The sequence below is a fragment of the Canis lupus genome, chromosome 9 (assembly GCF_048164855.1).
Source record: "Canis lupus baileyi chromosome 9, mCanLup2.hap1, whole genome shotgun sequence".
Lineage (NCBI taxonomy): Eukaryota > Metazoa > Chordata > Mammalia > Carnivora > Canidae > Canis > Canis lupus.
In genome coordinates, this window is record NC_132846.1 from 1,889,460 (window position 1) to 2,177,817 (window position 288,358).

The 288,358-nt window shown below is 40.3% G+C and overlaps 5 protein-coding genes and 1 pseudogene across 6 annotated transcripts; 3 read left to right on the forward strand and 3 right to left on the reverse strand.

Moving 5' to 3' along the window:
* Positions 1 to 27,186: 27,186 nt before the first annotated feature.
* LOC140640636 (olfactory receptor 2B11) lies at positions 27,187 to 28,146 on the reverse strand. The gene has a single exon (XM_072840232.1). It carries the CDS (start codon positions 28,144 to 28,146, stop codon positions 27,187 to 27,189), a length of 960 nt encoding a protein of 319 aa, XP_072696333.1.
* A 35,966-nt stretch (positions 28,147 to 64,112) lies between these two features.
* LOC140640637 (putative olfactory receptor 2W6) lies at positions 64,113 to 65,057 on the forward strand. The gene has a single exon (XM_072840233.1). It carries the CDS (start codon positions 64,113 to 64,115, stop codon positions 65,055 to 65,057), a length of 945 nt encoding a protein of 314 aa, XP_072696334.1.
* Positions 65,058 to 77,307: 12,250 nt separating this feature from the next.
* Positions 77,308 to 197,623, forward strand: GCSAML (germinal center associated signaling and motility like). Of its 2 annotated transcripts, XM_072837706.1 has the most exons (7): positions 77,329 to 77,448; positions 133,569 to 133,731; positions 163,570 to 163,758; positions 171,767 to 171,826; positions 182,700 to 182,749; positions 195,814 to 195,842; positions 197,047 to 197,623. In XM_072837706.1, the coding sequence occupies exons 3-7, from the start codon at positions 163,730 to 163,732 to the stop codon at positions 197,287 to 197,289; spliced, it is 411 nt and encodes a 136-aa protein (XP_072693807.1). In that variant the 5' UTR covers positions 77,329 to 77,448; positions 133,569 to 133,731; positions 163,570 to 163,729; the 3' UTR covers positions 197,290 to 197,623. The 2 variants fall into 2 exon arrangements, with proteins under 2 accessions (XP_072693806.1, XP_072693807.1); XM_072837705.1 differs by lacking the exon at positions 133,569 to 133,731 and having other exon boundaries at positions 77,308 to 77,448.
* Positions 93,059 to 94,016, forward strand: LOC140640638 (putative olfactory receptor 2W6; annotated as a pseudogene).
* On the reverse strand, positions 117,747 to 118,764 carry LOC140639326 (olfactory receptor 2C3). The gene has a single exon (XM_072837704.1). The coding sequence runs from the start codon at positions 118,762 to 118,764 to the stop codon at positions 117,802 to 117,804; it is 963 nt and encodes a 320-aa protein (XP_072693805.1). The 3' UTR covers positions 117,747 to 117,801.
* A 15,380-nt stretch (positions 197,624 to 213,003) lies between the features above and the next one.
* On the reverse strand, positions 213,004 to 213,939 carry LOC140640639 (olfactory receptor 2G3-like). Its single transcript, XM_072840234.1, is given in 3 exon segments — positions 213,004 to 213,068; positions 213,071 to 213,354; positions 213,356 to 213,939. Coding segments are annotated over 3 exon segments (933 nt in total).
* Between the last annotated feature and the right edge of the window lie 74,419 nt (positions 213,940 to 288,358).

Genomic DNA, 288,358 nt, shown 5'->3' on the forward strand with positions numbered 1-288,358 from the left:
CATAGAACGAGTTTGGAAGTATTCTTTCGCTTTCTATCCTTTGGAAGAGTTTTAGTAGAATATGTATTATTTCTTCTTTAAATAGTTGATAGAATTCCCATAGGAAGGCCTCTGGTCCTGGACTTTTGTGTCTTGGGAGGTATTTGATGACGCTTCAATTTCTTCCCTGGTTATTGGCCTGCTCAGGTTTCTATTTATTCCTGTTTCAGGTTTGGTAATTTGTGGTTTTCCAGAAATGGATCCATTTCTTCTAGATTCCCTAATTTATTGGTGTATAGCTGCTTATAATATGTTTTTAATATTGTTGTATTTCCTTAGTATTGGATGTGATCTCTCATCTTTCATTCATGTTTTTATTAATTTGAGTCTTTTCTCTTGATTTTAATAAGGCTGGCTATGGGTTTATCTATCTTATGAATTCTTTCAAAGAACCAGCTCCTGGTTTTGTTGATCTGTTCCACAGTTCTTCTGGTCTCTATTTCATTGAGTTCTGCTCAAATCTTTATTAACCCTCTTCTTCTGCTTGGTTTAAGTTTTACTTGCTGTTCTTTCTCCAATTTCTTTAGGTGCAAGTCTAGCTCGTGTACTTGAATTTTTTCCAATTTTTTGAGGGATGCTTGCATTGCTATGTATTTCCCTCTTGTGACTGCTTTTGCTGTATCCCAAATATTTTGAATGGTTGTATCTTCATTTTCATTAGTTTACATGAATCTTTTTAATTCTTCTCTAGTTTCCTGGTTGACCTTTTCATCTTTTGGCCAGATGCTCTTTAACCTCCATGTGTTTGAGTTTCTTCCAAATATCTTCTTGTCATTCGGGATCCCTGGGTGGCTCAGCTGTGTAGCGCCTGCCTTTGGCCCAGGGCATTATCCTGGAGTCCTGGGATTGAGTCCCCTGTCAGGCTCCCTGAATGAAGCCAGCTTCTCCCTCTGCCTGTGTCTCTGCCTCTCTCTGTCTCTCATGAATAAATAAATAAAATCTTAAAAAAATCTTCTTGTGATTGAGTTCTAGTTTTAAAGTGTTATTGTCTGAAAATATGTAGGGGACAACCCTACATGTCAGTAGAGACGCAATTTTTGACCCAGCATGTGGTCTATTCTGGAGAAAGTTCCATGTGCACTTGAGACGAATGTGTATTCAGTTGAGTTTGGATGTATAGTTCTGTAGATATCTGTGAAATCCATCTCGTCCAGTGTATCATTTAAAGCTCTTGTTTCTTTGGAGATGTTGTGCTTAGATATCTGTCATTTGCAGAAGGTGCCATGTTGAAGTCTCCTACTATTAGTGTATTATTATCTAGGTATGTCTATACTTTGGTTATTAATTGATTGATAGATATACTTAGTAGCTCCCACATTAGGTGCATAAATATTCATGATTGTTAGGTCTTCTTGTTGGATAGGCCCTTTAAGTATTATACAGTGTCCCTCTTCATCTCTTACTACAGTCTTTGGGATAAACTTTAATTTATCTGATATGAGGATTGGAACCCCTGCTTTCTTTTGAGGACCATTTGAATGGTAATGGTTCTGCAGCCTTTCACTTTCAGGCTGTAAGTGTTCTTAGGTCTAAAATGAGTCTCTTGTAGACAGCAAATAGATGGGTCTTGCTTTTTTATTCAGTCCCAAACCTGCATGGGATCATTTAGCCCAATCACTTTCTGAGTAACTATTGAAAAAATATGAATTGGGGATCCCTGGGTGGCGCAGCAGTTTGGCGCCTGCCTTTGGCCCAGGGCGTGATCCCGGAGACCCGGGATCGAATCCCACATCGGGCTCCCAGTGCATGGAGCCTGCTTCTCCCTCTGCCTGTGTCTCTGCCTCCCTCTCTCTCTGTAACTATCATAAATTAAAAAAAATATCAATTTAGCATCATTGTAATACCTATTCAGTCCCTGTTTTTTTTGGATTATTTCCTTAGGCTTCCTCTTTCTTTTACAGGGGCCCCCTTAGTATTTCTTGCAAAGCTGGTTTGGTGGTCACATGTTCTTTCAGTTTATGCCTATCTTGGAAGCTCTTTATCTCTCCTTCTATTCTGAATGAGAGCCTTGCTGTATAGAGTATTCTTGGCTGCATGTTCTTCTCATGTAGGACCCTGAATATATCCTGCCAGCCCTTTCTGGCCTGCCAGGTCTCTGTGGAGAGGTCTTCTATTAACCTGATATTTCTCCCTATATAAGTTAAGAATCTCTTGTCTCTCATTACTTTAAGAATGTTTTTCTTTTTTTAAAAGATTTTATTTATTTATTCATGACACACACACACACACACACAGAGAGAGAGAGAGAGAGAGAGAGAACACAGGCAGAGGGAGAAGCAGCTTTTGTCCAGGGAACCTGAGTGGGACTCAATCCCAGGACTCCAGGATTATGCCCTGTGCCGAAGGCAGGAGCCAAAGCGCTGAGCCACTCAGGGATGCCCCTGCTTTAAGGATTTTCTCTTTAACTTTGGAATTTCCAATTTTCACTATTAAATGTCGAGGTGTTGAATAGTTTTTATTGATTTTTTGGGGGGAGACCACTCTATCTCTTGGATCTGAATGCCTGTTTCCCTCTTCAAATTTGGGAAATTCTCAGATATGATTTGTTCAAATATGCTTTCTGGCCCTCTGTCTCTCTTGGTGTTTTCTGCAACCTCAATTATACGTAGATTTTTCCTTCTGAGGCTCTCATTTATTTCTTTAACCTTTCCTCATGGGTCTCTTAATTTTTTCTCTTTTTTTTTCCTCAGCTTCCTTCCTTGCCATCAACTTGTCATCTATGTCACTCACTCTTTCTTCCACCTCATTAACTCTGATCGTTAGGACTTCCAGTTTGGATTGTTTCTCATGTAACTGAATTTTAATATCAGACTGATTAGATCTAAATTCTGCAGTAACGATGTCTCTAGAGTCCTTTATGCTTTTTTCCAGAGCCACCAGTAGCTTTATAATTGTGCTTCTGAATTGGCTTTCTGGCATGGAATTGTAATCCATATTCTGTAACTCTGTGGCAGAGAGTACTATTTCTACTTCTTTCTTTTGTGGTGAGTTTTTCTTTCTACTCATTTTGGTCAGTGCAGAGTGGTTGTATGAGTGGGCTGAGTCAAGAATCTCAACCATGATGTAAGTAAATTTTACCCTAGATATTTTTGACAAGGTCAGAGACCAGAAATTGAAATCAAAGATTAGAACAAAATAAAGCAAAAGACCACTGAAGTGAAAAACAAAATTTAAAACAAAGTAGTAAAAAACAAAAGGCCAGGAATCTTAAAGAAGAAGAAACAAAAAGGAAAGAGGAAAAAAAAAGAGAAAAAAGGAAAAGTAAGGAGTAAAAAAAGAAAATTAAAAAGAAAGAGAGAAGCGAGAAAAAAAAAAGGCAGGGGGGATGGGGAGATGGTGGTGTTGAAAAAAGTTGTAGTGGAAGGATAAGCTAGTCTACCTCAAGGGTCCTAGAGGGTGATCCTCTTGGTTCTTAGTTAGTTCTGTATGTTAGAAGATGCTCAGTCCAAAATTTATATAAACCAGAGATACTTGTAGAAAGCCCCAACACTGACCACCAAAACATAAGTGAGATAAAAGGGGAGCAGAGTGGGAATGAAGAGTCAATATAATATCACAGAATGAACCAGCACAGTATTCCACTGGTTCTGAGTGCATGCTGGTCATGTTTTCGGAGGTATTAACTTCTGCCATTGTAGAACAAAATGAGGCAGAGTAAACAAAGCACAAAACAAAAACCCGTATCTTATACGTTTTCCAAAATTAAGTTGAGTATGTTGAAGGGAATCTAGAAGTGGAAAATATATTTAAGACATGTAATTATAGAAACATGAAATTAAAAAAGGAGGAAACTTCAAAATGAAGAGGTGGTAAAAATATTGTAGTTAAGTTGGGGAAAAAAAAAACATTGGAAATTTACCATCTGACATAAAGATGAGTTGTACTGGAAAAAGTAAAAAAAAAAAAAAAAAAAAAAAAGGAGTGGTACCCTCTAGTTCCATATACTGTAAATCCCTCCACTTCCCCTGGAGATTTCCAGCGCTGCTTGGTCAAGAATTTGCTCTTTCCCAGTCCTGGGGAGCTGCCCCACCCCCTTCTGGGTGCTGGGCTCAGTGGGAGCTGTTTATACCTTGAGAACTCTGTCCCCTGGTGGCCCCGCCCTGTCCCAGGCACAGGGTGACACAAGGAGGAGCAACAACACTGGCAGTGGGCAGATCTGCAGCTCTGGAGTCGGCTCCCCACGGCAACTACTGCAGTCTCCCAGTCCACAGTAGCCTAGATGGTCCTGGGGCAGAGGGTGTGCTGACCTGCACAGCTTGGGCGCGACTGGGCAGCAGGAGAGTCCGCACTGTCCTGTGCCCTTCCCACCTCCACCTGTCCCGGGGAGAACGCAGGACTCTGGGCCGTGTCCCCTGGGCGCCCTGGGATCCAGGGCCTGTGCTGCTGGAATCGCGCTCCTGGGGCCACGGCTCCTGAAGGCAGCAGCGCGCAGCCCCTGCCTCCTGGAGCCGTTGCCTGACCAACCGGCTTCTGCCCAAGGCCCCACCGAGTGCAGCTCCAGCCCTCTACGGAGATTGGCCCCGGTGTGTGGTGCGCTCTGCCCTTGGCGCACTTTGTCTCCTAGTGATCCTGGGAACTTGGAGGCCCCACTGCCCCTCCTGTGGTGCTGCTCGATTTCCCTGCTAAGCGCCTTTTCGTTGGGAAAGAATCCGGTGCGGGTTTCTGAAGTTCCCGCTTCTCTGGGGCTGGGCTCTCCTGTCCCAAGGCAATCGCCCCGCTGCCTCGTTAGTTAGTCCGGCTGCTAACAGGTCCCCTCCCCCACTTGATTCTTTTCTTAGTTTAGTTTTTTTCCACCTTCCTACCTTGTTAGAAGCACAAACCCTTCTCTCCGTAGCGCTCTAGCTGTTCTCTCTTTAGATCTTAGGTTGGATTCATAGGTGTTCAGGACGATTTGAAAGTTATCCAGGTGAGTTGGTGGGACCAGGTGAGTTGAGGACCCTACTCCTCTGTCATCTTGCCTACCCCCTTTCTCAAAGGTCTTTTTGTTCAAACTTGTCTTTCTCTTTATAATAACCTTTTTATGTATTTTCTGGTGTCTCCCCACCTGTTGCCAAGACTCCTGCACCACCATAACCTCCAGCTGACAGAGGATCCTACTCAAGGAGGTTCATCCCTGTTGTCTACCTAGGATTGGCTGCTTCTGCCTTTGGTGATTCCGGTCTACATATAAATTCCCCAACCAATCAATGCTGTCCCGCAGGTGGGGACATCTCACTGCCCTGATCCAGCAGGAAGGCAATAGAGAAGATGAGATTTTCCACCCTCAACAACCTCAGAATTGTTGGGGGTGGGTTATGTGGGGAACAAAGGCTGAAGGAAATTGAGATAAAATGAGGTGTACTTATAACCAGCAGCCTGTTGACAAGTACTTGAGGTGGGCAGAGTGTAAGAATCTTCAGGGAGCCCCCAGTGCTCTTAATATGAGGCCTTTGTCCTTGCTGGAGGGGAAAGACAACCCTAGCTTGACAATAGCCAGGCCTCCAGGGTCCTGGGAGTCTTTAGCATTTGAAAGTTGTTTTTGAACTTCTGGTATTTTACTTCCCCAATCCCAAAATATATAACCACTCCCCCTCACACTCTCCCAACTCCCCCCAGCGGCAGCTCTGCCTAAGCTTCCTGTCCCTGGGCTTAATAAAACCATCTTTCTGCACTGATGATGCTTCAGTTCTTTCTTGGCCATTACTCTGGGCCCTGACAACAATACTGCTTGAGGAAAACCACATCCCCTCTGACCCAGAGGGCTGTAAAGTCACCAGCACCATGGTTACAGCCTCTTCAGACGAGTCTTTGCTTCATCCAATTGGTGGTGTAACAACCTGCAGGGCTGGAGCACTACCAGAAGTTCCTCTCCGCACACAATTGCCAGGGCCCCCAAGGAAGAACCAGCCCTCAGGAGACTATATCTGGGACCTGAGAAGACACATTAAGAGGGATGAAGACTCTCCTGAGATGAATGATTGAAAAGTGATGATTGCTTAGGGGAGGGAGAAATTGCCAAAAAATACACAGCAGAATAATTCAGAAATGTCCTAAACACAGAAATCTACAGAAATAGAAAGTGATGATTGTTTAGGACCGGTGGTGTGTGTGTGGTGAATGGAGGTTTGGGAGAGGGCCTTGTGTGGTGGATGGAGGACTGGGGTGACACCCAGGGACGGGGGCATGTGTGTGGTGAATGGTGGTTTGGAGGTGTCATCTAAGTGGAGGTTAATTTTCTTTAAGGTAAGAAATGTTGAAATGTGGTGATGGATTTACAACTGTGTGTAAGTCATTGGATTCTACATTTTACAGAACAGATTTTATGGTATGAAATTACACCTCAGTAGGGCTGTGGTTTTTAAACACGTATAGCTATAGAGAGTTCTCTCTGTACATATTTTTGCCACAAGATTAGTACTTGATTTCTTTTAGGTAATTTTTTTATCCTCCATCCCCCTTTTATATTGGGTGTGACATGGTACCTCAGGTGTGGTATTTCTGCAGCAGAAAGGCTGCTTCCAGCCCCTACCTTTCCCTGATCAGGGTGAGGATGCCCAGGGCGGGATGGCTGACCCAGCATGGAACAGGGTGCCTGTGATTTGTATCCATGGAGATTTGGGCAGTGACTGGGCACATGCATTAACAAAGATGTGTCTAGTTCTTCTCCTGTTTTGCCTTTATGTCCAACTTTGACATATTATGAAGTCTACACTCCATTGACATTGGTCTCACTTTTCTCCTCTGCTTTGGATTCTCTGTGTTGTCTTTGCTCCATCTGGTTGCTCCAGCCGGAGCCTTAGGAGACCAACAATGGTTCTCCATAGGCAGGACAACCGGATGGAGGAGCATCATGCTCATCCTCAGGTAGCTCTGCTGCTCTGGCAGTGACCTATGAGGCGATGTTTTAAATGGTAGCTTTAAGTGATTATGAGGAAAGGAGATCATTGCCAGCCTTTGAGAAATAAACTTGGTGGGAGCAGTGGACACTTCCTGAGTCAGTCGCTTATTTGCTGTGCATTCCTGACTAATGCAACTTCTCCAAATCATACTCTCTCATTGTGTAAAAATATATATTCCTTAGTGATTTGATAAAAGATGTATGTAAGCACCAGTGTTCAATACATGATGTTGTCAATATTTGGTACATTCCATGGGCTTCACATTTACTTCCTTTTGTTTCTTATGTATATACAACATGAAAGTACTGTGTTAAGTACAGGAACCAGGATCAGGGTGGGAGGTGGGTGTCCTCACCAGCATGAACCAGGGTCAGCCTAGGAGGTGGGTGTCCTCACCAGCGTGAACCAGGGTCAGCCTGGGAGGTGGGTGTCCTCACCAGCGTGAACCAGGGTCAGCCTGGGAGGTGGGAGTCCTCACCATCCTGCTTCACATGAGGAAGTGTGAACTGAGCTCCAGTTGTCAGTGTGTTTGGATCCTGATGGTGGAACATGACGGGCAGGACTGAGCTCATGTATTCAGGTGACAGGAATTCTGTAGTGCCGTGTGCTGGTGCACATGAGCAGGGACCACGGCCTTGGTCTCTACCATCCCTAGTCACCTTCCATGGGGAGGAACAGTCACCAAGGATCATTGCCAATGGACCCCAGGGTATGTTTCAGGTGGGGCGGGAGGCAGGGGCAGATGTTCTCCTTGCTTGACTGAGGAAGGATTGACAAATACACACTGTGTGTATATCGGTTTCGATCTAATGTTCTCATGTGTGTACACATGAAATCATTCAGGTAGCACACTTTGTTTTTTAATTTTTTTTAAGATTTTATTTATTTGACGGAGTTTGAGAGCACGAGTGGGGGAGGGGCAGAGGGAAAGGGAGAAGCAGGGAGCCTCTCCTGCTGAGCAGGGAGCCTGACTCAGCCTTGATCTCAGGATCTTGAGATCATGACCTGATCAGAAGGCAGATGCTCCGCCGACTGAGCCACCTAGGGGCCCTGGGAGACACATTTAAAGCGCAGAAAGGAGCTGAGGGGGTGTTAGAACATTGGTCAAGCCAGAGCAACTAAACCTAGTAGTCAGAAGGCAGAGCTTCCAGTGATGCATCATGAGCCTTGGGACATAACACACAACGTGGTGACAGGTTCACAGCCCTGTGTTGTACACTTCAAAGTACCGGAACCAATGATCCTAAAAGTGTTTATTTCAAGCAAAAAACTTTAAGTATGTGTGGTGCTGGGTGTTAAGTGACCTTACTATAATCATGTTGAAATACAGACATATATCAAATTATGTTGCACACCTTAAACTTATACAAGAAATGTTCTATGGTGATTACCTCTCTTGAAAACTGTAAAAATACCCTGGTGACATTGGTTAAATAGACCGGTGAAGCTTAGTAGAAGGTCGGGAAAGGGACCTCATTGTCTGGCGGTTGGAAGTAGCATAATTGTGGAGCAGGTACACAAGAGGGAGACCAGGGGTCTGCATGGTCAGGGCCATTGTTTTGCCGGCACTGAAGCTGGAGCCCCATCCACTCGGTACCTGCAGGGAGGGTGGGTCCATGCCACACCTGGGAGGCTCTCCTCCTTCTGGCTCTGACACTTGTCTGCCCCTTAGCAGTGGGGGTGGCTCCACTGTTCCCTGCATGCAGCTTGTGTTTAAAATGCTGCTTTCTGGGGCACCTGGGTGGCTCAGTGGTTGAGCATCTGCCTTTGGCTCAGGGCATGATCCCAGGGTCCTGGGATCGAGTCCCACATCAGGCTCCCTGCAGGGCGCCTGTTTCTCCTTCTGCCTGTGTCTCTGCCTCTCCCTGTGTCTCTCATGAATAAATAAATAAATGTCTAAAAATTAAATAAAAATAGTAAAATGAAACACTGCTTTCTGGCGCTGTGCCTGAGGCTTGCCACCATGCCTTCCTGAGCACCTCCAACCTCACACAACCCCTTTTATTCCCCGTTACCTCCCGTTTTTATAGTTTAAGTACTTATTATTCTACCAGAATTTTACTTAAGCTTTACACAAAATACTGGGGGGAATTCCTATTACCCATCTCAAAGACATTGCAATGTCAAGGTGGTTTGGCCAGCTAATGGAAATTATGGGATGGAGCTGAAGTCATCCCCTGGGAAGTCCACATCTTGGAACTGCCACTTGTTGAAAGCATTTGAAGAGGCTCCCAAATGCAGGGATGGGGCAAAGGATGGGGGTCCTGGGGCAGAATGAGGCAATAATATCTGGGTAACATCTCTAGCCAGTGTGTCATGGTGGCAGTTGTTAGGGCTCTGGAGTCAGACTGCCTTCTTTCAATTTCTTTCTTCTTTCTTTCTTTCTTTCTTTCTTTCTTTCTTTCTTTCTTTCTTTCTTTCTTTCTTCTTTCTTTCTTTCTTTCTTTCTTTCTTCTTTCTTTCTTTTTCTTTCTTTTATTCTTTCTCTTTCTTTTTTAAAGATTTTATTTAAAATTTATTTATTTGTTTAAAATTTATTTATTTGTTTATTATGTATTTATTTATTTTTTAAAGATTCACGAAAGACACACAGAGAGAGGCAGAGACACAGGCAGAGGGAGAAGCAGACTTTCTACAGGGAGCTTGATGTGGGACTTGATCTCAGGACCCCAGGATCATGCCCTAAGCCAAAGGCAGACATGTAACCACTGAGCCACCCAGGTGCCCTCAATCTTACTTTCATGCTTTGCCAGCTGTGTGATCTTGGATGATTTACTTAACCTCTTTGAGTCTTAGATAAAGTTAGGAATGATAATACCTGCCCTACAGAAATGAGGTAGTACCAGGTCCCATTCCCGACCTGTGTATGTGCTCAGGTGAATGATAGCTGCTGCTAGTACTGTATGAGCATGAGAGGTGGCCGTGGGAGTGGGGAAGGTAAGTTTAGGAGAGGACCTAGCACACTGGCGGAGACTCAGTAGGTAGCAGAAAAAGCACAGGAGGCCCAAACGCTGAAGGGGCCCAGAGTAGAAACTGTATTGATAGCAGAATGCAAAGCAGGATCATTTGAAATAGTCCTCGGGATGCCTGGGTGGCTCAGTGGTTGAGAATCTGCTTTTGGTTCAGGGCATGATCCCAGGGCCCTAGGATTGAGTCCTGTATCGAGCTCCCCACAAGGAGATTGCTTCTCCCTCTGCCTGTGTCTCTGCCTTTCTCTTTGTGTCTCTCATGAGTAAATAAATAAAATCTTTAAATAAATAAATACATAAATACATTTAAAAAAGCAGGATCATTTGAAATCCGGATGTTTAATTGGATTTCTCTGAGGGTGACTCACCGCCTTTGATAAATGCTGTTGCCCTCATGAAGGCAATTCGACATCCATGATTTACATTTCCAAAGTTGCTAAGAATTGGAAACAGCACCAGCGGTCAATGACAGGTGTTTGCAAGGCTTTCTTTTCCTTTTTCTTTTTAAAGAAATGCTGCTTTCTTGGACAAGCGGTTGCCTTTCAAGTCTGGCATGCAGACCTGGTGGAAAGCTGTGACGCAACAGCTCCAGATGGTGTCCTCAGCCTCCCTCTCTGCACATCAGACTCAGTTGTCTAACTGGAGCAACACAGTGGCCATGTAGGGAATGCAGCCTGAGCAGGGGCGGGCCCATGAGGCCTCAGGTCTGCCAAGACCTTTGGAGAAAGTATAGATTATGGATTTCCTTCAGTCTGTGCCTAGTGGGAGCCAAGCATGAAGGATGCAGGAAACCAAGGTCCTGGGGCCTTGCAGGTTGTTGAACCAGAGATCTCTGTGAGCTCCTGCCCGAAGCTGACCTCACCCTGCTCCTGTGTCCAAGGCACTGATTTTGGAGACTGTTGAGCTCCTAGGACATACTGCAACCCTTCAGCTCTGGTGTTGACCTTCCAGCATCAGGAACACACTGATGCACTACTCATGGGGCCTCGGGGCCTGGATGTCTCCCCTCTATCCCACCGCACCTGTGCTACTCTGTTCCAGCTGCAGTTCTCATGCTCCAGGCTGGCATAAATTGGGTCCCCCAGGGATGCTCTTCACGTCCCCCATGGTTGGAACTTCTAGTTCCCTTTATATGAAGTCACTATAGTGAATGATATGAGGCTTCTGTACTCAGTGTTGGAGGTAAAATAAAAAATGTGTATATATGATCCTTGTTCCCAGTGCTTGGCACAGAGCTTCAAAAACCCTTTGGATTTTCTGAGTGATGGGAAAAAGCCTCTTTCAACCAGACCTGGGTCTATGCGAATGTAACTCATGTGGTATCTTTGCAGGGTTTCAAGGGAGGGGCTGGCCCACCAGAAAGACTAAGCACTGAGGACCTTCAGCTTCATCTCCTCCACCTCTGGGGAGGGCACGAGGGATGGACTAGGCCAATCACAATGTCACAAGTACATGCCTGCGTGATAAACCCCCGTGAGAACTCCAGGCATCCAGGTCTCACAGAGCTACATGCACTGATGTGCAGGAAAGTGATGCACTCTCCCCCTGAGGGTGGCGCCTGGAAGCTCTGCATTCCCTTCCCTGAAGCTGACCCCACCCTGTGCATCTCTCTGGTTTTGGCTGTTTCCAAGTTATGTGGTAATCACAGGCATAACATGTTTCAGTGTGCTCTGTGAGTTCTTGCAGATCACTGCACCTGAAGGGTGGGCTGTGGGCAGCTCAGAATTTATAGGTAAATCATTCAAAACTGTAGGTGGCCCTTGAGATTTGCGACCAGCCTTTGAAGTGTGTGTGTGTGGGGGGGTGGTCCTATGAGTTCTGTGGTAACTCCTCAGCTAGTGTCTACACTGGATTGCATGATCGGACACCTGACTGGGGTGAATAATCGGTCAGCAAGCATGTAGGGTCCCAAGCACTCGCCTCGTTGCCATGGGCTAGTCACTCTACTCTCCGTTTTGTGCAAAACTTCGAGGGATGATTATATGTGTGTCATTTTCTTACTTTGAGATTTAAAAAGCCTACTATTGCCTTCAGAGCACTGCGTGGGGTACAATGAAGTTTATTTTCCTCTCTCCTCTCATCACCTTTGAGGGGCAAATTTCAGGAGCAGGGTCGCAGGTTAAAGGCTCAGTTTCAGTTTCCGTTCTAGTGGGCAACGTTCTCCAAGGATTGGGGGACTTTGTTGGGAATGGCACCCCTGGAGCCCAGCTCCCAGGGTAGAAAAGTTCATTCTGTGACCATGAGTGGAAAAAAAGGCATCTGTTTTCGACTTTGTGGTACGTTGTTTATCTGTGCTGAGAATTACCTTAACATGAGCCTCATTGGGACTCAGGGCATTGCTGCCTGGAGCACAGGAATGGCTCTGGCAGCAAGAACTCCTTTGCATTAAGTGCCTTTCTGCCCTGAGACTGTGCAACGCATTCTAACTAAGGAGTTGTCAGGTAGGAGTCCTGCCTTTCGGTAACTGGAGCAGTGATGGCAGCATCTGAGTGACATACGGGTGTCTCAGAGCACAGCCAGCAACAGAGCCTAGACCAGTGTTTTTTTTTAATTTATTCATTCATGAGAGACACAGAGAGAGGCAGAGACACAGACACAGACACAGACAGAGGGAGAGGGAGAAATGACTCCATGCAGGGAGCCTGAGGTGGGACTCGATCCTGGGCCTCCAGGATCACGCCCTGGGTTGAAGGCAGCACTAAACTGCTGAGCCACCCAGGCTGCCCTAGACCAGTGTTTTAGCTGAGGGAACTTAATGTAAGGACTGTCAGTTAGGGCTTGGCTATCAGAGGAGAACGACGACGTAAGGTGTCTCGGGGTGGGGGTGGGGGGCATGAGATCAGCAAATGATAGCTGGCTTTACCAGAGCAGGTGTTTGGAGGAGGGCTGGAGGGAATGCCTCTGGACTGTGGGGTGTCCACCCCTGAAGGCCGTAAAGGCTGAGCTTGCAGGTGTGCAGAGGGGACTCAGCCGTGGCCTGGCGGGAGGCAGGCTTGTGGAGAACATGTGGATGGGCAGACCACAGCCGGCAGAGAAAGTCCTGTCTCCCACAGCCTGGCTCCCACTGGACGTGCTCCCAGGACGCAGCTGACTGAGAGCATCATTTTTGTTGCCCAGGCCCCAACTTGTCATCATGAAGCAGAGTGTGTATAGGGCGCTCAACTTGATATCCAAAGACCATAGCCACAGAGCTGGCACAGTACTGTTTAGTAGAGAGCATGGGTGTAAAAAAAAAAAAAAAATTTTTTTTTTTTGAGAATCAAGTGTGTGTGTCAAGAGATGATTAAATGAGGTGTTGGAAGTTAGGAGTAAGGAAACAGGAAACAGAATTTTTTAAAAGATTTATTTATTTAAGGGAGAGGGAGAGAGAATCTGCAGCACACTCTCGGTTGAAGAATCCCAGGACCCTGAGATCCTGACCTGAGCTGAAACCCATGAATCCCAGAATCAGACATGTAGCCAACTACCCAGCACCCCACCATGAGGATTTTTGACAATTAATTACAGTTTGTCAAGGAAGGCTTTGTGCACTCTTGGGGGTTGGGGGCTGAATGGTAGATGATACATACGTATCATCTATGGAAGGACACTTGGATTGCCTTTGTGTCCTGGTTGCTGTAAATAAGGCTGCACTACACATAGGGGCACATATATCTTTGTGAATTAATATGCAGCCATGAAAAAGAATGAGATCAATTCATAACAACAAGAAGGGACCCACAGAGCACTCGGCTAAGTGAAATAAGTCAGTCGGAGGAAGACAAATATGAATAATTTCACTTTTGTGCAGAATATAAAAAACAAAAACAGAATGGGAGAAGATATTTGCAAATGATGGATCAGATAAAGGGCTAGTTTCCAAGATCTATAAAGAACTTCTTGGGGGGAGGAGCAAGATGGCGGAAGAGCAGGGTCTCCAAGTCACCTGTCTTCACCAAATTACCTAGAAAACCTTCAAATTATCCTGAAAATCTATCAATTCGGCCTGAGATTTAAAGAGAGACCAGCTGGAATGCAATAGTGAGAAGAGTTCGCGCTTCTATCAAGGTAGGAAGACGGGGAAAAAGATAAAGAAAGAAAAGGCCTCCAAGGGGGAGGGGCCCGCGAGGAGCCGGGCTGAGGCCGGGGCGAGTGTCCCCAGGACAGGAGAGCCCCGTCCCGGAGACGCAGGAGCTGCACCGACCTTCCCGGGAGGAAAGGGGCTCGCGGGGACTTGGAGCAGGACCCAGGAGGGCGAGGATGCCCTCGGGCTCCCGGGGACAGTAACAGAGCAACTGCGCGCCCAGGAGAGTGCGCCGAGCTCCCTAAGGGCTGCAGCGCGCACGGCGGGACCCGGCGGGGTCCGGAGCAGCTCGGAGGGGCTCGGGCAGAGGAAGAGGCTCCGTGCGGAGGGGGCTGCGCGGTTCCAGGAGCAGCTCGGAGGGGCTCGGGCGGCGGCTCCGCAGAGGGGGCTGCGGGGCGGGAGCAGCTCGGGGGGCTCGGGGGCGGCTCCGCGGAGGGGGCTGCGGGGCGGGAGCGCGAATCCACCAGCGCAGGCTCCGGAGCACAGGGCGCCGGGACACAGCCCAGGATCCGGCCTCCCCCGGGACAGGCAGAGGCCGGAAGGGCCCAGGACAGCAAGGACGCTCCTGCCCCAGCTGAGCAGATCAGCGGCCCCGCCCCGGAGCCTCCAGGCCCTGCAGACGGAGTTCCTGCCGGAACTGAATCCAGGGATCCAGAGCTGGCCCCGCCACTGGGGCTATTCCTCCTGGGGCCTCACGGGGTAAACAACCCCCACTGAGCCCTGCACCAGGCAGGGGCACAGCAGCTCCCCCAAGTGCTAACACCTGAAAATCAGAACAGCAGGCCCCTCCCCCAGAAGACCAGCTAGACGGATCAGTTCCAGGGGAAGTCAAGGGACTTAAAGTACACAGAATCAGAAGATACTCCCCCGTGGTTCTTTTTTCTTTTGTTTTGTTTTGTTTTGTTTTTGTTTTGTTTTCTTTTGCTTTTTGATTTGTTTCCTTCCCCCACCCCCTTTTTTTCTCCTTTCTTTTTCTTTCTCTTTTTCTTCTTTTTTTTTTTTCGTGTTTTTTTTCTTCCCTTTTTTTTCTCTTTCTCTTTTCTTTCCTTCTTTCTCTCCTCTATTCTTCTCTTTTTCCCAATACAACTTGCTTTTGGCCACTCTGCAGTGAGCAAAATGACTAGAAGGAAAACCTCACCTCAAAAGAAAGAACCAGAAACAGTCCTCTCTCCCACAGAGTTACAAAATCTGGATTACAATTCAATGTCAGAAAGCCAATTCAGAAGCACTACTATACAGCTACTGGTGGCTCTAGAAAAAAAGCATAAAGGACTCAAGAGACTTCATGACTGCAGAATTTAGAGCTAATCAGGCAGAAATTAAAAATCAATTGAATGAGATGCAATCCAAACTAGAAGTCCTAACGACGAGGGTTAATGAGGTGGAAGAAAGAGTGAGTGACATAGAAGACAAGTTGATAGCAAAGAGGGAAACTGAGGAAAAAAGAGAAACAATTAAAAAACCATGAAGATAGATTAAGGGAAATAAACGACAGCCTGAGAAAGAAAAACGTACGTTTAATTGGGGTTCCCGAGGGCGCCGAAAGGGCCAGAGGGCCAGAATATGTATTTGAACAAATTCTAGCTGAAAAGTTTCCTAATCTGGGAAGGGAAACCGGCATTCAGATCCAGGAAATAGAGAGATCCCCCCCTAAAATCAATAAAAACCGTTCAACACCTCGACATTTAATAGTGAAGCTTGCAAATTCCAAAGATAAAGAGAAGATCCTTAAAGCAGCAAGACACAAGAAATCCCTGACTTTTATGGGGAGGAGTATTAGGGTAACAGCAGACCTCTCCACAGAGACCTGGCAGGCCAGAAAGGGCTGGCAGGATATATTCAGGGTCCTAAATGAGAAGAACATGCAACCAAGAATACTTTATCCAGCAAGGCTCTCATTCAAAATGGAAGGAGACATAAAGAGCTTCCAAGACAGGCAGCAACTAAAAGAATATGTGACCTCCAAACCCAGCTCTGCAAGAAATTTTAAGGGGGACTCTTAAAATTCCCATTTAAGAAGAAGTTCAGTGGAACAGTCCACAAAAACAAGGACTGAATAGATATCATGATGACACTAAACTCATATCTCTCAATAGTAACTCTGAATGTGAACGGGCTTAATGACCCCATCAAAAGGCGCAGGGTTTCAGACTGGATAAAAAAGCAGCACCCATCTATTTGCTGTCTACAAGAGACTCATTTTAGACAGAAGGACACCTACAGCCTGAAAATAAAAGGTTGGAGAACCATTTACCATTCGAATGGTCCTGAAAAGAAAGCAGGGGTAGCCATCCTTATATCAGATAAACTAAAATTTACCCCGAAGACTGTAGTGAGAGATGAAGAGGGACACTATATCATACTTAAAGGATCTATTCAACAAGAGGACTTAACAATCCTCAATATATATGCCCCGAATGTGGGAGCTGCCAAATATATAAATCAATTATTAACCAAAGTGAAGAAATACTTAGATAATAATACACTTATACTTGGTGACTTCAATCTAGCTCTTTCTATACTCGATAGGTCTTCTAAGCACAACATCTCCAAAGAAACGAGAGCTTTAAATGATACACTGGACCAGATGGATTTCACAGATATCTACAGAACTTTACATCCAAACTCAACTGAATACACATTCTTCTCAAGTGCACATGGAACTTTCTCCAGAATAGACCACATATTGGGTCACAAATCGGGTCTGAACCGATACCAAAAGATTGAGATTGTCCCCTGCATATTCTCAGACCATAATGCCTTGAAATTAGAACTAAATCACAACAAGAAGTTTGGAAGGACCTCAAACACGTGGAGGTTAAGGACCATCCTGCTAAAAGATAAAAGGGTCAACCAGGAAATTAAAGAAGAATTAAAAAGATTCATGGAAACTAATGAGAATGAAGATACAACCGTTCAAAATCTTTGGGATGCAGCAAAAGCAGTCCAAAGGGGGAAATACATCGCAATACAAGCATCCATTCAAAAACTGGAAAGAACTCAAATACAAAAGCTAACCTTACACATAAAGGAGCTAGAGAAAAAACAGCAAATAGATTCTACACCCAAGAGAAGAAGGGAGTTAATAAAGATTCGAGCAGAACTCAACGAAATCGAGACCAGAAGAACTGTGGAACACATCAACAGAACCAGGAGTTGGTTCTTTGAAAGAATTAATAAGATAGATAAATCATTAGCCAGCCTTATTAAAAAGAAGAGAGAGAAGACTCAAATTAATAAAATCATGAATGAGAAAGGAGAGATCACTACCAACACCAAGGAAATACAAACGATTTTAAAAACATATTATGAACAGCTATACGCCAATAAATTAGGCAATCTAGAAGAAATGGATGCATTCCTGGAAAGCCACAAACTACCAAAACTGGAACAGGAAGAAATAGAAAACCTGAGCAGGCCAATAACCAGGGAGGAAATTGAAGCAGTCATCAAAAACCTCCCAAGACACAAGAGTCCAGGGCCAGATGGCTTCCCAGGGGAATTTTATCAAACGTTTAAAGAAGAAACCATACCTATTCTCCTAAAGCTGTTTGGAAAGATAGAAAGAGATGGAGTACTTCCAAATTTGTTCTATGAGGCCAGCATCACCTTAATTCCAAAACCAGACAAAGACCCCACCAAAAAGGAGAATTACAGACCAATATCCCTGATGAACATGGATGCAAAAATTCTCAACAAGATACTGGCCAATAGGATCCAACAATACATTAAGAAAATTATTCACCATGACCAAGTAGGATTTATCCCTGGGACACAAGGCTGGTTCAACACCCGTAAAACAATCAATGCGATTCATCATATCAGCAAGAGAAAAACCAAGAACCATATGATCCTCTCATTGGATGCAGAGAAAGCATTTGACAAAATACAGCATCCATTCCTGATCAAAACTCTTCAGAATGTAGGGATAGAGGGAACATTCCTCGACATCTTAAAAGCCATCTATGAAAAGCCCACAGCAAATATCATTCTCAATGGGGAAGCACTGGGAGCCTTTCCCCTAAGATCAGAAACAACACACGGATGTCCACTCTCACCACTGCTGTTCAACATAGTACTGGAAGTCCTAGCCTCAGCAATCAGACAACAAAAAGACATTAAAGGCATTCAAATGGGCAAAGAAGAAGTCAAACTCTCCCTCTTCGCCAATGACATGATACTACTCTACGTAGAAAACCCAAAAGCCTCCACCCCAAGATTGCTAGAACTCATACAGCAATTCGGTAGCGTGGCAGGATACAAAATCAATGCCCAGAAGTCAGTGGCATTCCTAGACTAACAATGAGACTGAAGAAAGAGAAATTAAGGAGTCAATCCCATTTACAATTTCACCCCAAATCATAAGATACCTAGGAATAAACCTAACCAAAGAGGTAAAGGATCTATACCCTAAAAACTGTAGAACACTTCTGAAAGAAATTGAGGAAGACACAAAGAGATGGAAAAATATTCCATGCTCATGGATTGGCAGAATTAATATTGTGAAAATGTCAATGTTACCCAGGGCTATTTACACGTTTAATGCAATCCCTATCAAAATACCATGGACTTTCTTCAGAGAGTTAGAACAAATTATTTTAAGATTTGTGTGGAATCAGAAAAGACCCCGAATAGCCAGGGGAATTTTAAAAAAGAAAACCATATCTGGGGGCATCACAATGCCAGATTTCAGGTTGTACTACAAAGCTGTGGTCATCAAGACAGTGTGGTACTGGCACAAAAACAGACACATAGATCAATGGAACAGAATAGAGAATTCAGAAGTGGACCCTGAAGTTTATGGGCAACTAATATTCGATAAAGGAGGAAAGACTATCCATTGGAAGAAAGACAGTCTCTTCAATAAATGGTGCTGGGAAAATTGGACATCCACATGCAGAAGAATGAAACTAGACCACTCTCTTTCATCATACACAAAGATAAACTCAAAATGGATGAAAGATCTAAATGTGAGACAAGATTCCCTCAAAATCCTAGAGAAGAACACAGGCAACACCCTTTTTGAACTCGGCCATAGTAACTTCTTGCAAGATACATCCACGACGGCAAAAGAAATAAAAGCAAAAATGAACTATTGGTACTTCATCAAGATAAGAAGCTTTTGCACAGCAAAGGATACAGTCAACAAAACTCAAAGACAACCTACAGAATGGGAGAAGATATTTGCAAATGACATATCAGATAAAGGGCTAGTTTCCAAGATCTATAAAGAACTTAGTAAACTCAACACCAAAGAAACAAACAATCCAATCATGAAATGGGCAAAAGACATGAACAGAAATCTCACAGAGGAAGACATAGACATGGCCAACATGCATATGAGAAAATGCTCTGCATCACTTGCCATCAGGGAAATACAAATCAAAACCACAATGAGATACCACCTCACACCAGTGAGAATGGGGAAAATTAACAAGGCAGGAAACAACAAATGTTGGAGAGGATGCGGAGAAAAGGGAACCCTCATACAGTGTTGGTGGGAATGTGAACTGGTGCAGCCACTCTGGAAAACTGTGTGGAGGTTCCTCAAAGAGTTAAAAATATACCTGCTGTACGACCCAGCAATTGCACTGTTGGGGATTTACCCCAAAGATACAGATGCACTGAAACGCGGGGACACTTGCACCCCGATGTTTATAGCAGCAATGGCCAGGATAGCCAAACTGTGGAAGGAGCCTCGGTGTCCAACGAAAGATGAATGGATAAAGAAGATGTGGTTTATGTATACAATGGAATATTCCTCAGCTATTAGAAATGACAAATACCCACCATTTGCTTCAATGTGGATGGAACTGGAGGGTATTATGCTGAGTGAAGTAAGTCAGTCGGAGAAGGACAAACATTATATGTTCTCATTCATTTGGGGAATATAAATAATAGTGAAAGGGAATATAAGGGAAGGGAGAAGAAATGTGTGGGAAATATCAGAAAGGGAGACAGAACGTAAAGACTGCTAACTCTGGGAAACGAACTAGGGGTGGTGGAAGGGGAGGAGGGCGGGGGGTGGGAGTGAATGGGTGACAGGCACTGGGGGTTATTCTGTATGTTAGTAAGTTGAACACCAATAAAAAATAAATTAAAAAAAACTGAAAAAAAAGAACTTCTTAAACTCAACACCAAAGAAACAAACAATCCAATCATGAAATGGGAAAAAGACATGAACAGAAATCTCACAGAGGAAGACATAGACATGGCCAACACGCACATGAGAAAATGCTCTGCATCACTTGCCATCAGGGAAATACAAATCAAAACCACAATGAGATACCACCTCACACCAGTGAGAATGGGGAACATTAACAAGGCAGGAAGCCACAAATGTTGGAGAGGATGCGGAGAAAAGGGAACACTTTTACACTGTTGGTGGGAATGTGATCTGGTGCAGCCACTCTGGAAAACTGTGTGGAGGTTCCTCAAACAGTTAAAAATATACCTGCCCTACGACCCAGCAATTGCACTGTTGGGGATTTACCCCAAAGATTCAGATGCAATGAAACACCGGGACACCTGCACCCCGATGTTTCTAGCAGCAATGTCCACAATAGCCAAACTGTTGAAGGAGCCGCGGTGTCCATCGAAAGATGAATGGATAAAGAAGCTGTGGCCTATGTATACAATGGAATATTACTCAGCCATTAGAAACGACAAATACCCACCATTTGCTTCAACGTGGATGGAACTGGAGGGTATTATGCTGAGTGAAGTAAGTCAAATGGAGAAGGGCAAACATTGTATGTTCTCATTCATTTGGGGAATATAAATAATAGTGAAAGGGAACATAAGGGAAGGGAGAAGAAATGTGTGGGAAATATCAGAAAGGGAGACAGAACATGAAGACTCCTAACTCTGGGAAACGAACTAGGGGTGATGGAAGGGGAGGAGGGCGGGGGGTGGGGGCGAATGGGTGACAGGCACTGAGGGGGGCACTTGACGGGATGAGCGCTGGGCGTTATTCTGTATGTTGGCAAATTGAACACCAATAAAAAATAAATTTATTATAAAAAACAACAACAACAACAAATGAACAAAGTAAAAGAGAAGAAACAGAACACAGACTCAACTACAGAGCCCAAACTTCTGAGTACCAGAGGGGAAGAGCAATAGGTGATGGTGATAATATAATGCTCACTTTGCTGAGCACTGAGAAAGGTATGGACTTGACTCACTACGGGGCACACCTGAAGCTAATACAGCACTACATTAATTATAATGCAATAAAAAATAAAGAAAGATATGGTCAAATTTGTGTACTTAACTGATCATATTATTTTTTAAAAACATCTGAGGATGGTTAATGAGGAAAACATGAAAGATAGTAGTAATTCTTTAAGATAATTTAAAAAATGGGTACACTTGACTTTGCTTTGTTTTTTTAAAGATTTTATTTTATTTATTCATGAGAGACACACAGAGAGAGAGAGAGAGAGAGAGAGAGAGGCAGTGACCCAGGCAGAGGGAGAAGCAGGCTCCATGCAGGGAGCCCAACGTGGGACTCGATCCTGGGTCTCTAGGATCAGGCCCTGGGCTGAAGGCAGCGCTAAACTGCTGAGCCACCTGGGCTATCCTGCTTTTGTTTTTTTCAGAAGATTTTAGTTATTTGTTCATGAGACAGAGAGAGGCAGAGACACAGGCAGAGGGAGAAGCAGGCTCCCTGCAGGGAGCTGAGATGTGGCTCTGGATCCTAGGACCCTGGGGTCACAACCTGAGCCAAAGGCAGATGCTCAACCACTGAGCCACCCGGGTGACCCTTGATTTTTTTTTAAATCATGAAAACATGGGGGTGGTATAATTAGATGTTTGGCTCTGCTAAATAATTAATGTCAGAATGAGTGCCAAGAAAGATGAGAGTAAATGTTCTCTTTTACATACACGTCCCAATGACTGATGACCCTGTAACAACACAATCTGGTCAATCAACTACCTAAATCTAGTTTTTAATTAAAAAAATAGAGTATTTTAATTGACCTACATGGCGGAGGCATGGTGGAAGAATGAGTGAGTGACATAGAAGACAAGTTGATGGCAAAGAGGGAAACTGAGGAAAAAAGAGACAAACAATTAAAAGATCATGAGGATAGATTAAGGGAAATAAGTGACAGCCTGAGGAAGAAAAATCAATGTTTAAATGGGGTTCCCAAGGGTGCTGAAAGGGACAGAGGTCCAGAATCTGTATTTGAACAAATCATAGCTGAAAACTTTCCTAATCTGGGAAGGAAAACAGGCATTCAATTCCAGGAGATAGAGAGATCTCCCCTAAAATCATAAAAATCGCTCAACACCTCGACATTTAATAGTGAAGCTTGCAAATTCCAAAGATAAAGAGAAGATCCTTAAAGCAGCAAGAGACAAGAAATCCCTAACTCGGGATGGGGAGAAAGATCAGATTAACAGCAGACCTCTCTACAGACACCTGGCAGGCCAGAAAGCTTCCAAGATAGGCAGAAACTGAAAGAATATGTGATCACCAAACCAGCTCTGCAAGAAATATTAAGGGGGACCCTGTAAAAGAAAGAGGAAGCCCAAAGAAATAACCCCAGAACAGGGACTGAATAGGTATTATGATGACACTGAATTCATATATTTCAATAGTTACTCTGAACATGAATGTGCTTAATGACCCCAACAAAAAACGCAGGGTTTCAGACTGGATAAAAAAGCAGGACCCATCTATTTGCTGTCTACAAGAGACTCACTTTAAACCTAAGGACACCTCCAGCATGACAATGAAAGGACCATTCAAATGGTCCTCAAAAGAAAGCAGGGGTAGCCATCCTCATATCAGATAAATTACAGTTTATCCCAAGGACTGTAGAAGAGATGAAGAGGGACACTGTATCATATTTAAAGGATCTATCCAACAAGAGTACTTAAGAATCATGAGTATTTATGCCCCTAATGTGGGAGCTGACATGTATATCAATCAATTAATAACCAAAGTAAAGATATAGTTAGATAATACACTAATACAGGGAGACTTCAACATGGCACTTTCTGCAAATGACATCACCAAAGAAACAAGAGCTTTAAATGGTACACTGTACCAGATGGATATCACAGATGGATATTTACAGATGGATATTTACAGAACTTTATGTCCAAATGCAACTGAATACACATTCTTCTCAAGTGCACATGGAACTTTCTCCAGAATAGGCCACCTACTGGGTCACAAATCACATCTCAACCAATACCAAAAGATTGGGATTTTCCCCTGCATATTTTTAGACCACAATGCTTTAAAGCTAGAACTCAATTCACAAGAAGAAATTTGGAAGAAGCTCAAATACGTGGATATTAAAGAACATCCTACCATTTGCTCAACATGGATAGAACTGGAGGGCATTATGTTGAGTGAAGTAAGTCATTGAGTGAAGGACAAACATTATATGGTTTCACTCATGTGGGGAATATAAAAATAGTGAAAGAGATTGAAGGGGAAAGAAGAGAAAATGAATGGGAAAAAACAGAGAGGGTGACAAAACCTGAGAGATTCCTAACTCTGGGAAATGAACAAGGGGTAGTGGAAGGGAAGGTGGGCGGAGGGATGGGGTGACTGGGTGACAGGTACTAAGGGGGGCATTTGATGGGATGAGCACTGGATATTATACTATATGTTGGCAAATCAAACTCCAATAAAAATACACAAAAAAATAAAAAAATTTAATTTATTATTAATACATTTTCAACTACCTGAATCTTTTACAAACACTATTTAGTGTGTGAGATACCTTTACTGACCAAAGGCAGATCCTCTACGGTGTCAATAAAATTTTTAGAGTGTTATTATCAAGTTTTCTTGAGGAAGATCTTGGCTTTCTCTCTGTTGAAGAGCCCTCTACTCAGGTGGACACCTTGAGAAGGTGGATGCCAGGCCACGTTGACTATAGCACCCAATTAATGATGATTACAGATCCTTGCTTGAGTTTTAACCAGTTATCACATTGATTCTCGTGATCATGCATCTAATTATCACAAGAAACCATTTAAAAGATCTTGTTGCTAAAAGCTGAAGTGCAGTAAAATAATTAAAAATGTTACCTTTCTTGCAAGAGTAGTTTAAACCTATCAGAAAGATTCTAGGATTTTTGCATGTTGCAAAAACAGTGTTTTCTCCTGTTGGAAACCTTTTGTGGCTTCAGCTTGGTAACACTGGGTCTGGTGTGGATGAGGATGGGTAACTACCAACCCATAGAATTAGGAATTTGTGCAAATGGTAAATAGAACATTATGATTATCTTAAGTTATATTAAACATCTCCCATGTTTTTCTTTTTGACATTATAAAAAATTTTAAATATCCTAGATATGTTTTGAAGATAATGCCAATTTTGAATCTTCACTCGTGGCCAAGGAATTCAGAGCTTTCCAGCTGACTTTGGCATGACAAGTATTTATCAGGAGCTGCCCTGGGTAAAGGACAGGGCCAACTCTTTGAGTTGGAAACACAATATTAAACAGGTAAGATGGGTATAACATTCGCCAAAGGTAATTGAGTTTATTCACCTTAAAGAATAAAAGTCTTTCTGCTATTGTCACACAAAGTCTAAGTTACTACGGATTGGAACCTAGCAGCTGTGGGTGTCAATCCCAGCATGAAGACCAAGTCTACATTGAGCCCTCTGCCGTCTTGCACTGTGGGCATCACTGCACCCATGCTCTGTCCATCTGAAAGCCTCCTGGAGAAATGGCAGCTAAATGATTGCTAGCCTTTGCATTTGACAAACTAGCAGAGACCTTTTATATCTACATGCTACGTGATAGATAATTTCAGCTAGCCAGATATTTATTGTGTGTGTGAGGTTCATAAAGACTTTTCAGTTGTTTATTTCCATTTACCAACTGAAATTTTGTTGAGTGTGTGAAGTTATTTTTTTTTTTTAATGTATAGTGATAGGATGTTGCACTGAGGCAATTGATCATGGAGCCTAATAAAATTAATTTAACAAACCCCACCCTTCCCCCAAAACAGTCTATCATCATAATACAACCAATAGATTTCCAAAACTTTCCTGGCAAAGTGGCATTTTTGGAAGAGTACCTGGAAAGCACACACCCTATCCTGTTTTCTTCTTGAGTGTTTCTCACACTTTTCCACAAAGTACTCAGAAACACAGAGGAAAGTGAATTTCAGGAAACTTACCATAATATATAGAGCAGCACACCAAAGCATGCAGAATATTTGAAGTCTTGGGTTGTATGATAAAAATTAATCTACATTTTTCTATCTGTTATGTCAGTTTATTATAATGGAAATGCTTTCCTTTCATTATCAGTTCAATTATTTAAACATCTGTTCATGTGTCAAAGACTATCCATGTTTCTGGAAAGTTCACCCTGTTTACTTTGTGCTTTCATGTAACTCTGATGTGGATTCTTCTAGCAGTCCCCAGTGTTCCAGCTGCCTGCCATACCATCTCCAAACCCTGTGGTTTAGGATAGCAACTGTTTTATTAAATCTCACCATCTTGTGGGCTGGGAGTTTGGGCAGGGCTCAGCTGGGAGGTTCTTCTGCTCTGTGCTGTGGTACCAAGGTCACCAGGCATAACTGAACTCATGGGCAGGCTGGGCAGGAGGCACTAGGATACCTCCTCTCAGATGTGGCAGGACTGGGGGAAGCCTGGTGGAGGCCAGGCTGCAGGTGAGAGCATCCACCTATAGTCTCCTCGGCATGGCCACCTTAGGGCTGTTAGCCTTTTCACCTGGTGGCTCACAGACCCAGAAAAACTGTATTAGCTGGACACCAGCAGATTTCTTACGGTCTCACCGTGGAAGATCTAAAATAGCATTTTTACCTCTAGCCACCTATTTTGAGAAACAGTCCTCAGTCCTTTCAAATGTGTTCTAAAATCAGGTCGTATCACTACATAGCTAGACAGATGGACTAAGGTCTTCACGTGTATGCTATATTGCTTTCCCTGAACTCTGTCTTGGACCTATGCCACTAGGAAAAGTCAGAAAAGGAGGCTTTTATATATCAGTATGCATGTCACTAAGGCAGTTCTAAAGGGCTATCCGTTATTATTCAAGGGCTGCTGTAGCAGCCCAGGGAAATGGGAATAGTAATGGTTCTTTCACATGCTATAGTTTTGTAATTTATATTTTCTTTTTGCTTTTTACTGTCAGAAAGACTTCTTTAATTTTCCTTTTGTCCTGATTGTCATACATTTGTTGTTGTTCCTATATTTTCTCTGCTAGGTTATGTTAGTGTCTGGCATATGTGTGGCATCAGGATGAAAATGCATAAATTAAATATAAATAAATACAAAACATAACAAAAATGCAAATATAGAGTCCTAGCATCGTGGCTCTGTTCTACTAAATGAGGCAGCCAGTATGGACTTTGAGCTGGGCTCAGTTCCTCAGGTACTAGAGTAGGTATGGCCAAGCTATGGCAACCTCTCCAAGAATCAAATTCTTAAACGACAAAGGAAAAATATGAAAGTGATTACATCATTTTAAACAAGATGGCATGCGTAAGCACACTTAATCTAGTACCTGCATCTTGGGGGCCTTGTTAGTTGTTGCAATGACCTTGAGCTTGTTATTTAAGGTCTTAGTGTCCTTAGCTTTGACTGTATTTATATATCTTGTATTCTCAACTAGAGCATTATTTGTTTTTTTAGATATGCTATTTTGGTTTGTACCCATAAACCTAATATAGAGCCTTATACATCCATAATGAATATGCTTATTTCTAACCAATGGAGGGGAAATTTCCTAAAGAAGAAAACTTAGACTTTGGAAAAAAAGAATCATCTAAAAAACAAAGTAATCCTCTTTGTTTTTGGAGAAATAAAGTTATATAGAATTTATGGAATTCAAATATAAGGAGGCAAATTTAGTATACATAATATCAGATATTGATTCAGTTTCACATTATACATAGATAGAAGTAATGAAAATGGAAGAGGGAAGATTGGAAAGAGACAAATGGGAGAGAAATAAGAAAAAAATAGGAAGATAAAAGGGGCAAGAATTAGGAAACTAGAAATGAAATAATTTGACACATGCTTATTGAACACCAATTCTGTTTAAATGATTCCCCAAAACAAATGGCCTCTCAGAACAAAGACTACTGGAAGAAGTGGGATTTCAGGCACCATGACCACACAGAAGGTGAAATGTTGGGACAGGGACTTGAGGGGCTCTTGAATCTGTCCTAAGACCTGTGCTGTTTGGGTGCCCAGGCTTCTGTCACTCATGGAGACAGTCACATCTCAGAGCCTCCTGCAAAACCTCCAGGTCCTTGACAGGAGTCTCCTTAGAGCTCTTTTCACATCCTTATTCCTCAGGGTGTAGATAAAGGGATTGAGGGTGGGGGTGATTATGGAATAGAAGAGGGAGATAAACTTACCCTGCTCTTGGGAGTAGCTGGAAGGGGACTGTAAGTACATGTAGATGGCAGGCAGGTAGAAGAGGGAGACCACCACCAGGTGAGAGGAACAAGTCCCGAAGGATTTGCGCCTTCCCCGGGAGGACTGGATCCTGAGCACCGCGCGTGCAATGAAGCCATAGGAGAGAAGAATGAGAGCTAGGGGCACCAGCACGAAGAAGGCCACAAGTACAGCCAGCATGGCATCGTTCATGGTGGTGTCAGCACACGACAGCTTGATCATGGCTGGCACCTCACAGAAGAAGTTGTTCAGCACCTGCCTCCCGCAGAAAGGCAGCTGTACTGTCAGGACCACCTGAACAAGGGAGTTGCCAAAGCCACTGAGCCAGGCCACAGCCACGAGCTTCTGGCACAGAGGGTGGTACATGATAATGGCATACTGCAGCGGCTCACAGATGGCTACGTAGCGGTCCAGGGCCATGGCAGCCAAGATAATGCACTCAGTGCATCCCAGCCAGTGGAAAATTGCATACTGTACTGTGCAGCCACCGAAGCTGATGGTCTTCCTGGTGCTGCCCATGTTGACCAGCATCTGTGGGACAGTGGTGGTGGTGTAACAGAGGTCCAGGAAGGAGAGGTGGCTGAGAAAAATGTACATAGGGCTGTGGAGTTGGGGGTCCAGTCTGGACACCAGGATGATGGCAATGTTCCCCAACATGGCCAGAAGGTAGGACACCAGCAGGACCACATACAGAAAGAGTTCCAGCCATGGCCTGTCAGAAACACCTAGAAGGATGAAGTCCTTGGGGGGACCCCCCAAGAAGCTCTGGTTTTCACCTCTCATGCCGAGACATCCTCTGGTGCCTGTGATGAGTCAAAGCGAACAGAACCTGAGAACAGCAGTCAGTTTTCCTCATGGATGATGCAACAGAGTTGCATCCTGTATCACCTCCATGGAGACCCTGAGATGCAGGGAAGTCAGAACCAAGAGGCAGAGCAGCTGCCCATGTGTTTGCTCTGCCTCCTGTTCTATGACCTTGACTATGTCATTTAATCTCTGAACTTCGGTTTCTCCATCTGTGATGTGGGGAGAAAATACTTGCTTCAACTGCCAAGTTCTGGGGCTGGTAAGGTGGCATGGTGTTTGGGGAAGCGTACCAAAAATAAACAAGAATTTTCTTCCAGTTTGGTCAAAGTCTGTTATATCTTCCACCACTATTACAATATTTGATTTCTCTCTACAAATTCATGAAGAGGGAATTGACCATTTTGGTTTTCTTGCTTTGCCTTTTGGAAGTGGTGGTAGAAAGAGGATGAGAAATAGCAGAAAGCAAGAGAGGAACATGCTCGACTTACCTGCTAAGGTTTACATCTGGCTCTGTCACCACAAAGAGGTGATCTCTGGCTTTCTGCACACGCTGGTCTCTGTCTCAAGGCAGCTCCCACATAGGCAGAACTCTTATGCACTTTGCAGTAAAAAAAAAAAGGAAAAAAAAGGAACAATCCAAGATCCTCTGAGACCCTGGAGTGAAGGAGCTAAGTCATTTTAGCTGTTGACTTGGTCATGACACCTAATAAGATCCCAGAGTGTCGGGTTTTAAGCAGAATGAGAAAGATCTGGACCATGTAAGAACTGCAGTCCCTGGAGTTGTCTCTGAAGGGTCAGATTACTTCCAGAGTTCACATTTATTGGGCAGTTTTAGTGACATTTAGGTTTCTTGAACATTTTTTTTTTTTTTTTTTTTTTTGCCAAGCACTGCTTCTTATTGCAATAAAAAATTACAGCTGATTTGGTTTTTGGATTCTGTAGCTTTTAGGAAGCAATTGGGTTACCACCTGCTGATTCATGGGTCCTTTCCACTGAACTCCACCAGCCCCCACCTCCTACACTCCTCCCAGGACTGCACACCCTCAAGTTCATGAAGGTGATGATATGATGCATGATAGGACCGAGATATGTGATGATGTGATGTGTGATGTGTGATGTGTGATGTGTGATGAGATATGTGATGATGTGATGTGATGATATGATGCATGATAGGACCGAGATATGTGATGATGCATGATAGGACCGAGATAGGTGATGATATGATGCATGATAGGACCGAGAAGAAATTAAATCCCGAGTACAGGTTATTTATGAAGGATTAGTTCTAAGTTTCTTATTAGGTGCTTTATGCATAAACTATGAAATTCATGGAGATCTATTCAGCACTGCTTCAATAATGAAGTGCCACCCTCCCCTCCAAGTCCTGCATTCTTAAGAATCCTGATATTCCTTGAAAACAGCTCCACCTCTGGGGTTTCAATGGATACGTACGTGCAAACTACCTTTCTCCCTTTGTTGTCTCAAAACTGCATACTGTTTCCAACATTCTGGTGGAACAGCCAGTTTTTACACTGCTCCCACTATCCTATGGGAAATACTCCTAGGGAGACTCTTATAGAACACAGTTGTTTTATCTCTAATGGGAGCTCAGGACACCATTTTCGATTCAATGATCTGGGCGGGGCAAAATTGCGTTTGTCCACCTTTCAAGATCACACCATTTCCTTTCTTAGATTTCTGATTCCAAAGTGTCTTCTCAGAGTCTACACCAGACGAGAAAAGAAGCATTGCAAGGATAGTGAGGAAAGATATACAAGGATGACGAATTGAGAAAGATAGAGGGTAGGTATGGGTCACACCTCATAATGAATGCAGATTATTAAACACTCCCTCTGAGCCAGATGCTGTGGTTCCTTAGGACTTTCCTGACTCAGTGAGGGGGATGTTTTTACCCCCATTTGCTGTTGAGCAGAGTGGCTTGGGGAAGACAACTGGTGTACTGTAGATTGCTTACATAGCAACACGTGATAAAGCCAAGACTGAAAGCTAACCTCTTGCTCTTAACACTATTCTGTTTAGTACTTTGTTTTTTAAAAAGCAGGGACAGCATTCACACACATCAGTGAGACAGTAGAGGATGACAGAAACAGGAGAGTAATGTCATCCAGGAGAAAAGGGTGAGGGGAGACACTAATTTCTAGGTCAGTGTGCTGGGCATGCATGGACACACACACCCAGTGGGCTGACTGCAGAGCTGTGCATCAGCCCAACCTTGGCCCTCTTCTCTCTGCATCTGATGCCTTGTGGTCCTGCCCTGTCCACTTGGAACTGTTTTGCATCTGGACTCCCTGGACCTCCTTCCCCCTTCCTATCACCCAAATAGAGGTGTTCCCCAGGGCACTGCCTTGCCTCCCTGGATGAACCCAGTGATTTCCATGTCTACCACAGTCACACTCAGCAGAGTCCTTCCAGACCTGTGTCTCTAGCTGTCACTTCCTCCCTGACGTCTAATCTTTTTGACACCAGTCATGGGAGCATCCCTAATTTACCTAGTCAGCTGTTCTTCCAACTTCAGTCCAGCACCTTCCTGGCTGCCTCTGCACCCTGACTTGCAGTGCTCAGCATATTTCTGACAACATTCCACATTGGCCATATGTCACCAGCAACATTGTCCTATTGCCTTCCTAGCCTAATGTTGCAGCACATGCTATCTGTGTCTCTGCCTCAGCTGTCCTTGGCCAGAACCATCCCCTGGACCCCTCTTATCCACTCATTACTCACGTTCACACTGGAGTTGTCTTTCTAAGATTCAGGTCTCAAGAGCAGAAATACCGTTAACTCATCCAGTTACCTAGGAATGAAACAACTCGACAGTTTTGGATGGCCTATGGAAATGCTACATAGTGTCCTGTCAGCAACCATCCTTCCTGGAAAGCAGTTTTCTACTACCCTCTCACCTCCTTGCCTTAGACTCTAGATCAATGTACCTGTGGAGGCTCATGGAAATGCGGCCTACTGCACTCTGAGAAACAAGGATTCCTTGCATGCAGCTTCTGACAACCTCTAACATAAGGGAGTTAGAATCTAAGACAACAGTTGCTGTGGAGGCCAATGGAAATGCACTGTACATAACTCCAAGACACAAGGATTCCTTGAAGGCAGCTCTCAACTTGTCTCTAAGAAAAAGAAGCCTGGGGACAACTGGGTGGCTCAGCGGTTGGGGGGCTGATTTCAGGGGAAATGATCTCCATCTCCTGGGATCCAGGATTGAGTTCCACATCCAGCTCCCTGTAAGGAGCCTGCTTCTCCCTCTGCCTGTGTCTTTGCCTCTCAGTCTGTGTCTTTCATGAATAAATAAATATTTAAAAATAAAAATAAATAAGTCTTAAAAAATACTGAGCTGCAGTAGAACTGAGGTTCCGGGTCCTCACATACTATGAGCAACATCCTCTCTTCTAATGAGTACTGGACAGCTGGTATGCCTATAGCTTGAAGTACACAATTTTACACATGCTGCTTAATAAATGGCTGCTATACATTGACTCACTTGTCCTCCATCTCATGTCCCCTTACTGTCCACTAACCACCTACTTCCATGGCTCCTTGGCTTCCTCAGAGGGCTCCATTAAGGAATGGAGGCTTTATTAGCTTGTGGAGGTCTTAGCTGGGGAGGGGTGTTTAGGGATGGAGTCATTGGGAATGCTCTTTGTATTCTAGGAAGACACAACCTGTTTGCTCTGAGTAGGCTGCTGAGACCCTGTCCTCACCTGAGTTTCACCCTCTGAGCAAGTGTGGAGATATTATTCTCAGGCAAGAAGGAGAATCTGCTCACTGGGGATGTTCTGCTTTCTGGACTTTTTCTGGGTAATGAGGAGCTCTGCGGATCTGCTCTAGCTATGGTGCCTGGAAGGCCTGCAGAGACTGATACCGTGGAGCAGCTAGCTCTTATGTTTATGCAGTAGATATTACTTCTGAAGATACGTTTCTTAGGTGACAAGCCATCCCTGTGTCATGCCCCCTACTTTTAAAATTACCCCGAGGTTACTCTTGACCTCATTCCTTCCATTCATTTCTATAAGGGCTCTGCTTTTTCTCCCCAGACACTGAGAGTAAAACCTTGTCTTCCTCTGCTGAGAAGTTATCCCTGATGTTTTGGTTAATTAGTGTCTAAGGGGTTAGCTGGTAATTGATGTAGTGTGTGAGCTTGGAATATCTGCAATTAATGGCAAATCTTAGAAGGCCAAAAGGAATAAGCCAATAATGAGGAATGAGACTGTATTTTTTAACTCTTTTGGGCAGGTGTGGCCATAAAGCCAGAGTGCAAAAGTAACTTATGTAGCATGTATTTCAGTTAGAGTGTGGCCAAGGCACAGGTTCAACCCCATGGTCAGTCACTCACTGTCTATGTGTCTCTGAGAAGATTACCTAACCTCTCTGTGCTTTACTCGTGTGACCAGGAAAGTGTAGGAAGCCATAGTCCTCACTTTCATAGTTTGTTGCAAGTGTAAAATGAGTTGGTTTTGTTTGTTAGTTTGGTTGTTTTTTATTTTTTTAAATAAATTTATTTTTTTAAATAAATTTATTTTTTATTGGTGTTCAATTTGCCAACATATAGAATAACACCCGTTGCTCATCCCATCAAGTGCCTCCCTCAGTGCCCTTCACCCAGTCACCCCCACCCCCCACCCACCTCCCTTTTCACCTCCCCCCTCCCAGTTCGTTTCCCAGAGTTAGGAGTCTCTCATGTTCTGTCTCCCTTTCTGATATTTCCCACTCATTTTTTCTCCTTTCCCCTTTATTCCCTGTCACTATGTTTTATATTCCCCAAATGAAGGAGACCATATAATGTTTGTCCTTCACTGATTGACTTATTTCACTCAGCATAATACCTTCCAGTTCCACCCACAGCAAAGCAAATGGTGGGTATTTGTCATTTCTAATGGCTGAGTAATATCCCATTGTATACATAAACCACAGCCTCTTTATCCATTCATCTTTCAATGGACACCGAGGCTCCTTCCACAGTTTGGCTATTGTGAACATTGCTGCTAGAAACATCGGGGTGCAAGTGTCCCAGCGTTTCATTGCATCTGTATCTTTGGGGTAAATCCCCAGGAGTGCAATTGCTGGGTCATAGGGCAGATCTATTTTTCACTCTTTGAGGAACCTCCACACAGTTTTCCAGAGTGGCTGCACCAGTTCACATTCCCACCAACAGTTCAAGAGGGTTCCCCTTTCTCCATATCCTCTCCAACATTTGTTGTTTCCTGCCTTGTTAATTTTCCTCATTCTCACTAGTGTGAGGTGGTATCTCATTGTGGTTTTGATTTGTATTTCCCTGATGGCCAGTGATGTGGAGCATTTCCTCATGTGCTTGTTGGCCATGTCTATGTCTTCCTGTGTGAGATTTCTGTTCATGTCTTTTGCCCATTTCATGATTGAATTGTTTGCTTCTTTGCTGTTGAGTTTAATAAGTTCTTTATAGATCTTGGAAACTAGCCCTTTATCTGAAACGTCATTTGCAAATATCTTCTCCCATTCTGTAGGTTGTCTTTGAGTTTTGTTGACTGTATCCTTTGCTGTGCAAAAGCTTCTTATCTTGATGAAGTCCCAATAGTTCGTTTTTGCTTTTGTTTCTCTTGCCTTCATGGATGTATCTTGCAAGAAGTTACTATGGCCGAGTTCAAAAAGGGTGTTGCCTGTGTTCTCCTCTAGGATTTTGATGGACTCTTGTCTCACATTTAGATCTTTCATCCATTTTGAGTTTATCTTTGTGTATGGTGAAAGAGAGTGGTCTAGTTTCATTCTGGAAAGGAGGGTCTTAAATTAAGTTTAGGTAATAAGTGCTTTCAAATAATATCCTGGAAAGAAAATAAGGTGTTAGTATTAAACTGTTTCAAGTCTATTAACTGGCATCGGTAGATCTTCATTACAAGAGATCAAAAGTAGGCATCACCCCACAAAGGAGTTGCGCAGAGCTCTGGCAAATGTCTAAAACAAGCTTGGTGAGGACGTTATGTGCTTTTGATCCCCAATAAGTGGGGACTACCTTTGCACTCTACTCTTGGTTCAAACTTTCATTCAACCCCTGCTGTATGTTAGATATGCCTTGGGAATTTAAAGCCTAATATTTTTTGGCTAGTATATAATAGAAATCTGTCTCAAATCTTCAAAAGCATATAGTGATAGGGAAATTAGACAAATGAGGGAATTGGTTTATACATATTTAGGAAACATAAAGGCATATTGAATCATATCTGTCATAAATTAATTGAAAGAAGTGTAAGAAATTTGTTATGAGGATGTTTTCTTTCTCTTCTTTCTTTCTCTTTTTTTAAAATATTTTATTTTTAAGTCATCTCTACCCCCAACATGAGGCTTAAACTTACAAACCCAAGATCAAGAGTCCCATGCTTCACTGAATGAGCCAGCCAGATGTGCCTAAAATTGTTTTTTTTAAATGAATAATTGAAGATGGATGGTGAGGACACCAATGAGGTAAGAATATGGTAAGTTATAGATAGGATGATAAAGTATTTGTGAAAGGAGAGATCACCTGAGATGCTCAGAGACAGGAGAGATTACAATGGTTTGGGTATGAGATGTGATGAATCCAATGAATTCTTATTTAAAAGTCTTGTTGGGATCTGTACAAAAGCTTTTCAGCAATTTTTCTCAAATGCTCTCTGATAAAAGGGAGCTTTTATAGAATGGGATTTGAAGAGAGAGTGTTGCTTGCCCTTCTACAGATGTGTAAACTCATTCTTCCCACCAAGAACAAGACATTTGGGGAGGGTCAAAAAGGAGCAAGATTGGTCCCCTTGAGATTTCAGAACTGAGCACTTTCTAGCTGAAAGTTTCTCTAAACATTGGGTGGTTGACATTGAGAGAGATGGGGACTCTTTCCTTGGAGCTTGTGGACACTCATTTGGAAACAGACCTACCAGTATTTACTGAGTTGTGCATGTGGTTGGCCCAGGAGATAGAGATTATTTGGCTTTTTTAATGACTTCCATCCTTTTTAGGATTTTACCTCACTCTGGAGTTGTAGGATCTTCTTCCACGCTTTCTTCACATCCTTGTTTCTCAAGGTGTAGATGAGTGGGTTGAGCAATGGGGTGATAAGACAGTAGAAGAAGGACATTAACTTGGCCTGGGTTCTATTGGCAGGAGGCTGGAGGTACATGTAGAATGCTGGTCCAGGCAGCACCTGCCAGTTGCACACACACCTGGGGCTGCATGATGAGAGTGTACTGGAGAGGCCTGTAAATAGCCACATAGTGATCAAAAGCCATTACTGCCAACAGGGTATATTCAGTGCATCCTGTCCAGTGGAAGAGATAGGCCTGGGTGATGCAGCCCCAGGAAGCAATTGTCTTCTCTGGCCCCCCGAGATTGGCCAGCAGCTGGGGTACTATGGTACAGGTGACATGAGGTCTAGCACAGAGAGATTGTCCAGTAAGAAGTACATGGGGGTCTGGAGTCTGCATTCCACCATGGAAAGAAATATGATGGAGCAAAAACAAAAAAAAAAAAAAAGAAAAAAAAGTAAGAAATATGATGGAGCTGTTCCCCATCACGGTAAGGATGTGAGACACCAGAACCACTCCAAAGAGGGGCATTTCTAGCCATGGATAGTCTGAGAAGCCCGACAACACAGTTATGCTGGGGAAACACATTTTTTTCCTTCCATGGTACCCACCTTATGTCTGACTGGAGGGAGAGACACACACAATTTAGAGGATGGGCATGACTGTTGTGTTTCAACAAACACCATCCTGAAAACTTCAACTATGTTGGGAAAATCTTTCTAATTGTTATGAGAAGTTCTTAAAAGATGGGTGTAATTCTGTATAAATACTGCTTAGCAGTTGATACTGAAGTAGGGATAGGGTTGGGATATCCTAAATATGATGAGAAACTCTTCCTTGAGCCCAGTCAGCCCAAGTCTTTATGACATATTTCTCTCATGGCAAAAAGAAAGTGGCATGCAACCCTTTGAATCTGGCACATTTCTTTAAAAAGAAATGAAAGGAAACACTATCTGATTTTTTTTCTTCAGTCCAATTAGGTTAAATTTCTCTCTGTGCTCAACTCTGTTGTATAGTGTAGTGGTTGAATGCAGTGAATACTTGAGTCTCAGTCACTTGTGACATGGCCAAGTCACTTAACCTTTTCACATTTTGATTTACTCATTTAAAAGTGAGCACAGGGACACCTGGGTGGCTCAGCAGTTGAGCGTCTGTCTTTGGCTCAGGGCATGATCTGGGGGTCAGGGATTGAGTCCCGCATCAGCCTCCCCACAGGGAGCCTGCTTCTCCCTCTGCCTATGTCTCTGCCTTTCTCTGTCTGTCTTTCATGAATACATAAATAAAATCTTAAAAAAAAGTGAGCACAAAAATAGTCCTCATCTTACATGATTCTTTGAAAAACTTAAAAAGAATTTTTATATAAATAGGTCTGCCTGTATCTATCATCTATCTATCTATCTATCTATCTATCTATCTATCTATCTATCATCTATCTATCTATCTATCTATCTATCTATCTATCTATCATCTATCATCTATTTCTATTATCTATCTCTATTATCAATCACCCATTAATGTCATCTATCACTTATTATAATGTATATATATATATGTATAACCTACCTGTAATGGATATCTATCATCTATCATCCATTTATGTCATCTACCTATCCATCATCATCTGTCAACCTAGTATCTTCTCTTCATCATCCTATATCACACAATGAGGTCTACAGAAGTGTTAGCCACTGTCATCTCTATCTAACCCCTCTTCTGTGTCTATGCCTGTGCTCCATCCCTCTCTCTTCCTTCCTGTCTCTTCTTTCTTCTGTTTTCCCTTCTCTCTTAGTCTCTCCCTCATTCTGTGCGTGTGTCTGTCTCTCCCTTTCCACATCCTGTTTCTCTCTCCCAGTCTATTAATAAAGCACAGTGTTCTCATGCGATCAAGAAAGGGACATGTAATCCTTTCAATGTGGCACATTTCTCTCAGAAAAGTCTTTAAAGGAATCACTGCATCATGTTTGATCGGGCATGTCATTTCAAGAAGTCCCCTCCTCCACATTTGTTTTTGCCAATTTGCACATTAAATGACTTCCCTCAAACATGTATTATGGGGCAAGAGGGGGTAGGGTTTAAGGTTTAGGCAGTTGGGGGATCCCTGGGTGGCGCAGCGGTTTAGCGCCTGCCTTTGGCCCAGGGCACGATCCTGGAGACCCGGGATCGAATCCCACGTCTGGCTCCCGGTGCATGGAGCCTGCTTCTCCCTCTGCCTATGTCTCTGCCTCTCTCTCTCTCTCTCTCTCTCTCTGTGACTATCATAAATAAAAAAAAAATTAAAAAAAAAAAGATTTAGGCAGTTGGGTTTTTTAAGGGCCCTTTTTCAATAACTGGAACACTCTATACAAGAGACTTATTTAACTAGATGACAATGACTATTTTTGTTTTTATTTTTTATTTTTTTTATTTTTGTTTTTATTAAAAGAAAGCTGACATGCCTACCAAAAAAAAAAAAAAAAAAAAAAAAAAGGAATCACTGCATCATGTTTCCTTTTAGTTCAGTCCAGTGAAGAACCCTGGATGCTTGGATAGACAGGATAGAGTTGGAGGGTGATTACAGCTATGTAACAGTACAGACTCTTTCTCTGGGGAGGAGGCCATCAGCTGGAGTCTTGTTTTGTGCAATTCTGTTTCCTCTTATTTCTTCTAACTCTGGTCTTCCTAGTTTTCACTAATTTTACTCTTTATTCTTTCATCTTTCTCTCCCTTGTTTCATCTTTTCCTTCTTTTCATCTCATCTTTTAAATTCCCCATTGTGTTCTGCAACATTCTTTCCAAAATGGTGTTATCTCCAATCTTATCTGTAGGCTATGAATTTTCAAAATTCATAATTTCATTTTAAAATCCCTATCTTTTATAGGATTTTTTTTCTGGAGTGTCCCACCAATATCTGAAACTTAGCACTTCCCAAACTCAGCCCACCATTAGTTGTGGGGGTAAGCTTTTACCCTCAATTCTTTTATCCCGCGATGCCATCATGATTGTTTTACCCTTCAATAAGTTGCAGTTGTCCTTGGAATAGGCCAGAGTGGCAGGTACTGTGTAGTGTAGCTTAGAAGCCCTGAGTGCCATATTGCTCCAGTGCATTCCTCTTACTAATCTGTTCGTACTTCTCATACTACCTAATTTTCATTTTATATTAAAAATTTTAGAAGGATGGGTCCTGACACAGAGTTGTCACATAACAATTGCAAGTTATCACAGAAGTTTATTAGGATAATTTTTTTTTTTTGCAACTCACTGCATTTTTTGGAAATAAGGTAAATTTAGATTGGAGAGGAGAAGACACACTGAAAAAGGTGTATAGATTCCTTTTTCAGAAGTAAAACTCTGGGTGACTGTCTTTAGTGCCTCCTGAATTGATCTTCCTTCACTAGTGGCTCCAGTTTCAGTATTTAAATAGGATATGAAAAAATAAAAATAATAAAAATAATAGGATATGTGTACTGATGAGTCTTCAGTATTGGTGAAAACAATGAACCTGTAATAGCGACTACATATATCTATATATCGGCTTCCTGATTCTGCAGGTTTTATTTATTTACAATTTTAGTTACTGTTTTTTGTTTTTTTTCTATTTAATTTTTTTATTATTATAAATTTATTTTTTTATAGGTGTTCAATTTGCCAACATATAGAATAACACCCAGTGCTCATTCTCTCAGGGGCCACCCTCAGTGCCCATCACCCAGTCACTCCCACCACCATGCCAACCTCCCCTTCCACCACCCCTAGTTCGTTTCCCAGAGTTAGGAGTCTCTCATGTTCTGTCTCCCTCCCTGATATTCCCCACTCATTTTTTCTCCTTTCCCCTTTATTCCCTTTCACTATATTTTATATTCCCCAAATGAATGAGACCATATAATGTTTGTCCTCCGATTGACTTATTTCATTCAGCATAATACACTCCAGAACCATTCACATCGAAGCAAATGGGGGGTATTGGTCCTTTCTAATGGCTGAGTAATATTCCATGGTATACATAAACCACATCTTCTTTATCCATTCATCTTTCAATGGACACCAAGGCTCCTTCCACAGTTTGGCTTTTGTGGACTTTGCTGATATAAACATCGGGGTGCAGGTGTCCCGGTGTTTCATTGCATCTGTAACATTGGGGTAAATCACCAGCAGTGCAATTGTTGGGTCATAGGGCAGGTCGATTTTTAACTCTTTGAGGAACCTCCACACAGTTTTCCAGAGTGGCTGCACCAGTTCACATTCCCACCAACAGTTCAAGACGGTTCCCTTTTGTACACATCCTCTCCAAAATTTGTGGTTTCCTGCCTTGTTAATATTCCCCATTCTCACTGATGTGAGGTGGTATCTCATTGTGGTTTTGATTTGTATTTTCCTGATGGCAAGTGATGGGGACCATTTTCTCATGTGCATGTTGGCCATGTCTAGGTCTTCCTCTGTGAGATTTCTCTTCATGTGTTTTGCCCATTTCATGACTGGATTGTTTGTTTCTTTGGTGTTGAGTTTAATAAGTTCTTTATAGATCTTGGAAACTAGCCCTTTATCTGATATGTCATTTGCAAATATCATCTCCCATTCTGTAGGTTGTCTTTTAGTTTTGTTGACTGTATCTTCTGCTGTGCAAAAGCTTCTTATCTGGATGAAGTCCCAGTAGTTCATTTTTGCTTTTGTTTCTTTTGCCTTCGTGGATGTATCTCGCAAGAAGTTACTGTGGCTGAGTTCAAAAAGGGTGTTGCCCGTGTTCTCCTCTAGGATTTTGATGGAATCTTGTCTCACATTTAGATCTTTCATCCATTTTGAGTTTATCTTTGTGTATGGTGAAAGAGAGTGGTCTAGTTCCATTCTTCTGCATGTGGATGTCCAATTTTCCCAGCACCATCTATTGAAGAGACTGTCTTTCTTCCAATGGATAGTCTTTCCTCCTTTATCGAATATTAGTTGACCATAAAGTTCAGGGTCCACTTCTGGGTTCTCTATTCTGTTCCATTGATCTATGTGTCTGTTTTTGTGCCAGGACCACACTGTCTTGATGACCACAGCTTTGTAATACAACCTGATATCTGGCATTGTAATGCCCCCCAGCTATGGTTTTCTTTTTTAAAATTCCCCTGGCTATTCGGGGTCTTTTCTGAATCCACACAAATCTTAAAATAATTTGTTCTAACTCTCTGAAGAAAGTCCATGGTATTTTGATAGGGATTGCATTAAATGTGTCAATTGCCCGGGGTAACATTGACAGTTTCACAATATTAATTCTTCCAATCCATGAGCATGGAATATTTTTCCATCTCTTTGTGTCTTCCTCAATTTCTTTCAGAAGTGTTCTATAGTTTTGAGGGTATAGATCCTTTACCTCTTTGGTTAGGATTATTCCTAGGTATCTGATGCTTTTGGATGCAATTGTAAATGGGATTGACTCCATAATTTCTCTTTCTTCAGCATCATTGTTAGTGTATAGAAATGCCATTGATTGCTGGGCATTGATTTTGTATCCTGCCACACTGGCAAACTGCTGTATGAGTTCTAGCAATCTTCAGGTGGAGGCTTTTGGGTTTTCTATGTAGAGTATCATGTCATCGGTGAAGAGGGAGAGTTTGACTTCTTCTTTGCCCATTTGAATGCCTTTAATGTCTTTTTGTTGTCTGATTGCTGAGGCTAGGACTTCCAGTACTATGTTGAATAGCAGTGGTGAGAGAGGACATTCCTGTCTTGTTCCTGATCTTAGGGGAATGGATCCCAGTGCTTCCCCAGTGAGAATGATATTTGCTGTGGACTTTTCGTAGATGGCTTTCAAGATGTTGAAGAATGTTCCCTCTATCCCTACACTCTGAAGAGTTTTGATCAGGAATGGATGCTATATTTTGTCAAATGCTTTCTCTGCATCTAATGAGAGGATCATATGGTTCTTGGTTTTTCTCTGGCTGATATGATGAATCACATTGATTGTTTACGGGTGTTGAACCAGCCTTGTGTCCCGGGAATAAATCCTACTTGGTCATGGTGAATAATTTTCTTAATGTACTGTTGGATCCGATTGGCTAGTATCTTGTTGAGAATTTTTGCATCCATGTTAATCAGGGATATTGGTCTGTAATTCTCCTTTTTGGTGGGGTCTTTGTCAGGTTTTGGAATTAAGGTGATGCTGGCCTCGTAGAACAAATTTGGAAGTACTCCATCTCTTTCTATCTTTCCAAACAGCTTTAGTAGAATAGGTATGATTTCTTCTTTAAACGTTTGATAGAATTCCCCTGGGAAGCCATCTGGCCCTGGACTCTTGTGTCTTGGGAGTTTTTTGATGACTGCTTCAATTTCCTCCCTGGTTATTGGCCTGTTCAGGTTTTCTATTTCTTCCTGTTCCAGTTTTGGTAGTTTGTGGCTTTCCAGGAATGCGTCCATTTCTTCTAGATTGCCTAATTTATTGGCGTATAGCTGTTCATAATATGTTTTTAAAATCGTTGGTATTTCCTTGGTGTTGGTAGTGACCTCTCCTTTCTCATTCATGATTTTATTAATTTGAGTCTTCTCTCTCTTCTTTTAATAAGGTTGGCTAATGGTTTATCTATCTTATTAATTCTTTCAAAGAACCAACTCCTGGTTCTGTTGATCTGTTCCACAGTTCTTCTGGTCTCGATATCGTTAAGTTCTGCTAGAATTTTAATTAACTCTTTTCTTCTGCTGGGTGTAGGATCTATCTGCTGTTTTTTCTCTAGCTCCTTTAGGTGTAAGGTTAGCTTTTGTATTTGAGTTCTTTCCAGTTTTTGAATGTATGCTTGTATTGTGATGTATTTTCCCCATTAGGACTGCTTTTGCTGCATCCCAAAGATTTTGAATGGTTGTATCTTCATTCTCATTAGTTTCCATGAATCTTTTTAATTCTTCTTTAATTTCCTGGTTGACCCTTTCATCTTTCAGCAGGATGGTCCTTAATCTCCACTTGTTTGAGGTCCTTCCAAACTTCTTGTTGTGATTTAGTTCTAATTTCAAGGCATTATGGTCTGAGAATATGCAGGGGACGATCCCTTTTTTTTTTTTTTGATCCCAATTTTTGGTATCGGTTCAGACCCGATTTGTGACCCAGTATGTGGTCTATTCTGGAGAAAGTTCCATGTGCACTTGAGAAGAATGTGTATTCAGTTGAGTTTGGATGTAAAGTTCTGTAGATATCTGTGAAATCCATCTGGTCCAGTGTATCATTTAAAGATCTCGTTTCTTTGGAGACGCTGTGCTTAGAAGATATATCGAGGGTAGAAAGAGCTAGATTATAGTCACCAAGTATAAGTGTATTATTATCTAATATTTCTTCACTTTGGTTATTAATTGGTTTAAATATTTGTCAGCTCCCACATTCGGGGCATATATATTGAGGATTGGTAAGTCCTCTTATTGGATAGATCCTTTAAGTATGAGATAGTGTCCCTCTTCATCTCTCACTACAGTCTTCGGGGTAAATTTTAGTTTATCTGATATAAGGATGGCTACCCCTGCTTTCTTTTGAGGACCATTCGAATGGTAAATGGTTCTCCAACCTTTTATTTTAAGGCTGTAGGTGTCCTTCTGTCTAAAATGAGTTCTTGTAGACAGCAAAATGATGGGTCCTGTTTTTTTATCCAGTCTGAAACCCTGCGCCTTTTGATGGGGTCATTAAGCCTGTTCACGTGCAGAGTTACTATTGACAGATATGAGTTTAGTGTCATCATGATATCTATTCAGTCCTTGTTTTTGTGGATTGTTCCATTGAACTTCTTCTTTTTTTTTTTTTCCATTGAACTTCTTCTTAAAGGGGAATTTTAAGAGCCCCCCCTTAAAATTTCTTGCAGAGCTGGTTTGGAGGTCACATATTCTTTGAGTTCCTGCCTGTCTTGGAAGCTCTTTATGTCTCCTTGCATTTTGAATGAGAGCCTTGCCGGATAAAGTATTCTTGGTTGCATGTTCTTCTCATTTAAGACCCTGAATATATCCTTCCAGCCATTTCTGGCCTGCCAGGTCTCTGTGGAGAGGTCTGCTGTTACCCTAATATTCCTCCCCATAAAAGTCAGGGATTTCTTGTCTCTTGCTGCTTTAAGGATCTTCTCTTTATCTTTGGAATTTGCAAACTTCACTATTAAATGTTGAGGTGTTGAACGGGTTTAATTGATTTTAGGGGGAGGTCTCTCTATTTCTTGGATCTGAATGCCTGTTTCCCTTTCCAGATTAGGAAACTTTTCAGCTAGAATTTGTTCAAATACATATTCTGGCCCTCTGGCCCTTTCGGCGCCCTCGGGAACCCCAATTAAACGTAGGTTTTTCTTCCTCAGGCTGTCGTTTATTTCCCTTAATCTGTCTTCATGGTCTTTTAATTGTCTGTCTCTTTTTTCCTCAGTTTCCCTCTTTGCCATCAACTTATCTTCTATGTCACTCACTCGTTCTTCCACCTTGTTATTACCCTCGTCGTTAGGACTTCTAGTTTGGATTGCATCTCATTCAATTGATTTTTAATTTCTGCCTGATTGGATCTATTCTGTCGTCATGAAGTCTCTTGAGTCCTTTATTCTTTTTTGTAGAGCCACCAGTAGCTGTATAATAGTGCTTCTGAATTGGCTTTCTGACATTGAATTGTAATCCAGATTTTGTAACTCTGTGGGAGAGAGAACTGTTTCTGAATCTTTCATTTGAGGTGAGGTTTTCCTTCTAGTCATTTTGCTCAGTGCAGAGTGGCCAAAAACAAGTTGTATTGGGAAAAGGAGCAAAAGAGAGGAGAGAAAGCAGGAACGAAAAGAGAAAAAGAAAAAAGTGGAAAGGAAGAAAAAATGGAAAAAAGAGAAGAAAAAGAAAGAAAGGGAAAAAGGGGGGTGGGGGAGCAATCAGAAATAAACAAACAAACAAACAACAAACTAACAAACAAACAAAAAACCCAAAAACCACGGGGGAGTATCTTCTGATTCTGTATACTTTAAGACCCCTGACTTCCCCTGGAACTTGTGCCTCTAGCTGGTCTTCTGGGGGAGAGGCCTGTTGTGCTGATTTTCAGGTGTGAGCACTTGGGGGAGCTGCTCTTCCCCCTGGCTGGTGCAGGGCTCAGTGGGGTTGTTTACCCCGTGAGGCCCCTGGAGGAACAACCACAGTGGAGGGGGCCAGCTCTGCAGCCCTGGAGTCAGCCCCCGCAGTAGTTCCGGAGCTCTCCGTCTGCAGGGCCTGGAGGCTCCAGGGTGGGGCCGCTGATCTGCTCAGCTCGGGGCAGGAGCGTCCTTGCTGTTTTGGGCCCTCCCGGCCTCTCCCTGTCCCGGGGGAGGCCGGATCCTGGGCTGTGTCCCGGTGCCCTGTGCATTGGGGCCTGCGCTGTTGGATTTGGCTCCCACCCGGCATCCCCCTCCGCAGAGCCTCTTCCTCCACCCGAGCCCCCCAGCTGCTCCCGCCCCGCAGCGCCCTCCGTGGAGCCGCCCCCGAGCCCCCCCGAGCTGCTCCGGGTCCCGCCGTGCGCGCTGCAGCCCTTAGGGAGCTCGGCGCACTCTCCCGGGGCGCAGGTGCCTGTTAGTGTCCCAGGGAGCCCGAGGGCATCCCCGCCCTCCTGGGTCCTGCTCCAACTCCCTGTGAGCCCCTTTCCGCCCGGGAAGGCTGGTGCAGCTCCTGCTTCTCCGGGACGGGGCTCTCCTGTCCTGGGGACACTCGCCCCGGCCTCAGCCTGGTTCCCCAGCGGGCCCCTCCCCCTTGGAGGCCTTTTCTTTCTTTATCTTTTCCCCCCGTCCTCCTACCTTGAAAGAAGCGCGAACTCTTCTCACTGTAGCATTCCAGCTGGTCTTTCTTTAAATCTCAGGCTGAATTCTTAGATTTTCAGGATGAGTTGAAGGTTATCTAGGTAATTTGGTGGGGACAGGTGACTTGGGGACCCTACTCTTCCGCCATCTTGCCCCTCCCTCCTGTTTTGTTTTTCTTGTGAACTTCCCTCTTAGAACTGTTTTTGCTGTATCTCCTAAGTTTTGGCATCTTGTCCATCTCTGTGCATTTGGTCTGCTATAACAAAATGCTATAGGGGCACTTGGGTGGTTCAGTGGTTGAGCATCTGCCTTTGGCTCAGGATGTGACCCCAGGTCCTGGGATCGAGTGGTGCATCAGGCTTCCCCCTCGGCCTATGTCTCTGCCTCTCTCTCTGTGTTTATCATGAATAAATAAATAAAACAAAAAAATGCTACAAACAGAATGCTACAGACTGGGTAATGTATTAACCACACATTTACTTCTCACACTTCTGGCTGTTGGAAGTCTCAGAGCAGGGTGCCAGCATGGTTGATTGAGGATTCTTTTCTTCCTGCAGATTTCTCATTGTGTCCTCACCTGCTGGAAAGGGCTAAGGAGCTCTGTGGGGTCTCCTTTAGGAGGGCCCTAATCCTATTTTTGGAGGTTCCACCCTCATAGGTTAACATTTCCCAACATCTACACCTCCTAATATCATCATGTTGTGTGGATAGGACTTCAAAAATGCATTTTGGAATAATACATTGGCTGAAATAGAAAATAAGTTCAGAGTGGATGAAATATATAAATGTGAAACAGGAAACGATCAAAATCCTAGAGGAGAACACAGGCAGGAGCCAACCTCTTTGACTCAGCCACAGCAACTTGTTCTAGACATGTCACTGGAGGCAAGGGAAACAAATGCAAAAAATGAACCATTCAGACTTCATGAAGATAAAAAGCTTCTGCACAGTGAAAGAAACAATCTAAAACTAAAAGGTAACCTGTGAAATGGGAGAGGATATTTGCGAATGACATATCAAATAAAGGAAAATCAAAAGGGAATAAAAAATATACAAATGAAAATAATGCTATGGTCTCATGTTTATTTCTCCTCCCACCAAAAAAAATAATTGTAATGTTGGAGGCTAATGCCCAATGTGATTGCACTAGGAAGTGGGGACTTCGGGGTTTTCAGTTATTCTAAGGTTATTTTGTTCCACTCTGTAGCTGAAACTCCTTAAGTGGACTCCATAGTTCTCAAGAATCTGTATTTGTTTGTGGATAGCTTCTGATTGTTGATCTTTGTGGGAAGAATTCATCTTCGTTCTCCTACCCAGCCATCTTGGTGACATCACTTGGTTTTGCCTTACCCATTTGGATTAATTAGGTGTTTTATTGTTGGTATTTAAGAGTTATTTATGCATACTGTAATATTTTCTCCCAGTCTGTGGCTTGTATTTTCATTCTCTTAATGAGATCTTTTACTGAATGAAAGTTTTAATTTGGATTAAGCCCAATTTACTAATTTTTCATTTATGGACTGTACTTTTGTTACCAAGTGTAAGAACTTTCTGTATGATCTGTGATCTGTTTGTATTTGAGTTTATAATCTATAACTTTTGTATAAGATGTGTGTGACTTAAAAAGACTTTTTTTTTTGCCTGTGAATGTCCAGTTGTTTTAGCAACTCTCATTGAAGAGGGTACTTTTCCTCCATTGATTTGTTTTTTCATTTTTGTGAAAAATTAGTTAGCCATGTTTTGTATCAGCCTATTTCTTGGTTTTCTATTGTGTCTTATTGATCTCTGTGTTTATCCCTTCTCTAATAATTCCTAGAGTTGGTTACTATACCTTGAATAAATCTTGATATCAGGTAGACTGATTCTTCCCATTTTATTTATTTCAAAGTTGTTTTGGTATTTTGCCTTTCTAGTTTAAGGATTACATCCAAAGATTACATTGAAAAATGAAGAGGCATGCATCAAATTGGATAAAAATATTTGTATATGCATAACTAGCAAAGAGATAATAGCCAGAGCACATTAAAAATTTCTACCCTATTTGTAAAATAGTACCTATTGGATGCCTGTGTGGTTCAGTCAGTTAAACATCTGACTCTTGATTTTGGCTCAGGTCAGATCAAGTCTCACATTGGACTCCATGCTTCAGCATGTATTTTGCTTGAGACTCTTTTTTTCCCTTCTGCCCCCTGCACTCTCTCTCTAAAAATATTCTGCAAATAAAGAAACAAAAATGTAGCAATCCAATAGAGTAATGGGCAAAATACTTAAAAGCTATTAAGTATTAAACTTTAATGCCTATTAAAAGAGGATGTACAAATGGTGAGTATAGGAGAAGATGTGCTACTCATTAGTAATCAGTGACATATATCTTAAAACACACTGAGGTGCCACTAACATGTACGTAGCCTGAAAGTTAAGCCTTGACAAATACCCACTGGGGGAGAAGTAGAGCACAGGAACTCCACTCACTGTTGGTGGGAACATAATTGTTAAGATAGTTTGAAAAAAAACTACTGGGCATTTTTCTTAGTAAGTTTGAACATATGCACTTTCTAAGATCATGAGTTTACTCTTAGGTATATATTTATCAGATGTAAGTGCACATCTATATCAAAAACTATGTACAGTAATACTCATAACCTTCTTAGTAACCATCCCAGACTGGAAGCAACCTGATAACTATCCACAAGGACGTGAACAAATGAAGTATGTTGTATTCATGAAATGGATACTATATACAATGAAAAGCAAAATAATATAGAAATAAAAATATATGTGCTGTATGGTTACACTTATGTAAAATTTAAAAGAAAGAAAAACTAGTCTAATAGTGTCACAGAACAGATAACATTTGCCTTTGAGCGGGTGAAAGGGAATGGTTCATGAAGGGGCTTTGGGGTGCTGGAAATTTCTTTTTTTCCTCCCTCAATCCCTCCCTCCTCTCTTTCTCTTTCTTCCCTTGGGTGTTTACATGGGGGTGTCCACTTTATGATGTAAGCCTATTTCTCTATGTATGACACATTCTAATGAAAAAGTTAAATATAGGATTTTAAGTATGTACTACCTCTATTTCTTTGCCCACTCTCCCAAGAGAATGCAGGAAGAATGAATGAAAAAGAGAATGGAGGAGTGGGAGGGAGATGTAATTTGGGGGATGAATTGAGTCAGAATGGTATTACAGAGGCAAACAAGATGCAAAAGAGAATGTGATTAGCAATAACTACAAAAACCAATGTTTAGGATCTACTGATGGGTCATCAAAGAAAGTCATAATCCATTCTCATTTCTAGATGCCATCTTGGATGTCAAGAACTTGGGTTCTTGGAACTCGGCTTCTCCCCAGTGAGCACCATGTGGGAGAAGGCATAGCTTGGTCCACCTTTATCACCTTTTTCTTTATGAAGATTAGCCCAGACTAAAGCACAAAATGACTTACCAGTGATTGATAACTAATGGGATTTTCACTATGTGTGAGCATTGTGAGAAACATTTTATTTTTCTTTAAAATTTATTTATTTATTTATTTGAGACAGTGAAAGATAGCAGGAGGAGGGGCAGAAAGAGAGGGAGAACCTTAAGCAGCCTCCCCACTGAGCATGGAGTCTGACATGGGGCTCGATATCACAACCCCAAGATCACAATTTGAGCTGAAACCAGGAGTCATGACATCTCTAACCAGCTGAGCAACCCAGGTACTCCTTGTGAGAAATATTTCACATGGAATTATGTTGTAATCTCATCATCACAATAATCACTTGAATTACGTTTTATTAATGTTTCCATCTTACTGACAAAAATGGAAACTTAAGGAGGTTAGACAACTCGTCAAAATTATAAAGCTATTGAGAAGAAAAGCTGGAACTGAAACCCCAGTTGGTCCTTTTTTAAAGCTTTTACAGCAAAATAACCAAAAATTGTTGGACAATTTAGCTGTTTCACATTATTCTTCTCTTAAGGATATTCCATCCTGAGCTAGGGGGCTTCTGTGACCTTTTTCTGATTACCTTCCTTCTCAACTAACCAGGTTTTCCAGGTAGAGGCATGAGGTAATGCTCTCTTTATGAGTTGCTTCAAAATCTTCCTCTCTTCAGGAACATCTCAAGAAAAGGAAATAGTAATTTATAGCTCACTCTATTAACTTACATCAACTGATATTAACTGATATTCTCTCCAAGACATATATAAGAAACTTTGAATTTAGAGTTGATAAAAATACACTTCATACTTCAAACCACACAGAAATCTCACATGGATAATAAAATTTCCCAATACAACCTGTTTAATTGATCCGATTTAAATCTTTCTTTCTGATATATCTTTAGGTTATTATTCATACATTACAATCTCACTTAAAGGAGGCTTTAAGGGTAAAGAGATATGGGCATAGAGCAGTGGTTTTCAAACTTACCATTCTTGGGCCCCACCTGGAGAGTCTATTAAAATACATATTCTTGAGCCCCACTCAGAATTTCTGATTCAGCAACTTTGAAATGCAGCTCAGGAATTTGGAATTTTAGGGACTCCTGGGTGGCTCAGCAGTTGAGCTGAGCATGCCTTCAGCTCAGGTCATGATCCCGGGTTCCTGGGATCGAGTCCTACATCAGGCTCCCGATAGGGAGCCTGCTTCTCCCTCTGCCTGTGTCTCTGCCTCTCTGTGTCTCTTGTGAATAAATAAATAAAGTCTTTAAAAAATAATTTGGAATTTTATCAATGAAGTTGCAGGATACAAAATCAACATACAGAAATCAGTTGCAGTTCTATATACTCACAATAAAATATTTCAAAAATAAATAAAACAACCCCACTTACAATAGCATTAACAATAATAAAATACTGAAGAATAAATGTAACCAAGATGGTGAAAGATCTGTATCCTTAAACCATAAGAAATAAAATAAATTGAAGAAAATAAAAATAAAGGGAAAGATGCTATCTTTCCACGGTAGAATTCATGGTTCATGGATTTCAAGAATTAACACTATTCAAATGTTTGTATTACTGAAAACCATCCATAGATTTGATGCAATCCCTACTGGAATTCCCATGGAATTTTGCACAAACAGAACAAACAATCCTAAATTTATATGCGAGCACAAAGGGCCATGAATAGCCAAAGCAATCTTGAGAAAGTCATTACACTTACCGATTGTAAACTGTATTAATAAAAATGGTACAGAATTGTTGTAAAAATAGACACATAGACCAATTGAATATATCAAGAGCCCAGAAATAAACATCTGCATGCACATTCAGCTGATAACTGACAAGAGAGTAAAGGATATTCGGTGGGGACAAAAGATAATTTCTTCAGTAAAAGGTGTTCAGAAAATTAGGTAATCATATGCAAAAGAATGGAATTGTATCTCTAACTTATACCATTTAGAAAAAAATAGCTTGAAATGGATTAAAGACATAAAATGGGAGACCTGACACTATAAAATTTTTATGAAAAAACATTAGGAAAAATTTCCTTGATATTGGTCTTGACAATAATACTTTTTGGATATGACACTGAGTGCATCAGTGTCCTTGAGTGGCTCAGTTGGTGAAGCGTCTGCCTTTGGCTAAGGTCATGATGGAGCTTGGGTCCTGAGATGGAGCTCATATTAGACTTCCTGCTCAGGGGGAGTCTGCTCCTCCCTTTCCTCCTGCTGCTCCTCACCACTCATTTTCTCTTTCTATCAAATAAATAAATAAACTCTTTTTAAATAAGAAAGCATAAGTAACAAGGGAAAAATCAACAAGTGGAACTACATCAAACTGAAAAGCCTCTTCACAGCAAAAAGAAACAATCAATAGAAAGAAAAGGCAATCTACAGACTGGAAAAAAATATTTGCAGACATTTATCTGATGAGAAGTTAATATCCAAAATATATAAAGAATTCATACAAAAAAATCCAAAATGCTTCCTCAGAACCTCCAAAGACAAAAAGCAACAAACAAAAAGCCAAATAACCTGTTTAAAATATGTGCAGATGGTCTACCTGAACAGACAGTTTTCCAAAGAAGACATCCAGATGGCTGACAGGTGCATTAAAAGGTGCTCCACATCACTTATCATAAGGGAAATACACATCAAAACCATGAGACACCACCTCACACCTATCAGGATGGCTAAAGTCACAGAGACAGGAGGTAACAAGTGTTGGAGAGGATGTGGAGAAAAGGGGGCCCTCATGCACTGTTGCTGGGAATGCAAACTGGTTTAGTTTCTACAGAAAACAGTGTACAGGTTTAAAAAAATAAAAATAGAACTAACATATGATCCTTTAATTGCACATTTGTGTATATATCCGAAGGAAATGAGATTGCTACTCAAGGAGAAATCTACACATTCGGGTTTATTCCAGCTTTATCCACAGTAGACAAAACGTCAAAACAACTTGACTGTTCATCAGTGGACGGATGGTCTATGTATATGGAATGCAATATATATCCCAATCTAATAATATTCTGTTATGTAATATATAGAGAGTATCACATAACTACACAATGGGATATTATTTGGCCATTAGAAAAAGGGAACTCCTGCCAATGTGACATCATAGATGGATCTTGAGAACATTATGCCCCATGAAATCAATCAGGCAGAGAAAGACAATGTGTGATCTCACTTACATGTGGCATCTAAAAAGCAATGACAACAAAAGCCATACTCTAGAAACAGAGGCAAAGAAACAGCAAGGGGCAGTGGGGGGTTGGGATGGGGGAGAAGGACGTAGGCCAGAGAGTACAAAGTTACCCCTAAAACAAGAATAACTTCTGGGGACTCTAATACGGAGCACGATGACTGTCGGTAACAAAACTGCATTGCATTTTAAAGATGCTACGAGAGTAGAACCACACACAAGCACATAAAGTTAATCATATGGGAGGATGGAGGTACCAGTCAACCCCATTATGGTCACCGTTTCACAGTACATACGTATGTCAGGTCATCACGATGTGCACTCCGAACTTGCACATGCTTTATGTCAGTTATATCTCATTAAACCTGGAAGAGAAGGGAGGCAGGGCAAGATGGCAGAAAAGTAGGGTCCCCAAGTCACCTGTTCCCACCAACTTACTTAGATAACTTTAAAATCATCCTGAAAACCTATGAATTCGGCCTGAGATTTAAAGAGAGAACAGCTGGAATGCTACATTGAGAAGAGTTTGCACTTCTATCAAGGCAGGAAGATGGAAAATAACAAAATAAATAAGCATCCAAGGGGGAGGGGGCCCCATGAGGAGCCAGGCTAAGGCCGGGGGGTGAGAGCCTCTAGGATAGGAAAGCCCAGTCTCGGAGAAGCAGAAGCTTTACCAATCTTCCCAGATGGAAAGGCACTCTCAGGGAGCTCAGACAGGATCCCAGGAGGGGCAGGGATGTCCTCAGGCTCCCAGGGACACTAACAGAGGAAGTGTGCCCTGGGGGAGAGTGTGCCACACACCACAGGCTGAGCTCCCTAAAAGGCTGGAGCGCCCGTCTGGTGGGGCCCCAGGAGCAGCCCAGGCCGTGGCTAAGGCAGCAGCTCCATGCAGAGGGGGCAGCACAACCTGGAGAGCGTGATTCTAGCAGTGCAAGCCCTGGAGCCCAGGACACCAGGGAACACAGCCCAGGATCAGGCGATCCCCTGGGACAGGCGGAGGCCGGGAGGACACAAGACTGCGAGGATGCTCCTGCCACCGAGTGGCCTGGAGCTGTGCAGATCAGTGCCCCGCGTGCCCCTGGACCATCCAGGCCCCTGTGGACTGGGATACTGCGGTAGTTACTGCAGGAGCTGACTCCAGGGCTAGAGAGCTGGCCGCCGCCACTGTTGTTCCTCCTGATGTCACCTTGTGGCTGGGACAGAGTGGGGCCACCAGGTAACAGGGGCCTCACAGGATAAACAGCTCCCACTTGCACCTGGCAGGGGGGAGCAGCTCCCGCAGGTGCACACCCCTGAGAATCACAGCAGCAGGCTCTTCACCAGAAGACCAGCTGGAAGGACAGGGGAAGAGCAAGTTCTTGACCAAGCAGCACTGGAAAGTTCTAGGGGAAGTCTAGCGACTTACACTGTATAGAATCAGATGATACCCCCCCTTGTTTTTTGTTTGTTTCCCATCCTTTTTTTTCTCTTTTTCTTTCCTGTTTCCAATACAACTCATTTTTAGCCACTCTGCCCTGAGTAAAATCACTAGAAGGAAGGACTCCCCACAAAAGAAAAAATCAGAAACAGTACTCTCTCCCGCAGAGTTACAGAATTTGGATTACAATTCAGTGTCCGAAAGCCAATTCAGAAGCACAATTATAAAGCTACTGGTGGCTCTAGAAAAAAACATTATCCTTGGTGCTTTATCCCCCCTAAAGCATTATCACCCCTAAAATCAATAAAAACTCTTCAACACCCCGACATTTCATAGTGAAACTTGCAAATTCCAAAGATAAAGAGAAGATCCTTAAAGCAGCAAGAGACAAGAGATCCCTAACCTTTATGGGGAGAAGTATTAGGTTAAGAGCACCTCTCCACAGAGACCTGGCAGGTCAAAAAGGGCTGCCACGATATATTCAGGGTCCTAAATGAGAAGAACATGCAGTCAAGAATACTTTATTCAGAAAGGCTCTCATTCAGAATAGAGGGAGAGATAAAGAGCTTCCAAATAGGCAGAAACTGAAAGAATATGTGACCACCAAACCAGCTCTGCAAGAAATATTAAGGGGGGATCTGTAAAAGAAAGAGGAATTCCAAGGGAATAATCCACAAAAACAGGGACTGAATAGGTATGATGATGACACTAAACTCATATCTTTCAATAGTAACTCTGAACGTGAATGGGCTTAATGATCGCATCAAAAGGCACAGGGTTTCAGACTGGATAAAAAAGCTAGACCCATCTATTTGCTGTCTACAAGAGACTCATTTTAGACAGAAGGACACCTATGGCCTGAAAATAAAAGGTTGGAGAACCATTTACCATTCAAATGGTCCTCAAAAGAAGGCAGGGTTAGCCATCCTCATATGAGATAAATAAAAGACTGTAGTAAGAGATGAAGAGGGAAATTATGTTATACTTAAGGGATCTATCCAATAAGAGGACCTAACAATCATGAATACTTATGCCCCAAATGTGGGAGCTGCCAAGTATATCAAACAATTAATAACCAAAGTTAAGACATACTTAGATAATAATACAGTTATACTTGGAGACTTGAATACAGCACTTTTTTACAATTGATAGATATTCTAAACACATCTCCAAAGAAACAAGAACATTAAATAATACAGTGGATCAGATGGATTTCACAGATATTTACAGAAATTTATATCCAACGCAACTGAATACACATTCTTCTCAAGTGCACAGGGAACTTTCTCCAGAAGAGACCACATACTGGGTCACAAAGCAGGTCTTAACCGACACCAAAAGATTGGGATCATACCCTGCATATTTTCAGACCGTAATGTTTTGAAACTAGAACTAAACCACATGAAGAAGTTTGGAAGGATTTCAAAAACGTGGAAGTTAATGAACTTCCTGCTAAATATGAAAGGGTCAACCAGGAAATTAGAGACGAATTTAAAAAATTCATGGAAACTAATGAGAATGAAGATACAACCATTCAAAATCCTTGGGATACAGCAAAAGCAGTCCAGAGGGGGAAATACATCGCAATACAAGCATCCATCCAAAAACTGGAAAGAAATCAAATACAAAAGCTAACCTTGCACCTAAAGGAGTGGGAGAAAAAACAGCAAATAGATCCTACACCCAGCAGCAGAAGAAAATTAATAAAGATTAGAGCAGAACTCAATGAAATAGAGACTAGAAGAACTGTGGAACAGATCAACAAAACCAGGATTTGGTTCTTTGTAAGAATTAATAAGATAGATAAACGATTAGCCAGCCTTATTAAAAAGAAGAGAGAAAAGACTCAAATTAATAAAATAATAAATGAGAAAGAAGAGATCACCACGAATATCAAGGAAATACAAAACGATTTTAAAAACTTATTATGAGCAGCTATACGCCATTAAATTAGGCAATCTAGAAGAAATGGATGCATTTCTGGAAAAGCACAAACTACCAAAACTGGTACAGGAAGAAATAGAAAACCTGAACAGGCCAATAACCAGGGACGAAATTAGAGTAGTCATCAAAATCTCCCAAGACAAAGAGGTCCTGGGCCAGGTGGCTTCCCAAAGGAATTCTATCAAACGTTTAAAGAAGCCATACCTATTCTACTAAAGCTGTTCAGAAAGAAAGAGATGGAGGACTTCCTAACTCATTCTATGAGGCCAGCATCACCTTAATTCCAAAACCAGAAAACGACCCCACCAAAAAGGAGAATTATAGACCAATAACCCTGATGTACACAGATGCAAAAATTCTCAACAAGATATTAGCCATTAGGATCCAACAGTACATTAAGAAGATTATTCACCATGACCAAGTGGCATTGATCCCTGGGATGCAAGGCTGCTCAACACTCGTAAAGCAATCAATGTGATAGATCATATCAACAAGAGAATAAACAAGAACCATATGATCCTCTCAATAAATGCAGAGAAAGCATTTGACAAAATACAGCATCCATTCCTGATCAAAACTCTTCAGAGTGTAGGGATAGAGGGAACATTCCTCAGCATCTTAAAAGTCATCTACAAAAAGCCCACAGCAAATATCATTTTCTTTTTTTTTATAAATTTATTTTTTATTGGTGTTCAATTTGCCAACATAGAATAACACTCAGTGCTCATCCCATCAAGTGCCCACCTCAGTGCCCATCACCCAGTCACCCCCACCTGCCGCCCACCTCCCCTTCCACCACCCCTAGTTCATTTCCCAGAGTTAGGAGTCTTTCATGTTCTGACTCCCTTTCTGCAAATATCATTTTCAATGGGGAAACACTGGGAGCTTTTCCCCTAAGATCAGGCACACAACAGGGATGTCCACTCTCACCACTGCTATTCAACATAGTACTGGAAGTCCTAGCCTCAGCAATCAGACAACAAAAAGAAATAAAAGTCATTCAAATTGGCAAAGAAGAAGTAAAACTCTCCCTCTTCGCAGAGGACATGATAGTCTACATAGAAAACCCAAAAGACTCGACCCCAAGATTACTAGAACCCATACAGCAATTCGGCAGTCTGGCAGGATACAAAATCAATGCCCAGAAGTCAGTGGCATTTCCCTACCCTAACAATGAGACTGAAGAAAGAGAAATTAAGGAGTCAGTCCCATTTACAATTGCACCCAAATCATAAGATACCTAAGAATAAACCTAACCAAAGAGGTAAAGGATCTACACCCTAAAAACTACAGAACACTTCTGAAAGAAATTGAGGAAGACACACGGAGATGGAAAAATATTCCATGCTCATGGATTGGAAGAATTAATATTGTGAAAATGTGAATGTTACCCAAGGCAATTTACACGTTTAATGCAATCCCTATCAAAATACCATGGACTTTCTTCAGAGAGTTGGAACAAATCATCTTGAGATTTGTGTGGAATCCGAATAGACCCCAAATAGCCAGAGGAATATTAAAAAAGAAAACCATAGCTGGGGGCATCACAATGCCAGATTTCAGGTTGTACTACAAAGCTGTGGTCATCAAGACAGTGTGGTACTGGCACAAAAACAGACACATAGATCAATGGAGCAGAATAGAGAATCCAGAAGTGGACCTTCAACTTTATGGTCAACTGATATTTGACAAAGCAGGAAAGACTATCCACTGGAGGAAAGACAGTCTCTTCAATCAATGGTGCTGGGAATATTGGACATCCACATGCGTAAGAATGAAACTAGAGCACTCTCTTTCACCATACACAAAGATAAACTCAAGATGGATGAAAGATCTGAATGTGAGGCAAGATTCCATCAAAATCCTAGAGCAGAACACAGGCAACACCCTTTTTGAACTTGGCCACAGCAACTTCTTGCAAGATACACCCATGAAGATAAGGGTAACAAAAGCAAAAATGAACTATTGGGACTTCATCAAGATAAGAAGCTTTTGCACAGCAAAAGAAACAGTCAAGAAAACTAGAAGACAACCTACAGAATGGGAGAAGATATTTGCAAATGACGTTTCAGATAAAGGGCTAGTATCCAGCATTTATAAAGAACTATTCAACTCAACAGCAAAGAAACTAACAATCCAATCATGAAATGGGCAAAAGACATGAACAGAAATTTCACAGAGGAAGACATACGCTTGGACAACAAGCACATGAGAAAATGCTCTGCCTCCTTGGCCATCAGGGAACTACAAATCAAAACCATAATGAGATACCATCTCATCCCAGTGAGAATAGGGAAATTTTTTTTTTAAATTTTTATTTATTTATGATAGTCACAGAGAGAGAGAGAGAGGCAGAGACACAGGCAGAGGGAGAAGCAGGCTCCATGCACCGGGAGCCTGATGTGGGATTCGATCCTGGGTCTCCAGGATCGCGCCCTGGGCCAAAGGCAGGCGCCAAACCGCTGCGCCACCCAGGGATCCCGAGAGAATAGGGAAAATTAACAAGACAGGAAACAAATGTTGGAGAGGATGTTGAGAAAGGGCAACCCTCTTTTACTGCTTGTGGGAATATGAACTGGTACAGCTGCTCTGGAAAACTGTGTGGAGGTTCCTAAATGAGTTAAAAATCGATCTGCTACAGATGCAATGAAACGCAGGAACACCTGCACCCCGATGTTTATAGCAGCAATGTCCACAATAGCCAAGCTGTGGAAGGAGCCTCGGTGTCCATCGAAAGATGACGGATAAAGAAGATGTGGTTTACGTATACAATGGATTTTTACTCAGCTATTAGAAATGACAAATACCCACCATTTGCTTCAACATGGATGGAACTGGAGGGTATTATGCTGAGTGAAGTAAGTCAATCAGAGAAGGACAAACATTATATGGTCTCATTCATTTGGGGAATATAAATAATAGTGAAAGGGAATATAAGGGAAGGGAGAAGAAATGTGTGGGAAATATCAGAAAGGGAGACAGAACGTAAAGACTGCTAACTCTGGGAAACGAACTAGGGGTGGTAGAAGGGGAGGAGGGCGAGGGGTGGGAGTGAATGGGTGATGAGCACTGGGGGTTATTCTGTATGTTGGTAAATTGAACACCAATAAAAAATAAATTAAAAAAAAATCGATCTGCCCCTCAACCCAGCAATTGCACTGCTGGGGATTTACCCCAAAGATACTGATGCAGTGAAATGCTGTGACACCTGCTCCCCGATGTTTCTAGCAGCAATGTCCACAATAGCCAAGCTGTGGAAGGAGACTCGGTGTCCATCGAAAGATGAATCGATGAAGATGTGGTATATGTAAACAATGGAATATTACTCAGCCATTAGAAATGACAAATACCCACCATTTGCTTCGATGGGGATGGAACTGGAGGGTATTATGCTGAGGGAAATAAGTTATTCGGAAAAGGACAAACAGTATATGGTCTCATTCATTTGGGGAATATAAAAATTAGTGAAAGGGAATAAAGGGGACAGGAGAGAAAATGAATGAAAATATCAGTGAGGGTGCCAAAACATGAGAGACACCTAACTGTGGGTAATGGACAAGGGGTAGTGGAAAGGGAGGTGGGCAGGGGATTTGGGTGACTGGGTCATGGGCATTGAGGGGGGCACTTGGCGTGATGAGCACTGGGTGTTATGCTATATTTTGGCAAATTGAACTGCAAAAAAATTTTAAAAAATAAAGCTGGAAGAAATGAAGGTGCATTTAATAGACAAAAAATAGTATTTGGAATTTTAACAAACTGCGAAGTTAGCTGATAATGCTGATCTTAGGCTTCCACTGGCCTGGATACAATAAGTACTTGCTTATAAGCAGCTTCCTATAAGAAGAGTCAGGGCCAGGCCGAGTGGCCAGGTATCAGACAATTCCCTGACGCTTTCTTTGTCTCATTATTGTTTTTACTGTTCAAGGACCAAATGATATCTAAAATTCCTGTAAGTTCTTCTTCTTTTTTTTTTTTTTTTTTGCTAAAGAATTTTTTTCACATATTTATGAGAGATACAGAGAGAGGGATAGACACAGGCAGAGGGAAAAGCAGGCTCCATACATGGGGCCTGATGCGGAACCTGATCCCAAGGACCCTGGGGTCATGCCCTGGGCTGAAGGCAGATGCCCAACTGCTGAGCCACCCCGGCATCCCTATAATTTCTAAATATGTATAAGATTGTGCTTTTAAGAATTTTACATTCGATAACAGGAATCTTAAATACTTAATTGCCAAGATCTCACATACATACCCAAATGGAAACAAATACAAGTGTCCAAATGTCCAGATGCAGACTGCACAGGAATTAAGCAGATTCGTTGACAATTGTAAGACTGTATCAAAATTGTTGGTGCCCAAAGTTCAACTATTTTATGTGAATCTCAATCTATTTGTACAAGGAAATAGCATAGACCAAGTGTTGTGGATTATTCCAGGAAAAAAAAATATAGAGCTACACTTAAACATGTACACACAAATCCACAAATGTAGCCCAGACTTTAGAATGATCAAAAAAAATTAGCAATATTTGTTATCTATGTGAAGAATGTAGGTTACTATTCTCCGGTTGCCTAATAATGTGTTTAAAAGCTTCATATAATGCTGAAATAAGAGAAGATAATTTATGGCTTGGATAGCCGCCAGGTATCTGAACATCCCTTTTCTGTGACAGACTTCACTGTGATGGACTTTACCCCTTTAATAAAGGGAAATTCCGAATCAAGGAAAAAATGCCCAACTCCAGTGCTGCAGAAGGAAAATGTGTCATACCAAGGTTCAGATGCAAAAAATATCTCCAGTTCTAGGTAGGACTACTGATTTCCAAAGTCCACGAACACAAGGGATCTTGTACAGCAGACACATATTTTTATTCCTTTTTTAAAAAGTTTTATTTATTTTTATTTTTTTATTCCTTAGAAAGAGGGCTTGAACTTGAGATTTGCAGGTGGAAAAGCCACAGCTTGGATCTAATTGCTGATTACCTTCCACCTCAGTGAGCATCAGTTGCATTTTATTCGATGTCACAGAGTGTAAGTTCAGAAGGTCTGAGGGAGCTGATCCTCGGTTGGGAGTCACCACCCACTGGTGACCTGACCCTGAGGAAGTCACAGCATATCTGGAGATTCAACCCTTTATATGTAATATTAGAAGTCATGCTTTTTGAAGGTGTGTGCAAGACTGTTTTTAGTCGATGAAGTGTGAGCAGCTCAGACCCAGTAAAATCTGATCTATTCCATGTTTTACTTCTCAGAGATCCCTGTCCTCATGCAGTGGGTAGCGCCACTGCCAATTTAATGAGCTACAAGCTAAATAAATGGTCTCAGTCAGATTATTTTTGCCAGTTGAGTAGAAGGCTAACATTTCCATCGAGTGTTTGGGAGTCTGAGAGGCAAGAAAAGACAGCCTTGGCACCTGGAAAGACATATGCACAGTGACTATAAACAGGGCAGATGGACATGGTCAGGTCATCTGAGCTGGACTGGACTGGCCCAACAGTGTCCTGACCATGTGGCGCCCTGCACTTAGAAGGGGGCCTCTCCACTGAGTGTAGTCGAAGAAGTGAAGCTGCTCTCGGTGTCTCAACAGGGCAATGCTGGCCCGAGAGTGTCCCCTAACTCCATTCTTTCCCATGGCAGAGGGCGCAGATCCAACTATTTGGAGTTGCTTGTCTCCCTACAGTTTCATGGTCTTCATTCTGTGAGTCCAGAACCAAATGAAGAAATTGATCTACATGTATTTTTACATGAAACTCAGAAATAAATTCTCTCTTCCAGAAAACCGGAGTTCCTTGTTTGAGAACTTTCCATGATGCCCCCTGGAGGCCTTTCTACCTGGGAAATGGGACAAACCTCTGAATGACAACCCCAGTCCCTAATGCTCTAGCTCTGTAAACAAGCTGTTATCTGCCCTCAAGCCCCCAGACTATTCCAAATTCCCAAGGTGACAGGGTATTACATTTGTCTTTTCATCCTCTTAGTAGGCACCAATAAAATGGCATTTATGTAAATTCTTTATTATTATTTTTTAAATTTTAATTTTAAAATTTAAATTCAACTTGTCAAAATATGGTGTCGCACCCAGTACTCATCTCATTGTGCACCCTCTTCAGTGCCTGTCACCCAGTGATCCCATCCTCTGCCTATGCCAATTCTCAAAGCTCTTAGAAACAGTGTGCCTCCCTTTATCCTTGGGGGTCATTTACCACCTCCTTGGCCCTAGGGAACCATTATATACATGTGTGACATAAAACATGCCAATTTGAAATTGGCCTGATGCCACTCCCCACTTAGCTGCAGAGGAGATGCCACCTCAGGCTGGTCTGGAGAGCTTCAGCCCCTGGTTAGCTTTCATCCACGCTGTGCCACTTAAAGATTCATTAACACTTGGATGGGACACACCTCTGTGCTCAATCTCCGATCAGAGTGTTTGTTGGAATTTCTGCTGGGAGATCCAGGAACTAAAAAGGGGGCAGAATTAGCTGCCTTCTCCCCAAGAAAACTCCAGATTGATCTCTGGAATTGACGTAAGGAGGGTGGACAGACTCTTAGGTCTTCCACATTCTGGGGAAAACAAGAGTGAGGGTGTGGATAGAGCTTTGCTGTAGCGATGAGTTTCATTTCTGTATTTTTGGTCCCTCATCTGTGGGTGCATAATTGTCTTGTGTGATAGTTCTCTTAAGGTTTATATCTGTCAGGGCACCTGAATAAGTCTTCTGAATGCTACTTTGCATGCTAATTGCAGTTTGGAACACGGTTACTGCATCCAATTCAGAGATGACTGCACCAAATTCTAACAAAGTGGATCTTTGATGGGTGGAACCTTCCCCATTCCCAGCGGGGCCAATCTGAAGGCATCCTCTGACCTTGATACACGTGCATCAGATCATCCTTTCTGGTTTCCCCAATGAAATGACAGCCAGTTGAACAGAACAACTCTGTGTTGTTCTGCTTTTGCATGGTGACAAATCAAGCATTGCAATGCTTCCCTGGCAATGTGGACAATGATCACGAGCTTTTCTCCATAATGATAGGTTTTATCATTGGGCCTGGATGTACATCAGTGGTGGGAGCAGTAGGAAATGACCACCTCTAAACAAGGTTAACATGATAAGAACGGGGGAGGGAGGAAGACTGGGAAGTTCAAGCTAACGTGTAGTGAGTGACAGCATTATGGTCCTTGCTCTGATAGAAGCTGTGGTGCAGATGTGGTCTGCTCTTGGACCTCTCCAAACCACGATCCTAAAACTTGGCCTGTGCACCTTGCAGGGCTGTTATGGCCCAGACCCATAGGTGGAAAGGCTCTGTGAAACATCTAAATGATTGTAAATGTGAAGAATGCTGGCTTTAAGGATGTGCTGTGTACCTAACACAGACAAAAAAAATAGCTGTGCTGCGTGGTACTAAGTCCCACTCAGTGGACACAGAATATCATTCGGCAAGTTCCCTCCCTACTGTGGGTCAGTGCAGATTCCTTCAGAGAATCAAGCCCCATGCATCCATGCAACTTCAGATCTTTGGACCAAAGTTGTCAGAATGGGTACACACTTGAACATTGTGTGCTCACTAAGTGCTACAGTTGTGGGATTAGCTCTATCCTTCATCAATATCCATTTCCAGCAGCTCCATTCCTTGTAGTTTCATCGTTCAGACTAGGGATCAGAGCTAATGCACATGAAAGAACCAAGTATAGTGGTTTATACTTAACATACCTGTAGGGATGACACAGAGGAGAGCCGCTGGATATTGGACATAAGAATGAGCAGCCGGTCATCTTGGAATGAAGGATATATCATTGACAAATGTCACCTAGAATAGAAATATTATAAAGAAATTAATATGATGACTTTGCAATGAGCTATTTGTGTTGTGTTTCTCCTCACCACTCATGGGACCCCTTTACTGAGTCTCTTGAGCTTGAATGAAGCTGTGATGGTTCTGTGGATATAAGAATGCCAGTTGTTTTCCCAACCACCACCAGCAGAGTGTGTGTGGGAACATCTTCCTGAGCACCCAGGCGATGTCGTGAGGTCTCGCAGTCTTTGGCTTGCTGCTGCTTATCATTATTCTGTGACTTCTGTGTCTTCAGGGGGCTCTCCTGGGGGTCCTATGCCTGGAGCAGTAAAGGGAACATGCAGAATTCCTGGCTGCAGCCCCAGCTGAGTAAAGTTCACAGCTTCTCCACTGTCAGGGTAGACAGGTGATGACAGCAGCCACACGGAGACACACACACTTCAGAATGTTTCCGTTCTCAGGTTCCCACTGCTTCCTTCATGCATGTTGCATGAAGCCATTTCTTAACAGCTACTCGAATTTGCCATCCCCATGGCTGACACAAGCCTGCTGGGCACTAGTGCTGTAAGGCTGAGCTCCATCCAAGTGCTTGGCATGAGTTGTGGGACACATGAAGAGCTAAACACATTCTGGGCAGGCAAGTGCTGATGCCACCAGGGCCACAGAGCTGTGCGGTCTGAGAGGGGACTTGAAATGTGTACAAACAGATGCTAAGGCATGGAGAGAGAAACTCATGGGGTTTCACATGTATCTACATGTGCCTGTACAGAGGCAGGGTATAATCTGTCATCTCAACTTTTTCTGATAGTGAGTGTCCAACGTTATGTTTAACCTCAATAAAATTATGTGTTGTTAAGGAATTGTGCGATGTGCATATTTGTGAACTCCCTGGACATCATCTGTGACTTTGGTTTTTGTGTTTCTGCATGTACCACTTTCCCTTCTTGAGACACATTTTGCTTAATCTGCCACATGTAAAATTCTTGTTATTTGGAAAACAAAACCAAAACAAGAAACAACCTTCTCAGGTACATCAGTGTCCCTGAACATAAATTCTTCTGTGGGGGCTTCCTTGATCAATTGGGAATAATTTGAACACACTCATCTTTTTAACAAATCCTTTAGACAACTTTTACTTTCTCTTTTTTTCCCATTATTTATGAACATCATTCAGTAAGGAGGGCAGCTTCTGAGTTCATTTATCCTCTATCTTCCAGGAGAATTAGACTGCTTTGCATACAATGAGTATCAATAAGTGTGTGCTAAGAAAGTATGGAAGAGCAAATAACTCTCCTAACTTTACAGCCCCACACATGGAAACTGGAAAGTGCTGAGTAGAGTCTCCACTTGCTGTCTTATCCAATGCTTTCTTGTTTTTCCATAACAGCTGGCAAAGATTATGGCAAGAGACAATGACAGCTACCAGCAAGTATTCATCTTGGTGGGCTTTTCTGACCGTCCTCAACTAGAGATAATTCTCTTTGCTTTTGTCTTGGTCTTCTACATCCTGACCCTCTTGGGCAACAGTGCCATCATCTTCTTGTCAATCTTGGATGCCAGGCTCCACACACCCATGTACTTCTTTCTTGGGAACCTTTCTTTTTTGGACCTCTGCTTTACGACGAGCATTGTCCCCCAGTTGCTGTGGAACCTTTGGGGTCCAGAGAAGACCATCACCTACCATGGTTGTGTGGCCCAGCTCTACATCTACATGGTGTTGGGCTCAACCGAGTGTGTTCTCCTAGCTGTCATGTCCTATGACCGCTACGTGGCTGTCTGCCGGCCCCTGCACTACACTGTGATCATGCATCCACGTCTCTGCCTGCAGTTGGTGACTGTGTCCTGGTTCTGTGGCTTTCTAAATTCCTTTGTCATGTGTCCCCAGACCATGCAACTCTCCCGATGTGGGCACCATATGGTGGACCACTTTCTGTGTGAGATGCCTGCTCTTATCGCCATGTCCTGTGAAGACACCATGCTGGTGGAAGCATTTGCCTTTGCCCTGGGTGTTGCCCTTCTCCTGGTGCCCCTTTCCCTGATCCTCATCTCTTACAGCATGATTGCAGCCACTGTGCTGAGGATCAAGTCAGCAGCAGGGTGCAAGAAAGCTTTCAACACCTGCTCTTCCCACCTGATGGTGGTCTCCCTTTTCTACGGGACCATCATCTACATGTACCTGCAGCCCGCCAATAGCTACTCCCAAGACCAAGGCAAGTTCCTCACCCTCTTCTACACCATCATCACTCCCAGTATCAACCCCCTGATCTACACGCTGAGGAACAAGGATGTAAAGGGGGTGATGAGGAGGCTCCTGAAGGGTGAGAAGGGGGCCAGGGAAGCCTAAGTGAGAGGAATGATTTCTGGGGTCATGGATGCTGTTCTGGAGTCTGTCTCTTGGATGTGTACGTGATGATGTGGAGAGTGAACTTTCAGAGTACAGTGAACACAGCCAGACATGATAATTTTGAGTGTGACCTCATCCCAGGCTCTATGGATGTGAAATGGTTCCCTTTCATTTAAAGGTGTACTTGAGGAAATCTCTCCTTTACTTGCCTTTTATCCATCTTTGGGCTTCATCCACTGGTAGCACCAATTCAAAGCACACAGTCTACAGATTACATCATGAGATATCAAATAAAAGCAAGACACCAAAAAAAAATAAAAAATAAAAAAAAATAAAAGCAAGACGCCACTAGTAGCCTCCTCTTGAAACTCCTTTATTTATGACTCTGGTGGTTTTCAGAGGTCGTTGAGACAACATCAGTCAAATCATAATACTCCGTCCTAGACGTAGGTTGTTTTTTCTTAAGTGAGGAGATTCCTGTTTTTGTTTTTGTTATTTGGCTTTTTAAGTTTTATTTTAGTTTTAGTTAACATACAGTGTTATATTAGTTTCAGGTGTACAGTATAATGATTCAACAATTCTATACATCACCCAGTGAGTGCTCATGACAATGGGTGCCCTCCTTGATTCATTGCATCATTAACTCCAGGTATGGGTTCTAGGCCGCTCTGTTTTAGAAATGATTTCTAGGTATCACTGATGATAGCAAGATTTGGAAATTATTGTTTTCGAAATAATTTAAATCCAACTCCTTACATCAACTAGGAATCCTGGTGTAGAGCATGCTGAATGTATGACCATCTTCACTGGACATGAATCATGCTGTAAACAAAGCCTGGGAGACATCACCCATATCTGGGTCTGGAATTGATTTATCATCTTACTAGTATCTCTTGAAGTTCAGCATTTCTAATCTGTATTATAGGGGAGAACATCCTCAGTTTACAAGATTGTAGTAGAGGTTAAATGAGGTGAGAAATGTCAAGTATGAGGCAAGTGGATCTTCTATGTGTCCTTTCTGTCTGTATACCACAGCCATTATCAGTCTTTTCCTTTTGGAATAGATTTAATTTTATTATTTTGATCTAGTTTTTAATGAAAATTGCCTTTAGTATGTTCTCTCCCAATACCTGCAAGGTGAAAAATGCTTTCTCTTAGGTATAAGAAACACCCTTCACTTACTTCTTTTATATTAGGTAAATACATTCCCTTTTACCCCCGCAGAGGACTTTGTTGTTTTCTTAGTACCCTAGTATAAATGTGGGGGGTGTGGGTGGTAGAGACTCAGGTAAGTGTGCTGATTCATTAGTAGTAGAGAATATGAGTTCAAGCTGTTGGGCTTATGGTGGAGGTGACATCTATGATAAAATACCTAGCTGGAAATGGAGAAATTATGTCAAAGTCATTCAACAAAATGTTCTGGATATATTGAGAATAATGTTCAATTCATTTGCTTCTGTCATCCTGCTATATTATAAAGATGATCCCAGGACGTATGGAAGGATTTTTTTTTTTACTCCATTTGCAAGTAATGTGTCAGAACACAGGGAAGCTTAGTGTCTGTCAAATATTTCCTACTTCCAGTTGAGCTATCCAGCTCACCAGCTGCCTTTTGTTATTTTAGGTTCCATGCAGTTAAATTCTGAACTCTTTGGTAGCCAAATATGGCCTTGATTTTTGATTAAAAAAAGAACATTTAGAGGGGCTTGGGTGGCTCTGTCAGTTAAGCTTCCAACTCATGATTTCAGCTCAGTTGCTGATGTCAAAGTCATGAGCTTTGTGTTGGGCTCCATGTTCAGTGAGGCATCTGCTTGAGATCCTTTTCCTTCGCTCCTACCCCTACTCACATTCACTGTCTCAAAAAAAAAAATCTTTAAAAAAAGCATTTAAATTTCCATTTTAAGCTCAAGGAGTCACCCAGGTAGCATCAGATACACTGCCAGTCAGATCCATGACAGCTGTACCAGTATTGACACTGCAGCAGTGGGCAAATTTTGCTTCAACCAAATCTTACCCTTATTTATAGTTAGTGGAAAAGAGAGCTTCAGGAGATGGGGTGGGGAATTGACCCATCTATGAACTGGCCAGTGATTTAAGGACTTAAGAAACTAACTCAGAGATGGTCCCTCCGAATTTCATCAAGAGGAAGGAAACTGGACTAAAGTACTAATATAATAAAATATGATATGGCAAAGAGTAAAATTAAGAAGAGAGTAGATGAAATAGTGATAAAGATTTGACCACAGAGCCGAATTGGAACAGCTAGAAGTCATGGAATTCTGGTGATTTATAAAAAAATTTGAAAAGAGCAGAAAGTAAGTACATTATATGGAAATAAATATTTCAATCTGAGAGAGTTGTTCATGGTGGTAGAGGCAGAGTAAATGGCCTTATGTAAGGTAAAGGTTTTATGTAAGGTGAAATTTGACCAGAGGAATATTTACCTGAGGCCAGCAGATCCACCACATTTGGATTTGCACTGGGATGTGCTGTGGTTTAGAAGCTGAGATCCCGCCTTCGGACACAGTGCCCTCTAGCTGAACAGGCTCAGGGATACAGAGTGTAGCCAACTTCAATAGAGCCAGAAAGGCAATGTGCTACTTAATGATGATGGGAAACTATCTTTTAATTATAATTATACCATCTCTTCTAGACTCTGAACAGTAGATTTTATCCCTGTTCTGTAGGTATGTGGGGAAGCAAAATGATCAGAAAGTGGCTTGGTCAATGTGTAAAGCAAATAATAGGAATTCAATTTAAAATTAATGGTTAATGGTTATTAATGTCTGCTAAAAATCAATGTCTAAAACTTGCCTGGTTTACCATGTGCCAGGCACTCATAAACATTTGCCCCATATTTCTCACTTGGATCCTTAAAATTACCCTGAGAAGAGATGAAAACACAAAGAGGTTCTGTGACTCAAAATAGACCATGCAGCTTGCAAGTGCTGGAGATAGGTTCTGATCCCAGAGCATCTGGCTCCAGAGTCCATGATCTTCATCCTGGGATATCTCCATGCTTTACTTGAAGCTCCAATCAAAGAATATGGTCCCAGTTTAGCATGATGAACTCCTAGTGAGTAGCCTCTTACAGATGTGATATGGGTTGAAAAATGAGCTGAACTTCAAGTTAATTACTTTCTGATAAATTTAGAAATGATTATGTGAGGAATTAATATGGCAAGGAAGGCCCAAAGCAGACACATTGTCATGTAGAAAAAAGCCAGTTAGAAATAAGACTGTGGTTCTCTAAACCAGTTGTGTACATGACAGTAAAGTACCTGGATAACTCAGCCAGTGGTATAAGGAAATGAAGTTGGCCAGGGCAGGCAGGAGAAGGAAGCAAGATCTTGTGTTTCACTTCAATCTGCTTTTCTCATGAAAAGGTCTGGTTGTGCTTTGGTCCTGCCTTAAATTCCTGTGAGATCACTCATATTTTTTTTTAAAGATTTTATGTATTTATTCACAAGAGACACACAGAAAGAGGCAGAGACACAGGAAGAGAGAGAGAGAAGCAGGATCCTTGTGGGGAGACCAATGCAGGACTTGATCCCAGGATCCTGGGGTCATGACCTGAGCCAAAAGCAGGTGCTCAACCACTGATCCACCAAGGTATCCCAAGATCACTCATATTTTTATAGTCACTTCCACTTACATTTACATTGAGTTAGCTTGAGTTGGTCTTTCCTGCTTTGTTTATTTATTTTATATTGAAGTATAGTTGACATACAATGTTATGTTCATTTCCCATGTACAACATAGTAATTTGACAATTCTGTACATTACTCATTTCTCACCACAAGTGTAGCTACCACCTGTCACATTACAAAGTTATTACAATATTATCGACTGTGTTCCCTAGGCTGAACTTTTCATCCCCATAACTTATTTATTTTATAACTGAGGTTTATGCTCCTAATCCACTTCACCTATTTCATGCATCCCCCACTCAACTCCCCTCTAGCAATCACCAGTTGGTTCTCTGTATTTATGAGTTTGTTTCTGTTTTGTTTGTTCATTTGTTTTGATTTTTAGATTCCACATATAAATGAAATCCTGTGATATTTGCCTTTCTCTGTCTGACCTGCTTTTAATAAAAACAGAAAAGATTCAAACAACCTTCTCTACCTACAGCTTGAGTAGTAAAAATAAGTTCTTGCTACTGCGATTCTCCTTTATTCCTTTTGACACAGTTGATATTTTCTGTAGATATTCAAATCCTATCAGTCAAGTTAAGAAAATATTTCTTTGGCAGCTGTCCCTCCCTCTATAATGATTTTTAAAATTAATTAATTCACTAATTTAGAGAGAGCATGACAGTGGGGTGGGGAGGATGAGGCAGAGAGAATCCAAAACAGGTTCCATGTCCAGGATGGAGCCCAACAAGGGGCTCAATCTCACAGTCCTGAGATCATGACCTGAGCTAAAATCAAGAGCTGGACACTTGACCAACTGAGCCACTCAGGCATCTCCCTCTATGATGATTTTTTGGCCCCTTCTCCTTATCTATTCTTTCACAGTTTAATGTTTACAAGATAGTAACAAGTAGAATTTATTGAACATTGTCTATGGCACTATGCTAAGCTTTCCTTATGTTATCTGAGCTAATATTTGCTGAGAAGTAAACACTATTAATATTCTCTAGATAAGAAAGCTGAGCCTAAGAGGGTTTACCAGAAGAGGCTTCATTTGGGGTTGAATTACTGTTTCCAGGGTTGGCACTGACATTGTCAAATGATTCTGAGTCAGACCCCAATGACTCAAGTTTGAGAGCATGAGATGTGAGAAGGATAGAAGTAGATTAGTGAGGGAAAGCACGTCCATGGTTACAACCCTCCATGTCTTAACCTCTCATACTGAAATGACCAGACAGTGTTATCTCATTTATCTGTTCTGAAGTCACTTCATTAAGGAAACATCACCAACTCCTGTGTAGCAAAGCCAGAGGAAGCTGAATGATGCCCCAGTGATGGCCTGAAGGCTAAAACCCAGTTCTGCTGGTTGAGGCTGCACTTTGCTCTCCTGGGCATGAGGGCCAGGGCCAGAGTGTGAGAGGGAAGGAGGGAGGCCTGTGGAGTAGGGACATGGGCCAGCTCTGCTGTCCTTATTCTTTCTGCCTTTGCCTTTGTCTTTGACAATCTATTTTACCAGGACTGCTTAGGTTTGTTGCCTTCACAACTCTTCTCCAGATGATCCAAATCTGTATTAATCTTGTCCTTCAGGCTTATTAATAAGAATCCCTGAAGATTCATCTCTAATATTTGATTTTTAATAACAAAAGATTTGTTGGTGTTTCTAATGTAAGTATGCAATCAAACTTGGGATTCTATTACCAATTCTAAGGCATCACCACAGCTTATAACTTGGACAGACTTGAAAATTCCTCGAAGGTTTATAATAAGCTTTTCAACACTGACAAGATCTGGGTCTTTCCTCTCAAATCAAAGACATTTAATCAAGGCCTACGAGTACGAACCATATTTTCGCCAAAGCCACTATTCTTCCTGCAATTGTGGGATCTTCTTACAAGAAAATATGAATCTCTTACATATCTAAGCATGGGCCCCTTCCATCTAGATGTGATTTGCTTTGGGAGGATGAAGAAAACAGAATTCCAAATATGCTCTGTGGTCACTGAGTGCAGGGCTGATGGATGTGACCCTATGTCACCTTTGGAAGAAGAAAGACTTCAGATTCCAGGAGGATTTGCATATGGGGCAGCCTCTTAGTCACACATATATCTGCAGAGACCAACTTGCATATAATTTAAAATTCTTAGGGAGAAGCAATGTATTTTTCTACTATTTCACCCAAAAGGATACTTGGCACAGTGACAAATACATAATAAATCCTTTGTAAAATACGTTGATCCATAATAAGACTAAAGAATGGTATATAAGACACAAGCAAGCTGTACTATAACCTCCCATTTTATAATTTGAAATTACTATTTGTGTGACACTATATCTGATATACCAAAACTCTGGTTTTGAGAAAATAATTGGGGGTATTAAAATGATTAATAATCATTCATTTATTTAGTTATTTGGCATTTTGTTCACCTTTTCTTATTCAACCACCAAGTATTTCCTGAGGATCTGTGACATACCACACATGACCCTGGGATGATGGAGATACAAGTATGAAACACAAAGAAAAGGACAGTGTAAACTGATTGATGTTGATAATGTGCTACGGGGTGAATGGGCTGGGCACTTTACTTGATTGTTGAAGTTTGATTTTCTGTAGGAGATGATCACTGTTCGGTGTTTGAAAGCTGAATAATTTAAGAAGTAGAAAAATGGAAAGAAGGTGATGTGGAAAAGAACAAAAATCATGTGCTCAAGCTAGGAGAGGATGCAATGTGTCCTGGGTTCAGTAGTTTGAGGTATTTGGACATGGGATCCCTCAGGGGAATAGTAGTGAGTAAAATAATGGTTGTGTGCACCAGAGCCAGGTCTTGATGAATATTCAGTTGGGGAACTGAATATTTTATTTTTCCTACCATGGAAAGGAAATTAATGTACTTAGGAAAGAGAGTGACATCAATAGGGTATATTGTAGGCAGATCATTTGCTGCAATTTAAAGCATAATATAGGAAAGAAAAGGAGGAAAAGCATCAATAATCCAAATGAGAAGTTATGAGAACTTGGTGAAGGAAATGGGTGAAGATGAAGGATAGAAATTGGATTTTGGAGATGTTAGAGAAATAGACTCAAGACTGGGGATCTGATTGGAAATGAGCAATGGGCAACAGAGAATACTTTAGTCTCAATGCCTGGTGTTTGCTGTGTTTTTCTGGATGTAGAAGGAACATGTTGGTGCTGGTGGCTGAAGAGCATGACTTCAATAACACGACTTACAGCATAGTTCTCTCCCAAATCAGAAGGAAGGATTTCAAAATTCATTATTTTAAGAAAAAAATCCCATAAAAATACCTATGTCAGATTAGTTCTGCCCTTTGAGGAAGGAGCTGCTGGCACAGAAGGGCTCGCCCTCATTAAGCTTTTGCTAATAGACCCCCCAGCTGTGGAAGTGAGTCATTAAGTTTGGTGCAATCATGTCTGAGCAGGGCCCCTGAGGTGACAACTGGTAGTGGGGCCTCCTTGTCATCTCCATCGAAGGAACCACAGGCCTGGGTGGAAGTGATGAAAACGCAGTGAGAGATCCATATCACAGGTCAACCCATTTGAAACTTTACTGTGCTGTGCAAAGTTGGAGACAGTTTGACCCCTGGAGTCCTGCCTCTTCTGGGAGTGGGAAACGCATCTGTAGGCCAAACTACTATGGGTAAGAGGTTCAAACTGTCCTGTTTAAATTCATTCTTTTAAATTCCTTATGTTGTTTGGATTAATCATCCCACTCCACTGTTTTGTTAATAGAGACATAATTAGACATAACAAAGCACCATTTTTCCAGTCCATTCAGGCAAAGGAAATAGGAGGATTAAGATCATCCAGGTTAAAAAATATGTCTTTAAAATGCGTTGTCTTGAATTTTCTAGGCCCTTATTTCTGTTTTTCATATCCTAATGGCATTGGAAATACTATATTCCAGACAGAAGAATGAATCTAAAATTTGAAAATCATTTCTACTTGATAGCTGATGTGGGAAGCAAAGGCAAAAGAAAAAAAATAAATTTCTTTACAACTTATAGCCCATTGACAAATCCTTGAAACAGGAGGAGTGACCTTCCTTTGCGAACTCAGCTGCCTTGATGGTAATATTTTGTCAAGGGCAAAAGGCAATCTTAGCTTAACATTATCCCAACCTCCAGGATCCTGTGAGTCTGTAACACATAGAAATTCCTTTGGAAACTTCCTTATTTCTACCTCCCAAAATATGTGTTGGTGATCATCCTTCAAACATATGACTGATCGATATGCATCTGAAGGATCTCATGACTCAGGTTTTATTAGACGGTAATGAATGACCTTTCCAACAACACCTGGCCCTCTCAAGGTCCTGGAAAACTTGCTTCCAAAACTCCTTAAAGACCCATGCTCTCCCTAACCCCCTCTCAACTTGAACTATATAATCAGTCAGTCCTCACAACCCTACTGCATCTCTTCCTGCCCATGGGTCCTGTCTCATGCTTTAATGAAACCACCTTTTTGTAGCAAAAATGCCTCAACAGTTCTTTCTTGATCATTTGCTCCAAATTCAACATTTCCACACCAGTAGCTTTTTGAATAAGACAAAGAATCCCTAATACATGAAAAAAAACTTTATTTGGATTGTTTTAAAATTTATTTTTTTAAATTTGTCATAAAGTCACTAAGTTTTGGTGAACAGTTCTATGAATTTTGCACACATATATAGATTTATGTAACTACCATCAAGATCAGAATATAAGACAGTTTTATCACCACCCCCAAACTTCCTTGTCTTATGCCTTCATTTACAGTCTTCCCAAACCTAAACTTTGAAAATCACCATATTATTGTCTTTTTGAGTTTTGAACAGTCTACAAATAAAATGATAAGGTATCTTGGTTGTTTTTTTAAAAATATATTATGTATATATGTATGTATGTATGTATGTATTTGATACACAGAGAGAGGCAGAGACATAGGCAGAGGGAGAAGCAGACTCCATGAAGGGAGCCTGATGTGGGAATCAATCCCGGGACTCTGGTATCACACCCCGAGCCAAAGGCAGAATCTCAATCACTGAGCCACTCAGTTGTCGCTGTTTTGTTTTGTTTTTAATTTAAATTCAATTTGCCAACATATAGTATAACATCCAATGCTCATCCCATCAAGTACTTGGGTTGGTTTTAAGATTGGCTTCTTTTTATTAAGCAGAATGTCTTTGAGATTTATACAAATTGTTGTGTCAGTGCTACTTTCTATGTTTTAATGAGGAGAATTGCATTGTGACTATTAGTTTGCTTATCCACTCACTGATTGAAGGATATTTAGGTTGTTTCCAGTGTTGGGTAATTATAAATAGAGGTGCTATGAACTTTTGAATATAGATTCCAAAGAAGCATAATATTTAATTTCTCCGGGTTAAACACTCAGGAGTGGAACTACAGGGTCATAGGATAAGTATATGTTTATTTTAAAAAGTGAAAAACCATTTTCCAGAATGTTATCCCATTTTGCATTTTTACAATCAATGTATAAGAATTCCAGTTGCCAACCCCATCAGCACTTGGTAGTGCTGGTCTCAGACGAATAGATGTGCAATGACATTTCATCATGGCTTGGATTTTCCTAATATCTACTGAGGTTGAACATCCTTTCATGTCCTCATTGGGTACCTAAATGTATGATGCCATTGTGAATCCCCAAAGAAGGTGGAAGCAGAGACTAAAGGATGGGAGGAAACCTAGTCTGTCCACAGTTACACAGCTTGTGGGTGGTAGAGTCTGGAAATGAATCCAAACCCATAGGGATCCAATGCCTGGCCTTTCCATGTTCTACCACTGGGTGAGGATATGGTGAGTGCTCAAATTGCTTAGAATCATGCCCAGCTCCTAAAACAGAAACAAAAACATCTTGCATTGTTTTCTCATGAAAGGCAGAAAGTTAAGTTTATTTACATTGCTTGCCAATTACTATTTTTGTAAAGGCACGACCCTCTCTCTCCTATTTAATTATCTGCTCTTCCATGTGAAAGACCTTTTTCACAATCCAACTAAAAACTGATCCCTCTCACCATTGTTTTTATTAAGATAATGATTACATTCTCTTTATTTTTTCATCAGTCTGGGCCAAGTTTGTGAAACCTAATTTGCTAATCATGGCAATCTTCTTGGTAACTCATGCTAATCATCAATAATTGTGTGTGTGAATGTAGAAGACAGCCACTCTGCCTCACGAATTTTTCCATCCTAGGCATTACTCAAGGTGTTGAGTCCTGGGTCAGAATTACAGATCGTTCAAATAAGCATTTGTGCTTTTAATATTTCCTGTTTAAATGCAATGCAATATTTTCAAATATAGTAGAAATGTCAGTCAAATTATTTTGTGGCTCCAGGTACACAGGTACTCAGTTTTTTGTTTTTTTTGCAATTGATTAATTAATATTTAGAAGGACAAGTCCTCTCCTCTCTCATCTCTAAATCTGAGTCATCTTAGTGAGCTGTCTGAGGTAAGACTGTTTACATGACTTGCCTTCCCCTACTTCTTCCACATCGATCTCTTGAGAGTTGTTTCCCTTTAGGGTCTTATGTTTCTAGAGGATAGAAGAAGACTTAGGAACACGGACTATCTAATAGCATAAACAACTTAAGCTCTTTCCAAGAAATCTCCAGGGACTTGATGCTAATTTTGTAACCACTGGAAAAGCCTTAAAACTCCCTCCAGTGGCAGGTGTGAGAGGAACACTGGTATAGGGGTGGAGCAACCACTGTGGGCCCTCGCTCTGGGCAACAAGGGGAAGGATGAGCTTTTCTGGGGTAGCAGACTTTCATCACTCCATCTCCAAGGCTCTGGAGTGCAGCCTTCTCCTCATGGAGACTGTCATTACCCTGAATACTTACTTCCTCCCCTGGATCAGTATTTCAGAGACAGTTCATGTTACATTCTCTCTTCATTTCCAAGCTAAATGTGAAAAGTAATATTAAATCCAATGCCAATATTGATTTGGTCAAATAATCTAGTTGTGCAACCAGTTTGTTACTCTGTTCCCTAGATATATGCTATTTTAGCTAAACAGGGGTTTCCTGGTTCACATTTCTTTCAGAAAACCTTGTTATCTTCTTTGGTCCCCAAATTACCCACCCAACACCTGTCTCAGGGAGGAGCTCATGGGTGCATCCCCCCCCAATGATCTGCGTATGCACTTATGCCACTAGCAATAAATGGAATCCGTTAATGTTATTTATACAGCAATAGTCAAGGAACCATGCCTCATACAATGTACAAAGTATTAAAAAATCCTGCCGTAAGTGGTTTTGCAGTTTGTTTTTTTCTAAGAGAACTGCAGACTGCAGATCCTTGATCAGGGCATCGGCTTCTATTTCTATTGGCCATCTCCCATGGGAGAATCACTTCCTATGAAGGTCTAGGTGATTGCTTTTGCCTTGTTTTGTGTTGCATCTGAGGAACTCGCCAGACCTCCAGGTTTCCCTTCCAAACTTGGAACACAGGCATTGCTAAAATGCAGACAACGGAGACAGGAGCAGGTTGTTGAGGATCTGCCACAACAGCAGGACGACTAAGAGATCTGCTGCTGATTTTCTGTAGCCCATGAACTTAATTGACCCTCCTCTTCCAAACCCAGTGAGCCTTGATCATGGCTCCTCTTGGAGGATTGCCCTGGCTCCCCCCCTCTACCACCTGCTCCATTGGCACAAGGTGGTGACTCTGGGAAGGGGCATCATCAATCCAGGGATAACCTCTCATCCCAGATCTACTCATCGTGTCTTCTGAGAACTTGGTGCAGGTCAGTATAAGTAACAACAGTGCCGCAGTAGGGGAAATGTTACCCAAAAAGACCTCCCGGCAAGTGTATTTCGTCTGAGATCATGGGCTCCCAGGACACTGTCCTAGAATACCTAGAATACCTAGAATACCTAGAATGAGAAGCTTTGTAAGTTTTACATATGTATATTTTCAGAATTATTTTGTTATTTTTTCCTAACAAATATTCTGATTTTCATTTTATAAAAAAAGCATTTGAGTGCTTTAAATACAAGTATTTTAAGGAATGTTCTGAAAAACCCTGTGATATGGTCACTCATATTTTCTTGTGAGCAGAAACCAGTTTTCATGGTGACACTGGGACCCAAGGGGTATGTGGATCAACATCTCAGATCTCAGGACAAAAGGCTTTAAGCCCTGCTGTGCTCACACAAACCTGACTCAGAAGCCATTGCTATAACAGTTAATCAGGGAGGTGGATGGTGAGGCAAATGTATTTTTCAGATGTGTGATGCACTTTCTAGATTTCTATGCCACTTTTCTCGATATTTCGTAGTCTTTGTTTTAAGATGAATTTCAGAGCAACCAATGCAAACTAATATGTCATTTGGGAAGTTCCAGCAAACAGCAAATCTGGCATTATGAACTGTGTCCTGTGGCAGAGGACATGAGCATATAGATCTGAAATCCCTCAAGGGACTTCCCCTAAACATGTGACCTCTCGGGTGTGCTGACTGTCCTCTGGTCACATGGACTTCTCAGCCCCACTTCCCATGGCTCCTCGTGAAGTGTGCTGCCATTGGGGAATGTGCAGCTTACCTCTTCTCCTGAGGTCACAAAGGTCTTCCCCCTTGTAATAATCCCACCCCATCTGCAATGCCACCACTCCTACATGGGAACAGTTAATAATGATGGCATGTGAACTGGGTAAAGCTTCTCTAGACCTTTGTCAGAGGAATTACACAGTTGGAAACATCCCCCTGTCTGCTAATGGTAGAGACTCTCTTGCTCTGTGGTGAGTATGTAAATACACCTTTAAAATATTGATTTGGGGGGCTTCTGGGTGGCTCAGTCAGTGAAGCAACTGCCTTTGCCTCAGGTCATGATCCCGGGGCCCTGGGATCAAGCAGGTGCATTGGGCTCCTGGCTCAGCGGGGAGTCTACCTCTCCCTCTGCCCCTTCCCCTGCTCATACTCTCCCTCTTTCTCAAATAAATAAATAAAATCTTAAAAAAAGTAACATATTGATTGATCATGAATAGGAATGGCAGCATTATAAGGACTTTTGCACCTTGATGAGGTCACTAGGGTCCAAATGGACTAATGTTCAGGTGACCCAATGGCAATTGAGCCCAGGAATATCTCTGTCATTAACCAAACCCACAGGTATTTGGTTGACAAAACCCTGCTGAGATCATGGATTTTGGCTTACTATCTTTAAGATATCAGACTGGAGCAAAGCAGTGAGTGAATGCACGGGGCAAGTAGCGAGTGGTTCCTTGTGCTGAAAGAGTGGAACCCAAGTGTTCCTGCACACGTGCACACATGCACACACGAGGAACACGTGAGGTGATGAACGTGGGGATGAGTTAGATGCAGGGCTCATTTCCTGGTGTACTCATGTATCAAATTACCACAATGTACACCTTAAATATCTTACAAGTTTATATTCCAACTGTGTACCTCAGTAAAGCCGAAATATATATGTATATATGATTCATATATTTGTGTATATATATGTATATGTATGTATATGTATGTATACATATATGTGTATATATATAATATACAAGCTCTAAAAATCTGGAAGAAGAAAGAGGAAACAAGTATATACATAAGTTTATCAATAATTATTGTCTATGAGTAGATGGGATTATGCACTTATTTTTTCTTTAATGGTCATTGCTTTCTTATTTTTCTGTAACAGACATGTTGCTCTTACAATGAGTTGTTTTAAAGTAACTAACTAAATAGATAATAAACCTTTGTCTTCAGCCAAAAATTAAAAATAAGAAAAATTAAAATGTTGTCCCTTTATGTATGATGATTACAAATCAAATGTTATGTCTCATTACAATGTGGTTTTTAAATTTAATTTTTAATTTTTAAAAATTTTTTAATGTAAAAATTCTTCTCCCCAAAAAAAGGAAAGAAAAGAAAAGAAAAAGATTCCTTGTGTCAATGTTATATTTTCCAAGATTGCAATTCATACTGACCTGTTTTTGCTCTTGGTATGCATTTGCCCTGGGAGAGCTGCAGATAGGCTGCACCCTTAATATACTGTTTCTTTCTTTTTTTTTAATTTATTTTTTATTGGTGTTCAATTTACTAACATACAGAATAACCCCCAGTGCCCTTCACCCATTCACTCCCACCCCCCGCCCTCCTCCCCTTCGACCACGCCTAATTTGTTTCCCAGAGTTAGCAGTCTTTACGTTCTGTCTCCCTTTCTGATATTTCCCACATATTTCTTCTCTCTTCCCTTATATTCCCTTACACTAATATTTATATTCCCCAAATGAATGAGAACATATAATGTTTGTCCTTCTCCGACTGACTTACTTCACTCAGCATAATACCCTCCAGTTCCATCCACGTTGAAGCAAATGGTGGGTATTTGTCATTTCTAATAGCTGAGTAATACTCCATTGTATACATAGACCACATCTTCTTTATCCCTTCATCTTTCGATGGAAACCAAGGCTCCTTCCACAGTTTGGCTACCGTGGCCATTGCTGCTATAAACATCGGGGTGCAGGTGTCCCTGCGTTTCATCGCATTTGTATCTTTGGGGTAAATCCCCAACACTGCAATTGCTGGATCGTAGGGCAGGTATATTTTTAACTGTTTGAGGAACCTCCACACAGTTTTCCAGAGTGGCTGCACCAGTTCACATTCCCACCAACAGTGTAAGAGGGTTCCCTTTTCTCCGCATCCTCTCCAACATTTGTGGTTTTCTGCCTTGTTAATGTTCCCCATTCTCACTGGTGTGAGGTGGCATCTCATTGTGGTTTTGATTTGTATTTCCCTGATGGCAAGTGATGAGGAGCATTTTCTCATGTGCTTGTTGGGCATGTCTATGTCTTCCTCTGTGAGATTTCAGTACATGTCTTTTGCTCATTTCATGATTGGATTGTTTGTTTCTTTGGTGTTGAGTTTAATAAGTTCTTTATAGATCTTGGAAACTAGCCCTTTATCTGATATGTCATTTGCAAATATCTTCTCCCATTCTGTAGGTTGTCTTTGAGTTTTGTTGACTGTATCCTTTGCTGTGCAAAAGCTTCTTATCTTGATGAAGTCCCAATAGTTCATTTTTGCTTTTGTTTCTTTTGCCTTCGTGGATGTATCTTGCAAGAAGTTACTGTGGCCGAGTTCAAAAAGGGTGTTGCCTGTGTTCTCCTCTAGGATTTTGATGGAATCTTGTCTCACATTTAGATCTTTCATCCATTTTGAGTTTATCTTTGTGTATGGTGCAAGAGAGTGGTCTAGTTTCATTCTTCTGCATGTGGATGTCCAATTTTCCCAGCATCATTTATTGAAGAGACTGTCTTTTATCCAATGGATAGTCTTTCCTCCTTTATCGAATATTAGTTGACCATAAAGTTCAGGGTCCACTTCTGGGTTCTCTATTCTGTTCCACTGGTCTATGTGTCTGTTTTTGTGCCAGTACCACACTGTCTTGATGACCACAGCTTTGTAGTACAACCTGAAATCTGGCATTGTGATGCCCCCAGATATGGTTTTCTTTTTTAAAATTCCCCTGGCTATTCGGGGTCTTTTCTGATTCCACACAAATCTTAAAATAATTTGTTCTAACTCTCTGAAGAAAGTCCATGCTATTTTGATAGGGATTGCATTAAACGTGTAAATAGCCCTGGGTAACATTGACATTTTCACAATATTGATTCTGCCAATCCATGAGCATGGAATATTTTTCCATCTCTTTGTGTCTTCCTCAATTTCTTTCAGAAGTGTTCTATAGTTTTTAGGGTATAGATCCTTTACCTCTTTGGTTAGGTTTATTCCTAGGTATCTTATGATTTGGGGTGCAATTGTAAATGGGATTGACTCCTTAATTTCTCTTTCTTCAGTCTCATTGTTAGTGTATAGAAATGCCACTGATTTCTGGGCATTGATTTTGTATCCTGCCATGCTACCGAATTGCTGTATGAGTTCTAGCAATCTTGGGGTGGAGACTTTTGGGTTTTCTATGTAGAGTATCATGTCATCGGCAAAGAGGGAGAGTTTGACTTCTTCTTTGCCAATTTGAATGCCTTTAATGTCTTTTTGTTGTTTGATTGCTGAGCCTAGGACTTCCAGTCCTATGTTGAATAGCAGTGGTGAGAGTGGACATCTGTGTCTTGTTCCTGATCTTAGGGGAAAGGCTCCCAGTGCTTCCCCATTGAGAATGATATTTGCTGTGGGCTTTTCATAGATGGCTTTTAAGATGTCGAGGAATGTTCCCTCTATCCCTACACTCTGAAGAGTTTTGATCAGAAATGGATGCTGTATTTTGTCAAATGTTTTCTCTGCATCTAATGAGAGGATCATATGGTTCTTGGTTTTTCTCTTGCTGATATGATGAATCACATTGGTTGTTTTATGGGTGTTGAACCAGCCTTGTGTCCCAGGGATAAATCCTACTTGGTCATGGTGAATAATTTTCTTAATGTACTGTTGGATCCTATTGGCCAGTATCTTGTTGAGAATTTTTGCATCCATGTTCATCAGGGATATTGGTCTGTAATTCTCCTTTTTGGTGGGGTCTTTGTCTGGTTTTGGAATTAAGGTGATGCTGGCCTCATAGAACAAATTTGGAAGTACTCCATCTCTTTCTATCTTTCCAAACAGCTTTAGGAGAATAGGTATGGTTTCTTCTTTAAATGTTTGATAAAATTCCCCTGGGAAGCCATCTGGCCCTGGACTCTTGTGTCTTGGGAGGTTTTTGATGACTGCTTCAATTTCCTCCCTGGTTATTGGCCTGTTAAGGTTTTCTATTTCTTCCAGTTCCAGTTTTGTTAGTTTGTGGCTTTTCAGGAATGCATCCATTTCTCCTAGATTGCCTAATTTATTGGCATATAGCTGTTCATAATATGTTTTTAAAATCGTTTTATTTCCTTGGTGTTGGTAGTGATCTCTCCTTTCTCATTCATGATTTTATTAATTTGAGTCTTCTCTCTCTTCTTTTTAATAAGGCTGGCTAATGGTCTATCTATCTTATTAATTCTTTCAAAGAACCAACTCCTCGTTTTGTTGATCTGTTCCACAGTTCATCTGGTCTCGATTTCGTTGAGTTCTGCTCGAATCTTTATTAACTCCCTTCTTCTCTTGGGTGTAGGATCTATTTGCTGTTTTTTTCTCTAGCTCCTTTAGGTGCAAGGTTAGCTTTTGTATTTGAGTTCTTTCCAGTTTTTGAATGGATGCTTGCATTGCGATGTATTTCCCCCTTAGGACTGCTTTTGCTGCATCCCAAAGATTTTGAATGGTTGTATCTTCATTCTCATTAGTTTCCATGAATCTTTTTAATTCTTCCTTAATTTCCTGGTTGTCCCTTTCATCTTTTAGCAGGATGGTCCTTAACCTCCACATGTTTGAGGTCCTTCCAAACTTCTTGTTGTGATTTAGTTCTAATATCAAGGCATTATGGTCTGAGAATATGCAGGGGACGATCCCAATTTTTGGTATCGGTTCAGACCCGATTTGTGACCCAGTATGTGGTCTATTCTGGAGAAAGTTCCATGTGCACTTGAGAAGAATGTGTATTCAGTTGAGTTTGGATGTAAAGTTCTGTAGATATCTGCGAAATCTATCTGGTGCAGTGTATCATTTAAAGCTCTTGTTTCTTTGGAGATGTTGCGCTTAGAAGATCTATCGAGTATGGAAAGAGCTAGATTGAAGTCACCAAGTATAAGTGTATTATTATCTAAGTATTTCTTCATTTTGGTTAATAATTGATTTATATATTTGGCAGCTCCCACATTCGGGGCATATATATTGAGGATTGTTAAGTCCTCTTGTTGGATAGATCCTTTAAGTATGATATAGTGTCCCTCTTCATCTCTCACTACAGTCTTCGGGGTAAATTTTAGTTTATCTGATATAAGGATGGCTACCCCTGCTTTCTTTTGAGGACCATTCGAATGGTAAATTGTTCTCCAACCTTTTATTTTCAGGCTGTAGGTGTCCTTCTGTCTAAAATGAGTCTCTTGTAGACAGCAAATAGATGGGTTCTGCTTTTTTATCCAGTCTGAAACCCTGCACCTTTTGATGGGGTCATTAAGCCCGTTCACATTCAGAGTTACTATTGAGAGATATGAGTTTAGTGTCATCATGATATCTATTCAGTCCTTGTTTTTGTGGAATGTTCCACTGAACTTCTTCTTAAAGGGGAATTTTAAGAGTCCCCGTTAAAATTTCTTGCAGAGCTGGTTTGGAGGTCACATATTCTTTTAGTTGCTGCCTGTCTTGGAAGCTCTTTATCTCTCCTTCCATTTTGAATGAGAGCCTTGTTGGATAAAGTATTCTTGGTTGCATGTTCTTCTCATTTAGGACCCTGAATATATCCTGCCAGCCCTTTCTGGCCTGCCAGGTCTCTGTGGAGAGGTCTGCTGTTACCCTAATACTCCTCCCCATAAAAGTCAGGGATTTCTTGTCTCTTGCTGCTTTAAGGATCTTCTCTTTATCTTTGGAATTTGCAAGCTTCACTATTAAATGTCGAGGTGTTGAACCGTTTTTATTGATTTTAGGGGGGGATCTCTCTATTTCTTGGATCTGAATGCCTGTTTCCCTTCCCAGATTAGGAAACTTTTCAGCTAGAATTTGTTCAAATACATATTCTGGCCCTCTGTCCCTTTCGGCGCCCTCGGGAACACCAATTAAACGTAAGTTTTTCTTCCTCAGGCTGTCGTTTATTTCCCTTAATCTATCTTCATGGTTTTTTAATTGTTTCTCTTTTTTCCTCAGTTTCCCTCTTTGCTATCAACTTGTCTTCTATGTCACTCACTCTTTCTTCCACCTCATTAACCCTCGTCGTTAGGACTTCTAGTTTGGATTGCATCTCATTCAATTGATTTTTAATTTCTGCCTGATTAGCTCTAAATTCTGCAGTCATGAAGTCTCTTGAGTCCTTTATGCTTTTTTTCTAGAGCCACCAGTAGCTGTATAGTAGTGCTTCTGAATTGGCTTTCTGACATTGAATTGTAATCCAGATTTTGTAACTCTGTGGGAGAGAGGACTGTTTCTGATTCTTTCTTTTGAGGTGAGGTTTTCCTTCTAGTCATTTTGCTCAGTGCAGAGTGGCCAAAAGCCAGTTGTATTGGGAAAAGGAGAAAAAGAGAGGAGAGAAAGAAGGAAAGAAAAGAGAAAGAGAAAAAAAAGGAAGAGAAAAACGAAAAAAAAAAAAAGAAGAAGAAAAAGAGAAAGAAAAAAAAAGAAAGGTAAAAAAGGGGGGTGGGGAAAGGAAACAAATCAAAAAGCAAAACAAAACAAAACAAAACAAAACAAAAAGGGAACAAAGGGGGAGTATCTTCTGATTCTGTGTACTTTAAGTCCCTTGGCTTCTCCTGGAAGTTGTCCGTCTAGCTGGTCTTCTGGGGGAGGGGCCTGTTGTGCTGATTTTCAGGTGTTAGCATTAGGGGAGCTGCTCTGCCCCCCCTGCCTGGTGCAGGGCTCAGTGGGGTTGTTTACCCCGTGAGGCCCCAGGAGGAACAACCGCAGTGGCGGGGCCAGCCTTGGAGCCCTGGAATCAGCTCCTGCAGTAGCTCCAGAGCTCTCCGTCTGCAGGGCCTGGAGGCTCTGGGGCGGCTGCTGATCTGCTCAGCTCGGGCCAGGAGCGTCCTTGCTGCCCTGGCCCTCCCGGCCTCTGCCTGTCCCGGGGCGATGCCAGATCCTGGGCTGTGTCCCGGCGCCCTGTGCTCCGGGGCCTGCACTGTTGGACTCGCGCTCTGGCCCCGCAACTCCCTCCGCGGAGCCGCGGCCCGAGCTCCCCCGAGGTGCTCCTGGAACCGGGCAGCCCCCTCCGCACAGAGCCTCTTCCTCCGCCCGAGCCCCTCCGAGCTGCTCCGGGTCCTGCTGTGCGCGCTGCAGCCCTTAGGGAGCTCGGCGCACTCTCCCGGGGCGCAGGTGTCTGTTAGTGTCCCCGGGAGCCCGAGGGCATCCTCGCCCTTCTGGGTCCTGCTCCAACTCCCTGCGGGCCCCTTTCCACCCGGGAAGGTTGGTGCAGCTCCTGCTTCTCCGGGACGGGGCTCTCCTGTCCGGGGGACACTCGCCCAGGCCTTAGCCCGGCTCCTCGCGGGCCCCTCCCCCTTGGAGGCCTTTTCTTTCTTTATCTTTTTCCCCATCTTCCTACCTTGATAGAAGCGGGAACTCTTCTCACTGTAGCATTCCAGGTGTTCTCTCTTTAAATCTCAGGCCGAATTCATAGATTTTCAGGATAATTTGAAGGTTTTCTAGGTAATTTGGTGGAGACAGGTGATTTGGAGACCCTACTCTTCCCCCATCTTGCCCCTCCTCCAATATACTGTTTCCAAGCTCTCTCTTAAGCTACTTTGTCTAAAATATTCAAGGTTTTTTTTGTTGTGTGTGTGTGTGTGTGTATGTGCTGCCGAAGCAAGCACTCAAGTTTATTGGCTCTAATTGTCCTTTGTGTATGGCTTCACTTCAGATGATAGCTTTTTTCTGAGTCTAGGGTCTATAGCCCTTTCTGACTGGACTGTAAGTGGACATGCCCCCCAGCAGGGGGAGAGCTGCGGGGATGGCAGGCATGGATTTATAAACTCTGTGTATATGGTATTCTAACCTGTCCAGCAGCTTGGTCCTTGTCAACCCTAAACAACTTGATGGCAGGAAACTATATCCTATAGCTAGCATTTAATTGTCCATATGGAGGACATACATCTTGTTCTGTTAATTTCTGAATGTTACAGGAGTTCACAAGCAAATATCTGATTGGTGTTTATTCAAAGATGTAAATATTTAGTTCACTTTTACTGAAGCCATGCAGATTAACAGCTCTTCCCTGCCCAAATCTCCCAAACCTGCTCCAAAAATATCCCTGCATGATGATCCTTACTATTTCCCTTAACTGACCTCAGGGCATTGTTATGATGTTGACCTGAATGTGCAAAAGAACGTCCCTCATTTTATGCTCATTTTGTGAATGCACATGTCAGGGAAGAAAGTCCCCTAACCTTTGTATAATCTATTAGATAACTCAACCTTAATCACCGGGTTCAGAGATTGTACCAAACCACTAACAATTCAGAGTCAAGTAAATTCAGGACTCCCTTATTTCAATGTCCTCCAGGTTGTTACTTTCCTGTCTGCTATAGATAATTTAAGTATTATATAAATAGATGGTATCTCTCATCTTGTCAATTCCTGCAGGATCTGGTCCACAGAAAGACAACAATACACTTTTTCCCCAGTTGTTTATAGTCATGGAAACATGAGAATTGATCATATTAATTGAAGCTACCCCTACCAATTTTAGAGGGTAATTTGGCTCAAAGTTAGTGGATTCTGCCAAAATTATTTGCTTCATTTTTTCTAATTTTATCTTAAATTATTTTACTGGAGTTCAAATTGTCAACCTTTAGCATAAAACCCAGTACTCCTCCAGCCAAGTGCCTCCCTCATGACCAGTCACCCCAACCCCCTGCCCACTTCCCCTTTTACTGCCCCTTGTTCATTTCCCAGAGTTAGGAGTCTCTCATGTTTTGTCACCTTCACTGATATTTTCACTCATTTTCTTTCCTTTCCCCTTAATTCCCTTTTGCTAATTTTTATACTCCCCAAATGAATGAGACCATATAATGTTTGTCCTTTTCACAATGACTTATTTCATTCAGTATAGTACCCTCCAGGTCGCTCCACAATGAAGTAAATAGTGGGTATTTGTCCTTTCTAATGGCTGAGTAATATTCCATTGTATACATACACCACATCTTTATCCATTCATCTTTCTTTTTTTGTATAAATTTATTTTTTATTGGTGTTCAATTTGCCCACATATAAAATAACACCCAGTGCTCATCACATCAAGTGCCTCGCTCAGTGCCCATCACCAAGTCACCCCCAACACCCACCCACCTCCCCTTCCACCACCCCTAGTTCGTTTCCCAGAGTTAGGAGTCTTTAGTCTTTCATGTTCTGTCTCCCTTTCTGATATTTCCCACTCATTTTTTCTCCTTTCCCCTTTATTCCCTTTCACTATTTTTTTATATTCCCCAAATGAATGAGACCATATAATGTTTGTCCTTCTCCGATTGACTTACTTCACTCAGCCTAATACCCTTCAGTTCCATCCACATCGAAGCAAATGGTGGGTATTTGTCGTTTCTAACGGCTGAGTACTATTCCATTGTATACATTAACCACATCTTCTTTATTCATTCATCTTTCGATGGACACTGAGGCTCCTTCCACAGTTTGGCTACTGTGGACATTAGCTATAAAATCGGGGTGCAGGTTTCCCGGCGTTTCACTGCATCTGTATCTTTGGGGTAAATCCCCAGCAGTGCAATCGCTAGGTCATAGGGCAGATCAATTTTTAACTCTTTGAGGAACCTCCACACAGTTTTCCAGAGTGGCTGCACCAGTTCACATTCCCACCAACAGTGCAAGAGGGTTCCCTTTTCTCCACATCCTCTCCAACATTTGTGGTTTCCTGCCTTGTTAATTCTCCCCATTCTCACTGGTGTGAGGTGGTATCTCATTGTGGTTTTGATTTGTATTTGCCTGATGGCAAGTGATGTGGAGCATTTTCTCATGTGTGTGTTGGCCATGTCTATGTCTTCCTCTGTAAGATTTCTCTTCATGTCTTTTGTCCATTTCATGATTGGACTGTTTGTTTCTTTGGTGTTGAGGTTAATAAGCTCTTTACAGATCTTGGATACTAGTCCTTTATCTGATAGGTCATTTGCAAATATCTTCTCCCATTCTGTAGGTTGTCTTTTAGTTTTGTTGACTGTTTCTTTTGCTGTGCAAAAACTTCTTATTTTGATGAAGTCCCAATAGTTCATTTTTGCTTTTGTTTCTCTTGCCTTCATGGATGAACTTGTGGCCAAGTTCAAAAAGGGTGTTGCCTGTGTTCTGCTCTAGGATTTTGATGGAATCTTGTCTCACATTAAAATCTTTCATCAATTTGAGTTTATCTTTGTGTATGGTGTAAGAGAGTGGTCTAGTTTCATTCTTATGCATGTGGATGTCCAATTTTCCTAGCACCATTCATTGAAGAGACTGTTTTTTTTCCAGTGGATAGTCTTTCCTCCTTTGTCGAATATTAGTTGACCATAAAGTTGAGGGTCCACTTGTGGGTTCTCTATTCTGTTCCACTGATCTATGTGTCTGTGTTTGTGCCAGGACCACACTGTCTTGATGACCACAGCTTTGTAGTACGATGTGAAATCTGGCATTGTGAGGCCCCAGCAATGGTTTTCTTTTTTAATATTCCCCTGGCTATTTGGGGTCTTTTCTGATTCCACACAAATCATAAGATGATTTCTTCCAACTCTGTGAAGAGAGCCCATGGTACTTTGATAGGGATTGTGTTAAATGTGTAAATTTCCCTGGGTATTATTGACATTTTCACAATATTAATTCTTCCAATCCGTGAGCATGGAATGTTTTTCCATCTTTTTGTGTCTTCCTCAATTTCTATCAGAAATGTCCTGTAGTTGTTAGTGAATAGATCCTTCTTTGGTTAGATTTATTCCTAGGTATCTTATGCTTTTGGGTGAAATTGTAAATGGGATTGACTCCTTAATTTCTCTTTCTTCAGTCTCATTGTTAGTGTATAGAAATGCCACTGACTTCTGGGCATTGATTTTGTATCCTGTCATACTGCTGAATTGCTGTATGAGTTCTAGCAATCTTGGGTTAGAGTCTTTTGAGTTTTCTAGGTACAGTATCATGTCATATGCAAAGAGTGAGAGTTTGACTTCTTCTTTGCCAATTTTAATGGTTTTTATTTCTTTTTGTTGTCTGGTGAGGCTTCCAGTACTATGTTGAATAGCAGTGGTGAGAGTGGACATCCGTGTGTTGTTCCTGATCTTAGGGGAAAGGCTCCCAGTGCTTCCCCACTGAGAATGATATTTGCTGTGGGCTTTTCGTAGATGGCTTTTAAGATGTCGAGGAATGTTCCCTCTATCCCTACACTCTCAAGAGTTTTGATCAGGAATGGATCCTGTAGTTTGTCAAATGATTTCTCTGCATCTACTGAAAGGATCCAATGGTTCTTGTTTTTTTTCTTGCTGATATGATCAATCACATTAATTGCTTCAGGAGTGTTGAAGAAGCCTTGCATCCCAGGGATAAATCCCACTTGGTCATGGTGAATTATCTTCTTAATGTATTGTTGGATCCTACTGACTAGTACCTGGTTTGGAATTTTAGCATCTGTGTTCATCAGGGATATTGGTCTATAATTCTCCTTTTTGGTGGGGTCTTTGTCTGGTTTTGGAATTAAGGTGATGCTGGCTTCATAGAACGAGTTAGGAAGTATTCCATCTTTTTCTATCTTCCCGAACAGCTTTAGTAGAATAAGTGTGGTTTCTTCTCTAAACATTTGATAGAATTCCCCTGGGAAGCCATCTGGCCCTGGACTTTTGAGTCTTCGGAGGTTTTATATGACTCCTTCATTTTCCTCCTTGGTTATTGGCCTGTTCAGGTTTTCTATTTCTTCCTGTACCAGTTTTGGTAGTTTGTGGTTTTCCAGAAATGTGTCCATTTCTTCTGGGTTGCCTAATTTATTGGTGTATAGCTGCTCATAATATGCTTTTAAAATTATTTGTATTTTTTGGTATTGTTGGTGATCCTTCCTTTCTCATTCATGATTTTATTAAATTGAGTCCTTTCTCTCTTCTTTTTAATAAGGCTGGCTAATGGTTTATCTATCTTATTAATCTTTCAAAGAACTAACTCCTGGTTTTGTTGATCTGTTCCATAGTCTTCTGGTCTCTATTTCATTGAGTTCTGCTCGAATCCTTATTAACTTTCTTCTTCTGCTGGGTGTAGGATCTATTTGCTGTTTGTTCTCCAGCTCCTTTAGGTGCAAGGTTAGCTTTTGTATTTGAGTTTTTTCCAGTTTTTTGATGGATGCTTGTATTGCAATGTATTTCCCCCTCAGGACTGCTTTTGCTGTATCCCACAGATTTTGAATGGTTGTGTCTTCATTCTCATTCTCATTCTTCATGAATCTTTTTAATTATTCTCTAATTTCCTGCTTGACTCTATCATCTTTTAGCAGGATGGTCCTTAACCTCCACGTGTTTGAAATACTTCCAAACTTCTTCTTGTGATTTAGTTCTAGTTTTAGAGCATTATGGTCTGAAAATTTGCAGGGTTTGATCCCAATCTTTTGGTGTCATACTGCTTTGTGACCCAGTATGTGGTCTATTCTGGAGAAAGTTCCCTGTGCACTTGAGAAGAATGTGTATTCAGTTGTGTTTGGATGTAAAGTTCTGTAAATATCTGTGATATCCATCTGACCCAGTGTATTATTTAAAGCTCTTGTTTCTTTGGAGATGTTGTGCTTAGAAGATCTGTCGTTGGTAGAAAGCAGTATATTCAAGTCACCAAGTATAAGTGTATTATTATCTAAGTATATCTTAACTTTGGCTATTAATTGATTGATATACTTGACAGCTCTCACATTCGAGACAGAAATATTCATGTGTTAGGTCCTCTTGTTGGATAGATCCTTTAAGTATGATATAGTGTCCCTCTTCATCTCTCACTACAGTCTTTAGGATAAACTTTAATTCATCTCATGTAGGATGGTGACCCCTGGTTTCTTGAGGACCATTTGAATGGTACATGGATCTCCAACCATTTATCTTCAGGCTGGAGGTGTCCTTATGTCTGAAATTTGTCTCTTTTAGACATCAAATAGTGGGTCTTCCTTTTTTATCCAGTCTTTAATCCTGCGCCTTTTGATAGGGTCATTAAGCCCGTTCACGTTCTGAGTTACTATTGAAAGATATGAATTCAGTGTCATCATGATGTCTATTCAGTCCCTGTTTTGGTGGATTATTCCCTTGGAATTCCTCTTTCTTTTACAGAGTCCCCCTTTGTATTTCTTGCAGAGCTGGTTTGGTGGTCACATATTCTTTCAGTTTCTGCCTATCTTGGAAGCTCTTTATCTGTCCTTCTATTCTGAATGAGAGCCTTGCTGGATAAAGTATTCCTGGCTGCTTGTTCTTCTCATTTAGGACCCTGTATGCATCTTATCAGCCTTTTCTGGGCTGCCGGGTCTCTTTGGCAGGTCTTGTCCTTCTAGCTATTCTCTGCTGTTAATCTAATATTTCTCCCCATAAAGATCTCCCCATAAAGTGATTTCTAGTCTCTCGCTGCTTCAAGGATCTTCTCTTTATCTTCGGAATTTGCAAGTTTCACTATTAAATGTTGAGGCGTTGAGCGATTTTTATGATTTTAGGGGAGATCTCTCTATCTCCCGAATCTGAATGCCTCTTTCCCTTCCCAAGTTAGGGAAGTTCTAAGCTATGATTTGTTCAAATACACTTTCTGGACCTCTGTCTCTTTTGTTGCTCCCCAGAACCCCATTGAAACGTAGATTTTTCCTTCTGAGGCTGTCATTTATTTCCCTTAACCTATCCTCATGATCTTTTAATTGTTTTTCTCTTTTTTCCCTCAGTTTCCTTCCTTGCTATCAACTTGTCTTCTATGTCACTCACTCGTTCTTCTACCTTGTTAACCCTCGTTGTTATGACCTCCAGTTGGTTTGCATCTCATTTAATTGATTCTTAATTTTGGCCTGATTAGATCTAAATTCTGTAGTCATGAAGTCTCTTGAATCCTTTATACTTTTTTCCAGAGCCACCAGTAGCTTTATCATTGTGCTTCTGAATTGGCTTTCTGACATTGAATTGTAGTCTAAATTTTGTAACTCTGTGGGAGACAGGACTGTTTCTGATTCTTTTGTGGTGAGTTTTTCATTCTAGTCATTTCACTCAGTGCATGTGGCTGGAAACAAGTTGTACTGGAAAAAGCAGAAAAAGAGAGGAAAAAAAATACGGGGCTGAACAAATATAGAAAACAAAAAACAAGGGGGAGTATCCTCTGATTCTATATACTGTAAATCCCTTGACTTCCCCTGGAACTTTCCAGTGCTGCTTGGTCAATAACTTGCTTTTCCCCGTCCTTCTAGCTGGTCTTCTGGGGGAGGGGCCTGCTGTGCTGATTCTCTGGTGTGTGCACCTGGGGGAGCTGCCCAGCCCCCCTGCCAGGTGCACGGCTTAGTAGGAGCTATTTATCCTGTGAGGCCCCTGCTCAGTCCCAGGTACAAGGTACACAAGGAGGAACAACAACAGTGGCGGCAGCCAGCTCACCAGCCCTTGAGTCAGCTCCTGCAGTAACTATTGCAGCCTCCAGTCTGCAGGGGCCTGGATGCTCTGGAGTCGGGAGGTGCCGATCTGCACAGCTCGGAGTTGCCTGGCAGCAGGAGCATCCTTGCTATCCTGTGTCCTCCTGGCCTCTGCCTGTCCTGGGGGGAGTGCTGGATGTTGGGCTGTGTCTCTAGTGCCCTGGGCTCCGGGGCCAGCACCACTGGAATTGCACTCCCGGGTCGGCAACCTGGTGCGCCTGGAGCCACTGCTGAGGTTGCCGCCTCAGCTGCTCCCATGGCCCCGCCGGGTGCACACTCCAGCCCTTTAGGGAGCTCTGCTGGTGGTGTGTGGCGTGCTCTCCCTGGGGCGCAGATCCTCTGTTAGTGCTTCTGGGAGCCTGGGGGCATCCCTGCCCCTCCTGGGATCCTGCCTGAGTTCACTGCGAGCTCCTTTCTGTCTGAGAAGGTTTGTAAAGCTCCTGCTTCTTCCGGACTGGGCTTTCCTTTCCTGGGGGCACTCGACACACCACCTTTGCTCCGCTCCTTGTGCCCCCCCCCTCGGATGCTTTTTTTACTTCTTTATTTTTTTCCGCCATCTTCCTACCTTGATAGAAGCGCAAACTCTTCTCACTGTAGCATTCCAGCTGTTCTCTCTTTAAATCTCAGGCCGAATTCGTAGGTTTTCAAGATGATTTGAAAGTTATCTAGGTAAGTTGGTGGGGACAGGTGACTTGGGGATCCTACTCTTCCACAATCTTGCTCTGCCTCTGCTCTTTTATCTAATTTTTAAAATAAGATTTGATTTATTCATTCATGAGAGACACAGAGAGAGGCAGAGACACAGGCAGAGAGAGAAGCAGACTCCATGCAGGGAGCTTGATGTGGGACTTGATTCTGGGCCAGGGATCACACAATTCGCCAAAGGCAGATGCTCAACCCCTGAGCCATCAGGCGTCCCCCCCTTTTTTTTTCAAAATTACTTAATTCCTAATTATATTAATAAAACTTATGTTTTTAAAATATCTATGTGCTTATGTCATTTAACCATATTATAAGATATTGAGGCAAAATTGATAGCTTTCATCCATTACAGGCAAATATTTTTTAGCACCTCCCACTACAATTTCAGGGATGGGCAGGTGCGAGACCCAGGTCCAGCAAGTTCCAGCATTAGAAGTTGGCACTATGAATGCATCCAACGTCAGGACAAGTAGGGCGGCACTATTTCCTGCAGGAGTGACAGGCACCTGCTAACCTCTCCACACAGGCTTCTCAGGCTGAGAGTGATGGAGAGAGGTAATGCGATCTCCACAGGAGACTTCATTCTGCTGGGCTTCTCTGACCAGCCAAAAACTGGAGATGGTTCTGTTTTTCATTAACATGGTTTTTTACCTTCTGGCCATCAAGGGCAACTCGAGCATCATCTTCCTCTCAGTGATGGACTCTTGACTGCACGTGCCCATGTACTTCTTCTTCTGCAATCTTTCCCTCCTGGACATGTGCTACACCACTAGCAGCATTCCCCAGATACTGATCAACCTGTGGGGCTCAAGCAAGACCATCACCTACGTGGGTTGTGTCATCCAGCTCTCTGCCTTCCTGTCTGTAGGAGGCACGGAGTGCATTCTCCTGTCTATAATGGCCTATGACCGTTTTGTGGCCGTCTGCAAGCCACTGCACTACATGGCCATCATGCACCCCCAGCTATGCCTGCAGCTGGCGGCCTTTGGATGGCTCAGTGGGATGGTCAACTCCATCCTCATGTCCCCACTGATGATGTCCCTGGGCCTCTGTGGTCAGCGCCGCATCACCCACTTTGTGTGTGAGATGTCAGCCATCATCCGCATCTCGTGCATGGACACCAGACATGTGGAAGGCCTGGCTTTCTTCCTGGCCATCCCCATCGTGCTAGTGCCTCTCTCCACAATCCTCGTGTCCTACAGCTACATTGCCGTCAAGGTTGCGGGCATCCGGTCTGCAGCTGGCAGACGCAAGGCCTTCAACACCTGCTCATCCCACATGGCGCTGGTGTCCCTCTTCTACAGCAGCAGCATCTCCATGTAAATGCAGCCTGGGAATGTAGAAAGCCAGGACCAGGGCTAGTTTCTTACTCTGTTCTACCGTCTGGCAACCCCCACCCTGAATCCTTTCATCTACATGCTGAGAAACAAAGACGTGCAGGGGGCAATGTGGAAGGTGCTGGGGAGAGACAGCTGCATATGGGGCGCTGGACCTCACTGACCACTGCAGGCATCCCAGGTGCCAGACCGAGCTGACCGTGGAGGGCATCCCCAGTACTGGACCGAGCTGACCCCGGTGGCCATTCCTGCGCTGGGCTGCAGCTGTCTGATCCGTAGAATCCACGGAGTGTCTGATGCAGAGGCCGTGTGCAGGGTCAGCAGGACGCTGGACTGTGATTGTGGCAGGTCCAGGGCTCCCCGACTACAGGCCTGGCATCCGTGCTTGCCATTGAACAGACTCCCTGTCCATCCCAGAATACTATGCTGGCACTATTAAGTCAGATCTCGAGAAGGAGACACTGTGGCAGAAAAACTGTGAGGCTGTGACCGGTATTTTGAGGTACAGGTGTTGCATTCTCGGTGTCCTTTTGTAGCAAAAGTCCTTGACCCTCCTGGAGACTCTGCTGTCACCTCTGTGCACTCCTGCCTCTGTGCAATAAGTGATGGCAGCCTCGTTAAGAACAGCACTTCTTTAGAAGTGCAGGTCACAGGACACTTATTTTTATTTTATTTTTTATTTTTTTAATAATAAATTTATTTTTATTGGTGTTCAATTTGCAAACATATAGAATAACACCCAGTGCTCATCCCGTCAAATGCCCACCTCAGTGTCCATCACCCAGTCACCCCGACCCCCCGTCCACCTCCCCTTCCATCACCCCTAGTTCGTTTCTCAGAGTTAGGAGTCTTCATGTTCTGTCTCCCTTTCTGATATTTCCCACTCATTTTTTCTCCTTTCCCCTATGATCCCTTTCACTATTATTTATATTCCCCAAATGAATGAGAACATATAATGTTTGTCCTTCTCCGACTGACTTACTTCACTCAGCATAAAACCCTCCAGTTCCATCCACGTTGAAGCAAATGGTGGGTATTTGTCGTTTCCAATGGCTGAGGAATATTCCATTGTATACATAAACCACATCTTCTTTATTCATTCATCTTTCGATGGACACCAAGGCTCCTTCCACAGTTTGGCTATTGTGGACATTGCTGCTATAAACAGGATGTGAGGGCGATCTAGCTGCAACATCTGTCACCTCATTGATTGCCAGGGTTGATTTGGCTGATCTGGCTGGCTAGGCGGGTGTCTCCTTCCTCCCTCACCGCTCCATGTGTGTCCCTCCCAAAGCTGCCCGCTCGTTCGAAGAGGACTACCATCCCCGATAGAGGAGGACCATTCTTCTGTCAAGGGTATACGAGTAGCTGCGCTCCCCTGCTAGAACCTCCAAACAAGGTCACAGGACACTTCTTGATCGTCCCATCAACAAAACAATTAATCAGGTCCCAGGATCCAGTCCCGCATCGGGCTCCCTGCAGGAGCTTGCTTCACTGCCTGTGTTTCTCATTAATAAGTAAATAAAATCTCTAAAAAATTATAAAAGGGAGTTATGTTTGCATGAAAGGGAAGAGGAGGTTCCATAGAGGATGGGGCGGGTCATCTGTGTTTATCAAATGTTTTTCTCAGTGAACCATTGACAGTTTGTAAGTCCCTGCCCCAGATAGTCTTTATTGGAACAAGCTCGCAAGCAGGCAGTACATTTGCACGGGGAGGAAATAGGGATACAATTCCTCCCTCCCCCCACCAATACTCTTTTTTCCTCCTTTTTAAAAATAGTTTTTATTTAAATTTCACTTAGGTACATGCGTGTAATATTCATTCCAGGTGTAGAATTTAGTGATTCATTGTTTACATACAACACCTGGTGCTCATCACAAGTGCCTTCCTTCTTCCCCGTCACCTGTTCTCCCCCCCACCATCAGTGTGTTCTTTGTAGATAATAGTCTGTTTCCTGGTTCATCTCTCTCTCATTCTTCTTTTTCCTTTTTTTAAAGTTTTAAATGAATAAGACTTAGATATTTTTTTAAAGTTTTATTTTTTTATTTGAGAGAGAGTAAGCAAGAGTCTCTCTTTTTAGGGATACCTTTCTTACTAATTAAAGAACGGGTCATAGAAGGAGATAGTGGGGGGATCCCTGGGTGGTGCGGCGGTTTGGCGCCTGCCTTTGGCCCAGGGCGTGATCCTGGAGACCTGGGATTGCATCCCACGTCGGGCTCCCAGTGCATGGAGCCTGCTTCTCCCTCTGCCTGTGTCTCTGCCTCTCTCTCTCTGTGTGACTATCATAAATAAATAAAAATTAAAAAAAACTTTTTTTAAAAAGGAGATAGTGGTATGGTAGCATGTGAATGGCCAGAGGGTGGAAAGGCATGGAGCCAGAGCTGCATAGTAGGAGAGTTTGCCAGGGTAGGTGGTGATGATGATGATGATGATGATGGTGATGATGGTGATATGATGCTAATTATGATGAAAATGGATCTGTACTGCATTAACTCATGTATTTTCACCTTCTGACAATTCTGAAATAGGAACAATTTAAGATTTAATGGCAAGATATAGTTTACTTTGCAATATTTTTTCTCAGACTTATAGTAAAAGGTGAGAATGACAGTCTAAGTTGTAAAAATTAATGAAATTAATTTCAATTACTTCTAGGAACTAATTCATGTCTGTTATGGTGAACTCTATGTGTTAATCAGACTAGGCCATAATACTCAGGTAATAGGTCAAAAACCTGTACCGATGTTGCTCTGAAGGTATTTCTTAGATATATTAATATTGACGCCAGGAACAGCCGATGCAGGACGTTGCGTGGCTGCACTCCATGCCCGGGGGTTCCGGCGCTACAGGCGCCTGGCAGCCGGCTCTGCAGGCCTCCGCCTGGGTGCACAGTATAACTTGTTTTTGGCCGCATGCACTGAGTAAGATAACTAGAAGGAAAAACTCACCACAAAAGAAGGAATCAGAAACAGTCCTCTCTCCCACGGAGTTCGATTCCAGGAGAACTCCATGAAATAGAGACCAGAAGAACTGTGGAACAGATCAACAAAACCAGGAGTTGGTTCTTTGAAAGATTAATAAGACAGATAAACCATTAGCCAGCCTTATTAAAAAGAAGAGAGAAAAGGCTCAAATTAATAAAATCATGAATGAGAATGGAGAGATCATCATCAATACCAAGGAAATACAAATAATTTTAAAGATTTAAAAGAGCAGCTATACGCGAATAAATTAGGCAATCTTGAAGAAATGGACACATTTCTGGAAAACCATAAACTACCAAAATGGGAACAGGAAAAAATGGAAAACCTGAACAGGCCAATAACCAGGGTGGAAATGGAAGCAGTCATCCAAAACCTCCCAAGACACAAGAGTCCAGGGCCAGATGGCTTCCCAGAGTAATTCTATCAAACGTTTAAAGAAGAAACAATACCTATTCTACTAAAGCTGTTCGGAAAGATAGAAAGAGATGGAGTACTTCCCAAACTCGTTCTATGAAGCCAGCATCACCTTAATTCCAAAACCAGACAAAGACCCCACCAAAAAGGAGAATTACAGACCAATATCCCTGATGAACACAGAAGCTAAAATTCTCAACCAGGTACTAGTCAGTAGGATCCAACAATACATTAAGAAGATAATTCACCATGACCAAGTGGAATTTTGTAACTCTGTGGGTGAGAGGACTGTTTCTGATTCTTTCTTTTGAGGTGAGGTTTTCCTTCTAGTCATTTTGCTCAGTGCAGAGTGGCCAAAAACAAGTTATATTGGGAAAAGGAGAATAAGAGAGAAAAGAAAGGAGAAAAGAAAAAGAAAAAAAGGAGGAAGGAAAAAAGCAGAGAAGAAAAGGAAAAAAAGGGGGGTGGGGTGGGGAAGCAAACAGAAAACAAAAAACAAGGGGGAGTATCCTCTGATTCTGTATACTGTAAATCCCTTACTTCCCCTGGAACTTTCCAGGGCCGCTTGGTCAATAGTTTGTTTTTCTGCTGTTGGTCAAGCTTGTTATGGGGGAGGGGCCTGCTGTGCTTATTCTCAGGTGTCAGCACTTGGGGCGGGGGGGGGGGGGGGGGGGGGCCTGCTCAGCCCCCTACCTGGTGCAGGGCTCAGTGAAAGTTGTTTAACCTGTTTAACCTGTGAGGCCAATGTGAAGCTCTGTGGGGGTTGTTTATCCTGTGAGGCCCCAGGAGGAACAACAACAGCAGCAGCGGCCACCTCTCCAGCTCTGGAGTCAGCTCCTGCAGTAACTACCTGAGCTCTCCGTCTGCAGGGGCCTGGATGCTCCGGGGGGCGGGGGCCACTGATCTGCACAGCTCCGGCCGCCGGGTGGCAGGAGTGTCCTTGCTGTGCTGTGCCCTCCTGGTTTCTACCTGTCCAGGGGGAGCGCCGGATCTTGGGCAGTGTCCCCTGGCACCTTGGGCTCCTGGGCCTGCACTGTTGGAATCCCGCTCCCGGCCAACAGTTCCCTCTGCGTGGACCCTCTGCTCTGAGCTGCCTCCGAGATGCTCCCAGGTCAAGCCAGGTGCGCTGCAGCCCTTTATGGAGCTCGACCACGGGGTTTCGCGGCTCTCACCGGGGTGCAGTTCCTCTGTTTGTGTACCTGGGAGCCTGCGGGCATCCCTGCCCCTCCTGGGATCCTGCTCTAAATCCCTGTGAGTGCCTTTCCATTTGGGAAGATTGGTGAAGCTCCTGCTTCTCCCGGGCGGGGCTTTGCTGTCTTGTGGGCCCCTCCCCCTTGGATGCCTTTTGTTTCTTTATTTCTCCCCCCCCCCATCTTCCTACCCTGATAGAAGCATGAACTCTTCTCACTGTAGTATTCCAGCTCTTCTCTCTTTAAATCTCAGGCCGAATTTGTAGGTTTTCAGGATGATTTGAAAGTTATCTAGGTAATTTGGTGGGGACAGGTGACTTGGGGAACCTACTCTTCGGCCATATTGCCCCGCCTCCTCCCTTTATTCCCTTTCACTATTTTTTATATTCCCCAAATGAATGAGACCATATAATGTTTATTCTTCTCTGACTGACTTATTTCACTCAGCATAATACCCACCAGTTCCATCCACGTTGAAGCAAATGGTGGGTACTTGTCGTTTCTAATGGCTGAGGAATATTCCATTGTATACATAAACCACACCTTCTTTATTCATTCATCTTTCCATGGACACCAAAGCTCCTTCCACAGTTTGGCTATTGTGGACATTGCTGCTATAAACATTGGGGTGTAAAAAAATAAAATAATAAAATAAAATAAATAAAAAATAAAAAAATTAAAAAAATTAAAAAATTAAAAAATAAAAAATAATAAAAAAATAAAATAAATAAAAAAATAAAATAAAATAAAAAAATAAAAAAATTAAAAATAAACATTGGGGTGCAGATGTCCCGCCATTTCATTGCATCTGTATCTTTGGGGTAAATCCCCAGCAGTGCAATTGCTGGGTCTAGGGCAGATATACTTTTCACTCTTTGAGGAACCTCCACACAGTTTTCCAGAGTGGCTGCACCAGTTCACATTCCCACCAACAGTGCAGGAGGGTTCCCTTTTCTCCGCATCCTCTCCAACATTTGTGGTTTCCTGCCTTGTTACTTTTCCCCATTCTCACTGGTGTGAGGTGGTATTTCATTGTCGTTTTGATTTGTATTTCGCTGATGGCCAGTGATGGGGACCATTTTCTCATGTGCATGTTGGCCATGTCTATGTCTTCCTCTGTGAGATTTCTGTTCATGTCTTTTGCCCATTTCATGATTGGATTGTTTGTTTCCTTGCTGCTGAGTTTAATAAGTTCTTTATAAATCTTGGATACTAGTCCTTTATCTGATATGTCATTTGCATATATCTTCTCCAATTCTGTAGGTTGTCTTTTAGTTTTGTGGACTCTTTCTTTTTTTTAAGATTTATTTATTTATGATAGACATAGAGAGAGAGAGAGAGGCAGAGACACAGGAGGAGGGAGAAGCAGGCCCATGCCTGGAGACTGACGTGGGACTCGATCCCGGGCACCCAGATTGCTCCCCGTGCCAAAGGCAGGCGCTAAACCGCTGAGCCACCCAGGGATCCCCTTGTTGACTATTTCTTTGGTTGTGCAAAAGCTTCTTATCTTGATGAAGTCCCAATAGATCATTTTTGCTTTTGTTTCTCTTTCCTTCATGGATGTACTTGCAAGAAGTTACTGTGGCCAAGTTCAAAATGGGTGTTGTCTGTGTTCTCTTCTAGGATTTTGATGGAATCTTGTCTCACATTTAGATCTTTCATCCATTTTGAGTTTATCTTTGTGTATGGTGTAAGAGAGTGGTCTAGTTCCATTCTTCTGCATGTGGATGTCCATTTTTCCCAGCACCATTGATTGAAGGGACTGTCTTTTATCCAGTGGATAGTCTTTCCTCCTTTGTTGAATATTAGTTGACCGTAAAGTTGAGGGTCCACTTCTGGGTTCTCTATTCTGTTCCATTGATCTATGTGTTTGTTTTTTGTGCCAGTACCACACTGCCTTGATGACCAGGGCTTTGTAGTATGACCTGAAATTTGGCATTGTGATGCCCCCAACTATCCTTTTCTTTTTTAATATTCCCCTGGCTATTCAGGGTCTTTTCTAATTCCACACATATCTTAAGATGATTTCTTCCTACTCTGCGAAGAAAGTCCATGGTATTTTGATAGGGATTGCATTAGATGTGTAAATTACCCTGGGTAACATTGACATTTTCACAATATTAATTCTTCCAATCCATGAGCATAGAATATTTTTCCATCTTTTTGAGTATTCCTCAATTTCTATCAGAAGTGTCCTGTCATTGTTAGGGTATGGATCTTATACCTCTTTGGTTAGGTTTTTTCCTAGGTATCTTACGATTTTGGGTACAATTGTAAATGGGATTGACCCCTTAATTTCTCTTTCTTCAGTCTCTTTGTTAGTGTATAGAAATGCTACTGACTTCTATTGAATTTGTATCCTGCCACACTGCCACATTGCCGTATGAGTTCTAGTAATCTTGGGGTGGAGGATTTTGGGTTTTCTGTGTAGAGTATGGTGTCATCGGCAACGAGGGAGAGTTTGACTTCTTTGCCAATTTGAATGCCTTTTATATCTTTTTGTTGTCTGATTGCTTCGGCTAAGACTTCCAGTACTATGTTTAATAGTAGTGGTGAGAGTGGACATCCCTGTCTTCTTCCTGATCTTAGAGGAAATGCTTCCAGTGTTTCCCCATTGAGAATGATATTTGCTGTGGGTTTTTCGTAGATCTGGTTTTTAAGATGCTGAGGAATGTTCCCTCTATCCCTACACTCTCAAGAGTTTTGTGATTTAGTTCTAATTTCAAAGCATTATGGTCTGAAAATATGCAAGGGACAATCCCAGTCTTTTGGTATCAGTTCCAACCTTATTTGTGACCCAGTATGTGGTCTATTCTGGAGAAAGTTCCCTGTGCACTTGAGAAGAATCGGTATTCAGTTGCGTTTGGATGTAAAGTTCTGTCAATATCTGTGAAATCCATCTGGTCCAGTGTATCATTTAAAGCTCTTGTTTCTTTGGAGATGTTGTGCTTAGAAGACCTTTAGATTGGAGAAAGCACTACATTGAAGTCACCAAGTATAAGTGTATTATTATCTAAGTGTGTCTTTGGTTATTGATTGATTGATATACTTGGCAGCTCCCACATTTGGGGCATATATATTGATGATTGTTAAGTCCTCTTCTTAGATATATCCTTTAAGTATGATATAGTGTCCCTCTTCATCTCTCACTACAGTCTTCGGGATAAATTTTAGTTTATCTGATATAAGGATGGCTACCCCTGCTTTCTTTTGAGGACTATTTGAATTGTAAATGGTCTTCCCACCTTTCATTTTCAGGCTGTAGGTGTCCTTATATCTAAAATGAGTCTCTTGTAGACAGAAAATAGATGGGTCTTGCTTTTTTATCCAGTCTGAAACCCTGCGCCTTTTGATGGTGTCATTAAGCCCATTCACGTTCATAGTTACTATTGAAAGATATGAATTTAGTGTCATCATGATATCTATTCAGTCCCTCTTTTTGTGGATTTTTCCCTTGGACTTCCTCTTTCCATTACAGAGTCCCTCTTAGTATTTCTTGCAGAGCCGGCTTGGTGGTCACATATTCTTTCAGTTTCTGCCTATCTTGTGAAGTTAGGGAAATTCTCAGCTATGATTTGTTCAAATACATATTTTGGACCTCTGTCGCTTCTGGCACCCTCAGGACCCCAATTAAGCGTGGATTTTTCTTCCTGGGGCTTCATTTATTTCCTTAACCTATCCTCATGATCTTTAATTCTTTTTCTCTTTTTTCCTCAGTTTCCCTCCTTGACATCAACTTGTCTTCTATGTCACTCCCTGGTTTTTCTACCTTGTTAACCCTTATCGTTTGGACCTCCGGTTTGGATTACCTCTCGTTTAATTGATTTTTAATTTCGGCCTGATTAGATCTAAATTTTGCAGTGTTGGAAGTCTCTTGAATCCTTTATGCTTTTTTTCTAGAGCCACCTGTAGCTTTATAATAGTGCTTCTGAATTGGCTTTCTGACATTGAATTGTAATCCAAATTTTGTAACTCTGTGGGTGAGGCGACAGTTTCTTATTCTTTCTTTTGAGGTGAGTTTTTCCTTCTAGTCATTTTGCTCAGTGCAGAGTTGCAAAAAACAAGTTGTACTGGAAAAAGGAGAAAAAGAGAAACAAAAAAGGAAAAGAAAATAAAAAAAGAAAAAAAAAAGCGTAGGGAAGCAAACAGAAAACAAAAACCAAGAGGGAATATCCTCTGATTCTATATACTGTAAATCCCTCGACTTCCCCTGGAACTTTCCAGTGGTGCTTGGTCAATAACTTGCTTTTCCCTGTCCTTCTAGTTGGTCTTCTGAGGGGTAGGCCTTCTCTGCTGATTCTCAGGTGTGTGCACCTTGGGGGGCTGCCCAGCTTCCTGGCAGGTGCACCGCTGAGTGCAAGCTGTGTATCCTGTGAGGCTCCTGCTCAGTCCCAGGTACAGGTGACAGCAGGAGGAACAACAGTAGTTGCGGTGGCCAGTTGTACAGCCCTAGAATCAGCTCCCCGTAACTACCGTAACTACCGCAGCTCTCAGTCTGCAGGGGCCTGGATGCTCCGGGGAGGGCGCCAATCTGCACAGCTAGGGGCTGCCCTGCGGCAGGAGCGTCCTTGCTGTCCTAGGCCCTCCCGGTCTCTGCCTCTCCTGCGGGGAGCGCCAGATCTTGTGCTGTGTCCCCCAGTGCCCTGGACTCCTGAGCCTGTGCCACTTGAATTGCGCTCCCGCAGCCCCGCAGCCCTCTCCGCGAGGAGCCGCTGCCCAAGCAGCTGGGGAGCTGCTCCCGAGGCCCTGTGGGGTGTGCACTGCAGCCCTTTTGGTAGCGGCCCACGGTGTGTGGTGCGCTCTCCCCCGGGGCGCAGTTCCTCTTTTAGTGCCCCTGGGAACCTGAGGGCATCCCTGCCCCTCCCGAGATCCTGCCTGAGCTCTGTGCAAGGGCCTTTCTGTCCGGAAAGATTGGTAAAGCTCCTCCTTCTTCCGGCCTGGGCTCTCTTGTCCTGGGGGCACTCACTGCGTGGCCTTAGCCCGGCTCCTCATGGGGGCCCCTCCCCCTTGGATGCTTTTTTATTTCTTTATTATTTTTTTTCCGTCTTCCTTCCTTAATAGAAGTGCCAACTCTTCTCACTGTAGCACTCCAGTTGTTGTCTCTTTAAATCTCAGACCGAATTTGTAGGTTTTCAGGATGATTTGAAAGTTATCTAGGTAAGTTGGTGGGGACAGATACTCTTCTGCCATCTTGACCCCTTCCCTTTGACTTGTTCCTATATGGCCTTTATTATGTTGAAGTGTTTTCCCTCTAAATCCACTTTGAGTTTTTATCAAGAATGGATGTTGAACTTTGTCAGGCATATAAACATATGAATGTTATTTGCTTCAGTATTCTAAGACCCATCATCTAGAACTACTAGTTGAGTTTGCAAGGGTTATGACACATGTAAATAGAATGTAGCTTCATTTTTAATTATGAACAATGGGAAATGCCCTTGGTGATTGGGTTTTCATGATACATGTGCACCGCATATATTGATATGAAAAATACATCCATGATCTTGTTAGTGACCCAAATTGCCAGGAAGTCCAAGCCTGCTTTACTCTGGTTTGGTTTCTCAAGTCTTGCATTCTTCTCTTGGAATGAGGAGCTTGCTATGCTGAGGGTGTTTATAATTTTTAACCTTCAAATTTTTGATACCATCTGCCTCCTGACATTTTACACAATGTTCTGCCCAAGCTGAAAGACAAATTGGTGTACTAAGATTGAGGAAATCACCTTAGTCTGGGTATCTTCAAGGCAGAAGCTGTGCCCAGTGTAGATAGTCTAGGATCCCCCAGAGCAGGGATATAGGGCAAGGACAAAGATGGATTTGGCCATAACTAAGAGTGACTGGTGCTCCATCCCATGGGGGCCAGATAGCTGAGTGAAGTGATATTATGATATAATAAGAAACATATATATTGGTCTTAGTCAATAGCCCATAATTTCTGGCATTTAACTCCTCAAATCCTTCTAATTTTGTCGGTGATTAGAGCAATAATCATTCATTATAATATTATTTTTTCCTCTTGCTTCCTGAGATATTTACAGTGGTAAAGTTTGAATGGCTGCCATTTGTTATTTCTACATTAAAAAAGTATCCCTTTCAACCACACTTGAGCTTATGATAATGAAATGACGTTTGGAAAATCTCTTGATAAACACCAGACCAGGGTCATTGCCAGGAGACTCACTCACATGATTAGAAAATTAGAACTTTCAGTTTCCAATCCTGCCCTGACATCTGGGGTGGAGAGATTGGCTGGGTTTTGAGTTAATCACTAATGGACAATGATTTCATCAGTAATGCCTAGATAAAGAAGCCTCCATAAGAGCTCAAAAGAAAGGGGTTTGGGAGCTTCTGGGTTGGTGAACAAAAACTCATCCATATGCTGTGAGGATGATGCACTCCAAACTCCATGGGTGCAGAACTCCTGTGCTTGGGACCCTTCTGTACCTCACCCTATGTATCTATATCTCTTCATCTGGCTATTTTTTTTATTTTTTTTATTGGTGTGCAATTTACCAACATACAGAATAACCCCAGTGCCCGTCACCCATTCACTCCCACCCCCCGCCCTCCTCCCCTTCTACCATCCCTAGTTCGTTTCCCAGAGTTAGCAGTCTTTATGTTCTTTCTCCCTTTCTGATATTTCCCAACCATTTCTTCTCCCTTCCCTTATAATCCCTTTCACTATTATTTATATTCCCCAAATGAATGAGAACATATAACGTTTGTCCTTCTCCGACTGACTTACTTCACTCAGCCTAATACCCTTCAGTTCCATCCACGTTGAAGCAAATGATGGGTATTTGTCATTTCTAATAGCTGAGTAATATTCCATTGTATACATAAACCACATCTTCTTTATCCACTCATCTTTCGATGGACACCGAGGCTCCTTCCACAGTTTGGCTATTGTGGCCATTGCTGCTATAAAATCGGGGTGCAGGTGTCCTGGCGTTTCATTGCATCTGTATCTTTGGGGTAAATCCCCAACAGTGCAATTGCCGGGTTGTAGGGCAGGTCTATTTTTAACTATTTGAGGAACCACCACACAGTTTTCCAGAGTGGCTGCACCAGTTCACATTCCTACCAACAGTGTAAGAGGGTTCCCTTTTCTCCGCATCCTCTCCACCATTTGTTGTTTCCTGCCTTGTTAATTTGCCCCATTCTCACTGGTGTGAGGTGGTATCTCATTGTGGTTTTGATTTGTATTTGCATGATAGCAAGTGATGGGGACCATTTTCTCCTGTGCATGTTGGCCATGTCTATGTCTTCCTCTGTGAGATTTCTTTCATGTCTTTTGCCCATTTCATAATGGGACTGTTTGTTTCTTTGGTGTTGGGTTTAATAAGTTCTGTATAGATATTAGAAGCTAGCCCTTTATCTGATATGTCATTTGCAAATATCATCTCCCATTCTGTAGGTTGTCTTTGAGTTTTGTTGACTGTATCCTTTGCTGTGCAAAAGCTTCTTAACTTGATGAAGTCCCAATAGTGCATTTTTGCTTTTGTTTCTTTTGCCTTCGTGGATGTATCTTGCAAGAAGTTACTGTGGCTGAGTTCAAAAAGGGTGTTGCCTGTGTTCTTCTCTAGGATTTTGATGGAATCTTGTCTCACATTTAGATCTTTCATCCCTTTTGAGTTTATCTTTGTGTATGGTGAAAGAGAGTGGTCTAGTTCCATTCTTCTGCATGTGGATGTCCAATTTTCCCAGCACCATTTATTGAAGGGACTGTCTTTTTTTTTTTTTTTTTGAAGGGACTGTCTTTTATCCAGTGGATAGTCTTTCCTCTTTTGTTGAATATTAGTTGACCGTAAAGTTCAGGGTCCACTTCTGGGTTCTCTATTCTGTTCCATTGATCTATGTGTCTGTTTTTGTGCCAGGACCACACTGTCTTGATGACCACAGCTTTGTAGTACAACCTGAAATCTGGCATTGTGATGCCCCCAGATATGGTTTTCTTTTTTAAAATTCCCCTGGCTATTCGGGGTCTGTTCTGATTCCACACAAATCTTAAAATAATTTGTTCTAACTCTCTGAAGAAAGTCCATGCTATTTTGATAGGGATTGCATTAAACGTGTAAATTGCTCTGGGTAACATTGACATTTTCACAATATTAATTCTGCCAATCCATGAGCATGGAATATTTTTCCATCTCTTTGTGTCTTCCTCAATTTCTTTCAGAAGTGTTCTATAGTTTTGAGGGTATAGATCCTTTACATCTTTGGTTAGGTTTATTCCTAGGTATCTTATGCTTTTGGGTGCAATTGTAAATGGGATTGACTCCTTAATTTCTCTTTCTTCAGTCTCATTATTAGTGTATAGAAATGCCACTGATTTCTGGGCATTGATTTTGTATCCTGCCATGCTACCAAATTGCTGTATGAGTTCTAGCAATCTTCAGGTGGAGGCTTTTGGGTTTTCTATGTAGAGTATCATGTCATTGGTGAAGAGGGAGGGAGAGTTTGACTTCTTCTTTGCCAATTTGAATGCCTTTAATGTCATTTTGTTGACTGATTGCTGAGGCTAGGACTTCCAGTACTATGTTGAATAGCAGTGGTAAGAGTGGTCATCCCTGTCTTGTTCCTGATCTTAGGGGAAAGGCTCCCAGTGCTTCCCCATTGAGAATGATATTTGCTGTGGGCTTTTCGTAGATGGCTTTTAAGATGTTGAGGAATGTTCCCTCTATCCCTACACTCTGAAGAGTTTTGATCAGAAATGGATGCTGTATTTTGTCAAATGCTTTCTCTGCATCTAATGAGAGGATCATATGGTTCTTGGTTTTTCTCTTGCTGATATGATGAATCACATTGATTGTTTTACGAGTGTTGAATCAGCCTTGTGTCCCGGGTATAAATCCTACTTGGTCATGGTGAATAATTTTCTTAATGTATTGTTGGATCCTATTGGCCAGTATCTTGTTGAGAATTTTTGCATCCATGTTCATCAGGGATATTGGTCTGTAATTCTCCTTTTTGGTGGGGTCTTTGTCTGGTTTTGGAATTAAGGTGATGCTGGCCTCATAGAACGAATTTGGAAGTACTCCATCTCTTTCTATCTTTCCAAACAGCTTTAGAATAGGTATGGTTTCTTCTTTAAACGTTTGATAGAATTCCCCTGGGAAGCCATCTGGCCCTGGACTTTCGTGTCTTGGGAGGTTTTTGATGACTGCTTCAATTTCCTCCCTGGTTATTGGCCTGTTAAGGTTTTTTTATTTCTTCCTGTTCCAGTTTTGGTAGTTTGTGGCTTTTCAGGAATGCGTCCATTTCTTCTAGATTGCCTAATTTATTGGCATATAGCTGTTCATAATATGTTTTTAAAATCGTTTTATTTCCTTGGTGTTGGTAGTGATCTCTCCTTTCTCATTCATGAATTTATTAATTTGAGTCTTCTCTCTCTTCTTTTTAATAAGGCTGGCTAATGGTTTATCTATCTTATTAATTCTTTCAAAGAACCAACTCCTGGTTCTGTTGATCTGTTCCACAGTTCTTCTGGTCTCGATTTCGTTGAGTTCTGCTCGAATCTTCATTAACTCTTTCCTTCTCCTGGGTGTAGGATCTATTTGCTGTTTTTTTCTCTAGCTCCTTTATGTGTAAGGTTAGCTTTTGTATTTGAGTTCTTTCCAGTTTTTGAATGGATGTTTGTATTGCGATGTATTTCCCCCTTAGGACTGCTTTTGCTGCATCCCAAAGATTTTGAATGGTTGTATCTTCATTCTCATTAGTTTCCATGAATCTTTTTAATTCTTCCTTAATTTCCTGGTTGATCCTTTCATCTTTTAGCAGGATGGTCCTTAACCTCCACGTGTTTGAGGTCCTTCCATACTTCTTATTGTGATTTAGTTCTAATTTCAAGGCATTATGGTCTGAGAATATGCAGGGGATGATCCCAATTTTTGGTATCGGTTCAGACCCGATTTGTGACCCAGTATGTGGTCTATTCTGGAGAAAGTTCCATGTGCACTTGAGAAGAATGTGTATTCAGTTGAGTTTGGATATAAAGTTCTGTAGATATCTGTGAAATCCATCTGGTCCAGTGTATCATTGAAAGCTCTCGTTTCTTTGGAGATGTTGTGTTTAGAAGACCTATCGAGTATAGAAAGAGCTAGATTGAAGTCACCAAGTATAAGTGTATTATTATCTAAATATTTCTTCATTTTGGTTAATAATTGATTTATATATTTGGCTGCTCCCACATTCGGGGCATATATATTGAGGATTGTTAAGTCCTCTTGTTAGATAGATCCTTTAAGTATGATATAGTATCCCTCTTCATCTCTCACTACAGTCTTCGGGGTAAATTTTAGTTTATCTGATATAAGGATGGCTACCCCTGCTTTCTTTTGAGGACCATTCGAATGGTAAATGGTTCTCCAACCTTTTATTTTCAGGCTGTAGGTGTCCTTCTGTCTAAAATGAGTCTCTTGTAGACAGCAAATAGATGGGTCCTGTTTTTTTTTATCCAGTTTGAAACCCTGCGTCTTTTGATGGGGTCATTATGCCCGTTCACGTTCAGAGTTACTATTGACAGATATGAGTTTAGTGTCATCATGATATCTATTCATTCCTTGTTTTTGTGGATTGTTCCACTGAACTTCTTCTTAAGGGGGAATTTTAAGAGTCCCCCTTAAAATTTATTGCAGAGCTGGGTTTGGAGGTCACATATTCTTTCAGTTCCTGCCTGTCTTGGAGGCTCTTTATCTCCACTTCTATCCTGAATGAGAGCCTTGCTGGATAAAGTATTCTTGGTTGCATGTTTTTCTCATTTAGGATCCTGAATATATCTTGCCAGCCCTTTCTGGCCTGCCAGGTCTCTGTGGAGAGGTCTGCTGTTACCCTAATATTCCTCCCCATAAAAGTCAGGGATTTCTTGTCTCTTGCTGCTTTAAGGATCTTCTCTTTATCTTTGGAATTTGCAAGCTTCACTATTAAATGTCGAGGTGTTGAACGGATTTCATTGATTTTAGGGGGGGGTCTCTCTATTTCTTGGATCTGAATGCCTGTTTCCCTTTCCAGATTAGGAAAGTTTTCAGCAATGATTTGTTCAAATACATATTCTGGCCCTCTGGCCCTTTCGGCGCCCTCGGGAACCCCAATTAAACATAGGTTTTTCTTCCTCAGGCTGTCGTTTATTTCCCTTAATCTATCTTCATGGTCTTTTAATTGTCTGTCTCTTTTTTCCTCAGTTTCCCTCTTTGCCATCAACTTGTCTTCTATGTCACTCACTCGTTCTTCCACCTTGTTAACCCTCATCATTAGGACTTCTAGTTTGAATTGCATTTCCTTCAATTGATTTTTAATTTCTGCCTGACTGGATCTAAATTCTGCAGTCATGAAGTCTCTTGAGTCCTTTATGCTTTTTTGTAGAGCCACCAGTAGCTGTATAATAGTGCTTCTGAATTGGCTTTCTGACATTGAATTGTAATCCAGATTTTGTAACTCTGTGGGAGAGAGGACTGTTTCTGATTCTTTCTTTTGAGGTGAGGTTTTCCTTCTAGTCATTTTGCTCAGTGCAGAGTGGCGAAAAACAAGTTGTATTGGGAAAAGGAGCAAAAGAGAGGAGAGAAAGAAGGTACAAAAAGAGAAAAAGAAAAAAGAGGAAAGGAAGAAAAAAGGAAGAAAGAGAAGAAAAAGAAAGAAAGGGAAAAAAGGGGGTGGGGGAGCAATCAGAAATCAAAAAACAAACAAACAACAAACAAACAACAAACAAACAAACAAAAAACCCCAAAACCACGGGGGAGTATCTTCTGCTTCTGTATACTTTAAGTCCCCTGACTTCCTTTGGAACTTGTCCGTCTAGCTGGTCTTCTGGGGGAGGGGCCTGTTGTGCTGATTTTCAGGTGTTAGCACTTGGGGGAGCTGCTCTGCCCCCTGCCTGGTGCAGGGCTCACTGGGGTTGTTTACCCCGTGAGGCCCCAGGAGGAACAACCGCAGTGGCAGGGCCAGCTCTGGATCCCTGGAGTCAGCTCCTGCAGTCACCATGGAGCTCTCTGTCTACAGGGCCTGGAGGCTCCGGGGCGGAGCCGCTGATCTGCTCAGCTTGGCCAGGAGCGTCCTTGCTGTCCTGGGCCCTCCCGGCCTCTGCCTGTCCCGGGGGGATGCCGGATCCTGGGCTGTGTCCCGGCGCCCTGTGCTGGGGGCCTGCGCTGGTGGATTCGCAGCCCCCTCCGCGGAGCCGCCCCCGCGCCCCTCCGAGCTGCTCCCCCCCCCGGAGCCCCCTCCGCGGAGCCGCCCCCCGAGCCCCCCCGAGCCGCTCCCACCCCGCAGCCCCCTCCGCGGAGCCGCCCCCGAGCCCCTCCGAGCTGCTCCCGCGCCGCAGCCCCCTCGGTGGAGCCGCCCCCGAGCCCCCCGAGCTGCTCCCGCCTCGCAGCCCCCTCCGCGGAGCCGCCCCCGAGCCCCCCAGCTGCTCCCGCCCCACAGCCCCCTCCGCGAAGCCGCCTCCTAGCCCCCCGAACTGCTCCCGCCCCGCACCCCCTCCGCGGAGCCGCCCCCGAGCCCCCCGAGCTGCTCCGGGTCCCGCCGTGCGCGCTGCAGCCCTTAGGGAGCTCGGCGCACTCTCCTGGGTGCGCAGTTGCTGTTACTGTCCCCGGGAGCCCGAGGGCATCCCCGCCCTCCTGGGTCCTGCTCCAACTCCCCGCGAGCCCCTTTCCGCCCGGGAAGGTCGGTGCAGCTCCTGCTTCTCCGGAACGGGGCTCTCCTGTCCTGGGGACACTCGCCCCGGCCTCAGCCCGGCTCCTCGCGGGGCCCCTCCCCCTTGGAGGCCTTGGCTATTTATTTATATCATTTAATATCCTTTTGAATAGACAAGTAATCTAATAAGTAAACTGAGTTCTGTGAGCCACTATAGTAAAGTAATCAAACCTGAGTCGGGAGTTATGGGAACCTCTGATTTACAGCTGGTGGGTCAGAAGCACAGTGTAAGACACCTGGACTTGCAATTGACATCTAAAGTGGGGACAAAAAAAAAAATAAAGTGGGGACAGTCTGGGACTGAGCTCTTAACCTGGGGGGTCTGATGGTATCTCTGGGTAGAGTAGACAAACTGGGTTAAATTATAACACTCAGTTTGTGTCAGGGAATTGTTTGGTGTGATAAAAACACCCAAATACAAATATAGCCCAGATCAGTCCACTGAGGGATGAAGTGGAAACACATTTCCATCATCTCGTGTTCCTGTGGTCAGTGTATCTTCATTTCCAGGCTCTGCATGCTTAAATTCATCATGATCTTCACAGCAAGCAGTATGCAAGGAGACCCACTATGCAAGTGGGGAAACCAAGGTTAGCCTCTGATTCAGCACATTCACAGGGCTCTAGGGGCTCCACTTGTACCATGTGTATTGCATTAGACTCTTTTTATCATAGATTAAGTAATGATTGCTGTTATACAGATACAAAAATATTCTGGGCGCAGTTTTGTCTTTCCGGCATTAACCACATACAGAATGGACTTTCACAATGCCTTAACCATCACCACGGCATCTCGTACAATACCACCTGTGTCCAGGGAACACATTTTAAAACAAAGGGAGAGTGGTATTAGGGTCACCATTGGAATTTATGATTCTTACTTCATACTTTAGTGTTCAGAAGCAGCAAGCTGGAGAGATTGATGGAATGGACCAGTAAGGTTCAGATATGGGACAAGCTGAGAAATGATACTGCACAGATAATCACTGCTTTCCTACAGGAGCAGTAAATGCCCAAAGCCTGCAGTCAGTGTGTGAGGCCATCTTCCCCATAACTTGACACCTGGATCCAGGAACCAATGAGTGAGATGAGAGTGTCTTCACTCACTGTTATACATCATAGTCTAGTTGAAAAGTTTTGCTTGGAGAATGTCACTTAAAGTTTGGGCTTGGTGAGTATGATGGTTAATCTGATGTATCCCCTCGGCTAGACTATTAAACCCAGTTTTTGTTCAAACACCAGCCTAGACGTTGCTATAGAGATATTTTTTTAAAAATATGATTAACAGGGATCCCTGGGTGGCGCAGCGGTTTGGCGCCTGCCTTTGGCCCAGGGCGCGATTCTGGAGACCCGGGATCGAATCCCACGTCGGGCTCCCGGTGCATGGAGCCTGCTTCTCCCTCTGCCTTTGTCTCTGCTCGCCCCTCTCTCTCTCTCTGTGACTATCATAAATTAAAAAAAATATGATTAACATTAAATCAATAGACAAAGTATATTATCTTCTAAGGTATAGGTGGATGTCATCCATGCAATGAAGGCCTTAAGAGAAAAGAATGAGTTTCCCTGAGGATGAGGAAATTCTGACGTCAGACTGCCTCTGGATTCAAGATGTAACATTAACTCCTGCCAGAATTTCCAGCTTGCTGGCCTGTCCTGCAGAATTTGGATTTGCCAAACTCCAAATCACATGAGCCAATTCCTTAAGATTAATCTCTCTTCTCTATCCTTCCTTTCTTCCCTCCCTTCCCCTCCCTCTCTCTGTGCCTATGTTTATTTCTTATCTACCTATCTATCTATCCATCTATCTATCTTTTTAACAGATTTTATTTATTTATTCATGAGAGACAGACAGAGGCCAAGACACAGGCAGAGGGAGAAGCAGACTCCATGCAAGGAGCCGACATGGGACTCAATCCGGGTCTTCAGGATCATGCCCTGGGCTGAAGCTGGCGCTAAACCGCTGAGCCACCCAGGCTGTCTGTCTTTGTCTATCATCTATCTATCTATCTATCTATCTATCTATCTATCTATCTATCTATCATCATCTATCTATCTATATCTATCTATCTATCATCTATCTATCTATCTATCATCTATCTGTCATCTATCATCTATCATCTATCAAACTTGCATTGCTGTTTTAGAATGTTGCAAGGAGAAATAATTGGGGAAGAAACTTCTGGTGCCCAATAGTCCTGCACAAGGAAAAATACAACATTCCAACAAAGCTAAGATATCAAATACTAAAATCCCACAGGAATTAAAAAGGATGAAGTTATGGTTCACCTCACCAGGTAAAGAATCCCTTTCTAGTTAAGATGCTGAAAAGAAGTTAGGGGAACATGGTTTGGATGGTGAAAGAAAAAGCTGTGACTAAAAGCTCTTATCTTATACTTCTCATGAGTAATGGGGATTGTTAGCAGCTATGTTTTAAGTTAAATTATTGCCCTCCCTTCTATCCTACTAAGTTATGTGAAAAACAATGGTGGTGGCTAATATTTTAGGTCTCCAAGAATTTATTCCTGAATTGATCACTTCTTGTGATATAGTAGCTGTTTATATGTCCCTGAAGTTGGAGATGTGAACTTTCACCTAAATTAGAGACCAGTAGAGAGAGGAAGAGCAATGAAGATGGACTCTGCCCCAGGAGCTTCACCCTCTACTTTGTCCAACTTGCTCTGTGTTCCACCTGCAGAGATAACACCAGTGGGACTGTAGCCTTTAGCTTGTGGTTATATTCAGCTAGTGGGGGGCCATAATAGGAGGTAGAAAAGAGGGAGTAGAGTTAGGTCAACACAGTGACCCCTGCTCTTTCTTATTGGGAGTGCCACATCTGTATGTTTCTCTTCCCTAAAAATAATAGCTCCTCCTGAACATCTGACACCACACAGCCCTTCTGTCTTCGGGTTCCTGTAACTGCTGCTGTCCTCTTGCCTTTGTCCACAAGTAATCATGGTCTCCACCGGGACTAGCCCCAGTTAAGATACTACCCCTGGAAATTTCTCTGCAGTCTGCCCACACTACAGATGATTTTCTCTTTATTAAATATCATTCAAATGACCCAATTTTATATCTGTTTCTCAAGGGGACCCTGATTAACACAATTTTCCAGTAATTGCCTGACCAGTTTGATTATAAACCCAGGTCCTCTGGCTCAAATCCAGACTCATTTCCATTCTTCCTCATAGCTGAGGTGGGATGGCAGGTTATCTGGAAGACAGCTTTGGTTTCCATTACCTTAATAAATAAAGAGGAGTGGCACTCTTTTTTCACGTCAGAGGCAGACATGTTACCTGAGTACCACTCTTGATCCTGGCACCTGAAGTGCTTTATAGAGAAGCATAGAGTGGTACAATATGAAATAGAGAATCAATGAAAACAAATAGATATGATGTAATTTTGGTATGCATGTGGATTTCACTTTTTAAGGCATATTTGTGAAGTAAATGGAATTATATCCACAATCTATTTCCCTCCCCAACTGCCAGTATGTGGCCAATGTTTGTGAAAAAAAATGCAATTCTTGTGATATTTTTCACAATAATAAATATCCCATGGAGTATTTTAAGAAAATAATTCAATAAAAAAGAAACCTTCATATATCCCATAACATAGCAAAACATAAAGATAGCCTAAATGTCTACAAATAGAAATACGTGGAAACTAAAGAATACCTACTGATTAGACTGTCATGCATTATTTCCAAAAACATCATGAGACTGTGCTAGTGTGAACATTTTTATGTCATTTAATGAATAAAGGACTCAAGAAGAAGCAGGGCACTCTGAAACTGCCTGGATTAAAATATGAGCTTCCTGAATCTACGTTCTGTTAATTTGGGCCTCAGTTTCCTCATTTATAAAACGGGGACAGGGGCACCTGGGTAGCTCAGCTGTTGAGTATCTGCTTTTGGCTCAGATCATGATCCCGGGAATCGAGTTCCACATCGGGCTCCCCGCAGGGAGCCTGCCTCTCCTTCTGCCTGGTCTCTGTCTCTCTCTGTGTCTCTCATGAATAAATAAAATCTTAAAAAAATAAAAATAAAACAAGGACAATGATGATGCCTAATTAATCACTTTAGTGTGAAAATTAGATGAGCGAAGCCAGATAAGTTGTTTAGAAATGTACCTGGCAGTACTAAGCAGCTATGACTTCAGGTATGTCAGCTGTCATCAACTACGTATGTCAGCTGTGATGGCTGTCATTACCATTGGTAAAGGAAATAGAAAGTTATACCTGTACTGTACTAATCCTTGCTTGTGAATGAGCAAACAAGGGAACTGGGTAGAAGAAAATATGGAAAACCATCAATATGTGGATAGAATGCAGGTAACTTTTTGGTTTTACAAATTTTTTATAATCTTATTTTATGTTTACAATAAATATATACATGTGTGAATCATTGGTTCTCATTTTCTACAGACCTGTAGACTCTTCACTTCCATTAGCAATGAAGCTGTTTTAAGGAGGCAATCGTTGATAAAGCTGGGCCGTTATCAACACCAATGCTCTATCTGTGTATATTAAGACCCAGATTTCCCAATATATGCTGGTATTAACCATATGAGAATCTATATGTCACATTTAGAAATGTGTTTAATTCAGAGAAGTGGAGGGACATTTTCTGGAGGTGTGAATCTCAAGGGGAAAGGCCACCTAAAGAATAACTGTGAAAATATTGTTGCAAGTACATGATTTTGTGGATTCCTCCCCTTAATCCAAGGCTAAAACACAAATGAATGCCATCTTTTCTGTCTGATCAGAATATTCTCATTTCTAAAATGGCAACATCATCAACTTTACAACACTATTTTGAGATTTAAATCAATAAAGTCAATGACTGCTCTGTGAACTTGATTTATCTGTCTTAGGGTAGTGTGGTGTGCTCATTTTTATAACAACCAGAAATGGGTCTCATTTTAAGAATGAAGGAATGGGGGTTCCTGGGTGGCTCAGTTAGTTAATTGTCTGAGTCTTGATTTCAGCTCAGGTCATGATCTTAGGGTCCTGGAATTGAGCCTGGCGTCTGGCTCCATGATCATTGAGGAGTCTGCTTGAGATTTTCCCTCTCTCTCTCCCTCTGCTCTTCCCCCTACTCACAAGGTACTCCCTCTCTCTCTGAAATAAATAAGTGTTAAAAAAAGAATGAGTGCATGCTTGGACATGTGAGTAAAGTAAGCAAATGTACTAATGAATGAATGAAAACATCTTTACATATATTGAAACAGGAAGGTATATAGTTGAACAGTAAAATCAGTAATTCAGTAGTTAGAGATAAATCAGTGCAGTATATTATTGATGAAACTGCTGATGTACTGGCAATCAATTGCAGTTCTACTCCTGAGATGTTTGCATTTTCCAACTCCTACTACTGAAGGGATATGGACTGTTTTACTCCCAACAATTCTGACACTAAATGTGTGAGACTTTTCCACACCAATAGTCAATTCTCCAACTCTCTGGACACCTATATTAAATGAAATTCTGACACTAATACCCAGAGTTAGCACAGACTCCTGAGGTTTGAGTGCTCAGTCCCAACAAGACTGCCTCAGTTCAGAAGGCAGTTGTCAGTGCCAGGTTGCCACCACATATATGACCAAATGGCTATAAAGAAAGGGTTCCCATGATCCTTACCTCAACTTTAATAATTTGCTAAAATGTTTCACAAATCACAGGGAAGCACTTACTGATTTATTATAAAATATAAAATAAGAACAACCAATGAAAGATGTACATGAGGTGAGGTCTGGAAAGTTCCCTAGTGGATATCTATTACTGTGGAGTTTGGGGTGTTGCACTTAAATCTCCAAACACCATCATTTAGGAGTTTTAAGGAAGTTCCATTTAGTAGCCATGATTGATTAAATTATTGGTCATTGGTGATTGAACTCAGCCTTCAGCCCTTCTTCCTTTCCTGAAGGTAAGGGAAGGTCTAAAGGTTCCAACCTTCTAATCACATGGTTGGTTTCTCTGGTCACCAGCCTCTATCCTGAAGCTATCTGCAGGCCCTGCTTTGAGTTACCTCATTGGAATAAATAAGGTATGATGGAAATGGCCTCATTATGAATAACTAAAGATATACCTCTCACCCAAATCACTCAAGAAATCCCAAGAGCCCTGGAAACTGTGTCATTAGGCACAAAGACCACGAAGGATTATATCACAAAAGATTGCAGGCAAAATGGTGAACATGTGTATGGATAGATAGATCTAGAATTAGATCTCAGCATAAGCCCTTAATAGTTTTGTGATTGCTTAACCTTTATCAAATTAATAATATTTGCCTTGTGGAATTGTTACAAATATTAGGAAAAAAATGAAAAAAAACTTCACACAGATTAGTCATATCCAAAGTCAATTAGTATAAACAATTAACAAAATAACAATGAACATATATAATTATACAGGCAATTAACAATAGGAGAATTAGCATATATATTACATGTATATAACAATATAAATGGCTAACAAAACAATAGGTTTAGTAACAAATAGTAAAATACTTTCTCTTTGCCTTGGCTTGGAAATGATGTATGAGCACACTCATATCAGATTGTCATCTACCTTGAACTCCAGCAACATTGGAACAGAAACTACATCCCAAGTATCCTGCCACTCCAATCAATTTTGATATATTTCAATCTTCTCTTTCTCCTCACTAGTTACTAAAGTGTCTAAATATGCCCCCATGGCCCTGCAAAGCCACAGCACTTCTCTAACACAATGTGCCTGAGAGCCGTCTTCACATCCTTGTTCCTGAGCGTGTAAATCAAGGGATTCAGCATCGGGGTGATCACAGTGTAGAAGAGGGCTATGAACTTGCCCTGTTCATGGGAGTTACTCTTGGCTGGCTGGAGATACATAAAGATGATGCTCCCATAGAATAGAGCCACAACTGCCACATGGGAGGAGCAAGTGTTGAAGGCCTTTCTCCGTCCTTCTGCTGACCTGATCTTCATCACAGCCCAGGCAATGTGGCCATATGAGACCAGGATGAGACCCAGGGGCAAGACAACAAAGATAAAGCTGGCCACATACATCTCCACCTCATTGAGGCTGGTGTCCACGCAAGTCAATTGCATAATGAGGGGCATCTCACAGAAGAAGTGATCAATGCGATTGTTCCCACAGAGCGGCAGGAGCATAGTGAGTGTGGAGCCCACCATGCTGGTGGTCAGACCCCCAAGCCATGAGGCGAGGGCCAAGCTGAGGCAAAGCTGTGGATGCATGATGATGGTGTAATTAAGTGGCCTACAGATGGCAGCATAGCGGTCGTAGGACATGACTGCCAAGAAGACACATTCAGTCGCTCCCAGCCAGTGGGAGATATAGAATTGGACCACACACCCTCCGTAGCTTATGGTTTTCTGTGGTCCCCAGAGGTTGACCAGAAGTTGTGGGACAATGCTTGTGGTAAAGCTAATGTCAAGGAAGGAGAGGTTAGCAAGAAAGAAGTACATAGGCGTGTGGAGGTGCACATCCATGCAGGAAACCAGAATGATGATGCCATTGCCCAAGATAGACACCACGTAAAACCCTAAGACAATGATGAAGAGGATGGATTCTAGGGAGGGTCGTGCAGAGAAGCCCAGGAGTACAAAGACTTCTGGAGAACTTACATTGGCTATTCCCATCATCATGTGAAGCCAGGAGTGGGGCAAAAAGGCCACCTGTGGTGAATGGGGGTAGGGGCACAGAATATGAAGCCCCAAGTGATTATATCAGTTAGCAAACTTCAAACATAATTTTATACTTATTTTGTTGAAAGCATCTACTCAAATGCTCCATGGATGATGTTGCATCATCTTCTTGAAGGCCATTTTGGAGAGACATGAAAATATGCATACCTAGCAGAAAATGGACATTCATGTAAAGTTCTTGGCACTGATTATTTTATTGAAACATTGCTTCTAGTAGCAACATCTGGAGTCAACCTGAATGTTTAGTGATGAGGTTTTTCTTGGGTAAAAGATGGCATTTCATGTGATGAAACACTACAGAGGCACTAAAATCATGCTGGTGGTAGTCATTCTCCAGTTAATGGGCACATGGAGTCCATCATATCATTTCTCTTACTCTTAAATCCCACAATCAGCAAATTTTTGCTTTATCATTAAATTCAGATTCCATCACTTCTTCAGCCTCCCTGCTACCACCCTGGGCTATGCTGTGATAAATCTAATATCCTAACTTGTCTTTTTGCTTTCTGCCTTAGTTCCCTTCAGAGTATTCTCAACATAGCAGCCGGAAAATTACATTAGGATACAATATGATCATATTGCTCCACTGCTTAGCACTCCTGTTTTCCTAGAGCAAGGCTTGCAGTGCCTTTCCCCCAAGACATCCATCCACAGCTCAACTTCATACCTCCTTCAGGTTGTTTTTCAAAAGGAATCTTTCATTGAAGCAAAAGCATTATTTTTCAAAGTGTTTATTTAAGTTCTAGTTAGTTAACCTACAGTGTAATATTAATTTCAGGTGAACAATATAATGATTCAGTACTTCCATACAATGAAGCAAAGGTGCTACTTAGTATTGAAACTCCTCCCAGCTCCCTTTCTTCCTTTTCTGCTTTATTTTTATTCATAGTACTTATCACTATAGGACAAACACGCTAGTCTGAGTTACTATGTTTGTACCTCTGCTAGAGTTTAAACTCCACGGACTTCTGGAAACTTTCAGAAAGTTTACTCTGTTTGCTTCTGTCTCTGCAATGCCTAGCCCAGTACTGATACACAACTATCCCTCAATCAATAGTCACTGAATGAGCAAACTGTGAAACAGGTCACTAGAATGTGTACATGGTTATAGTGACAGAAGAACCAGAGTAATATGAAGGCATCATTAAGGAATGCTCAGTGTAATCTCACAGTAGTGTTGTCAGGAAGGAACTCTTGGAACTGCCAGAGTCACGTACTGCTGACATTATTCCTTCTTCTTATGCAGGATGAAGAAAGCAAACCTTCAGACCACGCAAGAAGCTAGAAATCCCCATAGAGAAACATGGACATCTTCAGTGTGCTTCAGATGTCCTTGAAAAGTTCTGAAGTCTTTCTTACAAAAACATTAATATATTTCTTCCTTGTCTTTTAAAAGGAAGAGTAAGTGCATTATAATTAGAAATCATGCAAGTATGAAGAACAGAGCAGCTATAAACTCAACGATCCCTTTCAAAATCCCAGGGAATGAAACTTGCTCATCTCTAAAACTGGAAGTTGACCAAGTTAAATAGAATTTGAACACACATGTTTATTCACAGATTTTCAAAGTACCTGTAGAGTTTCCATCATGCACATGTAAAAATGGGGCTCAGAGAGCTTCAGGCATTTGCCAAAATTTATGCACAGAAACCAGTGTGGACCTCACAGAGCCATAGAACTGAGACAGTTGTCTGGTTTGCAAATCAGAGAGCAGAGCAGCAGTGATGCTCTGAAAAAGCATCTGGGAAATAGATTGTGACCTCCTGCAAACTGGGGAAGCATAGAGAGCCACAAGGACATGGGTGGCTTCCTAATGTGGGTGTGAGAGAGAAGTCACCAAGGGTATCTTGGTCAGATATGTGCATCTGAGCCACGACACGATGAGGTGATCACCCCACACAGAGAATCATCTTAGATGAGTGAATGAGAACATGGAAAAGTAAAGGACAAAACTCAAAACTCTATGTCCCCTGAGGATGTGTCCCCTCCATGGAGATTTGGAAAATTTGTAGATTCACTTATGAAGAAAATGTATGAATATCAAGAGATGGCCACCATAAGGTCAGTCATGGAGATAACAGTTCAGTAGAGTTTCTGAGGAAGTAAGGACCTTTGTGGTGATATGATCTATTTCTAGAAATGTTCATGGTTTACCCAAAGTACCAGAGCTGATCAGTGCTGGGGTGAGCTTGAGCTACACCCAAGACATTCAGATTCTTAGTATGAAAATAACGCTACCAGCAAAGGAGGTTTGCTCATTTGCAGAGAATCACCAACGCAGTCACAATAATCATTCTTGAAAATGTGACCTCGCCCCAAGTCCTGTGGTACTATGACAAAGAAAGATAACATAGTGACAGTTGTGAAAATGTTTTGAGTTCACATTTTAAGTCAATTATGCAGTCACAAACTCTTCTTCTGGCTGTAGGTAACCTGACAAAATACCAGACATCCAGAAGAACAAATCAGATTATTGAAATGGATCACTGTTCATCAACTTTAACTGGAATTACCAGAAACTTTGATCCCAATTCATCTTAAATATCATAAAAAACCACAAACAGACAAATGAACAAGCAAACAAATCCAAGAATGTCACTTACAGATGGTGGGCTAGCTGCAGCACCTCCCTCTATGGAGAGTGGAAATGTTGAATAATGGGGAATATTTTCCTTCAAAGATTGGTAAAACCCATGAATTCAATGGATGTGGCATTAAAAAGTAGGGAAGTAGCAATGGATTTGGAGAAGCCCTAAAAATATTGGAAATCTCCGTCTTTGGTGGCAGAAGTCTTAGATTCTGTTCAAATGCATGTCTAAAGAACACATTTTTAAGTTTTAAAATCAGAATAGGCTTACATTAGAAAGAAACACTTTTTTCCTATGAAAACTGTTAACAAAAAGAGTGAGGATGACTCTCAGTGTTTCCAGGAAGAGAAATATATGCCAACTCTCAAAGGATCTAGTGTGTTGTAAAAAATGTCTAATCACAAGACACTTGTTTTATCTTCTGGAGCATTCAGGAGGGAAGCAGAGGGTGATGTATATGTCAGGGGATTGAAATTGCAAGGAAAGAAGCTTTGGGGATTTGTTTTTCCCTTTTGAATAATTACAATTTCATTGTAACCAAACTAATTGATTTCTTTTATGAATAAAACACTATTGTAAGTGTTTTTACTGCCAAACACTGTTTACAAAACATAGAATCAAACCTCTCTACAGAAAGATTTATCACACAGTGGAGGACAGAGCCTGAAGTATTTGCTCATTACAATTTTGGCACATGTTGCTATAGATTTTCTTTAAAATTCAATCATATAATTATTGGTGTCCACCACAGCAATGAACTGATACATTTTCTTTAAAAATGAGCCTATTTTTCTTGTGGTAAAATACACATAACATTAATTTAGCATCATAATAATTTTTTAAGTATACAAATCAGTGAAATTAAGGGTGTTCACAGGGCAGTGCAGCCCTCACCAACATCTAGTTGCAGAACTTTCTTGTTGCTCCAGATGTAGCCGTGACAGAGTCACTCTTCATTTGCTTTCTTTCTCCAGGCTTTGGCAACCACTGATCTGCTTTGTCCCTAAGGATTTACCTATTGTGGATATTACACATAAATGAAATAATATGTTTTGTGGCCTTTTATGTTTGGATTCTTTCACTTAGCATATGTCTTGCTCATCCACATTATGGCATATGTTTTGCTCACTCTTGTAACTGAATATTATTCCATTGTGTGCCTTCGCCATATTATATTTACCTATTTATTTGCTGATGTATATTGGGTGTATTTGTTGGATATTTTGGCTATTTCTACCTTCAGCTATTGTGAATTGAGTTTTTCTGAACATTTCTCTACAAATTGTGTCTGAATGCCTGTTTTCAATTATTTCAGGTATACACTTAGGATTGGACTCACTGGGACATATGAGAACTCTGTGATTAATTTATGGGGGAACTGTCAAACTTTTCACAGTGACACATCATTGATATTCCTATAAGCACTGCATTGTATGTTCTGATTTTTCCACATCTTCACCACTACTTTTTATTTTCCACTTAAGGTTTTTTTTTTTTTTGTAATAATCCTGGTGGGTGTGAAGTCACATTTCCTTCTAGTTTCGATTTGTACTTCCCTAAAGATTGATATTGTGCATCTGTTCATGTACTTTTGGTCACTTTATCTTTTTTGAAGCAGTATTTAATCAGGTTCTTTGCCCACTTTTAATTGCATTGTTTGTCTTTTTGTTGTTAAGAAATTAGTTAAGAAATTAGTTCTTTTTATATTCTGATTATTAGATACTTTATAGATAGATCATTTGCAAACAGTTTCTTTTATCTGTGTGCTGTTTTCTTGGTCACTTTTTCCATAGTGTCCTTTGACAAAGAATTTTTTTCACAAAATCCAATCTGTCTATTTTCATTTTGCTTCATAATTTGGGGTGTCATATTTAGGAAACTTTTTAATGCCACATCCATTGAATTTATGAGTTTTACCAAATCCAGACTCATGAAGTATTTCTTCTCCATAGTCTTCCAAGAGTTTTTAAATTTTAGCCCTTACAATTAGGTCCCTCGGCGAATTTATTTATTTATTTATTTAGTTAGTTAGTTTTAATATGATGTAAGATAGGGGCTCAGCTTCATTCTTTAACAGGTATATATGTATTTGGCCCAGCACTAGTTACTGAAGAAACTATTCTTTCCCCCATTGAATGGTCTTGACACCCTTGTCTAAAATTAAAAAAAAAATAAATTAAAAAAAATTTTTACCAAGACGTTTCTACTATTACATAACTTAAATAAAAAGGATCTAATTCAAAAAAAGCACCTAATTCAGTAATTCTACTCTCTCAATAACAAATATTTGCTAATTATAAAATAATGCTGTGCCAAATGTTTTATTTCAAGAAAACAGCAACTTTCAAAAAATATCATTGAACAAAAAAAGAAAATCGATTGCCATAGGTGTATGAGTTTATTCTGTACTTCTATTTCTTTTTTTAATTTATTTTTTATTGGTGTTCAATTTACTAACATACAGAATAACCCCCAGTGCCCGTCACCCATTCACTCCCACCCCCTGCCCTTCTCCCCTTCCACCACCCCTAGTTCGTTTCCCAGAGTTAGCAGTCTTTACGTTCTGTCTCCCTTTCTGATATTTCCCACACATTTCTTCTCCCTTCCCTTATATTCCCTTTCACTATTATTTATATTCCCCAAATGAATGAGACCATATAATGTTTGTCCTTCTCTGATTGACTTACTTCACTCAGCATAATACCCTCCAGTTCCATCCATGTTGAAGCAAATGGTGGGTATTTGTCATTTCTAATAGCTGAGTAAAAATCCATTGTATACGTAAACCACATCTTCTTTATCCGTCATCTTTCGATGGACACCGAGGCTCCTTCCACAGCTTGGCTATTGTGGACATTGCTGCTATAAACATCGGGGTGCAGGTGTTCCTGCGTTTCACTGCATCTGTATATTTAGGGTAAATCCCCAACAGTGCAATTGCTGGGTCGTAGGGAAGGTATATATTTAACTGTTTGAGGAACCTCCACACAGTTTTCAGAGTGTCTGCAACAGTTCACATTCCCACCAACAGTGTAAGAGGGTTCCCTTTTCTCTGCATCCTCTCCAACATTTGTGGTTTTCTGCCTTGTTAATTTTCCATTTCTCACTGGTGTGAGGTGGTATCTCATTGTGGTTTTGATTTGTATTTCCCTGATGGCAAGTGATGTGGAGCATTTTCTCATGTGCGTGTTGGCCATGTCTATGTCTTCCTGTGTGAGATTTCTGTTCATGTCTTTTGCCCATTTCATGATTAGATTGTTTGTTTCTTTGGTGTTGAGTTTAATAAGTTCTTTATAGATCTTGGAAACTAGTCCTTTATCTGATATGTCATTTGCAAATATCTTCTCCCATTCTGTAGGTTGTCTTTGAGTTTTGTTGACTGTATCCTTTGCTGGGCAAAAACTTCTTATCTTGATGAAGTCCCAATAGTTCATTTTTGCTTTTGTTTCTTTTGCCTTCGTGGATGTATCTTGCAAGAAGTTACTATGGCCGAGTTCAAAAAGGGTGTTGCCTGTGTTCTTCTCTAGGATTTTGATGGACTCTTGACTCACATTTAGATCTTTCATCCATTTTGAGCTCATCTTTGTGTATGGTGCAAGAGATGGTCTAGTTTCATTCTTCTGCATGTGGATGTCCAATTTTCACAGCATCATTTATTGAAGAGACTGTCTTTCTTCCAATGGATAGTCTTTCCTCCTTTATCGAATATTAGTTGCCCATAAAGTTCAGGGTCCACTTCTGGGTTCTCTATTCTGTTCCACTGGTCTATGTGTCTGTTTTTGTGCCAGGACCACACTGTCTTGATGACCACAGCTTTGTAGTACAACCTGAAATCTGGCATTGTGATGCCCCCAGCTATGGTTTTTTTTTTAAAATTCCCCTGGCTATTCGGGGTCTTTTCTGATTCCACACAAATCTTAAAATAATTTGTTCTAACTCTCTGAAGAAAGTCCATGGTATTTTGATAGGGATTGCGTTAAACGTGTATATTGCCCTGGGTAACATTGACATTTTCACAATATTAATTCTGCCAATCCATGAGCATGGAATATTTTTCCATCTCTTTGTGTCTTCCTCAATTTCTTTCAGAAGTGTTCTATAGTTTTGAGGGTATAGATCCTTTACATCTTTGGTTAGGTTTATTCCTAGGTATCTTATGCTTTTGGGTGCAATTGTAAATGGGATTGACTCCTTAATTTCTCTTTCTTCAGTCTCATTGTTAGTGTATAGAAATGCCACTGATTTCTGGGCATTGATTTTGTATCCTGCCACGCTACCGAATTGCTGTATGAGTTCTAGCAATCTTGGGGTGGAGACTTTTGGGTTTTCTATGTAGAGTATCATGTCATCGGCGCAGAGGGAGAGTTTGACTTCTTCTTTGCCAATTTGAATGCCTTTAATGTCTTTTTGTTGTCTGATTGCTGAGGCTAGGACTTCCAGTACTATGTTGAACAGCAGTGGTGAGAGTGGACATCCCTGTCTTGTTCCTGATCTTAGGGGAAAGGCTCCCAGTGCTTCCCCATTGAGAATGATATTTGCTGTGGGCTTTTCATAGATGGCTTTTAAGATGTCGAGGAATGTTCCCTCTATCCCTACACTCTGAAGAGTTTTCATCAGGAATGGATGCTGTATTTTGTCAAATGCTTTCTCTGCATCTAATGAGAGGATCGTATGGTTCTTGGTTTTTCTCTTGCTGATATGATGAATCACATTGATTGTTTTACGGGTGTTGAACCAGCCTTGTGTCCCAGGGATAAATCCTACTTGGTCATGGTGAATAATTTTCTTAATGTATTGTTGGATCCTATTGGCCAGTATCTTGTTGAGAATTTTTGCATCCATGTTCATCAGGGATATTGGTCTGTAATTCTCCTTTTTGGTGGGGTCTTTGTCTGGTTTTGGAATTAAGGTGATGCTGGCCTCATAGAACGAATTTGGAAGTACTCCATCTCTTTCTATATTTCCAAAAGCTTTAGGAGAATGGGCATGGTTTCTTCTTTAAACGTTTGATAAAATTCCCCAGGGAAGCCATCTGGCCCTGGACTCTTGTGTCTTGGGCGGTTTTTGATGACTGCTTCAATTTCCTCCCTGGTTATTGGCCTGTTAAGGTTTTCTATTTCTTCCAGTTCCAGTTTTGTTAGTTTGTGGCTTTCCAGGAATGCGTCCATTTCTCCTAGATTGCCTAATTTATTGGCATATAGCTGTTCATAATATGTTTTTAAAATCGTTTGTATTTCCTTGGTGTTGGTAGTGATCTCTCCTTTCTCATTCATGATTTTATTAATTTGAGTCTTCTCTCTCTTCTTTTTAATAAGGCTGGCTAATGGTTTATCTATCTTATTAATTCTTTCAAAGAACCAACTCCTGGTTCTGTTGATGTGTTCCACAGTTCTTCTGGTCTCGATTTCGTTGAGTTCTGCTCTAATCTTTATTAACTCCCTTCTTCTCTTGGGTGTAGGATCTATTTGCTGTTTTTTCTCTAGCTCCTTTATGTGTAAGGTTAGCTTTTGTATTTGAGTTCTTTCCAGTTTTTGAATGGATGCTTGTATTGAGATGAATTTCCCCCTTAGGATGGCTTTTGCTGCATCCCAAAGATTTTGGATGGTTGTATCTTCATTCTCATTAGGTTCCATAAATCTTTTTAATTCTTCCTTAATTTCCTGGTTGACCTTTTCATCTTTTAGCAGGATGGTCCTTAACCTCCACATGTTTGAGGTCCTTCCAAACTTCTTGTTGTGATTTAGTTCTAATTTCAAGGCATTATGGTCTGAGAATATGCAGTGGACGATCCCAATCTTTTGGTATCGGTTTAGACCCGTTTTGTGACCCAATATGTGGTGTATTCTGGAGAAAATTCCATGTGTGCTTGAGAAGAATGTGTATTCAGTTGAGTTTGGATGTAAAGTTCTGTAGATATCTGTGAAATCCATCTGGTCCAGTGTATCATTTAAAGCTCTCGTTTCTTTGGAGATGTTGTGCTTAGAAGACCTATCGAGTATAGAAAGAGCTAGATTGAAGTCACCAAGTACAAGTGTATTATTATCTAAGTATTTCTTCACTTTGGTTAATAATTGATTTATATATTTGGCAGCTCCACATTCGGGGCATATATATTGAAGATTGTTAAGTCCTCTTGTTGGATAGATCCTTTAAGTATGATATAGTGTCCCTCTTAATCTCTCACTACAGTCTTTGGGGTAAATTTTAGTTTATCTGATATAAGGATGGCTACTCCTGCTTTCTTTTGAGGACCATTCGAATGGTAAATGGTTCTCCAACCTTTTATTTTCAGGCTGTAGGTGTCCTTCTGTCTAAAATGAGTCTCTTATAGACAGCAAATAGATGGGTCCTGCTTTTTCATCCAGTCGAAACCCTGCGCCTTTTGATGGGGTCATTAAGCCCGTTCACATTCAGAGTTACTATTGAGAGATATGAGTTTAGTGTCATCATGATAAATATTCAGTCCTTGTTTTTGTGGACTGTTCCACTGAACTTCTTCTTAAAGGGGAATTTTAAGAGTCCCCGTTAAAATTTCTTGCAGAGCTGGTTTGGAGGTCACATATTCTTTTAGTTGCTGCCTGTCTTGGAAGCTCTTTATGTCTCCTTCCATTTTGAATGAGAGCCTTGCTGGATAAAGTATTCTTGGTTGCATGTTCTTCTCATTTAGGACCCTGAATATATCCTGCCAGCCCTTTCTGGCCTGCCAGGTCTCTGTGGAGAGGTCTGCTGTTACCCTAATACTCCTCCCCATAAAAGTCAGGGATTTCTTGTGTCTTGCTGCTTTAAGGATCTTCTCTTTATCTTTGGAATTTGCAAGCTTCACTATTAAATGTCGAGGTGTTGAACCGTTTTTATTGATTTTAGGGGGGATCTCTCTATTTCCTCGATCTGAATGCCTGTTTCCCTTCCCAGATTAGGAAACTTTTCAGCTAGAATTTGTTCAAATACATATTCTGGCCCTCTGGCCCTTTCGGCACCCTCGGGAACACCAATTAAATGTAGGTTTTTCTTCCTCAGGCTGTCGTTTATTTCCCTTAATCTATCTTCATGGTCTTTTAATTGTTTGTGTCTCTTTTCCTCAGTTTCCCTCTTTGTCATCAACTTGTTTTCTATGTCACTCACTCGTTCTTCCACCTCATTAACCCTCGTCGTTAGGACTTCTAGTTTGGATTGCATTTCCTTCAATTGATTTTTAATTTCTGCCTGACTGGATCTAAATTCTGCAGTCATGAAGTCTCTTGAGTCCTTTATGCTTTTTTGTAGAGCCACCAGTAGCTGTATAGTAGTGCTTCTGAATTGGCTTTCTGACATTGAATTGTAATTCAGATTTTGTAACTCTGTGGGAGAGAGGACTGTTTCTGATTCTTTCATTTGAGGTGAGGTTTTCCTTCTAGTCATTTTGCTCAGTGCAGAGTGGCCAAAAGCAAGTTGTATTGGGAAAAGGAGAAAAAGAGGAGAGAAAGAAGGAAAGAAAAGAGAAAGAGAAAAAAAAGGAAGAAAAAAACCGAAAAAAAAGAAGAAAAAGAGAAAGAAAAAGAAAGGAAGGAGAAGAAAAGGGGGTTGGGGGAAGGAAACAAATCAAAAATAAAAAAAAATAAAAATAAAAAATAAAAAAAAAAGAACCACGGGGGAGTATCTTCTGATTCTGTGTACTTTAAGTCCCTTGGCTTCCCCTGGAAGTTGTCAGTCAGTCTAGCTGGTGTTCTGGGGGAGGGGCCTGCTGTGCTGATTTTCAGGTGTTAGCAGTTGGGGGAGCTGCTCTGCCCCCTGCCTGGTGCAGGGCTCAGTGGGGGTTGTTTACCCCGTTAGGCCCCAGGAGCAACAGCCCCAGTGGCGGGGCCAGCTCTGGAGACCTGGATTCAGCCCCCACAGTAACTCCGGAGCTCTCAGTCTGCAGGGCCTCGAGGTTCCGGGGCGGGGCCGCTGATCTGCTCAGCTGGGGCAGGAGCGTCCTTGCTGTCCTGGGCCCTCCCGGCCTCTGCCTGTCCCGGGGGAGGCCGGATCCCGGGCTGTGTCCCGGCGCCCTGTGCTCCGGGGCCTGCGCTGGTGGATTCGCGCTCCCGCCCCGCAGCCCCCTCCGCGGAGCCGCCCCCGAGCCCCCTCGAGCTGCTCCGGGTCCCGCCGTGCGCGCTGCAGCCCTTAGGGAGCTCGGCGCACTCCCCCGGGGCGCAGGTGTCTGTTAGCGTCCCCGGGAGCCCGAGGGCATCCCCGCCCTTCCGGGTCCTGCTCCACCTCCCTGCGAACCCCTTTCCTCCCGGGAAGGTCGGTGCAGCTCCTGCGTCTCCGGGACGGGGCTCTCCTGTCCTGGGGACACTCGCCCCGGCCTCAGCCCGGCTCCTCGCGGGGCCCCTCCCCCTTGGAGGCCTTTTCTTTATCTTTTTCCCCGTCTTCCTACCCTGATAGAAGCGTGAACTCTTCTCACTGTAGCATTCCAGCTGTTCTCTCTTTAAATCTCAGGCCAAATTCATAGATTTTCAGGATGATTTGAAGGTGATCTAGGTAATTTGGTGGGGACGGGTGACTTGGGGACCCTGCTCTTCCGCCATCTTGCCCCTCCCCCCCGTACTTCTATTTCTGTACCACTGATCTATTGTTATGTTAGTACCACAATTTTGATTACTATAGATTTGTAATAAGTTTTGAAAGTGGAAAATTGAGGTCTGTGAATTTGGGTCCCCCCTCTGCATATTGTTTTGGCTGTTCTGGGTTCCTTGTAATTAAATATAAATTTCAGAATTGGCTTTTCTATTTTTGCAATGATGAGAACAAAAAATATTGGGGTTTTGATAGGAATTGAATTAAATCCATGTATCATTTTGAGGAGTGTTGCCATCTTAGCCATATTAAGTCTTCCCATTCATAGACATGAACGTCTATTAAGTCTTCAATATTTTCATCAATAGTTTATTGTTTTCAATGTAGAAATCTTAAACATACTTAAATTTATTCCTAACTATTTTCTTCCTCCCATGTTATTGTAAATAGAATTACTCTGTTAATTTCATTTTGGGGTTGTTTATGGCTAGTGTACAAAAACTATTTTGTGTATTTTGTGTTTTGATGGAGAGTCTTTCAACTTTGGTGAATTCATTTATTTGCTCTAACAGTTTTGTGATTCTCCAGGTTTGGATACATTAAAAATCATGCCATTTGTGAGTAGAGATCATTTTATTACACTCTTTTCTTTTTGAGAGTCTTTATTTCTTTTGTTTGCCTAATTCCTTCGTCTAGAACTTCAGCACAATGTTGAACAGAAGTGATATTGGTGGATGCCCTTGACTTGTTCCTGATTTTAGAGAGTAATCTTAGTTTTTTACAATAGAGTATGATGTTAGATGTGGGTTTTTAAACTACTACCTTATCATGTTGAAGCAGTTTCCTTCTTGAAATACATGAATTTATTTTTGCATGTTGAATGGTCCTTGCATTACTATACTAAATCTCACTTAGTCATCATGTATAATGCTTTTAATATGCTCTGCAGGATTTGATTAGCTATTTTTTTGAGGATTTCTGTATCTACATTAATAAAGTACATTGGTCTGCAATTTTCTTTTCTTCAATGTCTAGCTGATAGCTATACACTTTTACATATATTTGGAAAAACTTCATTGGATAGTATTTCTTCTTCTTCAGCACTGGTCCCTAATTGCATCATTATTCATTTACTCTTCAATTTGTGTAAAGATTTGGGTGAGCATAATTACTAAGAATTTCGCCTTTATAATTTGTCAAGCCTAGATTTGCACATTGAACTGCAACTAGCTAGTTCTAGCTATTAGTCAAGCCTCTTAAATTTACTTGTCTTCTGTTTTTTGATATGCACATTAAAAGATTTGTAGAATATAATTTTAATTTTTAAACCCTGTGAAGGTAAGACCTGTGTCTAACCTGGTTACTATTATATTCTCCATTGTCCCAATATATACCTTGATTTGGTACCTGGCATGTTGACATCTAATACATTATTATTATCATTATTATTCTTATTCAATGAATGAATGATTCCAGATCTATTCTGTTAATGATGACAATAATGCTTTTCATATAACACAGGGATACAGGCATTGGAATATGTCTGTGACATAATTTACTCCAATGAGTCATTTTACACCAATAATAATTTTATCTGACTTTTGGATTATCCCTAAATTATTCAGATTACTCTTAGTTAAACTCTTTAAATATCTATTATGAGTGCCCTGTTAAAGATGAGGCCAGTATGGTTTTGAGTGGTCTTGTTCAAGGTCCTATGGATACTAAGGGGAAGTGGGTGGGGGAATGGGGAACTGGGTGACGGGTACTGGAAGCGCACTTGATGGGATGAGCTCTGGATGTTATACTGTATGTTGGCAAATTGAATTTAAATAAAATCTTTTTTTTAAAGGTTAGATGGCTACTAAATGCAGAGCAAGAACTGCACGTAAATTTGCACTCCTAAGTAACATTCTTTTTCTATTTCACACACTCCTTTAGTGACCTCATCTAGTCCAATGAGTTCAAATAGTAAATCCTGGAGACTTTCCAAGTTACATCTGTAGCCAGCACCTCTATGCCAAACTTCAGATTTCTATGGCTAACTCCCTGAACTGTATCTTCATTTGGATGGTATTATGGACAGAATTCCAGCCCCCCCCCCCAATTATAGTTGAAATCCTAATCCCCAAGGCGACTCCTCTCTTGGGTAAAAGATATATACTTTTCATTTTTCCTTTTTTTGTGTTTGTGCTTGTGAATGAATGTGTATGTGGCAAACTGTGATGGAAACATACGTATTAGTTTGATGAGGCTGATATAACAAAATACAAAAAAAAAAAAACCCAAAACCAACCTGAGTAGTTAAAACAATAGAAGTTTATTTCTCACAGTCCTGGAAGATAGAGTTCTGTAAATATCAAGGTGCCATTAGAGACCATTTATCTGAAGAGACCTCTCCTAGACTTGATGGTAACGTCTCTTTGTGTCTTCACATGTTTGTGCATCACTGATGTCTCTCTGTGTGTCCAAATCTCCTCTTTTTATGACACCAGTCACTTGGATTGGGTTCCACCCTAATGGTCTTATTTTAAGTTAACTGCTTCTTTAAAAAATATTGTCTTTAAATATGCATTCTAAGGTACTGGAATTAGGGTTTCAACACATGAATGGGGAGTCATGATTCAGTTCAAAGCACTGTGATTCTTCAATTCTAAAATTTCAGAGTTATGGGCAATGCCCCCCAGTGTGATTTAAGAACTCACTTAAGTTCTTCCCCCGACCCTCTTTTTTCAGTTTTATTGAGGTGTGGTTGACAAATATTATATATATTTGAGGTGTACACAGTGATATGTTTACATACGTATGCACTGTGAAATGATGCCTCCAATGAAGATAATTGATCTACCCACCACCTCCCCTTTCTCCTATGAGTGTGCTGGAAACAGATTTATTCTCTTTGCACATTTTGAATATATAACAGGATTGTTAACCAGAATCACCATGTTGTATATTACATCTCTGGAACTTATTAATCCTATAGCTGAAAGCACCCAGCTTTATTTCAGTTAGCTCTGACCAGATCTAAAGCTCCTATTTATGCAATATAGAAACAGTATTACACAGATCCTCTCTCAAACTGGCATCCTTTACATCCCTTCCAGACACAGCCTTCCCTGATAAACACCTTCCCTTGAGAAAACAGCCTTTACTTAGGCAAAGATGCAAAATAACTGTGTGCACAGTGGCACACACTCATACACATATACACACACAAACACCCACGCTGTTTGCCCAACACCTTTTCTGAAACAGTTTAGTAACTGACTAGGATTCAGTCTACCCACAGAAATACAAAAGAAAGTAGAAAGTAGAAAAGTTTTGATATGCAGATTAAAATGCATACCACACATCCCATCAAAGGAACCTGGAAGTTTGTGGAAAACAAAAACAGGACACTTCTTGGCTTGGTTAATTTTTTCATTGCTTTGCTTAATAACTGATCAGGTTCTATTGAATTAATTGAGGTTTAAACTAAAAATGCTGAGGAATCCCCATACTGTTTTCGGCAATGTCTGTACTGATTTGCAGTCCCATTAACAGTGCACATGAGTTTCCTTCACTCCACATCCTCACTGGCTTTTGTTATCTCTTGTCTTTTTGAAAATAAATATTCAGAGGTGGGGCAAGATGGCGGAAGAGAAGGGTCCCCAAGTCACCTGTCCCCAGCAAATTACCTAGATAACCTTCAAATCATCCTGAAAACCTACGCATTTGGCCTGAGATTTAAAGAGAGAACAGCTGGAATGCTGCAGTGAGAAGAGTTCGGGCTTCTATCAAGGTAGGAAGATGGGGCAGGAGCAGGGGGAAGAAATAAAGAAACAAAAGGCATCCAAGGGGACAGGACCCCACGAGGACCCGGGCTAAGGCCACGGGGAGTGCCCCCAGGACAGGAAAGCTCCGTCCTGGAGAAGCAGGTGTTTCACCAATCTTCCCAGATGTAAAGGCTCTCACAGGGAGTTGGAGCAGGATTCCAGGAGGGGCGGGGATACCCTCAGGCTCCCTGGGACACTAACAGACACCTGCGCCCCAGGGAGAGCCACCACACACTGCGGCCGAGCTCCCTAAAGGAGCAACAAGCGCACGGCTGGACCCGGGAGCAGCTTGGAGGCTGCTCGGGCGGAAGCTCCACGAGGAGGGGGCTGCATAGCCCCAGGACCAGCTCTGAAGCGGCTCCGGCAGAGGCTCCGCACAGACAGAGCTACACCGGGAGCGCGATTCCAACAGCGCAGGCCTGGGAGCACTGGTCGCCGGGGACACAGCCTAGGATCTGGCCTCCCCCCGGGACAGGCAGAGGCCGGGAGGGCCCAGGACAGCAAGGACGCTCCTGCCCCAGCTGAGCAGATCAGCGGGCCCGCCCTGGAGCCTCCAGGCCCTGCAGACGGAGAGCTCTGGAGTTACTGCCGGAGCTGACTCCAGGGCTCCAGAGCTGGCCGCCGCCACTGGGGTTGTTCCTCCTGGGACCTCACTGGGTAAACAACACCCACTGAGCCCCACAGTAGCCTCACCCTATAAACAGGTTAAGCACCTTTCACTGAGCCCTGCAGGAAGCAGGGGGCTGAACAGCTCCCCCAAGTGCTAACACCTGAAAAATCACGTTGGTTCCTCCCCCAGAAAACCAACTAGACCGACAGGGGAAAAACAAATTATTGACCAAGCAGCATTGGAAAGTTCTGGGGAAGTCGAGGGATTTATAGCACAGAGAATCAGAGGATACTCCCCCTTGTTTTTTGCTTTTGCTTTCTGTTTGCTTCCCTCCTTTTTACTTTTTCTTTTTTCTTTTTTTTCCTCTTTTTTTTTTCTTTTTATTTTCATCTTTCTCTCCTCTTTTTTCTCCTTTTCACAAATACAACTTGTTTTTGGCCACTGAGCAAAATGACAAGAAGGAAAAACTCACCTCAAAGAAAGAACCAGAAACAGTTCTCTCTCCCACAGACTTACAAAATTTGGATTACAATTCAACGTCAGAAAGCCAATTCAGAAGCACTATTATAAAGCTACTGATGGCTCTAGAAAAAAAAATAAAGGACTCAAGAGACTTCAGACTGCAGAATTTAGATCTAATCAGGGAGAAATTAAAAATCAATTAAATGAGATGCAATCCAAACTAGAGGTCCTAACAACGAGGGTTAACAAGGTGGAAGAAAGAGTGAGTTACATAGAAGACAAGTTGATGGCAAAGAGGGAAACTGAGGAGAAACGAGACAAAAAATTAAAAGATCATGAGGATAGATTAAGGGAATTAAATGACAACCTCAGAAAGAAAAATGTATGTTTAATTGGTGTTCCCGAGGGTGCCAAAAGGAACAGAGGACCAGAATATGTATTTGAACAAATCATAGCTGAAAAATTTCCTAATCTGGGAAGAGAAACAGGAATTGATATCCAAGAAATAGAGAAAGTCCCCCCCCCCAAAATCAATCAAAACCGCTCAAATTTAATAGTGAAGCTTGCAAATTCCAAAGATAAAGAGAAGATCCTTAAAGCAGCAAGAGACAAGAAATTTCTAACTTATATGGGGAGAAATATTAGATTAACAGCAGACCTCTCCACAGAGAACTGGCAGGCCAGAAAGGGCTGGAAGGATATAGTCAGGGTCCTAAATGAGAAGAACATGCAGTCAAGAATACTTTATCCAGAAAGGCTCTCATTCAGAATAGAAGGAGAGATAAAAAGCTTCCAAGATAGGCAGGAACTGAAAGAATATGTGATCATCAAACCAGCTCTGCAAGAAATTTTAAGGGGGACTCTCAAAATTCCCCTTTAAGAAGAAGTCCAATGGAACAATCTACAAAAACAGGGGCTGAACAGGTATCATGATGACACTAAACTCATATCTTTCCATAGTAACTCTGAATGTGAATGGGCTTAATGACCCTATCAAAAGGCGCAGGGTTTCAGACTGGATAAAAAAGCAGGACCCATCTATTTGCTGTCTACAAGAGACTCATTTTAGACAGAAGGATACCTACAGCCTGAAAATACAAGGTTGGAGAACCATGTACCATTCAAATGGTCCTCAAAAGAAAACAGGGGTAGCCATCCTTATATCAGATAAACTAAAATTTACCCCGAAGACTGTCGTGAGAGATGAAGAGGGACACTATATCATACTTAAAGGATCTATCCAAGAGGACTTAACAATCCTCAATATATATGCCCCGAATGTGGGAGCTGCCAAATATATCAATCAATTAATAACGAAAGTTAAGACATACTTAGATAGTATTACACTTATACTTGGTGACTTCAATGTAGCGCTTTCTATACTCGACAGGTATTCTAAGCAAAATATCTCCAAAGAAACAAGAGCTTTAAAAGATACATTGGACCAGATGGATTTCACAGATATTTATAGAACTTTACGTCCAAACACAAGTGAATACACATTCCTCTGAAGTGCAAATGGAACTTTCTCCAGAATAGACCACATACTGGGTCACAAATCAGGTCTTAACCGATACCAATAGATTGGGACCATCCCCTGCGTATTCGCAGACCATAATGCCTTGAAATTAGAACTAAGTCACAAGAAGAAGTTTGGAAGGATTTCAAACACGTGGAGTTTAAGGACCACCCTGCTAAAAGATGAAAGGGTCAACCAGGAAATTAAGGACGAATTGAAAAGATTGATGGAAACTAATGAGAATGAAGATACAACCGTTCAAAATCTTTGGGATGCAGCAAAAGCAGTCCTGAAGGGGAAATACATCGCAATACAAGCATCCATCCAAAAACTGGAAAGAACTGAAATACAAAAGCTAACCTTGCACTTAAAGGAGCAGGGGAAAAAACAGCAAATAGATCCTGCACCCAGCAGAAGAAGAGAGTTAATAAAGATTCTAGCAGAACTCAATGAAATTGAGACCAGAAATACTGTGGAACACATCAACAAAACCAGGAGTTGGTTCTTTGAAAGATAGATAATGCATTAGCTAGCCTTATTAAAGAGAGAGAGAGAAGACTCAAATTAATAAAATCATAAATGAGAAAGGAGACGTCACTACCAACACCAAGGAAATACAAACTATTTTAAAAACATATTATGAACAGCTATATGCCAATAAATTAGGCAATCTAGAGAAGTAGAAGCATTTCTGGAAAGCCACAAACTACCAACACTGGAACAGGAAGAAATAGAAAACCTGAACATGCCAATAACAAGGGAGGAAATTGAAGCAGTCATCAAAAACCTCCGAAGATACAAAAGTCCACGGCCTGATGGCTTCCCAGGGGAATTCTATCAAACGTTTAAAGAAGAAACGATACCTATTTTACTGAAGCTGTTTGGGAAGATAGAAAGAGATGGAGTACTTCCAAACTCGTTCTATGAGGCCAGCATCACCTTAATTCCAAAACAAGACAAAGACCCTACCAAAAAGGAGAATTATAGACCAATATCCCTGATGAACATGGATGCAAAAATTCTCAACAAGATACTGGCCAATAGGATCCAACAGTACATTAAGAAAATTATTCACCATGACCAAGTAGGATTTATCCCCGGGACACAAGGCTGGTTCAACACCCGTAAAGCAATCAATGTGATTCATCATATCAGCCAGAGAAAAAAACAAGAACCATTGGATCCTTTCAGTAGATGCAGAGAAATCATTTGACAAACTATAGCATCCATTTCTGATCAAAACTCTTCAGAATGTAGGGATAGAGGGAACATTCTTCAGCATCTTAAAAGCCATTTATGAAAAGCCCACAGCAAATATCATTCTCAATGGGGAAACACTGGGAGCCTTTCCCCTAAGATCAGGAACAAGACAGGGACTCCTCTCTCACCACTGCTATTCAACATAGTACTGGAAGTCCTAGACTCAGCAATCAAACAACAAAAATACATAAAAGGCATTCAAATTGGCAAAGAAGAAGTCAAACTCTCCCTCTTCCCCGATGACATGATACTGTACAGAGAAATCCCAAAAGCCTCCACCCCAAGATTGCTAGAACTCATACAGCAATTTATCAGTGTGACAGGATACAAACTCAATGCCCAGAAGTCAGTGGCATTCCTAGACACTAACAATGAGACTGAACAAAGAGAAATTAAGGAGTCAATCCCATTTACAATTGCACCCAAAAGCATAAGATACCTAGGAATAAACCTTACCAAAGATGTAAAGGATCTATACCCTAAAAACTATAGAACTCTTCTGAAAGAAATTGAGGAAGACACAAAGAGATGGAAAAATATTCCATACTCATGGATTGGCAGAATTAATCTTGTGAAAATGTCAATGTTACCCAGGGCAATTTACACGTTTAATGCAATCCCTATCAAAATACCATGGACTTTCAGAGAGTTGTAACAAATTACTTTAAGATTTGTGTAGAACCATTTGCTTCGATGTGTATAGAACAGGAGGGTATTGTGCTGAGTGAAATAAGTCAATCAGAGAAGGATAAACATGATATGGTCTCCTTCATTTGAGGAATATAAATAATAGTGAAAGGGAATAAAGAGGAAAGGAGAAAAATAAGTGGGAAATATTCAGAAAGGGAGACAGAACATGGAAGACTCCTAACTCTGGGAAACAAACTAGGGGTGATGGAATTGGAGGAGGGCTAGGGGTGGGTGTACTGGGTGATACGCACTGGGGTGGGCACTTGATGGGATGAGCATTGGGTGTTATTCTGTATGTTGGCAAATTGAACACAATAAAAAATAAATTTAGTATTAAAAATGATTTGTGTAGGGATCCCTGGGTGGCACAGCGGTTTGGCGCCTGCCTTTGGCCCAGGGCGCGATCCTGGAGACCCGGGATCGAATCCCACGTCGGGCTCCCGGTGCATCGAGCCTGCTTCTCCCTCTGCCTGTGTCTCTGCCTCTCTCTCTCTCTCTCTCTCTGTGACTATCCTAAATAAATAAATAAAATATTAAAAAAAATGATTTGTGTAGAATCAGAAATGACCCTAATAGCCAGGGGAATTTTTAAAAAAGAGAACCATAGCTGGAGGCATCACAATGCCAGATTTCAGGTTGTACTACAAAGCCGTGGTCATCAAGACAGTGTGCTCCTGGCACAAAAACAGACATATAGATCAATGGAACAGAATAGAGAATCCAGAAGTGGACCCTCAACTTTATGGGCAACTAATATTAGACAAAGGAGGAAAGACTATCCATTGGAAAAAAGACAGTCTCTTCAATAAATGGTGCTGGGAAAATTGGACATCCACATGCAGAGGAATGAAGCTCGACAATTCTCTTGCATCATACACAGAGATAAACTCAAAATGGATGAAAGATCTTAATGTGAGACAAGATTCCATCAAAATCCTAGAGAAGAACACAGGCAACACCCTTTTTGAACTCGGCCACAGTAACTTCTTGCAAGATACATCCACGAAGGCAAGAGAAACAAAAGCAAAAATGAACAATTGGGACTTCATCAAGATAAGAAGCTTTTGCACAGCCAAAGAAACAGTCAGCAAATCTCAAAGACAACCTACAGAATGGAAGAAGATATTTGCAAATGACGTATCAGATAAAGGGCTAGTTTCTAAGATCTATAAAGAACTTATTAAACTCTACAGCAAAGAAACAAACAATCCAATCATGAAATGGGCAAAGACATGAACAGAAATCTCATAGAGGAAGGCATAGACATAGCCAACAAGCACAGGAGGAAATGTCCGCGTCCCTTGCCATCAGGGAAATACAGATCAAAACCACAATGAGATACCACCTCACACCAGTGAGAATGGAGAAAATTAACAAGGCAGGAAACAACAAATGTTGGAGAGGATGTGGAGAAAAGGGAACCCTCCTGCACTGTTGGTGGGAATGTGAACTGGTGCAGCCACTCTGGAAAACTGTGTGGAGGTTCCTCAAAGAGTTAAAAATAGATCTGCCCTACGACCCAGTAATTGCACTGCTGGGGATTTACCCCAAAGATATAGATTCAATGAAATGTTGGGACCTGCACCCTATTTTTATAGCAGCAATGTGCACAATAGCCAAACTTGGAAGGAGCCTTGGTGTCCACCGAAAGATGAATGGATAAAGAAGATGTGGTTTATGTATACAATGTAATATTATTCAGCCTTTAGAAATGACAAATACCCACCACCATTTGCTTTGACGTGGATGGTAGTGGAGGATCTTATGCTGAGTGAAATAAGTCAGTCAGAGAAAGACAAACATTATATGGTCTCATTCATTTGGGGATTATGAAACATAGTGAAAGGGAATAAGGGGGAAAGGAGAAAAAATGAGTGGAAATATCAGAAAGAGAGACAGAACATGAAAGACTCCTAACTCTGGGAAACAAACTAGGGGTGGTGGAAGGGGAGGTAGGCGAAAGATGGGGGTGACCAGGTGATGAGAACTGAGGTGGGCAGTTGACCGGATGAGCACGGGTGTTATTCTATATGTTGGCGAATTGAACACCAATAAAATAAATTTATAAAAAAAGAATATAAGCATTCTAGCAGGTATGACATGACATTGGGGTCTTTATTTGTATTTCCTGATTACTGGTGGTATTAAGCACCTTTTTATGTATCTATCGGCTAATACCCATGCTCCCATGCTTATTGCAGCATATTCAGAATAACCAAAATACGGAAACAGCAGGTATCTCTTGAAGGACTAATGGATGAAGAATATATATTGGAACATTTTTCAGCCATAAAAATCATGAGACTCTTCCACTTGAAACAATATGGGTGAAACTGGAAGGGGTTATGCTAAGTGAAATAAGTTATACAGAGCAAGAAAAATATTTTTTATAATCTAATCTATATGTAGAAAGACAGAAAGAAAAAGGAGAAAGAAAGAAAAAGAGAAAGAAAGATAGAAAGAACGAAATTCAAACTTAAAGAAATAGTTAAATGATGGCTGCCAGAAGCTGGGGAGTGGGAAAAAATGGGGAGAGATATTGGTCAATGGATACAAACTTATTAGATATTAAGTTATTTTTTTAATGTATTTTTTATTGGTGTCAATTTGCCAACATATAGAATAACACCCAGTGCTCATTCTGTCAAGTGCCCACTTCAGTGCCCATTACCCAGTCACCCCCACCCCCCCACCCACCTCCCCTTCCATGACCCCTAGTTTGTTTCTCAGAGTTAGGAGTCTTTCATGTTCTGTATCTTTTCAGGACAAACATTATATGGTCTCATTCATTTGGGGAAGATATTTAAGTTCTGAGTATCTAATGCACAGAATAGTGGTTATTAATAATACTGCATTGTATATTTGAAATTTGCTGAAAGTAAATGTTAAATGTTCTCATTATAAAAGGTCACCATGTGGAGTGATAGGTGGGATAATTTGCTTCATCTTAGTGAACATTTTACAATGTATATGTATATCAAATCATCAAGTTGTATATTCTTTTTGAGTGGTGAAAGCTGGAGTAGAGCCTTTTATTTTTAAATCTTTATTTTTTATTTTTATTATTTTTTTAATAATAAATTTATTTTTTATTGGTGTTCAATTTGCCTACCTACAGAATAACACCCAGTGCTCATTCCGTCAAGTGCCCCCCTCAGTGCCCGTCACCCATTCACCCCCACCCCCCACCCTCCTCCCCATTCACCACCCCTAGTTTATTTCCCAGAGTTAGGAGTCTTTTTTTTTTTGAGTTAGGAGTCTTTATGTTCTGTCTCCCTTTCTGATATTTCCTACCCATTTCTTCTCCCTTTAACTCCAGTTAGTTAATATACAGTATTATATTAGTTTCAGTTGTGCAGTATAGTAACTCAACACTTCCCACAACACCCTGTGCTCATCAGGGCAAGTCCATGTCATTGTCCTCATCAGGGTAAGTCCATGTATTTAACCTATCCCCCCACCATATTCCCTCTGGTCACCATCAGTGTGTTCTCTATAGTTAAGGGTCTGTTTCTTGGCTTCTCTCTCTCTCTCTCTTTCTCTCTCTCTCTTCCCCCTTTTATTCTTGGTTTTGTTTCTTAAATTACACATATAAGTGATGTAATACAGTATGTGTCTTTCTATGACTTATTTCACTTAGTATAATACTCTCCATCTCCACCCATGTTGTTGCAAATGACAAGATATCATTCTTTTTTAGTGATGCAGAGCATTTTCTCATATGCATGTTGGCCATATCTATGTCTTCCTCTGTGAGATTTCTGTTCATGTCTTTTGCCCATTTCATGATTGGATTGTTTGTTTCTTTGGTGTTGAGTTTAATAAGTTCTTTATAGATCTTGGAAACTAGCCCTTTATCTGATGTGTCATTTGCAAATATCTTCTCCCATTCTGTAGGTTGTCTTTGAGTTTTGTTGACTGTATCCTTTGCTGGGCAAAAGCTTCTTATCTTGATGAAGTCCCAATAGTTCATTTTTGCTTTTGTTTCTTTTACCTTCGTGGATGTATCTTGCAAGAAGTTACTGTGGCCGAGTTCAAAAAGGGTGTTGCCTGTGTTCCCCTCTAGGATTTTGATGGAATCTTGTCTCACATTTAGATCTTTCATCCATTTTGAGTTTATCTTTGTGTATGGTGAAAGAGAGAGGTCTAGTTTCATTCTTCTGCATGTGGATGTCCAATTTTCCCAGCACCATTTATTGAAGAGACTGTCTTTGCTTCCAATGGATAGTCTTTCCTCCTTTATCGAATATTAGTTGCCCATAAAGTTCAGGGTCCACTTCTGGATTCTCTATTCTATTCCACTGATCTATGTGTCTGTTTTTGTGCCAGTACCACACTGTCTTGATGACCACAGCTTTGTAGTACAACCTGAAATCTGGCATTGTGATGCCCCCAGATATGGTTTTCTTTTTTAAAATTCCCCTGGCTACTCGGGGTCTTTTATGATTCCACACAAATCTTAAAATAATTTGTTCTAACTCTCTGAAGAAAGTCCATGGTATTTTGATAGGGATTGCATTAGGGCTGAGTAATATTCTATTATATATATTCCAAATCATTTCCCCCCCCCTAAGATCTAGGATTAGGGCTAGGTTTAGAGACAAAATAATGTTTAGGGCTAGGGAAAAATGTGAGGTTATGTGCTTATTATATTGCAGTTGATGAGGGGTTTTATCATGAATGTGTATTTTACTATGTCAAATGCTTTGTCTGCATGTATTAGGAAGATCTTATGATTCTTATCCTTTATTTTATTAATGGTACGTATCACATACTCTGATTTTCAAATATTGAACCACTTTATAACCTGGGAATAAATCCCACTTCACCATGGTGAATGATTATTTTAAAATTAATTGTATTTGATTTATTAGAATTTTATTGAGAATGTTTGCATTCATGTTTATCAAAGATATTAGCTTATATTTCTCTTTTTTGGTGGAATTTTAAATCTAGTTTTGGTAACAGGGTTAAAGCTGGCCCTGTAGAATGAGTTCTGAAGTTTTTCTTCTATTTCTATTTTTTGGAATAATTTGTGAAAAATAAATATTATACACACACAACAAAAAGAATAAACAGAGTTAATACTCTCTGCCAAAGCCATTATAGATATGGATTTAAGTAAAATGCAGGAGATGGAATTCAGGATAACAATTACAAAGTTACTAGCTGGGCTTGAGAAAAACATAGAAGACACTAGAAAATCTCTTAGTATAGAAATCAGATCTAATCAGGCTAAAACAAAAATGCTGTAACTGATTGACTCATTTCACTCAGCATAATATCCTCCAGTTCCATCCACGTTGAAGCAAATGGTGGGTATTTGTCATTTCTAATGGCTGAGTAATATTCCATTGTATACATAAACCACATCTTCTTTATTCATGAGTCAATCGAAGAAGGACAAACATTATATGTTCTCATTCATTTGGGGAATATAAATAATAGTGAAAGGGAATAGAAGGGAAGGGAGAAGAAATGGGTAGGAAATATCAGAAAGGGAGACAGAACATGAAGACTCCTAACTCTGGGAAACGAACTAGGGTTGGTGGAAGTGGAAGAGGGAGGGGGTGGGGGTGAGTGGGTGACGGGCACTGAGGGGGGCACTTGACGAGATGAGCACTGGGTGTTATTCTGTAGGTTGGCAAATTGAACACCAATAAAAAATAAATTTATTATTAAAAAAATAAAATAAAAAATGCTGTAACTGAGATGAGGTCTAAACTGGATTCTTTAACAACGAGGGTAAATGAGACAGAAGAAAGAGTAGGTGACATAGAAGACAAGTGTATGGAAAGGAAGGAAGCTGAGGAAAAAAGAAGAAAAACAACTAATGTATCATGCAGGGAGGTTTCAAGAAATCGGTGATGCTATAAAATGAGGAAATATCAGAATTATTGGGGTGCCTGAGGGTGAAGTAAGAGAAAAAGAGCCAGAAGATATATTTGAGCAAACCATAGCTGAGGACTTCCCTAATTTGGGGATGGATACAAGCATTCATGTCCAAGAGGTTGAGAAGACACCTCCCCAAATCAATAAAAAATAGATCAACACCCTGACATATAATAATAAAGCTTGTAAATGTCAGAGATAAAGAGAAAATCTGGAAATCAACTTGAGACAAAAGGTTCCTTACCTATAAGGCTAAGAATATAAGACTGGCATAAGACCTATCCACAGAGACCTGGCAGGCCAGAAAGGGCTGGAATGATATATTCTGGGTACTAAATGAGACAAACATGGAGCGAAGAATACTTTATACAGCAAGGCTGTCATTAGGAATGGAAGGAGAGAGAAAGAGCTTCCAGGACAGACAGAAGCTGAAATATTATGTGACCACCAAAACAACTCTGCAAGAAATATTAAGGGGACCCTGTAAGTGAAGAGAGGCCCCAAAAATAACATGGGCCAGAAAGAAACAGAGATAATCTACAAACACAAGGACTTTACAGGTAATGCAATGGCACTAAATTTTTTACTTTCAATAGGTTTTCTGAATGTAAATGGGCTAAAAGTTCCAGTCAAAAGACACAGAGTATCATGGATGAAAAAGCAAGACTCATCCATATGCTGTCTACAAGAGATTCATTTTAGATGTAAAGACACCCAAACTGAAAGTGAGGGGATAGACAACTATTTATCATGCCAATGAACCTCAAAAGAAAGCTGGGGTAGCAATGACCATATGAGACAAATTAGATTTTACATCAACAACTATAGTAGGGGATGAAGAGGGACACTATATCATACTGAAAGTGTCTGTCCAACAAGAAGATTTAACAATTATAAATATTCACCCTACTAGTTTAAGAGCAGCCAATTATATCAACTAATTAATAACCAAAGTAAAGAAACACATCAATAACAAGATGGTAATAGTAGGGGACTTCAACACTCCACTCTCAGCAATGGGCAGATAATCTAAGCAGAAGATCAACAAAGGAATAAGGTTTTGCATAAGATTCCTAGGAATAACCCTAACCAAAGAGATAAATATTCTATACCTTAAAAACTACAGGACACTTCTGAAAGAAATTGAGGAAGACATGAAGAGATGGAAAAATATTCCATGCTCATGTAATAGAAGAATTAATATTGTGAAAATGGCAATGATACTCAGGGCAATTTACACATATAATGCAATCCCTATCAAAATACCATGTACTTTCTTCAGAGAGTGGGAACAAATCATCTTTAGATTTGTGTGGAATCAGAAAAGACCCTGAATACCCAGGGTAATTTTAAAAAAGAAAACCATAGCTGGGGGCATCACAATGCCAGATTTCAGGTTGTACTACAAAGCTGTGGTCATCAAGACAGTGTGGTACTGGCACAAAAACAGACTAGATCAATGGAACTGAATAGAGAATCCAGAACTGGGCCCTCAACTCTATGGTCAACTAGTATTCGACAAAGCAGAAAAGACTATCCACTGGAGAAAGGAAAGTCTCTTCAATAAATGGTGCTGGAGAAATTGGACATCCACATGCAGAAGAATGAAACTAGACCATTTTCTTATACCAGACACAAAGATAAACTCAAAATGGATGAAAGATCTAAATGTGAGACAAGATTCCATCAAAATCCTAGAGGAGAACACAGGCAACACCCTTTTTGAACTCAGCCACAGTAACTTCTTGCAAGATACATCCACGAAGGCAAAATAAACAAAAGCAAAAATGAACTATTGGGACTTCATCAAGATTAAAAGCTTCTGTACAGCCAAAGAAACAGTCAACAAAACTAAAACACAACCTACAGAATGGGAGAATATATTTGCAAGTGACGTATCAGATAAAGGGCTAGTATCCAAGATCTATAATGAACTTTTTAAACTCAACAGCAAAGAAACAAACAATTCAATCATGAAATGGGCAAGAGACATGAGCAGAAATCTCACAGAGGAAGACATAGACATGGCCAACACACATATGAGAAAATGCTCTGCATCACTTGCCATCAGGGAAATACAAATCAAAACCACAATGAGATACCACCTCACACCAGTGAGAATGGAGAAAATTAACAAGGCAGGAAACAACAAATGTTGGAGAGGATGTGGAGAAAAGGGAACCCTCCTGCACTGTTGGTGTGAATGTGAACTGGTGCAGCCACTCTGGAAAACTGTGTGGAGGTTCCTCAAAGAGTTAAAAATAGACCTGCCCTATGACTCAGCGATTGCACTGCTGGGGATTTACCCCAAAGATACAGATGCAGTGAAATGCTGGGACACCTGCACCTCGATGTTTCTAGCAGCAATGGCCACAATAGCCAAACTGTGGAAGGAGCCTCAGTGTCCATCGAAAGATGAATGGATAAAGAAGATGTGGTTTATGTATACAACGGAATATTACTCAGCCATTAGAAACGACAAATACCCACCATTTTCTTTGACGTGGATGGAACTGGAAGGTATTATGCTGAGTGAAGTAAGTCAATTGGAGAAGGACAAACATTATATGGTCTCATTCATTTGGGGAATATAAAAATTAGTGAAAGGGAATAAAGGGAAAGGAGAGAAAATGGATGGGAAATATCAGTGAGGGTGACAAAGCATGAGAGACTCTTAACTCTGGGAAACCAACAAGGGGTAGTGGAAAGGGAGGTGGGCGGGGGGACGGGGTGACTGGGTGACAGACACCGAGGGGTCACTTGACAGGATGAGTACTGGGTGTTATACTATATGTTGGCAAATAGAAATCCAACAAAAAATATACAAAAAATAAAAAAAATTAAGCATATATATTTCAAAAACAAAACATAACAAAAATAGAAATGGAAGGAAAACTTCCAAACTTGTTCTATGAGGCCAGCACCAACTTGATCCCAAAACCAGACCAAGACCCCATCGAACAGGAAAAGTACAGACCAATATCCCTGATGAACATGGATGTCAAAATTTTCACTAAGAAACAAGCCAATTGGATTCAACGATACATTAGAAGTATTATTCACCATGACCAAGTAACTAAGTGGGATTTATTCCTGGGATGCAAGGTGGTTCAACATCCTCAAATCAATCAGCTTGATAGATCACATTAAGAAAAAAAGAAACATGATCCTCTCAATAGATGCAGAAAAAGAATTTGACAAAATACAACATCCATTCTTGATCAAAACTCTTCAAAATATAAGGACAGAGAGATCATACCTCAGTACATAAAAGCCATTAACAAAAATCTCACAGGAAATACCATTTCTCATATAAATAATAGTGAAAGGGAATAGAAGGGAAGGGAGAAGAAATGGGTAGGAAATATCAGAAAGGGAGACAGAACATAAAGACTCCTAACTCTGGGAACCGAACTAGTGGTGCTGGAAGGGGAGGAGGGCAGGGGGTAGGGGTAAATGGGTGACAGGCACTGAGGGGGGCACTTGACAGGATGAGCACTGGGTGTTATTCTGTATGTTGGCAAATTGAACACCAATAAAAAATAAATTTATTATTAAGAAAAGGAAATACCATTCCTCAATGAAGAAAAACTGAGAACCTTTCCCCTAAGATCAGGAACAGGACGGGGATATCCACTCTCACCACTGCTATTCAACATAGTACTAGAAGTCCTAGCCTCAGTAATCAGACAACAAAGAGAAATAAAAGGCATTACAATTGGCAATGAAGAAGTCAAACTCTCCCTCTTCGCAGATGACATGATACTTTATGTGTAAAATCCAAAAGACTCCACCCCAAGATTGCTAGAACTCATACAGCAATTCAGAAATGTGGCAGGATACAAAGTCAATGCCCAGAAATCAGTGGCATTTCTATACACTAACAATGAGACTGAAGAAAGAAATTAAGGAGTCAATCCCATTTACAATTGCAACCAAAAGCATAAGATACCTAGGAATAAATCTAACCACAGAGGCAAAAGATCTGTACCCTAAAAGGTACAGAATACCCCTAAAAAATTGAGGAAGACACAAGGAGATGGAAAAATATCCCATGCTCATGGATTGGAAGAATTAATAGTGTGAAAATATCTATGCTACCTAAAGCAATCTACACACTCAGTGCAATCCCTGTCAAAATACCATGAACATTTTTCACAGAGTTGGAATAAATAATCCTAAGATTAGTTGGAACAAGAAAAATCCTAATAACCCAGGGAATGTTGAAAAAGCAAACCAAAGCTGGGAGCATCACAATGCCTGATTTCAATTGTACTACAAAGCTGTGATCATCAAGACAGTGTGGTACTGGCATAAAAAGAGACACATGGATCAATGGAACAGAATAGAGAACCCAGAAATGGGCCCTCAACTCTATGGTCAAGTAATATTCAACAAAGCAGGAAAGACTATCCACTAGAAAAAGGACAGTCTTTTCAATAAATGGTGCTGGCCCAGCCACGTGCAGAAGAATGAAAATAGACCATTTTCTTACACCATACACAAAGACAAAGTCAAAATGGATGAAAGTTCTAAATGTCAGTTAAGAATCCATCAAAAACCTAGAAGAGAACACAGGAAGCAACCTCTTTATTTTTATTTTTTTTAATTTATTTTTTATTGGTGTTCAATTTACTAACATACAGAATAACCCCCAGTGCCCGTCACCCATTCACTCCCACCCCCCGCCCTCCTCCCCTTCCACCACCCCTAGTTCGTTTCCCAGAGTTAGGAGTCTTTATGTTCTGTCTCCCTTTCTGATATTTCCCACACATTTCTTCCCCCTTCCCTTATATTCCCTTTCACTATTATTTATATTCCCCAAATGAATGAGAACATATAATGTTTGTCCTTCTCCGACTGGCTTACTTCACTCAGCATAATACCCTCCAGTTCCATCCACGTTGAAGCAAATGGTGGGTATTTGTCATTTCTAATAGCTGAGTAATATTCCATTGTATACATAAACCACATCTTCTTTATCCATTCATCTTTCGTTGGACACCGAGGCTCCTTCCACAGTTTGGCTATCGTGGCCATTGCTGCTATAAACCTCTTTAACGTTGGCCATGGCATCTTCTTATGAGACATGTCTCTAAAGTCAATGGAAACAAAGGTGAAAATGAACTATTGGGACTTCAGCAAGATAAAAAGCTTCCGCAAAGCCAAAGAAACAGTCAACAAAACTTAAAGCAACCTACAGAATAGGATAAGACTTTTTCCAGAAAAGATCTTCACATGGCCAACAGACACAAGAAAATATGCTCCACATCCCTCAGCATCAGGGAAATAGAAATCGAAACCACAATAGGATACCACATCACACTAGTGAGAATGGTGAATATTTACAAGACAGGAAACAACAAATGTTGGAGAGGATGTGGAGAAAGGGGAACCCTCTTGCACTGTTGGTGGGAATGTAAACTGGTACAGCTACTCTGGAAACCAGGATGGAGGGTCCTCAAGAAGTTAAAAATAGAGCTATCCTATGACCCAGCAATTGCATACTGGGTATTTACCCCAAGGATACAGACGCAGTGAAATGTCAGGACACCTGCACCCCGATGTTTATAGCAGCAATGCCCACAATAGTCAAACTGTGGAAGAAGCCTCAATGTCCTTGGACAGATGAATGGATAAAGAAGATGTGGTCTATATATGCAATGGGATATTGGTCAGCCAGTAGAATCAATGAATACGCACCATTTGCTTCGACGTGGATGGAACTGGAAGGTATTATGCTGAATGAAATAAGTCAATCAGATAAAGACAATTTTCATATGGTCTCACTCATATGAATAATATAAGAATCAGTGCAGAGGATCATAAGGGAAAGGAAGGAAAACTGAAGGGAAAGTCATCAGAGAGGGAGACAACCCATGAGAGACTCTTAACTAAAGGATACAAACTGAGGGATGCTGGAGAGGAGGTGGGTTGGAGATGGGATAAGTGGGTGACAGGCCCTGCAGAGGGCAGGTGATGTGATGAGCAGTGGGTATTATACTCAAGTGATAAATCATTGCACACTACATCTGAAACTAAGTATTACTTTATATTGACTAACTGAATGAATAAAATTTTGTGTTGGGCAACTAGTCATATGCTGGATCTCCCTAAGCAGCAGCTGTTGGCTTTGCCCCGGGGCAGTGGGGGCGTGAGAGGCTGGGTATGGTGCTCCCTGGCGACTGGGCCTGGTTTGTGAGGTGCCTAGGGTGCATGGTAAGCCTGGTGCTGCACCTGAGTACGTGTCTGGCGGCAGCTGTGCACCTAATACCTGAACAGGGCATGCACAGTTTTCATAGAGTGTGCCATGAGCCCAGGGTTGAGGTTACAAGTGTTGTGCCCTATGCCCTGCAGGTGGCTCAGTGTTTATGCTGGGCGGACAGTCCAATGGCACCTGCCAGCTTTCTCCTTTTCTTTTTTTTTAATAGATTTTATTTTTTAGAACAGTTTTATTTTATTTTTTTTCATTTTTTCATTTGTTTTTAAGTTTGATTTGCCAACATGTAGTCTAACACCCAGTGCTCATCCCATCATGTGCCTTCCTCAGTGCCCATCCCCATCCCCCCACCCACCTCCCCTTCCACTACCCTTTGTTTCCCAGAGTTAGGAGTCTCTCATAGTTTGTCTCCCTCTCTAATTTTTCCCACTCAGTTCCCCTCCTTTCCCTTGTAGAACAGTTTAAGATATGCACTACATAGTATAGCTGGTCCCCATACATCATATGCTCAGTTTCTCCTATTATTAACATCTTATATTAGTATAATGCGTTTATTGCAATTAATGAACCAATGTTGATATATTATTTTAAAATAAAATCCATAGTTTTTATCCAGATTTTCTGAGTTTTCACCTTTCAATATCATTTTTTTCTATTGAAATTTCTCATTTAGGATACCACATTACATTTAGTTGTTATGGTACCTTTAGGCTTCTCTTGACTGTGACAGTTTCTCACACTTTCCTTATGTTTGAAGACTTTGACTGTTTTGAGGATTACTGGTCAGATATTTTATAGAATACTCCAGTATTGAAATTTGTCTAATGCTATTGGGAAGAAGACCACAGAGGTAAAGTGGCATTTTTATCAGCTCTTCTTTTCAAAGACCCCCAACATGCTCTGTATGAAAGATCTGTCTCCAGTTTGCCCCCAGCATTGTATAAACTGCAATTTTTTATATGGCCCCTTTGCACAGGCTGCTCTATTTTTAAGGATCATAACCCAGGTATCACCTGCTCTCCTGGCTCACCCAGTGCAGTCTTCTAATGCTCCACAATCCATGTCCCACTGGTTTTAAAGATTCACAGAATTCAGCCCCTCTGGATTTTAAAGACAAATTATTATGAAGTATTTTATGCTTTGAGCTCCATGGGGAGGACTCACATCTCTGCTCTCTCTGTGTGAACAGTCCCCTCTGTCCTGTGGGCAGCTTCCTTTCACCCTTCTGGCCTTCCTAACCTTTCAGGTGCAGCTTTTCCGTATTTAGTTGTGCCATCTATTCCATCATCTTCAGTCACTCTCCCTTTTACTGACTTGTATATGGATGATACCTGGTCAAAAATATGGGATGGGGTGAGCACACGGTTCTACTCTGCCATCTTAAAAAATTGCCCCCATCAAAAAAAATTGCCCCCATCATGTTGTGTACTTTAAATAAATATAATCTTGGTGGGATGAGCACTGGGTGTTATTCTATATGTTGGCAAATTGAACACCAATAAAAAATAAATTAAAAAATAAATATAATTTTGGGATTCCTGGGTAGCTCAGTGGTTTAGTGCCTGCCTTTGGCCTAGGGCATGATCCTGGAATGCTAGGATCGAGTCCCACATCGGGCTCCCTGCATGGAGCCTGCTTCTCCCTCTGCCTGTGTCTCTGCCTCTCTCTCTCTCATGAATAAATAAATTTAAAAAATCTTTAAAAAATAAATATAATTTTAAAACAATTCTAACTTAATAAAAACATAAATATAATTTTTAAAAAGGATAAGAATGCAGATCTCTGGTCCACGGAGAGGTATGGGGATTCCACATCCTGTAGCAAACTCTGCATCTTTCTCACCAAGAGCCTTTTCACCAACATATAACTGAAACCACAGCCCATGAGCATCACTGAAAGCATGATATGTATGTTTAAGAACTCAGACCCTTCACTGTCGGATCTAGATCCACTGTCCAGAATGGAAGGATTAAATCAGAATCTTTAATAATTCTTTATGGGCTGGATTTTTTTCTCCCAGGATAAGGCGGGCTCAGCTCCCCATCTGGGTGAGCTCCATATCCTGTGACTTATTACAATAAATGTAGGGACTGATAAGGAGGGCAATTGTAATAATAATCTATTCTACTACATATTTTCACATTGTTCCTTTTTAAAATTGAGATATAATTTCATTTGTTAGATTTCAGATATAAGTGAAATCTTCTGGTATTTGTCTCTCTCTGTCTGATATATTTCATTTAGCATAATACCCTGGGTGGATCAGTGGTTGAGCATCTGCCTTTGGCTCAGGTCATAGTCCCGGGGTCCTGGAACCAAGTCCCTCATCGGGCTCCCTACAGGGACCCTGATTTTCCCTCTGCCTGTATCTCTGCATCTCTCTGTGTGTCTCATGAATAAGAAAAAATACAATCTTAAAAAAATAAATTGAGATACAATATCCTATCAGTTTCAGTTATACATCACAGTTACTTGTATTTTTATATGTTTTGAAATGATCCCCACAAGAGTCCAGTTACCATCTTTCACCATACAAAGTTATTAAAATATTATTGACTTTATTCCCTGTGGTTTACTTTACATCCCTGATATTTATTTTGTACTTCTTAATGCACTTCACCTATTTTGCCCACCTCCAAAACCTCACATCTCTGGTAACCAATAGGTATTGTTTTCTATATCTATGAGTCTGTTTCTGTTTTGCTCATTTATTTCATTTGTTATATTCCACATATAAGTGAAATAATCTGGTATTTGTCTCTCTCTGATACATTTCATTTAGCATAATATCCTTTTTTTAATCATAATATCCTTAATGTCCATCTAAGTTGTCAAAATTGTCAAGATTTTATCTTTTTATATGACTGGGTAATATCCCCTTATGCATGTGATATATGAATATATATGTACGCACCACAACTTTACCCATTCATCTATCAATGGACACTTAGCTTGATTCCATACCTTAGATATTGTAAATAATGATATAATGAGCATAGAGCTTCATATAGCTCTTCAAATTGGTGTTTTCATTTTCTTTGTGTGAAAACCCAGAATTGGAATTGCTGGATCATATGGCAGCTCTATTTTTAAATTTTTGAGGAAACTTCATACTACACCAAGTTACATTCTTACCATTATTGTTATTTTAAAAAAGACTAATATGTTCTCATTAATTTGGGGAATATAAATAATAGTGAAAGGGAATAGAAGGGAAGGGAGAAGAAATGGGTAGGAAATATCAGAAAGGGAGACAGAACATAAAGACTCCTAACTCTGGGAAACGAACTAGGGGTGGTGGAAGGGGAGGAGGGCGGGGGGTGGGGGTGAATGGGTGACAGGCACTGAGGGGGGCACTTGACGGGATAAGCACTGGGTGTTATTCTGTATGTTGGCAAATTGAACACCAATAAAAAATAAATTTATTATTAAAAAATAAAAAAGACTAATAGCCGAATTATTGATGATGTTAGATGACATATCATTGCAGCTTTGATTTCATGTTCCTTGATGCTAGTGATGTTGAATATATTATTATAAGCCTGTTGAGTAACTGGAAGTCTTCTCTGCAAGATGTCTATTCAGGCATTCTGCCCATTTTTAACACCAGATTGTTTATTTTGGTATTGAGTTCTGTAAGTTCATTGCATATTTGGGATATTAACCCATTAGTAATACTACAAAAAAGTGGTAGTAATGAAACCAATATTGGCATAGAAATAGACAATGGGATAGACTAGAGGGCCCAGAAATAAACCCACAATCATATGGTTGATTAATCTATGACAAAGGAGGCAAGAACATGCAGTGAGTAAAAGATAGCTTCTTCAGCAATTAGCGTTGGGAAAACTGAACAGCTACATGCAAAAGAGTGAAACTGGAGCACTTTCTTACACAGTACACAAAAATAAACACCAAATATATTGAAGACCTAAATGTGAGACCTGAAACCATCTCTAACATGGGCCACAGCAACATTTTTTAGATAGGTCTCCTAAGGCAGGGGAAACAGAAACAAAATCAACTATTAGGACTACAACAGAATAAAAAACTTTTGCACAGTGAAGGAAACCATTTAATAAAATGAAAAGGCAACCTGGTGAATGGGAAAAGATATTTGCAAATCATACATTTTTTTCAGATTTTATTTATTTATTCACAGAGACAGAGACAGAGACAGAGAGAGAGAGAAGCAGAGACACAGACAGAGGGAGAAGCAGGGTCCCTGCAGGGAGCCTGACGCAGGACTCGATCCAGGTTCTCCAGGATCATTCTCCGGGCTGCAGGCGGCGCTAAACCGTCGCAGCCGGGGTTGCCCACAAATCATACATTTGATAAGGGATTGAACAGTTGCCTTCTGGACAGACACCATGAGGCCACTGATCCTCACAGTTTGTTAAACCAAATCACAACATCCATTAGTTAGGCAGATGTTTTCAATCAGGTCTTGATTCTAAAAGGGATGATGGAAAGGACCTCCTCAAATCCTCTAACACTGTTAGCTTTAACTTATGCATCCTTCAGAATTTCTGGTCATTTTTGGGCAGCACTGCTGAATGAAATACAACACATGGTTGTGATATATTCCAGGCAAGTGGCATCATCATAGGAACATTTTCTTCTACATTTGCAAATATTTTATTAATACCAAGGTACATTCTCCACAATTTCCTGATGAGGGCCAGTTAGGCTAATTTTAAAATTCTTAACATAAAGTAATAGTAATAATAATAATAATAATAACAATAATAATAATAATAAATTGTCAGCCAGAAATTGTTTTTTTATAAGAAATTTATTTTTTATTGCTGTTCAATTTACCAACATACAGAATAACACCCAGTGCTCATCCCGTCAAGTGCCCCCCACAGGCCCATCACCCATTCCCCCCGACCCCCTGCCCTCCTCCCTTTCCACCACCCCTAGTTCATTTCCCAGAGTTAGGAGTCTTCATGTTCTGTCTCCCTTTCTGATATTTCCCACACATTTCTTCTCCCTTCCCTTATATTCCCTCTCACTATTGTTTATATTCCCCAAATGAATGAGAACATACAATGTTTGTCCTTCTCCGATTGACTTACTTCACTCAGCATAATACCCTCCAGTTCCATCCACGTTGAAGGAAATGGTGGGTATTGGTCGTTTCTAATGGCTGAGTAATATTCCACTATATACATAAACCCATCTTCTTTATCCATTCATGTTTCGATGGACACCGAGGCTCCTTCCACAGTTTGGCTATTGTGGACATTGCTGCTAGAAACATCGGGGTGCAGGTGTCCCAGCGTTTCATTGCATCTGTATCTTTGGGGTAAATCCCGAGCAGTGCAATTGCTGGGTGGTAGGGCAGGTCTATTTTTAACTCTTTGAGGAACCTCCACACAGTTTTCCAGAGTGGCTGCAACAGTTCACATTCCACCAACAGTGTAAGAGGGTTCCCCTTTCTCCACATCCTCTCTAACATTTGTGGTTTCCTGCCTTGTTAATTTCCCCATTCTCACTGGTGTGAGGAGGGATCTCATTGTGGTTTTGATTTGTATTTCCCTGATGGCAAGTGATGCAGAGCATTTTCTCATATGCGTGTTGGCCATGTCTATGTCTTCCTCTGTGAGATTTCTGCTCATGTCTCTTGCCCATTTCATGATTTGATTGTTTGTTTCTTTGGTGTTGAGTTTAATAAGTTCTTTATAGATCTTGGAAACTAGCCCTTTATCTGATATGTCATTTGCAAATATCTTCTCCCATTCTGTAGGTTGTCTTTGAGTTTTGTTGACTGTATCCTTTGCTGTGCAAAAGCTTCTTATCTTGATGAAGTCCCAGTAGTTCATTTTGCTGTTGTTTCTTTTGCCTTCGTGGATGTATCTTGCAAGAAGTTACTGTGGCTGAGTTCAAAAAGGGTGTTGCCTGTGTTCTCCTCTAGGATTTTGATGACATCTTGTCTCACATTGAGATCTTTCATCCATTTTGAGTTTACCTTTGTGTATCGTGCTAGTTTCATTCTTCTGCATGTGGATGTCCAATTTTCACAGCACTATTTATTGAAGAGAATGTCTTTTTTCCAGTGGATAGTGTTTCCTCCTTTTTCGAATATTGGTTGGCCATAAAGTTGAGGGTCCACTTCTGGATTCTCTATTCTGTTCCATTGATCTATGTCTCTGTCTTTGGGCCAGGACCACACTGTCTTGATGACCACAGCTTTGTAGTACAACCTGAAATCTGGCATTGTGATGCCCCCAGATATGGTTTTCTTTATTAAAATTCCCATGGCTATTAGGGGGTCTTTTCTGATTCCACACAAATCTGAAAATAATTTGTTCTAACTCTCTGAAGAAAGTCCATGGTATTTTGATAGGGATTGCATTAAACGTGTACATTGCCCTGGGTAACATTGACATTTTCACAATATTAATTCTGCCAATCCATGAGCATGGAATATTTTTCCATCTCTTTGTGTCTTCCTCAATTTCTGTCTGAAGTGTTCTATAGTTTGTAGGGTATAGATCCTTCACCTCTTTGGTTAGGTTTATTCCTAGGTATCTTATGCTTTTGGGTGCAATTGTAAATGGGATTGACTGCTTAATTTCTTTTTATTCAGTCTCATTGTGAGTGTATAGAAATGCCACTGACTTCTGGGCATTGATTTTGTATCATGCCACACTGCCAAATTGTTGTATGAGTTCTAGCAATCTTGGGGTGGAGTCTTTTGGGTTTTCTTGTGGAGTATCATGTCATCGGCAAAGAGGGAGAGTTTGACGACTTCTTTGCCAATTTGAATGCTTTTAATGTCTCTTTGTTGTCTGATTGCTGAGCCTAGGACTTCCAGTACTATGTTGAATAGCAGTGGTGAGAGTGGACATCCCTGTCTTGTTCCTGATCTTAGGGGAAAAGCTCCCAGTGCTTCCCCATTGAGAATGATATTTGCTGTGGGCTTTTTGTAGATGGCTTTTAAGATGTTGAGGAATGTTCCTCTATCCCTACACTCTGAAGAGTTTTGATCAGGAATGGATGCTGTATTTTGTCAAATGTTTTCTCTGCATCTAATGAGAGGATCATATGGTTCTTGGTTTTTCTCTTGCTGATATGATAAATCACACTGATTGTTTTATGAGTGTTGAAACAGCCTTGTGTCCCGGGAATAAATCCTACTTGGTCATGGTGAATAATTTTCTTAATGTATTGCTGGATCCTATTGGCTAGTATCTTGTTGAGAATTTTTGCACCCATGTATATCAGGGATATTGGTCTCTAATTCTCCTTTTTTGGTGGGGTCTTTGTCTGGTTTTGGAATTAAGGTGATGCTGGCCTCATAGAACGAGTTTGGAAGTACTCCATCTCTTTCTATCTTTCCAAACAGCTTTAGGAGAATAGGTATGGGTTCTTCTTGAAACGTTTGATAGAATTCCCCTGGGACGCCATCTGACCCTGGACTTTTGTGTCTTGGGAGGTTTTTGATGACTGCTTCAATTTCCTCCCTGGTTATTGGCCTGTTCAGGTTTTCTATTTCTTCCTGTTCCAGTTTTGGTAGTTTGTGGCTTTCCAGAAATTCATCCATTTCTTCTAGATTGCCTAATTTATTGGCGTATAGCTGTTCACACTATGCTTTTAAAATCGTTTGAATTTCCTTGGTGTTGGTAGTGATCCCCCTTTCTCATTCATGATTTTATTAATTTGAGTCTTCTCTCTCTGCTTTTTAATAAGGCTGGCTAATGGTATATCTATCTGATTAATTCTTTCAAAGAACCAACTCCTGATTTTGTCGATCTGTTCCACAGTTATTCTGGTCTCGATTTCGTTGAGTTCTGATCGAATCTTTATTAACTCTCTTCTTCTGCTGGGTGTAAGATCTATTTGCTATTTTTTCTCTAGCTCCTTTAGGTGTAAGGTTAGCTTTTGTATTTGACTTCTTTCCAGTTTTTGAATGGATGCTTATATTGCGATGTATTCCCCCCTCAGGACTGCTTTTGCTGTATCCCAAAGATTATGAATGGTTGTATCTTCATTATCATTAGTTTCCATGAATCTTTTTAATTCTTCCTTAATTTCCTGGTTGACCCTTTCATCTTTTAGCAGGATGGTCCTTAACCTCCACGTGTTTGAAGTCCTTCCAAACTTCTTGTTGGGATTTAGTTCTAATTTCAAGGCATTATGGTCTGAGAATATGCAGGGGACGATCCCAATCTTTTGGTATCGGTTCAGACCCAATTTGTGACCCAGTATGTGGACTAATCTGGAGAAAGTTCTATGTGCACTTGAGAAGAATGTGTATTCAGTTGAGTTTGGATGTAAAGTTCTGTAGATATCTGTGAAATCCATCTGGTCCAGTGTATCATTTAAAGCTCTCGTTTCAAAAAAATAAAAAAATAAAAAAAAAATAAAGCTCTCGTTTCTTTGGAGATGTTGTGCTTAGAAGACCTATCGAGTGTAGAAAGTGCTAGATTGAAGTCACCAAGTATAAGTGTATTATTATCTAAGTATGTCTTAACTTTGGTTATAAATTGATTGATATATTTGGCAACTCCCACATTGGGGCATATATATTGATGATTTTTAAGTCCTCTTCTTGGATGGATCCTTTAAGTATGAGATAGTGTCCCTCTTCATCTCTCACTACAGTCTTCGGGGTAAAATTTAGTTTATCTGATATAAGGATGGCTACCCCTGCTTTCTTTTGAGGACCATTTGAATGGTAAATGGTTCTCCAACCTTTTGTTTTCAGGCTGTAGTTGTCCTTCTGTCTAAAATGAGTGTCTTGTAGACATCAAATAGATGGGTCCTGCTTTTTTATCCAGTCTGACACCCTGCGCCTTTGATGGGGTCATTTAGCCCATTCCTGTTCAGAGTTACTATTGAAAGATATGAGTTTAGTGTCATCATGATGCCTGCTCAGTCCTTGTTTTTGTGGATTGTTCCATTGGATTTCCTCTTAAAGAGGAATTTGAAGAGTCCCCCTTAAAATTTCTTGCAGAGCTGGTTTGGAGGTCACATATTCTTTCAGTTCCTGCCTGTCTTGGAAGCTCTTTATCTCTCCTTCCTTCTGAATGAGAGCCTTGCTGGATAAGTATTCTTGGTTGCATGTTTTCCTCATTTAGGACCCTGAATATATCCTTCCAGCCCTTTCTGGCCTGCCAGTTCTCTGTGGAGAGGTCTGCTGTCAACCTAATACTCCTCCGCAAATAGGTTAAGGATTTCTTGTTTCTTGCTGCTTTAAGGATCTTCTCTTTGTCTTTGGAATTTGCAAGCTTCACTATTAAATGTTAAGGTGTTGACGGTTTTTATTGATTTTAAGGTGGGGGGGGGTCTCTCTATTTCCTGGATCTGAATGCCTGTTTCCCTTCCCAGATTAGGAATTTCACCTATGATTTGTTCAAATAGATATTCTGCACCTCTGTCCCTTTCGGCGCCCTCAAGTACCCCAATTAAATGTAGGCTTTTCTTACTCAGGCTGTCATTTATTTCCCTCAATCTGTCCTCATGGTCTTTTAATTGCTTGTCTCTTTTTTCATCATTTTCTCTCTTTGCCATCAACTTGTCTTCTTTGTCACTCACTCGTTCTCCACCCTGTTAACCCTTGTCGTTAGGACTTCTGGTTTGAATTGCATCTCATTCAATTGATTTTTAATTTATGCCTGATTAGATCTAAATTCTGCAGTCATGAAGTCTCTTGAGTCCTTTATGCTTTTTTCTAGAGCCACCAGTAGCTGTATAATAGTGCTTCTGAATTGGCTTTCTGACATTGAATTGTAATCCAAGTTTTGTAACACTGTCGGAGAGCGGACTGTTTCTGATTCTTTCTTTTGAGGTGAGGTTTTCCTTCTAGTCATTTTTCTCAGTGCAGAGTGTCCAAAAACAAGTTATATTGGGAAAAGGGGAAAAAGAGAGAAGAGAAAGAAGAAAAGAAAAAGAATAAAAGAAAAAAGAAAAAAAAAGAAACAGAAGAAATAGAGAAAAAAGGGGAGGGAAGCAAACTGAAATCCAAAAGCCAAATAACTAACTAACTAACTAACTAACTAACTAACCAGGGCGGGAGTATCCTCTGATTCTGTATACTGTAAGTCACTTGACTTCCTTTGGAACTTTCCAGTGCTGCTTGGTCAATAACTTGTTTTTCCCCTGTTGGTCTAGCTGGTCTTCTGGGGGAGGGGCCTGTTGTGCTGATTTTCAGGTGTTAGCACTTGGGGGAGCTGCTTAGTCCCCTGCTTGCTGCAGGGCTTAGTGAGTGATGTTTATGCTGCTTATCCGGTGAGGTCAGTGTGAGGCCCCAGGAGGAACAACCACAGTGAAGGGGGCCAGCTCTTGAGCTCCGGATTCAGCTCCGGCAGGAACTCCGGAGCTCTCCGTCTGCAGGGCCTGGAGGCTCCGGGGCGGGGCCGCTGATTTGCTCAGGTCGGGGCAGGAGCGTCCTCGCTGTCCTGGGCCCTCCCGGCCTCTGCCTGTCCCGAGGGGAGGCCGGATCCTGGGCTGTGTCCCGGCGCCCTGTGCTCCGGGGCCTGCGCTGTTGGATTCGCCCCGCCCCGCAGCCCCCTCCGCGGAGCCGCCCCCGAGCCCCCCGAGCTGCTCCGGGTCCCCCGTGCGCGCTGCAGCCCTTAGGGAGCTCGGCGCCTCTCCCGGGCGCAGGTGTCTGTTAGTGTCCCCGGGAGCCCGAGGGCATCCCCGCCCTCCTGGGTCCTGCTCCACCTCCCCGCGAGCCCCTTTCCGCCGGGAAGGTCGGTGCAGCTCCTGCTCCTCCGGGTCGGGGCTCTCCTGTCCTGGGGACACTCGCCCCGGCCTCAGCCCGGCTCCTTGCGGGCCCCTCCCCCTTGGAGGCCTTTTCTTTCTTTATCTTTTCCCCCCGTCTTCCTACCTTGATAGAAGCGTAAGCTCTTCTCACTGTAGCATTCCAGCTGTTCTCTCTTTAAATCTCAGGCCGAATTCGTAGATTTTTGGGATGATTTGAAGGTTATCTAGGTAATTTGGTGGGGACAAGTGATTGGGGACCCTACTCTTCCACCATCTTGTCCCGCCTCAGTCCATTTATATTCAGAGTAATTATGGATAGATACATATTTAGTGCCATTTTATTACTTGTTTTGTCATCGTTTTAGCAGATTTTCTCTATTCCCTTGTAGTCTTTGTTGTTATTTTTCTTCCCATTCAAAGAGTCTGCTTAGTATTTCTTGGAGGGCTGGTTTAGTGGTCACAAACTCCTTTAGTTTTTGTTTTCATGGGAAACTCTCAATTTTTCCTCTATTCTGAGTGACAGCCTTGCTGGATAGAGTATTCTTGGCTACAGATTTTTTTCCATTCAAAATTCCTAACTTTAACAGCCCAAACTGAAATGATAGTTTTGAGTATCAAGGTTACTGGATAACATTTTGTATAAAACCTGAACTGCTGATAAGCAGAAGACTAAGTAGTAAGATAAAAAGAACAGCAACCAGTAGACAATATTGACAGAAATCTTGGGGAGATATGAATGACCTACATCCGGTAGGCATTAAAAGGGCTACTGTCTCTTCTACATGGCACTAATGGTCCAAAGGAAAGTGTATATGTGCATGTTTATTGTGGTTAAAGAAGAATCACTGTCCCCATCCCTACAGAGTACAGCTTGCTAAAACTCACTTCCTTGTATCCTATTCATTCTACAGAAGGAGATGAGTTCCATGATGTCCATTGGTTAGACACTGGTAGTGGAATCAAAGGCTTGTCTTTTTCTATATAGATTCATGCCAGTGTGAACAGAAAGGAGAGTTTAAGAGGCTGAAGAAAGTGAAGATTTTTGAGTAACCACATCTCTACCATTTAGGGTCTGAGACCCAACAAGGACCTACTTAACTGAATACTTGTAGATTCATGACTATGCATGATTAATCAGAACAAGGGGAAGATTGTTTTTCTTTGCAGTCCTTCTCAAATGTTAGCAGGCAATGGGAGGATTCTGCTCCCAGAGTTTCTGATTAAGCAGGTGTGTGTGTTAGGACCTGAGAATTTGCATTTCTAATAAGTTCAGGTGAAGGTGATGCTGCTGGTTTGGGACTATGCTTTGAGGTCCACTGGCCTCCTGTATAGTTACTCAAAGGAATAGCAAGAGTGGTATCACCTGGAAGCTTGTTAGAAAGGAAGGATGTTGAACGTAGCTTGACAGAATCAGAATTAACACTTTACAGAATCCTCTGACATTGGTAAAATGTGAAAGTTTGGGAAGCAGGGTTTGATACATAGGTTCTCAAATATGAATTAAGTAGCATAAACCCAGCATGAGTGTGTCACTCCTGCTTCAAATACATTTTCCCATGCTATGATTGAAATATAAAATAGTAATAAGAAATGAGAACCCAGAGCTTTGCGATGGGTAGCACTGACAAACTTCCTCAGGCTTGGGATCTTCATTTGGTTAACAAACAAAACAAAACAAAATGAAATGAAATGAAACATTGGGGTAGATGGCATATAATTTCTGACTTCAGCAAATCAATTTCATGTTAGATGAAACTGAAGAAGTTTTCATCTGTTCTGCATGCTTCTGGGTGAAAGACAATATGAATAAACTATTTCATTCCCCCCAAAGCAACAGCTGAGAGTCAGCAGCCAGCTAATCACCTGCCTTGAAATTATCACGGAGGCCAGCTGGTGCTCTGTGGCTCTGGTGGGTGGTGTGAGGGAGGAAGTACAGCACCAGATGGTGGTGATGGGTCTCTCAGGCCCTGTCTCCTTCCCCCTTGCAATGCTAGCCTTGGAACAACAGCAGGAAGAACAGTTACTTCTTTACCTAGCTTGTATAATATCAATACACTTCTATTTTCATATCCTTTTCCATTTTTTCCCATCTTACAATTTTTTTGAAGTATCAGACCTTTTAGGAGAGACATTTACATTTGATTTAATTTTTATAACCTGAAGAACAAACACATTTTATTTCTATGTTTTCTTTTCTTTCTTTCATTTTTAGCCTTCCCTACAAGAGGATTTCTTTTTGCTTGTTTGGAAGAGGACAAAATATTGGTATTCTGGAGATATAAGATTTCTGAAGAATAGGAAATCCCCTATCTCTTCTGATTCTCCAATCCTGGAATTTCCTTGAAAGCAAAGTGAACCAGCAGTGTTAGATTTATTCTCTTATATTTCAGCCTTATTTTTTTAACCCACATGCCTTCCTCCCCCCTCCCCTTCAGAATGGTTCCTGCCTTCTCTACGATGCCCATCTCTTGGCAGCTCTCTGTTGGTAGGAGCACAAGCCAGTGGTTAGATGAAACGTCCTGCCTCATATTGTGCTCATCATTGCTGAAAGTGGAGTGAAACTCAGGAGCTGAAAAACAGAGTCACAGTGAGAAAATGGGGAATTATCTCCTGAGAGAACTCAGGTGAGTCTGACTCTGGGCAGGGCCCTTTGTTGGAAGAGCAGGGAGGGGGAGACTGGGTATATGCATTTGGAACACTTACACTGTGATGTTTTCAGAGGTTTGAACCTGAAGACTGTGTTCTTTAAGTTCTTTAATAACTCACAGTCACCCCTCACCACCTCAGTTTACTCCTTCTTTGGCCATAATTTGGAACCATGGTAGGTTGCCAGATTTAGAAAATAAAAATACAGGATGTCAAGTCAGATTTGAATTTGAGATAAACCTTTCTTTTGAAGCATAAATATGACACAAATATGACACAAATATTACACAATATTTGGAGCATTATTGTATGCCTCATACCTACACTAAACAAATTATTTGTTGTTTATCTGAAATTCAAATCTTGACATTCTGCATTTTATCCAGGAACCCTAGTCTGTAGTCACCTGAATCTATAACTTTCTATCCTCATCTGGGTATATGGTTTATCTTCCCATTTATTAGCTTCATGGGGTCTGCATGTGAATGAACACGTCCTTGAAAATTATGTATGCAAAATAATGTACTCAAATGCTTTTAGGTAGGACCTTCCTTTGGTGATTTTATTTATTTATTAATTTATTTATTTATTAGAGTTCGATTCGCCAACATATAGTATAATACCCAGTGCTCATCCCATCAAGTGCCCCCCTCAGTGCCTGTCACCCAGTAACCCCCACCCCCCAACCACCTCCCCTTTCACCCCCCCTAGTTCATTTCCCAGAGTTAGCAGTCTCTCATGTTTTGTCACCCTCTTTAATTTTTCCCACTTATTTTTTCTCCTTTCCCCTATAATCTCTTTCACTATGATATTTAGCCTTCCTCATCTTATTCAAATGCTTTTGAAGTTGTAGAATAGATGTGGTTAACAGAATTATTCTTTGTTTTTAAATATTTTATTTATTTATTCATGAGAGACATATACGCAGAGAGAGAGAGAGAGAGAGAGAGAGAAGCAGAAACACAGGCAGAGGGAGAAGCAGGCTCCATACAGGGAGCCTGATGCAGGACCCGATCCTGGGACTCCAGGATCATGCCCTGGGCCAAAGGTAGGCACTATACTGCTAAGCCACCTAGGGATCCCCAACAGACATTATTCTTTTTATAGTTTGCTTAATCTTAAAGGATTGTCTTTATAGCACCCCACTTTCCAATCCACATACCTGAACCCCTTCCAGTCTTATATGTTATATAACAAGACTATATTTTTAAAATTAAGATATAATTGATATATAAATTTTGTAAGTTTAAAGTGCACAATGCGTTGATTTGATACATTTATATATTGCAATATGATTATTATGGTAGTGTTAGCTAACACCTCTGTCACATCACATAAATTATCATTTCTTTTTTGTGATTGGAACAGTTCAGATTTAGTCCCTTAGCAAGTTTGAAATTTACAGTATAATATTGTTGATAATAATCACTGTTTTTTGAGTTAGATCTCCAGGGCATATCTGCCTACTAGTTGCAAGTTTGTGCTCTCAAACAGCATCACCCTAATTCTTTCACCTCCATCCCTGACACCCACCATTCTACTCTCTGTTCTTAAGAGTTCAGCCTTTTGAAATTCCGCATAGAAGTGATATTTGTCTTTCTCTGACTTATTTCACTTAGCATCATGCCCTCAAATTGATGCCATACAATTTTGTCACAAATGTCAGGGTTTCTTTTTTCCCATGGCTGAGTAGTATAATATGTATATATTCTATTATCTATTTATCTATCATCATCACCATCCATAATCTATCTATCATCTGCCACATTTTCTTTATCCATCCATCCCTTGACTGACATTTAGACTGTTTCCATATCTTGGCTATTGTGATCAATTTTGCAATAAACATGGTAGTGCAGATATCTCTTTGATACCCTGTTTTCATTACCTTTGACTGTGTATCCAGAAGTGGGATTGCTGGATTGTATGGTAGTTCCATTTTTTATTAAAGAATTAGTGGCTAGATCAATTTACATTTCTACCAACAGTATAAAAAGGTTCCCTTTTCTTTATATCCTTGCCAACATGATACCTCTTCTTTCCATTCCGTTACACATGAGATGATATCTCATGGTGGTTTTGATGTGTGTTTCCCTATGATGAGTGATGGTGAGCACCTCTTAATGTAACTTTTGGCCACTTGATTGTGTAACAGAACTAGGTTTACCCATGGCAAAAGTCTAATCACATTCTCCTGTGTTTCAGCAGTACATTCATTTCCCACTACTTAACATGTGAAGTGTAGACCACTTATTTTGGAATTTAATATCTTAGATATTCTGTTTTAATAACTCCATCCTTCTTGTTCTCTTCTCAATTTGGGCATTGCCTTCACTGCCAGGCTTAGCAATGAGCCTCTAATCAACTGTTTTCTGTTTAGTAGAGAATCCTTCAAGGGTAATTGTTGCCATGAATATATCTTTGCAGTCTGTAGGTCTCCCTAGAACTTAGTGCAAAGTAGGGATTTAAAGGCAGTAAAATTAATTTGGATTTAAAGGCAGCATAAATTAATATGCTTTGCTGCCCTTTCTACCCTAAATATATCACATGGACCTTATACCATCATCAATCTGACCACTGGTTAATCGTTTGATTTCAAGCTGTGTGCACTGGCTATCAAAACTCTTACTCCAAAGTACATTTTCAACCCTCTTTACTCATCAAAATATTCATTCTGCAATGCCCTGGCCAAATGCCATATCTTCCTGATCTTTGCCAGGAGCTATTCTTTCACATTTTTATGATTTCTAAATGGTTTATATGCATTTATGGCACTAACCACATTCTACCTACTTTCGTGATTACATGTACAAGTCTTTTAGATTATGGATCATTTGATTACAATGACAGTACCCTTAAAACTTTAACCCTAAAACTTGTGCTTATGCTTTATGGAAAGAAGTTTTTCTATAAATGATTTTTGGCTGTTATGGAGAAGCATTTGTAATTTTCATTTGAGGAAAGCAGAGGACAACATGTTCTGCTTCAGAATACTGAGACTTACCATTTTTAATTGATAAATTTTCTGACACACATCTGTTACCATGTTCTGATGGAGATGGTGGTCTTTGGAAACAGCCATGGACTTTTCTTATTTATTACCATTAAAGCAGTGAGAGGGTGTTGTTTCAATTCAATCATGTTGTAATGAAGCCATTTAGACTCAGACAGATGGAAATGTTTTGGTTTTCCATATTTGCAGTTGCAGAGACCACTTTTCATTCTACTCTTCAGGCACTGCTCTCTGCTTAGGGTCCTGGGCCTAACTTCTGGGCCTAACTTCTGGTGTCGATTTTGTTGAGTTCTGCTCAAATCTTTATTAACTCTCTTCTGCTGGGTGTAGGATCTATTTGCTGTTTTTCCTCTAGATCCTTTAGGTGTAAGGTTAGCTTTTGTATCTGTGTTCTTTCCAGTTTTTGGATGGATGCTTGTATTGTGATGTATATCCCTCTCAGGACTGCTTTTGCTGTATCCCAAAGATTTTGAACGGTTGTATCTTCATTTTTATTAGTTTCCACGAATCTTTTTAATACTTCCTTAATTTCCTGGTTGACCCTTTCATCTTTTAGCAGGATGGTCCTTAACCTCCACGTGTATGAAATATTTCCAAAATCTTTTTAATTCTTCCTTAATTTCTTGGTCAACCCTTTCATCTTTTAGCAGGACGGTCCTTAACCTCCAAGTGTTTGAAATCTTTCCAAATGTCTTGTTGTGATTTAGTTCTAATTTCAAGGCATTATAGTCTGAGAATATGCAGGGGACGATCCCAATCTTTTGGTATCAGTTCAGACCCAATTTGTGACCCAGTATATGGTATATTCTGGAGAAAGTTCCATGTGCACTTGAGAATATGGTATATTCTGAAGAAAGTTCCCTGTGCACTTGAGAAGAATGTGTATTCAGTTGAGTTTGGATGTAAAGTTCTGTAGATATCTGTGAAATCCATCTGGTCCAGTGTATCATTTAAAGCTCTCGTTTCTTTGGAGATGTTGTGCTTAGAAGACCTATCGAGTGTAGAAAGTGCTAGATTGAAGTCACCAAGTATAAGTGTATTATTATCTAAGTATGTCTTAACTTTGGTTATAAATTGATTGATATATTTGGCAACTCCCACATTGGGGCATATATATTGATTTTTAAGTCCTCTTCTTGGATGGATCCTTTAAGTATGAGATAGTGTCCCTCTTCATCTCTCACTACAGTCTTCGGGGTAAAATTTAGTTTATCTGATATAAGGATGGCTACCCCTGCTTTCTTTTGAGGACCATTTGAATGGTAAATGGTTCTCCAACCTTTTGTTTTCAGGCTGTAGTTGTCCTTCTGTCTAAAATGAGTGTCTTGTAGACATCAAATAGATGGGTCCTGCTTTTTTATCCAGTCTGACACCCTGCGCCTTTGATGGGGTCATTTAGCCCATTCCTGTTCAGAGTTACTATTGAAAGATATGAGTTTAGTGTCATCATGATATCTCTTCAGTCCTTGTTTTTGTGGATTGTTCCACTGGACTTCATCTTAAAGGGGAATTTGAAGAGTCCCCCTTAAAATTTCTTGCAGAGCTGGTTTGGAGGTCACATATTCTTCAGTTCCTGCCTGTCTTGGAATCTCTTTATCTCCTCTTCTATTCTGAATGAGAGCCTTGCTGGATAAAGTATTCTTGGCTGCATGTTTTCCTCATTTAGGACCCTGAATATACCCTTCCAGCCCTTTCTGGCCTTCCAGGTCTCTGTGGAGAGGTCTGCTGTTAACCTAATACTTCTCCCCATATAAGTTAGGGATTTCTTGTCTCTTGCTGCTTTAAGGATCTTCTCTTTATCTTTGGAATTTGCAAGCTTCACTATTAAATTTCGAGGTGTTGAACGGTTTTTATTTTTTTAGGGGGGATCTCTCTATTTCCTGGATCTGAATGCCTGTTTCCCTTCCCAGATTTGGAAATTTTTCAGCTATGATTTGTTCAAATGCATATTCCGGGCCTCTGTCCCTTTCAGCGCCCTCGGGTACCCCAATTAAACGTAGATTTGTTTCCCTCAGGCTGTCACTTATTTCCCTCAATCTGTCCTCATGGTCTTTTAATTGTTTGTCTCTTTTTTCCTCAGTTTCCCTCTTTGCCATTAACTTGTCTTCTATGTCACTCATTTGTTCTTCCACCTGGGTAACCCTCATGGTTAGGACCTCTAGTTTGGATTGCATCTCATTCAATTGATTTTTAATTTCTGCCTGATTAGACCTAAATTCTGCAGTCATGAAGTCTCTTGAGTCCTTTATGTTTTTTTTCTAGAGCCACCAGTAGCTTTATAATAGTGCTTCTGAATTGGCTTTCTGACATTGAATTGTAATCCAAATTTTGCAGCTCTGTAGGAGAGAGGACTGTTTCTGATTCCTTCTTTTGAGGTGAGGTGTTCCTTCTAGTCATTTTGCTCAGTGCAGAGTGGCCAAAAACAAGTTGTATTGGGAAAAGGAGAAAAAGAGAGAAGAGAAAGAAGAAAAGAAAAAGAAAAAAAAAAAGAGAGAGAAGAGAAGAAAAGAAAAAAGGGGGGGGGAAGCAAAGAGAAATCAAAAACAAAAAAGAAAGTTGAGTATCCTCTGATTCTGTATACTTAAATCCCTCGACTTCCCCTGGAACTTTCCAGTGCTGCTTGGTCAATATTTTGTTTTTCCCCTGTCGGTCTAGCGGTCTTCTAGGGGAGGGGCCTCCTGTGCTGATTTTCAGGTGTTAGCACTTGGGGGAGCTGCTTAAGCCCCTTGCCTGGTGCAGGGCTCAGTACAAGTTGTTTAACCTGTTTAACCTGTGAGGCCACTGTGAAGCTCAGTGGGGCTTTTTATCCTGTGAGGCCCCAGGCGGAACAACATCAGTAGCTGGGTCCGCTCTCCAGGCCTAGAGTCAGCTCCTGCAGTAACTACGAGCTCTCAGTCCACAAGGACCTGGATGCTCTGGGGGCGGTGCCGCTGATCTGCTCAGCTTGAGGCCACCTGGAGGCTGGAGCGTCCTTGCTGTCCTGTGCCCTCCTGGCTTCTGCCTGTCCTACGCAGAGCCGCTGCCTGAGCCACCTCTGAGCTGTTCCCAGGTCCAGCCGGTCTGCCCTGCAGCCCTTTAGGGAGCTTGGCCGCTGGGTGTGGCCCACTCTCCCTGGGGCGCTGGTGCTCTGTTAGTGTCCCAGGGAGCCTGAGGGCATCCCCGCCCCTCCTGGGATCCTGCTCCAACTCCCTGGGAGCGCCTTTCCATCCGGGAATATTGGTGAAGCTCCTGCTTCTCCTGGCGGTGCTTTCCTGTCCTGGGGGCATTCGCTTTGCCTTAGCCCAGCTCCTCGCAGGGCCCCTCCCCCTTGGATGCCTTTTGTTTCTTTATTTCTTTCCCCACCCCCATCTCTCCTACCTTGATAGAGTGCAAACTCTTCTCACTCTAGTGTTCCAGCTGTTCTCTCTTTAAATCTCAAGACGAATTTGTAGGTTTTCCGGATGATTTGAAGGTTATTTAGGTAATTTGGTGGGGACAGGTGACTTGGGGACGCTGTTCTTCTGCCATCTTGCCCTGCCTCCCTATCTATGGAGTTTTGAAGTCATAAATTAATGCCAAATATTTGGAAAGTTAAAAAAAAGTTGGAAATTCCAGGAAGTATGCAAAAATCACACATTATCTCAACACTTTGACCAAGATACATTTTAAAAATTCATTTAATATCTATTGTTTTAATGACAGAGTGTTAGATGATTCATTAATTCAGCTAACAAATCTTTGTACGTCACCTATGGCCTGACGTTATCTGAATTCTGCTTGAGTAAAAAATTACTTATCTACGGCAAGATTTAGTGAACATTTATGTTAAGTAATAATGACATGGAATTCTAATTACATTCCTTTTAATGTGAAGGATTTTGTATTCCTGTTTTTAACTTTAAAATACAAATCTCTCTTAGAAGGGTAAATCAGTGAATCATTAATAACCTCAAGGAGAATTATTTTAGTATATTCTTTTTTCATTGACCAGTTTAGAAAATAGGAACTTTGAGAAAACTGGACTTTAGGAAAACAGAAGAGAACACATGGGACATTGAGATTAACTTTTGCCTGATTTATAATCAATGCTATGAAGTAACCATAACATCTAAATTTAATCATTTGTGCATATTATCCCGAAATCTCTACATAAGAACTCATCTCCAAAAAGGGTTCTTCTTCCTCAAATCTGATTTACTTTGTATTTAAAAGATTCTATTTTTTGCCTACTGGCCAAATATGTCAATATCTTACCATGTTCTTGAACTTTTAATCATTGTCAGTAAGGAAATGTCTTCTCTGAATGACAGTAAGCAAGAGTGAGGCTTATAGTCTGGAATACTTTGTCTTCAGTCCTACATAGAAGCAGGAGAATAGACAAGTGTTGGAGGTGTGATAGTAACAGATAAAGACCATTCCAAAAAAATACTGTTTGGATGACCAGTGTAGTGACAAATTTGATTAACTTAATCATTCACTTTTGTCTGTATCTTACTATTGTGTAACCATTGATTTCTCTAGCCTTAATTCCATCACTCAGTGCTTGCTTATAAGGAAGATGATAATTATTGGGAAAATACCAGGAGTAATATGCACAACAAAGTTCTCTGAATGTAAGTGTGGATTAGAGTGTTGTATATGTGTATGGATGGCCAAACAGCAGAGTTTGGAGAATCTTGCTCTGGATTAGAGGGCCAGGATTAATGGTGCAAGTATTTCATGGGAATGAATAAACCAAGAGCTTCTGGTGTCCCTTTGGCTCACTGGAGGAGCCACACCTTCCTGTTAGGGTCTTTCTCTATTCTTGGCCTCTCCCACCTCTTCTGGAGATGTCAGACCATAGACATTCTTCTGTATTTGTGAATTCCTGCCAGTTATAAAGGACAGGGTAGTTTGGCAAACAAGGAAAAGCAGGCTTTATCTTAATGGTAAGAGAAAGGGGTGAAAACATTTGAAGGGAGATAAGAATCTCTTTTCTATGTGTTTCCATCTAGTTGCCTGAGAAACAATCAAAAGGAGCTCAAGAATGTAAACCAAGATGTGGAAAGAAAATGGTAAGCACCTAGTGTATTGCATCATTTTTCTCTAAGATTCACCTCTGTCTCACAAGGGACTGAGAATCTCTGTCTCATAAGAGCCAACATCTTATTTTAGGCCTCATAGAGCTAAACTCATAGAATTCTTTGGTGATTGCCTCTAAGACTTGGCAGAAGGGTTATCTGGAGGCTCAAAACAAAAGAAATGGAGTATTAGTGCACATGTTTCATTCCTTCCTGACTATATAAAGCACAAAGTACAAACATATAGCTGAAATAAAATATGTTTATTTTGGGTTGGCTATTTACAACGGCAACACCACCAACTTATTCCTCATACTTAGAATAATCTTTGGAAAATATAAGTTTCATCATGCCTTTCCCATGAGATCCTTTAATTGCTCTCCATTACATCCAGAATAAAAACGAAACTCTTCACTGAAGACTGAAATCCTATAAGGATTGACTCCTGCATATCTCTCTGATTTAATTCCCCACCCTCCTCCCTCACCCATTATCTTCCTGTCATTTCATGTTCTTGAAGCCATGAAGCTCAGCCTGAACCCAGAGCCCTAGTGCACACTAATCTTTTACCACTCATGGTTTTTATTTTCTGTGCTTGTGCTTGATAGCATCTTTTTCTGAAAATTCTAGTTCTGACACTCTCTTCCAGAAAACATCCCTGAGTATACAATGTGGGAACCTCCACATTGCTTCCACACCCAGTGGATTTCCTGCACCATCCACTATACCTTTCTATCACCTAGTAACTTTATATTAGTTTAACTTTTAAAAAAAAATTTATCACTAACATTTATTGATGAGATGGAAAAAAATTAGCTCTTTATAGTCCATCTTCCTTTATAGACCATGTGGTCTTTGAGGCTTTGACCACTGCTTGACTTGCCTATCTGTTGCCCAAATTTTGCAAGATACTCAGTGGAAAAAAAGAAAAAAAAAGAGTGGAAAAACAACAGCTATCTGGACACTGATATCTTGCCCCAGCTTAGATAAACCCTGCCTTGTTTGCTGATCATGGGATTTCCATATCTTTGCACTCAACCTCTTTCCTAATCATTGCATCTCAAGATCTGGGTTTTTATCTGAGATGCCCCCTTCTTTAAGTGTGAAAGGTTGAGGGATGAAAGGGAAGGCCCATATTTATTGCTGATATGAAATGAAGTTTGCAGGAATCAGTCATTTCCTAAGTACTTCACTTAAATTTTCTCTGCACAGTGGGGCGGCTATGCCATTCTTGTAACTAATCTCCTTTACATTATGTAGCCGAAGAAATGATGTTATTGAAACAAGGTCCTTTTTTCAGGCTTCCACAAACTGGTTCTGTGCAACAAAAAGTTGTTTAAACTTGGCTTTTGCTTTATTGTGTATAAAATGATATCTGTGTTAGGTGATGTTCTCCAATTCTTCCCCTTTAAAGGAACTTAAGTGTTGATGTTGTCAAATATATCCAAGTTTTTATTACAAATAGACAGTAATTAAATGAGAAATTAAATGTCTCCAAAGTGTCCCCATCCACTTTTTAAAAAGTTTTAATTCCAGTATAGTTAACATACAGTGTTATATTAGTTTCAGAAAACAACTTAGTGATTCAACACTTACAATGCCCGCTTCTCATCATGATAAGTGTCCTCCTTAATCCCCATCACTTATTTCCCCCATTCCCCCACACACTTTCCCTGGTGACCATCAGTTTGTTCTCTATAGATAAGAGTATGTTTATTGGTTTGCCTCTCTCTTCCCCACCCCCGATTTGCATGTTTTGCTTCTTTTTTTAAAAAAAATATTTTACTTATTTATTTTTTGAGAAAGAAAGTGAGCAGAGGGGAGAGGGACAGATGGGGAAGGAGAGAGAGAATCTGAAGCAGGCTCAGTGTCCAAAACAGATCCCAATCCAGGGCTCAATCTCATGATCCTGAGATCATAACCTTAGCTAAAATCAAGAGTTGGATGTTTAACTGACTGGACCACCCAGGCACTGCTGTTTTCTTTCCTAAATTCCATATATGAGTGAAGTCACATGGTGGTTTTCTCTGACTGACTTATTTCACTTAGCATAATGCCCTCTAGTTCCATCCACATAATTGAAAATGGCAAGATTTCATTCTATTTTATAGCTGAGTAATATTCCATTATATATCACTTCTTTATACATTCATCAGTAGATGGACATTTGGGTTCTTTTCATAATTTGGCTATTGTTGATAAAGCTGCTATAAACCAGGATGCATTCATCCATTTGAATTAGTGTTTTTGTATCCTTTGGGCAAATAACTAGTAGTGCAATTGCTGGACCATAGGGTAGCTCTATTTTTAACTTTTTGAGGAACCTCCATACTGTTTTCCATAGAAGCTGCAAATTTTATGAATGGGACTCACAGAAATTTAACTAATTTGATGAGGAAGATCTCAACTGTTTCGGCTACCTGAGTCAATTGAAATCAAATATATACGACATATGAGCTAGAACTAAATTCAATCTCATTTTGGCTAATTTGACAGGATGATGTTCTTTGAGTAAAGTTACATTATCTACATCATCCTGAGTCAATTTTGGTTATTTCATTTTCATTAGAATATTATCATTTAACTCATGATTTTAAACATATTTACAAAAGGTATGGTGTGAGCTCTTTTAAGTCATTTAGCTTTTTAAAATTTATGTTTACAGAGGTATAGCACACTAAAATTCACCCTTTTTAGGTAAGTTGATAAATTTAGAAAAGCATGTAGTCATGTGACTACCATCTCAATCAAGATATGGAAGACTTTTATCAACCTTCTTCTCACCGAAACCCCTGGAAACCCCAATCTGACTTCTACTTTGTGTTTTTTCCAGGATGTCACAGTGTCATTGCTTTTATCTTTATTAGATTCTTATTTTTGCTGTCCTTGATTTTTTCCATTTTTCTGTTTTAATTGCTTTCAATTCAAAACTTAATTTTTGTTTTTTCAATTTTTCTCGTTTAAAAATGAGGGCATGTATGACCCAGCAATTGCACTGCTGGGGATTTACCCCAATGATACAGATGCAGTGATATGCTGGGACACCTGCTTCCCAATGTTCTTAGCAGCAATGTCCACAATAGCCAAACTGTGGAAGGAGACTTGGTGTCCATCGAAAGATGAATGGATAAAGAAGATGTGGTCTATGTATAAATTGAATATTAGTCAGCCATGAGAAACAACAAATAACCACCATTTGCTTCAACGTGGATGCACCTGGAGGGTATTATGCTGAGTGAAATAAGTCAATCAGAAAAGGACAGACATTTTATGGTCTCATTCATTTGGGGAATTTAAAAATTAGTGAAAGGGAATAAAAGGAAAGGAGAGAAAATGAGTGAAAATATCAGTGAGGGTGACAAACCATGAGAGACACCTAACTCTGGGAAATGAACAAGGGGTGGTGGAAGGGGAGGTGGTTGGGGGGTTGGGGTGACTGGGTGATGGGCATGGAGGGGGGCACTAGGTGGGATGAGCACTGGGTGTTATGCTATATCTTGGCAAATTGAACTCCAATAAAAAAAATTTAAAAAATGAGAGCATGTACAAATATAACTTTTCCTCTAATATTTTTTCTTTTTTGATTAAATTCAGTTAAAGTAACATATCCTATATTACTAGTTTCAGAGGTAGAATTTAGTGATTCATCAGTTGCATATAACACCCAATGCTCATCACATCACATGCCTTCCTTAATGCCCATCACCCAGTTACCCAGTGCCCACCTAACTCTTCTCCAGCAACCCTCAGTTTGTTCCCTAGAGTTAAGTGTCTCATGGTTTGCCTCTCTCTTTTTTTTGCCTTATTTTATTTTTCCTTCTTATCTATATACATCTGTTTTGTTCCAAAATTCTGCATGAGTGAAATCATATGGTATTTGTCTTTCTCCCACTGATCTTTTTTAATACGCTCCAGTTCCATTCATGTTGTTGCAAATGGCAAAATTTCATTCCTTTTGATGAATGATTAGTATTCCATGGTGTCTGTATCCCAGATGTTGTTGTATTATTGCCAAATATTTTTTTACTTTACTTTTTGTGTTTTTGTGGTCCTGAATTGTTTTCAATGCCAAACATTGTTGTATATTTTTATTTGTTTGTTTATTTATTTATTTATTTATTTATTTATTTTTGTTTTGTCACCAATTTTATTATTTAAAAGTTTTTTTAATTTCTTAAAATTTTATTATATTTATTTTTTTAATACTAAATTTATTTTTTCTTGGTGTTCAATTTGCCAACATACAGAATAACATCCAGTGCTCATCCCGTCAAGTGCCCTCCTCAGTGCCCATCACCCATTTACCCCCAACCCCACTCTCCTCACCTTCCACCACCCCTAGTTCATTTCCCAGAGTTAGGAGTCTTCATGTTCTGTCTCTCTTTCTGATATTTCCTACCCATTTCTTCTCCCTTCCCTTCTATTCCCTTTCACTATTATTCATATTCCCCAAATGAATGAGAACATATAATGTTTGTCCTTCTCTGATTGACTTCCTTCACTCAGCATAATACCCTCCAGTTCCGTCCATGTGGAAGCAAATGGTGGGTATTTGTCTTTTCTAATAGCTGAGTAATATTCCATTGTATACATAAACCACATCTTCTTTATCCATTCATGTTTTGATGGACACCGAGGCTCCTTCCACAGTTTGGCTATTGTGGACATTGCTGCTGGAAACATCGGGGTGAAGGTGTCCCGGCGTTTCATTGCATCTGTATCTTTGGGGTAAATCCCCAGCAGTACAATTGCTGTGTTGTAAGGCAGGTATATTTTTAACTGTTTGAGGAACCTCCACACAGTTTTCCAGAGTGGCTGCACCAGTTCACATTCCCACCAACAGTGCAGGAGGGTTCCCTTTTCTCCGTATTCTCTCCAACATTTGTGGTTTCCTGCCTTGTTAATTTTCCCCATTCTCACTGGTGTGAGGTGGTATCTCATTGTGGTTTTGATTTGTATTTCCCTGATGGCAAGTGATGTGGAGCATTTTCTCATGTGCGTGTTGGCCATGTCTGTCTTCCTCTGTGAAATTCTCAACAAGATACTAGCCAGTAGGATACAATAGTACATTATGAAAATTGTTCACCATGACCAAGTAGGATGTATTCCTGAGACACAAGGGTGGTTCAACACTCATAAAACAATCAATGTGATTCATCAAATCAGCAAGAGAAAAACCAAGAACCATATGATCCTCTCATTAGATGCAGAGAAAGCATTTGACAAAATACAGCATCCATTCCTGATCAAAACTCTTCAGAGTGTAAGGACAGAGGGAACACTCTTCAACATCTTAAAAGCCATCTACAAAGATCCCACAGCAAATATCACTCTCAAATAGGAAACACTGGGAGCCAATCCCATAAGATCAGGATCAAGACAGGGATATCCACTCTCACCACTGCTATTCAACGTAGTACTAGAAGTCCTAGCCTCAGCAATCAGACAACAAAAAGAAATAAAAGGCATTCAAATTGGCAAAGAAGAAGTCAAACTCTCCCTCTTCGCCGATGACACAATACTGTACCTAGAAAACCCAAAAGACTCCACCCCAAGATTGCTAGAACTGATAGAGCTATTTGGCAGTGTGGCAGGATACAAAATCAATGCCCAGAAGTACGTGCCATTTCTATACACTAACAATGAGACTGAAGAAAGAGAAATTAAGGAGTCAATCCCATTTACAATTGCACCCCAAAAACATAAGATACCTAGGAATAAACCTAACCAAAGACGTAAAGGATCTATACCCTAAAAACTGTAAAACACTTCTGAAAGAAATTCAGGAAAACACAAAGAGATGGAAAAATATTCCATGCTCATGGATTGGCAGAATTAATATTGTGAAAATGTCAATGTTACCCAGGGCAATTTACACGTTTAATGCAATCCCTATGAAAGTACTACGGACTTTCTTCAGATAGTTAGAACAGATTATTTTCAGATTTGTGTGGAATCAGAAAAGACCCCGAATAGCCAGGGGAATTTTAAAAAAAGAAAACCATATCTGGGGGCATCACAATGCCAGATTTCAGGTTGTACTACAAAGCTGTGGTCATCAAGACAGTGTGGCACTGGCACAAAAACAGACACAGATCAATGGAACAGAATAGAGAATCCAGAAGTGGACCCTAAACTTTTTAGTCAACTAATATTCGATAAAGGAGGAAAGACTATCCACTGGCAGAAAGACAGTCTCTTCAATAAATGGTGCTGGGAAAATTGGACATCCACATGCAGAAGAATGAAACTAGACCAGTCTCTTGCACCATACACAAAGATAAATTCAGAATGGATGAAAGATCTAAATGTGAGACAAGATTCCATCAAAATCCTACCAAACTTCTTGTGTGATTGAGTTCTAGTTTCAAGGCATTATGGTCTGAGAATATGCATGGGACGATCTCAATCTTTTGGTATCGGTTCAGACCCGATTTGTGACCCAGTATGTGGTCTATTCTGGAGAAAGTTCCATGTGCACTTGAGAAGAATGTGTATTCAGTTGAGTTTGGATGTAAAGTTCTGTAGATATCTGTGAAATCCATCTGGTCCAGTGTATCATTTAAAGCTCTCGTTTCTTTGGAGATATTGTGTTTAGAAGACCTATCGAGTGTAGAAAGCGCTAGATTGAAGTCACCAATTATAAGTGTATTGTTATCTAAGTATTCTTAACTTTGGTTATTAATTGATATATTTGGCAGCTCCCACATTCGGGGCATATATATTGAGGATTGGTAAGTCCTCTTGTTGGATAGATCCTTTAAGTATGATATAGTGTCCCTCTTCATCTCTCACTACAGTCTTTGGGGTAAATTTTAGTTTATTTGATATGAGGATGGCTGCCCCTGCTTTCTTTTGAGGACCATTTGAATGGCAAATGGTTCTCCAACCTTTACTTTTCAGGCTGTAGGTGTCCTTCTGTCTAAAATGAGTCTCCTGTAGACAGCAAATAGATGGGTCCTGCTTTTTTATCCAGTCTGACACCCTGCACCTTTTGATGGGGTCATTAAGCCCATTCACGTTCAGAGTTACTATTGAAAGATATGAGTTTAGTGTCATCATGATATCCATTCAGTCCTTGTTTTTGTGGATTGTTCCACTGAACTTCTTAAAGGGGAATTTTAAGAGTCCCCCTTAAAATTTCTTGCAGAGCTGGTTTGGAGGTCACATATTCTTTCAGTTCCTGCCTTACTTGGAAGCTCTTTATCTCTCCTTCTATTCTGAATGAGAGTCTTGCTGGATCAAGTATTCTTGGTTGCATGTTCTTCTCATTTTGGATCCTGATATATCCTGCCAGCCCTTTCTGGCCTGCCAGGTCTCTTTGGAGAGGTCTGCTGTTACCCTAACACTCCTCCCCATAAAAGTCAGGGATTTCTTGTCTCTTGCTGCTTTAAGGATATTCTCTTTATCTTTGGTATTTGCAAGCTTAACTTTTGAGGTGAGGTTTTCCTTCTAGTCATTTTGCTCAATGCAGAGTGGCCAAAAACAGGTTGTATTGGGAAAAGGGGGAAAAGAGAGAAGAGAAAGAAGAAAAGAAAAAGAAAAAGACAAAACAAAGCAAACAAACAAAAAAAAAAACAAGGGGGATATCCTTGATTCTGTATACTGTAAGTCACTTGACTTCTCCTGGAACTTTCCAGTGCTGTTTGGTCAATAATTTGTTTATTCCCTGTCCATCTAGGTGGTCTTCTGGGGGAGGGGCCCTTTGTGTTGATTTTCAGGTGTTAGCACTTGGGGGAGCTGCTCAGCCCCTGCCTGGTGCAGGGCTCAGTGAGTGTTGTTTAAGCGGCTTATCTGGTGAGGCCAGTGTGAGGCTCATTGGGAGTTGTTTACCCCGTGAGGATTCAGAAGGAACAACTGCAGTGGCGGGGCCAGCTCTGGAGCCCTGGAGTCAGCTCCTGCAGTAACTTAGAGCTCTCTGTCTGCAGGGCCTGGAGGCTCCGGGGCGGGGCCGCTGATCTGCTCAGCTCCGGGCAGGAGCGTCCTTGCTGTCCTGGGCCCTCCCGGCTTCTGCTTGTCCCGGGGGGAGGCTGGGTCCTGGGCTGTGTCCCGCGCCCTGTGCTCCGGACCTGCACTGTTGAATTTGCGCTCCCCGTGGTGCAGCCCCCTCCCCACGGAGCCACCGCCCCAGCCCCTTCCAGCTGCTCCTGGGGCCACGCAGCCCCCTCCGCGCAGAGCCTCTTCCTAGGCCGGAGCCACCTCAGAGCTGCTCCCAGGGCGCGCAGCCCCTCCTGCGTGTTGTATATTTTTAATAATAAATTCTGGTTTTATTGCATTATTATCAGTGTCTGTTATTTCTGCTTGCAGATTTTATCAAAGTTCTTTGTCATATATTGTTCATCAACTTTAAACAAGTTACTTATATTCCTTATTTATTTATATATTTTAGATTTAATACAATTTATTTATTTTATAAATTTATTTTTTATTGATATTCAATTTGCCAACATATTGAATAACACCCAGGGCTCATCCCATCTAGTGCCCCCCTCAGTGCCAGTCACATAGTCACCCCCACCCCTCTCCCACCTCCCCTTCCCTCACCCCTAGTTCTTTTCCCACAGTTAGGAGTCTCTCATGTTCTGTCTCCCTTTCTGTTATTTCCCACTCATTTTTTCTCCTTTCCCCTTCATTCCCTTTCACTATTTTTTATATTCCCCTATTGAATGAGACCATATAATGTTTGTCCTTCTCCAATTGACTTATATTCTTTCAATGTGATTTCTTCTTATGAAAAATAGTCTTACAATTAAAAATAGTACGACTTTATTTTTTTAAAGATTTTATTTTATTTATTCATGAGAGGCACAGAGAGAGAGAGAGAGAAGCAGAGACACAGGCAGAGGGAGAATCAGGCTCCATGCAGGGAGCCCGAGGTGGGACTTGATCCCGGGTTTCCAAGATCATGCCTGGGCTGAAGGCAGCGCTAAACCACTGGGCCACTGGGGCTGCCCAATAGTACAACTTTAGATAGTGGTTGTTAAGGTAACATTTAAAAAATTAACATTCATTCATTAGCACATGCTTGGGTGCTACCAGTATGTACTAAGTATAAGCTAACTAGTATTATGTCTATTATGCCCTATAGGCTTTGAATATTCCAATGACTTTTTTTAAAGGATCATAAGTTGAAATTTATCTATTAAGGAAACTTGATTAATTATGTATTTCAGATATTCTATGTCCTTATTTTTCTTACTGTCTGAGAGAAATTAATCTACTACTATTTTATTTGAGTTAATGCTTATTTTTTTCTTTGCTTCATATTGATTCTAAGTATTTTTGGTAACAAACATTGCATGAGAGTTGCAGGTGTTTGTGGTTTCGTCTTTATCATGTCATCTCCTGTCCATCTTTGTTCTGAAATGAGAGGAGGGCAATTTGTTAATCTTTATCTTCTAACATGTGTGAAGACTTATGTGGTGGAAGAGTCAAAATAGGTGTGGGGATTACAGGCAATCCTCTTTAGAAAACAAAGATGATAAGGGTGAGTATAGTATTAACCCTTAATATTTTCTGAACTAATTTCTATATAAGGCTGCATTGATTTGCTTTAATTGCCATAACGAAGTACCACAGACCAAGAGGTATAACAGAAATTTATTTGCTCATAATCTTGGAAGCCCTAAGTACAAGATCAAAGTATTAGCAGAGTGGGTCTCTTCTGAGGCCTCTCACCTTGGCTTATGTGACTGTCTTCATATCTTCCTCACCGTATGCCTGTCTGTGTCCAAATTTCCTCTTCTTATAAGGACAACACTCAAATTAGATGAAAGCTCACCTCACCAATCTCATTCTAAATCAGTTTTCTCTGGAAAGGCTCGGTCTCCAAATAAAGTCACATTGCAATATACTGGGAGTTTATTTGGGGGTGGACACAGTTTAAACTTTAGCACAGGTCAATAAAAAAATAATAATAATAAAGGAAGGTAAGAAAATCCAGGGAGATTTCCAGTCTGGAAGCAAAAGCTAGCCACAGTCTCACTATTTAAAATAGGCAGTCAGTAGTTGATGGTGATAATCCACAACGTGAATTTAGACAGATTTGGGTTTTATGGTCAGATCCTCAACCACAGAACTGGCTGAGCAAGTCAGATTCATCATTCACCAACTTCTTTGTAACATGACTTTGCACCCTATCATATTCAAGTATGGTTTTACAGTGATCTTCTGATTTATTATTTAAAAATAAATAAAATGTTCCAAATATTACTATATTTCACAACTTTTTTTTCATACATATGGTACATTACACATAGTATGATAATTTAGCAATTCCTTAAGTTTCATAAAATATGGAATTTTATTTTCTACTTCTTATTCTTTTCCTAGATTTTTTTTGTAGAGAGAGTGAATGTACAGGGGGAGGGTCAAAGGGAGAGGGAGAGAGAGAATCATAAGTTGGCCGCATATCCAGGATGGGGTCCACTTCAGCACTCAATCTCATGACCCTGAGATCACAACCTGAATTGGTGTCAAGAGTTGGATACTTAACCAACTAAGCCGCCCAGGCACCACACTTTTCCTAGATTTTTGTTTTTCCCCCCCCAGCTTTATTGAGTTATAATTGACAAGCAAAATTTAAAAATTTTTAAAGTGTATGTGGTGATGTGATATACGTATACTTTGTGAAAAGAATTCCCCTTATTAGGTTAATTAACATATCCTTCAACAGTGTAATCAGTTATGGTTATGTTTCCTGGTTTTTCAGACATAGCTGGAGTAAGCAGACTTTTAATTTTAATTAATATTTGAATTGTAAATCTACCAATGACATTAGGTTAAGAATAATGAAACCTTTCTTTCAAGTATGTTTTCAGCTTCAGATGACTGGGCTGTCTCATGTTATTATATCTTTCCTTTATAGGCAGGAAATGACTACATTTGAGAGACAAAATCAAATTCAAGATAAGAAAAGTAAGTCATTGCTTCATAACATTTTTAAGACAAGGGAAGTTGTAAATTTAAACATCTAAATTAGTTCTGATACTGTGCTAGACAGGAAACACAGCTTGGGGTCCTTCTAGGGATGTCTTAGCCCTTCTTTTTTTCTTTCTTTCTTTCTTTCTTTCTTTCTTTCTTTCTTTCTTTCTTTCTTTCTTTCTTTCCTTTTTGTCTAACAAAACTCATTACTCATTACTTTTTGTATGACAGTAGTATCTGTATATTATTTTTTGATTTCCTTAAATTTTTAATTTTTTTCTCAAGTTTTAAACTCATTTTTGTTAGTAGTAATCATTTATTTACCTTGCTAAAAATCTAATAACTCAAGAGAGTGTTAATCAAATGACATGTAAAATACAGAAAGAGGGGGGGAAAACTAGATTCTTAGCTATTTGTACTATAAGAAATACTCCATTCTTTCCTGGGTATCCTGAATTTCTTCTTTTTCCTTGTGAATTGTACATTTTGAATTTATTAAGTTTTTATTTTAATTCTAGTATAGTTATCATACAGTTTTTATTAGCTTCAGGTGTACAATATGGTGATTCAACAATTCAAAACATTACTCAGTGCTCATCACAGCAAGGCACTCCTTAATGTCATCACTTATTTCACTCATCCCCTGCCCAACTCCTCTCTGGGAACCGTTGGTTTGTTTGGTGTGTTTCTTTCTTAAACTCTACATATGAATGAAATCATATGGTATTTGTCTTTCTCTGTCTTATTTTGCTTAGCATAATACTATTCAACTCATGTCATAACAGATGGCAAGATTTCATTCTTTTTTTATTGCTAAGTAATATTTCACTGTGTGTGTGTGTCACATACTACATTATCTTTATCTATTCATCAGTTGATAGACCCTTAGGCTGCTTCCATAATTTGGTTATTGTAAACAAAGCTACTATAAACATCAGGGTGCATATATTTATTTGAGTTAATGTTTTTGTATTTTGGAAGGTAAATACCCAGTAGTGCAATTGCTGGATTCTAGGATAGTTCTATTTTTAAATTTTGAGGAACCTCCACACTGTTCTCCAGAGTGGCTGCACCAGTTTGCATTCCCACCAACAGTACAAGAGGGTTCCTCTTTCTTCACATCCTCTCCAACATTTGTTGTCTCCTGTGTTAATTTTAACCATTGTGACAGATAATCTCATTGTAGTTTTTATTTGTATATACCTGATGATGAGTGATGTTGAGCATCTTTTCATGTCTGTTGGCCATCCTCATGTCTTTTCTGCAAAAATATCTGTTCAGATCCTCTGTCCATTTTTGTAATTGTTTTTTTTTCGGTGTTGAGTTGTTCAAATTCTAAACATATTTTTGGATATTAACTCTTTATCAGATATATCATTTGAAAATATCTTCTCCCATTGGGTAGGTTTCCTTTTTGTTTGGCTGATGGTTACCTTTACTCTTCAAAAACTTTTTATTTTGGAGTAGTCCCAATATTTATTCTTACCACTTTTATTTAACATCATACTGGAATTCCTAGGCATACTAATCAAACAAGAAAAAAGAAAGGCATCCATATTGGTAAGGAAGAAGAAAAACTTTCATTTGTAGATGACACAATACTATAGAAAACCCTAAAGACCCCATCAAAGACTACTAGAACTGATAAATGAATTCAGCAAAATTGCAAAGAAAAAAAAATATCCGGAAATCTATAACATTTTTATACGTTAATAATGAGGTAGAGGAAGCATAAATCGAAAAAAGTCTCACAATTACACCAAAGAGAATAAAATACCTTAGAATAAACTGAACCAAGGAGGTGAAAGACCTGTACCCTGAAAACTATAAAACATTGATAAACTAAATTGAAGACAACACAAATAAATGGAAAGATATTCCATGTTTATGGATTGAAAGAACCAATTTGTTAAAACATACACACTACCCAAAGCAATCTATGGATTCAAATCAATCCCTATCAATGTGTCAACAGTTTTCACAGAACTAGAACAAGTAATCCTAAAATTTGTATGGAACCACAAAAGACCCTGAAGAGCCAAAGTAGTTTTGAAAAAGAACAACTGGAAATATCACAATATCAGATTCCAAGATGTACTACAAAGCTATCATTATCCAAACAGTATGGCACAGGCACAAAAAATAGACACATAGATCAATGGAACAGAATAGAGACTTTGGAAATACAACCACATTTCTATGGTCAACTAATCTAAACTACTAACTAACAACTAACTAAACTAATAAAGGAGGCAAGAATATATAATTGGAAAAAGATAGTCTCTTCAACAAATGGTGAAATGGTGTCTGAAAAACTGAACAGCAACATGCAATATAATGAAATTGGATCACTTTTTTACAACACATACACATAGCTCAAAATGAATTAAAGAGCTAACGTGAGACCTGAAACCATAAAATTCTTACAAGAAAACATAGGCAGTAATTTCTTTGATATCAGCTATAGAAAAAAAGTTAGACATGTCTTATTTGGTAAAGAGAAAAAAAACAAAATTAAACTATTGTGTATGGTTTATTTTGAGAAACACTTTATGAACATCCATGGGAAGCAATTAACCCAAATCCTGCTGTTTTAATTTCTATATAGAAGTTTTAAATAAGGCCATTTGAAAATTAGCTATGTTGTGTTTCTTTTTTCTCTTCTCTTCTTTTTTTCTTTTCTTCTTTTGCTCTAGTACTCATTTTTTGGCATAGTAACCATATGTAGTAATCATGTAACTACTCAGAATGAATAATTATGAACAGCAATGTTTGTCCCTGGGGATAGACATATCTGAAAGAAACTCATTTTTTATCCCTACTGCCTCAACTTACAGCCAAGTGTATTGATATCATTTTTAGCCTCATTATTTGGAAATTTTCATTTCTTAATCACCTCTCAGCTCATGGTGCTTGCTTCTGGAACTACTGCTTCATTGAGCCTATTTCATGGCCCATGAAATAAATGTATTTCACCAAACATCATCACAGCCATAAGTAGAATAATATATTTTAAAAACATCATAGTGTTAGACATAAAATTGTCATAGGAGACAATCATATCGATTGTATGTATATGTATATGATTGTACTAAAGCATGGCAGAAAATACATTTCTAACTCTAGGTTTTGTTTAAAAAAAAAGTGAAGTGCCTCTGCCAAAATGTAACTACAGACTCTAATAGACAATTGTCAATCTTAAACTACCCTATCACTAGCACTTACAAATATTGGTCAAAATCTACATCCTAAAACTGTTTCTTTCTTCATTTCCCTGGCCTCTATACCCTACTGTTCATGTCCTAGGTCATGGCTACCTTTCTGCTCCCTGACATGCCTTTTCTTGGGGACACCTAAGGTGTGGGTGCCCTTCAGTCATCCAGCCTTGGATTTTTCCTACTTCATAAAGAATTGGTGACTGATGAATTTTTCTTCTTATAATCTTTGAAATAATTTTCTGGTGAAGCTATCTAGGGTAGAAGACATTTATAAAGAAAATTTTTAACATGCAGATGAAAACCTACAGACTATTACCATTTTCTTGCAGCTTTATGAGTTTCATTTCTCATTACATTTGTTGTTTTCTTTTTTTTCAATTAATGTTTTAAAGTCTTGAAACTTAAAATTATTATGTATATACTTCTATGTATTTAATGTTTCTAGGATCTGTAGTGGTTTCTTCTTGCTCATTCCTAACATTGTTTCTGCATGTGCGAGTGTGGGTGCTTTCCATCTATTTTTTTTTTTGAGAATGTAATGCCTTCTTCTATTAGTAAAATGTTTGAGATATACATTATGCCCAAATTCTTGAGATGTTATTGTTGAATATACATCATTCTTGAGTGCAATGTACAATGAACTTATTTATCTTGATTTAAATTAATATTCCTTGGAATCATACTTCATTATTACATGGATTCAGGCAGATAAATTACATTCCCTGAAATACAAACCAGCATACTAAATGACACTTGATGAACTGCTACAGCATTGGGTCTTATTAAGGGGAACTTTTACAAATCACATTCCCACCTATCACCACTCCACATACCTGTTTCACCAGGAGGCTAAAATCTGGTGTGAATAGACTTTCCTACTTGCTTCCTTTCCTGACTGCTGTTTCTGAGGCTTGCCTCTCTGAATATATTTTTCACATATTTTGCTTATATGTTATTCTTCCTGTGAAAGGCTGTGAGAGAGGGGAGGATGGGGTTGAAGGTATTTTCAGAAGGTGAAAAATAAGATCAATCTTTTGGACTATGATATAAATCTCAGTAAAACCAAGTTTTTCTAATTAGAAACAATATCATTTTTTGGGACTATTAATTCATTAAATATGATTTTTTTCAGCCACTATTACCATTTTCTGCCCAAATGATTAAATTCGCTTTGGAGTTAATCCAATTTGAATTTGCCAAAGCAAACAGATAGCTTAAAAAATAAATCTATGTAACATAAAATCTAAATATTTTCTTTTCAGAATCACCTTGTCTTTATTTTTTATTCCATTCATATCTCTGTTCTCCTTTTATCATTGTCCTCTCCATTCTAAGAAAATGAGTCTACTTTTAAAATTATGGTATTTACATTTAATGCAATCCCTATCAAAATACCATGGACTTTCTTCAGAGAGTTAGAACAAATTATTTTCAGATTTGTGTGGAATCAGAAAAGACCCCGAATAGCCAGGGGAATTTTAAAAAAGAAAACCATAGCTGGGGGCATCACAATGCCAGATTTCAGGTTGTACTACAAAGCTGTGGTCATCAAGACAGTGTGGTACTGGCACAAAAACAGACACATAGATCAATGGAACAGAATAGAGAATTCAGAAGTGGACCCTGAAGTTTATGGGCAACTAATATTCGATAAAGGAGGAAAGACTATCCATTGGAAGCAAAGACAGTCTCTTCAATAAATGGTGCTGGGAAAATTGGACATGCACATGCAGAAAAATGAAACTAGACCACTCTCTTTCACCATACACAAAGATAAACTCAAAATGGATGAAAGATCTAAATGTGAGAAAAGAGTCCATCAAAATCCTAGTGGACAACACAGGCAACACCCTTTTTGAACTCGGCCACAGTAACTTCTTGCAAGATACACCCACGAAGGCAAAAGAAACAACAGCAAAAATGAACTATTGTGACTTTATCAAGATAAGAAGCTTTTGCACAGCAAAGGATACATTCAACAAAACTAAAAGACAACCTACAGAATGGGAGAAGATATTTGCAAATGACGTATCAGGTAAATGGCTAGTTTCCAAGATCTATAAAGAACTTCTTAAACTCAACAGCAAAGAAACAAACAATCTAATCATGAAATGGGCAAAAGACATGAACAGAAATCTCACAGAGGAAGACATAGACATGGCCAACATGCCCATGAGAAAATGTTCTGCATCACTGACCATGAGGGAAATACAAATCAAAACCACAATGAGATCCCACTTCATACCAGTGAGAATGGGGAAAATTAACAAGGCAGGAAACCACAAATGTTGGAGAGGATGTGGAGAAAAGGGAACCCTCTTATTCTGTTGGTGGGAATGTGAACTGGTGCAGCCACTCTGGAAAACTGTGTGGAGGTTCCTCAAAGAGTTAAAAATATACCTGCCCTACGACCCAGCAATTGCACTGCTGGGAATTTACCCCCAAAGATACAGATGCAATGAAACGCTGGGACACCTGCACCCCGATGTTTCTAGCAGCAATGTCCACAATAGCCAAACTGTGGAAGGAGCCTCGGTGTCCATAGAAAGATGAATGGATAAAGAAGATGTGGTTTATGTATACAATGGAATATTACTCAGCCATTAGAAACGACAAATACCCACCATTTGCTTCAAGGTGGATGGAACTGGAGGGTATTATGCTGAGTGAAATAAGTCAATCGGAGAAGGACAAACATTATATGTTCTCATTCATTTGGAGAATATAAATAATAGTTAAAAGGAATAGAAGGGAAGGGAGAAGAAATGGGTAGGAAATACCAGAAAGGGAGACAGAACATGAAGACTCCTAACTCTGGGAAACGAACTAGGGGTGGTCGAAGGGGAGGAGGGCAGTGGGTGGAAATGAATGGGTGACAGGCACTGATGGGGGCACTTGATGGGATGAGCACTGGGTGTTATTCTGTATGTTGGCAAATTGAACACCAATACAAAATAAATTTATTATAAAATAAATAAATAAATAAATAAATAAATAAATAAATAAATAAAATTGACATTAAAAAAAGATATATTCATTTTAATATGTGTATACTCCCAAATCTGTCAATATTTTCCCGTTTTCTAAAGTGTAATATTTTACTTTTTTCTAAAGTGTAATATTAGCTTTTGGTGGATGATACAGTGATTCAGCAATTCCATACATCACCTATATACCATATCTTGTTTTAGTGGTGGAGAGGAGGGATGTAAGACCTATCATTTTTTTCCCTCAAGTGTTAATTTAAGTTCTGGTTAGTTAACATACAGTGTGATATTAGTTTTAGGTGTAGAATTTAGTGATTCATCACTTACACAGAACATTCAGTGCTCCTCACTATAAGTGCCCTCCTTAATACCCGTGACCTATTCAAACCATCCCCTCACCCACTCCCCTCCAGTAATCATCAGTTTGTTCTCTATTGTTAAGAATCTGTTTCCTGGTTTGATTTTCTGTTTTTTTTCCTGCCATGTTTATGTGTCTTATTTCTGAAATTTCACATGAGTGAAATCATATATATATATAATATATATTTATATATATTCATATATAAAATATATAAATATATAAATAAAAATATAGACAAATATATATTATGTTATATATATATATATATTTCCAGTATGATACTGTTTGGATCACTACAGCCCTGTGATATAACTTGAAGTCCGAAACTGTGATGCCTCCAGTTTTGCTTTTCTGTTTCAAGACTGCTTTGGCAGTTCAGGGTCTTTTGTGTTTTGATACAAATTGTAAAATTGTCTATACTAGTTCTATGAAAAATGCTGTTGTTATTTTGATAGAGATTGCATTAATTGGGTAGATTGCTTTGGGTAGTATAGATATTTTAACAATATTTGTTCTTTTTAAAAAAGATTTTATTTATTTATTCATGAGAGACACACAGAGAGAGAAGCAGAGACACAGGCAGAGGGAGAAGCAGGCCCCGTGCAGGCAGCCTGATGTGGGACTCAATCCTGGGATCCAGGATCACATCCTGGGCCAAAGGCAGATGCTTTAACTGCTGAGCCACCCAGGCGTCCCACTATTTGTTTTTCTAATTCATGAGGATGGGATATCTTTCCATCTTTGTGTTCTCTTCAATTTCTTTCATCAGTGTTTTGTATTTTTCAGAGTACAGATCTTTTATCTCTTTGGACAGGTATTCCTAGGTATCTTATTTTTGGTGCAATTGTAAATGGGATTGATTCCTTAATTTATCTTTCTGATGCTTCATTATTAATTTATAGAAATTCAACTGATTTATGCACATTGATTTTGTATTTTGCAACTTTAATGAATTTGTTCATCAGTTCTAGCAGATTTTTGGATGAGTCAGGTTTTCTATGTAGAGTATCATGTTATTTGCAAATATGAAATTTTGACTTCTTCATTGATTTGCATTCCTTTTATTTCTTTTCGTCTGATTATAGCAGCTAGGACTTCTAGTACCATATTGAATAGAAGAGATGACAGTGGACATCCTTGTCTTCTTATTGACCTTAAGGGAAAAGCTCTCAGTTTTTACCCGTTATAAATGATTTTAGCTATGGTTTTGTTGTTGTTGTTGTTGTTTTCTATAAGACCTTTATTATGTTGAGGTGTGTCTTTTCTAAAGATACTTTGTTCAGGGTTTTTATCATGAATGGATGCTGTACTTTGTCAAATGGTTTTTATGGATCTGTTGAAATGATTATATGCTTCTTATCCTTTCTCTTATTGATTTGATGAATTATGTTGATTGGTTTGCAAATAGTGAACTACCTTTGCAACCCAGGAACAAATACCACTTGATCATGGTAAATGATTTTTTAAAATGTTTTGTTGAATTTTTTTGATCATAGTTTGGGTTTTTGTATCCATGCTTACCAGGGATATTGGCCTGTATTTCTCTTTTTTATTGGAGTCTTTATCCAGTTTTGGTATCAGAGTAATACTGTCCTGATTGAATGAATTTGGAAGTTTTCCTTCCTTTTCTGTTTTTGGAAGAGTTTAAGAAAGTATTAATTCTTCTTGGAATGTTTGGTAGAATTTGCCTGTGAAGCTCTCTGGTCCTGGATTTTGTTTAGTGGGCGATTTTTGATTATTGATTCAATTTCTTTGCTGATAGTTGGGCTGTTCAAATTTACTCTTTCTGTTTCAATTTTGGTAATGTATATGTTTCTAGGAATTTTTCCATTTTTTCTAGGTTGTCCAATTTGTTGGCATATCATTTTTCATAATATTCTCATAGTTTTTGTATTTATGTGGCTTCTGTTATTTTTTCTTTCTCATTTGTGATTTTGTTTATTTTAGTCCCTTCTTTTTTCTTCTGAGAAGTCTGGCTAGAGGCTTATCAGTTTTATTAATATTTTCAAAGAACCAGCTCCCGGTTTCATTGATCTGTTCTCTATTGTTGTTCCTGTTGTTTTTTCTATATCATTTATTTCTGCTCAAATCTTTATTATTTCCTTTCTTCTTTTGACTTTAGGCTTCATTTGTTGTGCCTTTTCTAGTTCCTTTAGGTGTAAGGCTAGGCAGTTTATTTGAGATTTTTCTTGCTTCTTGAGGTAGGTCTGTATTGCTTTATACTTCCCTCTTACAACCACTTTTGCTGCATCCCAAAGGCTTTGGACTGTCGTGTTTTCATTTTCACTTGTTTCCGTGTACTTTTTAATTTCATATAACCTCTATGTGTGTGTGCTCTTTCCAGATTTTTCTTTTTTAAAAGATTTTATTTATTTATTCATGACAGAGAGAGGCAGAGATGTGGGCAGAGGGAGAAGCAGGATCCCTACGGGGAACCCAATGCCGGACTTGATTCCAGGACCCCAGGATCATGCCCTGAGCCAAAGGCAGACGCTCAACCACTGAGCCACCCAGCTGCTCCTTTCCAGATTTTTTCTTGTGGTTGACTTCTAGTTTCATAGCGTTATAGTCAGAAAAGTTGCATGGTATGATTTCGCTTTTTAAAAATTTGTTGAGATTTGTTTTCTAGCTTATTATGCAAATTATCCTGGAGAACGTCCCATGTACACTTGAGAGGAATGTGTATTCTGCTGTTTTAGGATGAAGTGTTCTGAATATATGTTAAGTCCATCTGTTTCAATGTGCCATTCAAAGCCATTGTTTCCTTGTTCATTTCCTGCTTATATGCTCTATCCTTGCTGTGAGTGGGGTGTGAAAATCTCCTCTTATTATTGTATTATTATCAATTTATTTCTTTATGTTTATTATTAACTGTTTTGTGGATTTGGGAGCTCCTATGCTGGGTGCATTAATATTTATAATTGTTAGATCTTCTTGTTGGATTGTCCCCTTTACATTATATAGTGTCTTTCTTTTTCTCTTTTTAAAGCATCTTAAAGTCTATTTTGTGCAATGAGCGTATTGCTATCCAGCTTTCTTTTGACATCCATTACATGATGAATGATGAATGATGAATGTTTCTCCATCCCCTCTTCCAATCTTCAGGTGTCTTTAGGTCTAAACTGAGTCTCCTGTAGGCAGCATATAGATGGGTTTTGGGTTTTTTAAAAAGCCTTTTGGCCACCCTTTGTCTTTTGACTGGGACATTTAGTTCATTTACATTCAAGATAATTATTGAAAGAAACAGATCATTGCTATTTTATTACTTATTTTGTGGTTGTTTCTGAATATTTATTTGATCCATTCCTCTCTCCTGGTTTGCTGGTTTTCTTTGGTGTTACATTTAAATTTCTTTCTCCTTATCCTTTGCATTTCTTTACAGTGGTTTTTGATTTTTGGTTAACATCAAGTTTATATAAAACATCTTCTGCATACAGGAGTCATATTAAGTTGAAGATCATTTAAGTTTGAATATTCTTTATTTCTCTCCTCTCCACATTTTACATATATGGTGTTATATTTTCATCTAGTTTATACAGCTGAGGCCAGAGTAAACACAAAGATCTTTAGAAGGTGATGGAGAGGAACAGGAGAAATAGTGCCAAAATAATGCATCAGGAATAAAATTTGAACAGCCATTGCTGGTTTTATGTCTATGGTTGAAAAAGGAGGAAGCCATGATCCAAAGAATGAGGGCAGCTTCTAAAAGTGAAAAGAAGGGAAAATGTAGCTCCCCTAGATTCTGCAGAAAGGTGTTCAGCCTTATCAATTCCTTGATTTTAGCCCTATGAGGCTAATTTTGTTAATTTTGATCTCCAGTATTTTAAGATAACTAACACATATTGTTTTAAGCCATCACATTGTGGTAATTGGTTATAGCGGCAATAGGACACTTAAAAAACCCTGAAACACTGATTCTATTTTATGTGGGTTGTCATTACTGAGATCAACTTCTAGGCAGCCACTCCAATTAATGATTGGAAGTGCTTTTAAGTCTGTGAGTGCAATATTAATTCCATATCTGGTAAGTGCACTGATATGAAGACATTCATTCAGTACTATAGAATATATATGCTTCCTTTCATAATCTAGAACTTACAGAGTTCATTCAATAACAGCACCATGATGCTAAATTAACACTTTTGTTAGCTCAATTTGGTGTTTTATTAGGGAATACTTTTCTGTTACAATCTACCTCATTTCAAGAGCATGGTGGGTCTGATTTTCACTTCGAGTCTGAATATATTGAAGTGCCATTGGTAAGGCATAGTCTTTGGGTTTTCTGTGCAAGATAACTTCTTCAGGGTTTTCAAAGTAGGACGAGTTTCATTATTCAGGAACAAAAGGAGTGCCTCATCTGACAAAATGTTTGTTGGCAGTTGGGATTCAGGGTAATCATAGTCATCAGAAATTCTCTCTAATATTTTCATTCTGATTTTAACAAAATGTATATATTTTTTCTCTAATCAATGCCCTAACATTCAACAAGAAATCTACTCTAAATATTAATTCAACTGGTCTTTAGTATAGTCATGGGATGTTCCACGTTTTTGAACTGAGACTAAGTATGTTTGTTACTAAGAATTTTAACAACTTTAGCACCAATAGTGACAATTGTTTCACCCAGTAGTCTAATTTTCTCATGCTCTTTATATGGATAATTGGCTTTTCAAATTATATTTAATGCTGTGATTGAATTTATTCAAGCTATGCAATTCCTCAGTTTATATATAATTCCCTCCATTCATATATAATCCCCTCAGTTCATATATAATTATATTATTATATATGAATGATTTATAAATAAGTAAATAAATAAAATCCCATACATGAAATGAATGCATTGAACATGACTTCAATTTATGAAAAATAATGAGCTATGAAAAGTTATTAACATAATGTAGTTTTGCAGAATCTGTTAAATTTATTTAGTATAAAGTAGTATTTTGCTAAGGGTCACTATCAAACTTATTAAGTTGTAAATTTCAGAATTACTTAATATTCCTCTTATAAATTGGGATTTTTGCGATATTTAGTGTTCTTTGACCTCCCTTATTCTAGTTTGTTAATTAAAAAAATACTAGTTGTGGGGAGCAGGAAGATGGCCATGGAGTAGAGGGATCCTAGGCTTGTCTCATTCCACAAACATGACTAGATAACAAGCAAATTATCCTAAATACCCTAGAAATAGACCTGAAGACTGACTGAACAAACTCAACAACTTAAGGGAAGGAAGAGACCACATTGAATAACGTAGAAAGTGCAGATGTGTGGTTTAGGGGAGAAACGGATCATGGGTACCATGGAAGGGAGGAAGCCATGGATACAGAGAAGGGAGACAGAGGAGCACACAGAGGAACACACAAGTAGAATGCTTTCCCAATGTCATTGGCTAGAAAAATGGGAGGACTTGAATTATCATGAGTTCTTGCAATCAGCAAGGCTTAAAGCTTGGAGTTGTAAAGGCCAGAGCTCAGCTGGAATAGAGCCTGAAGGACACTGCACTGCTTTTGGAGAGAAGCAGTTGTAGTTTTGATTTGCATTTCTCTGATGATGGGTGATGTTGAGCATCTTTTCATGTGCCTGTTAGCTATCTGTATGTCTTCTGTGGAAAAATGTCTTTTCATGTCTTTTGCCCATTATTATTGGATTATTTGTTTTTTTGTTTTTTGAGTTTTATAAGTTCTTTATATATTTTAGATACTAACCCATTATCAAATATGTCATTTGGAAATATCTTATACCATTTCATAGGTTGCCTTTTGGTTTTGTAACCTCTTTGACACTATCCATAACAATTTTTTTCTAGAAATGTCCCTGAGGTAAGGGAAATAAAGACAGAAATAAGCTTAAAAAATGGATATGAACAAATGAATAAATAATTCTCTAAAAAATACTAGTTGTGGATCTCAGATTAACAACAAAAATATAAATTACTTTAGCATTCATAGATGCAATTGACTTGAATCTATACATTGGTACTTAATTTAAAATAGTTCATCTTGTTACTTCAGTATCCTTCTCTGTAATGATTTTTTATCTTTAAGAATTAAGATTCTCTATGATAAAAAAAAAAAGATTCTCTATGATAGCTTTATAGAATTTATATCTTAAATTTCATATATAATCGTTCCTTCTTGAAACTTGCCCCACTTTATTGTTGTGGCATGTTTGTGAAGAAAATTTTATTACCCAATTCCAAAATCTACCTTTATTTAGCAAATTTACTTTAGGAAAATACAAAGAAGCATAGTATTACTGTTTCATCAACATATATTCACATATATTCTTTTACATATATTCACATATACTGACATATATTCTTTCCTGATATTGTCATTCAACTTGAGAACCTTAATAATAATGAGATAATGTTACATGCTTAGATGGTGGACTTCTTTCCAGTTTTATCACTGTATTTTATCCTTTTCACTTTTTCCTCCAACTTGTGATAGTCAAAAATCTTAGTTACTTTTTTTTTTAATCCTTCAGGTAAAGGAGTTTCACCCACTTCTAATCAGGTAATAAAAAATATTAATTTGTGTGATAAATGTTAAACTACAGATGACTATTTAAGGGTAGCTGTCTTTCTTGTAATTTTTGAATAAGCTTATCAAAGTATTTTATGCTATAAATAATTTCCTTTATAGTTTTAATGCAGAAATAGAGAACATTAAAAAATAAAACAATATATTAACTGATTTAAGTGACTGGAAAATTCTTCTGGTTGACCCAAATTCTACTGAAGTTTATTATTTTAATTTTCATTTTTTTTACGGTTTTGCTGATGTACAATTTATTTATTTATTTATTTATTGTTTAGATTTTTTAAATACATTTTCAAAATTACTATAATGAAAATAAAATGAAATAAATTTATACTTATAATTTGACCATCATAAAACATTAATTTTTTTCAGCTTTCTATGTTACCTTCTAATATTTAAACCCAGGAATTAGCATTTATATTTACAAATATGGTGGAAATTGGGGATCTCTGGGTGGGTCAGTGGTTAAGTGCCTGCCTTCAGCCTGAGGCATGATTCTGGAGTCCCAGGATTGAGTCCTGTGTCGGGGTCCCTGCATGGAGCCTGCTTCTCCCTCTGCCTGTGTCTCTGCGTCACTCTCTCTCTCTCTCTCTGTGTCTCTCATGAGTGAATAAATAAAATCTTTAAAAAATATGGTGGAAATTAATAGACATAAAAATGTTTATTCCTTTTAATACCATATCACAAACATTTTATTGATTTAATTACAATATAGTATCTTAATGCTTTCATTTTTCTTTCATAGTCTGTGCAGTTGAGAATGTATTTAAGCTCAAAAATTTAATTTTACTTTGTCTTATGAAACTTAATGTTTTATATAGTTCAATTAATTACTTGAGGTATGATTATTGCATATATTATGTCTGAATATGTGTGACTCAATGTATACAACTACAATTTTTAGATATTCAGAATGATAATAATATCCTTCTTTTCTCTTTTGTTATTTGAAGTGAAACAAAAACATAATGAACAATAGCTTGGAGCACAGTACATTTTGCTAAAATGAAATCTATAAGATATTTCTGAAGCCCTTTTGAGAAAGTGCTTTGGATACCTGATATGTTAAGATAACCATAAGACAAGAAGAAAGGAGGGGCAGTCACTAAACTCAAATTTGATTAATGGTCCTGGATCCTTGATTTATTATTGTTATTATTATTCTTGTGCTTGGCAGGAAAATGAGAATGGCAGTGGTTCTGAGGAACTGTGCTACTCTGTCATTAGTCACAGACCGTGTCGGAGGCCCTCCCTGAGCTCCAATGATGATGGATATGAGAATATTGACTCCACCACAAAGAGAGTGAGGACATATAGAGATGCACCAGAAACAGAATATGCCCTCATCAAGATGACTTGTGTCACTAGGCCTTCTTCCTGTAGCCTTGAGCATGATTATGAACTCGTGCTTCCCCGCTAGAAATCTCATGCTTCATCATCTTACACTAACAAAGATTAATGAATAGTGACCTCCAGGGGGGGGTTTCTGCATCTCTGAAACATGACAACTCTGTGGTTTGGGTTAAGCCATATACATTGACCTAAAGGTATGGAGCATCCTACAGCTTTCTGTTTGTAAGTTTGGGGACATGGAGATAGTGGAAACTTCTTAGGACAATGGACATCCATAGATATATGACTTAATATCCAATTCCAGCACTGTTCTTCAAATTTCAAATGCCAAGAATTTCCACTCATAATTATCTATTTCACTTTTGAGGTGTAATTCTACTCAATAAACTTTTAAAATATAAGACCAGTGATCAGACCCTTTGCTAACCTGATTTTTATTTAAATTTTGATTTTTTCATGTATTAGAAATTCTTTTCTGTAAACTGTGGTAAGAGTTCTAAGAATCAATAGGTTTTGACACTGACCTTTCTGAGAGGGGAAACTGAAAGTCATTAAAAAAGAAGAAATGCATCAAGTTAGTTACTCACTGTCTTTTTCTTCAATGGTAAATCAGAAGATTCTGTTCAAAGACTAGTTAAAAAAAACCTAAAAACCAAAAACCTAAACCAAACAAGCAAAAACAAAAGTAAACTTTGTGTATATAGCTTTGTTCACAACATACTACTGAATTTAATCTATGACTAGTTACCTCTGCTGGAGGACTTTGAAGAGTGTTTTGTCTTAAAATTCAGGCATATTGGGAGTTTGGGGAAGATGGCAGAGTAGGAAAATCCTGAGGTCACCTTGCTCCACAAACACACTGCGATAACAGACACTTTAGTGCATCTAACTCTGAAATGGACCTGGGGAAGAACAGATTTTCCATAGTTAATTATAGAGAAGAGGCCATATCAGAAAAGGTCAGAAGGGCAGGTATTTTGGGAAACAAATACTTGGCAGGATTAACCACAAAGAGAAGGGTGAAACAAGCATGGTGAAACAAGAGGATTAGAGAGCCACACCAGACACCCTAGACATGGCGAACCTGCACTAAGACCAGTCCCAATCATATCTGGCTTTGATAATGTGTGGGGCTTAAATTTGTTTCTACAATCAATGGGCCTTAACTCCAGGTACTCTGACTGCTGACATGGCAACTACAAGCCCTGACAGGCCCAATAACAGCATAGGAACCTAATCATGCCCATGTGTCCACAACAAGCAAAGGGGACCATTGCAGCCAACTGGACTGAAAATAAACACAGATCAGGCACAAGAGTTGGGCACATGCAACCTACATGGTGAACACACCTGAAGTTCTTGGTCTGGGAAACAGGGTTGTTGTACTACAGGGCACCGTAAGACCTCTTTTTCACAAGGCCATAATTTTTAAGGTCTGGAACATATCTGGATTTCCTAATACATAGAAACAAACAGAGAATCAGATAAAATGAAGAAACAGAAGAATATGTCTCAAATAAAAGAATAAGGCCAAGCCATAGCAAAAGAGCAAAATGAAACAAATAACATGACTGATAAAGAATTCAAAGTAAAGGTTATAAAGATTCCTGCTGGACTTGAGGAAACTGAAAAATCTTAGTGAAACCTTCAACAAGGATATAGGAAATATAAAAATGAACCAGAGATGAAGAATGCAAAAACTGAGATTAAAAAAAATACACCAAAGGGAATATTGATTAAACATGAGAGAAAGCAGAAGAGCAGATCAGTGATCTGGAAGACAGGATAATGGGAAGTAATAAAGCTGAACAGCATATAGAAAAAAAAAAGAATAATAATAAAACATAAGAATACATTAAGGGAACTAAGTGACATCATCAAACCTAATAACAGTGGCATTATAAGGATCCCAGAAAGGGATCTCTGAAGATAGATAAGTGGGACAAAAAAATTATTTGAAGAAATAATAGCTTAAGATTTCCCTAACCTGGAGAAGGAAACAGATATCCCCATCTAGGAGGCACAGAGAGCCTCCGACAAAATCAACCCAAGGAGGTCCACAGCAAGACACATAACAAATAAAATGGTAAAAAGTAGTGATTGAGAACTTTAAAAGCAGCAGAGAAATGTTTAAAAGACATACAAGGGAAAGTCCATAAGGTTATCAGCTGATCTTTCTTTTAAAGATTTTATTTATTTATTCATGAGAGAGAGAGAGAGAATAGCAGAGACACAGGCAGAGGTAGAAGCAGCCCCCAAGCATGGAGTCCAATGCGGGACTCTATTCTGGGTCTCCAGGATCAGGCCCTGCTGAAGGTGGCACTAAGCCACTGAGTCACCTGGGCTGCCCTATCAGCTGATCTTTTAACAAAAACTTAAAGCAAAAAAAAAAAAAAAGAGTAGGTTCAAAGTCCTCAAAGGAAAAAAAAAGAGAAGAAAAAAGAAAAACTTGTATCCAAGAATGCCCAGCAAGGCCATTATTCAGAGTAGAAGGGGCATAAATTTCCCCAGACAACCAAAAGTTAAAGGACTTTATCACCACTAAACCAGCCTTACAAAAAACATTAATGTGGATTATTGAGTGGAAAGAAAAGGCTATAGTAGGAATAAGACTAAAGGAAAACATTTATAAGGAAACATAAAAGGAAAACATTTAAAAGGTAATGCAGACATATAAAAAAGTAGTAGACTAATCATTATAAAATCAGTATAGTGGTTAAAGCACAAAGGCAGTAAAACAAATTATAAATACAAAAATCAATCAAGAGATGCACAAAATAAAGAATATGAACTATGAGATCATATTCATATAACATGGGGAGGGCAGTAAAAATTTAATGCTTTTAAAATTTGTTCAAACTTATGACCATCAACATAGTATAGACTGCTATATTCATAAGATGTTGTATGTGAACCTAATGGTAAACACAAATAAAAAAATCTATAATGGATATATAAAACATTTAAAGGATTCCAAGCATATCACTAAAGAAGGCCATCAAACCACAAGAGACAAAGCAAGGCAAAAATAGAGAACAGAGAAGAATTAGCAAAACAACCACAAAACCAGAAATAAAATTTCATAAGTACATATCTGTTGATAATCACTTTGAATCTAAATGAACTAAATGTTCCAATCAAAAGACAGGGTATTTAGCAGAGACATGGACAAATATTTCTCCTGAGAAGACAACCAGATGGCCAACAGACACATGAAAAGATGAATGGATAAAGAAGATGTGGTTGATGTATACAATGGAATATTAGCCATTAGAAACGACAAATACCCACCATTTGCTTCAACGTGGATGGAACTGGAGGGTATTATGCTGAGTGAAGTAAGTCAATCGGAGAAGGACAAACAGTGTATGTTCTCATTCATTTGGGGAATATAAATAATAGTGAAAGGGAATAGAAGGGAAGGGAGAAGAAATGTGTGGGAAATATCAGAAAGGGAGACAGAACATAAAGACTCCTAACTCTGGGAAAAGAACTAGGGGTGGTGGAAGGGGAGGTGGGCGGGGGGTGGGGGTGACAAGGTGACGAGCACTGAGGGGGGCACTTGATGGGATGAGCACTGGGTGTTATGCTATGTGTTGGCAAATTGAACTCCAATAAAAAACTAACTTAAAATAAAAAAATTAAAAAAATAAAAGATGATCAACATCACTTGTCATCAGAGAAATGTAAATTAAAATGACTATGAGATATTATATCACATCTATAAGAATGGCTAACACACACACACACACACACACAGAGGAGGAAACAAGTGCTGGTGAGTATGTGGAGAAAAAGAAACTCTCATGAATTGTTGGTGGGAATGCACACTGTTGCAGCTATTGTGATAAAGAGTATAGAGCTTCCTCAAATAATTAAAAATAGAATATCCTATGATCCAGTACTTCCACTACTGGGTATTTACCCAAAGAATATAAAAACACTAATTTGAAAAGATTCATATACCCTTATGTTTATTACACATTATTTAAAAGTGCCCATCAATAAATGAATAGGTAAAGATATATATGATATATATCTATAAATATCTATAAATATATTATATCTAAAAATATAAAAGTATTAAATCTTGCAATTTGCAATAACATGGATAGATCTAGAAATCATAATGCTTAGTGAAATAAGTTGGTCATCTTATTTGGATGCTGAAAACAGCAGATAATCCCTTGCTAAATAGTAATATTAGACTGACAGAAATTTCTATCCTACAGGCTTCCTTTTCCCTCAGTGATTCCTAATGAACTAAACACCAGTGAACACATGTCTTAATTACTTCCTTGGGGTTCTTTGCCCCAGTGACCTCGGCCAAGTAAACATACTAAATATTGCTCTTCGTTACTTCCTTATATTCTCATTTTAGAGACAAAGGAGAGTCTGCCTCTTTATGGGGTGGATTCATTTTCCCTTTGCTGGTGTCTGCTTTTTGACCTCAGGTAAACAATATCAATAACAAAGCCCTTATTTCTCTTCATGTGTGTGTACAGATCTTGTGACAAGAGGCTCTATGGAAAGTAAAGCAATCACTTATTTATGGCTGTTTTATAATAAATACATAATTGAATAAACATTTCTGTTATTAATTACATTTAAGGGAAGCTAATATAATTGTTTTCCAGTATTTTGCCAGGTAGATATATATTAGTTAATTGAATGAATCATTGTACATAAATCCAAAACTATAAATCTGTTCACTCTGTGTCATGGAGGAAGTGCTAATTTGAAATAATGTTATTTGGATTTGATGTAAATATTTTAAATAATTCTGTCCTTTTCCAACTATGAATGTTATTATGTAGACAAAAAAGTGTCAGACAACGCATTTATAGTTTGATTTAAGTTTCAGAAAGTATAAACCAAGTTTTTAAAAAATATGAAAGTAAAATATGGTTGGTGTTCATTGTGAGTATACTAGCATAATCTATATATTTTTATTTTATTTTAATATTTTTATTTTTTATTCATTGGAGACACACACACAGAGAAAGAGGCAGAGACACAGACAGAGGGAGAAGCAGGCTCCCCACGAGGAGCCTGATGCGGGACCTTATCCCTGACCTGAGATCATGCCCTGAGCCAAAGGCAGATGCTCAACCTCTGAGCGACCACGTGTCCCCAACATAATACATTTTATTTTATTTTATTATTTTTAATTTTTTAATAAATAAATGTTTTATTCGTGTTCAATTTGCCAACATGCAAGATAACACCCAGTGCTCATCCAGTCAAGTGGCCCCCTCAGTGCCCGCCACCCAGGCACACCACCCCCGCCCACCTCCCCTTCCACCACCCCTAGTTCATTTCCCAGAGTTAGGAGTCTTCCATGTTCTGTCTCCCTTACTGATATTTCCCACTTATTTTTCCTCCTTTCCTCTTTATTCCAATTCACTATTATGTATGTTCCCCAAATAAATGAGACCACATAATGTTTGTCCTTCTCCGATTGACTCATTTCACTCAGAATAATACCCTCCAGTTCCATCCACGTCGAGGCAATTGATGGGTACTTGTTTCTAATGGCTGAGGAATATTCCATTGTATACATAAACCACATCTTCTTTATCCATTCATCTTTCGATGGACACCGAGGCTCCTTCCACAGTTTGGCTATTGTGGACATTGCTGCTAGAAACATCAGGGTGCAGGTGTCCCAGTGTTTCATTGCATCTGTATCTTTGGGGTAAATCCCCAGCAGTGCAATTGCTGGGTCGTAGGGCAGGTCTATTTTTAACTCTTTGAGGAACCTCCACACAGTTTTCCAGAGTGGCTGTACCAGTTCACATTCCCACCAACAGTGCAAGAGGGTTCCCTTTTCTCTGCATCCTCTCCAACATTTGTAGTTTCCTGTCTTGTTAATTTTCCCCATTCTCACTGGTGTGAGGTGGTATCTCATTGTGGTTTTGATTTGTATTTCCCTGATGGCCAGTGATGCAGAGCATTTTCTCATGTGCATGTTGGCCATGTCTATGTGTTCCTCTGTGAGATTTCTGTTCATGTCTTTTGCCCATTTCATGACTGGATTGTTTGTTTCTTTGGTGTTGAGTTTAATAAGTTCTTTATAGATCTTGGAAACTAGCCCTTTATCTGATATGTCATTTGCAAATATCTTCTCCCATTCTGTAGGTTGTCTTTTAGTTTTGTTGACTGTATCCTTTGCTGTACCTCTTCTTATCTTGATGAAGTCCCAATAGTTCATTTTTGCTTTTGTTTCTTTTGCCTTCGTGGATGTATCTTGCAAGAAGTTACTTTGGCCAAGTTCAAAAAGGGTGTTGCCTGTGTTGTCCTCTAGGATTTTGATGGAATCTTGTCTCACATTGAGATCTTTCATCCATTTTGAGTTTATCTTTGTGTATGGTACAAGCGAGTGGTCTAGTTTCATTCTTCTGCAAGTGGATGTCCAATTTTCCCAGCACCATTTATTGAAGAAACTGTCTTTCTTCCAATGGATAGTGTTTCCTCCTTTTTCGAATATTGGTTGGCCATAAAGTTGAGGGTCCACTTCTGGATTCTCTATTCTGTTCCATTGATCTATGTGTCTGTTTTTGGGCCAGGACCACACTGTCTTGATGACCACAGCTTTGTAGTACAACCTGAAATCTGGCATTGTGATGCCCCCAGATATGGTTTTCTTTTTTAATATTCCTCTGGCTATTTGGGGTCTTTTCTGATTCCAATTTCCAGATATTTCCAACAAATTATCTGAAAATAATTTGTTCCAACTCTCTGAAGAAAGTCCATGGTATTTTGATAGGGATTGCATTAAACATGTAAATTTCCCTGAGTAACATTGACATTTTCACAATATTAATTCTGTCAATCCATGAGCATGGAATATTTTTCCATCTCTTTGTGTCTTTCTCAATTTCTTTCAGAAGTGTTCTATAGTTTTGAGGGTATAGATCCTTTACCTCCTTGGTTAGGTTTATTCCTAGGTATCTTATGCTTTTGGGTGCAATTGTAAATGGGATTGACTCCTTAATTTCTCTTTCTTCAGTCTCATTGTTAGTGTATAGAAATGACATGTACTTCTGGGCATTGATTTTATATCCTGCCACATTGCCAAATTGCTGTGTGAGTTCTAGCAATCTTGGGGTGGAGGCTTTTGGATTTTCTATGTAGAGTATCATGTCATCTGTGAAGAGGGAGAGTTTGACTTCTTTGCCAATTTGAATGCCTTTAATGTCTTTTTGTTGTCTGATTGCTGAGGCTAGGACTTCCAGTACTATGTTGAATGGCATTGGTGAGAGTGGACATCCCTGTGTTGTTCCTGATCTTAGGGGAAAGGCTCCCAGTGCTTCCCCTTTGAGAATGATATTTGCTGTGGGCTTTTCGTAGATGGCTTTTAAGATGTCGAGGAATGTTCCCTCTATCCCTACACTCTGAGGAGTTTTGATCAGGAATGGATGCTGTATTTTGTCAAATGCTTTCTCTGCATCTATTGAGAGGATCATATGGTTCTTGGTTTTTCTCTTGCTGATATGACGAATCACATTGATTGTTTTACGAGTGTTGAACCAGGTTTGCATCCCGGGGATAAATCCTACTTGGTCATGGTGAATAATCTTCTTAATGTACTGTTGGATCCTATTGGCTAGCATCTTGTTGAGAATTTTTGCATCCATATTCCTCAGGGATATAGGTCTATAATTCTCCTTTTTGGTGGGGTCTTTGTCTGGTTTTGGAATAAAGGTGATGCTGGCCTCGTAGAATGAGTTTGGAAGTACTCCATCTCTTTCTATGTTTCTGAACAGCTTTAGTAGAGTAGGTATGGTTTCTTCTTTAAACGTTTGATAGAATTCCCCAGGGAAGCCGTCTGACCCTGGACTTTTGTGTCCTGGGAGTTTTTTGATGACTGCTTCAATTACTCCCTGGTTATTATTGGCCTGTTCAGATTTTCTATTCCTTCCAGTTCTAGTCTTGATAGTTTGTGGTTTTCCAAAAATGCGTCCATTTCTTATACATTGCCTAATTTATTGGCGTATAGCTGTTCATAATATGTTTTAAAATCATTTGTATTTCCTTGGTGTTGGTAGTGATCTCTCCTTTCTCATTCATGATTTTATTAATTTGAGTCTTCTCTCTCTTCTTTTTAATAAGGCTGGCTAATGGTTTATCTAGCTTATTAAATCTTTCAAGGAACTAATTCCTGGTTTTTTAAATCTGTTTCACTGTTCTTCTGGTCTCAATTTCATTGAGTTCTGCTCTAGTCTTTATTAACTCTCTTCTTCTGCTGGGTGTAGGATCTATTTGTTGTTTTTTCTCTAGCTCCTTTAGGTGTAAGGTTAGCTTTTGTATTTGAGTTCTTTCCAGTTTTTGGATGGCTGCTTGTATTGCGATGTATTTCCCCCTCAGGACTGCTTTTGCTGTATCCCAAAGATTTTGAACGGTTGTATCTTCATTCTCATTAGTTTCTATGAATCTTTTTAATTCTTCCTTAATTTCCTGGTTGACCCTTTCATCTTTTAGCAGGATGGTCCTCAATCTCTTTGTGTTTGAAGTCCTTCCAAACTTCTTGTTGTGCTTTAGTTCTAGTTTCAAGGCATTATGGTCTGAGAATATGCAGGGGATGATCCCAATCTTTTGGTATCCATTAAGACCTGATTTGTGACGCAGTATGTGGTCTATTCTGGAGAAAGTTCCATGTGCACTTCAGAAGAATGTGTATTCAGTTGAGTTTGGATGTAAAGTTCTGTAGATATCTGTGAAATCCATCTGGTCCAGTGTATCATTTAAAGCTCTTGTTTCTTGGAGTTGTTGTGCTTGGAAAACCTATCAAGTGTAGAAAACGCTAGTTGAAGTCATCAAGTATAAGTGTATTATTATCTAAGTATGTCTTAATTTTGGTTATTAATTGATTGATATATTTGGAAGCTCCCATATTTGGGGCATATATATTGAGGATTGATAAGTCCTCTTGTTGGATAGATCCTTTAAGTATGAGATAGTGTCCCTCTTCATCTCTCACTACAGTCTTTGAGGTAAACTTTAGTTTATCTGATATAAGGATGGCTACCCCTGCTTTCTTTTGAGGACCATTTGAATGGTAAATGGTTCTCCAACCTTTAATTTTCAGGCTGTAGGTGTCCTTCTGTCTAAAATGAGTCTCCTGTAGACAGCAAATAGATGGGTCCTGCTTTTTTATCCAGTCTGACACCCTGTGCCTTTTGATGGGGTCATTAAGCCCATTCACGTTCAGAGTTACTATTGAAAGATATGAGTTTAGTGTCATCATGATACCTATTCAGTCCCTGTTTTTGTGGATTGTTCCATTGGACTTCTTCTTAAAGGGGAATTTTAAGAGTCCCCCTTAAAATTTCTTGCAGAGCTGGTTTGGAGGTCACATATTCTTTCAGTTCCTGCCTGTCTTGGAAGCTCTTTATCTCTCCTTCCGTTCTGAATGAGAGCCTTGCTGGATAAAGTATTCTTGGTTGCATTTTTTCTCATTTATCCTTGTAGTTGTTGTCTGTAACATTATGTTTGGATTTTTTTCTGTTTAGTTTTTTGTGTGTGAAAATGTATTATACATTTTGTTTGTGGTTACCACGAAGTTCATATATAACATCATAAGAATATAAGTCTATATTTAAAAAAGAATATGTCTATATTAAGATGATAGTCAGCGCCTTGGTGGCTCAGCGGTTGAGCATCTGCCTTTGGCTCAGGGCATGATCCCGCAGTCCCAGGTATGAGTCCTGCATCAGGCTTCCTGCATGGAGTCTGCTTCTTCCTCTTCCTCTGTCTCTGCCTCTCTCTATTTCTCATGAATAAATAAATAAAATCTTTAAAAAAAAGATTATGTTCATTTAAATTCTAACACATTTTAATAACTTTTTTCCTACTCCTTCTATGTTTTATGTATGTGTTGTCATATTTTGCACCATTTTATTCATACATTTTTTACTTCTAATTGTGGCCTTTTCTTGTCTACTTAGAAACGCCCAGGGCACCTGTGTGGCTCAGTTGGTGAAGCTTCGCTAGACTCTTGATTTCAACTCAGATCATGAGCTCAAGATGTCCATATTGAGCCCCATTTTGGGCTCAACACTCAGTGGGGAGTCTGCTTGAGATTCTTTCCCCTGCCCCTCCCTCACCCTTCTATCTCTAAATCTAAATAAATAGATAAATCTTTTAAAAATGAAAAGTCCCTTTAAAATTTCTTCTAAAGTCAGTATAGTGGTGATGAACCATTTTAACTTTTTTTCCTTGAAAATGCATTTATTTTTCAGTTCTGAAAGATTATATTGTTAGGTAGAATATTTTAGTTGTAGTTGTTTGTTGTTTTTTTTGTTATTGTTGTTTTCCAGTACTATGAATATATATTGCCATTCCTTTCAGGCTTGCTAAGTTTTTGCTGAAAAATTCATTCAAATTCCTATGGGGTTTCCCTTGTACATAACTGGCTTGTTGTGGTTTTGTTTCTGTTTTTGGTTTTTGTCTTTTGTAATTATTTTCCTCTTTTTTATTTTATTTATTTATTTATTTATTTATTTATTTATTTATTTATTTTATTTTTTTACATATTTTTTAAATTGGAGTTCAATTTGCCAACATGTAGCATAATACCCAGTGCTCATCCCATAAAGTCCCCCACTCAGTGCCCATCACCCAGTCACCCTCACCCCCTGCCCACCTCCCTTTACACCACCCCTTGCTCGTTCCCGAGAGTTAGGAGTCTCTCATGTTCTGTCTCCCTTTCTGATATTTCCCACTTATTTTTCCCCCGTTCCCCTTTATTCCCTTTCACTATTTTTTATATTCCCCAAATGAATGAGACCATATAATGTTTGTCCTTCTCCGATTGACTTATTTCTCTTTAATGTTTAACATTTTAAATGTGTTTAATGGTAGGGGCACCTGGGAGGCTCAGTGGTTGAGCATCTGTCTTTGGCTCAGGCCATGATCCCAGGGTTCTGGAATAGAATCCTGCATCAGGATCCCTGCATGGAGCCTATTTCTCCCTCTGCCTATGTCTCCATCTCTTTCTGTGTATCTCTCTCAAATAAATAAATAACATCTTAAATAAATAAATAATAAATAAATATGGTCGTGGTGTGGCTTTCTTTGGGTTCATCTTCTTTGGAACACTCTGTGGTTCTTGGACTGGATAGTTAGAGAAAATTTTAGCTATTATTTCTTCAAATAAGTTTTCTGCCTCTTTCTCTCTTTTCTTTTTATGAAACTCTCATAATATAAATGTTTATTCACTTCTTGTTTTCAAAGAGATCCTTTAAGCTATCCTCACTTTTAAAATTTATTTTTCTTTCTGCTGTTCATTTTGGGTGTTTTCCATTACCCTATCTTCCAGTTCAAGAATCTCTTCTGCCTCTGCTAATCTACTCTTGATTCCTTACAGTGTATTTTTCTCTTCTATTATATTCTCCAACTCTGATTGATTGTTTATTATTTTCTATTTCTTTTTTGAAGTTCTCTCACTCTTCTCTTTAGTCTAATGAGGATCTTTATGATTATTACTTTTATTTTTTATTTTTTTAATAATAAGTTTTTTATTGGTGTTCAATTTGCTAATATACAGAATAATACCCAGTGCGCATCCCGTCAAGTGCCCCCCTCAGTGCCCATCACCCATTCACCCCCACCCCCCGCCCTCCTCCCCTTCCACCACCCCTAGTTCATTTCCCAGAGTTAGGAGTCTTCATGTTCTGTCTCCCTTTCTGATATTTCCAACCCAATTCTTCTCCTTTCCCTTCTATTCCCTTTCACTATTATTTATATTCCCCAAATGAATGAAACCATATAATGTTTGTCCTTCTCCGATTGGCTTATTTCACTCAGCATAATACCCTCCAGTTCCATCCACATTGAAGCAAATGGTAAAGCTGATCATTACTTTTAATTTTTATCAGATATATTGTTTATTTTTGTTTTATTTATTATTTTTATGAAGGTTTTTGTTGGGGGTTTTTTGAGAGCATATTCCTCTGTATCCTGGATTTGCTTAATTTTCTGTGTTTCTATGAATTAGGTTTAACAGCTACTTCTCCTAAACTTGTAGGAATAATCTTAGGTGTAGTCATCCCTTGTTTAGGTTGTATGTAGTGACAGGCTGAATGGCTGGAATTATGGGTTATATGTTCTATGAGGGTCCCATAGCACTCCATTCTACGGATGCCCTGGAAGAACAGAGAGCTGAAGTGGACATGGGCAAGACATTTCCAGTATTCCCTGTGCATAGTGTCCTTGCAGAACAGCTGAAGTTAAAGTGGATGCATGCTTGTCAGGGCTCTCTACACAGACAGAAGTCTGTCAGGACAGTTGAAGCTGATGTGAGTGAAGCCAAGTTATCCCAGTGTGCTCAGCACAAGGGCCACCTTGGCAGCATGGCTGCAGCTGAGGCATACATGGGCCAGTGTTTCCTGAATGCTCCATGAGTGGAGCACCCTGGCAAGGGAGTTTGAAGTAAAAATGGAATGAGCCAGGAAGTCTCAAAGTGCTCTCCACTAGAGATGCCTTTTTATATCATCTAGAGCAAACTGGTGAAGGCTCAGAATGTTCCATGGTGCTTTCTACTTGTCGCTTTGGCAAGATGATTAGAACTGTAGTGAGTGCTGACCAGGCATATCCAGGTGTGTACCATATGGAGCTACCTTAATGAGTCAGCTGAGGGTGGTGTGGATTAGGGGCATACCTCACTTAAGGTGGTTGACAAGCTAGGACACACAAACCCTGCTCTCATTCACACTATCAAAACCATGGAACAATGTAAACCATGGTGCTTGCCAGCCTCCAAACCCTGAAAGTGTTCCCACAGTTCACTTATCACTTGGCAGAGTTTTAGGGCTAGCTCTTTTATATTCTAGCACTTTTTTATTTGTTTATTTGACTCTGAATACTTGGTTACATTTCAAATTTATTTCCAATCATTTAGGTGGGTCAATGGGAAACAAAAGTGTCTTTAGCTTTGGCGTCTGCTGCTTCTCCCAAATGTCAGGACTGACATTTAATGCCATTATTGCCATTCAGCTTACAGAAGAGTCACTTACTTGCTTCCCCAGCCCTCAGACCAACCCATTCAGCAAGGACTTCCACACCATGCTGATGATAATCTGTATTATGCAGGAGGATCCAGACCTTATCCCTCTGGCAGAGCAAAGGCAGGCCTCTTGCATGGCCACTGCATCCACGGGGGCCTGGGAGAGGCCTTTCCTGGCTCAATTCTTCCTTCTATCCCCTCTTCCCTCAAGATACCACTTAGTGTTCCTTGGCCAGGTGCATATCCTGGGATTAGGGGGGCCCTCTCATGGTTTGCCTGGTGGTACAGGTAGCAGGGTGGGGTTACAGGGTGCATCTTCTCTTACTAAGCTGAAGGAGGCATTGAGGTAAGTCAGGTCGGGATCCCCTCAGATAAAGTACTCCTTTCTGCTGCTGTTATCTTCATCCTGGGGGGAGTGGTCATCCTGATGGGCCAAATATGCACTTTAGGCAAACTCTGTGCCCTTTGCCTCCATGGTGTGGTATGTGCCTTTGTGCCAGTACAAGCAGTGTAGTATGATGAAGAGGAGGCAGATCTGGAGAAGGTATACAGCCAAGATCATGCCTCTGATGATGGTAATGTCCCACCCCACAAGGTGACGAACATGCCAGGGGTGGGCTGGTGGCAGGGCTATGACATGCTATTGGGGCCACTCATCACCAACAGGTGTGGGGCACAGGTAGGCCAGAGATGAGAGGACAGCAGAGTGGTGGTGAGGGTTGCACCTGCCTGTCCTGATACTCACCATATATATATGAATATATATGAATATTCAGCATATATATATGAATATTCAGCATATATATATACTTCTTTAAAATATATATATATATATATATATATATATATATATATATATATATATATATATACTTCTTTAAACTGTGGCTTCTTGTCTGTGTGCCAAGGCATCTGGGCTGGTATGGGTTAGTGGCCTGGGAATTACTGAGGCAGAAGCCTCCCTATAAAACCTGGACCCTGTTTCCCTCTGTGATCATAGTGGAAGAGGAACATAAACCATGATGCTTACTACTTTCTTTGCCTGGGGGGAGAATTCCAGCAGCTCATCTACTGTAGGCAGAATTTAAGGCCTGGGTCAGTTATATTCCAGCTTCTGTTTTAAATCACAACTTTTGTGTGCCTCAGAACATCCAGAGCTGGCGTGAAATAGGGACCCAGGGGTCCCTGAGGCAACAGGAAGGTTAGGGAGCCCAGAGACTGCTCTGTCTGCACTATTAGAGTGGACAGGGACCATACACCATGGCCTTTGCCAGCCCCTCTGATCTGAGAGATTTCCAGCATTTCCCCCAGCATCTCTCAGAGTTCTAAGGCTAATTCCTCTATATCTAGTTGTGCAGAAAAAGCACCCCAGGACACATACATCTCCTCACATTCTCTCACTATCCATCCCCAATGCAATTTTCACCATCAGGGCTGAGGGCTCCCTTTGTCACTGTGTCTTCATCTCTTGTCATTCTTTTTTATATAATAAATTTATTTTTTATTGGTGTTCAATTTGCCAACATACAGAATAACACCCAGTGCTCATCCTGTCAAGTGCCCCCCTCAGTGCCCATCACCCATTCATCCCCACCCCCCGCCCTCCTCTCCTTCCACCACCCCTAGTTCGTTTCCCAGAGTTAGGAGTCTTCATGTTCTGTCTCCCTTTCTGATATTTCCTACCCATTTCTTCTCCTTTCCCTTCTATTCCCTTTCACTATTATTTATATTCCCAAAACAAACAATCCAATCATGAAATGGGCAAAAGACATGAACAGAAATCTTGTCATTCTTTATGAGGTCTGTCTTGTTGAAGAAAAGCTGTTCAGTTAGCTCTTGGTTCTTTTTAGGAGGATTTGCTCTATCAATTGATATAGATTTGGTGTGTCTATGAAGGATGTTAGTTTAGGGTCTTTCTACCTTATCATCTAACATTAGGCATTTTCCCAATAGAGACTTCTGTTTTTCAGTCACACTCTAAATAAAAATAAATATATACATTTAAAAATCTCAGTATTCAGATTTAACCAAGAAAATATCAGTAAAATGAGTGGGTGTGAGAACTGCCAATTTTTTTGATGCAAACCATGTCAAGAACAACATCATCTAGTGAGAAGGCACAGCTGTTTGTTTCTGAAATGAAATCTAGCTTGCAACCGTGAGGGAGGGACAGGTAGCATCTTTTGGGGTAAAACAAAAAAAAAACATGCTTAGTATATTTTGTTTTTCCTACCCTTTCTTGATAGTTAATTTTAAATGAGAATATGGAAAAGAACAATTAATATGGCATCCTACGGTTCAATAAATTGAAAGTATGAAAATCTGTTTTTCTGCCTTTGTAGGGAAAGTACATTTTCCAACATGGAGCCTTAATGAAGAGACATTATAAAGTAAATTTAAGGTGTTTGAACACTAAATAACTCAACAAAATGGAAACAACAACAAAAAAGAATTTGTAACATAGAAAATTGGTAAATATTTAATTACTTACATTTATTGAATCCCTGAGAATAAGTGTCAGAAATAAAATATAGACTTTCTGGTGAGGATTACAATGTATACCCACACACAAATCTCTTCCCCATTGTTCAAGCTCTGAACTTAAGAAACCATATATGTTTTGTTTAGTTAGACATAAGAGGAAAATCTCCCTTGTTAGATTAAGTAAACACAAACTTGAGTGGTGTGAAATTGAGAAATGTGGTAATGTGGTTTGGCTTAATAGAAGCTGGGTTACTACATGTCTTTCAAACACTTCCTTGTACATCATGTTCATAGGGAGCACAATTTTTTTGACAGGAGTGTTTTCACAGCCACTTTCATATCCCTGTTCCTTAAGTGTAGATAATAGGATTTAAGGTTGGAGTCACCATGGTATAGAAGTGGGAGATAAATTTGCCTTGGTTCTGAGTACAGCTGTTCCTTGGTTGCAGGTACATGTAGATTATGGTGCCATAGAAAATGATCACCACTGTAAGGTGGGAGGAGCAGGTGCTGCAGGCTTTGTGCCTTGCCTCCACTGACTTTATCTTCAGCACAGCTTGACTAATAAAGCCATAGGAGATAAGAATGAGTGTTGGGGGTATTAGGAGAAACAGGACACTAACCAAAAAAGCACCAATAGTTGACAGTGGTGTCCACACAAGCCAACTTGAGGAGAGCTGGCACTTCACAAATAAAATGATCGAGTCTGTGGTTGCCACATAGAGGCAATTGCAAGGTAATAGTAGCATGGATCAGCGAATTGGCCAAACCACTAAACCAGGAGATGGATGCCAGCTGTTGACATAGCCTTGGGTTCATGATAGCCACATAGTGAAGGGGCTTGCAGATGGCAACATAGTGATCCAAAGCCATTACAGCCAGGAGGATACACTCAGTGGAGCCCAGTGCTAGCGAAATATAGAGTTGTACTACACAACCACCATAAGTGATAGTCTTCTCTGGACCTCTCAGGTTAACTAGCATCTGAGGTGCAAGGCTAGTAGTGAAGCAGAGGTCCAGCAGGGAGAGGTTGCTGAGGAAGAAGTACATAGGGGTGTGGAGGAGGGGATGTAGGTATGAGATAATGGTGATGGTGAGGTTCCCCACAAGAGTCAGGAGGTAGAAAAAAAGGACAAATACAAAGAGTGCAGCTTCCAGGTGAGGGTGGTCTGAGAAGCCTAGAAGGATGAAACCCATCAAGGAGCTCACATTGGCCTTTTCCATTTCTACAGAGGGAACTGCTTCTGCTAAGAGGGAAATGAGAACAGGTGCATTTGAAAAAAATTATCCTAGATTCACAATGTACAAATAGAAGGGCTGATAGAAACTAACTTGTGCAACTTATTATTTTTTTTACCCTCATTAGCTTGCTGATTCAGAACATCAAGTCCAATGACTCGTCAAAATTTTTGAGTGTTTTCAATGTTGGGGTTGTTTGCACACATATCAAAAAACATGAGCTCACTTCTATTGAAATGAATTGTCTCTCAAAATAAAGAAGCAAGTATCATCTCCATGGTTTTAACTATCAACAAAATTATGCATACAAGATACAATATTCAGGTCTTAACATAGGGAGAAATTTCTCTTCATCTTTTCCCTTTATATACATTCTTACACATTCATCTGTGTACACTATATCAACAGAGAAAAGTAAGATACTTGGATTTAAAACTCTATCTAGAGATTAAAACACAGAGTTGAATAGTTAAATATTAAATGATTTGCATTTTAAACTAAATTTTAGGTTGTGTGGCTGCCACCATGTACCATGCCCAGCTACCAGGTGCACAGTTGTCACTACATATTTTACCCAGCTACCATATCATGCCCAGCCTCCATATTGCTGACCCAGCCACCAGGATGCCCCAAGCCATGTGCCCACAGCCACCACTGCACACCAGACCCAGCTGTTCCCAGCCATCCTAACACACAACTCCCAGCTCCAAACCACCAGCCACTCCAGCAAGCAGCCCCCAGTCACAGCAGTACTTCAGAGGACCTGGTATATGAGTGGAGTCCCAGGACAAATTTTGGTAACACCTCTGCTTCACTCCCAACATCCCCAGTAAGCATATCCCTTCTGAGCTAGCCTACCTGGGTCCCACTAACACTGCAGAGAGCAAGTATAGACCACAAAAGTCAGAGATTCAATGCAGACAACTGTACTGAAAGGAAAAGTGACTCAGACACAACAACAGGAAGTTAAGGAACACACATAGGATGCTTCCCTGAAGCCCAAGGTTCTGGAGGCCAGGGAACACTGCCGGGATTCCAGGACCTCTTCTGCAGAAGACAGAGGCAGGCAAAATGAGGAGACAGAGAAATGTGTCCCAAATGAAAGAACAAAACAAGGCTACAGCCATAGTTGTAAGTGAAACAGATATAAGTAACATATCTGACAGAGAACTTATTTTTCCTTTTTTATAAATTTATTTTTTATTGATGTTCAATTTGCCAACATATAGAATAACACCCAGTGCTCATCCCATCAAGTGCCCCCCTCAGTGCCCATCACCCAGTCACCCCCACTCCCTGCCCACCACCCCTTCCCCCACCCCTACAGAGAATTTAAAGCAATGATCATAAGGATACCCACTGGACTTGAGAAGAGTGGAAGATATGAATAAGAGCCTTAACACAGAGATGAGGAATAATGTAACAAAGGGCTTGATAAACAAAATGAGAAACATGCTTGATAGAGTGAACAGTAGGGTAGAAGCAGAGGATTGAATTAGTGACCTAGAAGGGAGAGTAATGGAAAGTAATTAAGCTGAACAAAAGAGAGAAAAATAATTATGCAAACTGAGAATAGGTTTAGGGAACCCAGGGACTCCATCAAACATTTGTACCATAGCAGTGCCATAAGAGAAAAGATAAAAAATAGGGAAGAAAATTTACTTGAAAACTGCCCATGCCTGGGGGAGAAAACAGATATTGAAACCCAAGAACAGAGAACCCTCATCAAATGCAACAAAATCAGATACACACCAAGATATGTTATAATCAAATTGGCAAAATATAGACATAAAGAAAAAAATTAAAGCAGCAAAAGGGGTCATTAACTTACAATGGAAAGTTCATTGGCTAGCACTTGACAAGCCAGAAGAGAATAGTGTGCTATATTTAAAGTGCTGAATGGGAAAAATCTGCAACCAAGAATATTCTATCCAGCAAAGTAATCATTTAGAATAGAAAGAGAGATAAATAGCTTTCCAGACAAACAAAACTAAAGGAGTTTGTGACCACTAAATCAATCTTGCAAGAAATATTAAAGGGGACTATTTAAGTGGAAAGGATTGATCAAAAGTGAGTGTATAAAAGTAGAAAACACAAAAGAAGTAAAAATGAATATATCTGCAAAATATCAGTCAGTGAACTCACAAAGAAAGGATATAAAATGTATTAACATGTTCCTAAAATGTAGAAAGGAGAGAAGAAACAGGTTCAAATTTAAACAATCATCAACTTAATACAGACTGCTCTATGCAGAACTTTTTATATACTAATAGTAACTATAAGTTAAAAAACAGGCAATAACTTCTTTGACATCTACTAGGGCAACTTTATTCTACATACATCTCTCCTAAGGCAAGGAAAATAAAAGCAAAGATAAAACTACTGGGACTTCATCAAAATAAAAAGCTTCTGCACAGCGAAGGAAACAATCAACAAAACAAAAGACAATACACTTGATGGGAGATATTTTCAATCTAGCATAACATTATATGTTAACTACAGTCTAATTAATATAAAAACTTAACAAAAAGAATAAAAAGACATTCCCATTGTTCTCATGATATAAAGTAAGATTATGTAGTGTGAGTAGACTGACAATTACTAAAAATAACATTACTTAAAAATTTAATTGGAGGAAAATAAATTGAATTAAAATGACAAATTTAAGTGAATACTGTTTTTAATGAAAAGAGGGATAAAATGAATACTATAAGACAATCTCATGTGTTCCTCTAAGAATGAGAAAACTAGGAAATATAAAATGTCAGAATATATTTCCATTCTCTAACAGTTTGCCAAACTTGCCAAGAGTTCAATTGAAAATATATTCCACTTCCCCATTGACTAATGTTCTTCTTTCTGATTGTGAAATAATAGTAAAGGATTCAAATAAGATGGTTGCATCTAGTGGGCATATTTTATGCACCGAGCTAGATGTGAATCAGATGTAGTCTTTCCGCTCCCACACTTAGGAAGGAGAATGTCCATGATGATCACAAATTATTTTCTCACATTTTAGAAAATTCTAATGTTGACATTGTCCTATTATTGAGAATTAATACACTAACTATGACAAAAGGAATAAAAATGGAAAAAATATAAATATTAATACAAGTTAAAAGAAAGGAAATGTTACAATCAAATTTTTAAAAGCAGACACAAAGCAGGGTGACATTCAATAAAGATAAAATAAATAACAAGTAGTAGAGGTGTTGAAATAAGTCCAAATTGTGTGAGAAATCTTAAGATGATAATTCTCCTTCTGTTTTCCTAAAATAAGAAGTAGTAAGTCACTGTGCAAGTATGAAGGGAGAAATAAAAAAAAGATCGGAAAGAACTAGGTCTGTTAGTTTGGTAAGGATTTTGGAGTGTAGGCTGACAGCCTACAGATATGGATGATTTTGAAGAAATCTGTTTTAGAACACCTAACTCTGGGCAGCCCAGGTAGCTCAGTGGTTTAGCACCACCTTCAGCCCAGGTCCTGTTCCTGGAGACCCAGGATCGAGTCCCATGTCAGGCTCCCTGCATGAAGCCTGCTTCTCCCTCTGCCTGTGTCTCTGCCTCTTTCTCTCTCTCTCTGTGTCTCTCATGAGTAAATAAATAAAATCTTAAAAAAAGAACACCTGACTGTGTAGAACTGACTGGATAAACAATAATGAAGGTAGATACGGCAAGTGACAGTCAGATACTACAGTGAGAAATATAATAGTGCATGTTGTTATCTTTTTGCCTCTAATTATAATTCAGACTAAGCCCCATACAGCAGGCAGAGTGACAGGCACTACACACAGGGCACTCAAGGCCTTACTTATTCTGGCCTGCACCCCCTGACATCTATGTCCACATCCACACGCCTAATTTTCACCCTGCCATACTGAGCTGTTTGCAATATCTTAATTTTTTCTCACTCAGCTATACTGTTTCTGTGTTACTCCTCTAACAACAACAAACAACAACAACAAAACAACAAAACAACAAATATATATATATATATATATATTTTTCTTCTTCTTCTTCTTCTTCTCCAGTCCCCTCCATCTTGGAAATTATCTATGTCCTTTTTAAGACTCAGCACTAGCCACTTAAGGACAAACCTCTCTTTGACTCTGAAGGACATTCCCCCTTTACATCTCATGTCTCTTCATGCTACAAGATTTATTTTGTGTTCACCCTATACCCTAAATCTTCTGTCATAGAAATTATAAGACACTACTGACCTAATGTTTACATCTGTATATTTCTATCAAATGCTAAGCTATTTCTTTTTTTTTAAATTTTTATTTATTTATGATAGTCACACAGAGAGAGAGAGAGAGAGGGGCAGAGACATAGGCAGAGGGAGAAGCAGGCTCCATGCCGGGAGCCTGACGTGGGATTCGATCCTGGGTCTCCAGGATCGTGCCCTGGTCCAAAGGCAGGCGCTAAACCGCTGCGCCACCCAGGGATCCCTGCTAAGCTATTTCTTAAACTGAAGTCATGTTTTACTGATATTTTACATAATTTCTATGATGACTGATGCATAATAATTGATCCATGACTGCCCTATGGAAGAAAGAATGCGTTTATCAGGTGTCATAGTCCCCATGGTCAGGCTCTGTCTTGGTTGTGTCTGCAGAGCAGATATTGAAGGAACATAAGTGGTTATGGTCAAGTCATCTGAGCCAAGATGGAGAATTGAGCTGCTTCTGTTGGAGAAGACAACTAAAGCAACCAGTCAACACAAATTACAATAAAACATTTGGCCACATACTATAAAGGCATGAGAAAAGTCCAAACTGCAGAAAGTGCCAACTCCTGTTCATTTTCCTCCATGGAACGGTGCATTGAGGAAGAAGATGAAGTAAATTAGAATCAGTGGGAAAATCATATCGCTGTTGAGAAAAGTCTTCTGAAGTTTCATGGGTCCTGGGACCAAGCAGAGAGGGAGAAGTGGACAGTTAAATGTGAGGGCAGACAATCTTCTAGTACTCTGTTGATTAGCAGTGGTGAGAGTGGACATCCCTGTCGTGCTCCTGATCTTAGGGGAAAGGCTCCAAGTGTTTCCACATTGAGAATGATGTTTGCTGTGGGCTTTTTGTAGCTGGCTTTTAAGATGCTGAGGAATTTTTCTTCTATCCCTACACGTTGAAGAATTTTGATCAGGAATTGATGCTGTATTTTGTCAAATGCATTCTCTGCATCTATTGAGAGGATCATATGGTTCTTGTTTTTTCTCTTGTTGATCTGATCTATCACATTCATTATCTTACAAGTGTTAAACCAACCTTGTATCCTGGGGATAAATTCCACTAGGTCATGGTGAATAACCTTCTTAATGTATTGTTGGATCCAATTGGCTAGTAACTTGTTGGGAATTTTTGCATCCATGTTCTTCGGACATATTTGTCATAATTCACCTTTTTGGTAAGGTCTTTGGCTTTAGGGATTATGTTAATGCTGGGCTCATAAAACGAGTATGGAAGTATTCTGTCCCTTTGCATCATTTGAAATACCTTCAGTAGAATAGGTATTGTTTTTCTTTAAAAGTTTGATAGAATTCCCCTGGGAAACCATCTGGCCCTGGACTTTGTGTCTTGGGAGGTTTTTGATGACTGCTTCAATTTCCTCGCTGGTTATTGGCCTGTTCAGCTTTTCTATTTCTTCCTGCTCCAGTTTTGGTAGTTTGTGGTTTTCCAGAAATGCATCCATTTCTTCTAGATTGCATAATTTATTGGCATGCAGAGCTCATAATAAGTTTTTAAAATAATTTGTATTTCCTTGGTATTGGTGATGATCTCTCCTTTTTCATTCGTGATTTTATTTTTTTTAATCTTTTCTCTTTTCTTTGTAATAAGGCAGGCTAGTGGTTTATCTATCTTATTAGTTCTTTCAAAGAACCAGCTCCTGGTTTTATTGATCTGTTCTACAGTTCTTCTGGTCTCTATTTCATTGAGTTCTTCTCGAATCTTTATTATTTCTCTTCTTTTGCTTGGTGTAGGTTTCACTTGCTGTTCTTTCTCCAATTCTTTTAGGTGTGAGGTTACCTTGTGTATTTGAGTTTTTTCCAATTTCTTTGAAGGAGGCTTGTGTTGCGATGTATTTCCCTCTTAGAACTGCTTTTGCTGTATCCCCAAATTATGAATTGTTGTATTTTCATTTTTGTTAATTTCCATGAATCTTTTTAATTCTTCTCTAATTTCCTGGTTGACCCTTTCATCTGTTAGCAGGATTGTCTTTAACCTCCATGTGTTTGAATTTCTTCCAAATTTCTTCTTGTGATTGAGTTCTAGTTTCAAAGCATTTTTATCTGAAAATATGCAGGGGACAATTCCAATCTTTTGGAATCCATTTAGACCTGATTTATGTCCCAGTATGCGGTCTATTCTGGAGAAAGTTCCATGTGCACTTGAGAAGAATGTGTATTCAGTTACGTTTGGATAGAAAGCTCTATATATCTGTGAAATCTATTTGGTCCAGTGTATCATTTAAGTCCCTTGTTTATTTGGCAATGCTATGATTAAAATATCTGTCATTTGCTGAACGTGCCATGTTGAAGTCTCCCAATATTAGTGTATTATTATCTAAGTATGTCTTTACTTTGGGTATTAATTGATTGATATACTTGGCAGCTCCCACACTAGGGACATAAATATGCATGACTGTTAGGTCTTATTGTTGGATAGATCCTTTAAGTATGATATAGGTTCCCTCTTCATCTCTTACTACAGTCTATCGGATAAACTTTAATTTATCTAATATGAGTATTGGTATGCCAGCTTTCTTTTGAAGACCACTTGTTTTTTTATATAAATTTATTTTTTATCGGTGTTCAATTTACCAACATATAAAATAACACCCAGTGCTCATCCTATCAAGTGCTCCCCTCAGTGCATGTCACCCAGTCACCCCCATCCCTGCCCTCTTCCCTTTCTACCCAAGTTCAACCCAAGTTCATTTCTCAGAGTTAGAAGTCTCTCATGTTCTGTCTCTCTTTCTAATATTTCCCACTCTTTTTTCTCCTTTCCCCCTTTTTTAAAATAAATTTATTTTTTATTGGTGTTCAATTTGCCAACATATACAATAACACCCAGTGCTCATCCCATCAAGTGCCCACCTCAGTGCCCGTCACCCAGTAACCCCCACCCCCTGCCCTCCTCCCCTTCCACCACCTCTAGTTCATTTCCCAGAGTTAGGAGTCTCTCATGTTCTGTCTCCCTTTCTGATATTTCCCACTCATTTTCTCTCCTTTCCCATTTATTCCCTTTCACTATTTTTTTATATTCCCCAAATGAATGAGACCATATAATGTTTGTCATTCTCTGATGGACTTATTTCACTCAGCATAATACCCTCCAGTTCCATCCACATTGAAGCAAATGGTGAGTATTTGTCGTTTCTAATGGCTAATATTCCATTGTATACAAAGACCACATTTGAAGACCATTTGAATGATAAATGGTGTCCACCCCTTCATTTTCATCTGGAGGTGTCCTTAGGTCTGAAATGAGCCTTTTACAGACAGCATATATATGGTCTTGCTTTTTTTATCCAGTCCAATACCATGCATCTTTTGATGGGATAATTTAGCCCATTCACATTCAGAGTAACTACTGAAACATATGAATTTGGGTCATTGTATTACCTATTCAGTCCCTGTTTTTGTGAATTGCTTCTTTGGGATTCTTCTTTCATTTACAGGATCCCCCTTAATGTTTCTTGTAGAACTATTTTGGTGGTCACATATTCTTTCAGCTTCTGTCTATCCTGGAAGCTCTTTATCTCTCCTTCTATTCTGAATGACAGCCTTGCTGGATATTTTTGGCTGGATGTTCTTCTCATTTAGTACCTTCAATATATCGTGCCAGCCCTTTCTGGCCTGCCAGGTCTCTGGGAGACATCCAGTGTTGATCTGATATTGCTCCCATATAAATTAGGAATCTCTTGTTTCATGCTGCTTTAAGAATTTTCTCTTTATCTTTGAAATTTGCAAGTTTTGCTGTTAAATATCAAGGTGTTGAATGGTTTTTCTTGATTTTATGGTGGAGTCCTCTCTATCTCTTGGATTTGAATGCATGTTTCCTTCCCCAGATTTGGGAAGCTCTCTGCTATGATTTATTCAAATATACTTTGTGATCCTCCCTGTCTTTCTCAGTCTCTTCTGGAATCTCATTTATATATATGTTCTTCCTTCTCAAGCTATCATTTATTTCCCTAAATCTTTCCTAAGTCTCATGAGCTCCTAATTGTTTTTCTCTTTTTTCCCCCTCAGATTCCTTCCTTGCCATCAACTTATCTTCTATGTCACCCACTCTCTCTTCCACCTCATTAACCCTAGTCATTAGGACATCCAGTTTGGATTACATCTCATATAATCTATTTTTAATTTCTGCCTGATTAGTTATCAATTATGCTGTAACAAAGTCTCTAGAGGCCTTTACACTTTTTTCCAGAGCCATCAGTAGCTTTATAATTGTAGTTCTAAATTGAATTTCTGACACCATATTGAATTTCAAGTTCTGTAACACTGTGGCAGAGAGTACTATTTCTCTGGTCTCTCTTTTATGCTGAATTTGCCCTTATAGTCATTTTGTCTAGTTCAGAGGGACTGTATGAGTAGCCTGAGTCAAGAATATCAACCACAACCTAAGTAAAATACATCCTAGATGATTCTGAAGAGGTCAGAGACCAGAAGTAAAAGAAGAAGAACAGAATATAATAAAAGGACCACTAAAGTGAAAAAGAAATGTAAAAGAATAGTAAAAATTAAAAGCCCAAAACCAAAAACAGAGAGGAAAAAAAGAAAAAGAGAAAAAAAATAAAGAAAAGAGGGCAGCTCATGTGGCTCAGCAGTTTAGCGCCGCCTTCAGCCCAGGGTATGATCCTGGAGACCTGGGATCGAGGTCCAATTCAGGCTCCCTGCATGGAGCCTGCTTCTCCCTCTACCTCTGGCTCTGCCTCTCTCTCTGTGTCTCTCATGAATACATAAATCAAATCTTAAAAAAAAGAAAAGAGAAGAGAAGAAGAAGTGGTGGTGGTGGTGAAGACATTGTAGTGGATGGAGAATATAGTCTATCTGAGGGGTCCTAGAGGGTAAGCCTCTTCATTCTGAGTATATTAAGTTCTGTATGTTAGAAGATGCTCAGTCTCAAATTTTATAAACCAGAAACATTTGTAGAAAGCCCCACCATTGACCATCAAAACATAAATGAGATAAAAGAAGGGACAGAATGGGAATTAAGAGAGAATATAATTTCACAGAATGAACCAGCATGGTATTCCCCTGGTTCTGGGTGCATGCTGGTCATATTTTAGAAGGTATTAGCTTTTGCCATTGTAAGACAAAATGAGGCAGAAAAAAACACAAAACAAAAGCCCATATCTCATATATCTACCATAATTAAATTCAATACATTGAAAGAATCTAGACATAGGACTTCCAGTACTATGTTGAATAGCAGTGGTGAGAGTGGACATCCCTGTCTTGTTCCTGATCTTAGGTAAAAGGCTCCCAGTGCTTCCCCATTGAGAATGATATTTGCTGTGGGCGTTTCGTAGATGGGTTTTAAGATGTTGAGGAATGTTCCCTCTATCCCTAAACTCTAAAGAGTTTTAATCAGGAAAGGATACTATATTTTGACAAATGCTTTCTCTGCGTATATTGAGAGGATCCTATGGTTCCTGTTTTTTCTCTTGCTGATATGATGAATCACATTGATTACTTTGTGATTGTTGAACCAGCCTTGAATTCTGGGGATAAATCCTACTTGGTCATGGTGAATAATCTTCTTAACGTATTGTTGGATCCTATTGGCTAGTCTCTTGTTGAGAATTTTTACATCCATGTTCATCATGGATATTGGTCTATAATTCTCCTTTTTGGTGGGGTCTTTCTCTGGTTTTGGAAATAAGTTGATGCTGCCCTCATAGGACGAGTTTGGAAGTACTCCATCTCTTTCTATCTTTCCAAAGACCTTTAGCAGAATAGGTATGGTTTGTTCTTAAACGTTTGATAGAATTCCCCAGGGAAGCCATCTCCCTGGACTTTTGTGTCTTGGGAGGATTTTGACGACTGCTTCAAGTTCCTCCCTGGTTATTGGCCTGTTAAGGTTTTCTATTTCTTCCTGTTCCAGTTTTGGTAGTTTGTGGCTTTCCAGGAATGCGTCCATTTCTTCTAGATTGCCTAATTTATTAGCATATAGCTGTTCATAATATGTTTTTAAATTCGTTTGTATTTCCTTGGTGTTGGTAGTGATCTCTCCTTTCTCATTCATGATTTTATTAATTTGACTCTTCTCTCTCTTCTTTTAAATACAGCAGGCTAATGGTTTATCTATCTTATTAATTCTTTCAAAGAACCAATTCCTGGTTTTGTTAATCTGTTCCACAGTTCTGGTCTCGGTTTCGTTGAGTTCTGCTCAAATCTTTATTAACTCTCTTCTTCTGTTGGGTGTAGGATCTATTTGCTGTTTTTTCTCTAGCTCGTTTAGGTGTAAGGTTAGCTTTTGTAATTGAGTTCTTTCCAGTGTTTGAATGGATGCTTGTATTGCGATGTATTTCCCCCACAGGACTGCTTTTGCTGCATCCCAAAGATTTTGAATGGTTGTATCTTTATTCTCTTTAGTTTCCATGAATCTTTTTAATTCTTCCTTAATTTCCTGGTTGACCCTTTCATCTTTTAGCAGGATGGTCCTTAACCTCCACGTGTTTGAGGTCCTTCCAAACTTCTTGTTGTGATTTAGTTCTAATTTCAAGGCATTATGGTCTGAGAATATGCAGGGGATGATCCCAATCTTTTGGTATCGGTTCAGACCCGATTTGTGACCCAATATGTGGTCTATTCTGGAGAAAGTTCCATGTGCACTTGAGAAGAATGTGTATTCAGTTGAGTTTGGATGTAAAGTTCTGTAGATATCTTGAAATCCATCTGGTCCAGTGTATCATTTAAAGCTCTCGTTTCTTTGGAGATGTTGTGCTTAGAAGACCTATCGAGTGTAGAAAGTGCTAGATTGAAGTCACCAAGTATAAGTGTATTATTATCTAAGTATTTCTTCACTGGTTAATAACTGATTTATATATTTGGCAGCTCCCACATTCGGGGCATATATATTGAGGATTGTTAAGTCCTCTTGTTGGATAGATCCTTTAAATATGATATAGTGTCCCTCTTCATCTCTCACTACAGTCTTCGGGGTAAATTTTAGTTTATCTGATATAAGGATGGCTACCCCTGCTTTCTTTTGAGGACCATTCGAATGGTAAATGGTTCTCCAACCTTTTATTTTCAGGCTCTAGGTGTCCTTATATCTAAAATGAGTCTCTTGTAGACAGCAAATAGATGGGTCCTCCTTTTTTATCCAGTCTAATATCCTGCGCCTTTTGATGGGGTCATTAATCCCGTTCATGTTCAGAGTTACTATTGAAAGATATGAGTTTAGTGTCATCATGATATCTCTTCAGTCCTTGTTTTTGTGGACTGTTCCACTGGACTTCATCTTAAAGGGGAATTTTAAGAGTCCCCCTTAAAATTTCTGGCAGAGCTGGTTTGGAGGTCACATATTCTTTCAGTTCCCGCCTATCTTGGAAGCTCTTTATCTCTCCTTCTATTCTGAATGAGAGCCTTGCTGGATAAAGTATTCTTGGCTGCATGCTTTTCTCATTTTGTACCCTGAATATATCCTGCCAGCCCTTTCTGTCCTGCCAAGTCTCCGTCGAGAGGTCTGCTGTTAATCTGATATTCCTCTCCATATAAGTTAGGGATTTCTTGTCTCTTGCTGCTTTAAGGATCTTCTCTTTATCTTTGGAATTTGCAAGCTTAACTATTAAATGTCGAGGTATTGAATGGTTTTTATTGATTTTAGGGGGGATCTATTTCCTGGATCTGAATGCCTGTTTCCCTTCCCAGGTTAGGAAAGTTTTCATCTATGATTTGTTCAAATACATATTCTGGACCTCTGTCCCTTTAGGCGTCCTTGGGAACCCCAATTAAACATAGATTTTTCTTCCTCAGGCTCTCACTTATTTCCCTTAATCTATACTCATGATGTTTTAATTGTTTGTCTCTTCTTTTCCTAGTTTCCCTCTTTGCCACCAACTTGTCTTCTTTGTCACTCACTCTTTCTTCCACCTCGTTAACCCTCGTCGTTAAGACTTCTAGTTTGGATTGCATCTCATTCAATTGATTTTTAATTTCTGCCTGATTGGATCTAAATTCTGCAGTCACGAAGTCTCTTGAATTCTTTATGCTTTTTTCTAGAGCCACCAGTAGCTTTATAAAAGTGCTTCTGAATTGGCTTTCTGACATGGAATTGTAATCCAAATTTTCTAACTCTGTGGGAGAGAGGACTGTTTCTGATTCTTTCTTTTGAGGTGAGGTTTTCCTTCTAGTCATTTTGCTCACTGCAGAGTGGCCAAAAACAAGTTATATTGGGAAAAGGAGAAAAAGAGAAGAGAAAAAAAGGATAGAAAAAGAAAGAAAAAAGGAAGAAAATAAAAAGGAAAAATAAAAAAAGAAGAAAAAAGAAAAAGGAAGAAAAAAAGGGGCGCAAACAGAAGTAAAAAAAGAAACAAACAAAAGAAAACAAGGGGGATTATCCTCTGATTCTGTACACTGTAAGTTCCTCGACTTCCCCTGGAACTTTCTACTGCTGCTTGGACAGTAATTTGTTTTTCCCCTCTCAGTTCAGCTGGTCTACTGGGGGAGCGACGTTTTGTACTGATTTTCAGGTGTTAGCACTTGGAGGAGCTGCTCAGCCCCCTGCCTGGTGCAGGGCTCAGGGAAAGATGTGATGTTTAAGCTGTTTATCCGGTGAGGCCACTGTGAGGCTCATTGGTTTTTTTTTTTTTTTTTTTTTTTTTTTATCCTGTGAGGCCCCAGGAGGAAAAGCAACAGTGGCGGCGGCCAGGTCTGGAGCCCTGGATTCAGCTCCCATAATAACTGTAGAGCTCTCCGTCTGCAGGGCCTGGAGGCTCCGGGGCGGGGCCGCTGATTTGCTCAGCTCGGGGCAGGAACGTCCTTGCTGTCCTGGGCCCTCCTGGCTTTTGCCTGTCCTGGGGGGATGCCGGATCCTGGGCTGTGTCCCGGCGCCCTGTGCTCCTGGGCCTGCGCTGTTGGATTTGCGCTCCTGGCCCCACAACCCCTTTGAGCGGAGCCTCTGCCAGAGCCGCCCGGAGCTGCTCCCGAGTCCAGCCGATTGTGCACTGCAGCCTTTTAGGGAGCTCGGCCGTGGGGTGTGGTGCGCTCTCCCCGGGTCACAGGTGCTCTGTTAGTGTCCCAGGGAGTCTGAGGGCATCCACACCCCTCCTGGGAATCTGCTCTAACTCCCCGCGAGCCCCTTTCCGCCCGGGAAGGTCGGTGCAGCTCCTGCGTCTCCGGGACGGGGCTCTCCTGTCCTGGGGACACTCGCCCCGGCCTCAGCCCGGCTCCTCGCGGGCCCCTCCCCCTTGGAGGCCTTTGTTTCTTTATTTCTTTTTCCCCGTCTTCCTACCTTGATAGAAGCGCGAACTCTTCTCACTGTAGCATTCCAGCTGGTCTCTCTTTAAATCTCAGGCCGAATTCGTAGATTTTCAGGATGATTTGAAGGTTATCTAGGTAATTTGGTGGGGACAGGTGACTTGGGGAACTTACTCTTCCGCCATCTTCGGCAGAGTGCTCATAATAAGTTTTTAAGATTGTTTGTATTTCCTTGGTATTGGTGGTAATCTCTCCTTTCTCATTCATGACTTTATTGAGTCTTTTCTCTCTTCTTTTTAATAAGGCTGGCTAATGGTTTATCTATCTTATTAATTCTGTCAAAGAACTAACACCTGGTTTTGTTGATCTGTTCCACAGTTCTCCTCCTCTCTATTTCATTGAGTTCTGCTCGAATCTTTATTAACTCTCTTCTTCTGCTGGGTGTAGGATCTATTTGCTGTTTTTTCTCCAGCTCCTTTAGGTCCAAGGTTAGCTTTTCTATTTGAGTTCTTTCCAGTTTTTGGATGGATGCTTGTATTGTGTTGTATTTCCCCCTCAGGACTGCTTTTGCTGTATCCCAAAGATTTTGAATGGTTGTATCTTCATTCTCATTAGTTTCCATATATTTTTTTAAGATTCTTCTCTAATTTCCTGGTTCACCCTTTCATCCTTTAGCAGGATGGTCCTTAACCTCCACGTGTTTGAAATCCTTCCAAAGTTCTTCCTGTGACTAGTTCTACATTCAAAGAATTATGGTCTGGAAATATGCAGGCGATGATCCCAATCTTTTGGTATCAGTTCAAACCTGATTTTTAACACAGTATGTGGTCTCTTCTGGAGAAAGTTCCAGGTGCACTTGAAAAGAATGTGTATTCAGTTGCATTTGCATGTAAAGTTCTATAAATATCTGTAAAATCCATCTGGTCCAGTGTATCATTTAAAGCTCTTGTTTCTTTGGAGATGTTGTGCTTAGAAGACCTGTTGATTGTAGAAAGAGCTGTGTTCAAGTCACCAAGTATATACGTATTATTATCTAAGTATGTCTTAACTTTGGTTATTAATTGATTGATGTATTTGCAGCTCCCACATTAGGGGCATAAATATTGACGATTGTTAGGTTCTCTTGTTGGATAAATACTTTACGTATGATAAAGTGTCCCTCTTCATCTCTTACTACAGTCTTTGGGATAAACTTTGATTTATCTGATTTAAGGATGGCTACTCCTGCTTTCTCTTGAGGACCATTTGAATGGTACATTGTTTTCCAACCTTTTATTTTCAGGCTGTAGGTGTCCTGCTGTCTAAAATGAGTCGCTTATAGACAGCAAATAGATGGGTCTTGCTTTTTTATCCAGTCTGAGTACCTGCGCCTTTTGATGGGGTCATTAAGCCCATTCACGTTCAGAGTTACTATTGAAAGATATGAGTTTAGTGTCATCATGATACCTATTCAGTCCCCTTTTTTGTAGAATGTTTCCTTGGACTTCCTCTTTCTTTTCCAGAGTACCCCTTAATATTTCTTGCAGAGCTGGTTCAGAGGTCACATATTCTTTCAGTTTCTGCCTATCTTGAAAGCTCTTTATCTCTCCTTCTATTCTGAATGAGACCCTTGCTGGATGAGTTATTCTTGGCTGCAGGTTGTTCTCATTTAGGACCCTGAATATATCCTACCAGCTCTTTCTGGCCTGCCAGGTCTCTATGGAGAGGTCTTCTGTTAACCTAATACTTCTCCCCATAATGTTTAGGGATCCCTTGTTTCTTTCTGCTTTAAGGATCTTCCCTTTTCTTTGGTATTTGCAAGCCTCACTATTAAATATCGAGGTGTTGAACGGTTTTTATTTATTTTGTGGGGGGGGAGTCTCTCTATCTCCTGGATCTGAATGACTGTTTCCCTCCCCAAGTTAGGGAAGTTCTGAGCTTTGATTTGTTCAAATACACTCTCTGGTCCTCTGTCCCTTTTGGCGTCCTCGGGAACCCCAATTAAACAGATTTTTCCTTCTGAGGCTGTCATTTATTTCCCTTAACCTATCCTCATGATCTTATAATAGTTTGTCTCTTTTTTTCCTCAGCTTCCTTCCTTGCCACCAACTTGTCTTCTATGTCACTCACTCGTTCTTCTACCTCATTAACCCTTGTCATTAGAACCTCCAGTTTGGATGGCATCTCATTGAATTGATATTTAATTTCTGCCTCTTTATTTATTTTTTTTATTTATTTATGATAGTCACAGAGAGAGAGAGAGAGCCAGAGACACAGGCAGAGGGAGAAGCAGGCTCCATGCACCGGGAGCCCAATGTGGGATTCGATCCCGGGTCTCCAGGATCGCGCCCTGGGCCAAAGACAGGCGCCAAACCGCTGCGCCACCCAGGGATCCCTAATTTCTGCCTCTTTAGATCTAAATTCTGCAGTCATGAAGTCTCTTGAATACTTTATGCTTTTTTCTAGAGCCACCAGTAGCTTTATAATTGTGCTTCTGAATTGGCTTTCTGACACTGAATTGTAATCCAGATTTTGTAACTCTGTGTGAGAGAGTACTGTTTCTGTTTTTTTGTTTTGTTTTGTTTTGTTTTTGTGGTGATTTTTTTCCTTCTATTCATTTTGCTCCGTGGAGAGTGGCTAAAAACAAGTTGTACTGGAAAAAGGAGAAAAAGAGGGAGAAAAGAAAGGGGTCAGGGAACAAACAGAAAACAAAAAATAAGGGGGATTATCCTCTGATTCTATAAAGTAATCCCTCTACTTACCCTGGAACTTTCCAGTGCATCTTTGTTAATAACTTTCTCTTCTTATGTCATTCCGGCTGTTCTTCGGGGGGGGGGGGGGCGGTGTTGCTTGCTGATTCTCAGGTGTGTGCACGGTTCAGTGCAAGCTGGTTTTTTTTTTTATGATAGTCACAGAGAGAGAGAGAGAGAGAGGCAGAGACACAGGCAGAGGGAGGAGCAGGCTCCATGCACCGGGAGCCCGACGTGGGATTCGATCCCGGGTCTTTAGGATCGCGCCCTGGGCCAAAGGCAGGGGCCAAACTGCTGCACCACCCAGGGATCCCCCAGTGCGAGCTGTTTATCTTGTGAGTCCCTTGTACCATTGTGGGCCCCCTACATCCCTGCCACACTGTGACACCTGGAGGAACAACACTGGCAGCGGCCTTCTCTCCAGCCCTGGAGTCAGCTCCCACTGTAACTACCACAGTGTCTCAGTCCATACTGCCCTGGGGGCTCCTGGGGCGGGGGACACTGATCTGCACAGCTTGGGCGTGTCCGGCATCAGGAGAGTCCTCAGTGTCCTGTGCCCTCCCCACCTCCCCCTGTCCCGGGGGAATTGCAGGATCCTGGGCTGTGTCCACTCAGGACCCTGGGTTCTGGGGCCTGTGCTGCTGGAATTGCACTCCCAGGGGCGGGTCTCTTGATGGCAGCAGGGTGCAACCCCCTCGGCCTGGAGACCCTGCCTGACCCACTGGCTTCTCCCTGAGGCCTTGTTGGGCACACTCTATCCCTTTGCTGAGCTGGGCCCACAGTATGTGGTGTGCTCCCCTCCCCCAGGAGCACTTCCTCTGTTAGCGCCCATGGGAACCTGGAGGCTCCACTGCCCCTCCTATGGTTCTGCCCTGTTTCCCTGCCAAGTATCTTTCCATCCGGGAAGAATCCAGTGTGGATTTTTAAACTTCCTGATTCTCTTTGACTGGCCATTCCTGTCTTGGAGACTTTCACCGTGGGGCCTTAGCCCAGCCCCTCATGGGAGCCCCTCCCTGACTTGATTCTTTTAATTTTGTTTCCACCTTCCTACCTTGTTAAAAACAGAAACTTCTCTCTGTAGCGTTCCAGCTGTTCTCTCTTTCCTTTTAATTTATTTTTAAAAAGATTTTATTTATTTATTCATGAGAGACACACAGAGAGAGGCAGAGAGACAGGCAGAGGGAGAAGCAGGCTCCATGCAGGGAGCTCAGTGTGGGACTTGATCCCAGGACTCCAGGATCACGAAGGCAGGTGCTAAACTGCTTAGCCACCCAGGAATCCTCTGTTCTTTCTTTAAATCTCAGGTCGAATTCGTAGGTTGTCAGGATGATTTGAAAGTTATCTAGGTAAGTTGGTGGGGACAGGTGACTTGGCGACCCTACTCCTCCACCATCTTTTTTCATTCCCAGGACCACTTCATGTGCTTGGAGTCTCAGTCAATTATCAGATATTCTCTTTTGTCTTCTTAACCTTTAAAGAAATTACGTTTTTTCCATTTACTACATTTTCCTCTTATTTTATGCATGAACATTCTGCTTTTTTTCCCACTAGCTTCTTATATTTCCTATAAGTTTTAGTTATAATTTAGTTTTTTTAACTTTTTATTTTTTGGTTCTTTTTCTTCTATTAAATATATACAGTTCTGTATGTGCTTTTTAAATTTAAATTAAATTAGCCAACATATGGGACATCAATAGTTTCAGATGTAGAGTTCAGTAATTCATCAGTTTCATATTACAGTGATTGCTAATCACATTTTCTGCCCTCCCTAATGCCCATCACCCAATTACCCCATACCTGCCATGGGATGGGGATATTCTTGGAGTACACACCTTAATGTAAAATGCCCAAGAATACCGTATTGAGGATCCTTTGCTTGCTATTATAGCTATTTGATACTTCAAGTTTACTGAGAAATTTTAAAGAAAAACTTTATTACATATTTTACTTTGTTAAATGGATATTGATCAGAATTTTTGACATAGTCTTTCATCTCCTTATCTATAAAAATTACAAATTTCAAAACAATTAAAAAACAATATGGATTTCCTCAAAATGTTAAAAGCAGAGCTTCCCTATGACCCAGCAAATGCATTAGTAGACATTTATCTCAAATATACAAATGTCGTGATCCAAAGGGGTACCTGCATCCCAATGTTTATAGCAGCAATGTCCACAATAACCAAATTGTGTAAGGAGCCAAGATGTCTCTCAACAGATGAATGGATAGAGAAGGTGTGTGTGCGCGTGCGCATGCATGTGTGTGTATAATATTCCACTGGAATATTACTCAGCCATCAAAAAATGAAATTTTACCATTTTCAACAATGTGGCTGGAACTGGAGGGTATTATGCCAAACAAAATAAGTCAATCAGTGAAAGAGATCTAATATGATTTTACTCTTATATGGAAATTAAGAAACAAGACATAAGATCATAGGGGAAGGGAGGGAAAATTAAAAGAAGATGAAATCAGAAAGGTAGACAAACTATAAGACACTCATAACTTCAGGAAACATGTGGGTTGCTGGACAGGAGGTGGGTGGGGGCTGGAGTAATTGTGTGATGAGCATTAAGTAGAGCACATTATGTGATGAGCACTGGGTATTATATGCAACTGATGAATCACTAAAGTCTACCTTGGGAAAAAAAAGTCTACCTCTGAAATTAATAATACAGTATATATTAATTAATTAAATTTAAATTAAAAAACTGAAGTAATTCTCTAGTCTATAAATTTAATAGTCTGTCCAATCAAATCATCTTTCTTTATATTTAATAAATTTATTTTTTATTTGTGTTCAATTTAACAACATACAGAATAACACACAGTGCTCATCCCATCAAGTGCCCCCCTCAGTGCCCATCACCCATTCACCTCCATCCCTGCCCTCCTCCCCTTCCACCACCCGTAGTTCATTTCCCAGAGATAGGAGTCTTTATGTTCTGTCTCCCTATCTGATATTTCCCACACATTTCTTCTCCCTTCCCTTATATTCCCTTTCACTATTATTTATATTCCCCAAATGAATGAGAACATATAATGTTTGTCCTTTTCCGATTTACTTACTTCACTCAGCATAATACCATCCAGTTCCATCCACGTTTAAGCAAATGGTGGGTATTTGTCGTTTCTAATGACTGAGTAATATTCCATTGTATACATAAACCACATCTTTTTTTTTTTTTTTTTTAAACCACATCTTCTTTATCCATTCATCTTTCCATGGACACGGAGGCTCCTTCCACAGCTCGGCTATTGTGGACATTGCTGCTGGAAACATCGGGTGCAGGTGTCCTGGAGTTTCATTGCATCTGTATCTTTAGAGTAATACCCAACAGTGCAATTGCTGGGTCATAGGGCAGGTCTATTTTTAACTCTTAGAGGAACCTCCACACAGTTTTCCAGAGTGGCTGCACCAGTTCACATTCCCACCAACAGAATAAGAGGGTTCCCTTTTCTCCACATCCTCTCCAACATATGTGGCTTCCTGCCTTGTTAATTTTCCCCTTTCTCCCTGGTGTGAAGTAGTATCTCATTGTGGTTTTTATTTGTATTCCCCTGATGGCAAGTGATGCATTTTCTCATGTGCATGTTGGCCATGTCTGTCTTCCTCTGTGAGATTTCTCTTCATGTCTTTTGCCTATTTCATGATTGGATTGTTTGTTTCTTTGGTGTTGAGTTTAATAAGCTCTTTATAGATCTTGGAGACTAGCCCTTTATCTGATACGTCATTTGCAAATATCTTCTCTCATTCTGTAGGTTGTCTTTGAGTTTTGTTGACTGTATCCTTTGCTGTGCAAAAGCTTCTTATCTTGATGAAGTCCCAATAGTTCATTTTTGCTTTTGTTTCTTTTGCCTTCGTGGATGTATCTTGCAAGAAGTTACTGTGGCTGAGTTCAAAAAGGGTGTTGCCTGTGTTCTCCTCTAGGATTTTGATGGAATCTTGTCTCACATTGAGATCTCTCATCCATTTTGAGTTTCTCTTTGTGTATGGTGAAAGAGAGTGGTCTAGTTTCATTCTTCTGCATGTGAATGTCCAATTTTCCCAGCACCATTTATTAAAGAGGCCATATTTCTTCCAATGGATAGTCTTTCCTCCTTTATCGAATATTAGTTGACCATAAGGTTCAGGGTCCACTTATGGGTTCTCTATTCTGTTCCAATGATCCATGTGTCTGTTTTTGTGCCAGTACCACACTGTCTTGATGACCACGGCTTTGTAGTACAACCTGAAATCTGGCATTGTGATGCCCCCAGATATGATTTTCTTTTTTTAAAAACCCCTGGCTATTCAGGGTCTTTTCTGATTCCACACAAATCTGAAATAATTTGTTCTAACTCTCTGAAGAAAGTCCATGGTATTTTGATAGGGATTGCAATAAAAGTGTCAATTGCCCTGGGTAACATTGACATTTTCACAATATTAATTCTGTCATCCATGAGCATGGAATATTTTTCCATCTCTTTGTGTCTTCCTCAATTTCTTTCAGAAGTGTTCTACAGTTTGTAGGGTATAGATCCTTTACCTCTTTGGTTAGGTTTATTCCTAGGTATCTTATGCTTTTGGATGCAATTGTAAATGAGATTGACTCTTTAATTTCTCTCTCTTCAGTCTCCTTGTTAGTGTATAGAAATGCCACTGATTTCTGGGCATTGATTTTGTATCCTGCCACGCTACCAAATTGCTGTATGAGTTCTAGCAATCTTGGGGTGGAGGCTTTTGGGTTTTCTATGCAGAGTATCACGTCATCGGTGAAGAGGGAGAGTTTGACTTCTTCTTTGCCAATTTGAATGCCTTTAATGTCTTTTTGTTGTCTGATTGCTGAGGCTAGGACTTCCAATACTATATTGAATAGCAGTGGTGATAGTGGACATCCCTGTCCTGTTCCTGATCTTAGGGGAAAGGCTCCCAGTGCTTCCCCATGGAGAATGATATTTGCTGTGGGCTTTTCGTAGATGGCTTTTAAGATGTCGAGGAATGTTCCCTCTATCCCTAAACTCTGAAGAGTTTTGATCAGGAATGGATGCTCTATTTTGTCAAATGCTTTCTCTGCATCTAATGAGAGGATCATATGGTACTTGGTTTTTCTCTTGCTGATATGATGAATCACATTGATTGTTTTACGAGTGTTGAACCAGCCTTGTGTCCCGGGGATAAATCCTTCTTGGTCATGGTGAATAATTTTCTCAATGTATTGTTGGATCCTATTGGCTAGTATCTTGTTGAGAATTTTTGCATCCATGTTCATCTGGGATATTGGTCTGTAATTCTCCTTTTTGGTGGGGTCTTTGTCTGTTTTGGAGTTAATAAAGATTCGAGCAGTACTCAACGAAATCAAGACCAGAAAAACTGTGGAACAGATCAACAGAACCAGGAGTTGGTTCTTTGAAAGAATTAATAAGATAGATAAACCTTTAGCCAGCCTTATTAAAAAGAAGAGAGAAGACTCAAATTAATAAAATCATGAATGAGAAAGGAGAGATCACTACCAACACCAAGGAAATACAAACGATTTTAAAAGCATACTATGAGCAGCTATACACCAATAAATTAGGCAATCTAGAAGAAATGGACGCATTCCTGGAAAGCCACGAACTACCAAAACTGGAACAGGAAGAAATAGAAAACCTGAACAGGCCAATAACCAGGGAAGAAATTGAAGCAGTCATCAAAAACCTCCCAAGACACAAAAGTCCAGGGCCAGATGGCTTCCCTGGGGTATTCTATCAAACGTTTAAAGAAGAAACCATACCTATTCTCCTAAAGCTGTTTGGAAAGATAGAAAGAGATGGAGTACTTCCAAATTTGTTCTATGAGGCCAGCATCAAATCATCTTTCTAATGAACTAAATTCTCAATGTTTCATCATCATGTTCTTTGACAACACTGACTGTAAGCAGGTTAATAGGATTCTCTAATTCACATATTTGAATTTCTGGCTCTTTGTGCAATGAATCAAGTTCTTTCTCTCAACTTAGAATCACCTGTTAGCCTCCTCTATCTTTCTTTCTGGAATATTTTTCTGACAGTTGCTTTGAGATACTTCTCTTATTTTCTAATTCTCACAGTTATTTTGACTTTTTGATCTCTCAATTTCTCAAAGGAATCCTTTGCATTAGATGTTTGTTCTTTTGGGTGATATTAACCATATGCACCATAATTAATCTAGGAAGGGATACCCAGGAGACAGAACTGTAAGAACTCCAAATTATTCTCAGTTACCTCGTTAGTTTCACAAGCCCCATGATTATTATTCAGATACATCAATTTCAAAAAAGTTGTATTAAACTAAAAGATCTTGCCTCATTATTTCAATTACTGATATCTCTGGAAGGTGCTTTTTTTTAAATCAAATTAGTGTGTGGTGTTTTAATTATGCCCAAGTGTGTGTGTGTGTGTGGAATAAACACTCTGAAGTCAAGTTGCTTATGTGATTCCAGGACTAGAATAACACAGTCATAATGAAATATTCCCAGGTGTATCATAAGATGAAAGCATGTATTAGTGACTCAATTGTATTTATTAAAAAAGAATGAACTATTTTCACCAGTTTAAACTAAATGTCCATTGGGGCACATACTCCCAAGGGTAGTGAATGAGGCCAACTTAAAATCCCAAGTTCTTCATGCAACAACGGATTCTATCAGTTAGAATGTTAGACACATCTAAGGGCAGTTTCTGTAATGAGTGTGGTATTTCCACACTAGGGGGAAACCTCACCACACAGCTTTAGATAAAATATCTCAGTGAAGTCCTTTTTTTTAAATAATGAATTTATTTTTTATTGGTGTTCAATTTACCAACATACAGAATAACACCCAGTGCTCATCCCGTCAAGTGCCCCCCTCAGTGCCTGTCACCCATTGACCCCCCCCCACCCTCTTCCCCTTCCATCACCCCTAGTTCATTTCCCAGAGTTAGGAGTCTTTATGTTCTGTCTCCCTTTCTGATATTTCCCACACATTTCTTCTCCCTTCCCTTATATTCCCTTAGTGAAGTCCTTTCTATGTAGAGGCAGAGGTTAGCTCTAATAAAAACGGGGGGGAGGGGGGGAGTAAAACCTTCAATGATAGTTATACAGCTTTTGCAGTTACCAAAATTGAGTAACACACTTTCATGAAGCTTAGCTTCAAGTCTAAAGTTTCATTTAATTGTTAAAACGTCCATTGTATGAAATAAAGCAGCAAATCTGAATTCAAAATTGTCTTCTTCCATTAGCGCCTAGTATATATGCCTTTTGAGGAAATCCAAGAACCTGAACCAAATTAAATTCCAATATTGCATAGCATCAAAATATAACATAAACAAGGATTTTTTTTCCTTTAGTGAAGCTTCAAGATTGTAGTTGCTGAACTATGCTTCTAGGAAGTTCAAAATTTAAACGGACATCTTCCCAAAGTATTTTTGGTAAGATTAAGTCTCAAAGGAGAAAAAAAATACAATTATAGTATGTAGTTTGTCTATTTTATCCTTCCTTTTGACATATTTGATGTGCAAGTCTCCCTTGAAAGTTATTTTTTCACATCTGATCAATAAAATAATTCATCACTGCTACTTTTTTTTGTTTACTTCTTTGAGAGAGAGAGAGAGAGATAGAGGTAGTGAGAGAGAGCATGAGTGGGCAAGGGGGAGGGAGAAGTAGGCTTCCTACTGAGCAGGGGCCCCAGCATGGTCTCAATCCCAGGACTCTGGAATCATGACCTGAGTAGAAGGTAGGCACATAACCAGCTGAGCCACCCAGGCACCCCAATCACTGCTACTTTTCTATGCAATATACAATTATATTTAATCTTTTTACTTATTTTGTGCATTCATCTAAAGCATTTTTTATCTTACCTTTCACTTCAATCTTGCTCACTTTGAAGAGTTGGGATTTACTGGAGATAACATTTATACTCAACTAATATGTGCTAGTTTGAGTAACCCAGTTTTTAAAACATAGAAGTATTCTCCTACTACTTTGTAAATAGATGATAGTTTTTCAAATGAGACCTAAGATCCCTGCCTTTTGACCATTCCCTAATTGTTCAAGAGTCTCTGCCACTCTGCCCCATAATCCTTCAATATATTCTGGTCTTCAAGGTCTGTGCCACTCATTCTTCCAGAAGTCCTGCCTCCCAGTAACACCACTGGATCTCCCAAGATGTGATATATGTATACAATGGAATATTACTCAGCCATTAGAAATGACAAATACCCACCATTTGCTTCAACGTGGATGAAACTGGAGGGTATTATGCTGAGTAAAATAAGTCAATCGGAGAAGGACAAACATTATATGGTCTCATTCATTTGGGGAATCAAAAATAGTGAAAGGGAATAAAGGGGGAAGGAGAGAAAATGAGTGAAAATATCAGTGAGGATGACAGAATATGAGAGACTCCTAACTCTGGGAAACAATCAAGGTGTTTTAGAAAGGGAGGTGGGCAGCGGGGTTAGGGTGACTGAGTGACGGGCACTGAGGGAGGCACCTGACCGGATGAGCACAGCATATGCTATATGTTGGCAAATTGAACTCCAATAAGAAAGTTAATAAATAAATAAAAAATAAAAATAAATAAAATAAATAAAATAAAATAAAATAAATAAAATAAAATAAAAAGAAACCGTCAAAACTAAAAGACAACCTACAGAATGGGAGAAGATATTTGCAAAGGAAATATCGGATAAAGGGCTAGTATCCAAGATCTCTAAAGAACTTATTAGAATCAACAGCAAAGAAACAAACAATCCAATCATGAAATGGGCAAAAGACATGAACAGCAATCTCACAGCGGAAGACATAGACATGGCCAACACGCACATGAGAAAATGCTCTGCATCACTTGCCATCAGGGAAATACAAATCAAAACCACAATGAGATACCACCTCACACCAGTGAGAATGGAGAAAATTAACAAGGCAGGAAACCACAAATGTTAGAGAGGATGCGGAGAAAGGGGAACCCTCCTGCACTGTTGGTGGGAATGTGAACTGGTGCAGCCACTCTGGAAAACTGTGTGGAGGTTCCTCAAAGAGTTAAAAATAGAACTGGCCTACAACCCAGCAATTGCACTGCTGGGGATTTACCCCAAAGATTTAGATGCAGTGAAACGATGGGACATCTGCACCTCAATGTTTATAGCAGCAATATCCACAATGGCCAAACTGTGGAAGGAGCCTCAGTGCGCATCGAAATACCCACCATTTGCTTCAGCATGGATAGAACTAATGGGTATTATGCTGAGTGAATTGAGTCAATCGGAAAAGGAGAAACATTATTTGGCTTCATTCATTCAGGGAATATAAAAAATAATGAAAGGGAATAAAGGGGAAAGGAAGGAGAATGAGTGGGAAATATCAATGAGAGGGACAGAACATGAGAGACTCCTACCTCTGGGAAATGAAGAAGGGGTGGTGGAAAGGGAGGTGGACGGGCATTGGGGCGACTGGGTGACGGACACTAAGGGGGCACTTGATGGGATGAGCACTGGGTGTTATGCTATATGTTGTCCTATTGGACTCCAATAAGAAAATGTACCAGCTTCTTTCAGGTTGTCTAGTTTGTTGGCATATAGTTTTTCATAATACTCTTTTTTATTTTTTTAAATATTTTATTTATTTATTCATGAGAGACACACATACACACAGAGGCAGAGACACAGGCAGAGGGGGAAAGGAGGCTCCATGCAGGGATCCCAACATGGGACTCGATCTCGGGCCTCCAGGATCACACCCTAGGCCAAAGGCGGCACTAAACCACTGAGCCACCTGGGTTGTCCATAATACTATTTTTAAAAAGATTTATTTGAGAGGGAGTGCAGAGATACAGATAGAGAGAAAGGGAGGGGAAGATAATTCCAAGCCGACTTCTCACTGATCATGGAGCTGAACACAGTACTTGATACCAGGACCCTGAGACCATGACCTAGGTCAAAACCAACAGTTGGACACTTAACTGACTAAGCCACCCAGGAGCTCCCATAATATTCTCTATAATTGTCTGTATTTCTGAGCTATTGTTTTCTTTTTCTCGTTTGCTTTTTCTCCTCTCTGATTTTATTTATTTGGTTCCTTTCTCTTTTCTTTTTTGATAATTCGGGCTAGAGGTTTATCACTTTTATCATTTTTTTTTTTCAAAGAACCAGCTCCCGGTTTCCTTGAGTTGTTCTATTGTGGATTTTTTGTTTGTTTGTTTGTTTTCATTTTTTTGTTTATTTTAGTATCTATATCATTGATTTCTATTCTAATAGTTTTTTTCTTTTTAAAAAAAGATTTCTTCATTTGACAAAGAGAGAGAGGGGGAGAGAGACAGAGACAAAGAGAGAGAGAGAGACAACAAGCAGAGCGAGTGGCAGGCAGAGGGAGAGGGAGAAGCAGGCTCTCCAGGGAGGCTGACACAGGGCTTGATCCCACTGAGATCATGACCCGAGCTGAAGGTAGACACTTAACTGTCTGAGCCATCCTGCTGCCCCTGCTCTAATTTTATTATTTCCTCCCTTCTTCTGGCTATAGGCTTCATTTTTTGTTCTTTGGAACTCCTTTAAGTGTAAGGTTAGGTGGTTATTTGAGATTTTACTTGCTTCTTAAGGTAGGCCATATTTCTATATACTTCTCTCTTATGACCAATTTTGCTGCATCCCAAACGTGTTGGGTCGTTGTGCTTTCATTTCCATTTGTTTCCATTTGTTTTTAAAAATGTCTTCTCTAATTTCTTGATTGACATATTAATTTTTTTTAAATACTTGAACTCCATTAGCCAGCCTATAGTGCATCATTCCGATGTAGTGTTCAGTAATTCATCACTTGCATATATTCATTTTTTATTGGAGTTCAATTTGCCAACATAGAGCATAACACCCATTGCTCATCCCATCAGTGCCCCACTGTGTCCGTCACCCAGTCACCCCCACCCCCCACCTACCACCCTTTCCACCACCCCTTATTCGTTTCCTAGAGTTAGAAGTCTCTCATGTTCTGTCTCCCTTTCTGATATTTCCCACTCATTTTTTCTCCTATCCCCTTTATTCCTTGTCACTATTTTTTATATTCCCCAAATGAATGAGACCATATAATGTTTGTCCTTCTCCAATTGACTTATTTCACTCAGCATAATACCCACCAGTTCCATCCACATCAAAGCAAATAGTGGGTATTTGTCGTTTCTAATGGCTGAGTAATATTCCATTGTATACATAGACCACTTTTTCTTTATCCATTCATCTTTTGATGGATACCAAGGCTCCTTCCACAGTTTGGCCATTGTGGACATTGCTGCTGGAAACATCGGGTGCAGGTCCCGGGTTTCACTGCATCTGTATCTTTGGGGTAAATCTTCAGCAGTGCAATTGCTGGATCGTAGGGCAGATCTATTTTTAACTCTTTGAAGAACCTCCACACAGTTTTCCAGAGTGGCTGCACCAGTTCACATTCCCACCAACAGTGCAAGAGGGTTCCCTTTTCTCCACATCCTTTCCAACATTTGTGGTTTCCTGCCTTGTTAATTTTCCCCATTCTCACTGGTGTGAGGTGGTATCTCATTGTGGTTTTGATTTGCCCTCTGTTTGTTTCCAAGAGTTAAGAGTCTCTTATGATTTGCCTTCCTCTTTGATTTCATCTTATTCTATTTTTCCTTCTTCTAAGTTCGTCCATTTTGTTTCTTAAATTCCACGTATGGGTGAAAATATATGATATTTGTCTTTCTCTGACTGAGCTATGTCATTTAACATAATACTCTGTTGTTCCATCTGTTGTGTGTGTGTGTGTGTGTGTGTGTGTGTGTGTGTGTGTACATGTCACATCTTCTTTATCCATTCATGTGTAGATGGACATTGGGGCTCTTTCCATTTTTTAGCTATTGTGGATATTGCTGCTATGGACATTGGGTTCCATATGCCCCTACAAATCATTAGTTTTGTATCCTTTGGATAAATACCTAGTGGTACAATTGTTGGGTCATAGAGCAGATCTATTTTTTACTTTTCAAGGAATCTCCATACTCTTTTCCACAGTGTCTGCAACAGTTTGCATTCTCACCAAGGGTATAAGAGCATTCCCCTTTCCTCACGTCCTCATCAACATCTGTAAATCTAATTCTTGATTTCATCTCAGATCATGATCTCAAGTTCATATAAGGTCTGGGTCCATATCAGGTTCCATGGACCCTGCTTGAGATTCTTGCTCGCTCCCTGTGCCCCTCCTACCTCTCTTGCTCTTTCTAACATAAATGAAAAAAATTAAACATAATGAAGACACCTGCTTTTGTTTATAATTTTCTAGCTCATAAAAGCAAAGTATCAGTGTACAGCAAATAAATCATTTCAAGGAAAGAGATATTAGTCAGAATTCACTGAAGAAAACAGAGAGGTGATGATGTAAGTGCTCTATTTGGTTATGCTTCTATTATTTTCAAAAATTATTATCTGTTGATAGAGTTGACATAGTTTTCAGTACTGAAGATTATATTTTATGTAACTATTATCATTCACACGGATTTATAATTTATTTATTTTTAGTATTTTATTGGAATTCAATTTACCAAGTTATACCATAACACCCAGTTCATATCCCACCAAGTGCCCCCCTTGGTGCCCGTCACACATTCAACCCAACCCCCACCTACCTCCCTTTCCACCACCCCTTATTCGTTTCCTAGAGTTAGGAGTCTCTCATGTTCTGTCTCCTTTTCAATTTTTCCCACTCATTTTTTTCTCCTTTCCCCTTTATTCTCTTTCACTACTTTTTATATTCCCCTATTCAATGAGGCCATATAATGTTTCTCCTTTTCCCAATAAAACCCGTTTTTGGCCACTCTGCACTAAGGAAAATGACGAGAAGGAAAAACTTTACCTCAAAAGAAAGAATCAGAAACAGTTCTCTCTCCCACAGAGTTAGAAAATTTGGATTACAATTCAATGTCAGAAACCCAACTCAGAAGCACTATTATACAGCTACTGGTGGCTCTAGAAAAAAGCATAAAGGATTCAAGAGACTTCATGACTGCAGAATTTAGATCTAAACAGGCAGAAATTAAAAATCAATTGAATGAGATGCAATCCAAACTACAGGTCCTAACGACGAGGGTTAACGAGGTGGTAGAACGAGTGAGTGACATAGAAGACAAGTTGATGGCAAAGAGGGAAACTAGGAAAAGAAGAGACAAACAATTAAAAGATCATGAGTGTAGATTAAGGGAAATAAGTGAGAGCCTGAGGAAGAAAAATCTACGTTTAATTGGGGTTCCCGAGGACGCCAAAAGGGACAGAGGTCCAGAATATGTATATGAACAAATCATAGCTGAAAACTTTCCTAATCTGGGAAGGGAAACAGGCATTCAGATCCAGGAAATAGACAGATCCCCCCTAAAATCAATAAAAACCACCCAACACCTTGACATTTAATAGTTAAGCTTGCAAATTCCAAAGATAAAGAAAAAGTCCTTAAGGAAGCAAGAGACAAGAAATCCATAACTTATATGGGGAAAAATATTTGATTAACAGAAGACCTCTCCACAAGACCTGGCAGGCAAGAAAGGGCTGGCAGGATATATTCAGGGTCCTAAATGAGAAGAACATGCAGCCAAGAATACTTTATCCAGCAAGACTTTCATTCAGAATAGAAGGAGAGATAAAGAGCTTCCAAGATAGGCAGGAACTGAAAGAATATGTGACCACCAAACCAGCTCTGCAAAAATTTTAAGGGGGACTCTTAAAATTCCTCTTTAAGAAGAAGTTCAGTGGAACAATCCACAAAAACAGGGATTGAATAGGTATCATGATGACATTAAACTCATATGTTTCAATACTAACTCTGAACATGAATGGGCTTAATGACCCCCAACAAAAGGTCCAGGGTTTCAGACTGAATAAAAAGGCAGGACCCATCACTTTGCTGTCTACAAGAGACTCATTTCAGACCGAAGGACACCTACAGCCTGAAAATAAAGGTTAGAGAACCATTTACCATTCAAATGGTCCTCAAAAGAAAGCAGGGGTAGCCATCCTTATATCAGATAAACTAAATCTTATCCCACAGACTGTAGTGAGAGATGAAGAGGGACACTATATCATATTTAAAGGATCTATGCAAGAAGAGGACTTAACAATCATCAAGATATAGGCCCCGAATGTGGGAGTTGCCAAATTAATCAATTAATAACCAAAGTTAAGACATACTTAGATAATAATACACTTATACTTGGTGACATCAATTAAGGCGCTTTCTACCCTCAATAGGTCTTCTAAGCACAACATCTCCAAAGAAACAAGAGTTTTAAATCATACACTGGACCAGATGGATTTCACAGATATTTATAGAACGTTAATTCCAAACAAAACTGAATACACATTCTTCTCAAGTGCTCATGGAACTTTCTCCAGAATAGACCACATACTGGGTCACAAATCGGGTCTGAACTGATACCAAAAGATTGGGATCGTCCCCTGCGTATTCTCAGAACAGAATGCCTTGAAATTAAAACTAAATCACAACAAGAAGCTTGGAAGGATTTCAAACATGTGGAGGTTAAGGACCATCCTGCTAAAAGATGAAAAGATCAACCAGGAAATTAAGGAAGAATTAAAAAGATTGATGGAAACTAATGAGAATGAAGATACAACCATTCAAAATATTTGGGATGCAGCAAAAGCAGTCCTGCGGGGGAAATACATCGCAATACAAGCATCCATCCAAAAACTGGTAAGAACTCAGATACAAAATCCAACCTTACACCTAAAGGAGCTGGAGAACAAACAGCAAATAGATCCCACACCCAGCAGAATAAGAGAGTTAATAAAGATTCCAGCAGAACTCAGTGAAATCGAGACCAGAAGAACTGTGGAACACATCAACAAAACCAGAAGTTAGTTCTTTGAAGGAATCAATAAGATAGACAAACCATTTGCAGGCCTCATTAAAAAGAAGAGAGAGAAGACTCAAATTAATAAAGTCATGAGGGGGATCCCTGGGTGGCTCAGCGGTTTAGTGCCTGCCTTTGGCCCAGGGCGCAATCCTGCAGTCCCGGGATCGAGTCCCACGTCGGGCTCCCAGCATGGAGCCTGTTTCTCCTTCCTCCTGTGTCTCTGCCTCTCTCTCTATGTCCATCATAAATAAATAAATCTTTAAAAAAAATAAAGTCATGAATGACAAAGGAGAGATTACTACCAACACCAAGGAAACACAAACGATTAAAGAAACATATTATGAACAGCTATACGCCAATAAATTAGGCAATCTAGAAGAAATGGACGCATTTCTGGAAAGCCACGAACTACCAAAACTTGAATAGGAAGAAATAGGAAACCTGAACAGGGAAATGACCAGGGACGAAATTGAAGCAGTCATAAAAAATCTCCCAAGAGGGATCCCTGGGTGGCACAGCGGTTTGGCGCCTGCCTTTGGCCCAGGGCGCGATCCTGGAGACCTGGGATCGAATCCCACGTCAGGCTCCCGGTGCATGGAGCCTGCTTATTCTCCCTCTGCCTATGTCTCTGCCTCTCTCTCTATATATATATATGACTATCATAAATCAATAAAAAAAAAGAAAAAAAAAAGAAAAAAAAAAGAAAAAAATCTCCCAAGACACAAAAGTCCAGGGCCAGATGGCTTCCCAGGGGAATTGTATCAAATGTTTAAAAAAGAAACCATACCTATTCTAGTAAAGCTGTTTGGAAAGATAGAAAGAGATAGGGTACTTCCAAACTCGTTCTATGAGGCCAGCATCACCTTATTTCCTAAACCAGACAAAGACCCCACCAAAAACGAGAATTATACACCAATATCCCTGATGAACATGGATGCAAAAATTCTCAACAAGATACTAGCCAATAAGATGCAACAACACATTAATAAGATTATTCGCCATGACCAAGTAGGATTTATCCCCGGGACACAAGACTCGTTCAACACTCGTCAAACAATCAATGTGATTCATGATATCAGCAAGAGAAAAAACAAGACCCACATGATTCTCTCAATAGATGCAGAGAAAGCATTTGACAAAATACAGCATCCATTCCTGATCAAAACTCTTCAGAGTGTAGGGATAGAGGGAACATTCCTCGACATCTTAAAAGCCATCTACGAAAAGCCCACAGCAAATATCATTCTCCATGGGGAAACACTGGGAGCCTTTCCCCTAAGATCAGGAACAAGACAGGGATGTCCACTGTCACCACTGCTATTCACCATAGTATTAGAAGTCCTAGCCTCAGCAATCAGACAACAAAAAGAAATAAAAGGCATTTAAATTGGCAAAGAAGAAGTCAAACTCTCCCTCTTCACCGATGACATGATACTCTACGTAGAAATCCCAAAACCCTCCACCCCAAGATTGCTGGAACTCATACAGCAATTTGGCAGTGTGGCAGGATACAAAATCAATGCCCAGAAATCAGTGGCATTTCTATACACTAACAATGAGCCTGAAGAAAGAGAAATTAAGGAATCAATCCCATTTACAATTGCACCCAAAAGCATCAGATACCTAGGAATAAACCTAATCAAAGAGGAAAGAGGTAAAGGATCTATACCCTAAAAACTATAAAACACTTCTGAAAGAAATTGAGGAAGACACAAAGAGATGGAAAAACGTTCCATGCTCATGGATTGGCAGAATTAATATTGTGAAAATGTCAATGTTACCCAGGGCAATTGACACGTTTAATGCAATCCCTATCAAAATACCATGGACTTTCTTCAGAGAGTTAGTACAAATTATTTTAAGATTTGTGTGGAATCAGAAAAGACCCCGAATAGCCAGGGGAATTTTAAAAAAGAAAACCATAGCTGGGAGCATCACAATGCCAGATTTCAGGTTGTACTACAAAGCTGTGGTCATCAGGACAGTGTGGCACTGGCACAAAAACAGACACATAGATCAGTGGAACAGAATAGAGAACCCAGAAGTAGACTCTGAACTTTATGGTCAACTAATATTCGATAAAGGAGGAAGGACTATCCATTGGAAGAAATATGGCCTCTTTAATAAATGGTGCTGGGAAAATTGGACATCCACATGCAGAAGAATGAAACTAGACCACTCTCTTTCACCATACACAAAGATAAACTCAAAATGGATGAAAGATTTAAATGTGAGACAAGATTCCATCAAAATCCTAGAGGAGAACACAGGCAACACCCTTGTTGAACTCAGCCACAGTAACACCTTGCAAGATACATCCACGAAGGCAAAAGACACAAAAGCAAAAATGGACTATTGTGATTTCATCAAGATAAGAAGCTTTTGCACAGCAAAGGATACAGTCAACAAAACTCAAAGACAACCTACAGAATGGGAGAAGATATTTGCAAATGACCTATCAGATAAAGGGCTAGTTTCCAAGATCTATAAAGAACTTATTAAACTCAACACCAAAGAAACAAACAATCCAGTCATGAAATGGGCAAAAGACATGAACAGAAATCTCACAGACGAAGACATAGGCATGGCCAACACGCACATGAGAAAATGCTCTGCATCACTTGCCATCAGGGGAATACAAATAAAAACCACAATGAGATACCACTTCCACCAGTGAGAATGGGGCAAATTAACAAGGCAGGAAACCACAAATGTTGGAGAGGATGTGGAGAAAAGGGAACCCTCCTGCACTGTTGGTGGGAATGTGAACTGGTGCAGCCACTCTGGAAAACTGTGTGGAGGTTCCTCAAAGAGTTAAAAATAGATCTGCCCTACGACCCAGCAATTGCACTGTTGGGGATTTACCCTAAATATACAGATGCAGTGAAACGCCGGGACACCTGCACCCCGATGCTTCTAGCAGCAATGTCCACAATAGCCAAACTGTGGAAGGAGCCTCGGGGTCCATCAAAAGATGAATGGATCAAGAAGTGGTCTATGTATACAATGGAGTATTACTCAGCCATTAGAAACGACAAATACCCACCATTTGCTTCAACGTGGATGGAACTGGAGGGTATTATGCTGAGTGAAGTAAGTTAATCAGAGAAGGACAAACATTATATGTTCCCATTCATTTGGGGAATATAAATAATAGTGAAAGGGAACATAAGGGTACGAAGAAGAAATGTGTGGGAAATATCAGAAAGGGAGACAGAACATAAAGACTCCTAACTCTGGGTAACGAACTAGGGGTGGTGGAAGGGGAGGAGGGCGGGGGGTGGGGGTGAATGGGTGACGGGCACTGAGGGGGACATTTGACGGGATGAGCACTGGGTGTTATTCTGTATGTTGGTAAATTGAACACCAATAAAAAATAAATTTATTATATAAAAAAAAGAGATAGCACCTTACACCAGTGAGAATGGGGAAAATTAACAAGGCAGGAAACAAACGTTGGAGAGGATGCGGAGAAATGAGAACCCTCTTACACTGTTGGTGGGAATGTGAACTGGTACAGCCACTCTGGAAAACTGTGTGGAGGTTCCTCAAAGAGTTAAAAATAGATCTGCCCTATGTCCCAGCAATTGCACTGCTGGGGATTTACCCCAAAGATACAGATGCAATGAAACGCTGGGACACCTGCACCCCGATGTTTCTAGCAGCAATGTCCACAATAGCCAAACTGTGGAAGGAGCCTCAGTGTCTATAGAAAGACGAATGGATAAAGATGTGGTCTATGTATATATACAATGGAATATTACTCAGCCATTAGAAACGACAAATACGGGGATCCCTGAGTATCGCAGCGGTTTGGCGCCTGCTTTTGGCCCAGGGCGCGATCCTGGAGACCCGGGATCGAATCCCACGTCGGGCTCCCGGTGCATGGAGCCTGCTTCTCCCTCTGCCTGTGTCTCTCTGCCCCTCTCTCTCTCTATGTGTGTGTGTGACTATCGTAAATAAATAAAAATTTTTTAAAAAGTAAAAAAAAAAAAAGAAACGACAAGTATCACCATTTGCTTTGACGTGTTTGGAACTGGAGGGTATTATGCTGAGTAAAATAAGTCAATCGTAGAAGAACAAGCATTATATGTTCTCATGCATTTGGTGAATATAAAAAATAGTGAAAGGGAATAAAGGGGAAAGGAGAAAAATTGAGCTGGAGTATCAGCAAGGGAGACAGAACATGAGAGACTCCTAACTCTGGGAAAAGGAACAAGATGGGAATGAAGTGTTTGGGAGGTTGGGTGAGTGAGAGTCAGGCACTGAGCGGAGCACTTGATGGGATGAGCATTGGGTGTTATGCTGTATGTTGGCAAATTGAACTGCAATAAGAAAAAAAAAAAAGAATGGGATCGTCACGCCATGCTTTCACTGCCTGAAATACTGAGGGTTACAATTATAAATAACAGTTGCATACTACAGTCAGTGGCGATTGAAGAAGCTAATAGTAAGATTTTATTTCAGGTCATGCGGTGACATATCTCCTGCTTTCCTCACTTTTTTGTTTTTCCTTTAGTCCCAATGGAATGACTCTCACCAAAAGAAAGTCCTCTTGGAACCTTTGTGAATGCCCCAAAATGGAGGTCAGGTCTCCAAGCCCCAGGTGGGTGAAATTACAATAATTCTCAGAATGGGATCTCAGATTGTGTCTTTCTTTGATCCTGGGTATAGGGGAAAAATGAAGAAAAAATACACAAGTGAATTTAGAGTTCATCTAAAGCATAGATGATATGGGACAGCCAATGTCATAGAAGCCAAGATTTTTTTTTAGCTTTATTCATGTATTTTCTAGTTGAATGTGGTAGGGTCTAATACATAACCTTGCTGAGACAAGAAAGTTTAAAGAAAATTTATTTATTTATTTTAAATTTATTTTTAGATTTAAAAAAATTTATTCATGAGAGACACAGAGAGAGAGGCAAAGACACAGAGGAAGAAGCAGGTTCCTCGCAGGGAGCCCTATGCGGGACTCAATCCCTGGACCCAGGATCACACCCGGAGCCAAAGATAGATGCTCAAATGCTGAGCAACCCAGGAGTTCCAAGATAATTTAAATTTAAAACATCCCAATGCTGAAACATAATCAAACAGTGAGTATATTTCAGGGTATATATTTCATATTATTTCTCATTTGTCTTGAGTGATGGCATTACATAACTGTACTTTTATAATTTTGAATATTTCTATATTTACAAGCAATATAATTTAGATTTATTTTGCACATATGTTGAGGACACAGCTTGAAAATTAAAAACAATAAGTTAAAGTGATATGTAAGTTATTTTCATATTTAAATTTTAACTAGATAATAGTATTAATTACTTTAAAAATAATTTTTACTAACTTCCAGTTCCGTCTTAGATTTGTTACTGTTAAAAATGTATAGTTCTATTTTTTGAAGGCAAAGTTAGACAGTTGTGACACATTTAGAAAAAGAAAATATATTTTTCATTGAAATGACATGAACCTGATTGTTCTGCCAAAGTTTTACTATTATTTATTTTTCAAATTTCTCATTTATTTGTTAATTCTAGGAGAAAAATAGTCATACAATGTATTTTTCATAATTGTGACATAGATGATATCTTGGTTCCTTCGAAGTAAGTGAATAATGTAAATGGCAGTATTGTTCTAGTGGAACCAGAAAATCAGAATAAGGAAATATTTTTAAAAAGTTATTCCTAATTCATACCTAATGAATTTTCTTAAGTTATAAATTTTATGTGTTTGCTGGTTATAATACTTTTCAAAATATTTTTAAAAAGATTTTATTTATTTATTCATGAGAGACACACAGAGAGAGGCAGAGACACAGGCAGAGGGAGAAGTAGGTTCCCTTCCAGGAGCCAGATATGGAACTTGATCCTGAACCCCAGGGTCACGCCCTTAGCTGAAGGCAGGAGCTCAACCATTGAGCCACCCAAGCGTCCCATAATTATTTTTGACAGATTTTATACATGGCACAAATTAAAATTTAACTATTGTTACTCAGAGTAAAATGAAAAAAATATTAGCACTTTGAGGAGATTAATATCTACAAGTTGGTATGTTGGCAAATTGAACACCAATAAAAAATAAATTTATTATTAAAAAAAATCTACAAGTTGATGTGGTGGGACAATGTAGTCTCCTGATCATAGGAACATAATTTGACTCTTTAACCATATCTAACTAGTAATTTCTATGAGGTGTATCCTCAGAAAAATCTCAACTGTATCAGAAGTGCTCCACATGCACTATTAATGATATGACATAAAACCTTTATATAGTTTTAATTGGGCTTATGTTTCTTAAACCACATACAAGTTTAACATAGTAACACATACACAAGGACACAATTGCATTCAGGCTGAACTCAACTTCTTTAATTGTTATATAGGGAATACCAGGCCTGTAATTTTATATCAGGTTACTTTTTAAAAACTAAAAAAACATTATTTACATATATAAGAAAGTTTTCATTATGTTACTAAAATTTTATCTTTTCTGCTATGCTTATTTTGATGTTTTGGCATTAAAGCAGTCATACACATAAATACATCCATTAGAAATCTTTTTTAAAGACAAAATTTCTGACTTTTTTCTTATTTTCATAAGAACGTAACTATAGTTATCAATACTCTATTGTACACTTTAATATTTGGAATGTAAATAGATCTCCTGTTGTGTTTTTCTCAGTATCCAAGATATGGAAACCTCAGAGTCTATTGATAGCTAAATGGATTTAAAAATTTTTTAAAAGATTTTACTTATTATTGAGATTTTATTCAAATTTTTACTTATTTATTTATTTATGAGCCACCCAGGGGTCCCCTAAAATTTTTTTTGTATATATTTTTATTGGAGATCAATTTGACAATGTATAGTATAAACACCCAGTGCTCATCCCATCAAGTGGTCAAGTGTCCCCCTCAGTGCCCATCATCCAGTCACCCCATTCCCCTGCCCACCTCCTCTTACACTACCCCTTATTCATTTCCCAGAGTTAGGAGTCTCTCATGTTTTGTCACCCTCTCTGGTTTTCAATTAGCTAACATAATGTACATACTTAGTTTCAGATGTAGTGGTCAATGATTTATCAGTTGCATATAATGCCCAGTGCTCATCACACCACATGCCCTCCTTAGTACCCATCACCCAGTTGCCCCATCTCTATATCCATCCCCTCTCCTTCAATCCTCAGTTTGTTTCCTACAGTTAATAGTATATATGATGACTCTGATGACTTCCCATTCAATTTTCCCTCCTTTATCCTATGATCTTCTGCACTTTTTCTTATATTCTACATATGAGTGACACCATATGATAATTGTCTTTCCATGACTGACTTATTTCACTCAGCATAATACCCTATAGTACCATTCAAGTCGATGTAAATGGTATTTATCCTTTCTGATTGCTAGTAATATTCCATTGTATATATACAACACATCTTCTTTTTTCAAGATTTTATTTATTTATTTATGGGAGACAGAGAGGCAGAGGCACAGGCAGAGGGAGAAGCAGGCTTCCTGCAAGGAGTCCAATGAGGGACTTGATCCTGGGACTCCAGCATCATGCCCTGATCCAAATGCAGACACTCAACCGCTAAGCCACCCAGGCATCTATACACCGGATCTTCTTAATATATTAATCTGTCAATGGACATCTTGGCTCTTTCCATAACTTGGCTATGGATGAATGGATATTTAAAAATGTATTTGTGGGGGGGAGGAGCAAGATGGCGGAAGAGTAGGGTCCCCAAGTCACCTGTCTCCACCAAATTACCTAGAAAACCTTCAAATTATCCTGAAAATCTATCAATTCGGCCTGAGATTTAAAGAGAGAACAGCTGGAATGCTACAGTGAGAAGAGTTCGCGCTTCTATCAAGGTAGGAAGACGGGGAGAAAGAAATAAAGGAACAAAAGGCCTCCAAGGGGGAGGGGCCCGCGAGGAGCCGGGCTGAGGCCGGGGCGAGTGTCCCCAGGGCAGGAGAGCCCCGTCCCGGAGGAGCAGGAGCTGCACCGACCTTCCCGGGCAGAAAGGGGCTCGCAGGGAGTTGGAGCAGGACCCAGGAGGGCGAGGATGCCCTCGGGCTCCCCGGGACAGTAACAGCAACTGCACGCCCAGGAGAGTGCGCCGAGCTCCCTAAGGGCTGCAGCGCGCACGGCGGGACCCGGCGGGGCCCGGAGCAGCTCAGGGGGCTCGGGGGCGGCTCCGCGGAGGGGGCTGCGCGGCCCCGGGAGCAGCTCGGAGGGGCTCGGGCAGAGGAAGAGGCTCCGTGCGGAGGGGCCTGCGCGGTTCCAGGAGCAGCTCGGAGGGGCTCGGGCGGCGGCACAGCAGAGGGAGTTGCGCGGCCCGGGAGCGCGAATCCACCAGCGCAGGCTCCGGAGCACAGGGCGCCGGGACACAGCCCAGGATCCGGCCTCCCCGGGACAGGCAGAGGCCGGGAGGGCCCAGGACAGCGAGGACGCTCCTGCCCCAGCTGAGCAGATCAGCGGCCCCGCCCGGAGCCTCCAGGCCCTGCAGACGGAGTTCCTGCCGGAGCTGAATCCAGGGCTCCAGAGCTGCCCCGCCACTGGGGCTGTTCCTCCTGCGGCCTCACGGGGTAAACAACCCCCACTGAGCCCTGCACCAGGCAGGGGCACAGCAGCTCCCCCAAGTGCTAACACCTGAAAATCAGCACAACAGGCCCCTCCCCCAGAAGACCAGCTAGACGGACAACTTCCAGGAGAAGCCAAGGGACTTAAAGTACACAGAATCAGAAGATACTCCCCCGTGGTTCTTTTTTTTTTTTTATTTTTTGCTTTTTGATTTGTTTCCTTACCCCACACCCTTTTTTTCTCCTTTCTTTTTCTTTCTCTTTTTCGTCTTTTTTTTTTCTTTTTTTTTCTTCCCTTTGTTTTCTCTTTCTCTTTTCTTTCCTTCTTTCTCTCCTCTCTTTTTCTCTTTTTCCCAATACAACTTGCTTTTGGCCACTCTGCACTGAGCAAAATGACTAGAAGGAAAACCTCACCTCAAAAGAAAGAATCAGAAACAGTCCTCTCTCCCACAGAGTTACAAAATCTGGATTACAATTCAATGTCAGAAAGCCAATTCAGAAGCACTATTATACAGCTACTGGTGGCTCTAGAAAAAAGCATAAAGGACTCAAGAGACTTCATGACTTCAGAATTTAGAGCTAATCAGGCAGAAATTAAAAATCAATTGAATGAGATGCAATCCAAACTAGAAGTCCTAACGACGAGGGTTAACGAGGTGGAAGAACGAGTGAGTGACATAGAAGACAAGTTGATAGCAAAGAGGGAAACTGAGGAAAAAAGAGACAAACAATTAAAAGACCATGAAGATAGATTAAGGGAAATAAACGACAGCCTGAGAAAGAAAAACCTACCTTTAATTGGGGTTCCCGAGGGCGCCGAAAGGGACAGAGGGCCAGAATATGTATTTGAACAAATTCTAGCTGAAAACTTTCCAAATATGGGAAGGGAAACAGGCATTCAGATCCAGGAAATAGAGAGATCCCCCCCCCTAAAATAAATAAAAACCGTTCAACACCTCGACATTTAATAGTGAAGCTTGCAAATTCCAAAGATAAAGAGAAGATCCTTAAAGCAGCAAGAGACAAGAAATCCCTGACTTTTATGGGGAGGAGTATTAGGGTAACAGCCGACCTCTCCACAGAGACTTGGCAGGCCAGAAAGGGCTGGAAGGATATATTCAGGGTCCTAAATGAGAAGAACATGCAACCAAGAATACTTTATCCAGCAAGGCTCTCATTCAAAATGGAAGGAGAGGTAAAGAGCTTCCAAGACAGGCAGCAACTAAAAGAATATGTGACCTCCAAACCAGCTCTGCAAGAAATTTTAAGGGGGACTCTTAAAATTCCCCTTTAAGAAGAAGTTCAGTGGAACAGTCCACAAAAACAAGGACTGAATAGATATCATGATGACACTAAACTCATATCTCTCAATAGTAACTCTGAATGTGAACAGGCTTAATGACCCCATCAAAAGGCGCAGGGTTTCAGACTGGATAAAAAAGCAGGACCCATCTATTTGCTGTCTACAAGAGACTCATTTTAGACAGAAGGACACCTACAGCCTGAAAATAAAAGGTTGGAGAACCATTTACCATTCGAATGGTCCTCAAAAGAAAGCAGGGGTAGCCATCCTTATATCAGATAAACTAAAATTTACCCCAAAGACTGTAGTGAGAGATGAAGAGGGACACTATATCATACTTAAAGGATCTATTCAACAAGAGGACTTAACAATCATCAATATATATGTCCCGAATGTGGGAGCTGGCAAATATATAAATCAATTATTAACCAAAGTGAAGAAATACTTAGATAATAATACACTTATACTTGGTGACTTCAATCTAGCTCTTTCTATACTCGATAGGTCTTCTAAGCACAACATCTCCAAAGAAACGAGAGCTTTAAATGATACACTGGACCAGATGGATTTCACAGATATCTACAGAACTTTACATCCAAACTCAACTGAATACACATTCTTCTCAAGCGCACATGGAACTTTCTCCAGAATAGACCACATATTGGGTCACAAATCGGGTCTGAACCGATACCAAAAGATTGGGATTGTCCCCTGCATATTCTCAGACCATAATGCCTTGAAATTAGAACTAAATCACAACAAGAAGTTTGGAAGGACCTCAAACACGTGGAGGTTAAGGACCATCCTGCTAAAAAGATAAAAGGGTCAACCAGGAAATTAAGGAAGAATTAAAAAGATTCATGGAAACTAATGAGAATGAAGATACAACCATTCAAAATCTTTGGGATGCAGCAAAAGCAGTCCTAAGGGGGAAATACATCGCAATACAAGCATCCATTCAAAAACTGGAAAGAACTCAAATACAAAAGCTAACCTTACACATAAAGGAGCTAGAGAAAAAAACAGCAAATAGATCCTACACCCAAGAGAAGAAGGGAGTTAATAAAGATTATAGCAGAACTCAACGAAATCGAGACCAGAAGAACTGTGGAACACATCAACAGAACCAGGAGTTGGTTCTTTGAAAGAATTAATATGATAGATAAACCATTAGCCAGCCTTATTAAAAAGAAAAGAGAGAAGACTCAAATTAATAAAATCATGAATGAGAAAGGAGAGATCACTATCAACACCAAGGAAATACAAACGATTTTAAAAACATATTATGAACCGCTATACGCCAATAAATTAGGCAATCTAGAAGAAATGGACGCATTCCTGGAAAGCCACAAACTACCAAAACTGGAACAGGAAGAAATAGAAAACCTGAACAGGCCAATAACCAGGGAGGAAATTGAAGCAGTCATCAAAAACCTCCCAAGACACAAGAGTCCAGGGCCAGATGGCTTCCCAGGGGAATTTTATCAAACGTTTAAAGAAGAAACCATACCTATTCTCCTAAAGCTGTTTGGAAAGATAGAAAGAGATGAAGTACTTCCAAATTCGTTCTATGAGGCCAGCATGAAATTAATTCCAAAACCAGACAAAGACCCCACCAAGAAGGAGAATTACAGACCAATATCCCTGATGAACATGGATGCAAAAATTCTCAACAAGATACTGGCTAATAGGATCCAACAGTACATTAAGAAAATTATTCACCATGACCAAGTAGGATTTATCCCTGGGACACAAGGCTGGTTCAACACCCGTAAAACAATAAATGTGATTCATCATATCAGCAAGAGAAAAACCAAGAACCATATGATCCTCTCATTGGATGCAGAGAAAGCATTTGACAAAATACAGCATCCATTCCTGATCAAAACTCTTCAGAGTGTAGGGATAGAGGGAACATTCCTCGACATCTTAAAAGCCATCTATGAAAAGCCCACAGCAAATATCATTCTCAATGGGGAAGCACTGGGAGCCTTTCCCCTAAGATCAGGAACAAGACAGGGATGTCCACTCTCACCACTGCTGTTCAACATAGTACTGGAAGTCCTAGCCTCAGCAATCAGACAACAAAAAGACATTAAAGGCATTCAAATTGGCAAAGAAGAAGTCAAACTCTCCCTCTTCACCGATGACATGATACTCTACATAGAAAACCCAAAAGCCTCCACCCCAAGATTGCTAGAACTCATACAGCAATTCGGTAGCATGCGAGGATACAAAATCAATGCCCAGAAGTCAGTGGCATTTCTCTACACTAACAATGAGACTGAAGAAAGCGAAATTAAGGAGTCAATCCCATTTACAATTGCACCCAAAAGCATAAGATACCTAGGAATAAACCTAACCAAAGATGTAAAGGATCTATACCCTCAAAACTATAGAACACTTCTGAAAGAAATTGAGGAAGACACAAAGAGATGGAAAAATATTCCATGCTCATGGATTGGCAGAATTAATATTGTGAAAATGTCAATGTTACCCAGGGCAATATACACGTTTAATGCAATCCCTATCAAAATACCATGGACTTTCTTCAGAGAGTTAGAACAAATTATTTTAAGATTTGTGTGGAATCAGAAAAGACCCTGAATAGCCAGGGGAATTTTAAAAAAGAAAACCATATCTGGGGGCATCACAATGCCAGATTTCAGGTTGTACTACAAAGCTGTGGTCATCAAGACAGTGTGGTACTGGCACAAAAACAGACACATAGATCAGTGGAACAGAATAGAGAATCCAGAAGTGGACCCTGAACTTTATGGGCAACTAATATTCGATAAAGGAGGAAAGACTATCCATTGGAAGAAAGACAGTCTCTTCAATAAATGGTACTGGGAAAATTGGACATCCACATGCAGAAGAATGGAACTAGACCACTCTCTTTCACCATACACAAAGATAAACTCAAAATGGATGAAAGATCTAAATGTGAGACAAGATTCCATCAAAGTCCTAGAGAAGAACACAGGCAACACCCTTTTTGAACTCGGCCATAGTAACTTCTTGCAAGATACATCCACGAAGGCAAAAGACACAAAAGCAAAAATGAACTATTGGGACTTCATCAAGATAAGAAGCTTTTGCACAGCAAAGGATACAGTCAACAAAACTCAAAGACAACCTACAGAATGGGAGAAGATATTTGCATATGACATATCAGATAAAGGACTAGTTTCCAAGATCTATAAAGAACTTATTAAACTCAACACCAAAGAAACAAACAATCCAATCATGAAATGGGCAAAAGACATGAACAGAAATCTCACAGAGGAAGACATAGACATGGCCAACATGCATATGAGAAAATGCTCTGCATCACTTGCCATCAGGGGAATACAAATCAAAACCACAATGAGATACCACCTCACACCAGTGAGAATGGGGAAAATTAACAAGGCAGGAAACAACAAATGTTGGAGAAGATGCAGAGAAAAGGGAACCCTCATACACTGTTGGTGGGAATGTGAACTGGTGCAGCCACTCTGGAAAACTGTGTGGAGGTTCCTCAAACAGTTAAAAATATACCTGCCCTATGACCCAGCAATTGCACTGTTGGGGATTTACCCCAAAGATACAAATGCAATGCAACGCCGGGACACCTGCACCCCGATGTTTATAGCAGCAATGGCCACGATAGCCAAACTGTGCAAGGAGCTTCGGTGTCCAACGAAAGATGAATGGATAAAGAAGATGTGGTTTATGTATACAATGGAATATTACTCAGCTATTAGAAATGACAAATACCCACCATTTGCTTCAACGTGGATGGAACTGGAGGGTATTATGCTGAGTGAAGTAAGTCAGTCGGAGAAGGACAAACATTATATGTTCTCATTCATTTGGGGAATATAAATAATAGTGAAAGGGAATATAAGGGAAGGGAGAAGAAATGTGTGGGAAATATCAGAAAGGGAGACAGAACGTAAAGACTGCTAACTCTGGGAAACGAACTAGGGGTGGTGGAAGGTGAGGAGGGCGGGGGGTGGGAGTGAATGGGTGACGGGCACTGGGGGTTATTCTGTATGTTAGTAAATTGAACACCAATAAAAAATAAATATAAAAAATAAATAAACAAATAAAAATAAATAAATAAAAAATAATAAAAATGTATTTTTTGACTTTTTCTAACAAATTTAGGAAAATATACGGATATGTCTATTTTAAAAACAAGCAAACCAAAAATTAAGAAAGGTTTAAATATTTATAAAAATATATTTTTTATAAATTTGAATCTGACCCTTTGTTTTGTTTTCTGGAGACAAAGCTTATTCACATACCATCCTCTTACCAACATTAAGTGATGGAATAAATTGGAAATTTTTAAGATAAAATCATAGGCAATATTCATCTTGATACAGCAAGTAATTATTATACTTTCTATTCTTGGACACAACCCACCTTCCCCAAGGATCTAATGGTAGCTGATCCGCATTGTCTTAAAATTTCTTGACCATCTTTCTATTTGTTAATTCTCTAGTGATAAACAATTCCATAACCACATTGTATCTATTGGCTTTTGTCATTTGAATCAACATGGCTGAGCTTAAATTTTATCCCACCAGTTCAAGTGTATGATGTAACTGTGGGGAGATTATTTGTCCCTTTAGTTTCTTCATTTATAAAATGTAAGTTAATAGAATATTTAGGGGCACCTAATCTCATCATGGGTCCTGGTCTCAGGATACTGAGTTCAAGCCCTGCATTGACGCTTACAAAAATAGAATACAATGGAGATGTGTTTTCTAAACCAAGTGAGTTAATCCATGAAAAAATTTTATAAAGATACCAATTATATTTTAGCCATTCATTTGTATTGCTACTATGGTTCCTAATCATCATAAAATAAATGACTACAAAAATGTTCTAACTTGTCTTCATGTTCATATATTATCTTCTGGGCTTTGCTGATTTATTCTAGATCAGAGATGATGAGCTATGGATATAACAAACCAAACAAGAGTGACAGAGTTCATTTTTCTTGGGTTCCCTGGTGTTCTACATCTGCGGATCACCTTGTTTGTGATATTTCTTATTGTATATCTGCTCTCCCTCGTGGGAAACATTCTTATCATTTTCATTGTTGTGTTAGATTCCACACTCCAAATGCCCATGTACATTTTCTTAGGAAATTTGTCATTCCTGGAGATCTGGTACACCACAGCCACGATGCCTAAATTACTGGACACCTGCCTCTCACAGACTGTTACCATCTCTGTTTCTGGTTGTATCACCCAGTACTACTTCTTTTTCTCCATGGGAGCTACAGAGTGCATCCTGCTGGCAGTGATGGCCTATGATCGGTACCTGGCCATATGCAGTCCTCTCCATTATTCACTCCTCATGAGTATCCATATCTGTCTGTGGTTTTCAGCTGGATCTTGGATTGGGGGATTCACTTCCCCTCTCCTGTCTACTATACTCATCTCACATCTCAACTTTTGTGGGCCTCAGAAGATTAACCATTTCTTTTGTGACTCAGACCCCATTTTCAAACTCTCCTGCTCAGATACATTTTTGGCAGAGGCCTTGAGCTACACATGTAGCTCTGTTGTGATTCTAAGTTCTTTCCTTCTCACTATGTCTTCCTATGGACACATCATAGTCACAGTAATGAGACTGCCTTCCCGTGAGGCTTGGAAGAAAGCATTATCCACTTGCACCTCCCACCTCACTGTGGTCTCTATCTATTATGGCACCATTATCTTTGCTTATGTTCGCCCTCCAGCCAAGTACAACTTCACTATTGGTAAATTAATCTCAGTGTTCTACTGTGTGGTCACTCCATTGATAAATCCTCTCATTTACACCCTGAGAAACAAAGAGGTGAAGAAAGCTTTCAGGAAGGTTCTAGCTCAAAAAAGATTTCTCTTGTTCAGATACATGCAAGAAATTTGAGAAATCAACTAAAATGAACAATTTAGAATGCATTTCCAACCATGTTTCAGAATACTAGTTATTGATATATGCCTAGTTGGCTCAGTAAGTAAAACATTCAACTCTTGATCTCAGGTTCATGAAGTTAAGCCCAAAATTAGGTGTAAAGATCACTTAAATAATTAAAACTTTAAAAATATAAAAAATGGAAATCATTGAAAATGATATTGTGAAATACATGCCATCTGTTTTGGACAATTCTCTCACTTTATATTTTGAGTTGAACCCTACTGAAATAGCTGTTCTATAATTTCTGTAGCATATAGTGTTATATTAGTTTCAGGTGTACAGCATAATGATTCAACAATTCTATGCATTACTCAGTGTTCACTCCATTAAGTGTACTATTGATTGCTTTTATCTATTTCACCCATTCTTCACTCTAGCAACCTACCAGTTTGTTCCCTCTATTTAAGAATCTGGGGGACTTTTGACTTTTTTTGTTTCTTTATTTTGTTTTAAATTCTATTTGAATAAAACTGAATGGTATGTGTTCTGTTTCTGACTTATTTCACTTAACATTATACCCTCTGGGTTAACATGTTGTAAATTGCAAGATTTTATACTTTTTATGGCTAAGGAATATTTCATTGTGTGTGTGTGTGTGTGTGTGTGTGTGTGTGTGTGTGTTTGTAGACTACATCTTCTGTATCCATTAATCTATGGATAAACACATAGGTTGTTTCCATTCCTTAGCTATTGTAAATAATACTGCAATAAACATGAGTGTTCATATATCTTGTTGAATCAGTGTTTTCATTTTCTTTGGTAAATCCTCAGCAGTGGAGCTACTGGATTAGATGGTGGTTGTATATTTATTTATTTGGAACCTTCACAGTATTTTCCACAATGGCTCCACTAATTTGCATTTTCAACGTTACTTTAGGGTTTCTTTTTGTCCAAATCAACTCTCATTTCCTGCCCTTTTTATTTTAGACATTCTGACAGGTGTGCGGTTGTCTCATTGTAATTTTGATTTGCATTTCCCTGATGATTATTGTTGTTGAACATATTTCATGCATTCGTTGCCTGGTATTTTGATTATAAAACTTTAACAGTATTTGAAGAAAGTTTCCAGAGTGTAAAGGAGACAAAAAGATTTTATAAAGAAGACATTTATTTACAGCTCTTTTCTATGTGTTGAAAATACATTTACACATATTATGCTGTTATGGATATGCACATAAAGCTAAATTTTATAAATATTTAAAGAACTTCCTGTTTTAGAAAAGTGTTTGTAAACATTTCTTTGTCTCTTTTACTGTGGTGTAGTTTTCTGAAACAAATGTCACCATTTATATTTTGAATATTAACTTTTAACTCATGTGCTCCTTTGAAATACTCCTGTACTAAATTTCCATATAAAAGACTTATCTTCTCCTTAATTATTTCTTTGTAACACAAGCTTGAATTGTGGACATTTTTATATAGAAAACTGAAATCAGTATTAATCTGTCATCTTTAGAGGAAAAAACCCTCTCAAACATCTTGGGTAGGATACCCAAATTATTTAATAGCTTGATACCTTAAATTTTCTTTGTTCATCAAGATAGAGAGCTTTTGCACAGCAAAGGAAACAGTCCAAAAGAACTAAAAGGCAATCTATGGAAAGCAAGAGGATATTTGTAAATGACTTATGAGATAAAGGGCTGGTATCTAAGATCTATAAAGAACTTGTCAAACTCAACACTCCTAAAAAATAATAATAATCAAGTCAAGACATGAGCAGAAGACATGAAGAAACATTTTTCAAAAGAAGACATACACATGGTCAACAGGCACATGAAAAAAATGTTCCACATCATTTGCCATTAGGGGAATAGAAATAAAATCCACAATGAAATACCACCTCACACCAGTGAGAATGGCTAAAATTGACAACTAAGAAAACAAGAGATGTTGGTGAGGGTGTGGAGAAATGGACCTGTCTTGCAGTGTTGGTAGGAATGTAAACTGGGGAAATACAACAGTGTGGAGGTCCCACAAAAAGTTAAAATAGAGCTATCCCTATGACTCAGAGAAGTCACTACTAGGTATTTAACCAAAGGATACAAACAGTGATTCAAAGGGGTACATGCACTCCAAAGTTTATAACAGCAATATCCACAAAAGCCAAACTGTAGAAAAAGGTACGATGTCCATTGACAGATGAATGGATAAAGAAGATATGGTCTATATAGGCAATGAAATATTACCCTGCCGTCAAAAAGAATGAAATCTTGCCATTTGCAATGACATGAATAGAACTAGAGAGTAGTATGCTAATTTAAATAAGTCACTCAGAGGAAGACATATATATGTGGTTTCACTAATATGTAGAATTTAAGAAACAAAATAGATGAACATATGGGAAGAAAAGGAAAAAATAAAATCATAGAGGGAGACAAACCATAAGATACTTTTAACTCTAGAAAACAAAGTGAGGGGTTCTGGAGGGGAATGATAGATAAGTTAAGGTCATTAAGGAAGACACTTTATGGAATAAACACTAGGTGTAGTATGCAACTAATGAATAACTAAATTCTACCTCTGAAACAGTACATATTACTTAAATCAAATTTAAATTAAAAAATAAAATTAAGAAAAAAATGGCAACCACAAATCAAAAACAGCTAATAAATACGCAAAGAAAAAGGAGAAAGATTTCCAGGTAAATCACTAAAGGAAACCAGCAAACCATGAAACAGAACAAGAGAAGATAGGATCTGAGAAAATCTTTAGGAACTACCACAAACCAAATAAAAAATGGAAATAAATACATCTAAATCCATAACAAACATTATATGGTCTCATTCATTTGGGGAATATAAAAAATAGTGAAATGGGAGATGGGCACTGAAGGGAGCACTTGATGGGATGAGCACTGGGTGTTATGCTATATGTTGGCAAATTGAACTCCAATAAAAAAATTAATTTAATTTAAAAAATAGTGAAAGAGAGTAAAGGAGAAAGGAGAGAAAATGAGTGGGAAATATCAGAGAGGGTGACAGAACATGAGAGATACCTAACTCTGGGACATGAACAAGGGATAGTGGAAAGGGAGGTGGGCGGGGTGACTGGGTGATGAGCACTGAGGGGGGCACTTGAAGGGATGAGCACCGGGTGATATGCTATATGTTGGCAAATTGAACTCCAATAAAAAAATTAAAAAATTAAAAAAATAATTACTTTGATGCCAATGGAAGAAATATTCCAGTCAAAAGACACAGTATGACAGAGTAGATTAAATAATACATAATAAAACATAAAAAAACAAGATTCATCTATACCCTGCCTACAAGGGACTCAATTCAGACCCAAAGACACTTGAAGATTAAAAAGAAGGGGATGGAGAAATATTTATCATGAAAATAAATATCAAAAGTAAGCCACAGTAGAAATAGACTTAGATGAAAATAGACTTGTAAAGAAAAACTGTTAACAGACAAAGCACACTATAATCATTAAGAGACAAGTCAACAAAATGATATAACAATCATACATATTTATGCACCCAATATGGAAGCATCCAAATACAGGAAATTATTAATAGAAAGCACAAGGGAAGTAATTGATAATAATACAATAATAGTAGGAAACATTAATATTCCATTTATATCAATGGGCAGCTTTTGAAAACAAAATCAACAAAGAAAAATATTTTTTAAAGACTTATTTATTTATTTTTATTTATGATAGACACACATACACACAGAGAGAGGCAGAGACACAGGAGGAGAGAGAAGTAGGCTCCATGCTGGGAGCCCGATGCGGGACTGATCCCGGGATTCCAGGATCACGCCCTGGGCCAAAGGAAGGCGCCAAACCACTGAGCCACCCAGGGATCCCCCAAGAAAAGTATTTTTAATGGCACATTGAGCAGTTGGATTTAGCATATATATTGAGAACATTCTAAATTTAAACAGCAGAATACATATTTTTTGCAAGTACAAAAACATTATCCATATAGATCACAAATTAGCCCCAAAACCAAGCCTAAAAAAATTCATAAAATGATCAAAGTCATTCCTTGTGTCTTTTATGACAATACTATGAAACTAGTTATAGACCAGAAGAAAAAACCTGGAAAAAGCACAAATACATTGAGGTTAAAGTAAAATGCTACTAAAGAATGAATGGGTCAACTGGGAAATAAAAGAAGAAATGAAAAATACATGGAAGACGATATAATGAAAACAAAATGTCCTGAAACAGTAAAAATGGTTTTAAGTGGGAAGTTTATACAAACAGGGCTATCTCAAGAAACAAGAGCAATCTCAAATAAACCATTTACTTTTGGAGGGAGGGGAAAGATACCAGAAGAGTAGGGTCCCAAAGTTATCTGTCCCTACCAACTTACCTAGATAACTTTCAAATCATCCTGAAAACATACGAATTCAGCCTGAGATTTAAAGAGAGAACAGCTGGAATGCTACAGAGAGAAGAGTTCACGCTTATAACAAGTACAACTTGTTTTCAGACACTCTGCACTGAGCAAAATGACTAGAAAGAAGAACCACAAAAGGAAGAATCAGAAATAGTACTCTCTCCCATAGAGGTACAGAATTTGGAATACAATTCGATGTCAGCCAATTCAGAAGCACAATTATAAAGCTACTGGTGGCTCTAGAAAAAAGCATAAAGGTTTCAAGAGACTTCATGACTGCAGAATTTAGATCTAATCAGGCCGAAATTAAAAATCAATAAAAAAGCATGCAGTATCTCCAGGTCCTAATGACGTAGAAGAACAAGTGAGTGACATAGAAGACAAGTTGATGGCAAGGGAGGAAACAGAAAAAAAGAGGAAAGACAATTAAAACATCATGAGGATAGGTTAAGGGAAATAAATGACAGCCTCAGCAGGAAATATCTATGTTTTATAGGGGTACCAGAGGGCACCAAAAGGGACAGAGGATGAGAAAGTGTATTTAAACAAATAATAGTTGAGAACTTCCCTAACTTGGAAAGGAAAACAGGCATTCAGATCCAGGAGATAGAGATATCAACCCCCTAAAATCAATAAAAAATGCTCAACAAGCCGACATTTCATAGTGAAACTTGCAAATTCCAAAGATAAAGAGAAGATCCTTAAAGAAGCAAGAGACAAGGGAGCCCTTACTTCTATGGGAAGAAGTATTAGGTTAGCAGAAGACCTCTCCACAGAGACCTCTGGAGGCCAGAAAGGGCTGGCAGGATATATTCAAGGTCCTAAATGAGAAGAACATGCAGCCAAGAATACTTTATCCAACAAGGCTCTCATTCAGAATACAAGGAGAGATAAAGAGCTTCCAAGATAGGCAGAAACTGAAAGAAAATGTGACCACCAAACCAGCTGTGCAAGAAATATTAAGGGGGACTTTGTAAAAGAAAGATGAATTCCAAAGAAACAATCCACAAAAACAGGGACTGAATAGGTATCATGATGACACTAAATTCAGATTCTTCTATCATAACTAGGAATGGGCTTAATGATCCCATTGAAAGGCGCAGTTTCAGACTGGATAAAAAAGCAAGACCCATCTATTTGCAGTCTACAAGAGATTCATTTTAGTCCTAAGGACACCTCCAGCCTGATAGTGAAAGGTTGGAGAACAATGTACCATTCCAATGGTTCTCAAAAGAAAGCAGGGGTAGCCATCCTCATATCAGAAAAATTAAAGTTTATCCCAATGACTGTAGTAAGAAATGAAAAGGGACACTCTATCATACTTAAAGGATCTGTTCAACAAGAAGACCTAACAATCATGAATATTTATGCCCCTAATGTGACAGCTGCCAAGTATATCAATAAATTAATAACCAAATTTAAGACATACTTAGTTAAAAATACATTTATACTCGGAGAATTCAGCACAGCACTTTTTGTAAATGACAGATCTTTTGAGCACAGCATCCTCAGAGAAAAAAGAGCTTTATGGTACACTGGACAAGATAGATTTCACGGATATTTACAGACCTTTATGTCCAAACGCAACCGAATATACATTCTTCTCAAGTGCACATGGAACCTTCTCCAGAGTAGACCACATACTGGGTCACAAATAAGGCCTTAAACAATACCAAAAGATTCGGAGAGTCTGCTGCATATTTTCAGATCATAATGCTTTGAAACTAGAGCTCAATCACAAGAATAATTTGGAAAAAATTCAAACACGTGGAGGTTAAAGATCATCCTGCTAAAAAATGAAATGGTCAAGTAGGATTTTGTAGAAGATTTGAAAAGATTTGTGGAAACTAATGAGAATGAAGATACAACTGTTGAAAATCCTTGGGATACAGCAAAAGCAGTCCTGAGAGGGAAATATATTACAATACAAGCATCCATCAAAAAACTGGAAAAAAATGAAATACACAAGCTAACATTGCACCCAAAGGAAATGGAGAAAGAACAGCAAATAAAACTTACATCCAGCAGAGGAGACTTAATCAAGATTTGAGCAGAACTCAATGAAATAGAGACCAGAAGAATTGTGGAACAGATAAACAAAATCAGGAATTGGATATTTGAAAGAATTAATAAGATAGATAACCCATTAGCAAGCCATATTAAAAACAAAAGAGAAAGACTCAAATTAATAAAATCAAGAATGAAAAAGGAGAGATCACCACCAATACCACAGAAATGCAAACGATTTTAAAAACAAATTATGAGCAGCTATACGCCAATAAATTAGGCATTCTAGAAGAAATGGATGCATTTCTGGAAAACCACAAACTAAAAACTGGAACAGGAAGAAATAGAAAACCTGAACAGGCCAATAACCAGGGAGGAAATTGAAGCAGTCATCAAAAACCTCCTAAGACACAAAAGTCCAGGGTCAAATAGCGTCCCAATGGAATTCTGTCAAACATTTAAAGAAGAAACAATACCTATTCCAATAAAGCTATTCCAAAAGATGAAAAGAGATGGAATACTTCCAAACTCATTTTATGATGCCAGCATCACCTTAATTCCAAAACCAGATGAAGACCCCACCAAAAAGGAGAATTATAGACCAATATCCCTGATGAACAAAGATACAAAAATTATCAACAAAATACTAGCTAATAGGATCCAACATTACATTAAAAAGATTATTCACCATGACCAGGTGGGATTTAACCCTGGGATAGAAGGCTGGTTCAACACTTGTAAAGCAATCAATGTGATAGAGCATATCAACAAGAGAAAAAACAAGAACCATAGGATCCTCTCAATAGATGCAGAGAAAGTATTTGACAAAATACAGCATCCATTCTTGATCAAAACTCTTCAGAGTGTGGGATAGAGGGAACATTCCACAGCTTCTTAAAAGCTACCTACAAAAATCCCACAGCAAATATCATTCTCAATGGGGAAACACTGGGAACCTTTCCCATACAATCAGGAACATTACAGGGATGTCCACTATCACCACTGCTATTCAATGTAGTACTGGAAGTCCTAGCCTCAGCAATCAGGCAATAAAAAGACATTAAAGGCATTCAAATTGGCAAAGAAGAAGTCAAACTCTCCCTCTTCGCCGATGACATGATACTACTCTACATAGAAAACCCAAAAGCCTTCACCCCAAGATTGCTAGAACTCATACAGCAATTTGGTAGCGTGGCAGGATACAAAATCAATGCCCAGGAGTCAGTGGCATTTCTATACGCTAACAATGAGACTGAAGAAAGCGAAATTAAGGAGTCAATCCCATTTACAATTGCACCCAAAAGCATAAGATACCTAGGAATAAACCTAACCAAAGTGGTAAAGGATATTACTCCCAAAACAACAGAACACTTCTGAAAGAAATTGAGGAAGACACAAAGAGATGGAAAAATATTCCATGCTCATGGATTGGAAGAATTAATATAGTGAAAATGTCAATGTTACCCAGGGCAATTTACACATTCAACGTAATCCCTATCAAAACACCATGGACTTTCTTCAGAGAGTTGGAACAAATCATCCTAAAATTTGTGTGGATTCAGAAAAGACCCCAAATAGCCCGGGGAATATTGAAAAAGAAAACCATAGCTTGGGGTATCACAATGCCAGATTTCAGGTTGTACTACAGAGCTGTGTTCATCAAGACAGTGTGGTACTGGCACAAAAACAGACACATAGATCAATGGAACAGAATAGAGAACCCAGAAGTGGTCCCTGAACTTTATGGTCAACTAATATTGGATGAAGGAGGAAAGACTATCCACTGGAATAAAGACAGTCTCTTCAATAAATGGTGTGGGAAAACTTGACATCCACATGCCGAAGAATGAAACTAGACCATTCTCTTCCCAGACACATAGATAAACTCAAAAAAGATGAAAGATCTAAATGTGAGACAAGATTCCATCAGAATCCTAGAGGAGAACACAGACAACACCCTTTTTGAACTCGGCCACAGCAACTTCTTGCAAGATACACCTATGAAGGCATGGGAAATCATAGCCAAAATGAACTATTGGGACTTCATCAAGATAAGAAGCTTCTGCACAGCAAAACAAACAGTCAACAAAACTAAAAGACAACCTACAGAATAGAAGAAGATATTTGGAAATGACATATCAGATAAAGGGCTGGTACCCAAGATCTATAAAGAACTTAATAAAATCAACAGCAAAGAAGCAAACAATGCAATCATGAAATGGGCAAAAGACCTGATCAGAACTTTCACTAAAGAATGCATGGCCATCAAGCACATGATAAAATGCTCTGCATCACTTGCCCTCAGGGAAATACAAATCAAAACCACAATGAGATCCCACCTCACACCAGTGTAAATGGGGAAAATTAACAAGGCAGGAAACAACAAATGTTGGAGAGGATGTGGAGAAACGGGAACCCTCTTGCACTGTTGGTGGGAATGTCAACTCGTACAGCCACTCTGGAAAACTGTGTGGTGGTTCCTCAAAGAGTTTAAAATAGATCTGCCCTATGGTCTAGCAATTGCACTGCTGGGGATTTACCCCAACGGTGCAAATGCAGTGAATCACTGGAACACCTACACCCCAATGTTTATAGCAGCAATGTCCACAATAGCCAAACTGTGAAAGGAGCCTCAGAGCCCATCAAAAGATGAATGGATAAAGAAGCTGTGGTATATGTATGCAATAGAATATTACTCAGCCATTAGAATTGAAGAATACCTACCATTTGCTTTGACATGTATGGAACTGGAGGGTATTATGTTTAGGGAAGTAAGTCAGTTGGAGAAGGACATACATTAAATGGTCTCATTCATTTGGGGAATATAAGAAATCCTGAAACAGAATAAAAGAGAAAGGAGAGAAAATAGTGGGAAATATCAGTGAGGGTGACAGAACATGAGAGACACTAACTCTGGGAAATGAACAAGGGGTAGTGGAAAGGGAGGTGGGCTAGGGTTGGGGCAACTGTGTTATGGCATTGAGGGGGGCATTTGATGGTATGAGCACTGGGTGTTATGCTATAGGTTGGCAAATTGAACTCCATTAAAAATTAATAAAATCAAAAAAAGAAAGAAAATAAACTATTTAACTTTACACGAAAGGAGCTGGAATAAGAATGGTAAACAAAACACAAAACCAGTAGATGAAAGGAAATAATAAAAATAAGAGCAGAAAGAGATGATAGAAAATCAAAACAAATGACAGAACATCAAACCATGAATCAGTTCTTTGAAAAAAAATCAACAAAATATATGTATCTGTGGTCAAAATAATCAAGAGAAAAGAGGACTCAAATAAATGAAATCACAAATGAGACAAGAGAAATAATCAACACGGCAGAAATATAAACAGTTGTAAAGAATATTATTAAAAACTATATTACGGGATCCCTGGGTGGCGCAGCGGTTTAGCGCCTGCCTTTGGCCCAGGGCGCGATCCTGGAGACCCAGGATCGAATCCCACGTCAGGCTCCCGGTGCATGGAGCCTGCTTCTCCCTCTGCCTGTGTCTCTGCCTCTCTCTCTCTCTCACTGTGTGCCTATCATAAATAAATAAAAATTTAAAAAAAAAACTATATTACAACAAATTGAGCAACTTGGAAGACATTGATAAATTTCTAGAAACATATAAACTACCGAAAGTGAGAGAAAGTAAGAAAATTTGAAAGGACCTATTACTAGCAAAGAAATTGAATCAGTAATCAGCAAACTCAACAAATAAAAGTCCACACCAGATAACTTCACAGGCAAATTCTGTCAAACATTTAAAGATGAGTTAATTCAAGTTCTTCTCAAACTGCCCCCCCCTAAAGAAAAGAGAAGTGAAAGAAAAGCTTTCAAATTCATTCTGTGAAAAAAAATATCCTGTTAGCAAAACCAGATAAAGACACCACAAAAAAGAACTCTTCATCTTCTACAAAATAATAGCAATATATTAAAAGAATCATTCACCATGATCACATATGATTTTATTCTGGGTTGCAAGTCTGCTTCAGTCTTTGCAAATGAATCAATATGATACATATAAATAAGAAAAAGGGTTAAAACCATATGATCATTTTAATAGATGCAGGAAAAGTATTTAACAAAGTAAATCATTCATAACATAAACCCTCAACAAAGTTTGTTTAGAGGGAACATACATAAATATAATACAGGGCATATATTTAAAAAAATCAGAACAAACATACGGAATGGTGAAAACTGGGAGCTTTCCCTCTAAGGTCAAGAACAAGACAAATATGTCCTCTCTCACCATTTTGATTCAACATAGTACAAGAAGTCCTAGACATTGCAATAAGAAAACAAAAAGTAGGGAAAAGGCATCCAAATAATAAAGAAATAAAAACACCAATTGCAGGTATCATGGTGCTCTATGTAGAAAACTCAAAAGAATCCACCAAGAAACTACTAGAACTGATAAATGAATTTATTTAAAAAATCAGATACAAACTAAAGTGCACAAAACTGTTGTATTTCTAAATGTTAATAATGAAACAGAAGAAAAAGAAATTAAGAAAGCAATCCCATTTATATTTATACCCAAATAATACTTAGGGATATACCTAACCAAAGAAAGTGAAAGACATATATTCCGAAAACCATAGAATACTGATGAAAGAAATAGAGGATGACACAAAGAAATGGAATGACATTCCATTCTCATAGATCAATGAACAAATACTGTTAAAATACACCCAAAGGAATCTAGAGATTTAATGCAATCCCTAAGAAAATATCAACAACATTTTCCACAGAGCTAAAAAAAAAACAATAGTAAAATTTGTATGAACCCACAAAAGACTCTGAAAAGCCAAAGCAATCTTGAGAAAGAATACTGAGGCTGATGATATCAGATTTTAAAGTATATCATAATGCAACTGTAATCAAAACACTGTGATGCTAGCACAGAAATAGACACATTAATAGAACAAAAAAGCCCAGAATTAAACACATGATTATAAAGTTAAGTTCTGACAAAGAAGGCAAGATTCTATAATGGGGAAAAGAAAGTCTCTAAATAAATGCCCCTGGGGATACTGGACAGCTATATGCAAAAGCATGAACTCAGACCACTTGTACACCAAACACAAAAACAGCTTCAAAATGGTTAAATCCTCACTTGAAACAATGAAACTCCTAAAACAAAGTATAGGTAGTAATGTCTTGGACACTGACCTTAGGAATATTTATCTGGACACAGCTTCTCAAAGAAGAGGAACAGAAAAAAGAACAGGAAAAAAATGAATTGGATTGTATCAAACTAAAAATATTTTTTCAGAGTACACTTATCTTGATGAGCACTGAATATTTGAAAATGGTATAACACTACATGTTAAATATATTGGAATGACAATAAAAATTATTTATTTAGGGGATCCCTGGGTGGCACAGTGGTTTGGCGCTTGCCTTTGGCCCAGGGCGGGATCCTGGAGACCCGGGAAAGAATCCCACGTCGGGCTCCCGGTGCATGGAGCCTGCTTCTCCCTCTGCCTGTGTCTCTGCCTCTCTCTCTGTGTGTGTGTGTGACTATCATAAATAAATAAAGAAAAAAAATCTTTTAAAAAATTATTTATTTATTATTTATTTATTTATTTATTTATTTATTACATTTTTTTCTCCAGGAATAATGATTTTATTTTATTTTTTATATATAAATTTATTTTTATTGGTGTTCAATTTGCCAACATACAGAATAATACCCTGTGCTCATCCCGTCAACTGCCCACCTCAGTACCGTCTCCCAGTCACCCGCACGCCCCGCCCACCTCCATTTCCACCACCGCTAGTTCGTTTCCCAGAGTTAGGAGTCTCTCATGGTATGTCTCCCTTTCTGACATTTTCCACTCATTTTTTCTCCTTTGCCCTTTATTCCCTTTCACTATTTTTATATTCCCCAAATGCATGAGACCATATAATGTTTGACCTTCTCTGATTGACTTACTTCAGTCAGCATAATACCCTCCAGTTCCATCCACGTCGAAGCAAATGGGGGGTATTGGTCCTTTCTAATGGCAGAGTAATATTCCATTGTATACATAGACCACATCTTCTTTATCCATTCATCTTTCGATAGACACCGAGGCTCCTTCCACAGTTTGGCTATTGTGGACAATGTTGATATAAACGCTGGGTTGCAGGTGTCCTAGCGTTTCACTGCATCTGTATCTTTGGGGAAAATCCCCAGCAGTGCAATTGCTGGGTCATTGGGCAGATCTATTTCTAACTCGTTGAGGAACCTCTACACGGTTTTCCAGAGTGGCAGCGGCAGTTCACATTCCCACCAAGAGTGCAAGAGGGTTTCCCTTTCTCCAAATCCTCTCCAACATCGGTGGTTTTCTGTCTTGTTAATTTTCCCCATTCTCACTGGGTGAGGTGGTATCTCATTGTGGTTTTCATTTGCATTTTTCTGATGGCAAGTGATGCAGAGCATTTCCTCATGTGCTTGTTGGCCATGTCTATGTCTTCCTCTGTGAAATTTCTGTTCATGTCTTTTGCCCATTTCATGATTGGATTGCTTGTTTCTTTGCTGTTGAGTTTAATAAGTTCTTTATAGGTCATGGAAACTAGCCCTTTATCTGATACGTCATTTGCAAATATCTTCTCCCATTCTGTAGGTTGTCTTTTAGATTTGTTGACAGTATTCTTTGCTGTGCAGAAGCTTCTTATCTTGATGAATTCACAATAATTCATTTTTGCTTTTGTTTCTCTTGCCTTCATGGATGAATCTTGCAAGAAGTTACTGTGGCCAAGTTCAAGTAGGGTGTTGCCTGTGTCTCCTCTGGGATTTTGATGGAATCTTGTCTCACATTTAGATCTTTCATCCATTTTGAGTTTCTCTTTGTGTATGGTGAAAGAGAGTGGTCTAGTTCCATTCTTCTGCATGTGGATGTCCAATTTTCCCAGCACCATTTATCGAAGAGACTTTCTTCCAATTGATAGTCTTTCCTCCTTTATCGAATATTAGTTGATTATAAAGTTCAGAGTCCACTTCTGGGTTCTCTATTGTGTTCCATTGATCTATGTGTCTGTTTTTGTGCCAGTACCACACTGTCTTGATGACCACAGCTTTGTAGTACAACCTGCAATTTGGCATTGTGTTTCCCCCGGCTATGGTTTTCTTTTTTAATATTCCCCTGACTATTCAGGGTCTTTTCTCATTCCACACAAATCTTAAGATAATTTGTTCCAACTCTCAAGAAAGTTAATGGTATTCTGATAGGGATTGCATTAAATGTGTAAATTGCCCTGGTGGCATAGATATTTTCCTAATATTAATTCTTCCAATCCATGAGCATGGAATATTTTTCCATCTCTTTGTGTCTTCCTCAATTTCTTTCAGAAGTGTTCTGTTGTTTAAGGGGTAAGATCCTTTACCTCTTTGGTTAGGTTTATTCCTAGGTCTTATGCTCTTGGGTGCTATTGTAAATGGGATTGACTCCTTAATTTCTCTTTCTTCAGTCTCATTGTTAGTGTATAGAAATGCCACTGACTTCTGGGCATTGATTTTGTATCCTGCCACACTTCCAAATTGCTGTATGTGTTCTAGCAATCTTGGGGTGGAGTCTTCTGGGTGTTCTAGGTACAGTATCATGTCATTGGCAAAGAGGGAGAGTTTGACTTCTTTGCCATTTGAATGGCTTTTATTTCTTTTTGTTGTCTGATTGCTGAGGCTAGGACTTCTAGTACTATGTTGAATAGCAGTGGTGAGAGTGGACATCCCTGTGTTGTTGCTGATCTTAGGGGAAAGGCTCCCAGTGCTTCCCCACTGAGAATGATATTTGCTGTGGGCTTTCGTAGATGGCTTTTTTTTCTTAGATGGCTTTTAAGATGTTGAGGAATATTCCCTCTATCCCTACACTCTGAAGAGTTTTGATCAGGAATGAATGCAATATTTTATCAAATGTTTTCTCTGCATCTATTGAGAGGATCTTGTGGTTCTTGTTTTTTCTCTTGCTGATATGATCAGTCACATTGATTGCTTTATGCGTGTTGAACCAACCTTGCATCCTGGGGATCAATCCCACTTGGTCACAGTGAATAATGTTATTTATTTATTTATTTATTTATTTATTTATTTATTTATTTATGTCACACACACACAGAGAGAGAGAGAGAGAGAGAGAGGCAGAGACATAGGCAGAGGGAGAAGCAGGCTCCATGCACCGGGAGCCCGACGTGGGATTCGATCCCGGGTCTCCAGGATCGCGCCCTGGGCCAAAGGCAGGCACCAAACTGCTGTGCCACCCAGGGATCCCGAATAATCTTCTTAATGTATTGTTGGATCCTATTGGCTAGTCTTTTGTTGAATTTTTTGCATCCATGTTCATCAGGGGTATTGGTCTGTAATTCTCCTTTTTGGTGGGGTCTTTGTCTGGTTTTGGAATAAGGTGATGCTGTCCTAATAAAAAGAGTTTGGAAGTATTCTATCCCTTTCTATCCTTTGGAACAGCTTTAGTAGAATAGGTATGGTTTCTTCTTTAAACGTTTGACAGAATTCCCCTGGGAAGCCATCTGGCCCTGGACTTTCGTGTCTTGGGAGGTTTTTGATGACTGCTTCAATTTCCTCCCGGGTTATTGGCCTGTTCACGTTTTCTATTTCTTCCTTTTCCCATTTGGTATTTTGTGGTTTTCCATAAATGCATCCATTTCTTCTAGATTGCCTAATTTATTGGCATATAGCTGCTCCTAATATGTTTGAAAATCGTTTGTATTTCCAAATACAATACAGGTGTTGGTAGTGACCTCTCCTTTCTCATTAATGATTTTATTAATTTGAGTCTTTTCTCTGCTTTTTAGTAAGGCTGGCTAATGGTTTATCTCTCTTATTAAGTCTTTCAAAGAACCAACTCCTGGTGTTGTTAATGTGTTCCACAGTTCTTCTGGTCTCGATTTCATTGAGTTCTGCTCCAATCTTTATCAACTCTCTTCTTCTGCTAGGTGTAGGATCTATTTACTGGAATGAACTCAAATACAAAAGCTAACCTTGCACCTAAAGGAGCTGGAGAAAAAAAATATTTAAAATTGGAAACATATAAACATTTTCCACAGCAAAAGAAACAGCCAACAAAATGAAAAGTCAAGCTATTCGTTCCAGTTCATAATGGCAACATAGGAAAACTCTACACTCACCTTTCCCATTGAACACACAAAATTACAGCTATTTATAGAATGATTTCTACTGAACAAGTGAAGCCTGACAGAATAGCTTCTGCACAACCCAAGAGAGAGAGAAGGGCATGAGTCAAATGCAAGAGAGATGGCGACATGGTAACAAAGGTGTCACTACCCATGATGCTTAAACTGGACAAGGATAGTACTAAGGGACTGGGAGCAGATGCACTTGTTCTGGAGCACACATACAAGAAGCCCTGGGATTTAAAAGAGCAACTAGTGTATAAAAAGCCAGCCCTAGAGGTCTGCTATCCGACTAGGCAGCTCCTGGAACTGTCTTCTCGTGGGAGAGGCTGGTAGACAATGTTTGCATTCCCTCCTCACTCTGAAAGCACAGACCAGTGCATACTTCTGGGTGCCCTAAACAGCCTACCATCTCAGGAGTACCCAGATGTCAAGCCCATACCAGGCCCATCCATCCCACCAACGTGACTGTAGGGCACTGCATATTGGGACACCCCTGAATAGCACTCATTATAGTTCCAGCCTTTGCACCAAGGTTATATATGCACAAAACCTCTTGGAAGAATAGATGGATACACTATTTTGGTTTTAGATAGCTTGCGAGGCCACCCCTGGCTGAGCACCTTTGAACTCCTGGCTGATACATCCTCTGGTCTAGTTGCCCCACCAATGTGCCCCCTGTGTTAGGCATCGCAAGAAACACTGGCCCATGCCTTCCTCAGTTCCAGCTACCCTGCCTAGGTACTCCCTGGAATACGCTGCATTGCACTCATTTTACCCTCCACTGCCAAGTAAGGGTGCCCTCACCATGCAGAGCATTGGGACAGGCTGGCTTCTGTTGACTTCAGTTTTAGTGTTGTTCCATGATGGCATCAGGGTGGAGTGCCCCCAGGCCACCTCCTCAGCTCTAGCCAAACCGTTCAGAGCACGTTTTGTGCTTAGATTCCCAGAAAACCTCAGTTTATACTCATTCAACTTCACCCATCCTGCTGAGGTGCACTTTGTTTGTAGAGTTCCAGGACCCCACCTATGCCCTCACTTCAGCCTCAGGTGTCCTCCAAGAGCACCCCCTGTGATGGGATCTCAGGGAACTCCCAGGCCGTAAACCATCTCAGGCTCAACAGCCCCACATCCTACTTGGAGCATCCTGGGACACCCTGTTTGCACCCACTTCACCTTCAGCTCTTCTGCCAGGATGGCCTCGGTGTATAGAATACTTGGACTCACTGGCCTGTACCCATTTTAGTTATAGCTTTATTGTCAGGGAATCCCCTGAAAGGAAAGACTCAGGACCTGCCAGATTATTCATGCCTCATCTCCAGACTCCCTGCCAGGGCACCTGCTTTGTGGAGAGACCTGGGATACATCAGCTTATATCCACTTTAGCTTTTAGCTCTCCTGCCAAGGTGTCCTCTGCTTATACAGCTTTGGGACAACCAAGCATGCACCCACTGTATTGACAGGGTGACAACTGAGTGGAAAGCCCCACATCCCCAAGATAATTCCAACCATATCTCCAGCCACCAAAAAAAAAAAGTCATTAAGAACACAGAATCTACATAGAGAACAACTAGACAGAAGACCATTCCTTAAACTTGGGAAGAAGTAACCATTTTGGCCAATCTACAGGGACAAACACAGAAAGTCAAGCAAAACAAAAAGACAGATGAATATATCCCCAATAGAAGGAACATGACAAAATCTCAGAAAAGAACTAAAAAATAAAAACAAACTAAAAAAGTGGAAATAAATAATATATCGTTAGGCAAACGCTCAACTGCTGAGCCACCCAGGAGTCCCAAGATAGAATTTTAAAAGCAGCAAGAGATAAGGAAAATGTCACATACAAGGGTTATATGCTGATTTATCAGCAAAAACTTTGAAGACCCAAACCCAGCAGTACGATATACTTTTTACCAAACAAAAGTTGAAAGACCTTATCATCACTAAACCAGACTTAGAAGTAAGTCAAAGAGACTTCTTTTTAAGGTTTTATTTATTCATTTTTTAGAGAAAGAGAGAGTGAGCAGGGGGACAGGCAGAGGGAGAAAGAGAATTCCAAGCAGACACCATTGTGAGCATGGAGCCTGATGTGGGGCTCAATCTCAGGACCCTGAGATCATGACTTGAGCTGAAAGTAAGAGTTGGACACTTAGCCACCTGTGTCACCAGAGGGACTTATTCAAGTAAAAAGGAGGAGTTTGTAATTAGGTGTAAAATATGACAGAATATACATAGAATGTGGAGGAGAGAGTTTCAAAAAAGGATGCTTTTAAGTCACATATTAGAACTTAAATACCGGTTTGATAGATAAGAGGAGGGGCAAGACGGCGGAAGAGTAGGGTCCCCAAGTCACCTGTCCCCACCAAATTACCTAGATCACCTTCAAATCATCCTGAAAATCTACGAATTCGGCCTGAGATTTAAAGAGAGACCAGCTGGAATGCTACAGTGAGAAGAGTTCGCGCTTCTATCAAGGTAGGAAGACGGGGAAAAAGATAAAGAAAGAAAAGGCCTCCAAGGGGGAGGGGCCCGCGAGGAGCCGGGCTGAGGCCGGGGCGAGTGTCCCCAGGACAGGAGAGCCCCGTCCCGGAGACGCAGGAGCTGCACCGACCTTCCCGGGCGGAAAGGGGCTCGTGGGGAGTTGGAGCAGGACCCAGGAGGGCGGGGATGCCCTCGGGCTCCCGGGGACACTAACAGGCACCTGCGCCCCGGGGGAGTGCGCCGAGCTCCCTAAGGGCTGCAGCGCGCACGGCGGGACCCGGAGCAGCTCGGGGGGCTCGGGGGCGGCTCCGCGGAGGGGGCTGCAGGGCGGGAGCAGCTGGGGGGGCGCCGGGGGCGGCTCCGCGGAGGGGGCTGCGGGGCGGGAGCGGCTCGGGGGGCGCCGGGGGCGGCTCCGCGGAGGGGGCTGCGGGGCGGGAGCGGCTCGGGGGGCGCCGGGGGCGGCTCCGCGGAGGGGGCTGCGGGGCGGGAGCAGCTGGGGGGGCTCCGGGGCGGCTCCGCGGAGGGGGCTGCGGGGCGGGAGCAGCTGGGGGGGCTCGGGGGCGGCTCCGCGGAGGGGGCTGCGGGGCGGGAGCGCGAATCCAACAGCGCAGGCCCCGGAGCACAGGGCGCCGGGACACAGCCCAGGATCCGGCCTCCCCCCCGGGACAGGCAGAGGCCGGGAGGGCCCAGGACAGCGAGGACGCTCCTGCCCCAGCTGAGCAGATCAGCGGCCCCGCCCCGGAGCCTCCAGGCCCTGCAGACGGAGTTCCTGCCGGAGCTGAATCCAGGTTTCCAGAGCTGCCCCGCCACTGGGGTTGTTCCTCCTGGGGCCTCACGGGGTAAACAACCCCCACTGAGCCCTACACCAGGCAGGGGCACAGCAGCTCCCCCAAGTGCTAACACCTGAAAATCAGCACAACAGGCCCCTTCCCCAGAAGACCAGCTAGACGGACAAGTTCCAGAGGAAGTCAAGGGACTTAAAGTATACAGAATCAGAAGATGCTCCCCCGTGGGTTTTTTTTTTTCCTTTTTGATTTCTGTTTGCTTCCCCCACCCTTTTTTTCCATTCTTTCTTTTTCTTTTTCTTCTCTTTTTTCTTCCTTTTTTCTTTTTTCTTTTTCTCTTTTCTTTCCTTCTTTCTCTCTCTTTTTCTCCGTTTCCAAATATAACTTGTTTTTGGCCACTCTGCACTGAGCAAAATGACTAGAAGGAAAACCTCACCTCAAAAGAATCAGAAACAGTCCTCTCTCCCACAGAGTTACAAAATCTGGATTACAATTCAATGTCAGAAAGCCAATTCAGAAGCACTATTATACAGCTACTGGTGGCTCTAGAAAAAAGCATAAAGGATTCAAGAGACTTCATGACTGCAGAATTTAGATCCAATCAGGCAGAAATTAAAAATCCATTGAATGAGATGCAATCCAAACAAGAAGTCCTAATGACGACGGTTAACAAGGTGGAAGAAAGAGTGAGTGACATAGAAGACAAGTTGATGGCAAAGAGGGAAACCGAGGAAAAAAGAGACAATTAAAATACCATGAGGATAGATTAAGAGAAATAAACGACAGCCTGAGGAAGAAAAAACTACGATTAATTGAGATTCCCGAGGGCGCCGAAAGGAACAGAGGGCCAGCATATGTATTTGAACAAATCATAGCTGAAAACTTTCCTAATCAGGGAAGGGAAACAGGCATTCAGATCCAGGAAATAGATCCCCCCGTAAAATCAATAAAAACCGTTCAACAGCTCCACATTTAATAGTAAAGCTTGCAAATTCCAAAGATAAAGAGAAGACCCTTAAAGCAGCAAGAGACAAGAATTCCCTGAATTTTATGGGGAGAAATATTAGGGTAACAGCAGACATCTCCACAGAGACCTGGCAGGCCAGAAAGGGCTGGCAGGATATATTCAGGGTCCTAAGTGAGAAGAACATGCAGCCAAGAATACTTTATCCAGCAAGGCTCTCATTCAGAATGGAAGGAGAGATAATGAGCTTTCAAGACAGGCAGGAACTGAAAGAATATGTGACCTCCAAACCAGCTCTGCAAGAAATTTTAAGGGGGACTCTTAAAATTCCCCTTTAAGAAGAAGTTCAGTGGAACATTCCACAAAAACAAGGACTGAATAGATATCATGATGACACTAAACGCATATCTTTCAATAGTAACTCTGAACATGAATGGGATTAATGACCCCATCAAAAGTCACAGGGTTTCACACTGGATAAAAAAGCAGGACCCATCTATTTGCTGTCTACAAGAGACTCATTTTAGACAGAAGGACACCTACAGTCTGAAAATAAAACATTGGAGAACCATTTAACATTCAAATGGTCCTCAAAAGAAAGCAGGGGTAGCCATCCTCATGTCAGAAAAACTAAAATTTACCCCGAAGACTGTAGTGAGACATGAAGAGGGACACTATATCATACTTAAAGGATCTATCCAACAAGAGAACTTAACAATCCTCAATATATATGCCCCAAATGTGGGAGCTCCCAAATATTTAAATAAATTAATAACCAAAGTGAAGAAATACTTAGATAATAATACACTTATACTTGGTGACTTCAATCTAGCTCTTTCTATACTCGATAGGTCTTCTAAGCACAACATCTCCAAAGAAACGAGAGCTTTAAATGATACACTGGACCAGATGGATTTCACAGATATCTACAGAACTTTACATCCAAACTCAACTGAATACACATTCTTCTCAACTGCACATGAAAATTTCTCCAGAATAGACCACATACTGGGTCACAAATTGGGTCTGAACCGAACCAAAAGATTGGGATCGTCCCCTGCATATTCTCAGACCATAATGCCTTGAAATTAGAACTAAATCACAACAAGAAGTTTGGAAGGACTTCAAACACGTAGAGGTTAAGGACCATCCTGCTAAAAGATGAAAGGGTCAACCAGGAAATTAAGGAAGAATTAAAAAGATTCATGGAAACTAATGAGAATGAAGATACAACCATTCAAAATCTTTGGGAAGCAGCAAAAGCAGTCCTAAGGGGGAAATACATGGCAATACAAGCATCCATTCAAAAACTGGAAAGAACTCTAATACAAAAGCTAACCTTACACATAAAGGAGCTAGAGAAAAAACAGCAGATAGATCCTACACCCAGCAGAAGAAGAGAGTTAATAAAGATTCGAGCAGAACTCAACGAAATTGAGAGCAGAAAACTGGAAAAGATCAACAGAACAAGGAGTTGGTTCTTTGAAAGAATTAATAAGATAGATAAACCATTAGCCAGCCTTATAAAAAAGAAGAGAGAGAAGACTCAAATTAATAAAATCATGAATGAGAAGGGAGAGATCACTACCAACACCAAGGAAATACAAACAATTTTAAAAACATATTATGAGCAGCTATACGCCAATAAAGTAGGCAAGCTAAAAGAAATGGACGCATTTCTGGAAAGCCACAAACTAACAAAACTGGAACAGGAAGAAATAGAAAACCTGAACAGGCCAATAACCAGGGAGGAAATTGAAGCAGTCATCAAAAACCTCCCAAGATACAAAAGTCCAGGGCCAGATGGCTTCCCAGGGGAATTGTATCAAACGTTTAAAGAAGAAACCATACCTATTCTACTAAAGCTGTTTGGAAAGATAGAAAGAGATGGAGTACTTCCAAATTTGTTCTATGAGGCCAGCATCACCTTAATTCCAAAAGCAGACAAAGACCCCACCCAAAGGAGAATTACAGACCAATATCCCTGATGAACATGGATGCAAAAATTCTCAACAAGATACTAGCCAATAAGATCCACAGTACATTAAGAAAATTATTCACCATTACCAAGTAGGATTTATCCCCTGGACACAAGGCTGGTTCAACACTCGTAAACAATCAATGTGATTCAACATATCAGCAAGCGAAAAACCAAGAACCATATGATTCTCTCATTAGATGCAGAGAAATCTTTTGACAAAATACAGCATTCATTCCTAATCAAAACTCTTCAGAGTGTAGGGATAGAGGGAACTTTCCTCGACATCTTAAAAGCCATCTACAAAAAGCCAACAGCAAATATCATTATCAGTGGGGAAGCAGTAGGAGCCTTTCCCCTAAGATCAGGAACATACAGGGATGTCCACTCTCACCACTGCTATTCAACATAGTACTGGAAGTCCTAGCCTCAGCAATCAGACAACAAAAAGACATTAAAGGCATTCAAATTGGCAAAGAAGAAGTCAAATTATCCGTCTTCATCGATGACATGATACTATACATAGAAAACCCAAAAGCCTCCACCCCAAGATTGCTAGAACTCATACAGCAATTTGGCAGTGTGGCAGGATACAAAATCAATGCCCAGAAATCAATGGCATTTGTATACACTAATAATGGGACTGAAGAAAGAGAAATTAAGGAGTCAATCCCATTTACAATTTCACCCAAAAGCATAAGATACCTAAGAATAAACCTAACCAAAGAGGTAAAGTATCTATACCCTAAAAACTCTAGAACACTTCTAAAAGAAATTGAGTAAGACACAAAGAGATCAAGAATATTCCAAGCTCATGGATTGGCAGAATTAATATTGTGAAAATGTCAATGCTAGCCAGGGAAATTTACACGTTTAACGCAATCCCTATCAAAATATCATGGAATTGGGATCCCTGGGTGGCGCAGCGGTTTGGCGCCTGCCTTTGGCCCAGGGCGCGATCCTGGAGACCCGGGATTGAATCCCACATCAGGCTCCCAGTGCATGGAGCCTGCTTCTCCCTCTGCCTGTGTCTCTGCCTCTCTCTCTCTCTCTCTGTGTGTGACTACCATAAATAAATAAAAATTAAAAAAAAATACCATGGAATTTCTTCAGAGAGTTAGAACAAATTGTTTTTAGGCTTGTTTGGCATCAGAAAAGACCCCTAATAGCCAGGTGAATTTTAAAAAAGAAAACCAAATCTGGGGGCATCACAATGCCAGATTTCAGGTTGTACTACAAAGCTGTGGTCATGAAGACAGTGTGGTCCTGGCACAAAAACAGACAGATAGATCAATGGAACAGAATAGAGAACCCAGAAGTGGACCCTGTACTTTATGGTCAACTAATATTCGATAAAGGAGGAAAGACTATCCATTGGAAGAAAGACAGTCTCTTCAATAAATGTTGCTGGGAAAATTGGACATCCACATGCAGAAGAATGAAACTAGACCACTCTCTTTCATCATACACAAAGATAAACTCAAAATGGATGAAAGATCTAAATGTGAGACAAGATTCCATCAAAATCCTAGAGAAGAACACAGGCAACACCCTTTTTGAACTCGGCCATAGTAACTTCTTGCAAGATACATCCACGAAGGCAAAAGAAACAAAAGCAAAAATGAACTATTGGGACTTCATCAAGATAAGAAGCTTTTGCACAGCAAAGGATACAGTCAAAAAGTAAAGACATCCTACAGAATGGGAGAAGATATTTGCAAATGACGTATCAGATAAAGGGCTAGTTTCCAAGATGTATAAAGAACTTATTAACTCAACAACAAAGAAACAAACAATCCAATCATAAAATGGGTAAATACATGAACAGAAATTTCACAGAGGAAGACACTCATGGCCAACAAACACATAAGGAAATGCTCTGCATCACTTGCCATCAGGGAAATACAAATCAAAACCACAATGCGATACCACCTCACACCAGTGAGAATGGGGAAAATTAACAAGGCTGGAAACCACAAATGTTGGAGAGGATGTGGAGAAAGGGGAACCCTCTTACACTGTTGGTGGAAATGTGAACTGGTGCAGCCACTCTGGAAAACTGTGTGGAGGTTCCTCAAAGAGTTAAAAATAGATCTGCCCTAGACCCAGCAATTTCACTGCTGGGGATTTACCCCAAATATACAGATGCAATGAAATGCGGGGACACCTGCACACGGATGGTTTTAGCAGCAATGTCCACAACAGCCAAACTATGGAAGGAGCCTCGGTGTCCATAAAAAGATGAAAGATTAAAGAAGATGTGGTTTATGTATACAATGAAATATTACTCAGCCATTTGAAGTGACAAATACTCACCATTCGCTTTGACGTGGATGGAACTGGAGGGTATCATGCTGAGTGAAATAAGTCAATCAGAGAAGGAAAAACATTATATGGTCTCATTCATTTGAGATATTTAAATAATAGTGAAAGGGAATAGAGGGGAAAGGAGACGAAATGGGTAGGAAATATCAGAAAGGGAGACAGAACATGGAAGACTCCTAAATCTTGGAAATGAACTATGGGTAGTAGAAGTGAGGAGGGCGGGAGGTGGGTGTGACTGGGTGGTAGGCACTGAGTGTGGCACTTGATGGGATGAGCACTGGGTGTTATTCTGTATGTTGGCAAATTGAACACCAATAAAAAATAAATTCATTATTTAAAAAAGAAGAAGATTACTCAGTGTGACCAAGTGGGATTTATCCCCAGAATGCAAGTTTATGTTTATACAAGCAATGTCCACAATAGCCAAACTGTGAAAGGAGCCTCGGTGTCCATCGAAAGATGAATGGATAAAGAAGATGTGGTCTATGTATACAATGCAATATTACTCAGCCTTTGGAAACAATAAATACCCACCATTTTCTTCGACATGGATGGAACTAGAGGGTATTATGCTGAGTGAAATAAGTCAATTGGGAAGGACAAACATTATATGGTCTCATGCATTTGGGGAATATAAAAAATAGTGAAAGACATTAAAGGGCAAAGGAGGAAGAATGAGTGGGAAATATCAGAAAGGGAGACAGAACATGAAAGACTCCTAACTCTGGGAAACGAACTAGGGGTGGTGTAACGGAAAGTGGGTGGAGGGTGGGGGTGACTGGGTGAAGGGCACTGAGGTGGTCACTTGACGGGATGAGCAGTGGGTGTTATTCTATATGTTGGCAAATTGAACACCAATAAAAATAAATTTATATATGAAAAAAAGATCTTTCATCCATTTTGAGTTTATCTTTGTTTATGGTGAAAGAGAATGCTCTTGTTTCATTCTTCCTCATGTGGATGTCCAATTTTCCCAGCACCGTTTATTAAAGAGACTTTGTTCCAGTGGACTGTCTTTCCTGCTTTTTCAAATATTAGTTGACCATAAAGTTCAGGGTCGACTTCTGGATTCTCTTTTCTGTTCCATTGATCTATGTGTCTGTTTTTGTGCCAGTACCACACTGTCTTGATGACCACGGCTTTGTAGTACAACCTGAAATCTGGCATTGTGATGCCCCCAGGTATGGTTTTCTTTTTTAAAATTCCCCTGGCTATTCGGGATCTTTCCTGATTCCACAGAAATCTTAAAATAATTTGTTCCAACTCTCTGAAGAAAGTCCATGGTATTTTGATTGGGATTGCATTAAACGTGTAAATTGCCCTGGCTAGCATTGACATTTTCACAGTATTAATTTTTCTAATCCATGAGCATGGAATATTTTCCCATCTCTTTGTGTCTTCCTCAATTTCTTTCAGAAGTGTTCTGTAGTTTTTAGGGTATAGATTGTTTACTTCTTTGGTTAGGTTTATTCCTTGGTATCTTATGATTTTGGATGCAATTGTGAATGGGATTGACCCCTCAATTTCTCTTTCTTCAGTCTCATTTTTAGTGTAGAGAATTGCCACTGATATAGGCATTGATTTTGTATCCTGCCACACTTTCGAATTACTGTATGAGTTCAGGCGGAATCTTTTGTGTTTTCTTCGTACAGTATCATGTCATCTGTGACGAAGGAGATTTTGACTCGGTGCCAGTTTGATTGCCTTTTATTTCCTTTTGTTGTCCGATTGCTGAGGCTAGGACTTCTAATACTATGTTGAATATCAGTGGTGAGAGTGGACATCCCTGTCTTGTTCCTGATCTTAGGGGAAAGGCTCCCAGTGCTTCCCCACGGAGAATGATATTTGCTGTGGACTTTTCGTAGATGGCTTTTAAGATGCTGAGGAATGTTCCCTCTATCCCTACACTCTGAAGTGTTTTGATCAGGAATGGATGCTGTATTTTGTCCAATGCTTTCTCTGCATCTAATGAGAGGATCGTATGGTTCTTGGTTTTTCTATTGCTGATTTGATGTATCACATTTATTGTTTTACCAGTGTCGAATTAGCCTTGCCTCCCAGGGATAAATCCTACTTGGTCTTTGTAAATAATCTTCTTAACGTATTGTTATATCCTATTGGCTAGTATCTTGTTGAGAGTTTTTGCATCCATGTTCCTCAGGGATATTGGTCTATAATTCTCCTTTTTGGTGGGGTCTTTGTCTGGTTTTGGAATTAAGGTGATGTTGGCCTCATAGAATGAGTTTGGAAGTACTCCATCTCTTTCTATCTTTCTGAACAGCTTTATTAGAATAGGTGTGTTTTCTTCTTTAAACGTTTGAGAGAATTCCCCTGGGAAGCCATCTGGCCCTGGACTTTTTTGTCTTGGAAGGTTTTTAATGACTACTTCAATTTCCTCCCTGGTTATTGGCCTGTTCACGCTTTCTATTTCTTCCCGTTCCAGTTTTGGTAGTTTGTGGCTTTCCAGAAATGCATCCATTCCTTCTAGATTGCCTAATTTATTGGTGTATAGCTGTTCATAATATGTTTTTAATATCGTTTGTATTTCCTTGGTGTTGGTAGTGATCTCTCCTTTCTCATTCATGATTTTATTAATTTGAGTTCTCTCTCTTCTTTTTAATAAGGGTGGCTAATGGTTTATCTATGTTATTAATTCTTTCAAAGTACCAACTCCTGGTTTTTTTTTTTATCTGTTCCACAGTTATTCTGGTCTCTATATCATTGAGTTCTGCTCAAATCTTTATTAACTTTCTACTTCTGCTGGGTGTAGCATCTATTTGTTTTTGTTTTTTTCTCCAGCTCCTGTAGGTGCAAGGTTCTCTTTTTATTTGAGTTCCTGTCCCTGTTCCCTGGCGACCCTCCCAGTTACCGGGTGACACAAGGTGGAACAACAAGACTGCAGTGGTTAGCTCCCCAGCCCTGTAGTCAGCTCTCGCAGTAACCACCACAGTCTCCCAGTCTGCACTAGGCTGGATGATCCAGGGGAGGAAGGAACTGACCTAAATAGCTCATGATAGGCCAGTGGCATGAGCCTCCTTGCTGTCCTGTGCCCTTCCCACCTCTGCCTGTCCTGGGGGTAATGCAGGATCCTGGGCTGTGTCCCCCAGCGCCCTGGGATCTGGGGCCTGTTCTACTGGAATCCCGTTCCCAGGGTGTGCAGCTCCCTCCATCCGGATAGCTGCCTGAGCTGCACCCAGGTTCCTGCCAGGCGGGTGCTCCAGTCCTTTACTGCACTTGGCCCAAGGTGTTTGGCGCATTCTCCCCCAGGGCGCCCCTCTTCTCTTAGTGATCCTCAGAACTTGGAGTCTCCACTGCCCTCCTGGGATCCTGCCACTATTCTCTGCGAGCACCTGGCCTTCCGTGAAGATTGTTAAAGTTCCTTGCTCTCTGGGACTGGGCTTTTCTGTCCTGGAGGCTTTCCCTGCCCAGCCTTAGCCTGGCTCCTCACAGGGCCCCTCCCCCACTGGATTTATTTATTTGTTTGTTTGTTTGTTTGTTTGTTTGTTTGTTTTTCA

Bases quoted from the DNA above. Each gene is read 5' to 3' on its own strand.
- LOC140640637 (XM_072840233.1), top strand. From the start codon at position 64,113: ATGGCAAGAGACAATGACAGCTACCAGCAAGTATTCATCTTGGTGGGC.
- LOC140640636 (XM_072840232.1), bottom strand. From the start codon at position 28,146: ATGAGAGGTGAAAACCAGAGCTTCTTGGGGGGTCCCCCCAAGGACTTC.
- GCSAML (XM_072837705.1), top strand. From the start codon at position 163,730: ATGGGGAATTATCTCCTGAGAGAACTCAG. The intron at 163,759-171,766 runs GTGAGTCTGACT...GTTTCCATCTAG, and splicing joins TATCTCCTGAGAGAACTCAG to TTGCCTGAGAAACAATCAAA. The intron at 195,843-197,046 runs GTAATAAAAAAT...TGTGCTTGGCAG, and splicing joins TTTCACCCACTTCTAATCAG to GAAAATGAGAATGGCAGTGG.
- LOC140639326 (XM_072837704.1), bottom strand. From the start codon at position 118,764: ATGATGGGAATAGCCAATGTAAGTTCTCCAGAAGTCTTTGTACTCCTG.